A 288,358-nucleotide genomic window follows, 5' to 3' on the forward strand; every position below is an offset into this window, starting at 1 on the left:
TGAAGTCCATTAAGCACGAGGTAAAAATCATCAAGTGAGGCACTATGACTTTTCATTTCCTACAAAGACTGCATGGGCTTTTATCAGAAGCACCTCCTGAATATACTGCCCAAGACCAATATGGATCAAAAAAATATGAAGACTAAAAGTGAATTCTGTGTACAAAAATCAAGTACAAACAATAGCAATGATGAAAATTATGCAAAAAGTTGTATGGAAGATAGTTCTAGAATGTCCTATATTGCTAGCAACTAAATCAATAACATTTATTTCAGGTATATCTGGATACGTATTTTGAATAACATTTCATTAATTAATTTAGATAATACATGCACGCTAAGTCATTTCAGTCGTGCCTGACTCTTAGCAATCCCATGGACTGTAGCTGGCCAGGCTCCTCTCTCCATGGGATTCTCCAAGCAAGAATACTGGAGTGGGTTGCCATGCCCTCCTCCAGGAAATCTGTCCAACCAAGGGATTGAAACCACCTCTCTTATATCTCCTGCATTGGCAGGCGGGTTCTTTACCATTAGCGCTACCTGGGAAGCTCAATGTAATTAATAAATACTTTCTAATATTTAAGAAGCTAAATTTAATAATAAAATACAACTAGCCTATAACCAACAAGATAAGATTGATTGAGGAAATATTTTACTGGCTCTTCTGTGCCAGATATTTCCCACCGAGTTTGTTCACTTGGTGTTCATATGATGCTTTGAACAGAAATGTTTCAGCTGAATTACCTGATACCTCCCTGCCCAGTTAATAAAGGGTAGAATGTGAACCTAAGATATCTGCCACACCACATATGCCAGCTATAACTTTAAAAAAGAAACTGGTGTTCCACAATAACAGAGGCCTCCAGAGAAGTCCCCCTCTTAAGAGCTGTGCACATATAAAACTCACTCAGGACAGCCAGTGTTACTTAGTTTTCAACATGGAGGTCAATAAGAAGGTTCTCTGAAGCAAGAGCTTCCCTCCAAAGCTTCTGCAGCAGCAGAGGAGCGTGGCTGAGGGTGGAGATTGGGGAACTAACCACATCCAATAACAACCCAGTCTGGAAAGACCACCATGTCCATATTTCACAGATAAGAGCACAGCACATTTAAATTAGCATCTAAATGTAATAAAATCAAAAGAACCAAATTTAAAAGAAGTCTTCTTTAAAGCCACTACTAGATTTTTTAATAATGTGCCTAGAATTTTAAAGTGCTTTTTTTAAAGAAAATAAATGGCTTCCCTTAACTAAAAAATAATTCTTTTCATTTGTAGAAAGTTTATGAAGCACTTTTGTGGCTGCCTTATTATTTGACTCTCATAATCAACTCATAAAACAGGTATCTTTTAATCCATTTTACAGATGAGGAGAATGAGAACCAGAACAGAAGGGATGCATCCAAGTTGCTATTTCTAAGGCATAGTACAAGACTTCAACTCTGATTTTGTAACTTGTGAACTCTGCATTGGAAAGTGTTTCAAGTCAACTACATTCTACATTTGCTGATTAAATATCATATATCTTGCAGCCTCATTTTGGCATGAAAATATATTTAGGATTAAAAAGTTACTGAGTCAGTAATTTCATCATAAGTAAATAAAAATGAGAGTTCAGAAAAGTTTGTCCCTTTGAAGTCTTTAGAACTTCAGGAAGCCAGATTCACAGATTTTCTTTGAAGAATTTGACTTCAAAGAAAAGCACTTATTAGGTGTGCAACCCCATACCTATTGTGCATGGCCTCAGGACATTCTGGTCCTGGAAGAGGAGTAGTTTTCATTGCTGTTATTCTTTTGGGATTCAGGTGACCATTATATCCACTACTGTGGGCAATTGTTCTAAGAATCCCTTAGAAGAAGTAGAGTAGCCCTCACAAGCAATAAAAGAATCTGTAATGTAGTACTTGGGTGCCATCTTAAATGACAAAATGATCTACGTTCATTTCCAAGGCAAACCATTCGACATCACAGTAATCCAAATCTATGCCCAAACCACTGATGCCAATGAGGCTGAAGTTGACCAGTTCTATGAAGCCTTACAAGATAGAACGAACACCAAAAAATGATGTCCTTTTCATGATAGGGGATTGGAATGGAAAAGTAGGAAGTCAAGAGATACCTGGAGTATCAAGCAAGTTTGGCCTTAGAATGCAAAATGAAACAGGGCAAAGGCTAGCAGAGTTTTGACAAGAGAACAGACTGGTCATAGCAAACACCCCTTTCCAACAACACAACGGATGACTCTACATATGGACAATACCAAATGGTCAATACTGAAATAAGATTGATTATATTCTTTGCAGCTCAAGATGGAGAAGCTCTATACAGTCAATTAAAAAAGACCTGGAGCTGACTGTGGCTCATATCATCCTTTTTGCAAAAATTCGTGCTTAAATTGGAAAAAGTAGGGAAATCCAGTAGGACATTCAGGTATGACCTAAATCAAATCCCTTATAACTATACAGAGGAGAAGACAAATAGATTCAACGGGTTAGATCTGGTAGACAGAGTGCCTGAAGAATGGACAGAGATTTGTAACATTGTACAGGGTCAGTGACCAAACCCATCCCAAAGAAATAGAAAACAAGAAGGCAAAGTGGTTATCTGAGGAGGATTTTCAAATAGCTGAGGAAAGAAGAGAAGTTAAAAAGCAAGGGAAAAAGGGAAATATATACCCAAATGAATGCAGTGTTTAAGAGAATAGCAAGGAGAGATAAGAAAGCCTTCTTCAATGAATAATGAAGAGAAGTAAATGAAAACAATAAAATGGGAAAGAGGAGATCTCATCAAGAAAATTGGAGATATCAAAGGAACATTTAATGCAAGGATAAGCACAATAAAGAACAGAAACTGTAAAGACCTAACAGAGGAAGAAGAGATTAAGAAAAGGTGGGAAGAATACACAGAGACCTGCACAAGCAAAGGTTAATGTCCTGATAACCATGATGATGTGGTCGCCAATCTAGAGGCAAACATCCTAGAGTGTGAAGTCAAGTGGGCCTCAGGAAACATTACTACAAACAAAGTTAGTGGAGGTGATGGAATTCCTGTTGAACTATTTCAAATCCTAAAAGATGATGCTGTTAAAGTGTAGCACTCACTATGTCAGCAAATTTGGAAAAATCAGCAGTGGCAACAGGACTGGAAAAATCAGTGTTTATTCCAATCTCAAAGAAGAAGAGTGTCAAAGAATGTTCAAACTACTGAACAATTGCACTCATTTCTCATGCTAGTAAGGTTATGCTCAAAATCCTTCAAAACTGGCTAGAGCAGTATGTGAACTGAGAACTTTCAGATGTACAAGTTGGGTTTAGAAAAGGCAGAGGAACCAGAGGTTAAATTGTCGACACTTGTTGGATCATCGTGAAAGCAAGGGAATTTTAGAAAAATATCTACTTCTGCTTCATTGACTACCCTAAAGCCTTTAACTGTGTGGATCACAACAGACTGTGGAAAATTCTTAGGGAGATAGGAATACCAGACCACGTTACCTATGTCCTGAGAAACGTATATACAGGTCAAGAAGCAACAGTTAATATACACAATGGAGTATTATTCAGCAATTAAAAAGAATACATTTGAATCAGTTCTAATGAGGTGGATGAAACTGGAGCCTATTATACAGAGTGAAGTCAGCCAGAAAGAAAAACACCAATACAGTATACTAACGCATATATATGGAATTTAGAAAGAGGATAACGATAACCCTGTATACGAGACAGCAAAAGAGACACTGACGTATAGAACAGTCTTTTGGACTCTGTGGGAGAGGGCAAGGGTGGGATGATTTGGGAGAATGGCATTGAAACATGTATATTATCATATGTGAAACGAATCACCAGCCCAGGTTCGATGAATGATACTAGATGCTCGGGGCTGGTGTACTGGGATGAACCAGAGGGATGGTATGGGGAGGGAGGTGGGAGGGGGGTTCAAGATGGGGAACACATGTACACCCGGGGTGGATTCATGTCAATGTATGGAAAACCCAATATAATATCTTAAAATAAAGAAAAAAAAGAAGAGATCAATAAAGTTTTTTTTTTAAAGTTACATGGAAAAACTTACTGGTTCAAACTGGGGAAAGGAGTACAAAAAGGCTGTGTATTGTCACCCTGTTTATTTAACTTCTATGCTGGGTACATCATGCAAAATACCAGGCCGGATGAATCACAAGTTAGAATCACGATTTCCAGGAGAAATAGCAACAACCTCAGATATGCCAATGACACCGTCCTTATGGCAGAAAGCGAAGAGGAATTCAAGAGGCTCTTGATGAAAGTGAAAGAAGAGAGTGGGAAAATTTGGTTTAAAACTCAACTTTCAAAAATTTGAGATCATGGTATATTGTCCCGTCACTTCATGGCAGAGAAGAGGAAAAAGTGGAAACAGTGACAGATTTTATTTTCTTGGGTTCCAAAATCACTGCACATGGTAACTGCAGCCATGAAAATTAAAAAAAAAAAAAATTCACCTCGGAAGAAAAGCTATGACAAACCTAAACAGTTTATTAAAAAGCAGAGACGTCACTTTGCTGACAAAGATCCATATAGTCCAAGCTGTAGTTCTTCCAGTAGTCATGTATAGATGTGAAAGTTAGACAATAAAGAAGGCTGAGCACCAAAGAATTAATGCTTCCAAACTGTGATGCTAGAGAAGACTCTTGAGCATTCCTTGAACAGCAAGGAGATCAAGCCAGTCAATCCTGAAATAAATCAACCCTGAATATTCATTGGGAGGACTAATGCTGAAGCCAAAGCTTCAATAATTTGGCCACCTGAATAAACAGTGGACTCCTTGGAAAAGACCCTGATGGTGGGAAAGATGGAAGGCCAAAGGAGAAGAGGGCAGCAGAGGATGAGATGGTTCGATAGCATCACCAACTCAATGGACATGAATTTGAGCAAACTCTGGGAGAAGTGAAGGACAGGGAAGCCTGACGTGCTACAGTCCATGGGGTTGCAAAGAGTGGACATGACTTAGTGACTGAATAACAGGCATAATCTTGGGAAACAAAGAAAATTGTCCTTATTTGCAGAGTGTATGATTATTTATGTAGAAAATCAATGGGAGCTACATAGAAGAGTAGATTTTTGAATGATAATATTCTCTCTATTTCTCCAGAGCAATCTCTTTACCTGAAAAACTTGTGACTTCCCTTTTTCTATGCAATATTTCTAGGTCTCATATGCCTAACCATTTTACTCTTCAGAGAGGTAAGAAACCATATAAATTATTGAGCTGGTACAGGTCTTAGGAATATTGTAATAAAATGCCTTATATCTGTACTTTAAGTGCAATGTGATAATGGCTCAGAGAGGCAAAGACTTCCACACATAGTCACACAGTGGGTTAATATTAGAACTTCCAGTTGAAAAGTCTTTGCTTCCTCAAATATGAGTTTTTTAGTCATGTGAATCTGAAGAAATTGTAAACATAATATTGAACATAGTAAACACACACTATTAAATTTTAACTCTCTAGTAGGTTAACATGAGAAAACTGAAAGGTTATGAAGGTTTGTGATAACCTGTCTTACCCCAGATAGTAGGGACATCAAGTTTAGGGATCAGCAGTCTTTTACCTAAAGTCCTCAACCAGAGCTCAAAAAGAAACTGGGATGTTAATACAAGACATACACTCTTGCCCTTTGCTCTTGGTAACCCCCAAAACTCCAAATAAAGAATATCTCAGAATATTTGACTACAGAATCTACTTTCTAGGTCCCTGACCAGAACTCTAATTTGTGAGTAGGTAGAGAATAGGCATTAGTCGAGGCTAAAAAAAAATCACACCATCCCCCAAGTAAGCAACATTCAGTGTGGTGAGGGAATCTCCCATAGAAAGAGTTCCTCTCACCAGGAGAGGGAGAGAAGTCTGAGCAACAGGCTTCTCCAGCCTTTGGGGTCATTGTACAAATGTCGTGCTTTGATTTCACCCTACCCAGACTCACAAAGCTCAGATGTATAGAGATGTGAGAAACAAGAAGAAAAGCAAGGACTACTAATAGCAGCCACACAGTAGAAGTTGTTGCAGTTCACAGGGACCTACTTAAGAGACAAACTCAGCAGATTCCACCACTGATTAAACAAAGATCTTGCAAGCCACCTGGCATTTCCTGCAGATGACACGAGTTTTTGCGCCACAGGTATTCACATTTGCTGATGTGGCTACTGGAGCCCCTTCCCAGTCTGTCCCCAGACAACAGCCAGAGCCCAAAAGCCACACCCAAAGCCAGTTCTTTTTCCTGAGGCTGTGTGAGTGCAAAATGCAAGCTTAGACTCCTCTGGCTGATAACCACTGCTGGTCATACACTTAGACTAACCACTCCAGCTAACCACCCGCACACACCCAGCCTGAATCCTGTGTGTGGCCTCCACTGCAGTGCACATGTCTAGAGGGAGAGTTTGCAGCTGTGGGAGAATTTGCCAACAGCCAGGACCCCTGCAACTGCCAGTGAGCCCTTACTTGGCCTGATTCTTGCTTCCTACAAACTACATATATATGTCTTCACCTGGCTTCTGCCCTAACACAAGACCTGTAGCTGACTCATGCTGCTGGGTTTGTGTCCACCACTTTCTCTGGCCACCACCAATGCCTTTCTTGTTCCATAACCACTGGGCCTTTAGACACCACTGAAGATGCCTATTACCTTTGCAGCCACTGGGAAACCTCAGCAGTGTTCATCAAGGTCCACATAGTTTGCCAGTGTTGTGGTACCAGTGGCCTGAGCTGAAGAGACATCATGCCCCTTTCCTCAGACTCAGTGCTTCCACATGCTCGCATAACTCATACCTTGCAGCACTTGACCTAGAGTAACAGCATACATCAGCACACTTCCACTCACAGGTGAAAATCTTCTCTTACTAAAGACAGTCCATAAAGCCTGGAAGAGGTGGATGCTTTTTCAAATCTGTAGACCTATGTGGAAGATTCCGGGGATCACTGAAGAATCATGGGGAAATTACTCCACCAGAGGACTACAGTAAATCTCCAGTAGCTGGCTGTAAAGGAATGGAGATCCAGGAATTATCCAGCAAAGCAGTATAAACAATTGTTCTAAAGGTGCTCAGAGAGCTACAAGAGAACACAGATAAACAACTCAATATTGGGAGACAATAAACGAACTAAATAGGAAGTTCAACAAAGAGATAGAAAATATATAAAGAACCAAACATTGCTTATGAGTACAGTGACTGAACAATAGTTTCAGCAGCAGACTGGAGCAAGCAAAGGAAAGAAGCAGTGAGCCTGAAGACAGAAGATTGAAATTATATTTTCAGAGGAGTAAATCAATAAAACAATGAGAAGTAATGAAGAAAGGTTATAGAACTTATTGGACATCTTCAAGAGAAATAATGTATGCACCATTGGAGTCCCAGAAGGAGAAAGGTAGGCAAAAGGAGTGAAAGGCTTACTTAAAGAAATAGTGGCTAACAGCTTCCCAAACTTGGAGAGAGGTTTGACTGTTCAAGTTCATGAAACAAATAGATCACCCCAAAACTTCAATCCAAAACAATCTTCTCCAAAACATGTGTAATGAAACTATTTAAAATCAAAGAGGAGAGAGTTTTAAAAGCAACAAGAGAAAACATATTTCTCTTATAAAAGGGACCCAAGCTTAAAGGTATTAGAATATTTCTCAGCAGAGACCTTGCAGACCAGGACATATTGGGATGATACATTCAAAGTTCTAACAACAGCCAAAAAAACTGCCAATAAAGAATGTTTTACCCAGTAAGGTTATCCTCCAGAAGTGAAGTCAGGATAAAGAATTTTCCAGTATAAATAAACACAAAAGTAAACAAGTGGGACCTGGTTAAACTTAAAAGCTTTTGCACAGCAAAGGAAACTATAAGCAAGGTGAAAAGACAACCCTCAGAATGGGAGAAAATAATAGCAAATGAAACAACTGACAAAGGATTGATTTCCAAAATATACAGGCAGTTCATACAACTCAATACCAGAAAAGCAACCCAATCAAAAAGTGGGAAAAAAACATAAACAAACATTTCTCCAAAGAAGACATACAGATGGCTAACAAACAAATGAAAGGATGCTAAACATCGCTCATTATTAGAGAAATGCAAATCAAAACTACAATGAGATATCACCTCACACCTGTCAGAATGGCCATCATCAGAAAGTCTACAAACAATAAATGCCGGAGAGGGTGTGGAGAAAAGGGAATGCTCTTGCACTGCTGATGGGAATGTAAATTGATACAGTCACTATAGAAGACAGTATGGAAATTCCTTTAAAAACTAGGAATCAAAGCACCATATGACCCAGCAGTCCCACTCCTAGGCATATACCCTGAGTAAACCAAATTTGAAAAAGACACATGTATCCCATTGTTCACTGCAGCACTATTTACAATAGCTAGAACGTGGAAGCAACCTTGATGTCCATCGACAGATGAATGGATGAAGAAGTTGTGGTATATACATACATACAAGGAAATATTGCTCAGACATAAAAAGGAATGCATTTCAGTCAGTTCTGATGAGGTGGATGAACCTAGAGCCTATTATACACAGTGAAGTAAGTCAGAAAGAAAAAGATAAATATCGTATACTAATGAATATATACAGAATCTAGAAAAATGATATTGATATTGAATAATTTATTTGAAAGGTAGCAGTGGAGAAACAGACATAGAGAATAGACTTATGGACATGGGGAGAGGGAAGGAAGGAGTGAGAGGTATGGAGAAAGTAACATGAAAACTTACATTACCATATGTAAAATAGATAGCCAATGGGAATTTGCTGTATGTCTCAGGAAACTCAAACAGGGGCTCTGTATCAACCTAGAGCTGTGGGATGGGGAGGAAGAAGGGAGGAAGGCTTAAAAGGGAGAAGATATATGTATACCTATGGCTGACCTATATTGGTTTGACAGAAAACAACAAATTCTGTAAAGCAATTATCCTTCCATTTAAAAATTTTTAATTTTTTAAAAAATATAGTGTAAAAAAACAAGGTCCTGTTATATAGCAGACATAACTATATATTTTTAAAAAAAGAATTTTCCAATAAAGTAAAGCTGGTAGAGTTTATCACCACTAAATGTGTCTTACAAGCAATTGTGAAAGCACAGCAGAAAAACCATCAGCAAAACAAAAAGACAATCTAATGAATAGGAAAAAATAGTTGCAAACGACATGACCAATAAAGGGCTAATGCTTAAAATATATAAACAATTCATGCAACTCAGTATCAAAAGAAAAAACTCTGATTAAAAAGTGGACAGACGACAGAATAGAGAGCTCAGAAATAAACTCATGCACTTATGGTCAGTTAAAGGAGGCAAGAATAAACAGTGAAAAAACACTGTTGATTCAACAAGTGGTGAAGAAGATTATATTTACTCACATAATATAAAAAAATAAACTCAGGACTTCCCTGGTGGTCTTGTGACTCAGAATCGGCTTGCCAATGCAGGGAACACTGGTTCAATCCCTGCTCCAGGAAGATTCCACATGCCTTGGGGCAACTAAGCCCATGTGCCACAACTGCTGAGCCTGTGCTCTAAAGCCCATGCTCTGCAATAAGAGAGGTCACCACAATAAGAAGCCCAAGCACTGCAGCTAGCCACAGCTCACCACTAGAGAAAGTCCACATACAGCAACAAAGACCTAGCAGAGCCAAAAATTAATTAATTAATTAAATTAATAAATTTTTTTTAAAATAACACAAACTTGAATGGATTGAGACCTACAAGTAAGATTGGAGACCATAAAATTGCTATACAAAAAGATAGGCAGAACACTTTGACACAAATCATAGTGATATTGCTTTTTATTTGTCTCCTAAAACAAAGGGAACAAGAGCGAAAATAAACAAACGGGACCTGATTAATCGTAAAAGCTAAAATGAAAAGATAATCTACAGACTGGGAGAAAGTATTTGCAAATGATATGACCAACAAGGGGTTACTATCCAAAATACACAAACAATTTATAAAACTTAATATAAAAAACCCAATCAAATAGAAAAGTGGGCAGAAGATCTGAACAGAAATTATTTCAAAGACACACTAAAGGCTAACAAGAACATGAAAAGATGCTCAACATTGTTCATTATTAAAGAAATGAAAATCAAAACAATGAGATATCTCACACCTGTCAGATGGCTATCATCAAAAAGACCACAAATAAAAAATGCTGGCGCAGATGTGAAGAGGTGGAAATTTAAATTGGTGTAACCACTAAGAAAAATATCAATAGTGTGGAGGTTCCACACAAAGCTAAAATAGAACCAGCAATTCCACTCTTGGGTATTGTCGTGTTGTTCAGTCACTAAGTCATATCTGATTCTTTGCAACCCCATGAACTGCAGCACGCCAGGCTTCCAAGTCCCTCATTATCACCTAGAGTTTGCTCAAACTCATGTCCATTGAGTCAATGATGCCATCCAACCATCTCATCCTCTGTTGCCCCCTTCTCCTTTTGCCTTCAATCTTTCCCAGCTTTAGGATCTTTTTCAAGGAGTCTGCTCTTTGTATCAGGTGGCCAAGTGTTGGAACTTCAGCTTCAGCGTCAGTCCTTCCAATGAATATTGAGGATTGACTTCCTTTAGGATTGACTGGTTTGATCTTGCAGTCCAAGGGACTCTCAACAGTCTTCTCCAGCACCACAATTCCAAAGCATCAATTCTTTGCTTCTCAGCCTTCTTTATGGTCCAACTCTCACATGCATACATACATGACTACTAAAAAAATTATAACTTTGACTATATGGACATTTGTTGCCAAAGAGGTATCTCTGATTTTTAGTATGCTGTCTAGGTTACTCATAGCTTTACTTCTAAGGAGCAAATGTCTTTTAATTTCATTACTGCACTCACCATCTGCAGTGATTTTGGAGCCCAAGAAAGTAAAATCTGTCACTGTTTCCACTTTCCCTCCATCTGTTTGCCGTGAAGTAATGGGACCCGATGCCATGATCTTAGTTTTTTGAATGTTGAATTTTGAGCCAGCTTCTTCACTCTCTTCTTTCACCCTTATCAAGAGGCTCTTTAGTTTCTTTCCACTTTCTGCCATTAAAGTGGTATCATCTACATGTCTGAGGTTGTTGATATTTCTCCCTGCAATCTTGGTCATATCTTGGGTATATACCAGAATAAATGAAAATCCTAATTTGAAAAGATACATGCACCCCAATATTCCTAGAAGCACTGTTTACAATAGTGAAGATATGAAACCAAGCTACGTGTCAATCAACATATGAATGAATAAAGAAGAGGTAGTATGTGCATGTAATGGAATATTGCCCAGTCATCAGTTCACTTCAGTTCAGTCGCTCAGTCCTGTCCGACTCTGCCACCCCATGAACCGCAGCACACCAGGCCTCCCTGTCCATCACCAACTCCCGAAGTTTAACCAAACTCATGTCCATTGAGTTGGTGATGCCATTTAATGATCTTATCTTCTGTCATCCCATTCTCTTGCCTTCAATCTTTCACAACATCAGGGTCTTTTCAAATGACTCAGCTCTTCACATCAGGTGGCCAAAGTACTGGAGTTTCAGTTTCAACATCAGTCCTTCCAATGAACACCCAGGACTGATCTCCTTTAGGGTGGACTGGTTGGATCTTCTTGCAGTCCAAGGGACTCTCAAGAGTCTTCTCCAACACCACAGTTCAAAAGCATCCGTTCTTCGGTGCTCAGCTTTCTTTATAGTCCACATCTCACATCCATACATGACTACTGGAAAAACCATCAGTCAGTTAGTCAGTCAGTTCAGTCGCTCAGTCGTGTCCGACTCTCCGCGACCCCATGAATCACAGCACGCCAGGCCTCCCTGTCCATCACCAACTCCCGGAGTTCACTCAAACTCATATCCACAGAGTCGGTGATGCCATCCAGCCATCTCATTCTCGGTCGTCCCCTTCTCCTCCCGCCCCCAACCTTTCCCATCATCAGAGTCTTTTCCAGTGAGTCAACTCGTCGCATGAGGTGGCCAAAGTATTGGAGTTTCAGCTTTAGCATCAGTCCCTCCAATGAACATCCAGGATTGATCTCCTCAGACCTTTGTTGACAAAGTAATGTCTCTGCTTTTTAACATGCTGTCTAGGTTGGTCATAAGTTTCCTTCCAAGGAGTGTCTTTTAATTTCATGGCTGCAGTCTCCACCTGCAGTGATTCAGTCAGTTCAGTCACTCAGTCATGTCCGACTCTTTGAGACCCCATGAACCACAGCATGCCAGGCCTCCCTGTCTATCAACAACTCCTGGAGTTCACCCAAAGTGATTATGGAGCTCAAAAAAATAAAATCAGCCACTGTTTCCACTGTTTCCCCATCTATTTGCCATGAAGCGATGGGACCGATGCCATGATCTAAGTTTTCTGAAAGTTGAACTTCAAGCCAACTTTTTCACTCTCCTCTTTCACTTTCATCAAGAGGCTTTTGAGTTCCTCTTCACCTCTGCCATAAGGGTGGTGTAATCTGCATATCTGAGGTTATTGATATTTCTCCTGACAATCTTGATTCCAGCTTGTGCTTGATCCAGCCCAGTGTTTCTCATGATGTACTCTGCATATAAGTTAAATAAACAGGGTGACAATATGCAGCCTTGACGTACTCTTTTTCCTATTTCGAACCAGTCTGTTGTTCCATGTTCAGTTTTAACTGTTGCTTCCTGACCTCCATCTCCTCCTCCTGCTCCTGAGTCACTTCAGTCGTGTCCGACTCTGTGTGACCCCTTAGACGGAAGCCCACCAGGCTCCCCCGTCCCTGGAATACTCCAGGCAAGAACACTGGAGTGGGTTGCCATTTCCTTCTCCAATGTGTGAAAGTGAAAAGTGAAAGTGAAGTCGCTCAGTCGTGTCCGACCCTGAGCTACCCCACGGACTGCAGCCTACCAGGCTCCTCCATCCATGGGATTTTCTAGGCAAGAGTACTGGAGTGGCTTGTCATTGCCTTCTCCGCCTGACCTCCATACCAGTCATAAAAAGAATGAAATTCTCCCAATTGCAGAAAAATGGATGGACATTAAGTCAGACAAACAAAGATAAATGCTATATGATACCATTATATGTGGAAACTAAAAAATAATACAAACAAATGTGTATGTACAACAGAAAGAGACCTACAGATATATATATACCAAGCTGCTGCTGCTGCTACTGCTGCTAAGTCACTTCAGTTGTGTCCGACTCTGTGCGACCCCATAGACGGTAGCCCACCAGGCTCCGCCATCCCTGGGATTCTCCATTCAAGAACACTGGACTGGGTTGCCATTTCCTTCTCCGATGCAGGAGAGTGAAAAGTGAAAGTGAAGTCACTCAGTTGTGCCTGACTCTTCGTGACCGCATGAACTGCAGCCTACCAGGCTCCTTCATCCATGGGATTTTCCAGGCAGAAGTACTGGAGTGGGTTGCCATTGCCTTCTCCATATACCAAGCTGCTGCTGCTGCTGCTACTGCTGAGTCACTTCAGTCGTGTCCGACTCTAGTGGTTACCAAAGGAAAGAGACAAGGGAAAAGGTCAATTCAAGGCATGAGGTTAAGAGATAAAAACTGCTATCTATAAAATAGATAAGCAACAAAAATATACTGTATAGCACAGGGAATTATAGCCACTACCCTGTTACAAATATTAAGGGAGTATACTCTACAGAATACTAAATCATTATGCTGTACATTTGAAAAATATATTATAAACCAACTATGCTTAAATGTGTAAATAAATAAAAACTTTTTCATATATCCATAAAGAATAGAGAAAGAAAAAAAGAAAAAGAACTCATGCAACTCAATTTAAAATAATACTCAGTTTTTAAAATGGGCAGACGTTCTGACATGTGGAATCTAAAAAGAAATGATATGATTGAACTTACTTACGAAACAGAGACTCACAGAGAAGGAACTTATGGTTGCCAGAGGAAAGGGATAGTTAGAGAGTTTTGGATGGACATGTACACACTACTATATTTAAGACAGATAACCAACAATGAACTACGGTATAACATATGGAACTCTGATCAATGTTTTGTGGCAGCCTGGATGGGAGGGGTATTTAGGGGAGAATGGATACACGTATATGTATGACTGAGTCCCTTCACTGTTCACCTGAAGCTATCACAACATTGTTAATCAGCTATAACCCAATACAAAATAAAAAGGTTTTTTAAAAATGGGCAGATGATCTGAACAGATATTTTTCCAAAGAAAGTTTCCAAATGGCTAACAGGTTTGTTAAAAGATGCTCAACATCCCTAGTCACCAGGGAAATGCAATAAAAAACCACAGAAAGGCATCTCCTCGTACCTGCTTTAATGCCTATGATAATTACAAAATATTTGTGGCAATCATTCACAATGTATTCATACATAAAACCATTACAGTGCACCTTAAATATGTTCTTTTCTGCTTTTTATTCTGGCATTCTTTCTCTTTCATTTCCATAATTTTTCATCATACTTGTTTTCAGATAATTCCAATGCTTAGATTTAACAGTTTTTTCTTTCTATTGTCTTCTCTTCATCCTCATACTTTTTTTGTGCATCTTGTTTTTTATGTCCTTTTTTAAAATATTTTCCCTTGATAAAAACCAGTCCATTCTAAAGGAGATCAATCCTGGGTGTTCATTGGAAGGACTGATGCTAAAGCTGAAACTGCAATACTTTGGCCACCTCACGCGATGAGTTGACTCCCTGGAAAAGACTCTGATGCTGGGAAAGGTTGGGGGCGGGAGGAGAAGTGGACGACCGAGAATGAGATGGCTGGATGGCATCACCGACTCTGTGGACATGAGTTTGAGTGAGCTCCGGGAGTTGGTGATGGACAGGGAGGCCTGGCGTGCTGTAATTCCTGGGGTCGCGGAGAGTTGGACACGACTGAGCGACTGAACTGAACTGAACTGAAAGTGTATTAACCTTAAGTGTACACTTTGCTGAATTATTACATACGTGTACACCTTCCTAAGCACCATCTACATCAAAATCTAGAACATGGTCCTATACCACAGGAGGCTCTCTCACTTCCTTTTCCAGTCTATTTACCCCAGACAATAAACCATTATTCTGACTCCTCTCAGTGAAGATTAGTTCTGCCTATGCTAGAAAAGAACAGAAACAGAATCTTACAGAATGTACTTTTGGGTATCTGGACTCTTTCCTTCATCTTCTTCTTGAATATTCTTCCATGTTTCCACAAGTTGCAGAGGATTGTCTTTTTCTTATTGATGACAGTATCCTATTCCATGAATGTGATGTGATATATTTACCCACTGGTATGCTAATAGACATTGAGTTGATTCCAATTTGGAGCTACTATAAAGAAAGCTATTGTGAACACTTTTTTCCATGTGTGATCTTAGATACAGGCTGACATTTTTCAAGGATATACAGCTTAAAGTCCTTGGGCTCCAGGACCAGACAGATGTCTAGCTTTGGAACATATGGTGAACATTTCAAGGTTTTGAAACAGTTTATCCTCCCACCAAAATTATATAGGTCTAGTAGTGCCCCTTCCTCATGAATACTTCGAATTTTCAGGACTTTTAAAAAATTCTGGTAGGCACATACTAGTAATTCATTGTGATTTTAATTTTTATTTCCCACATAACTAAAAATGTTGAGTACCTTTTTTCATATCTATTGACCACATGGGTATTCTTTTCTGTGAAGAATTTGTTCAAATATTTTGCCCATCCAAAAAAATATCTGAATGGAAGTCTTTCATTTTACTGATGTAATCTGGATGTAAGTCCTTCATTGGATTTATTCAGTGTGAATATTTCTCCCAGACTCTGGCTAGCTTTTTGATGATATTAAATTATATCTTTTGATGAATAGGGGTTTTTAAATTAATTTAAATAGAGAGCAATTTGTTGATCTCTTATAATTAGTGTTTTTTTGTTCTATTTTGTTAAATCTTCGTCAAGTTCAAAGTCATAATGACTTTTTATGTTTCACAGCAGAAGCTTTTTAGTTCTATTTTTCATGTTTATAACCATGATCCATCTCAAATAAGTGTTTGTAAGCAACTTGTAAGGAAGAAGTTGATTTTCTCCCAATATCCATTTCATCTAGAATTAAGAATATCCTTTCCAGCTAAATTAAGTGGCATTATCACATCGTCATATAGATGTGAGCCTGTTTCTAAAGTTTTTTCTATTCTAGTGTGTTTTAAGTTGTTGTTCTTGTGCCAATACCATAATTGTCCTAATTATTATAGCTTTAAACTAAGTCCCCATATCTGGTGTAACTCTTCTACATTTACTCTTCTTTATACTTGATTATATTAGCTGTTTTTGTATTTCCACACAAATTTTAGATCAATTGATCAATTCAGAAGATCTGATATTTACTGAGAATTCATTGAATCTCTACATTGACAGAACTGACACTTAAACAATATTGATTTTTCTAAATTTATGAACATGGTATAACTCTATATTTGGATATAATTTCTCCCAGCAACATTGTGAAATTTAAAGTTTTGAAGTGCTTCACATTATTCACTAGATTAAGCCCTAGATATTTATGGGGAGGGGTTAGCTTATTTTATATGGTTCTTTTATCAATATCATTATTTAATTATTTGATCTTACTACAAAGCAGTACATTCATTTTTTTCAATTCATTGTTTTATTAACCTTGTAGCCAGTTCTCAAGGCCATTCGACTTTGCCATCAGCAGTGTATTTATTATACTCTCAAGTGTAACATTCTAAAGATCTAAGGAGGACATTCTTAACAATTTGCTTTATTTTTGTTTAACAGTTCCCTGGAACTCACATAAAGTTTCTATTCTCTGTCATATATGTCCACTAAAGACCACTCAATTAGGTTAGTTCAGTTCAGTTCAGTCGCTCAGTCATGTCCGACTCTTTGGGACTCCATGAACCACAGCACTCCAGGCCACCCTGTCCATCACCAACAACCAGAGTTCACTCAAACTCACATCCATCGAGTTGGTGATGCCATCCAGCCATCTCATTCTCTGTCATCTCCTTCTCCTCCCGCCCCCGATCCCTCCCAGCATCAGAGTCTTTTCCAATGAGTCAACTCTTCGCATGAGGTGGCCAAAGTATTGGAGCTTCAGCTTTAGCATCAGTCCTTCCAATGAATACCCAGGACTGATCTCAATTAGGATGGACTGGTTGGATCTCCTTGCAGTCCAAGGGACTCTCAAGAGTCTTCTCCAACACCACAGTTCAAAAGCATCAATTCTTCGGCGCTCAGCTTCTTCACAGTCCAACTCTCACATCCATACATGACCACTGGAAAAACCATAGCCTTGACTAGATGGATCTTGGTTGGAAAAGTAATGTCTCTGCTTTGGAATATGCTGTCTCAGTTCAGTTCAGTTCAGTCGCTCAGTCGTGTCCGACTCTCCGCGACCCCATGAATCACAGCATGCCAGGCCTCCCTGTCCATCACCAACTCCCGGAGTACACTCAAACTCATGTCCACAGAGTCGGTGATGCCATCCAGCCATCTCATTCTCCGTCGTCCCCTTCTCCTCCCGCCCTCAACCTTTCCCAGCATCATAGTCTTTTCCAGTGAGTCAACTCGTCGCATGAGGTGGCCAAAGTATTGCAGCTTCAGCTTTAGCATCAGTCCCTCCAATGAACATCCAGGATTGATCTCCTTTAGAATGGACTGGTTGGATCTCCTTGCAGTATAAGGGACTCTCAAGAGTTTTCTCCAACACCACAGTTCAAAAGCATCGATTCTTCAGCGATCAGCCTTCTTCACAGTCCAACTCTCACATCCATACATGACCACGGGAAAAACCATTGCCTTGACTAGACGGACCTTGGTTGGCAAAGTAATGTCTCTGCTTTTTAATATACTATCAAGGTTGGTCATAACTTTCCTTCCAAGGAGCAAGCGTCTTTTAATTTCATGGCTGCAATCAGCATCTGCAGTGATTTTGGAGCCCCAAAAAACAAAGTCTGACACTGTTTCCACTGTTTTCCCATCTATTTCCCATGAAGTGATGGGACCAGATGCCATGATCTTTGTTTTCTGAATGTTGAGCTTCAAGCCAACCTTTTCACTCTCCTCTTTCACTTTCATCAAGAGGCTTTTGAGTTCCTCTTCACTTTCTGCCATAAGGGTAGTATCATCTGCATATCTGAGGTTATTGATATTTCTCCCAGCAATCTTGATTCCAGCTTGTGCTTCTTCCAGCCCAGCGTTCCTCATGATGTACTCTGCATAGAAGTTAAATAAGCAAGGTGACAATATACAACCTTAACGTACACCTTTTCCTATTTGGAACCAGTCTGTTGTTCCATGTCCAGTTCTAACTGTTGCTTCCTGACCTGCATACAGGTTTCTCAAGAGGCAGGTCAGGTGGTCTGGGATTCCCATCTCTTTCAGAATGTTCCACAGTTTATTGTGATCCACACAGTCAAAGGCCTTGGCATAGTCAATGAAGTGAAATAGATGTTTTTCTGGAACTCTCTTGCTTTCTCCATGATCCAGCGGATGTTGGCAATTTGATCTCTGGTGCCTCTGCCTTTTCTAAAACCTGCTTGAACATCTGGCAGTTCACGGTTTACATACTGCTGAAGCCTGGCTTGGAGAATTTTGAGCATGACTTTACTAGCGTGTGAGATGAGTGCAATTGTGCGGTAGTTTGAGCATTCTTTGGCATTGCCTTTCTTTGGGATTGGAATGAAGACTGACCTCTTCCAGTCCTGTGGCCACTGCTGAGTTTTCCAAATCTGCTGGCATATTGAGTGCAGCACTTTCACAGCATCATCTTTCAAGACTTGAAATAGTTCAACTGGAATTCCATCACCTTCACTAGCTTTGTTAGTAGTGATGCTTTCTAAGGCCCACTTGACTTCACATTCCAAGATGTCTGGCTCTAGGTCAGTGATCACATTATCGTGACTATCTTGGTCGTGAAGATCTTTTTTGTACAGTTCTTCTGTGTATTCCTGCCACCTCTTCTTAATATCCTCTGCTTCTGTTAGGTCCATACCATTTCTGTCCTTTATCGAGCCCATCTTTGCATGAAATGTTCCCTTGGAATCTCTAATTTTCTTGAAGAGGTCTCTTGTTTTTCCTATTCTGTTGTTTTCCTCTATTTCTTTGCATTGATCACTGAGGAAGTCTTTCTTATCTCTCCTTGCTATTCTTTGGAACTCTGCATTCAGATGCTTATATCTTTCCTTTTCTCCTTTGCTTTTCGCCTCTCTTCTTTTCACAGCTATTTGTAAGGCCTCCTCAGACAGCCATTTCGCTCTTTTGCATTTCTTTTCCATGGGGATGGTCTTGGTCCCTGTCTCCTGTACAATGTCACGAACCTCCGTCAAGAGTTCATCAGGCACTCTATCAATCAGATCTAGTCCCTTAAATATATTTCTCACTTCCACTATATAATCATAAGGGATTTGATTGAGGTCATATCTGAATGGTCTAGTGGGTTGGTCATAACTTTCCTTCCAAGGAGTAAGCGTCTTTTAATTTCCTGGCTGCAGTCAGCATCCACAGTGATTTTGGAGCCCCCAAAAAATAAAGTCTGACACTGTTTCCCCATGAAGTGATGGGACCAGATGCCATGATCTTAGTTTTCTGAATGTTGAGCTTTAAACCAACTTTTTCACTCTCCTCTTTCACTTTCATCAAGAGGCTATTTAGTTCCTCTTCACTTTCTGCTGTAAGGGTGGTGTCATCTGCATATCTGAGGTTATTGATATTTCTTCCGACAATTTTGACTCCAGCTTGTGCTTCTTCCAGCCCAGTGTTCCTCATGATGTACTCTGCATGGAAGTTAAATAAGCAGGGTGACAATATACAACCTTGACGTACTCCTTTTCCTATTTGGAACCAGTCTATTGTTGCATGTCCAGTTCTAACTGTAATTAGCTTCGTGTTCATGTAATAATTGGACAGTTATTTCCTTAGTAGTTTTAGGAACCAAAACAGCACCTGCTGTTTGCAAGACACTTTATATATATGTTGGAGCATGCCTTCAATATGCATCCAGACACTTTATACTTCTGTGCATCCTTCACTTCCTTCTCGCACAGAACCTCCAGGTTTGCCAGAGGTGAGAGTTTAGGGTCTTCTCCAGTCTTTTCAGAACACTTGTAGATTTCTAATAGGAACGCTTGGCTGGAAGAAGCACAAGCTGGAGTCAAGATTGCCGCAAGAAATATCAATAACCTCAGATATGCAGATGACACCACCCTTACGGCAGAGGTGAAGAGGAACTAAAAAGCCTCTTGATGAAAGTGAAAGAGGAGAGTGAAAAAGTTGGTTTAAAGCTCAACATTCAGAAAACTAAGATTATGGCATCTGGTCCCATCACTTCATGGGAAATAAATGGGGAAACAGTGGAAATGGTGAGAGACTTTAATTTGGGGGCTCCAAAATCACTGCAGATGCTGATTGCAGCCATGAAATTAAAAGATGCTTACTCCTTGGAAGGAAAGTTATGACCAACCTAGATAGCATATTCAAAAGCAGACATTACTTTTCCAACAAAGGTCTGTCTAGTCAAGGCTATGGTTTTTCCAGTGGTCATGTATGGATGTGAGAGTAGGACTGTGAAGAAAGCTGATGGCCAAAGAATTGATGCTTTTGAACTGTGATGTTGGAGAAGACTCTTGAGAGTCCCTTGGACTGCAAGGAGATCCAACCAGTCCATCCTAATGGAGATCAGTCCTGGGTGTTCATTGGAAGGACTGATGCTAAAGCTGAAGCTCCAATACTTTGGCCACCTCATGCGAAGAGTTGACTCATTGGAAAAGACTCTGATGCTGGGAGGGATCGGGGGCGGGAGGAGAAGGAGATGACAGAGAATGAGATGGCTGGATGGCATCACCAACTCGATGGACATGAGTTTGAGTGAACTCCGGGGGTTGGTGATGGACAGGGAAGCCTGGCGCACTGTGATTCATGGAGTCCCAAAGAGTCGGACACGACTGAGCGACTGAACTGAACTGAACTGAACTGAGTGTCTCAGGAGGGCTTCCCTGGTGTTGCTAGTGGTAAAGAACCTGCCTGACAAGGCAGGAGACATAAGAGATGAATGTTCAATCTCCTCGATCAGAAAGATCCCCTGGAGAAGGGCATGGCAATCCAATCCAGTATCCTTGCCTGGAGAATCCCATAGACAGAGGAGCCTGGCTGGTTATAGTCCTTGGGGCTGTACAGAGTCAGACACTGAAGTGACCTAGCATGCACACTCACACAGTGTCTCAGGAATTCATCAGGTTTTCAAAGCCTTCCATGAATATCTCATTCCTCAACTTTTCCTTTTAAGCTTTTTGATTAGTGTATTGATTTCTATAGCTTTGGGCATCTACAATATTCAAAAATTGCCCTGATTGTTTTCAACAAATGTATCTGTGGAAAGGCTGTTCATACTGGGAAAGTTCTGAGATCAATCCTGAATGTAGTCTTCCACAGTAACTACAGGCAGGTCAAATAATAATGATTCTCTAGGAACAGGGTTTTGAAGGAGTTCTAGCTCCATTCACTGCCTCATGTTTGTGGTTGATATATTGTTGATGCTTTTCGCCATGATTGTAGTCTGTAGCTTTTCAAGGCTACCTCAACGCTGGGAAGATGGAAGGGAATAAGGCAAAACATGACAAACCTCACTGTTATTACTGAGTTTTATCCATTTTCTTGAAGAAACACTCTGCAGATTGATGCATATCTTGCTAATGGCCAAAGATCTTAAAAAGCAGACCTGATAATTTTTACTTGTGCTTTCATTGTTTTATATCAGAGAGAATTATTAGAAGTCATTACTCCATATCACATTTGCTGACATTTTCAGTCTAATTTTGAAAGGAAGTAATGAAAAGTGGATACTCTTACTTTTTTCAAACTTATGGAGAATGGGTTCAATATTTCACCAATAATTAGAATAGTTTCTAGGATTTTGGAGACATCTTTTTTCAGAATTTTTCCCTATTTACAGAGAATATATATCATTAAAAAAATGTTGACCATTATCAAACTGTTTACATTTACTGAAGAGGTCACTTGTTCCCTCAGCTAGGTTTGTGTCTATGCTACACATTGATAATGCAATAATACAATGATAATCTGGGGCTTGGGGTGACATTAGTTTTCTCCAGCAGAAAGTATGTTCCTGCAAGAAGCAAGTGTTTAGGGGTGAATCAATATAATTTAAGCAATGTTTAAAATTACTTAAAGATGAACTCTAGTCTTATAACTACTCTTCAACTTCAAGTTTATTCTTAAGGCTTGTTTGCAGATCTTCATAATCTTCAGGCTTCAGCTGAAGTTGGAACATTTACTTGATCCTTCTTACTTGGTAAACTCGAGACTCCAATTTTTTTTTTTCTGTGAGCCCTCAGAACCTTCCAAAATTTTATTTGATTTCTAAAGCTCTTACACAACATTTTACGGTCAGCCCTTCAGACTCTCAGATCCTGATTTCAAATCAGCAATGACTTCAAAGGTAAAATCACATCAAATAACATGCTTCTGAAGGGGGAAACAGACAGAGCTGGACTCCATCCTAGGCTTGTTCATGCTGATTATGCTCGGCCACTTCTCCAATGGACTCTGAACTCTGCTTAGTGCCAATGGAAACTACAACAGAAGGAGAAGACCCCCTCTAGACAGGGGAATCTTGAAGATCATACACAGGTTACTCATCGCCTAAGAGAAAACATACTCTAATCACCCCTGCCTCCGGACAGGTCATAAATTCTTTCTGTATCTATCAGAATGTAACCACAGGCTTATCGATTATTAACTGTTTGGAATGTAACCACATGCTTATTGATTATTAACTGTTTGAACACATAATACATGAATGATGGGGTTATTGTGATTGTATTTACCCTTCCTTTGTTTATGTCTCAAGGAATGGGTGCATTCGGATATGTACACATTGGGTATAAAAGATTTTCACAAATGCTGGTCAGGGTCCTTGGCTAAGAGGAAACTGCCTTGGGCCCGCCGGCGTAATAAACTGCACTCCACTATCTACATTGTACTTCTGAGTGAGTTTGTTTCCTGGAACGCGTGGTTATAACACTTCCTAATATGGATTTCCCAAACCCTCTGCTTTCTTGTCCCCAGAAATCCTCACAATTTTGAACACTCCTCCCTGCTGATAAATATATATGTACATAGGCATGTGTTTGTGTGTGTGTGTGCCTGTGATGAGCCAGACAGAGGAAGAAAAATACAGACATATATATAGATGTTATATCAAGAAGTTTCTGGTCATTGCAATTATATATTATCTGCAGATGATAAAATTTCCTACTTGAAAAATCCATGAAAGGTAACTAAAGTTACTAAATCTACCAAAGAATTCAGTTCTCAGCATATAAAAGGGTTTGGTCAGTCTTTCTGTTATAGTTGTGATGGAAAAGTAAAGAGATACATACTTTTTAGGGCATTATTCTTCAGTATTGATGAAAAACAAAAATGCACATATATGTGCAGACACTTCACTGCTAGCAAACTATCCAAAAGAGATAGTACAGGAATAATAAAAGATATATGCAGGTAGGAGCATTTCTGTATTAACAAAAGTTCAAAATTAACCTAAATATCCTTGAACACTAAGATAATTTTTAAGGTTATTATAGGCATGAAATATGGTATTATGAGATACATTTATTTATACAGATTGTGAAAGTATCTGTTGCTATTATCTAATGTCACTAAGTCAAAGATATTTTATAACTAATACGTTCATACACACATACCCACAGAAACACACATGCATATTTCTCTGTGTGTTCAAATATAGCCATAAATACATATTATTTTCCTTCTTTTTTGCTTTAATGTAACTGTATATCTGTAATTGGTTCTATGTGTGGGTCTGTGTTTAATAACTAGGGGAAAAGAGAAAGGACAGCCTTGAAAATAACCAGCAAATGTAATTTTTATCTCATGTTATTCCCTGCAGCTGGAGCAATCTTCCTCAGCTTTCTTCCTGCATGTATGTACGTATGTGTGTGTGTGTGTATATATATATATATATGTTACATATATAAAAACATATACATTAAACATATAATTGCACTTTAATGAACAGTGAAAAAATAGAAATTATACATGCCAAACTGTCAAGAGATTACTCCCCTAAAGAGATAATAGCAGTAAGAGATGAGTACATTATACATATATATTTTTTAACACATGTGATAATTTTCTACTCTAATTTTTTAAAAACTCAAAATGTGACATTTGTAAGGTACCTTTCCACTGTAGATGAGATACAGTTTAAGATCTCAGGATAGAATTACAAAAAACATTTTATTGAAGACAAAACAGTGAGCTGTATTTCATGAAGCAAAACTTGAACTGAATCTTAAAGAAAATCAGAAGAGACAGGGCTCAGGAATGTCACTCCTGACATTAAGGGAGAGGTGGACCATAGCTAACAGCAAGGGCAAAGAGCATCAGCTTCTGTAGATAGAGCTGGAGAGGCTTGTTCCGCGATCTGGTAGGGGCCTTTTCTTCAGACTGGAACGAAACAGACCTCATAGAAGTGTGGTACAGAGCCCAACCCTTTCAGAAGTGGTGTAGTGTCAATATTCTTTGGATCAACCAGAGGTTTCAAGGTAAAATGCTGTAAAATGCTGACCAGGAGTAAAAACAGCTCCATGCGGGCCAGGCCTTCTCCAGCACAAACTCTTTTCCTAAAAATGACACATAAATGAAATATTCATATAATTCTCATTTGACCTAGTGCACAGGGAGGTATAGATAAATATGAAATGAAAGTATAGAGTAAATAAATAAATAAACTAAGGAAAGACCAAATAACCAATGGCTTCTCTTATTTACACCAAAATCTGGTCTACTTAATTGCCTCAGAACATATTTCTGTGTACATTCTATTTATTTTTAAAAATTTGTTCTGTACATCTATGTTGGAATTGCTTTCCTGAGGGTGGCCAGTGACAACTTTCTACACTCACACACACACACAGATATGCACACACAGACATATATACACATACTCACTCATCCCAATTGGCATGAGACGTACTTTACGTTTTCCATCTACCTCCAACCCAAGTCTCAACAACAGGTTTATTTCTCCTCATCTGATTCCTAAAAATAATCTTGACCTTGCCATGTCCCTGTTTTAACACTATTTTAAGAGTTTACCACTATCAGGTATAAAAAGAAACGTCACAATCTAAACACAAGTATTACTACGTGTTCATCAATCCCCAGACACATAAGCCATTTCAAGTGTTAGGAATTTCCAGTCATTCCTCCAACTGAAATACTTGTTTCCTCATCAGCCAGCTGAGATTCTCTACACAGGTGTCGTTTATTCTATACAAACTTCTTTGATCTATTCAGGCGGATATAATTTACTCCCTCACTGGTATTCCACAAGACTTATTAGTGCTTCTAATACAGAATATTTCACATGAAATTGTAATTATTCCTTTGTTCCACACACTGGAATATAAGCTCATAAGGTAAAGTCTTAGATCTTATAATAGTAGCACAGTGTCAGGACAAAAGCAATCCCACACACCCTGTAAATTGAGCAGAAATCTTGAGCAGGCTCATTATGCAAAAGTGAAGTGAAGTTGCTCAGTTGTGTCTGACTCTTTGAGATCCCGTGGACTGTAGCCCACCAGGCTCCTCTGTCCATGGGATTTTCCAGGCAAGAATACAGGAGTGGGTTGCCATTTCCTTCTCCAGCGGATCTTCCCGACCCAGGGATCGAACCCAGGTCTCCCGCATTGCAGGCAGCTGCTTTAACCTCTGAGCCACCAGGGAAGCCCCATTATGCAACAATGGACCCAAAATTCAGGAAGAAGATAAGGAGATGAGTAGGGTCTCTCTATACTATGACCTCTGGGCATTTCTCATAGTCTGGGGATGTTTCTCCATCTTCCCAGATCCATTCTATTTGTTTTTCTTTTGCACCTACTCTGTGTTGAGGAAGTTGATATCTTTGGAACGCATAACCCCAATAGTTAGTTACCTTCTTCACTGTGAGTAAACTCAGAGGATTAGACATTGAGAAGGTTAGAGTATGTCCTCCCTCGGTCCCAGCCTGGCAGGCCACAGTTTCAGCAGTGGCTGTATTCTCCAACCTACAGACCCATCTCCTGCAGAAGCATCCATTCTCTCTTTGCTAAAGATCTGCTTGAGTTTCAGCAACACTCTCCTTCTCCAGACCCTTCGACATAGGATGGTAACATCATCCTGCTGATGCTCATCCCTGATACTTGACCACTCCTTGCCACTTCCCTTAATCATGTCCACACCTCTGAAAACAGTCTCCTCATTGAACTGTCTAAAGTATGCTACCTCTTTCTTTCAAGGACCCTGACAAATTAAAGGAAGATACTAAATATAAAATATTTCTTCCTGCAAGAAAACTTCCTTTATCCTCCAACTACTCTGCCCTCTGCCCTGTCCCTCAAAATGCAAGATTCAGGAGCTTCTCTCGCTGGGTGCCCACAGAAACCCTTTGAAGAGTATTTTCTCTCTGGAGTATCCTTGCCTTTAACCTGCATTCCTCTTTCTCAGAGGAAGGATGCATGTGTTACTCACATTTGTATCTCTGGACCTGAGTGAGCATGAGTCTACTACGTATAAGGTATGTAGACTACATTGAGTGAATTGACTCATTCATTGAGTGAATTGACTTCTCAGAGCAGGGGAGAAAAGTCGCAGTGTCTAGAAAACTAGATATCTAGGAGGAAAAACTAGATATCTAGGAGGAGCTCTTAGGATACTCAGCAGTGGGTAAGAGAGCAGAAGTCAGGAAATACAGCCTCCAATCTTATGAGAAATTATCTGCACTTTGGGAATGGTGTCTCTGGCCTCATGCAAATGGCAATTTGTCCAGCCCAGACTAGCCTCCATGCAAATCCCTTCCTTCTCTCATTTCACCACTGATGTACAGACAAAAATGAAGCATGCTTGCCTGCTGAAAAAGCCATGAAGTAGTCACTCTTCTTAAAGTTACCACTTTTATCCAGGAAGTGACCAGGATCAAACTGCTCTGGGTTGGAAAACTCCTTGCCATCGTGCAGGACAGAAGTCAGAGATGTTAATATGGTTGTGCCCTGAGATAAAGAGAAGCAGATTAACTGGGTTATAAAAATGGTCATGGAGCTTGAAAAAAAATACCTTGTCTAATCCTTTCCTTTTGTAGATGAGATGACTGAGGCACACACAAAATTTATTCTTTCCATGTCAGAGAACAATGACCAAACCTGTGCTGTGCTTAGTCACTCAGTCATGCAACCCCATGGACTCTAGCCCACCAGGCTCCTCTGTCCATGGGGATTCTCCAGGAAAGAATACTGGAGTGTCATGCCCTCCTCCAGGGGATCTTTCCAATCCAGGGATCAAACCTAGGTCTCCCTCATTGCAGGCATATTCTTTACCATCTGAGCCACCAGGGAAGCCCAATGACCAAGAATAACAGGTCTCAAATCCTATAATGCCAGTTCAGGGCACTGTTAAAACCTGACTCCAAGACAATCATCTTCAGCTTGTAGCCTACCTGATGCACTTGCTTTCCAGTAAATTAAAGAAGCTGCATTTTTCTTGACAAAAGACAAACAAACAAAAAAAGCCATATTGTTTAAACGTATGATGTCACTGAAAATCTAGCTCATTCTCTTTGGAATCAAATATGACATCTTCAAAACTACATGGGTGGCCATATTTTTGAAAACTATTTTCTTCTCCTATGAAGATGAGAAGCTGGTAAGCATACCATCTTCCTGCTATGTTTTTTCAATGTATTTGTTGAATATTCTTCTGGAAATATGATGGTATTTCTGGTTTCTTGTAAGGTTTTCCTAAACTCAGAGACACCATGTAACATAATGATTTAGAGTTTAGTTTTCAGAATCAATTGAACATTTCTCTCTACTAAATTAATCTTTGTGACTATAGGCAAGTCTTTTTTTTTTTAGCATTTCCATGCCTCATTTTCATAACTGGTAAAATATAAACAGAGAGTTCCCTGGTGGCTAGGGTTCAATCCGTAGCTTAGGTTTAATCCTTGGTTGGGAAACTGAGATCTCACAAGCCGCTCAACATGTCAAAAAAAAAAAAAAAAAAGCTAAACTAACAACAACAATAAAACAAACAATAAATTTGTATTAGTTTATTATATAATGAGATAATATATAAAATACTTTTAAAACAGAGGTTATAAACAGAGGTTATTACCACAGGCTAAAATGCTCAATAAATAGAAATTTTGCTACTGTTATGATAACAATGATTTTATTCACAATATCTAGGGATCATAATAATACAGAGACAAAATTCAAATTCAGATCCATTTGAATACCTTCTGGTATACTGTATGGCCTTTCCAAATACATGATGTAGTGCTCACCCCAAAACATCATGAACTGAAAGACAGACCATCATTTCCATGTGGGTAAATTGGAGAAGGAAATGGCAACCCACTCCAGTGTTCTTCCCTGGAGAATCCCAGGGAAGGGGGAGCCTGGTGGGCTTCCATCTATGGGGTCACACAGAGTCGGACACAACTGAAGTGACTTAGCAGCAAATAAATAAAAGAATCAAGATTGCCAGGAGAAATTTCAATAACCACAGATACGCAGATGACACGACCCTTATGGCAGAAAGTGAAGAGCAACTAAGCCTCTTGATGAAAGTAAAAGGTGAAAAACCTGGCTTAAAACTCAACATTCAAAAAACTAAGGTCAGGGCATCCAATTGCATCACTTCATGGCAAATAGATGGGGAAACAATGGAAATATTGACAGACTTTCTTTTCTTGGGCTCCAAAATCACTGCAGATGGTGACTGCAGCCATGAAATTAAAAGGCACTTAGTCCTTGGAAGAAAAGTTATGATCAAACTAGACAACATATTAAAAAGCAGAGACATTACTTTGCTGACAAAGGTCCATCTAGTTAAATCTATGGCGTTTCCAGTAGTCAAGTATGGATGAGAGAGTTGGACCATAAAGAACATTGAGCGCCAAAGAATTGATGCTTTTGAACTGTGGTGTTGGAGAAGACTCTTGAGAGTCCCTTGGACTGCAAGATCAAACCAGTCAATCTTGAAGGAAATAAGTCCTGAAAGTTCATCGGAAGGACTGAAGTTGAAGCTCCAATACTTTGGCCACCTGATGAGAACTGACTCACTGGAAAAGACCCTGATGCTGGGAAAGATTGAGGGCAGTAGGAGAAGGGGACGGCAGAGGATGAGATGGTTGGACGGCATCACCAACTCGATGGACATGGGTTTGAGCAAGCTCTGGGAGATGGTGATGGACAGGGAAGCCTGGGATGCTGAAGTCCATGGGATTGCAAAGAGTTGGTCATGAATGAGCAACTGAACTGACTGGAATAAAGGAGAAACTAAAGTTTCAGTCTTTCCTGAACTTCTTCCTTATGACACAGCAACTCCTGTGATTCATTTTCTGGCCTGGGTGGGCTTAGAGATATACCCTGAGCATGAAGTACAGGAAGATATTATGGTCACATTACACAGGCATTCATATAAAGTTAATTAATGACAAAAAATTTGTACTGGATGATGGGTCCATCTGTTGCTGTTTAGTCGCTGAGTTGTGTCTGACCCTGCAACCCCAAGGACTATAGCCTGCCAGGCCACCCTGTCCATGAGATTTCCTAGGCAAGAATACTGGAGTGGGTTGCCATTTCCTTCTCCAGGGGATCTTCCCAACTGAAGAAGACAGGACCATCTACTTCAAGGTATTACAGAGTAACTGCTTTTGAGTTGCCCTCACAAACCTGAAATATATATAAATACAGAGAGGAGGACTTCCCTGGTGGTCCAGTGGTGAAGAATCTGCCTGCCAACAGGACATGGGTTTGATCCCTGGTCCAGGAACATCTCCCATGCCTTGGGGCAACAAAATCCGTGCATTGCAACTACTGAGCCCACATACTCTACAGCTTATCTGTTGCAATAAGACAAGCCATTGCAATGAGAAGGCCAGGCACCGCACTAGAAACTAGCCTCTGCTCACCCAACTAGAGAAAACCTACACGCAGCAACGAAGACCCAGTGCAGACAAATTAAATAATATTTTCTGAAATCTACAGGGGGAGAAACATGAAGTAAGAGCTTTCCAGTAAAGAACAAGAAGCAATCCAGAATTGTGATACTTTAATAAAGACGAATTAGGTAGGCCCTATATTCACTCCTTATATACTTCTGAGAACACTTTCCTCCTAGAGTGCAGGGAGGTGGTAGCCAAGCAAAGAGGGACCCTTTCTGAGCTAAGGAGACAGAGATCAAAACCTGATGCCTACAACTCATGAGGAAAGACACAAGTCAGGAACAATCTCTATACAGGGAAGATCTCAAAAGTATACAGGACTATTCTCAGTACATTCATGTCTGTGGGTTGTGCAGCTTCAGGACCCCAATTAGAGTATGACTCCTGGGGAGGTGAGAACTGAAGCTGGATACCAGATACTGTACAGTGATAGAGAAGTTGAGGTTCCAACCCAGTGAGAGTGGAAAGAACTTTCCTGGAAACTCAGATTTTCTGTCATGATTGATCCCCCAAATTCTAAGTTGTTGGATTAATGAACCCACCCTGGACTAAGGGTCAGGCCCTAAGATTAAATCAAAAATTGAAATTAAATCACAATGACAAACAATTATAGTAAGCTTAAGAGACTAAAGGACATCTGTCAGTAATTTAGCTGCCTATCAAAATAAAATTCATTGCCATTTAAAGAAAGGGTAATCCAGACTCATCATAAGACATCATTCAAAATGTTCACTATACAACCGAAAATAAAAAGTAAATGTGAAATGAAGGAAATGTGACCCAAATTTGAAGAAAATATAGCCAATAGAAGTAGAACCCATACTATCCTAGATATTAGAATTATCTAAAGAACTACACAAGAATTACAAACCATCTATCATAAGTATATCCAAGTTCTTAAAGGCATAATTAACAAAAAAAAGAATAAATGAGAAATCTCAATAGAGACTTAAAGCTATAAAAATAGAAATTCTAGAAGTGAAATTTTTACTGGATTGAATTAAAAACATTAGAGACTGCAAAAGAAAAGGTGAGTAAATTTAGAAACATATTGATAGAGGAACGGCTGAGAAGCCCCTATTGGAAGAACTTTCCAACAGACAGTAATTATAAACTGAAATACACACAAACACACACATTCTGCAAGGTAGCCAAAAGCATGAAGATACTGAAGTGTAGAAAACACTTGAGAAGAGAAAAAGATACTGGGTGAGTTTTCCATTTTAATGATGTTATCATGAGGACAGGTCTCAGACAACAAAATATTGAGTGACTAAAAAATGGCCATAAGCCAACTCTCACTGGTTTAAAGAATCAGTGACAACATTCAGCTGTACCTACTGCACAGAAACAAACAAACAAACAAAGCTGGGGTGGGGAGGAATACCATAAAAGAAAGAGCTAGAAAAGAGGCCCCTTAAATTCCCTATATGAAATATCCCAAATCCCTGATAATCTTATAATCCTCGAATTACATGTGGAATAAATTCCAGATAACTATCCTAAAGTTTAAAAAAACTAAATTTAAACTCAAAATGTTGAGTTGAGAACAGCATAGTTAACCACTGCTAAAACAAGCAAATGAACAAAACTTGGTGTTCCTCAAAGTACATGAATGAATCAAGAGTCTTTACAATATATTATTTAAAATACATAGGACATAATCCAAAATTATTAGACACACACACATGCACACACACACATCAGGAAAATGTGACCCATACACAAGAGAAAAAGAAGAACAACACTAACACTAAAATAACAATAGTGATAATGGAATAAACAGATAAGAATTTTGAATCCCAATCAAATTTTGAATATATAATCATAACTATAGTCAAGGAAATGAAAAAATGTCTCAACATTAACTAAAATGTTAATGAATGAATGATCAAAATATAAATTATAAAAGGGAACCCAAATGGAAATTCCAAAACTAAAATTTATGGTTGATTAGATCCAACCAGTCCATTCTAAAGGAGATCAGTCCTGGGTGTTCATTGGAAGGACCGATGCTAAAGCTGAAACTCCAATACTTTGGCCACCTCATGCAAAGAGTTGACTCACTGGAAAAGAGTCTGATGCTGGGAGGGATTGGGGGCAGGAGGAGAAGGGGACGACAGAGAATGAAATGACTGGATGGCATCACCGACTCGATGGACGTGAGTTTGAGTGAACTCCGGGAGTTGGTGATGGACAGGGAGGCCTGGCATGCTGCGATTCACAGGGTCGCAAAGAGTCGGACACGACTGAGCGACTGAACTGAACTGAACTGAGATTAATTATTAAATAAGCTTTGCAATAGTTTGAAAGAAAAAGTTGGAAATAGAAGATAAAGCAATAAAACTTTTCTCATTCTGGAGAAAAGGAAAAAATTGAAAACAAATAAGCAAACAGAACCTAAGGAACATTTTCAACAATACTATAAGGTGATTGGAGTACCGAAAATAAGTAAGAGAGGATGGGCAAAAAATATTCAAGAAAATAATAGAAGAAAATGTAGACATTTACAAAGTAGACAAATAGAATAAATGAAAACAAAACTAGACTTCAACATAAATATATTGTAGTTAAAATATAGTCAAAAACACACAGAAAACTTGAAGGCAGTCAAAGAAAAATGGCCCATTACCTATACAAGAACAAGAATTCAAATGACTGCTGACTACTCAATAAAAATGGAAACCAGAAAATAGTAAAATGAAATATTTAAAGCGCTAAAGAGAAAAAACTTATACCCAGTTAACACAGTAATCTATATCCAGGTATCCACCTGTTGTAAACAAAGTTTTATTGGAATACTTCTGTGGGTATTTCTTAAAGTTTTATCTATGGTTACCTTTATTCTACAATGGCAGATTGAGACCACATGGTCCACAAAATCTGTATCACTATTTGGCCTCTTAAAGAGATGTTTGCCAACCCTATTTAAAGCAGAAATTATAACACTAATGGTAGCTTTATAATATACATAGATATTATACATGTGACAACTTTGGTATAAAAGAGGAGGAACAGGCTAAATAGTCATATATAATTGCAGTGTTCTAACATTTTTTAATTTAATAGCTTAATTATAAGAAGACTGTAAAAATTTAAGAATACATATTATAATCTCAAGAGAAATCATTAAAAAATAGTTCAATGACAATAGGCATTTACAATCCTGAAAAAAATCTACTAATCCAGAGGAAGGCAGGAAATGAGAAGCAGAGAGATATAAAAAAGAGGGACAAACAAAAACCCAATTATTTAAAAGTACAGTTATTCCCAAGAGAAGACAGTGAAGGAGGAAGAGTAGAATTATGAACTTGGTGGATAAGCAGTACACAAAAGATGAATTTGCAAATATAAACCCACCCTATTAGTAATTATATTCAATTGCAATAAACTAAACATTCCAATTTAAAAAGTAGAATGCACTTAATAGACCTATAAGGACAATCCATCCAAAAAGAACAGAACACGTTCTCCTCAAGCACACATGAAACATTATCCAGAATAGATCATATGTTACAGCACAAAACAAGTATTAAGAAGTTTTAGAAGACTTAAATCATATCAAGTGTATTTCCAAACAAAATGTTATAAATTGAGAGATCAATTATAAGAAAACTGGAAAATTCACAGAGATATGGATATTAAACAATATGCTACTGAACAATCAAAGGATCGAAGAATAAATAAAAAGAGAATCAAAAAGTACCTTGAGACCAAAAAAAAAAAAAATGTAAACATAGCATACCAAAACTTGTGAGGTCAGGGAAAGCAGTTCTAAGAGAAAAGTTCAGTGATAAATACCTACATCAAGAAATGAGAATTATATCAAACAAGCAACCTAACTTGACACCTCAAAGTACTAGAAAAAGAAGAAAAAACAAAGCTCAAAGACAGCAGAAGGAAGGAAATAGAGATTGTAAATCAAATAAAAGAAACAGAGACCAATAAGAAAATAAAATTTTAAAAAATCAATGAGACTAAGAGCTGGCTTCTTAAAGCCATAAACAAAATCAACAAACCTTTAGCTAGACTTACAAAGAAAAGAAGAAATAACACTAAAATAAGCAGAAATAAAAGAGGAAACATTACAACTGATACTGGACAAATACATACAATCATAACAAACTATTAATATAGTGAACTATACCTGAACAAATTGGAGAACTTAGAAAAAATAGATTCTTAGAAACCTACAAGCTATCAAGAAAGAATCATAAAGAATGAGAAATTAGAAAATTTGAATACATGAATCATGAGTAAGGAAATTGAATTGGCAATCATACACTCCCAAAACACAAAGTGCAGGACCAGACAGTTTCACTGATTAATTCTACCAAATATATAAAGAGAAATGAATACCAATTCTTAAACTCTTCCAAACAAATACAAGAGGAAAGGCTACTTCCAAACTAACTTTGAAAAGCCAACATTACCCTCCTATTATAACCAAAAAGAATATTACATGAAGTGAAAATCACAGGCCAATATCCTTGATATATGGTCCTATCACTGTATGGCTAATAGAAGGGGGAAAAGTGGAAACAGTGACAGATTTTGTTTTCCTGGGCTCCAAAGTAACTCACTGCAGACAGTGACCACAGCCATGAAATTATATAATTCCAAGCTTGCTCCTTGGAAGAAAAGCTATGATAAACCTAGACAGCACATTAAAGAGCAGAGACATTACATACCAACAAAGGTCTGTACAGTTAAAGCTATGGTTTTTCCAGTTAATTATGTATGGATGTGAGAGTTGGACCATAAAGAAGGCTGAATGCCAAAAAATTAATACTTCTAAATTGTGCTGCTGGAGACTTCTGAAGAGTCCCTTGAACTGCAAGGATATCAAACCAGTCAATCCTAAAGGAAGTCAGCCCTGAATATTCATTGGAAGAACTGATGTTGAAGCTGAAGCTCCAATACTTTGGCCACGTGATTTGAAGAACCAACTCATTGGAAAAGATCCTGATGCTGGGAAAGATTGAAGGTAAAAGGAGAAGAGGGCGCAGAGGATGAGATGGTTAGATGGTATTGCCAACTTAATGGACATGAATTTGAGCAAACTTGGGGAGATAACGAAGGTCAAGGAAGCCTGGTGTACTGCAGTCCAGGGGGTTGAAAAGAGTCAGACATGATTTAGGGACTGAAAAACAACAACAATCCTTGATAAACATAGATGCAAAAATCCTCAACAAAATATTAGCAAACTGAATTGAAGGATACAGTAACAGGTGGATTTATGAGCAAGCTGGATTTATTCCAGGGATGCAAGGATGTTTCAACATGTGTAAATCAACTAGTGTGATAGAACTCATTAACAAAGTGGGGAATAAAAATCATACAATCCTCTCAGTTAATTCAGAAGAAAAAAGCATTTGATTAAATTCAACATTCATTTATTATAAAAACTCTCAACAAAGTTGTATAGAGGGAAGCTACCTCAACCTAATACAAGTTATATATGACAACCCAAGAGTGCATATCATCCTCAACAGTGAAAAGGTGAAAACTTTTCCTTTAAGATCAGTAACAAGATGATGGACAGGGAGGCCTGGCGTGCTGTGATTCATGGGGTCGTGGAGAGTCGGACACGACTAAGCAACTGAACTGAACTGAACAAGACCAGAATCACCACTTATATTGAACAGAAGGAGTCAGGGTTTGGGGAAATTTTTCTTAAGTCGCAAGAGAATTGAGTATGTTCAAATGCTAATGGAAAGAAGCCAGCAGAAAAGGAGAGAATAAAGAAAAAAGAAGAAATGATTATTTGAAGAGGAACCATGAAAAAGTGAAAGGAAAGAGATCCATGACACAGGTGGAAAGATTTACTTTAGATAAAAGGAAAGCCCTCCCTCCACAACAACAAAATGAAAGAGAAAATAAAGGGGTGTGGATATAGATAAGTTTGTAAATCTAGTGGAAGGGAGTTGAGGGAGTTCCCTATAATGGCTTCTGGGTTTCTCTGCGGAAGACCAGATCATTTGGGGAAAAGTCCATGGTGGAGAACTGGAAGGGAAGAATTCACAGCTGAAGGTTGTTGGTGTGCTTTTTGGAGCAAGATGAGTTCAGTTATGAAGCAACGTTGGATAAAATTAAGGATACCCTTAAGTTGGTGACAATAATATCAACCTGATGGGCTGCATGGTCTTCCTGAAGGGATCAGTTGTTCAAATGCAGGTAGGGAGGAAGAAAACTGTTGCAATAAACTTTTGATAAGTGAAACAGATAGGGAGGTGCTTACTGATTAAGTCGTAAGAGTAATAAAACATACACTGGAAAATAAGGAGTGGACAGAAGAGTAGCCTAATGAACAGGCAGACTAGGGGACTAACAATGTACTGAGAATCCTGTGGGAGTCTAACCACTATTATATTTATTAAAATGTATCTGCAAACTAAAAGGAAAGGAACATGTGGTCAGAGGGTGAAACACCTGAGACACGACTATGTAATACCTGTAGACAATTAGGCAATCTATACATCTACTTCTGTGATAGTTGAAACCTAAGAGTCTTAATGAGGAATATAGATGAAATACCTCTCACCTTGGGAATGAGATATTCTCTGAATTTAATGTCCTGAGCTGCTGCATGGGGTAAGTTGTTGGGGACAATGTCAATGTATCTCATGATCTCGTGGATCACAGCATCTGTGTAGGGCATGCGGCTCCTGTCCTGCATGCAGGGGCTCCGGTTTCTGCCAATCACATGGTTAATTTCTTCCTGGACTTTAGCTGGCAAGGTAGAAATCAGAATTTATATCAAGTGATATCACAAAGGCTTACATCATGCAGTTTAACCATTTTAATTATGTCAGTTTTATTTTATGAAAGTTCTAAGAGAGTAGAAGTACTCCGTGCAGTAAATACTTAATAAATGTACCAACTGAACAATGCTTGTTAACTCAACACATAGAAATAATAACTAAGTTAAGGGAGAATGACCAAGATGACAGAGTAGAAAGACTCTGAGATCGCCTCCTTCCACAAGCATTACAAAATGATTAAGACAATGATTTACAGAGCAACTATCAATAAGAACAACCTGAAGTCTAAGAGAAAAGTTCTTCAATAACTAAAGATCTAAAGATGGAATCACGAGATGCATAGGAGAAACAGAAACATAGCAGTTAAGACCATACCCCCAGGTAGGAGACCCATGAACAGGATGATTACAATTACAGAGGTTCTCCCCGAGGAATGAGGGGTCTGAACCCATCACTGGGCTCCTTAACCCAGGAGTGCTGCACCAGGAAAATGACCCCCCAGAAACCTTGGCTTTGCAGGCCAACAGGGCTTATTTCAGATGAGCTAGTGAGCTGTGGGAAGTAGAGACTCCACTCTTAAAGAGCATATACAAAATCTCTCCCACTCTGGGACCCAGAAGCAGGAGCAGTAATTTGAAAGGAGTCTGGGTCAGACCCATTTATTGATCATGGACAGCCTCCTAGAGAGCCATGGGGCAGTTGGGGCTCACCTCTGGACCACATATGCTGGTAGCAGCTACTTGGGAGAGCTCATCCCAACACATGAACATGGATGATAGTAAGTGCAATTTTAGAATCCTCCCTGTGGCTTATTAGTGCCAGAACTAGGCCCTTCTCATCAGCCAGTTATCACCCGTTCTTGGATGTGGGAGGCCAAGCAGCTAGCTGGGCTGGAACATACTCCTACCCACCAGCATGCCAATTACTATAGCAGCCCTGAGCCCCAGCTGCCCCGGACCCAACCCTACTCACCAGTTGGCAGACACCAACCCTAGGATCCCCTGGGCCCCCATCCAGACAACGGGCAGGCCAACTCCAACTCCAGGACTCCTAGGGTCCTACAGCCAGGGAACACAGGATCTGGCTCCCTGCAACAAGATCCCCAAGACCCTGCAGCCAGAGAAGCCAGGATATGACTTCATACACCAGAAGGCAGGTGCTATCCTCAAGACTCCTGGGGCCTGATCCACCAACCAGTAGGCCAACCCCAGCACCAGGACCACAGCAGTCCTGTAGCCAACCATGTTGAGATCCAGCCTACTCAACAGCAGGTCAGCACCACTAGAAGACATCTTGGGCCCCAGGCTCACCTAACAGCAAACTGACAGCCAATTCTAGGAAACCCCAGAGCTCTCTTCCAGCCATCTCAGGAAGAGGCCCCGGACCCAGCTCTAACCACCAGAGGGCCAGCACTAGACTGGGCCCCATGGGGTTTCATAACCAGCGGCCACATGACCCAGCCCACCCACCATCACCCAGCAGCTACTCCACAAGAAAAATGTATTGAATACAAATGGAAGTCAAAAGAAAGTTGAGGAAGCAATACTTAGACAAAATAGACTTTAAAACAAAGACAGTATGGAACAAAAGAAAAAAGAAGGACATTACATAATGATAAAAGAATTAATCCAACAAGAAGATATAACAATTATAAATCTATATGCTTATGTGCTAAGTTGCTTCAGTCATGTCTGACTCTTTGTGACCCTTTGGACTGTAGCCCACCAGGTTCCTCTGTCCATGAGATTCTCCAGGCAAGAATAATGGAGTGGGTTGCCATGCCCTCCTCCAGGGGATTTTCCTGACCCAGGGAATGAACCCACATCTCTTATGTCTCACATGCCCCTTGGCAGGTGAGGTCTTAACCACTAGCACCCCCAGCGAAGCCCATAAATATATATACATATAACTGATTCATTTTGTTGTAGAGCAGAAACTAATACAACATTGTAAGATGATAAAACTCAAAAAATAAATACAAATAAAAGTGTCCTAATGAATCAAAGCACAAAACATGATATAGTAAAGGAAATATTCTCTTAGATGAGGACTGAATAAAGAAAAAAGGAGGATGAAAAATTATGTTTGTGAGGAAAATTTGTTGGCCCCAAAGGGTATATTTGAACGGAAATATTGTCTATAACTTTTTAATTTAAAGCGTGAAGTTTTTTGATGGAGAAAGATTGTGATTTTATTGAGTCAATCCTTCTATTTCAAATGCATCTGCTAAGAATTAACTTTTGACAAAAGTGTATTTATCTGGACTTGGAAGGCTTATCAAGCAGTATCATTGCAGAGAAAGAAGACAGCTAATTCTTTCTAGACCTAAGGACAACTCTGCTTACTGCATCTGTGTGTGTGTGTTAAGTCACTCAGTCCTATCTGACTCTTCACAGCCCCATGGACTATAGCCTGCCAGGCTCCTCCATCCATGGGACTTTCCATGCAAGAATACTGGAGTGGGTAGCTATTCCCTTCTCCAAAGGATCTTCTTGACCCAGAGCTCAAACCCAAGTCCTTGCATTGAAGGCAGATTCTTCACTGTCTGAGCCACCATGGAAGCCCTACTGTACCTGACCTGATGCAAATCAAGGATACTCCACCACAGTAGGGAGGACAGTGATCTCTGCCCTCCAAAACTCTGCTACTGGTTAACTATTTCATTCTCTTTTTGTACTATAATCTAATTTTAATGCAATTCATACAATGATAGGAAGATGTACTAAAAATGGAAGGTTTTCTTGTACATCTTCTAGGCAAATGAAGAGTAGAAAAGTCATCAGTGTTGCCTGCCAATTTCTAACTGGAATTTCATCCTGTCCATCATCTGTGATACTACCTGTGACCTCTGGGTGCTTCAGCAGGAGCAGCAGTCCATATCTCAGAGTGATGCTTGTTGTCTCTATTCCAGCAGTAAGCACATCCCATAGAGTGGTGATCAAGTTGTCCAAGGTAAATTCAGACTGTTTATTGTGTTTCTCCTAGCAATTATGTATTAGGATTACTTGATAACTAAAAGAAACTTACAAGTAACTTAAAATAATTCCATATAGCAACATAATTTTTTAAGTTTACTTATTTGACAAATTAAGCCAAACATTAGAGAATGTTATAGATGACAGTAAATTTAGATGCGTTGTTAGAATTTCTTCAATTAAAATATAACCCGAGTTAAACTTGCAACAAGTCCTTTCTGATTCCTCACTTTCTCACCCACTGGAGTAAATCAGTTCTTCAGTAATTGCTTTCTAACCTGACTCTGATCAAGTCATCACTGCTACTCACCATCAGTTCGGGCATCTATTGTCTATTTCATCATATCTGAATTTCTCACTCAGGCCTTCAGAACCACCTATCCTCAAACTGAAACACTATTCCCAAATTCATCAGTCATTAAACCCACGACAGTTCCTCAGTTACTTTCAAGACAATCTTTTTAAAAATTCTACACACTTCGTCACTGCACTTATCTTTCCCTGAACCAATTTTGTCATCTCTGCTAATCCTCAAAACCTACTTCATTTGTTTCCTACTGTCTTTCCAAGAGTAAGCCTTTCTAGATTCCCATCCATTTCTGCCTTCTCTCATTTCTTACATCACCCATTCATGGAATTTATTTAATGAAAGAGAATATACTATCTATCACTTATCTTGAATGTGTGTGTGTATTTCAATCTGTTCTCAAATAAAGAACCAGCTTTAACATGGTAAATATAAAAACTTCCAAGCAATTTTCAGTGACTGTGCAGAAATAATTCAAGACATCCAGTATGGTTTGCACAACAATAGGTTGCACAAGCAATGAACATATTTTTAAGAAGGAGCATCTGTTTTAATAAACCGATTCCACTGAGAAGAACAAAGCTATTCCATGTATCACATCACTCCACCTATAAAGATGAAGTAGCAAGTCTGGGTCCCATTTTACCTTTTCCATTTTAATCAGGAAGTAATCAATGAAGTCTTGAGGGTTATTGAGGTCCAAGGATTCTTGGTGTTCCTTTATTTTCTCCAAGATAAACTTTCTTTGCTCAGTCATGTTTTTAAATAATGTGTTATGACTCCCTGGGAGATAATGTAGTAAAGAGGGGAAAGCATTGTAGAGCTGAAAAAGAAAAGAAACAGTCAATTCATTCAGCAAACATTTTCAGGCCCATATTATGGTGCAGACATATTGCTATAAAATGAGTAAATAAAGATGAGTAAGATATGCTTCTTGCACTGGAACCCATTTGGGATTTGAAGGAGAGGGAACTGATAAAATGGCCTGAGTGACAGTATGCACAGATTACCAACTAATTTCGAAACCATTCGAATTATTTTCCTAACCATAACTCAAGAAATTCAGGATCATACCACATCTTTCCAAATGAGGGTGTTGAGGTTTAGAAAGGTTAGTCAACCAGTCTAAGTCACAAAACTAGTGACAGAGGTAGTGACAGTGTTTATCCCAGGTTACACTACACACATGTCTACAGAGAGTCACCTAAACAGTGTGCAGGGATCATACACTTTTTCTACATTTATTTTTATGAAAATATATTAATAGTTGACACATATTATATTAGTTTCAGGTGTACAAAATGGTGATTCACCATTTACATGCATTACAAATTCATCTCCAAGATAAGCCTAGGAATCATCTGTCATCATACAGTTATTGAAATGTTATTGCCTCTGTTCCTTATGCTGTATATTACATCCCTGTGACTTATTACATTTATATCTGAAGTTTATATTTCTTAACCCCTTTTACTTATTTCATTCATCCTTCTACTTCTTCCTCTCTGAGGACCACCAGTTTCTTCTCTGTGTCTATGAATTTGTTTCTGTTTTATTTTGTTTGTTTTAAAATTTTTTAAATTCTAAATATGAATAAATCATATAATATTTGTCTTTGTCTATCTGACATTCTTCCCTTAGCATAATATCTTCTAGAACTATCCATGCTGTCATAAATGGCACTAGTTCATTCTTTTATATGACAAAGTAATATTTCATTGTCTGTGTGTGTGTGTATTCCACTTCCTTTTTATCCTTTCATCTATCAGTGGACACTTAGGTGATTTCAATACCTTACCTTTTGTAAACAATGCTACAATGAACATAAGGGTGCATATATCTTTCGGAATAAGTTCCTTTTCTTCAGATAAATACCCAGAAGTTTTCTAGAGAGAAGTACCCAGTTAAGTCCCAGATCATATAGTAGTTCTATTTTTAACTTTTTGAGGAACCATTATACTGTTTGCCATAATGACCGTTTCGATTTACATTCCTACCAACAGTGCGTAAGTGTTCCCTTATCTCCACATCCTCCGAAAACTTGCTATTTCTTCTCTCTTATAATAGTCATTCAAACTGCTGTGAGGTAAAATCTAACAGTGTTTTTATTTGTATTTTCCTGATAATTAGTGTTTTGACCATCTTTCCACGTGCCTATTGGCCAACTATTATCTTCTTTGGAAAAATATCTATTTGAATTTTCTGTCCATTTTTTAATCAGGTTTTCTTTTTGTTGTTGAAGTGTATGAGTTCTTTGTGTATTTTGAACACTAACTCCTTGTCAGATACATCATTTACAAATCTATTCTATTCAGCAGGCAGGCATTTTGTTTTGTTGATAGTTACCTTCACTGTGCAAAAGCTTTTACATTTGATTAGGTCACATTCCTCTATTTTTGTTCTCCTTGCTTAACAATACATAACCAAAAAAATATCAACAAGATTAATGTCAAAGAGTGCACATCTATGATTACTTCTAGAATTTTTATAGTTCTGGTTCTTACATTTAAATCTTTAATCCATTTTGAATTTATTTTATATGTGGTGTGATAAAGGCATCCAGGTTGACTCTTTTGTATGTAACTGTCCAATTTCCCCAATACCATTGATTGAAGAGGGTGTCTTTTCTACATTCTGTACTCTAGCTTCTTTTGTTGTATATTAATTACCTACTAAGTGTGAATTCATATCTAGGCTGTCTCTTCAGTTCCATTGATCTATGTCTGCTTTTGTGCCAGTACCATACTTCTCTTTCTTTGCTTGTGTGGCTGGAACTTCCAGTACTATGCTGAATAAAAGTGGGGAGAGTGGGAATCATTGTGTTGTTCCTGATTTGAGAGGAAATACATTCAGGGTTTCACCATTGAGAATGAGAGCTTCTCCTATAGGGGCTTTGTTACATTCAGGTATGTTCCATCTCTATTCACTCTGGAGTCTTTTTTTATCATAAATGAATGTTGAATTCAGTAAAAAGATTTTTTTTTTTTGCATAACTTAAAAAAATCATATAAGGGATTCCCTGGTGGCTCAGAGGTTAAAACATCTGCCTGCAGTGAGGGAGACCTGGGTTTGATCCCTGGGTCGGGAAGATCCCCTGGAGAAGGAAATGGCAACCCACTCCAGTATTCTTGCCTGGAGAATCCCATGGACGGAGGAGCTATATGATTTTTATTTTTCATTTGTTAATGTGATGTATCACACAGATTGATTTGCAGACCCTGAACCATCTTTGCATTCTCAGAAAAAATTTGGTTTATTCATAGATTATAATTGTGCTAATGTATTGCTGATTTCAATTTCATGCAAAGATGGGCACAATAAAGGACAAAAATGGTATGGACCTAACAAAAGCAGAAGATATTAAGAAGAGGTGGCAAGAATACACAGAAGAACTATACAAAAAAGATCTTAATGACCCAGATAACCACGATGGGTGATTACTCACCTAGAGCCAGACATCCTGGAATGTGAAGTCAAGTGGGCCTTAGGAAGCATCACTATGAATAAAACTAGTGGAAGTGATGCAATTCCAGCTGAGCAATTTCAAATCCAAAAAGATGATGCTGCAAAAGTGCCACACTCAATATACCAGCAAATTTGGAAAACTCAGCAGTGGCCACAGGACTGCAAAAGGTCAGTTTTCATTCCAATTCCAAGAAAGGCAATGCCAAAGAATGGTCAAACTACCACACAACTGCTCTCATCTCGCACGCTAGCAAAGTAATGCTCAAAATTCTCCAAGCCAGGCTCTGACAGTACATGAACCAAGAAATTCCAGATGTTCAAGCTGGATTTAGAAAAGGCAGAGAAACCAGAGATCAAATTGCCAACATCTGTTGAATCATACAGAAAGCAAGAGAATTCCAGAAAAACATCTGCTTCATTGACTACACCAAAGCCTTTGACTGTGTGTATCACCACAAACTGTGGAAAATTCTGAAATAGACGGGAATACCAGACCACCTAACCTGCCTCCTGAGAAACCTGTGGGCAGGTCAAGAAGCATCAGTTAGAACTGGATATGGAACAACAGACTGGTTCCAAATTGGGAAAGGAATACATCAATGCTTTATGTCATGCTACTTATTTAACTTATATGCAGAGTACATCATGGGAAATTCCGGGCTGGATGAAGCTCAAGCTGGAGTCAAGATTGCCAGGAGAAATATCAATAACCTCAGATATGCAGATGACACCACCCTTATGGCAGAAAGCCAAGAAGAACTAAAGAGCCTCTTGATGAAAGTGAAAGAGGAGAGTGAAAATGCATCTTAAAACTAACCATTCAAAAAACAAAGATCATGGCATCTGATCCCATCACTTCATAGTGAAGAGATGGGAAAGCAATGGAAGTAGTGACAGACTTTGTTTTCATGGGTTCTAAAATCACTGCAGATGGTGACTGCAGCGATGAAATTAAAAGACACTTGCTCCTTGGAAGAAAAGCTATGACCCCCTACACAGCATTATTAAAAAGAAGAGACATTACTTTGCCAACAAAGGTCCATCTAGTCAAAGCTGTGGTTTTTCCAGTATGAAATGTGTATGGATGTGAGAGTTGGCAAAGAAAGCTGAGCACCAAAGAATTTATGCTTTTGAACTGTGGTTTTGGAGAAGACTCTTGGACTCCAAGGAAGTCCCTTGGGCTACAAGGAGATCCAACCAGTCCATCCTAAAGGAAATCAGTCCTGAAAATTCATTGAAAGGACTGATGCTGAAGCTGAGTCTCAAATACTTTGGCCACCTGATGAGAAGAACTGACTCATTAGAAAAGACCCTGAAGCTGGGAAAGATTGAAGGCAGGAGGAGAAGGGGATGACAGAGGATGAGATGATGGGATGGCAGGATCACCAACACAATGGACATGAGTTTAAGCAAGCTCCGGGCATTGGTGATGGACAGGGAATCCTAGCATACTGCAGTCCATGGGGTCACAAAGAGTTGGACATGACTGAATGACTAAACTGAATTGAATATTCTGCTGGGGACTTTTGCAGCTAGGTTCATCAAAAATATTAACCTTAATTATTATCTTCTTTTTAATGTTTTTTTTCTAATTTAGGTATAAGGGTAATGCATCAGAGAATAAGTTTGAAAGTGTTCCTTTGGACATGTTTGGAAAGGTTAAGCATTAGTTCTTTTTTAAATATTTGGTAGAATTCACTCGTGAGGCCATCTGGTCCTGGATTTTTGGTTTTGAGGAGTTTTGATTCCTGCTTCTATTTCACTACTAGTGTTCAGTCTTCAGATAATCTGTTTCTTCCTGATTCAATCTTGGTATCTGTGTTTCTATGAATTTATCCCTTTTCCACTAGGTGTTTAATTTGTGGGTGTATAATTATTTATTGTGGTATCTCATGATTCTTTGAATTTCTATGATACCAACTGTAATGTTCCTCTTCCATTTTTTATTTTATTTATGTGCACTTTCTTTTTTTTCTGATGAGTCTGGCTAGAATTTATCAAATCTGATTATCTTTTCAAAGAACCAGCTTTTAAGTTCACTAATCTTTTCTATTGCCATTTTAGTCTCTATTGCTTATTTAGTCTCTGATCTTTATTATTTCCTTCCTTCTGCTAACTTTGGGCTTTGTTTGTGCTTCTTTCTCTAGGTTTTTTTTTGTGTGGGGGGGTGTGTGTATCAGTTTTATTAAAGTAAGAAAAGGGACAGAGAAAGATTCTGACATAGACATCACAAGGGAGACACAGAGTGCACCCCTCACTAGTCTAAGAAAGCGAGTTATATACTTTCAGTATCAAAAGGCAAAATGATAGGATAGAGAATGAGGAATTCCCTAGGTCAGTAGGTGCCCAGTATGCTACTGGAGATCAGTGGAGAAATAAATCCAGAAAGAATGAAGGGATGAAGTCAAAGCAAAACAAATACCCAGTTGTGAATGTGATTGATGCTAGAAGCAAGGTCCGATGCTGTAAAGAGCAATATTGCATAGGAATCTGGAATGTTAGGTCCATGAATCAAGGCAAATTGGAAGTGGTCAAACAGGAGATGGCAAGAGTGAACATAGACATTCTAGGAATCAGTGAACTAAAATGGACTGCAATGGGTGAATTTAACTCAGATGACCATTATATCCACTACTGTGGGCAGGAATCCCTTAGAAGAAATGGAGTAGCCATCATGGTCAACAAAAGAGTCCGAAATGCAGTACTTGGATGCAATCTTAAAAACGACAGAATGATTTCTGTTCGTTTTCAAGCAAACCATTCAATATTATAGTAATCCAGGCCTATGCCCCAACCAGTAATGCTGAAGAAGCTGAAGTTGAACGGTTCTATGAAGACCTACAAGACCTTTTAGAACCAACACCCAAAAAAGATGTCCTTTTCATTATAGGGGACTGGAATGCAAAAGTAGGAAGTCAAAAAACACCTGGAGTAACAAGCAAATTTGGCTTTGGAGCACGGAATGAAGCAGGGCAAAGGCTAATAGAGTTTTGTCAAGAGAATGCACTGGTCATAGCAAACACCCTCTTCCAACAACACAAGAGAAGACTCTACACATGGACACCACCAGATGGTCAACACCGAAATCAGATTGATTATATTCTTTGCAGCCAAAGATGGAGAAGCTGTATACAGTTAGCAAAAACAAGACCAGGAGCTGACTGTGGCTCAGATCATGAACTCCTTATTGCCAAATTCAGACTGAAATTGAAGAAAGTAGGGAAAAACACTAGACCATTCAGATACAACCTAAATCAAATCCCTTATGATTATACAGTGGAAGTAAGAAATAGATTTAAGGGACTAGACCTGATAGATAGAGTGCCTGATGAACTCTGGACGGAGGTTTGTAACATTGTACAGGAGACAGGGACCAAGACCATCCCCATGGAAAAGAAATGCAAAAAAGCAAAATGGCTGTCTGAGGAGGCCTTACAAATAGCTGTGAAAAGAAGAGAAGCAAAAAGTGAAGGAGGAAAGGAAAGATATAAGCTTCTGAATGCAGAGTTCCAAAGAATAGCAAGGGGAGATAAGAAAGCCTTCCTCAGCAATCAATGCAAAGAAATAGAGGAAAACAACAGAATAGGAAAAACAAGAGATCTTTTCAAGAAAATTAGAGATATAAAGGGAATATTTCATGCAAAGATGGGCTTGATAAAGGACAGAAATGGTATGGACCTAACAGATGCAGAAGATATTAAGAAGAGGTGGCAAGAATACACAGAAGAACTATACAAAAAAGATCTTCACGATGAAGATAATAACGATGGTGTGATCACTCACCTGGAACCAGACATCTTGGAATGTGAAGTCAAGTGGGCCATAGAGAGTATCATGATGAACAAAGCTAGTGGAGGTGATGGAATTCCAATTGAGCTATTTCAAATCCTGAAAGATGATGCTGTGAAAGTGCTGCACTCAATATGTCAGCAAATTTGGAAAACTCAGCAATGGCCACAGGACTGGAAAAGGTCAGTCTTCATTCCAATCCCAAAGAAAGGCAATGCCAAAGAATGCTCAAATTACCGCACAATTGCACTCATCTCACACGCTAGTCGGAGAAGGCAATGGCAAGCCACTCCAGTACTCTTGCCTAGAAAATCCCATGGACGGAGGAGTCCATGGGGTCACTATGAGTCAGACATGACCGAGTGACTTCACTTTCACTTTTCACTTTTCTGCACTGGAGAAGGAAATGGCAACCCACTCCAGTGTTCTTGCCTGGAGAATCCCAGGGATGGGGGAGCCTGGTGGGCTGCCGTCTATGGGGTCACACAGAGTCGGACACGACTGAAGTGACTCAGCAGCACACGCTAGTAAAGTCATGCTCAAAATTCTCCAAGCTAGGTTTCAGCAATATGTGAACCGTGAACTTCCAGATGTTCAAGCAGATTTTAGAAAAGGCAGAGGCACCAGAGATCAAATTGCCAACATCCGCTGGATCATGGAGAAAGCAAGAGAGTTCCAGAAAAACATCTATTTCGCTTCATTGACTATGCCAAGGCCTTTGACTGTGGGGGTCACAATAAACTGTGCAAAATTCTGAAAGAGATGGGAATACCAGACCTCCTGACCTGCCTCTTGAGAAACCTGTATGCAGGTCAGGAAGCAACAGTCAGAACTGGACATGGAACAACAGACTGGTTACAAATAGGAAAAGGAGGACGTCAAGGCTGTATCTTGTCACCCTGCTTATTTAACTTCTATGCAGAGTACATCATGAAGAACGCTGGGCTGGAAGAAGCACAAGCTGGAATCAAGATTGCCAGGAGAAATATCAATAACCTCAGATATGCAGATGACACCACCCTAATGGCAGAAAGTGAAGAGGAACTCAAAGGCCTCTTGATGAAAGTGAAAGAGGAGAGTGAAAAGGTTGGCTTGAAGCTCAACATTCAGAAAACGAAGATCATGTCATCTAGTCCCATCAATTCCTGGGAAATAGATGGGGAAACAGTGACAGACTTTATTTTGGGGGGCTTCAAAATCACTGAGGATGCTGATTGCAGCCAGGAAATTAAAAGACGCTTACTCCTTGGAAGGAAAGTTATGACCAGCCTAGATAGCATATTGAGAAGCAGAGACATTGCTTTGCCAACCAAGGTCCGTCTAGTCAAGGCTATGGTTTTTCCCGTGGTCATGTATGGATGTGAGAGTTGGACTGTGAAGAAAGCTGATCGCCGAAGAATCGATGCTTTTGAACTGTGGTGTTGGAGAAGACTCTTGAGAGTCCCTTGGACTGCAAGGAGATCCAACCAGTCCATTCTAGAGGAGATCAATCCTGGGTGTTCACTGGAAGGACTTATGCTAAAGCTGCAACTCCAATACTTTGGCCACCTCATGCGACGAATTGACTCAGTGGAAAAGACTCTGATGCTGGGAGCGATTGGGGGTAGGAGGAGACGGGGACGACCGAGAATGAGATGGCTGGGTGGCATCACCGACTCGATGGACATGAGTTTGAGTGAATTCCGGGATTTGGTGATGGACAGGGAGGCCTTTCGTGCTGTGGTTCATAGGGTCGCTAAGAGTCAGACACGACTGAGCGACTGAACTGAACTGACTGATGATAAATCAAAAGAATTTCTCAAGGTTGTAAAGATTTTACTAGATCCACTCCCATAATTTACATTTTAAGATAACAGGATTAGCCAGAAGGTTTTCAGGAAGGAGAAACTGTCCTCAAGCAGGATGTACTGTTGTTATATAATCTTCAGTTCAGTTGTTGTTACATAATCCTTCAGTTTAGTTCAGTCACTCAGTCATGTCCAACTCTTTGCGACCCCATGAATCACAGCACACCAGGCCTCCCTGTCCATCAACAACTCCCGGAGTTCACTCAAACTCATGTCCACAGAGTCGGTGATGCCATCCAGCCATCTCATTCTCTGTCGTCCCCTTCTCCTCCTGCCCCCAATCCGTCCCAGTATCAGAGTCTTTTCCAGTGAGTCAACTCGTCGCATGAGCTGGCCAAAGTATTGAGGTTTCAGCTTTAGCATCAGTCCTTCCAATGAATACCCAGGATTGATCTCCTTTAGAATGGACTGGTTGGATCTCCTTGCAGTCCAAGGGACTCTCAAGAGTCTTCTCCAGCACCACAGTTCAAAAGCATCGATTCTTTGGCGATCAGCTTTCTTCACAGTCCAATTCTCACATCCATACATGAGCACTGGAAAAACCATAGCCTTGACTAGATGGACCTTGGTTGGCAAAGCAATGTCTCTGCTTTTGAATATGCTATCTAGGTTGGTCATAATTTTCCTTCCAAGTAGTAAGCATCTTTTAATTTCCTGGCTGCAATCAGCATCTGCAGTGATTTTGGAGCCCAAAAAAATAAAGTCTGACACTGTTTCCACTGTTTCCCCATCGATTTCCCATGAAGTGATGAGACCAGATGCCATGATCTTCGTTTTCTGAATGTTGAGCTTTAAGCCAACTTTTTTACTCTCCTCTTTCACTTTCATCAAGAGGCTTTTGAGTTCCTCTTCACTTTCTGCCATAATGGTGGTGTCATCTGCATATCTGAGGTTATTGATATTTCTCCCAGCAATCTTGATTCCAGCTTGTGCTTCTTTCACCCCAGTGTTCTTCATGATGTATTCTGCATATAAATTAAATAAGCAGGGTGACAATATACAGCCTTGATGTATTCATTTTCCTATTTGGAATCTTTCTGTTGTTCCATGTCCATATAATCCTTAGTACAGAGTTTAAACTGAGTTGTTTGTTGTATAATCATCAGTACCAGAAAAAAGCGTTTGATGTGACTAAGACTAAAGAATGTAGAGGGAAAAAAAAGATGTTTGTCCCTTCCTTCTCCTTGAGAATTCCAGAACCCTACCTCTGCTTCATGAGATCCCTTTCTCCTACTTAGGAATCCCAGACTTCTTATCAACCAGCCTAGGGATGACTTTCTCATTCTCCCCTTTTCTTTTAGATATATGTTGCCAAAGGAAAACGGCATCATTTTCATTCTATAATTACTTCTTGCTGTTGAGGGGCATCATCCCTAAATTGTTGAGGCAACATATTCTCCTAACCCTCAAATTGAGGGTCTCTGATCCAGGGGCCCCAAGTAATAGTTGGAGGAGGCTGTGGCACTTGTAGGGGCCTGGACAACCCTTTGCAACCTAAAAGCTTTCAGAAGGTTAGAAACAAACCCTGTTATACAGTTACAGATATAAGGCAAAATGGTCATTAAACGAAGTTAAAACATAATCAAAATTAAAAGTACATTATGTCCATAGATTGTAAGGCCTCCTCAGACAGCCATTTCACTTTTTTGCATTTCTTTTCCATGGGGATGGTCTTGGTCCCTGTCTCCTGTACAATGTCATGAACCTCCGTCCAGAGTTCATCAGGCACTCTATCTATCAGATCTAGTCCCTAAATCTATTTCTCACTTCCACTGTATAATCATAAGGGATTTGATTTAGGTTGTATCTGAATGGTCTAGTGTTTTTCCCTACTTTCTTCAATTTCAGTCTGAATTTGGCAATAAGGAGTTCATGATCTGAGCCACAGTCAGCTCCTGGTCTTGTTTTTGCTAACTGTATACAGCTTCTCCATCTTTGGCTGCAAAGAATATAATCAATCTGATTTCGGTGTTGACCATCTGGTGGTGTCCATGTGTACAGTCTTCTCTTGTGTTGTTGGAAGAGGGTGTTTGCTATGACCAGTGCATTCTCTTGACAAAACTCTATTAGCCTTTGCCCTGCTTCATTCCGTGCTCCAAGGCCAAATTTGCCTGTTACTCCAGGTGATTCTTGACTTCCTACTTTTGCATTCCAGTCCCCTATAATGAAAAGGACATCTTTTTTGGGTGTTGGTTCTAAAAGGTCTTGTAGGTCTTCATAGAACCGTTCAACTTCAGCTTCTTCAGCATTACTGGTTGGGGCATAGGCCTGGATTACTGTAATATTGAATGGTTTGCCTTGGAAACGAACAGAAATCATTCTGTCGTTTTTAAGATTGCATCCAAGTACTGCATTTCTGACTCTTTTGTTGACCATGATGACTACTCCATTTCTTCTAAGGGATTCCTGCGCACAGTAGTGGATATAATGGTCATCTGAGTTAAATTCACCCATTGCAGTCCATTTTAGTTCACTGATTCCTAGAATGTCTATGTTCACTCTTGCCATCTCCTGTTTGACCACTTCCAATTTGCCTTGATTCATGGACCTAACATTCCAGGTTCCTATGCAATATTGCTCTTTACATCACCGGACCTTGCTTCTATCACCGGTCACATCCACAACTGGGTATTGGTTTTGCTTTTGCTCCATCCCTTTTTTCCTTCTAGAGTTATTTCTCCACTGATCTCCAGTAGCATACTGGGCACCTACCGACCTGGGGAATTCCTCATTCAGTATCCTACCATTTTGCCCTTTGATACTGTTCATGGGGTTCTCAAGGCAAGTATACTGAAGTGGTTTGTCATTCCCTTCTCCAGTGGACCACATTCGGCTGTGGTCCATGTGATCAGATCAGAAACTAGTTTCTGAGATTATGATTTCAAATATCTGTGAAAAGAAGAGAAGCAAAAAGCAAAGGAGAAAAGGAAAGATATAAGCATCTGAATGCAGAGTTCCAAAGAATAGCAAGGAGAGATAAGAAAGCCTTCCTCAGCGATCAATGCAAAGAAATAGAGGAAAACAACAGAATAGGAAAAACAAGAGATCTCTTCAAGAAAATTAGAGATTCCAAGGGAACATTTCATGCAAAGATGGGCTCGATAAAGAACAGAAATGGTATGGACCTAACAGAAGCAGAAGATATTAAGAAGAGGTGGCAGAATACACAGAAGAACTGTACAAAAAAGATCTTCACAACCAAGATAGTCACAATAACTTGATCACTGACCTAGAGCCAGACATCTTGGAATGTGAAGTCAAGTGAGCCTTAGAAAGCATCAATACCAACAAAGCTAGTGGAGGTGATGGAATTCCAGTTGAGCTAATTCAAATCTTGAAAGATGATGCTGTGAAAGTGCTGCACTCAATATGCCAGCAAATTTGGAAAACTCAGCAGTGGCCACAGGACTGGAGAAGGTCAGTCTTCATTCCAATCCCAAAGAAAGGCAATTCCAAAGAATGCTCAAACTACCGCACAATTGCACTCATCTCACACGCTAGTAAAGTCATGCTCAAAATTCTCGAAGCCAGACTTCAGGAATATGTGAACCGTGAACTCCCAGAAGTTCAAGCAGGTTTTAGAAAAAGCAGAGGCACCAGAGATCAAATTGCCAACATCCGCTGGATCATGGAGAAAGCAAGAGAGTTCCAGAAAAACATCCATTTCTGCTTCATTGACTATGCCAAAGCCTTTGACTGTGTGGATCACAATAAACTGTGGAAAATTCTGAAAGAGATGGGAATACCAGACCTCCTGACCGGCCTCTTGAGAAACCTGTATGCAGGTCAGGAAGCAACAGTTAGAACTGGACATGGAACAACAGACTGGTTCCAAATAGGAAAAGGAGGACGTCAAGGCTGTATCTTGTCACCCTGCTTATTTAACTTCTATGCAGAGTACATCATGAGGAACGCTGGGCTGGAAGAAGCACAAGCTGGAATCAAGATTGCCAGGAAAAATATCAATAACCTCAGATATGCAGATGACACTACCCTTATGGCAGAAAGTGAAGAGGAACTCAAAAGCCTCTTGATGAAAGTGAAAGAGGAGAGTGAAAAGGTTGGCTTGAAGCTCAACATTCAGAAAACAAAGATCATGGCGTCTGGTCCCATCACTTCATGGGAAATAGATGGAAAAACAGTGGAGACAGTGTCAGACTTTATTTTTTGGGGGGCTCCAAAATCACTGCAGATGCTGATTGCAGCCAGGAAATTAAAAGACGCTTACTCCTTGGAAGGAAAGTTATGACCAACCTTGATAGTATATTAAAAAGCAGAGACATTACTTTGCCAACAAAGGTCCATCTAGTCAAGGCAATGGTTTTTCCAGTGGTCATGTATGGATGTGAGAGTTGGACTGTGAAGAAAGCTGATCGCCGAAGAATCGATGCTTTTGAACTGTGGTGTTGGAGAAGACTCTTGAGAGTCCCTTATACTGCAAGGAGATCCAATCAGTCCATTCTAGAGGAGATCAATCCTGGATGTTCATTGGAAGGACTGATGCTAAAGCTGAAACTGCAATACTTTGGCCACCTCATGCGACGAGTTGACTCACTGGAAAAGACTCTGATGCTGGGAAAGGTTGGGGGCGGGAGGAGAAGGGAACAACGGAGAATGAGATGGCTGGATGGCATCACCGACTCTGTGGACATGAGTTTGAGTGTACTCCGGGAGTTGGTGATGGACAGGGAAGCCTGGCGTGCTGTAGTTCATGGGGTCGCGGAGAGTCGGACACGACTGAGCGACTGAACTGAACTGAACTGAACTGAATCTGGATTTAAGTCCTTTTTTGGATTTATTTATTTTAGACATTTCTCCCAGTCTCTGGCTAACTTTTTGATCATATTAAATGGTATCCTTTGGTGAGGTGGATGAAACTGGAGCCTATTATACAGAGTGAAGTAAGTCAGAAAGGTGAATGGAGTTTTTAAATTAATTTTTAAAAAACCAATTTGTTGATCTCTTAATATTAGTCCTTTTTTTTTAAACTTTACATTGTTGTATTGGTTTTGCCATACATTGACATGAATCTGCCCCTGGTTTTTAAAAAATCTTTGCAGAGTCCAAAGTCATAGTGACTTTCATTTATGTTTCACAGTAGAGGTTTTGCAGTTTTGTTTTTCACGCTTATGTCTATGCCTTGCCGTGCTGTGCTCAGTTGCTTCAGTTGTATCTGAAGCAAACTCTTTGAGACCCCATGGACTGTAGTCCACCAGGCCCCTTTGTCCATGGAATTTTCCAGGCAAGAATACTAGAATGGGTTATCATTTCTTACTCCAGAGGATCTTCCTGACCCAGGGGTTGAACCAGAGTCCCCTGTGTATCTTGCATTGGCCCACATGTTCTTTACTCCTGAGCCACCTGGGAAGCCCTATGTCTATGATCCATCTCAAACAAGTGTAAACAACTTAGGAGGAGCAAGTTACATTTTTTTTCCAATTGAATATACATTTCATCTACCACTGAGATTATCCTTTCTATGCTAAATTAAGTGGTGCTATCACATGGTTATAAGGTGTGAGTCTTTTTCTAAAGTTTATTCTATTCTAGTTTATTCCAAGTTTTTATTCTTGTGCCAATACCACATTGTCCTACTTATTTTAGCTTTAAAGTCTTGATATCAAGTGTGTAAATCTTCCACCTTTATTCTTCTTCTTCAATATTTTCTTGACTATATTAGCTTCTTTGCATTTCCACACAAATTTTAGAATCAGTTGATCAATTCCACAGAAGATCTGATAAGATATTATTGAAAGACTTCCATGGTGGTCCAGTGGCTAAGACTCTGTGATCTCCTGGTGAGGGAATGAGATCCCATATGCCACAATTAAAAATCCTGCATGCCACAGTAAAACATCCCCATGTGCCACAAATAAGACCCAGTGCAGTCAAATAAATAAACATATAAAAATACATATTTTTAAGATATTTACTGAGAATTCATTGAGTCTATAGTGCACATTGAGAGAACTGAAACCTTATCAATATTTTTTAAACTTATAAACTTGAAATAATTCTCTATACATCTGGGTATTCTTTAATTTTTCCAAGCAACATTATGAAGTTTGCAGTGAAAAGGGAATGTTGTTCAGTAGTTCCTGTCCCACTCTTTGCGACCCAGAATTCTCCAGGCCAGAATACTGGAGTGGGTAGCCTATCCATTCTCCAGGTGAACCTCTTAACCCAGGGATCAAACCCAGGTCTCCTGCATTACAGATTCTTTACCAGCTGAGCCACAAAGGAAGCCCAAGAATACTGGAGTGGGTAGCCTATCCCTTCTCCAGCAGATCTTCCTGATCTAGGAATCAAACTGGGGTCTCCTGCATTGCAGGTGGATTCTTTACCAACTGAGATGTTCCACGTTATTCATTAGATTTTTTCCTTGGTATTTAAGGGGGACAGTAGGCTTATTTTAAATCATTCTTTTAACAATATCGTTATGTAATTATAGCAGTACAATACATGTTTGTATTAACCTTGTATCTAGTTTCTATAACCATTTCTCTCTATCATCTGCTGTGTACATCTAGTCAGCACTCAAAACTTAAACAGTGGTTTTATTTTTAATTTCTTTAAGAAACATCCATACTGCTCTCCACAGTGACTGTTCCAATTTACATTCCTACCAACAATGTAGGAGGGTTCCCTTTTCTCCACATCCTCTCCAGCATTTATTGCTTATAGATTTTTTTGATGATGGCCATTCTGACTGGTGTGAGGTGAGAGCAGTTTAGATTTGCATTTCTCTAATAGTTGTTGATGTTGAGCATCTTTTCATGTACTTTTTGGCCATCTATATGTCTTCTTTGGAGAAATGTCTGTTTAGATCCTCTGCCCATCTTTTGATTGGGTTATTTGGCTGTTTGGGTTTTTTTGTTGTTGTTGTTGCTGTTCTTTTAATATTGAGCATAGTGTGCTATTTGTTAACTTCTTGTTGACTGCTTCATTTGCAAATATTTTCTCCCATTCCGAGAGTTGTATTATTGTTTCATGGTTTCCTTTGTTGTGCAAAAGCTTTTAAGTTTAATTAAATCTCATTTGTTTATTGTTGTTTTTATTTTAGTTACTTAGGAGGTGGATCAAAAAAGATCTTGCTGTGATTTACATCAAAGAGTGCTTTCCCTATGTTTTCCTCTAAGTGTTTTATAGTGTCCAACCTTACATTTAGGTCTTTAATCCATTTTGAGTTTATTTTTGTGTATGGTCCTACAATTCCACTCCTGGTTATATACCTGGAGAAAACCATAATTCCGAAAGATTCATGCACCCCAATTTACATGCACATGATACATGCAAATAATACATGCAACATTATTTGCAATAGCTAGGACATAGGGACAATCTAAATGTCCATCAATAGAGGACAAAGAAGATGTGATGTACATTTATAGACAATGGAGGAATAAATTGGGAGATTGGGATTGACATGTACACACTATTATATATAAAATAGATAATAATAATACCCTGCTGTATAGTATAGGATGCTCTACTCAATACTTTGTAATGACCTGTAAGGGAAAAGAATCTTTAAAAAATAAAAGTAGATATATGCACATGCATAACTGATTCACCTGAAACTAACACAGCATTGTAAATCAACTGTACTCCAATAAAAATTTTTTTAAAAAACCTAAATAAAATATTCTTAGCAATTTGCCTTGCTCTTTTTTGTTTAGTAGCTACTATGAACTAATGTAAAGTTTCTATTCTTTGTCATTTGTATCCACCAAAGACTTTGCTCAGTTAGCTTGGTGCTCATCTAATGATTGAACAGACATTTCCTTAGTAGTCTTAGGAACTAATGCAGTGCCCTGTCTTTGCAAGAGGCTCTGTGTGTACGTTGGAGCATCTCTTCAATATGCATCCAGGCAGTTTCTAATTCATCCTTATCCTTCAACTCCCTTCTTACACAGGTTTGCCAGAGATGACAGCTTAGGGGTTTCTTTTGATCTTTTCTGAGCATTTGTGGACTTCCAATGAAATTAAAAGATGCTTGCTCCTTGGGGAAAAAAAAAAAAAAAACTATGACAAACCTAGACAGTGTATTAAAAAGCAGAGTCATCACTTTACCTTTTCCTTTACCTTCCTTTACCTTACCTTTACCTTCCATACCTTTACCTTTACCTTTTCATATAGTCAAAGCTATGGCTTTTCCAGTAATTAGGTATAGAGTGAGAGTTGGACCATAAAGATGGCTGAGCACTGAAGAACCTATGCTTTCGAATTGTGGTGCTTGAGAAGACTCTTGAGATTCCCTTGGACTGCAAGGACATCAAACCAGTCAATCCTAAAGGAAATTAATCCTGAATATTCTTTGGAAGGATGATGCTGAATCTGAAGTTCCAACACTTTGGCCACCTAATGTGAAGAGCTGACTCACTGGAAAAAACTCTGATGCTGGGAGAGATTGAAGGCAAAAGGAGAAGAGGGTAACAGAGGATGAGATGGTTGGATGGCATCATCAACTCAATGGACATGAGTTTGAGCAAACTCTGGGAGATAGTAGAGGACAGAGAAGCCTGGCATGCTGCAGTCCCTGGGATTACAACGAGTCAGACATGACTTAGCAACTGAACAACAAATGTCTCAGGAATACATCAGTTTTTCAAAGTGTTGATGAATATCTCATTCCTCAGTTTTTCTTTTTAATCTTTTTGGTAAGTATATTGATTTCTCCAGCTGTTATTTACAGTGTCAGGCATCTTTAATGCTTAAAAATTGCCCCTGATTATTTTTGGCAAATGCCCTAGGGGAAAGACTGTTCATATTGGGCTGGCCAAAAAGTTCATCCCAGTTTTTTGGGAGGCCAACTCGACATTAGGCAGCTTCCCTAGTGGCTCAGTAATGAAGAATCCACCTGCCAATGCAGGAGACTCAGATTTGATCCCTGGGTCAGGAAGATCCCCTCGAGAAGGAAATGGCAACCCACTCCAGTAATCTTGCCTGGAAAACCCCATGGATAGAAGAGTTTGGCAGGTTACAGTCATGAGGTTGCAAAAGAGTCAGATGTGACTTAGCACATCTCAGTACTGTACGTAATATTAGGCGAGAGGAGAGTCAGATCAATTCTAAATGTAGGATTCCAGGATGACCACGGGAAGGATAGATAATAATCATCTCTGGGAACAGGGTTTTGAAGGAGTTTAAGCTCCATTCTGCCTCCTCCAGTGGCTGTTAGTCGCTCAATTGTGTCCTACTCTTTGCAACCATAGACTGTAGCCTGCCATGCTCCTCTGTCCATGGAATTCTCCAGGAAAGAATACTAAAGTGGGTCACCATTTCCTTCTCCAGAGGATCTTCCCAACCCAGGGATCAAACTTGGGTCTTCCCGCACTGCAGGCAGATTCTTTACTGTCTGAACCACCAGGAAAGCCCCAGCCAGTGGCTGTGAGGTCACTACTTTTCACCTATGACCTGTAGGTTTTCAAGGCTACATCAAGGTTGGAGTGATGGGGAAGGGAATGAAGTAAGTGAAAATAACACAAACCTCACTCTTCTTACTGATATTTGACTGTTTTTAAAAATAAACACTATACAGATTCATGTAAGTCTTTGCATAATGTCCATAGGTCTAACAAAGCTGTTCTGACAATTTTCCCCTGTGCTCTCACTGTTTGATGTTGGACAAAATTACTGTAGAAGTCATTGTGTGAGTGCATGCGTGCCGAGTCTCTTCAGTCGTGTTGAACTCTGTGCAAACCTGTGGACTGTAGCTTGCCAGGCTCCTCTGTCCATGGGACTCTCCAGAATACTGGGGAATACTGGAGTGGGTGGCTATGCCATCCTCCAGGGAAGCTTCTTGACACAGGGATCAAACTCACATCTCTTACAACTCCTAGACTGGCAGGTGAGTTCTTTACTACTAGAGTCACCTGGGAAGACCTATAGAAGTCATTCAGTTCAGTTCAGTTCAGTTCAGTTGCTCAGTCGTGTCCGACTCTCCGCGACCCCATGAATCACAGCACGCCAGGCCTCCCTGTCCATCACCAACTCCCGGAGTTCACTCAAACTCATGTCCACAGAGTCGGTGATGCCATCCAGCCATCTCATTCTCCATCGTCCCCTTCTCCTCCCGCCCCCAACCTTTCCCAGCAACAGAGTCTTTTCCAGTAAGTCAACTCGTCGCATGAGGTGGCCAAAGTATTGCAGTTTCAGCTTTAGCATCAGTCCCTCCAATGAACATCCAGGATTGATCTCCTCTAGAATGGATTGGTTGGATCTCCTTGCAGTATAAGGGACTCTCAAGAGTCTTCTCCAACACCACAGTTCAAAAGCATCGATTCTTCGGGGGTCAGCCTTCTTCACAGTCCAACTCTCACATCCATACATGACCACGGGAAAAACCATTGCCTTGACTAGACGGACCTTTGTTGGCAAAGTAATGTCTCTGCTTTTTAATATACTATCAAGGTTGGTCATAACTTTCCTTCCAAGGAGCAAGCGTCTTTTAATTTCATGGCTGCAATCAGCATCTGCAGTGATTTTGGAGCCCAAAAAAACAAAGTCTGACACTGTTTCCACTGTTTTTCCATCTATTTCCCATGAAGTGATGGGACCAGATGCCATGATCTTTGTTTTCTGAATGTTGAGCTTCAAGCCAACCTTTTCACTCTCCTCTTTCACTTTCATCAAGAGGCTTTTGAGTTCCTCTTCACTTTCTGCCATAAGGGTAGTGTCATTACCCTACACTATTTCTTCAGTCTAACATTGAATAGAAACAACTTTTTTCAAACTTATGGGGAAAGGATTCAGTATTCCACCATGAAATTAAATATTATCTAGGATTTGGAGATGCCATTTTTCAGAATTAAAGAAGTCCCATTTTTCTCTCAATTTTCTGAATGTTTACCTTAAACAAGTATTAAACTTTATTAATTTTGTATGTTTATCGAGAAGATCACGTTTTTTCAGGTAAGTTTGTGTGCATGTGTGTGTTTGTGTGCTATATATTATACATTAAATAATGCAATGATTATCCAGGGCTCTGGATGACATTAGTTTTCTACAGGAAAAGTATGTTCCAACAAGCATATAATCAATGACTGAAATTATGTAAAGAAGGACTCTGGTCTTGTAAGCATTCTTCAACTTCGGGCTAATCTTATTGCTTAGTTGCAGATCGTCTTCATAACCTTCAAGCTTCAACTGAAGTTGAAATGTCTACTTGGTCCATCTTTTTTTTCTGGTAGCCTTCAGAATCTCTAAGATTTGGGGGAGTTCTAAAGCTCCTATGTGACACCTTAGAGTCAACCTTTAAGACTCTCACCTCTTGAATTCAAATCAATAATCACCTCAAAGGTAACATCACATCAAATAAGAGGCTTCCTAACATGGACTTCCCAATCCCTCTGCTCTCTTGTCCCCAGAAATTGTCACAACTTTGATCACATTCATGTGCTGACAAATATATATATATATATACGTTTGTGTATGGTCTCTGTGTGTCTGTGTGATGAGTCAGAGAAATAAAGACATAAATATATATATTATATCAAGAAATTTCTGGTCATTGCAATAAAATATTATTTGCGGATGATGAGATTTCTATTTGAAAGGTAACTGCTCCTGCTGCTGCTGCTGCTGGTAAGTTGCTTCAGTCGTGTTCAACTCTGTGCGACCCCATAGACAGCAGCCCACCAGCCTCCCCCGTCCTGGGATTCTCCAAGCAAGAACTCTGGAGCGGGTTGAAAGGCAACTAAAAACTACTAAATCTACCAAAGAATTCAATCCTCAGTACATGTAAGGGTTTGATCAAATAGTCTTTCTATTACAGTCATGACAGAAAAGAAAAGGACTTCCCTGGCAGTCCAGTGGTTAAGACCTCTCTTCCAATGCATGGGGCATGGTTTCCATCCCTGGTCTGGAAATTAAGACCCAAATGCCAGGCAGCGTGGCCAAAAAAAAATTTTTTTTTTAAGTAAAGTAAGCAGATATATAATTTTTAGGGCATTATGCTTCTGTATCTATGAAAAATTAAAGTGCGTATATATGTGCAGCCACACCACTTCTAAGAAACTATCCTGAAGAGACAGTAAAGGAATAATAAAAAACATGTGAATGTATTAATAGTAGCATTTTTATATTAACAAGGTTTCAAAAATAATATAAATATCCTTGAATAGGAAGATAATTTTTAAAAAGTATCATAGCTATTCACAGAGTATTATGAGATACATTAACTTACACTGCTTGTGAAAATATCAACTTTATGCTATTATATAATGTCACCAAAAAACCATAGCTATAAGTGATACATACACATGCAAACACTAAACACACACATAGATTTCTCTGTGTATGTTCAAATATAACCCACATGTATATTAATTACCTTCCCCTCTTCTTTGCCTTTATATGTCTGTATGTCTGTGTGTGTGTGTTTAATCACTAGGGGAAAGAGGAAGAACATCTCTGGAAAGACTAATAAATTCAAGTTTTATCTCATACTATTCCCTCCGGCTGGAGTCAACTTCACCTGATTTCTTTTGCATGTATATACATATATACACAAACATACCCATCAAACACATAATTATATTTTTAATAAACATTGGGAAAAAGCAAAATTATACATCCAAACTCTCAAGAATTATTCCCCTAGAGAGATAAATAGGAGTAAGAGATGAGTGCATTTTTAAAAATTTTATCACATTGGATAATTGCCAACTTTAATTTTTAATAAAATATGACATGTATAAGATGCCCTCCATTTGGTACACACAATAAATGGGACGTAGCTTAAGATCTCAGGACTGTAATTTTAAAAAAATTATTGGGAACAAAACTGTTGTATTTCATGCAAAAAAACTTGAACTGAATCTTAAAGAAAATTAGAAGAGGCAGGGCTCAAGAATGTCACTCCTAAAGGTAGGTAAGGGAGAGGTGGACAATGACTAACAGCCAGGACTGAGAGCATCAGCTTGTGTAGATGGAGCTGGAGAGGCTCACTCTGCAACCTGGCAGTCAACCCTTTCTTCAGACTGGAATGAAACACATCTCACAGAAGGGTGGAATAGAGACTATCCCTTTGAAACTTGGTGCAGTATCAAGGTGCTTTGGATCAACCACAGGTTTCAAGGTAAAATGCTGTAAAATGCTGACCAGGAGTAAAAACAGCTCCATGCGGGCCAGGCCTTCTCCAACACAAACTCTTTTTCCTAAAAATGACACATAAATTAAATAATTGTTCAATTCTATTTCTAACATATCACAAAGGGAAGCATAAATAAATATGGAATGAGTAAAATACATAAACAAATTAATAAAAGACAAGTTAACCTATGGCTTCTTCTATTTACACCAAAATCTGGTTTGCTTCATTTCCTCAGAACATATTTCAGTGTACATTCTCTATTAAAAGAAATCTGTTCTGTACACCCATGTCAGGATTGCTTTCCTGAGGCATGCCAGTACTATCTTTCTACACATACACTCACCCATCCCAAATAACATGAGCTGCACACTATATTTTTCCATCTACTTCCAAATCAAGACTCAACAACAGATTTATTTCTCCTCATCTGGATTCATAAAACTAATCTTGACCTTGTCATGTCTCTGTTTCTGACAATATTTCAAGAGCTTACAATTGCCAGGTATAAAAAGAAATGTCACAAACTCAACACAAATATTATTAACCATTCTCTAATCCCCAGACACACTAGCTATTTCGAGTGTTATGAGTATCGAGTCATTCCCCCAACTGAAATATTCGTTCCCTCAGCTCTTCCTGCTGGGATTCTCTACATCCTTCTAGATCCACCACAGGTGTCGCTTGCTCTATGCAAACTTCTTTGATCTATTCAGGGGGATATAGTTCACTCTCTTGCTGGTTTTCCACAAGACTCATAAATACTTCTAATACAAAATGTTTCACATGAAATTATAATTATTCCTGTGTCCCACACACTGGAATATAAGCTCATAAAGGCAAAAGGAGAAGGGATGTGACAGAGGATGAGATGGTTAGATAGTATCACCAACTCAATGGACATGAATTCGAGCAAACTCCGGGAGACAGTGGAGGACAGACGTCCTGGTGTGCTGCCATCCATGGGGTTGTAAAGAGTCGAACACGACTTAGCAACTGAACAGCAACAACAAGGTAAAGCCTTAGGTTTTGTAATGATACTACAGTACCAGGACAAAGCAATCCTGCAAACCCCATAAACTGGGCAGAAATCTTAAGCCAGTTTGTTATGAAAGAATGGACCCAAAATTCAGGAAGTAAATCAGGAAAAGATTAGCAGGATCTCATTTTGAGATAAAATTCTGGGCATTGTTCATAATCTTGGGACCAAGCATCAAGCGTTCCTTGAAACCTATTTTCCTGGATGTTCAATGAGGAGTAAACCTCCTATTTTTATCCCTATTTCAGTTCCTTCTGTAGGAAAGTAAGGAACTTTACCCTCTACTTTCTTTTTTTTTTAAGAGAAATCATTTTAATATATACATTTTCACTTCAGTCAATTCAACAGTGATTTCTGATAGGCATGCAGACCCACTTAGTTTGCTTCAAATTTGTTTCTCAACATGCAGTAACTTTCCCAATGAGATAGTTGAGTTGAACTATTTATTCTTAAAGAGTACAATGTACCTTGACCTCAAAGAGTTTATCAACTTTAACATTTTCAAAGAACCCTATGAGGCTGCTCAATATGGTAGTGTTCCCCTGAAATTTCCTATCTGGAGGATGGCAAAACAGTCTAGAATCTTCCCCAGTCTACTGGTTGCCTGTATTCATATTACAGCTTGGCTGGCTAAGAGGTAGAGACTGAATAATATGTAGATAGCCTTCAAGCCCAGCTGAGTGAGACAGCTTCATTTTTGGAAAGGAAACCAAATCATGAAAACCCTCCTAGAGTAACGATTTGTTCCACGGTTCCTTTAAGAAGGGACGCAATCCTCATGCACAGGACTCTTTATAGCCTTCTAGTTTTCTGCTCCAGCCAGCGTTATCTAGCCAGGTGACTTATTGCACTTGCTGCAGAACTGAAAGCATGAAGTCTCTGTCTACTTTCATAATTAGAGGTGGTGTTAGTCTTCTCATTTCCCGCCAAATGGATCCGACCACACTTTCAACCCTGGTGGCTGCACGTCTTCTTGAACAATACCAGCTCAATTTATGGCTTGTTCCTTCTTGTACTTCTCCAGCCGCATTAAGGGCCGAAGTAGATGGGATAGAAGGCGTTGCCGATCAGGGAGATGAAGCCGCCGAAAATGAGAGCAGTGCGCAGGTTCCGGGACATGGCTCCAGCCGGGGCTAGCCAGATTCTCTGAGTGCCAGGGACTCTCCAAACACGGCTCCCGCCGGCTGAGCCATGACCCCGCTCGGAAGAGTACCCTTTACTTTCTACCCTTCTCCTTCGGACTGTGCGGAACACTCTCTATTTCTCCATCTTTCCAGATCCATACTGTGTTTGTTTTTCTTTTACACCTACTGTGTGTTTAGGAAGTTGATTTCTATGGACTGCATAACCCCACTAGTTAGTTACCTTCTTCACTGTGAATAAACTCAGAGGATTAGACATTGAGAAGGTCAGAGTATGCCCTCCCTCAGTCCCAGCCTGTCAGGCCACAGTTTCAGCAGTGACTGTATTCTCCAATCTGTAGACCCTTCTCCTGCTGAGGCATCCATTCTCTCTTTGCTAAAGATCTGCTTGGGTTCCAGCAACACCCTTCTTCTCCCAGTCCTTCCGACATAGGATGGTAGCATTGTCCTGCTGATGCTCATCCCAAGTACTTGACCACTCCTTGCTACTTCACTTAATCATGTCCACACCTCTGAAAAGAGTCTCTTCATTAAACTGCCTTTAATGAAACTTCTTGCGTACCCTGCCTCTTTCTTTCAAGGACCTCGCCAAAAGATACTGAAATATATCTTCCTGCAATAAAATTTATATTTTGCTCCAACTACTCTGTCTTCTGCCTTGCCCCCAAAATGTAAGATTCAGGAGCTCCTCTCTCTGGGTTTCCACAGAAGCCTTTTGAATAGCACTTGTCTCTCCGGAGTATCATTGCCTGTTAACTCACATTCCTCTTTCTTAGAGGAGAGCTGTCCCTTATTCACATTTCTAACCCTGGATCTGAGTGAGCATGGGTCTACTACATATAAGGTCCTCAGAGACATTTATTGAGTGAATGGCATCTCTGGACAGAGGAGAAAAGTCTCAGTGGAACTAGACTTCTACGAGGAGCCATTAAGATTGTCAGAGGTGGGTGAGAGGGCAGAACTCAGTGAGTGCAGCCTCCAATCCAAGCAGAAATTATCTGCACCTTGGAAGTGATACCTCTGGCCTCATGAAAACGACAATTTGTCCAGCTCAGAGTTGCCTCCATACAAAGTCCTTCCTCCTCTCATTTGACCTCTGATGTACAGACAAAAATGAAGCATGCTTGCCTGCTGAAAAAGCCATGAAGTGGTCAGTCTTCTTAAAGTTGCCACTTTCATCCAGGAAGTGACCAGGATCAAACTGCCCTGGGTTGGGAAACTCCTTACCATCGTACAGGACAGAAGTCAGAGATGTTAATATGACTGTACCCTGAGATAAAGAGAAACACAATAACTAGATTAAAAAGAAAATCATGGAGTTTGAAAAAATGCCTTATCTAATCCTTTTATTTTATAAATGAGGTGGCTGAGGCACAGACATATTTTATTCTCTCCATGTCAAAGAACAAATTAATGACCAAGCCTGGAGAAGGCAATGGCAACCCACTCCAGTACTCTTGCCTGGAAAATCCTGTGGATGGAGGAGCCTGGTAGGATGCAGTCCATGGGGTCGCTAAGAGTGGGACATGGCTGAGCGTCTTCACTTTCACTTGTCACTTTCATGTATTGGGGAAGGAAATGGCAACCCACTCCAGTGTTCTTGCCTGGAGAATCCCAGGGACGGGGAGGCCTCATGGGCTGCCGTCTATGGGGTCGCACAGAGTCGGACACAACTGAAGAGACTTAGCAGCAGCAGCAGCATGATCCAGCACACCTGAGACGTGTTCCCACTGCACACCCAGGAAACCGAGCAGCCAGGAACGGGGAGGTGATAAGATGCACCACCCCACCCGAGGAGAGTGTGCTTGCCAAGCACCGGGTCACCTGAGCTGCTCGGACCTGGGAAGGGCACAAAACACAGGCCCAATCGAGACTGTGCCTTTATGGAGTAACTGAGAACCTGAACCTGAGTGGCTTAGACGTGGGAAGTGCATGCAATCCAGGGCCTGCTTTAGACAATTCCCCTGCAGAACAACCTGGAGACTGAGAAGTGTAGACTGGGAAAGCACACACAACCTGAGCTGGGGCAAACCCAATGTGTCCCGGACACTGCTAGCACTCCACACACACACCAGTGATATTTGTTTGCCGTGTTCCAGCCTCCCCAGCGCAACCAACCACGCACAGAAGCTCGGCTGAGAGGAGCTACCCCACGACTGAACAAGTGACCCTAAATAAGTGACCACCTTCGCCTCCTTGTGTCAGGGCGGAAATTAGACACTGAAGAGATTTGCAAACAGAAGAAGCCAAAATAAACAGAAGGAACCTCTTTGGAAGTGACAGGTGCAACAGTCACTTAAAATCCTGTAGTTGGCACCAACTACACTGGAAGGGGCCTATAGACCTTGAGAAGTATAAGCTGGAACAAGGAACTATCTGAAACTGAACTGACCCCATACTGCCCACAACAACTCCAGAGAAATCCCTAGATCTATTTTTACTATTAAAATTTAAAACTTTTTTTATTATTAAGTCCTTTACTCCTGCTTTAATTTTCATTTTTATAACCTGCCTTGCAAAAAAAAGAGTCCTTATTTTTAAAGCACATCTCATATATATTTTTATAATTTTTGTGATTGTTTTGTTTTTTTTTTATTGTATTTTTGAGAGTCTCCTGTACAGGAGACAGGGAGCAAGAACATTCCCAAGAAAAAGAAATGCCAAACAGCAAAATGGCTGTCTGAAGAGGCCTTACAAATAGCTGTGAAAAGAAGAGAAGCTAAAAGCAAAGAAGAAAAGGAAAGATATACCCATTTGAATGCAGAGTTCCAAAGAATAGCAAGGAGAGATAAGAAAACCTTCCTCAGCGATCAATGCAAAGATATAGAGGAAAACAATAGAATGGGAAAGACAGGAGATCTCTTCAAGAAAACTAGAGATACCAAGGGAATATTTCATGCAAACATGGGCTCAATAAAGGACAGATATGGTATGGACCTAACAGAAGCAGAATATATTAAGAGGAGGTGGCACGAATACACAGAAAAACTGTACAAAAAGATCTTCATGATCCATATAATCACAAAAGTGTGATCACTCACACTCACATAGAGCCGGACATCCTTGAATGTCAGGTGGGCCTTAGGAAGCATCACTACGAACAGACCTAGTGGAGGTGATGGAATTTCAGTTGAGCTATTTCAAATCCTAAAATATGATGCTGTGAAAGTGCTGCACTCAATATATCAGCAAATTTGGAAAACTCAGCAGTGGCCAGAGGATGGGAAAAGGTCAGTTTTCATTCCAGTCCCAAAGAAAGGTAATGCCAAAGAATGCTCAAACTACCTCACTATTGCACTCATCTCACACACTAGTAAAGTCATGCTCAAACTTCTCCAAGCCAGGCTTCAGCAATAAGTGAACCATGAACGTCCAGATGTTCAAGTTCGTTTTAGAAAAGGCAGAGGAACCAGAGATCAAATTGCCAACATCCGCTGGATCATCGAAAAAGCAAGAGAGTTCCAGAAAAACATCTATTTCTGCTTCATTGACTATGCCAAAGCCTTTGACTGTGTGGATCACAATAAAATGTGGCAAATTCTGAAAGAGAAGGGAATACCAGACCACTTGACCTGCCTCTTGAGAAACCTGTATGAAGGTCAGGAAGTAACAGATAGAAATGGACATGGAACAACAGACTGGTTCCAAATAGGAAAAGGAGTACGTCAAGGCTGTATATTGTCACCCTGCTTATTTAACTTACATGCAGAGTACATCATGAGAAACGCTGGGCTGATGGAAGCACAAGATGGAATCAAGATTGCCAGGACAATAAGAATAAATATTGTAAAAATGAGTATACTACCCAAAGTAATTTATACATTCAATGCAATCCCTATCAAGCTACCAACAATATTTTTCACAGAACTAGAACAAATAATCTCACAATTTGTATGGAAATACAAAAAACCTCGAATAGCCAAAGCAATCTTGAGGAAGAAGAATCGAACTGGGGGAATTAACCTGCCGGACTTCAGGCTCTATTACAAAGCCACAGTCATCAAGACAGTATGGTACTGGCATAAAGACAGAAATATAGATCAATGGAACAAAATAGAAAGCCCAGAGATAAACCCACGCTCTTATGGACACCTTATCTTCGACAAAGGAGGCAAGAATATAAAATGGAGAAAAGACAGTCTCTTTAACAAGTGGTGCTGGGAAAACTGGTCAGCCACTTGTAAAAGAATGAAACTAGAACACTTCCTAACACCATACACCAAAATAAACTCAAAATGGATTAAAGATCTAAATGTAAGACCAGAAACTATAAAACTCCTAGAGGAGAACGTAGGCAAAACACTCTCCGACATAAATCACAGCAGGATCCTCCAAGACCCACCTCCCAGAATATTGGAAATAAAAGCAAAAATAAACAAATGGGACCTAATTAAAATCAAAGGCTTCTGCACAGCAAAGGAAACTCTAAGCAAGGTGAGAAGACAACCTTCAGAATGGGAGACAATAATAGCAAATGAAGCAACTGATAAAGGATTAATCTCCAAATTATACAAGCAGCTCCTGCAGCTTAATTCCAGAAAACTAAGTGACCCAATCAAAAAATGGGCCAAAGAACTAAACAGACATTTCTCCAAAGAAGACATAAAGATGGCTAATAAACACATGAAAAAATGCTCAACATCCCTCATCATCAGAGAAATGCAAATCAAAACCACATTGAGATACCATTTCACACCAGTCAGAATGGCTGCTATCCAAAAGTCTACATGCAATAAGTGCTGGAGAGGGTGTGGAGAGAAGGGAACCCTCTTACACTGTTGGTGGGAATGCAAACTAGTACAGCCACTATGGAGAACAGTGTGGAGATTCCTCAGAAAACTGGAAATAGAACTGCCATATGATCCAGCGATCGCACTCCTGGGCATACACACCGAGGAAACCAGAATTGAAAGAGACACATGTACTCCAATGTTCATTGCAGCACTGTTTATAATAGCCAGGACATGGAAGCAACCTAGATGTCCATCTGCAGATGAATGGATAAGAAAGCTTTGGTACATATACACAATGGAGTATTTTTTATGCCATCAAAAAGAATGCATTTGAATCAGTTTTAATGAGGTGGATGAAATTGGAGCCAATTATACAGAGTGAAGTAAGCCAGAAAGAAGAACATCAATACCGTGTATTAACGCATATATATGGAATTTAGAAAAATGGTAACCTGAACCCTGTATAAGAGACTGCAAAAGAGACATAGGTATATAGAACAGTCTTTGGGACTCTGTGGGAGAGGGTGAAGGTGGAATGATTGGAGAGAATGGAATTGTAGCATGTATATTATCATAAGTGACCAGTCCAGGTTCGACGCATAAATTTTCCTCTGTTCATTTCTTTGCATTTGTGCTTTTTTAATAAAATTCTTTTTAAAAAAAAATAATAAATAAATAAATCCAGCTGGAGCATCAAAAAAAAAAGAAAAACACAATATTTTTATAAATATTTAACAGTTGGCAATGCTCTATGGTGACCTAAATGAGAAGAGAATCAAAAAAAGAGGGGATATATGTAACCATTTAGTTGATTCACTTTGCTGTACAGCAGAAACTAACATAACTTTGTAAAGCAACTACACTTCAGTAAAAAAAAAAAAGAAAAAAATTTAATGGTTGGGAATGTTTTCATGATATATAAAAAAAAAAAAAAAAAAAAGATTGCCAGGACAAATATCAATAACCTCAGATATGCAGATGACACCACCCTTGTGGCAGAAAGTGAAGAATTAAAGAGCCTCTTGACGAAAGTGAAAGAGGAAAGTGAAAAAGTTGGCTTAAAGCTCAACATTCCAAAAACTAAGATTCTGGTTCTATCACTTCATGGCAAATAGATGGGGAAAGAGTGGAAACAGTGGCTGAATTTATTTTTCTGGGCTTCAAAATCACTGAAGATTGTGACATCAGCCATGAAATTAAAAGATGCTTGCTCCTTGGCAGGACGGTTATGACCAACCTAGACAACATATTAAAAAGCAGAGACATTATTTTGCCAACAACGGTCTGTCTAATCAAGGCTATAGTTTTTCCAGTAGTCATGTATGGATGTGAAAGTTGAACTGTAAAGAAAGCTGAGCACAGAAGAATTGATGCTTTTGAACTGTGGTGCTGGAGAAGACTCTTGAGAGTCCCTTGGACTGCAAGGAGACCCAACCAATCCATAGTAAAGGAGATTAGTCCTGGGTGTTCATTGGAAGGACTGATGTTGAAGCTGAAACTCCAATACTTTGGCCACCTGATGCAGAGAGCTGACTCATTTCAAAAGACCCTGATGCTGGGAAAGACTGAGGGCAGGATGAGAAGGGGATGACAGAGGGTAAGATGGTGGGATGGCATCACCAACACAATGGACATGGGTTTGGGTGGACTCCAGGAGTTGGTTATGGACAGGGAGGCCTGGCATGCTGCAGTTCATGGGGTTGAAAAGAGTGGGATGCGACTGAGCGACTGAACTGAACTGAAAGTAGCATGATAAATACCCAAAACGAAACAAAAGAGAAGGAGATAGGGAGCCCACCTGAAAAAGAATTCAGAATAATGATAGTAAGAATGATCCAAAATCTTGAAACAAAATGGAGTTACAGATAAATTGACTTGAGACAAGGATTGAGAAGATGCAAGAAATGTTTAATAAGGACGTAGAAGAAATAAAAAAGATTCAATTAATAGTGAATAATGCAATAACTGAGATCAAAAACACTCTGGAGGGAAACAATAGAATAACTGAGGCAGAAGATAGGATAAGTGAGGTGGAAGAAGAATGGTGGAAATAAATGAAGCAGAGAGGATAAAAGAAAACAGATTTAAAAGAAATGAGGACAACCTCAGAGAACTCTGGGACAATGTCAAATGCCCCAACATTCAAATCGTAGGAATCCCACAAGAACAAGACAAAAAGAAAAGCCATGAGAAAATACTTGAGGAGATGATAGTTGAAACCTTCCCTAAAATGGGGAAGGAAATAGCCACCCAAGTCCGAGAAACCCAGAGAGTCCCTAACATGATAAACCCAAGGCAAAACACCCCAAGACACATATTAATCAAATTAACAAAGATCAAACACAAAGAACAAATATTAAAAGCAGCAAGGGAAAAACAACAAATAACACACAAGAGGATTCCCATAAAGATAACAGCTGATCTTTCAATAGAAACTCTTCAGGCCAGAAGAGAATGGCAGAACATACTTAAAGTGATGAAAGAGAAAAACCTACAACCCAGATTACTGTACCCAGCAAGGATCTCATTAAAATATGAAGGAGAAATCAAAAGCTTTACAGACAAGCAAAAGCTCAGAGAATTCAGCACCACCAGACCAACTCTTCAACAAATGCTAAAGGATCTTCTCTAGACAGAAAACAGAGGAAAAGTGTATAAATTCAAAAACAAAACAACAAAGTAAATGGCAATGGGATCATACTTATCAATAATTACCTTAAATATAAATGAGTTGAATGCTCCAACCAAAAGACAAAGACTGGCTGAATGGATACAAAAACAAGGCCCCTATATATGCTGTCTATAAGAGATCTACCTCAAAACAAGGGACACTTACAGACTGAAAGTGAAGGGCTGGAAAAAGATACTTCATGCAATTGGAGACCCAAAGAAAGCAGGAGTAGCAATACTCATATCAGATAAAAAAGGCTTTGAAATAAATGTTGTGAAAAGAGACAAAGAAGGACACTATAATGATCAAAGGGTCAATCCAAGAAGAAGATATAACAATTATAAATATTTATGCATCCAACATAGGAGCACCAGAATATGTAAGGCAAATGCCAACAAGTATGAAAGAGGAAAGTAACAAAAATGCAATAATGGTGGGAGAATTTAATACCTCACTCACACCTATGGATAGATCAACTAAGCAAAATATTAGCAAGGAAACAGAAACTTTAAATGGTACAATGGACTAGTTAGACCTATTTGATATCTATAGGACATTTCACCCCAAAACAATGAATTCCACTTTTTTTCACAAGTGCACACGGAACCTTCTCCAGGATAGATCAAATCCTGGGCCATAAATCTAGCCTTGGTAAATTCAAAAAAATTGAATCATTCCAAGCATCTTTTCTGACCACAATACAGTAGGATTAGATGTCAATTACAGGAAAAAAGACTATTAAAAATTCCAACATATGGAGGCTAAACAACACGCTTCTGAATAACCAACGAATCACAGAATTAATCAAAAAAGAAATCAAAATATGCATAGAAATGAATGAAAATGAAAACACTACAACCCAAAAGCTATGGTACACTGTAAAAACAGTGCTAAGGGAAAGGTTCATAGCAATACAGGCATACCTCAAGAAACAAGAAAAAAGTCAACTAAATAACCTAACTCTACACCTAAAGCAACTAGAAAGGGAAAAAATGAAGAAACCCACGGTTAGAAGAAATAAATAAATAAATAAATAATTAGAACAGAAATAAAAGCCAAAGAAACAAAAGATACCATAGCAAATATCACCAAAGCTAAAAGCTGGTTCTTTGAAAAGATAAATAATATAGACAAACCATTAGCCAGATTCATCAAGAAACAAAGGGAGAAGAATCAAATCAACAAAATTAGAAATGAAAATGAAGAAATCACAACAGACAACACAGAAATACAAAGGATCGTTCAGTTCAGTTCAGTTCAGTTCAGTCGCTCAGTCGTGTCCGACTCTCCGCGACCCCATGAATCACAGCACGCCAGGCCTCCCTGTCCATCACCAACTCCCGGAGCACACTCAAACTCATGTCCACAGAGTCGGTGATGCCATCCAGCCATCTCATTCTCGGTCGTCCCCTTCTCCTCCCGCCCCCAACCTTTCCCAGCATCAGAGTCTTTTCCAGTGAGTCAACTCGTCGCATGAGGTGGCCAAAGTATTGGAGTTTCAGCTTTAGCATCAGTCCCTCCAATGAACATCCAGGATTGATCTCATTTAGAACGGACTGGTTGGATCTCCTTGCAGTATAAGGGACTCTCAAGAGTCTTCTCCAACACCACAGTTCAAAAGCATCGATTCTTCGGCAATCAGCTTTCTTCACAGTCCAACTCTCACATCCATACATGACCACGGGAAAAACCATTGCCTTGACTAGACGGACCTTGGTCGGCAAAGTAATGTCTCTGCTTTTTAATATACTATCAAGGTTGGTCATAACACTTTCCTTCCAAGGAGCAAGCGTCTTTTAATTTCATGGCTGCAATCAGCATCTGCAGTGATTTTGGAGCCCAAAAAAACAAAGTCTGACACTGTTTCCACTGTTTTTCCATCTATTTCCCATGAAGTGATGGGACCAGATGCCATGATCTTTGTTTTCTGAATGTTGAGCTTCAAGCCAACCTTTTCACTCTCCTCTTTCACTTTCATCAAGAGGCTTTTGAGTTCCTCTTCACTTTCTGCCATAAGGGTAGTGTCATCTGCATATCTGAGGTTATTGATATTTCTCCCAGCAATCTTGATTCCAGCTTGTGCTTCTTCCAGCCCAGCGTTCCTCATGATGTACTCTGCATATAAGTTACGTAAGAGACTACTATCAGCTACTATATGCCAATAAAATGGAAAACTTGGAAGAAATGGACAAAGTCTTTGAAAATAATAACTTTCCAAAACTGAACCAGGAAGAAATGGAAAATCTTAACAGACCCATCACAAGCATGGAAATTGAAACTGTAATCAGAAATCTTCCAGCAAACAAAAGCCCAGGACCAGACGGCTTCACAGCTGTATCTACCAAAAATTTAGAGAGCAGCTAACACTTATTCTATTAAAAATCTTCCAGAAAATTGCAGAGGAAGGTAAACTTCCAAACTCATTCTATGAGGCCACCATAACCCTAATACCAAAACCAGACAAAGATGTCACAAAAAAAGAAAACTAAGGCCAATATCACTGATGAACATAGATGCAAAAATCCTTAACAAAATTCTAGCAATCAGAATCCAACAACACATTAAGAAAATCATACATCATGACCAAGTGGGCTTTATCCCAGGGATGCAAGGATTCTTCAATATCCACAGATCATTCAATGTAATACACCACATTAACAAAATGAAAAATAAAATCCATATGATTATCTCAATAGATGCAGAGAAAGCTTTCGACAAAATTCAACATCCGTTTATGATAAAAACCCTCCAGAAAGTGGGAATAGAAGGGACATATCTCAACATAATAAGAGCTATATATGACAAACCCACAGCAAACATTATCCTCAATGGTGAAAAATTGAAAGCATTTCCCCTAAAGTCAGGAACAAGACAAGGGTGCCCACTCTCACCACTACTATTCAACATAGTTTTAGAAGTTTTGGCCACAGCAATCAGAGCAGAAAAAGAAATAAAAGGAATCCAGATTGGAAAAGAAGAAGTAAAACTCTCACTGTTTGCAAATGACATGATCCTCTACACAGAAAACCCCAAAGACTCCACCAGAAAATTGCTAGAGCTAATCAAGGAATATAGTAAAGTTGCAGGATATAAAATCAACACATAGAAATCCCTTGCATTCCTACACACTAACATTGAGAAAAGAGAAAGAGAAATGAAGGAAACAATTCCATTCACCATTGCAATGAAAAGAATAAAATGCTTAGGAATATAGCTACCTAAAGAAACAAAAGACTTATATAGAAAAAACTATAAAACACTGATGAAAGAAACCAAAGAAGACACAGATAGATAGAGAAATATACCATGTTCATGGATCGGAAGAATCAATATAGTGAAATGAGTATACTACCAAGAGCAATCTATAGATTCAATGCAATCCCTATCAAGCTACCAATGGTATTTTTCACAGAACTAGAACAAATAATTTTACAATTTGTATGAAAATACAAAAAAAACTCATATAGACAAAGCAATCTTGAGAAAGATGAATGGAACGGGAGGAATGAACCTGCCTGACTTCAAGCTCTACTACAAAGCCACAGTCATCAAGACAGTATGGTACTGGCTCAAAGACAGAAATATAGATCAATGGAACAAAATAGAAAGTCCAGAGATGAATCCATGCACCTATGGACACCTTATCTTTGACATAGGAGGCAAAAATATACAATGGAGAAAACATAGTCTCTTTTCAAGTGGTGCTGGGAAAACTGGTCAACCACTTGTAAAAGAATGAATCTAGAACACTTTCTAATGCCATACACAAAAATAAACTCAAAATGGATTAGAGAGCTAAATGTAAGACCAGAAACTATAAAACTCCTAGAGGAGAACGTAAGCAAAACACTCTCCGACATAAATCACAGCAGGATCCTCCAAGACCCACCTCCCAGAATATTGGAAATAAAAGCAAAAATAAACAAATGGGACATAATTAAAATCAAAAGCTTCTGCACAGCAAAGGAAACTATAAGCAAGGTGAAAAGACAGCCTTCAGAATGGGAGAAAATAATAGCAAATGAAGCAACTGATAAAGGATTAATCTCCAAAATATACAAGCAGCTCCTGCAGCTCAATTCCAGAAAAATAAATGACCCAATCAAAAAATGGGCCAAAGAACTAAACAGACATTTCTCCAAAGAAGACATAAAGATGGCTAACAAACACATGAAAAGTTGCTCAACATCCCTCATAATCAGAGAAATACAAATCAAAGCCACAATGAGATACCATTTCACACCAGTCAGAATGGCTGCTATCCAAAGTCTACATGCAATAAATGCTGGAGAGGGTGTGGAGAGAAGGGAACCCTCTTACACTGTTGGTGGGAATGCAAACTAGTAAAGCCACTATGGAGAACAGTATGGAGATTCCTCAAAAAACTGGAAACAGAACTGCCATATGATGCAGCAATCGCACTCCTGGGCATACACACCGAGGAAACCAGAATGGAAAGAGACACATGTACTCCAATGTTCATTGTAGCACTGTTTATAATAGCCAGGACATGGAAGCAACCTAGATGACCATCTGCAGATGAATGGATAAGAAAGCTTTGGTACATATACACAATGGAGTATTACTTAGCCATTAAAAAGAATGCATTTGAATCAGTTCTAATGAGGTGGATGAAATTGGAGCCAATTATACAGAGTGAAGTAAGCCAGAAAGAAAAACACCAATACAGTATACTAACGCATATATATGGAATTTAGAAAGATACAAATGATAACCCTGTATACGAGACAACAAAAGAGACACAGATGTATAGAACAGTCTTTGGGACTCTGTGGGAGAGGGTGAGGGTGGGATGATTTGGGAGAATGGCATTAAAATATGTATGTTGTCATATGTGAAACGAATCACCAGTTCAGGGTCGATGCATGATACAGGATGCTCGGGGCTGATGCACGGGGATGACCCAGAGGGAGGATAAAGGGAGGAGGGATGTGGGAAGGGGGTTCAGGAAGGGGAACTCATGTACACCCGGGGCGGATTCATGTCAATGTATGGCAAAACCAACCAATATAATACTGTAAAATAATTAGCCTCCAATAAAAAATAAATAAATAAAAATTAAAAATCTAAACATAAGACCAGAAACTATCAAACTCCTGGAGGAAAACATAGGCAAAACACTCTCCGACATAAATCACAGCAGGGTCCTCTAAGACCCACCTCCCAGAGTAATGGAAATAAAAGCAAAAATAAACAAATGGGATCTAATTAAAAGCTTTTGTACAACAAAGGAACCTATAAGCAAGTTGAAAAGACAGCTTTCAGAATGGGAGAAAATAATAGCAGATGAAGTAACGGGCAAAGAATTAATCTCAAAAATATACAAGCAGCTCCTACAGCTCAGTTCCAGAAAAATAATTGACCCAATCAAAAAATGGGCCAAAGAACTTAACAGACATTTCTCCATAGAACACATACAGATGACTAACAAACACATGAAAAGGTGCTCAACATCACTTATTATCAGAGAAATGCAAATCAAAACCACAATGAGGTACCATCTTATGCTGGTCAGAATAGCTATCCAAAATAAATGCTGGAGAGGGTGTGGAGAGAAGGGAACCCTCTTACACTGTTGGTGGGAATGCAAACTAGTACAGCCACTATGGAGAACAGTGTGGAGAGTACTTAAAAACCTGAAAATAGAACTGCCATATGACCCAGCAATCCCACTGCTAGGCATACACACCGAGGAACCCAGAATTGAAAGAGACAGATGTACCCCAATGTTCATCGCAACACTCTTTCTAATAGCCAGGACATGGAAGCAACCTAGATGTCCCTCGGCAGATGAATGGATAAGAAAGCTGTAGTACATATACACGATGGAATATTACTCAGCCATTGAAAAGAATACATTTGAATCAGTTCTAATGAGGTGGATGAAACTGGAGCCTATTTTATAGAGTGAAGTAAGTCAAAAAGAAAAGCACCAATACAGTATATTAATGCATATATATGCAATTTAGAAAGGTAGAAATGATGACCTTATATGCAAGACAGCAAAAAGACACAGATGTAAATAACAGACTGTTGGACTCTGTGAGAGAAGGCGAGGGTGGGGTGATTTGAAAGAATAACACTGAAACATGTATATTATCATATGTGAAATAGATTGCCAGTCCAGATTGGATGCATGAGGCAGGGTGCTCAGGGCTGGTGCAATGGGATGACCCTGAGAGATAGGGAGGGATGGGGTGGGAGAGGGGTTAAGGATGGGGAACACATGTATACCCATGGCTGATTCATGTCAATATATGGCAAAAACCACTACAATATTGTAAAGTAATTAGCATCAAGTTAAAATAAATAATTTTTTAAAGTTCATAGTGCCTACATCAAGAAATAAGAAAGATCTCAAACAAAAAACCTAACTTGATACCTCAAAGAACTCAAAAAAGAATAAAAACCAAAGTTCAAAAGTAGTAGAAAGGAAATAATAAAGAGTGGAAAAAATAGAGAGACCAATAAGACAATAGAAAATATTGAATAAGACCTGTATTTTTTCAAATGAGAAACAAAGTTGGCAAACCTTTAGATTCATCAAGAAAAAAAGAGGTACAACTCAGACAAAATTAGACATAAAAGAGGAAACATTAAAATTGATACCACAGAAATTCAGAGGATGATGACAGATGATAATAAACAACAATACATGAACAAATTGGATAACCTGGAAAAAATAGATTAATTCTTAAAAACATGCAACCTATTAAGACAGAATCATGAACAAACAGAAAATTTGAACACAGCAGTAGCTAGTAAGGAGATTGAGTTTGTAGTCATAAACTCCCAACACACAAACAAAAAAACCGAAAGATGGTTTTGAGTTTTCCTGGTGACTCAGACAGTAAAGAATTGGCCTACAGTTGGGGAAACCTGGGTTCGATCTCTGGGTTGGGGAGATCCCCTGGAGGGGGGCATGGCAACGCACTCCAATATTCACGCCTGGAGAATCCCCATGGACAGAGAAGCCCAGTTGGATACAGTCCATGGGGTCACGCAGAGTCAGACATGACTGAGCAACTAAGCACAGCACAGAGATAGTTTTGGTAATGAATTCTACCAAATACAACTTTTAAAGATGAATGAATACCAACTCTTCTCAAACTCTTCCAAAAAATACAAGAGGAAGGAACACTTCCAAATTTATTTTGTAAGGTCAACATTACTCTGCTATCACAACCAGAGAAGAACATTACAAAAAAATGAAAAAGAAGACTCTTGAGAGTCCCTTGTACTGCAAGGAGATCCAACCAGTCCATTCTAAAGGAGATCAATCCTGGGTGTTCATTGGAAGGACTCATGCTAAAGCTGAAACTGCAATACTTTGGTCACCTCATGCGACGAGTTGACTCACTGGAAAAGACTCTGATGCTGGGAAAGGTTGGGGGCGGGAGGAGAAGGGGACGACAGAGAATGAGATGGCTGGATGGCATCACCGACTCTGTGGACATGAGTTTGAGTGAACTCCGGGAGTTGGTGATGGACAGGGAGGCCTGGCGTGCTGTGATTCATGGGGTTGCGGAGAGTCGGACAGGACTGAGCGACTGAACTGAACTGAACTGAACTGAAAGGCCAATAGGCTTGATAAACATAGACACAAAATCCTCAACAAAATATTAGCAAACTAAATTGAAAAATACAGTAAAAGGGCCATAGACTATGAATAAGCTGGATTCATTTCAATGATGCAAGGATGGTTCAATATGTGTAGATCAATCATTGTGATACAACTCATTAACAAAATGAGGGATAAAAATCATATGACCATCTCAAGAGGGTCAGAAAATGCATCTATGAAAGTCAACACTAATTCATGATAAAAAAACAAACAAACTCTGAACAAAGCGGGTATGGAAGGAACATACCTCAACCTAACACCGGCTGTATACAACAACTCCACAGTCAAGATCATATTCAACAGTGAAAAGGGGAAAGCTTTTCCTCTAATATCAGAAATAAGATAAGGATAACCATTCTCACCACTTTTATTGAACAGAACGGATTAGGATTTGGGAAAATGTTTCTTAAAATGCAAAAGGATTGAGTATGTTTAAATGCTAATGGAAAGGAGCCAGCAAGGAGAGAGAGAATACAGATAGAGAAAAAAGAAGAAATGATTCCTGAAAAAGTGACAGGAAAGGGATCCATGAGACAGGCAGAAAGATTTACTTTAGATAAAAAGAGAGCCCTTCTTCTACAACAAAATGAAAGAGAAAACAAAGGGTGTGGATGTAGCTAAACTTGTAAACCTTGTGGACGGGAGTTGAGGGAGTTTCCTACAGTGGCTCTTAGTTTCTTTGTGGAAGACTAACTCACTTGGGGAGAAGTCCTCAGTGGAGAACTAGAAGGGAAGAATTCAAGGCTGAAAGCCCATGTCATGCTTGTTGGAGCAAGTTGAGTTGGGTTACCAAGCAAGAATGTTGGATAAGATGGAGGATTCATTTAAGGATGGTGATAATAATATCAACCTGCTGGGCTGCATGGTCTTTTTCAGAAGGAGTCATTAGCTCAAGCACAGGCAGAAAGGCAGAAGACTGTTGCAGTGGATTTTGGATAAGTAAGTGAAACAAACAGTTAGGGAGGAGACTAACTATCTGCTAGATAGTCAGGTGGGGGCAGCATGGTGTGAGACATATGAGAATAGAGGACACTGGTTAAGTGCCCATAATAGTAAAACATACACTGGAAAATAAGGAAGTAGACAGAAGAGTGGGCTAATGAACAGGCAGAGTGTAGAGTTATCAGTGTACTGAGAACCCTGTGGAAGCCTAAGCACTATTGTATTTATTAAATTGTATTAACAAACAAAACGGAAAGGAGCATGTGGTCAGAGGGTAAAACGTATGACATGACTGTGTAGTACCTGTAAACAATTGTGTGCATGCTTAGTCACCCAGCCGTGTCTGACTCTTTGCGATCCCATGGACTGTAGCTCACCAGGCTTCTCTATCCATAGGGTTTTTCCAGGCTAGAATACTGGAGTGGGTTGCCATGCCTCCTCCAGGAGATCTTCCCAACCCAAGGATAGAACCCAGGTCTTCTTCACTGCAGGAAGATTCTTTACCAGCTGAGCCACTTTAAGACACCAGTTATCAACTATCACAGCAGTAGAATTATACAGTGCCTAGCTGTCTACTGGTTTCCCCGTGGTTCAGACAGTAAAGAATCTATCTACAATAAGTGAGACCTGGGTTCAATTCCTGTGTTTGGATGATCCTCTGGAGAAGGGAAAGGCTACCCACTCCAGTATAATGGCCTGGAGAATTCCATGGACTGTGTAGTCCATGGGGTCTCAAAGAGTCGGACATGACTGAGCGACTTTCACTTTCAAGAGTCTTGAGTATAGATGAAATACCTCTTACCTTGGGAATGAGGTATTCTCTGAACTTAACATCCCGAGTTGCTGCATGGGGCAGATTGCTGGGGACAAGGTCAACGTATCTCTGGATCTCGTGCACCACAGCATCTGTGTAGGGCATGCGGTTCCTGTCCTGCATGCAGGGGCTTCGGTTTCTGCCAACCACACGGTCAATTTCTTCCTGAACTTTAGCTGGCAAGATAGGAATCATAATTTAGGTCTAATGATAAAGACATTTTTTTATCTTCTTAATCATGGTTACATTGGAAAATTCGTTTGCCCAAAAGGATATAATTGAAAAGAATTTTTAATTTGTATATAACTTTTTTAGAGTGAAGCTTTTTGACAAATGATTGTGATTTTCTGAATCAATCCTTTCACCACAATGCATTTGTGTAGAATTATCTTTTGACAAAAATATATTTATCTGGACTTAGAAGGCTTTATAAAGCAATGCCCTTTTAGAGAGAGAAGAAGGGTAATGCTTTCCAGATCCTAGGATAACTCTCTTTACTACATTTGACATAATGCAGATCAATGATGCTCCACCACAGAAAACAACAGTAACCTCAGCCCTTGAAACCTCTGCTGCTGATTAAATATTTCATTATGCTTCACTTTAATTTAAATTTAATTCATCCAGTTATAGGAAGATCTACTAATGATGAATTTTTCTTCTCGTACAATATCTAGGCAGATGAAGAATGGAATAGTCATTAATGTTGCCTGCCAATTTCTACCCAGAATTTTATCCTGTCCATCATCTGTGATCCTACCTGTGACCTCTGGGTGCTTCAGCAGGAGCAGGAGCCCATATCTCAGAGTGAGGCTTGTTGTCTCTGTTCCAGCATTAAACACATCCCATACAGTGGTGATCAAGTTGTCCATGGTAAATTCAGAATGTTTATTGTGTTTTTCCTAGCAATGATGTATTAGGATTACTTGATAAATAAAAGAGCCTTATAAACAACATAAAATAATTCCATATAACACCATAATTTTTAAAAAATTTACTTATCTGAAAAATTAAGTCAAACATTAGAGAGTGTTATAGATGAAGGTAAAATTAGATGAGTTGTTAGAATTACTTCAGTTAAAACATAGAGTTAAACTTCCAAGTCTTTTCTGATTCTTTACTTTTGATACTCACTAGAGCAAATCAGTTCTTCAGCAGTTTCTAACTTGTCTCTTTTCAAGTCATCACTGCTACTCACTGTCAATTCAAGGGTCTATTGTTTATTTCATCATATCTGAAGTTCTCACTCAAGTATTCAGAATCACCTACCCTCAAACTGCAACACTATTCCCAAAATCATCAGTCATTACACCCATGACAGTTTCTCAGTTACAATCAAGATAATCTCTAAAAATTCCACACACTTCATCACTGCACTTATCATTCCCTGAACCAATTTTGTCATCTCTGCTAATCTAAGCCAGAGTTTTCTCAAAACCTACCTCAGCTGTTTCCTACTATCTTTCCAACAGTAAGCCTTTCTTGATTCCCACCAATTCCTGGTTTCTCTCATTTGTTACATCATCCATTCATGGAGTTTATATGATGAAAAAGAATATGCTGCCTATCAATAATCTTGAATGTGCCTATTTGTCTGTGTGTGAGTGCTTCAACCTGTCCCCAAATAAAGAACCAGCTTTAACATGGTAAATATAAAAACTTCCAAATAATTTTCAGTGACAATTTATAAATCTCTCGAGACATCCAGTATGGTTTGCACAAGCAATATTCATTCTTGTATGTGCAAGCAGTGAACACATCTTTAAGAAGGAGCATTTGTTCTAGTAAACCAATTTCACTGAGAAGAACAAAGCTATTCCATGTGTCACATCACTCCACCCACAAAGATGAAGTAGCAAATCTGGGTTCCATTTTACCTTTTCCATTTTAATCAGAAAGTAATCAATAAAATCTTGAGGGTTATTGAGGTCCAGGGATTCTTGGTGTTTCTTTATTTTCTCCAAAATAAACTTTCTTTGCTCAGCCATGTTTTTAAATATTGTATTATGACTTCCTGGGAAATAACGTAGTAAAGATGGAAAAGCATTGAAGAGCTGAAAGATGAAAGAATCATTCATTAATTTATTCAGCAGACTTTTACTGGCCCATATTATGGATTAAACACATTGCTATAAAATGAGTAGATTAAGATGAATAAGACATGCATCTTGCACTAAAATACATTTGAAGTTGAGAAGGAACTGATAAATTGGCTGGAGTAACAGCATGCACAGGTTACCAACTAATTTCAAAACCATTCAAATTCATTTCTAACCATAGCTCTCTAAAGAAATTCAGGATCATACTACCATCTTTCCAAATGTGGGTACTGAGATTCAGAAAAGTTAGTCAACCAGTTTAAGATGCAAAACTAGTGATAGAGGTAGAACCCAGTGTTCACTCTAGTTTACCCTACACACATGTCTACAGGGAGTCATCTAAAAAGTGTGCAGGGATCAAACCCTTTGTGTTATAGTTTCTATGAAAGTATAGTTAATGTGCAATATTTATTAGTTTCAGATGTACAAAATTGTGATTTGACATTTATATACATTACAAAGTTTTCACCATGGTTAGTTTAGGAGCCCTCTGTCATCATACAGCTATTGAAATGTTATTGACTATTCCTTGTGCTGTATATTATATCCCTGTGACTTTATTTTATAACCAGAGGTTCAGACTTCTTAATCTATTTCATTCATGCCCACATTCCCTCCCCTCAAGTGACAACTAGTTTATTCTCTGGGTCTATGAGTCTCTGTTTTGTTTTGTTTGTTTTCATTTTTAAATTCCAAACATGAAGTAAATCATATGGTATTTGTCTTTCTCTGCCTTACATTTTCCCTTTAGCATAATATTTTCTAGGCCCATCCATACTGTCATAAACAGCACTATTCAATCTGTTATATGGCTGAATAAATTTCCATTGTATATATACAAACCATATTTTCCTTATCCACTCATTCTTTGATAGATAGTAAGGTTGCTTCTATATCTTGACCATTGTAAACAAAGGTACAGTGAACATAGGGGTACATACACATTTTCAAATTAGTGTTTTTATTTCTTTTGGATAAATATCCAGGACTGGAATTGCTGAATTGTCGTTAGTTCTATTTTTAATTTTTTGACGAGCTTGCATATTGTTTTCCCATAGTGCCTGCACCAATTTACATTCCCACCAACAGTTCATGAGGGTTCCCTTTTCTCCACATTCTCCCCAAACTTGTTATTTCTTTTTGACAAAAGCCATTCTGACTGGAAGAAGCACAAGCTGGAATTAAGATTGCTGGGAGAAATATCAATAACCTCAGATATGCAGATGACACTACCCTTATGGCAGAAAGTGAAGAGGAACTCAAAAGCCTCTTGATGAAAGTGAAAGAGGGGAGTGAAAAGGTTGGCTTGAAGCTCAACATTCAGAAAACGAAGATCATGGCATCTGGTCCCATCACTTCATGGGAAATAGATGGGGAAACAATGGAAACAGTGTCAGACTTTATTTTTGGGGGCTCCAAAATCACTGCAGATGCTGATTGCAGTCAGGAAATTAAGAGACGCTTACTCCTTGGAAGGAAAGTTATGACCAACCTTGATAGTATATTAAAAAACAGAGACATTACTTTGCCAACAAAGGTCCGTCTAGTCAAGGCTATGGTTTTTCCCGTGGTCATGTATGGATGTGAGAGTTGGACTGTGAAGAGAGCTGATCGCCGAAGAATTGATGCTTTTGAACTGTGGTGTGGAGAAGACTCTTGAGAGTCCCTTGTACTGCAAAGAGATCCAACCAGTCCATTCTAAAGGAGATCAATCCTGGGTGTTCATTGGAAGGACTGATGCTGAAGCTAAAACTCTAATACTTTGGCCACCTCATGCGACGAGTTGACTCACTGGAAAAGACTCTGATGCTGGGAAAGGTTGGGGGCGGGAGGAGAAGGGGACGACAGAGAATGAGATGGCTGGATGGCATCACCGACTCTGTGGACATGAGTTTGAGTGAACTCCGGGAGTTTGTGATGGACAGGGAGTCCTGGCCTGCTGTGATTCATGGGGTTGCAGAGAGTCGGACACGACTGAGCAACTGAACTGAACTGAACTGAACTGAATTCTGACTGGTATGAGGTGATATCTCATTGTGGTTTTGATCTGCGTTTCCCTGATGACTTGTGATGTTGAGTATATTTTCATATGCTTATTGGACATCTATATATCTATCCTCTTTGGAAAAATGTTTATTCACATCCTCTAGACACTTTAATTTATTTTGAGTTTGCTCTTTTGTTTTTGATTTTGAATTGCACGTGTTCCATGTGAATTTTTTAAATTAATCCCTTGTCAGGTATATTGTTTGGAAATCTCTTTTCCCATTTAGTAGGTAACCATTTTGTTCCACTGGCATTCTTGTCTTTTTGCTAATCTTAAAAAATGTTTTCAGATTTTCACTGTTGAGTATGATGTTAGCTATGGGCTTGTCATTATGCCCTTTATTACATTTTGAGGTGTATTCCTTCAATACTCACTCATGAAGAGCTTTTGCCATAAATGGATGTTGAATTTTTTTAAAGCCTTTTTTAACATAGTTTGTGATCATAAAATTTTTCTTCATTTTGTTAATTTAATGTATCAGATTGAATGATTTGCAGATATGGAACCACTCTTGCATCGCTGGGATAAATTTAAGTTAATCATGGTTTGGGCTTTCCTGATAGCTCAGCTGATAAAGAACCCGCCTGCAATGCAGGAGACCTGGGTTTGATCCCTGGGTTGGGAAGATCCCCTGGAGAAGGGAATGGCTACCCACTCCAGTATTCTAGCCTGGGAAATTTCATGGACTGTATAGTCCATGGGGATTGCAAAGAGTCAGATGCAACTCAATGACTTTCACTTCACAATCATTTGGTTTATGGCCCTTTTAATGTATCGGTCAATTCTGTTTGCAAATATTTTATTGAAAATTTTTGAGGAAATGTTCTTTTCTCTTCAATATTTTTGCAAAAGTTTGAGAAAGATATGTATTAACATCTCTAAATTTTTCATAGAATTCACCTGTGAGGCTATCTAGTCTTATATTTCCAATGATGGGGGTGTTTTGATGATTAATTCAATTTGATTACTGATGATCAGTCTGATTAGATTTTCTGTTTCTTCCTGATTTAGTCTTGGTATGTTATGTGTTTCTGTGAATGCACACTTTTTTTCTAGGTATCCAGTTCACTGGTATGTAATTGTTCATAGTGGTGATCATGATCCTTTGAAGTGTTGTGATATCAGTTGTAATGCTTTTCTCTTTCATTTCTGACTTTTATCTATTTGGATTGTCTCTCTTTTTATCTTGATGAGTCTGGCTAAGGTTTATCATTTTTGTTTATCTTTTCAAGAACCAGCTTTTAGTTTCATTGATTTTTTTCTATTGTCTGTAGTTAATATTTCATTTGTTTGATCTCTGACTTTTATTATTTCCTTCCTTTTACTAACTTTGGGCATTGTTTGTTCTTCTTTTTCTAGTTATTTTAGTGTAAGGTCAGATTGTTTTTTTTTTTTTTTTGAGTTTTTTTTAGTTTCCTCTGATGGTAGGACTATTTGCTACAAAACTCCCTCTTAGAACTGTTTTTGTTTGTCACAAAGATTTTTAAATGTTCTATTCCCATTTTCAATTATCTCAAAATATTTTCATTTCCTCTTTGATTTCTTTATTGACATATTATCCAATCCCCACATGTTTGTATTTTTTCCAGTTATATTTTCTTGTGATTGATTTCTAGTTTCACACAGTTATGGTTAGAAGAGATGCTTCATATGTTCAATTTCTTGAACTTATTGACATTATTAATTTGTTTTGTGACATAACACAATCTATCCTGGAGAATGTTTCAGGTACACTTGAAGAGAATGTGTATTTGACTGCATTTGGATGGAATGTTCTGTGTAAATCTGATCTAATGCGTTCCTTAACACCAATTTTTCCTTATTAAGTTTAGATCTGCATGATTTCTTCATTGGTGTAAATGGTGTGTTAAAGTCTCATACCATTATTATATTATGATCAACAATTCCCTCTAAGTCTATTAATATTCACACCATTTTTTAGTAATGAATAAACTCACCAGGAAAACAACAGAATAGGAAAAACAAGAGATCTTTTAAAGAAAATTAGAGATATCAAGGGAACATTTCATGCAAAGGTGGGCTCGATAAAGGACAGAAATGCTATGGACCTAACAGAAGCAGAATATATTAAGAGGTGGCAAGAATACACAGAAGAACTGTACAAAAAAGATCTTCACGAAGAAGATAATCACGATGGTGTGATCAGTCACCTGGAACCAGACATCTTGGAATGTGAAGTCAAGAGGGCCTTAGAGAGCATCATTAAGAACAAAGCTAGTGGAGGTGATGGAATTCCAATTGAGCTATTTCAAATCCTGAAAGATGATGCTTTGAAAGTGCTGCACTCAATATGCGAGCAAATTTGGAAAACTCAGCAGTGGCCACAGTACTGGAAAATGTCAGTCTTCAATCCAATCCCAAAGAAAGGCAATGCCAAAGAATGCTCAAACTACCGCACAATTGCACTCATCTCACACGCTAGTAAAGTCATGCTCAATATTCTCCAAGCCAGGCTTCAGCAATATGTGAACCGTGAACTCCCAGATGTTCAAGCATGTTTTAGAAAAGGCAGAGGCACCAGAGATCAAATTGCCAACATCTGCTGGGTCATGGAGAAAGCAAGAGAGTTCCAGAAAAACACTGATTTCTGCTTCATCGACTATGCCAAAACCTTTGACTGTGTGGATCACAATAAACTGTGGAAAATTCTGAAAGAGATGGGAATCCCAGACCACCTGACCTGCCTCTTGAGAAACCTGTATGAAGGTCAGGAAGCAACAGTTAGAACTGGATATGGAACAACAAACTGGTTCCAAATAGGAAAAGGAGTACGTCAAGGCTGTATATTGTCACCTTGCTTATTTAACGTATATGCAGAGTACATCATGAGGAACGCTGGGCTGGAAGAAGCACAAGCTGGAATCAAGATTGCCAGGAGAAATATCAATAACCTCAGATATGCAGATGACACCACCCTTATGGCAGAAAGTGAAGAAGAACTCAAAAGCCTCTTGATGAAAGTGAAAGAGGAGAGTGAAAAGTTTGGCTTGAAGCTCAACATTCAGAAAACGAAGATCATGGCATCTGGTCCCATCACTTCATGGGAAATAGATGGAAAAACAGTGGAAACAGTGTCAGACTTTATTATTTTGGGCTCCAAAATCACTGCAGATGCTGATTGCAGCCATGAAATTAAAAGACGCTTACTCCTTGGAAGGAAAGTTATGACCAACCTAGATAGCATATTAAAAAGCAGAGACATTACTTTGCCAACCAAGGTCCGTCTAGTCAAGGCTATGGTCTTTCCCATGGTCATGTATGGATGTGAGAGTTGGACTGTGAAGAAAGCTGAGCACCAAAGAATTGATGCTTCTGAACTATGGTGCTGGAGATGACTCTTGAGAGTCCCTTGGACTGCAAGGAGATCCAACCAGTCCATTCTAAAGGAGATCAATCCTGGGTGTTCATTGGAAGGACTGATGCTAAAGCTGAAACTCCAATACTTTGGCCACCTCATGCGATGAGTTGACTCACTGGAAAAGACTCTGATGCTGGGAGGGATTGAGGGTGAGAGGAGATGGGGACGACAGAGAATGAGATGGCTGGATGGCATCACCGACTCGATGGACATGAGTTTGAGTGAATTCCGGGAGTTGGTGATGGACAGGGAGGCCTGGCTTGCTGTGATTCATGGGGTCGCAAAGAGTCGGACACGACTGAGCAACTGAACTGAAAACTGAACTGAAACTCACCAGAAATATTAAGTTAATGCCTAAATTATGTAGCTTGGTCGGAGAAGCCTGGTAGGCTACAGTCCACGGGGTCGCATACAGTCGGACACGACTGAGCGACGGAACGGAACGGATTTTTATTTAAGCATTTTAAACCCTGAGAAATATACGTGTTAAATCTCTTCAGTCATGTTCAACTTTTTGTGACCCTATGGACTGTAGCCCACCAGGCTCCTCTGTCCATGTGATTTCCCAGGCAAGAATACTGGAGTGGGTTGCCATGCCCTCTTCCAGGAGATCTTCCTCACTCAGGGAATGGAACCTGTGTCTCTTACACCCGCTACATTGGCAGATGCCTTTTTTACTACTAGAACCACCCAGAAAGCCCTGAGATATATACACGCTGCCCTTATTCACCTGGCTATTTCTAATCCTAAAGGGTATTGGCTCCTTTTTAAATAGTACCGTCATGACTTAATACCTTTGCTAGACACTGAAGAAATTTATTAAGGCTGGTTCAGTTCAGTTCAGTTCAGTCGCTCAGTCGTGTCCGACTCTCCGCGACCCCATGAATCACAACCAGGCCTCCCTGTCCATCACCAACTCCCGGAGTTCATTCAAACTCATGTCCACAGAGTCGGTGATGCCATTCAGCCATCTCATTCTCGGTCGTCCCCTTCTCCTCCCGCCCCCAACCCTTCCTAGCATCAGAGTCTTTTCCAGTGAGTCAACTCGTCTCACGAGGTGGCCAAAGTATTAAAGTTTCAGCTTTAGCATCAGTCCCTCCAATGAACACCCAGGATCGATCTCCCTTAGAATGGACTGGTTGGATCTCCTTGCGGTACAAGGGACTCTCAAGAGTCTTCTCCAACACCACAGTTCAAAAGCATCAATTCTTCGGCGATCAGCTTTCTTCACAGTCCAACTCTCACATCCATACATGACCACCGGAAAAACCATAGCCTGGTAGCTTGTATCAAACTAGCTAGAGAATTGAGAAATCTAGCTTCTAAGTCTAGTTCATTCTTTTTCTTGGTTAGGCTACTTTGGAAAATATGTTTAATATTTCCGGGTGAATTTTCATGTTCCAAAAAATGAGGAATAGAGTATTTGTCCTCTATGGTCCTTCCCAAATGGAAAACATCGTAACCTTACATTCCACATAGAATTTTAGTTATAAAGGATGTACCACATATGTTATTAACTTTTCCTCACATGTACTATCATAAAAAACGTATTTTATATACCACTCTCTTTATCTATAGATATATAAATCAGGGGGTTAAAAAGGTTTCTGAAAAAAAGATTTTGCTATAATTGATACACGACAATATTATATTTTTCTTTATATTACTATATTTCACATTTTACAACTCATTAGCTAAATTGAATTGATAACTCACTAATCAGTTATAGGTGATAGTTTGATTAACATTATCCATTTTGATAGGACAAAAAGGGATGTGGAAGGATGAGCAATCAATTAGCTAGAAAATTGTTTCCCATTTAAAGAGAATCGACTTTACCTCTATCCAGGGGGTGCTTGCAAGCACTGCATTTTCATTAAAATATTTTATCAAGGTTAGTAATTTCTCATCACTGTACTCAAAACGATTCCGGAAAATAATGGAGCAGATCACATTGCAGGGAGCACAGCTCAGAAGTAAAGTAGGATCACAAGGCGATCCTAAAAAGTGAATATAAGTGTTAGAAAATATTATAGTATAAATCTTACATTTACTGTTTAAAGTAAGTAAGAAGGGTTGACTTCCAAGATTTTTTTTTAATTATAAGAACAACCTGGACATACAATCATCACTATTCAACATGCCTAAAATAAAATTTATTGTGTTTTCCCAAGCAAAATTATCTAATCCTGTGTGATTTATTTATTTTCCCTCCAAGTGTTCTCCTATTTATGTCATTCTCCAAATAACAGTCACAAGGTAATTCACAAGAAAAAGGTTATTTTAAAATGTCTTTAATGTTGCCAGATTTAGCCCTCACTGTCGATACTTCTTCATCACACCTACAGGAAACAGCAATATCATAAGAAAATCAAGAGACTAGGGAGACTTGAAATAATATTTCAAAAATGCAGTTGAAAAAATTGGACTGGTCAGAATGGTCATCATCAAAAAATCCACAAACAATAAATACTGGACAGGATGTGGAGAAAAGGGAACACTCCTACACAGCTGGTAGGAATGTAAACTGATAAAGCCTCTATGGAAGACAGTATGGAGATTCCTTTAAAAACTAGGAATAAAAATGCCATATGACCCATCAATCCCACTACTAGGCATGACCCTGAGGAAACCAAAATTGAAAAAGACACATGTACCCCAATGTCCACTGAAGCAATATTTGCAATAGCTGGGACATGAAAGCAACCTAGATGTCCATCAACAGATGAATGGTTAAAGAAGCTGTGGTACATATATACAATGAATATTACTCAGACATTAAAAGGAATGCATTTGAGTCAGTTCTAATGAGGTGGACAAACCTAGAGCCTGTTACACAGAGTGAAATAAGTCAGAAAGAGAAAAGCAGCTATTGTATATTAACTCATATATATGGTATCTAGAAAGACAGTACTGATGAAACTATTTGTAGGATAGAAATGGAGATGCAGACATAGAGAACAGACTTATGGACACAGGTGTGTGGAAGGGAGGAGAAAGTGGGATGAATGGAGAGAGTAGCATGGAAACATATACACTAACATATGTAAAATAGATACCAAAGGGAATTTGCTGTATGAATCAGGGACCTCAAGCCAGGGTGACAACCTAGAGGAGTAGAAAGGCATGGGAGGTAGAAGGGAGGTTCAAGAGGGAGGGGACATATGTATACCTATGACTGATTCATGTTGATGTATGGCAGAAACCAACACAATATTGCGAAGCAATTACCCTTCAATTAAAAACAAATAATTTTTTTAAAAAAGAAAAAAATTTTAGTGTGCTTTTTCTGTAGAAGAAAAGAACAGTGACAGAAATTGGAGTTACATTAAGATATTTAAAAAATATGTTATAGTATTAAAAACAGTCTTCCCAACCAAAATAAAGAATATGACTAGCTTTATTCCTGTTCGATGACAATTTGTAAGCCTCGTCTTTTCTTCTTCTACTGACATCTGGACTGCTGCTGCTGCTGCTGCTGAGTCACTTCAGTCTTGTCCGACTCTGTGTGACCCCTTAGATGGAAGCCCACCAGGCTCCCCCGTCCCTGGGATTCTCCAGGCAAGAACACTGGAGTGGGTTGCCATTTCCTTCTCCAATGTGTGAAAGTGAAAAGTGAAAGTGAAGTCGCTCAGTTGTGTCCGACCCTTAGCGATCCCACGGACTGCAGCCTACCAGGCTCCTCCATCCATGGGATTTTCTAGGCAAGAGTACTGGAGTGGCTTGCCATTGCCTTCTCTGAACCTAATAACTATAAATGGGTTAAATTCAAGAGTAAGATACCAGGTGATCTAAATAGGACCTGAAGTCATGGAAGAAAGCTGGACTAGGTGACTTGAAAGAAAGCTCAAGTGATACTTCCTTGCCACAGGAACAAAATTTAAAGCATATAAGTTCTGGTTTTTCACCAAGAACCTTCATCCCCAATCCATCCCTAAAAGACCATAAAAATCTCAAGCCTGCATCCTTCCTCTGCTCTCTCAAGCCATTTTTGGATCTGGTTTCTAGCCACCTGCCCTCCACAGAAAGCCTCATTATGTGTGTAACAGACCTTTTCATATCCTATTGAGATGTGTGTATCACTATCAATCTCAACAGCTAAACTAAATTTTCAATGGGAGGTCCATCCTGCCTTTTTCACTCTCCTCTTTCACTTTCATCAAAAGGTTCTTTAGTTCTTCTTCACTTTCTGGTATAAGGGTGGTGTCATCTGTGTATTTGTGGAGAAGGAAATGGCAACCCAACCCAGTATTCTTGCCTGGAGAATCCCATGGATGGAGGAGCCTGGTGGGCTACGGTCCACGGGGTCACGAAGAGTTGGACACAACTAAGTGAATTCACTTTCACTTTTCTTTTTCATGCATTGGCGAAGGAAATGGCAGCCTACTCCAGTGTTCTTGCCTGGAGAATCCCAGGGACAGGGGAGCCTAGTGGGCTGCCGTCTAGGGCATCGCACAGAGTCAGACACGACTGAAGTGACTTATCAGCAGCAGCATCTGTATATTTGAGGTTATTCACATTTTCCTGGAAATCTTGACTCCAGCTTGGGCTTCATCCAGCCCAGCATTTCGTATGATGTACTCTGCAAGTAAGTTAAATAAGCAGGGTGACAATACACAGTCTCAACGTATTCCTTTTCCCATTTGGAACCAGACTGTTGTTCCATGTCCCATTCTAACTGTTGCTTCCTGACCTGCCTCCTGATTTCTCAGGAGGCAGGTCAGGTGGTCTTGTATTCCCATCTATTTCAAAATTTCCCAGAGTTTGTTGTGATGCACACAGTCAAAGTCTTTGGCATAGTCAATAAAGCAGAAGTAGATATTTTTCTGGAACTCTCTCAGTTTTTTGATGATCCAACGGATTTTGGCAATTTGATCTCTGGCAATTTCCTCTCCCTTTTCTAAATCCAGACTGAACATCTGGAAATTCACAGTTCACAGGCTGTTGAAGCCTGGCTTGGAGAATTTTGAGCATTACTTTGCTAGCATGTGTTCAGTTCAGTTCAGTCACTCAGTCATGCCCGACTCTTTGCAATCCCATGAACCGCAGCACACCAGGCCTCAATGTCCATCACCAACTCCCAGAGTCTAACCAAATCCATGTCCATTGAGTCGGTGATGCCATCCTACCATCTCATCCTCTGTCGTCCCCTTCTCCTCCTGCCTTCAATCTTTCCCAGCATCAGGGTCTTCTCAAATGAGTCAGCTCTTCGCATGAGGTGGCAAAGTATTAGAGTTTCAGCTTCAACATCAGTCCTACCAATGAACACCCAGGACTGATCTCCTTTAGGATGAACTGGTTGGATCTCCTTGCAGTCCAAGGGACTCTCAAGAGTCTTCTCCAGCACCACAGTTCAAAAGCATCAATTCTTTGGCGCTCAGCTTTCTTCATATTCCAACACTCACATCCATACATGACCACTGGAAAAACCATAGCCTTGACTAGACGGACCTTTGTTGGCAAAGTAATGTCTCTGCTTTTTAATATGCTGTCTAGGTTGCTCATAACTTTCCTTCCAAGGAGTAAGCGTCTTTTTATTTCATGGCTGCAATCACCATCTGCAGTGATTTTGGAGCCTCAGAAAATAAAGCCTGCCACTGTTTCCACTATTTCCCTATCTATATGCCATGAAGTGATGGGACCAGATGCCATGATCTTAGTTTTCTGAATGTTGAGCTTTAAGCCAACTTTTTCACTCTCCTCTTTCACTTTCATCAAGAAGCTCTTTAGTTCTTCTTCACTTTCTGCCATAAGGGTGGTGTCATCTGCATATCTGAGGTTATTGATATTTCTCCCAGCAATCTTGATTCCAGCTTGTGCTTCTTCCAGCCCAGCGTTCCTCATGATGTACTCTGCATAGAAGTTAAATAAGTAGGGTGACAATATACAGCCTTGACGTACTCCTTTTCCTATTTGGAACCAGTCTGTTGTTTCATGTCCAGTTCTGACTGTTGCTTCCTGACCTGCATACAGGTTCCTCAAGAGGCAGGTCAGGTGGTCTGGGATTCCCATCTTTTTCAGAATTTTTCACAGTTTCTTGTGATCCGCACAGTCAAAGGCTTTGGCATAGTCAATAATGCAGAAATAGATGTTTTCTGGAACTCTCTTGCTTTTTCCATGATCCCGCAAATGTTGGCAATTTGATCTCTGGTTCCTCTGCCTTTTCTAAAACCAGCTTGAACATCTGGAAGTTCATGGTTCACATATTGCTGAAGCCTGTCTTAGAGAATTTTGGTCATTGCTTTACTAGTGTGTGAGAAGATTGCAATTGTGTGGTAGTTTGAGCACTCTTTGGCATTACCTTGCTTTGGGATTGGAAATTAAAACTTTTCCAGTCCTGTGGCCACTGCTGAGTTTTCCAAATTTGCTGACATGTTGAGTGCAGCACTTTCACAGCATCATGTTTCAGGATTTGAAGTAGCTCAACTAGAATTCCATCACCTCTACTAGCTTTGTTCGTACACACTTACCTAGAGCTAGACATCCTGGAATGTGAAGTCAAGTGGGCCTTAGGAAGCATCACTACAAACAAAGCTAGAGTGTGAGATGGATGAGTGCAATTGTGCGGCATTGCCTTTCTTTGGGATGGGAATGAAAATTGACCTTTTCCAGTCCTGAGGCCACTGCTGAGTTTTCCAAATTTACTGGCATATTGAGTGCAGCACTTTCACCTCCACTAGCTTTGTTCATAGTGATTCTTCCTAAGGCCCACTTGACTTTGCATCCCAGGATGTCTGGCTCTAGGTGAGTGATCACACCATTGTGATTATCTGGGTAATGAAGATCTTTTTTGTGTAGTTCTGTGTATTGTTGCCACCTCTTCTTAATATCTTCTGCTTCTGTTAGGTCTATACCATTTCTGTTTTATTATGCTCATCTTTGCATGAAATGTTCCGTTGGTATCTCTAACTTTCTTGAAGAGATCTCTAGTCTTTCCCACTCTATTTTTTCCCCTATTTCTTTGCATTACTCACTAAGGAACACTTTCTTATCTCTCCTTGCTATTCTTTGGAACTCTGCAGTCAAACTGGGCTACCTCACGGGTATGAGGTCTCCATAGTTAGGTGGAATCAAGCAGAGTCTGGGTGGTTATCAGTGAGGAAGTTGAGAGAAGGCCATATTAATTATGAGAAAACTGAATCAGCTAACAATAATTTCTCCTTGAAATACAAATCAGGTGGACAAAACCACTTACAAGTATGTGTATCAAATTTCAGTATTCATTGATTTACTAATTCCATTTCAGAAATTTTATTCTAGAAAGTAATCAGAAATATTCAGTGATTAATAGGTTTTTTATAGTATTAGCAACAAAGTATTGAAAAAAGTCTATCTGGACAAATAAATAAAGTTTGGTTAAATAAACTATCAGTTCAGTTCAGTTTAGTCACTCAGTCGTGTCCGACTCTCCGCGACCCCATGAATCACAGCACGCCAGGCCTCCCTGTCTATCACCAACTCCCGGAGTACACTCAAACTCATGTCCACAGAGTCGGTGATGCCATCCAGCCATCTCATTCTCCGTCGTCCCCTTCTCCTCCCGCCCCCAACCTTTCCCAGCGTGTGGATCACAATAAACTGTGGAACATTCTGAAAGAGATGGGAATCCCAGACCACCTGACCTGCCTCTTGAGAAACCTGTATGCAGGTCAGGAAGCAACAGTTAGAACTGGACATGGAACAACAGACTGGTTCCAAATAGGAAAAAAATAAACTATGGTACTTGCAAAATAATAGACTACTATACTATTAATAATGTTCTTGATAAAATAACATGCAAACATATTTATTTAATATGTTAAATTTTAACATAAGGATAGAGAACATCTATTCAGATGAACCTTGTGTTCTTATCACTGCTTCTGCCAAATCTCCCACCCATTCCCAGATAATATGTACCAAATGTCCACATGATGTTCATTGACACTCTACTTGAGAAACACTCAAAAGAAGAAACCAGAATCATGCATATATCTATAATTATTGCATTATTTATATCAGTAGCAGCAAAAAATTAGGGGGAGAAATCTATCTGGATTACTATATATCAGTGGTAAAAAACCCCAATACCGAGTCACAACTTAGAATATAGCATTAGTAAGTTAATAATGTTCTTTAAAAATGAAATATTGAAGTTAAAAACCACATATGTCTTATGATTCTGATCTTGCTCCTTCCCTGTCAAGTCTCCTACTCACCCCTTTCTCTCCTATCCCCTCTTCGGTCCTGCATGGGCATCCACACAGGTGTACACTGAGCAGATGTGTGCTGCTGCAGCTCCCTCCGTTCACTCCCACGGGGAGCTATAATACAGCCTTATGCACAGAGAAGGACTTGGTGCAAAATCTATACCTGAACCACTAATTTTGTTTCAGTTTCATTAAGATATCACAGATAGACAAGAATGAACAAGTTTAAGGTATACTGCATAATGACATAACATACATGTGTTGCAAAAAATTTGCAATACTTCTCAAGAAGCTACCTGAGAACTTAATCTTTTAAACAATTTTCACCAAGTTACTAGCAGATTGCCAAAATTCACACTTGCTTCTTCTTCCTGTGCACACATAAAAGCACATGTCCCAGCTCCTCTTACAGATAACCACATTTCCCAACTCTTGTGACTGAGTTACAGCCCATGGAATATGAAAGAATTTTTGTGTGCCTGCCATACCTCACCTGTTAAAAACAGTATTGCACTTTTCTTTATTCTTTCCTTCACCCCCACTACCATTCAAAGAGCTGAACTCTGGGAGCCACTGGAAGGCAACCATGTGCTGAAGAGATCAAAGGCCCTGGAAACCAGCCATTATGCCAACCACTTCACCTCCTACTACTGTCATGTGAACAGAAAGTAAACTTCTGTTGTATTTGAGCCATTATCACTCTGTAGTCTACATGTAATATCATTTAGCCTGCCCAAGCAGTTACTCTTAATTACATAAAGAAATACCCACCATTGGTTTTTTTTAATGCTTCCACCAAACATAAGGCTTCCTCTTGAATTCTGTGCTCAATAGTCCTCTTCCCCATCCCCATATTCCTCAAAACCATGAGGGAGAAACGTCGAGTTTGCTTCCATGTTTCTCCATTGCTGAAAACAATTCCTATCAGAACGAAAACCAAAAACAGAGAAGAATAATCCACTGCCATGAATTCTAGCTGAGAGTCTTTAAACAAGGAAATGACAAGGACACCTAAGCAGGGATTAAATATAGTAGTGACAGCCTCAGGAATTCCTATCGGGCCCTTCATCACCTGCTCCTCCTCTCTTAACCCAGCTTATATCTTACTGTTAAGACTCTTGGTTTTACATATTACGTACACTCTTCTTTATCCATTAGCTCCTGCAAAATTCAGAACACCCCTAAGAACCAAGTGTTATGTCTCCATTTTACTTATGAGAATGCTGAAAATCACAGAAGCAAAATACTTGCTGTTTGGTAACACAGCTAACAACCCACAGGGTCCAAGTTATAGGTTAAGTTTTCAGGATTGATTTGTGCACTGAAAATGAACTGTAGGCAAAACAACAAAAGAGTCAGTTCTTAGGACAGGGATAAACAGCACTTGTGTATTGAAAGGAAGCTCATGAAAATCTATTCCTCAAGTAAGGGACATGGCCATAGCTCTTCCCATTTTGACATTTTCCTTCTATTTGCTAATCTCCTCCATGAAATATGGATGTCTTCCCCGTGTTCTAGCCTGTGGGTGCCTGCCACCCCTTCTCACAGCTTCACGGCTGTGAGACCCTCTTTTCAGAGCATATTTGTGCTTTATGCTTTGTATTATATTCTATTGGATTAAAAAAAATTATTGTGCTTTTTTTTCTAAGAATAGCAAATTGAATGCAATTTACATATTCCAAACCTTTGTTGGTTCCGTGTATATATTATGCACGCTTCCAAAATTAGTCTCTTAGCAACCATGACTCAGGCCAGAAAGCAAAATGTTCAGTAAAGAGGATAATTTATTGTCATTTTCCTCCCTTCTTTTTCTCTCTGTCTCTTTCTCATTATCTTACCTGGCCATAATTTTTTAATAGAACATTAGTGACTAGAAGATTTGTTTCACTGCACTTAATGTTTCATTCAGACTGTGTCATCTTCATAATTTTAAATATGGATTAATGATCCATAGAAAACTGTTCATTTATGATGCTTTCATAAACTTCTGTATTACCTATAATTTCTCAATTCCTTAGCTTATTTGAATCTTTCCAACCTACAGTTCCCACACAGTCCTCAAATAGAAGCATACCTAATCCCTTGTTGATGTTGTCTGCCACTGGTAAACTACCTCTGCCAGAAAATTCCTCACTCTGATCAATCAGGATTTGCTTCACTGCTTCATATCCATGCAACACCACAGTGGGCTTCATGCCAAAATACAAAGTGAACACAGGACCATAATCTTCTGCTAGCTGGAAAAGGAACAGGAGATGCAAGAACAGTGAGCATTACAAAACTGAAAATGTAGATAATGTAGGAAAATGTAGATAATGTGGGAAATATTTTTAATCTTCTTAAGATTCACAAATTGTAAAAGGTTTCAATTTCTAGAACCAGTAATTTGATATGACATCACTTTACTACAAGGGTAATTATTATATTATTAAGAATACTGTTATTATTATCATCACCATCAATAGTTATTCTTTATTCAGCTACTGCTATGTGACAAAAGCCAAAGTATGAATTTTATTAGTATTATTCTATTAAGCTTTTTTCTGCCAAACCTGTAATTGCTCCTTCCTTTTTATAGTGGCAATAAATGATATGTTTCTTCTGTTTAAGGGACGGTGCTCAATCTCTCACACATGCAGATTAATAATCAGCCCCTCACCGTCCATTCCTAACATCTTTAGCACCAGAGACCTCTAAGCATTCAAAATACATAAGGACAGAGCCATAGACATTTTCCATCTTCCCAGTGTGATGATGTAAGTAAGTTTCCACGAACTGAGATAAGCAGAAGGGATATGCACAAATTCTACACTAGCATAAATGGGTAACAACACATCTTTCATTTCTCCTCCTATCCATAGGTTGAAATGACAGCATGGAGATGACCCCTCCGTGACTGCAAATGAGAACAGCCCCAGAGCACAGGATGGCAAACTACAAGACTGAGAAGATCTGGTTCTCTGAAAGACCTCGTGGAGGAGAGGCAGCCCAGCAGCACTTAACTCTATGCCTTCTATGTGGAAGGCAGAAATAAACTGTCTTCCTTAAGTCACTGCATTATTGTGGTCTTTCTGTCATAGCAGCTTATTTAGTGTACTACGTGATATAGACTTTCAGTCTTTCACCTTGTCCAATGTTTGAATCTTTTTGCCACCTTATAATCTATTCTCCATACAGCAACTCATTTCACAAAACAAATGTTAAAGAATATCATATTGCTCTTACGCTAAAGACCTATATTCTTAAAATCCCTATAAGATCTACATACTCTGGTCTCTGCTTATCTGCCTAATCTCATCTCACAACATGCTTTTACCTACTCTCTGGGTGACAAACAATAGGTCCTCTTTTAAACATTCCAATAACTAAGTCTGCTCCAGACTGAAAAAAAAAAAATGGAACAAACATTTACCTGTATTTTATCCAGTTAATGTCTAATTATTTTTCAGAGCTAATTATTTTTCTTAGCTCCAATTTCCCTTCCACAGAGAACCCTTACTGACTGTGTCTCTCACCTGTAATCCTTTAAACTACATCACCTTTTCCTACTGTGTTCCTATTACATGGTTTGCAATCATGCACTTATTTGCATAACTTTCATAAATACATGCCTACCATCTAGACTGTAAATTCTGTACTGCTGACCTTTTTTTTTTTTAATTCACTGCTCGGATAGTTAAAGAACCTGACTGCAATGTGGCAGACCTGGGTTCAATCCCTAGGTTGGGAAGATCCCCTGGAGAAGGAAAGAGCTACCCACTACAGTATTCTTGCTTGGAGAATTCAATGGACAGAGGAGCCTGGCTGGCAGGCTACAGTCCATGGGGTTGCAAAGAGTCGGACGTGACTGAGTGACTAAAATTTTCACTTTCTTTCAGTTTGAAAATTCCCAGCATCTGACACACCTGGTACTGAAAATAGGCATTCAGTAACTTGTTAAGCTCAGGTATTAATATTTGTGCATAATAATTATTACTCACATTTTAAAGAAATAGAAATTAAAGCTCAGAGAGATTTTTAAAATTTGACCAAGACTGTGAGTTAACAAGTGTATGACCTGGGGTGCTGACACAATCTCTTCAAAACCAGAGTCTGATACACAGAAGGAGGAGCTTCTAGGGGCACTGGTCACATACCTTTCCCAGAGAAGTCAGATTTCAGATAATTCCTTCAAGATTTAAAGATCTATAGACTAGTAATTCATTCATTGAGCAAATACAACAGAAACTGAAATTTCTTGATACTTGGTTATTTCCTTGATTTCAAATCAATGTATTATTTTTTCAGGAAAATTTTGGGGTTGTCACTCTGTAACTATGCAGTTTTTAAAAATTAAAGCAATTTCATTGCCATTAGAATTCACCAAAAATAAGTGCTATAAAGGACACATAGGTCACAACATGGACAGGGAATTCCTACTTTTGACAATTGCAACAATGATCTCAATGATCTCACTCCATTCTGGCAACCTTTAGCTATATACCATCTAAAATCATGTCTGGGAGTCATACATCATGGACAAGTGGGATTTATCCCAGGGATGCATGTATGGGTCAATATTCTCAAATAAATCATGGACAAGTGGGATTTATCCCAGGGATGCAAGTATGGGTCAATATTCTCAAATAAATCAATGAGATATACCATACTAACAAGTGAAAAAATAAAAATCATATGATAATAGATGTAGAAAACTTTTTTATAAAACTCAATATCCATTTAAGATTAAAAATTCTCTACAAAGTAGATATAGAGGCAACATATTTCAACGTAATTTTTAAAATCACACATATAATAAGTCCACAGCTAACATCATCATACTTGACAGTGAAAAACTGAAAACATTTTCTCTAAAATCAAGAACAAGATAAGGATGCCCACTCTTGCCACTTTTACTCAAAATATCATATTGGAAATCAAAGCCATAGCAATCAAAGAAAGAGAAATAAAAGGAATTGAAAAGAATGAAGAAAAACTGTCCTTATTTGAAGATGATACAATACTTTGCTTACAAAATTCTAAGTTTAGTTCAGTCACTCAGTCATGTCCAACTCTTTGCAATCCCATGGATTGCAGCACGCCAGGCCTCTCTGTCCATCACCAACTCCTGGAGTTTACTTAAACTCATATCCATTGAGTTGATGATGCCATCTAACCATCTCATCCTCTGTCGTCCCCTTCTCCTCCCGCCTTCAATCTTTCCCAGCATCAGGGGCTTTTCCAATGAGTCAGTTCTTCACATCAGGTGGCCAAAATATTAGAGTTTCAACTTCAGCATCAGTCCTTCCAATGAATACTCAGGACTGATTTCCTTTAGGATGGACTTGTTGCATCTCCTTGCTGTCCAAAATTCTAAAGATACCAACAAAAATCTTCTAGCTAGAGCTCATCAGTGAATTTGGAAAAGTTGTAAGATAAAAAAATTAACATACAAAAATCTGTTCCACTTCTAAACAATAAGAACAAACTATCAGAGAAATTATTAAAACAATCCCACTTATCATCACATAGAAGAGAATAAAATTCCAAGCAATAAATCTAATTAACCAAGGAAGTAAAAGACATGTACTCAGAAAACTTTAAGGTGCTGAAAGACATAACATGCTCATGGACAGGGAAAATTAATATTGTTAAAATGAACATATTCCATATTGCCAAAGGAAATCAACAGATTCAAAGCAAATCCTATCAAAATACCAGTGTAATTTTCAAAGTGCTACAACAAGTAATTCTAAAATTTGTATGGAAACACAAAATATCTCAAGTAGACAAAGATATCCAAAGAAAGAACAGAACCAAAAGTATCATACTCCCTGATGTCAGACTATAGTACAGAGTTACAGTAACCAAAACAGAATTGAACTGGCACAAAAACAGACACAGGTCTAGGGACCAGAACATAGAACCCAGAAAATAACCCACACTTACATGAAAAATGAATACATGAAAAAGGACACAAAAATATACAGTGGGGAAAAGGCAATTTCTTCAATAAGTGGTGTGAGGAAAACTAGACAGCTATACATAAAAGGATTAAATTAAAATATTTCACATGCTAGTAAGGTTATGCTCAAGATCTTTTAAGATAGGCTTCAGCAGTACATGAATCGAGACCTTCCAGATGTAAAAGCTGGGTTTAGAAAAGGCAGAGGAACCAGAGATCAAATTGCCAACATTCATTAGATCATAGAGAAACAAGTTCGGTTCAGTTCAGTCGCTCAGTCATGTCTGACTCTTTGCAGCCCCATGGACTGCAGCATGCCAGGCCTCCCTGTCCATCACCAACTCCTAGATTTTACTCAAACTCTTGCCCATTGAGTCGGTGATGCCATCCAACCATCTCATCCTCTTCTAGGAGAAAGCAAGGGAATTCCAGAAAAAGATCTACTTCTGCTTCATTGACTATACTACATCCTTTTACAGTATGGATCACAACAAACTGTGACAAATTATTAAAGTGATGGGAGTACCAGACCACCTTACCTGCCTCTTGTGAAACCTGTATGCGGGTAAAGAAGCGACAGTTAGAACTGGATATGGAAGAACTGACAGGTTCAAAATTGGGAAAGGAGTAAAACAAGGTTGTATATTGTCACCCTGCTTATATGCAGAGTATATCTTAACTTATGTGCAGAGTACATCATATGAAATACTGGGCTGAATGAATCACAAGCTGGCATCAAGATTACCAGCAGCAATATCAAAAACCTCAGATATACAGATGATATCAATCTAATGGCAGAAAGCAAAGAGGAACTAAAGGACCCCTTGAGGAGGGTGAGAGAGGAGAGTGAAAAAGCTGACTTAAATCAGCATTCAAAAAACTAAGATCATGGCATCTGGTCCAATTATTTCATGGCAAATAGAAGGAAAAAAGTGGAAGCAGTGACAGATTTATTTCTTGGGTTCCAAAATTACTGTGGACAGTAACTGCAGCCATTAAATTAAAAGATGTTTCCTCCTTGGAAGAAAAGCTATGACAAATCTAGACAGCATATCAAAAAGCAGAGACATCACTTTGCTGACAAAGGTCCACATAGTCAAAGCTATGGTTTTCTAGTAGTCATGTATGGATGTGAGAGGTGAACAATAAAGAAGGCTAAGCACTGAAGAATTGATGCTTTTTGTTTTACATGTTCTACAGGGAATTTTATTTTATTTTATTTGAGGCAAATTACCTTACATTAATATATTGGTTGGTTTTGCCATACATTGACACAAATCCGCCCCGGGTATACATGTGTTCCCTTTCTTGAACCCCCCTCCCACCTCCCTCTTCCCCATATCCTCCCTCCAGGTCATCCCTGTGCACCAGCCCCAAACATCCTGTATCATGCGTCGAACCTGTACTGGTGATTCATTTCACATATGATAATATACATGCTACAATGCCATTCTCCCAAATCATCCCACCTTCACCCTCTCCCACAGAGTCCCAAAGACTGTTCTATACACCTATGTCTCTTTTGCTATCTCGTATACAGTGTTAAAGTTACCATCTTTCTAAATTCCATATATATGCGTTAGTATACTGCATTGATGTTTTTCTTTCTGGTTTACTTCACTCTGTGTAACAGGCTCCAATTTCATCCGCCTCATTAGAACTGATTCAAATGTATTCTTTTTGATGGCATAAAAAATACTCCATTGTGTATATGTACCAAAGCTTTCTTATCCATTCGTCTGCAGATGGACATCTAGGTTGCTTCCATGTCCTGGCTATTATAAACAGTGCTGCGATGAACATTGGAGTACATGTGTCTCTTTCAATTCTGGTTTCCTCGGTGTCTATGCCCAGGAGTGCGGTTGCTGGGTCGTATGGCAGTTCTATTTTCAGTTTTTTGAGGAATCTGCACACTATTCTCCATAGTGGCTGTACTAGTTTGCATTCCCACCAACAGTGTAAGAGGGTTCCCTTTTCTCCACACCCTCTCCAGCATTTATTGCATGCAGACTTTTGGATAGCAGCCATTCTGATGGTGTGTAATGGTATCTCATTGTGGTTTTGATTTGCATTTCTCTGATTATGAGGGCTGCTGAGCATTTTTTCATGTGTTTGTTAGCCATCTTTATGTCTTCTTTGGAGAAATGGTGTTTAGTTCTTTGGCCCATTTTTTGATTGGGTCATTTATTTTTCTGGAATTGAGTTGCAAGAGTTGCTTGTACATTTTTGAGATTAATCCTTTATCAGTTGCTTCATTTGCTATTATTTTCTCCCATTCTGAAGGCTGTCTTTTCACCTTGCTTATAGTTTCCTTTGCTGTGCAGAAGCTTTTGATTTTAATTAGGTCCCATTTGTTTATTTTTGCTTTTATTTCCAATATTCTGGGAGGTGGGTCTTGGAGGATCCTGCTGTGATTTATGTCGGAGAGTGTTTTGCCTACGTTCTCCTCTAGAAGTTGCATAGAATCTGGTCTTACATTTAGCTCTCTAATCCATTTTGAGTTTATTTTGGTGTATGGTGTTAGGAAGTGTTCTAGTTTCATTCTTTTACAAGTGGTTGACCAGTTTTCCCAGCACCACTTGTTAAAGAGACTGTCTTTTCTCCATTTTATATTCTTGCCTCCTTTGTCAAAGATAAGATGTCCATAGGTGCCTGGATTTATCTCTGGGCTTTCTATTTTGTTCCATTGATCTATATTTTTGTCTTTATGCCAGTACCATACTGTCTTGATGACTGTGGCTTTGTAGTAGAGCCTGAAGTCCGGCAGGTTAATTCCCCTGGTTCCATTTTTCTTCCTCAAGATTGCTTTGGCTATTTGAGGTTTTTTGTATTTCCATACAAATTGTGAGATTATTTGTTCTAGTTCTGTGAAAAATATCGTTGGTATCTTGATAGGGATTGCATTAAATGTATACATTACTTTGGGTAGTATACTCATTTTCACAATATTTATTCTTCCAATCCACAAACATCGTTTATTTTTCCATCTATTAGGGTCCTCTTTGATTACTTTCACTAGTGTTTTATAGTTTTCTATGTACAAGTCTTTTGTTTCCTTAGGTAGATATATTCCTAAGTATTTAATTCTTTTCGTTGCAACAGTGAATGGAATAGTTTCCTTAATTTCTCTTTCTATTTTCTCATTATTAGTGTATAGGAATGCAAGGGATTTCTGTGTGTTGATTTTATATCCTGAAACTTCACTGTATTCATTGATTGGCTCTAGTAGTTTTCTGGTAGAGTCTTCAGAGTTTTCTATATAGAGGATCATGTCATCAGCGAACAGTGAAAGTTTTACTTCTTCTTTTCCAATTTGGTTTCCTTTTATGTCTTTTTCTGATCTGATTGCTGTAGCCAAAACTTCCAGGACTATGTTGAATAGTAGTGGTGAGAGTGGGCACCCTTGTCTTGTTCCTGCCTTTAGGGGAAATGCTTTCAGTTTTTCACCATTGAGGATAATGTTTGCTGTGGGTTTGTCATATATAGCTTTTATTATGTTGAGATTTGTCCTTTCTATTCCCACTTTCTGGAGGGTTTTTATCATAAATGGATGTTGAATTTTGTCGAAGGCTTTCTCTGCATCTATTGAGATAATCCTATGGTTTTTATTTTTCAGTTTGTTAATGTGGTGTATTACGTTGATTGATTTGCGGATATTGAAGAATCCTTGCATTCCTGGGATAAAGCCCACTTGATCATGATGTATGATCTTCTTAATGTGTTGTTGGATTCTGATTGCTAGAATTTTGTTAAGGATTTTTGCGTCTATGTTCATCAGTGATATTGGCCTGTAGTTTTCTTTTTTTGTGGGATCTTTACCAGGTTTTGGGATTAGGGTGATGGTGGCCTCATAGAATGAGTTTGGAAGTTTCCCTTCCTCAGCAATTTTCTGGAAGAGTTTGAGTAGAATAGGTGTTAACTCTTCTCTAAATTTTTGGTAGAATTCAGCTGTGAAGCCGTCTGGACCTGGGCTTTTGTTTGCTGGAAGATTTCTGATTACTTCCTCTAGTTCCGTGCTTGTGATGGGTCTGTTCCGATTTTCTATTTCTTCCTGGTTCAGTTTTGGAAAGGTGTACTTTTCTAGGAATTTGTCCATTTCTTCCAAGTTATTCATTTTATTGCCATATAATTGCTGATAGTATTCTCTAATAATCCTTTGTATTTCTGTATTGTCGGTTGTGATCTCTCCATTTTCATTTCTAATTTTATTGATTTGGTTCTTCTCCCTTTGTTTCTAGATGAATCTGGCTAGTGGTTTGTCAATTATATTTGCCTTCTCAAAGAACCAGCTTTTGGCTTTGTTGATTTTTGCTATGGTCTCTTTTGTTTCTTTTGCATTTATCTCTGCCCTAATTTTTAAGATTTCTTTCCTTCTACTGACCCTGGGGTTCTTCATTTCTTCCTTTTCTAGTTGCTTTAGATGTAGAGTTAGGTTATTTAGTTGACTTTTTTCTTGTTTCTTGAGGTGTGCCTGTATTGCTATGAACTTCCCCCTTAGCACTGCTTTTACAGTGTCCCAGAGGTTTTGGGTTGTGCTTTCATTTTCATTCATTTCTATGCATATTTTGATTTCTCTTTTGATTTCTTCTATGATTTGTTCATTATTCAGCAGCGTGTTGTTCAGCCTCCATATGTTGGCATTTTTAATAGTTTTTCTCCTGTAATTGAGATCTAATCTTACTGCATTGTGGTTAGAAAAGATGCTTGGAATGATTTCAATTTTTTTGAATTTACCAAGGCTCGATTTATGGCCCAGGATGTGATCTATCTTGGAAAAGGTTCCGTGTGCACTTGAGAAAAAGGTGAAATTCATTGTTTTGGGGTGAAATGTCCTATAGAGATCTATTAGGTCTAACTGGTCTATTGTATCATTTAAAGTTTGTGTTTCCTTGTTAATTTTCTGTTTAGTTGATCTATCCATAGGTATGAGTGGGGTATTAAAGTCTCCCAGTATTATTGTGTTATTGTTAATTTCCCCTTTCATACTTGTTAGTAATTGTCTTACATATTGCGGTGCTCCTATGTTGGGTGCATAAATATTTATAATTGTTATATCTTCCTCTTGGATTGATCCTTTGATCATTATGTAGTTTCCTTCTTTGTCTCTTTTCGCAGCCTTTGTTTTAAAATCTATTTTATCTGATATGAGTATTGCTACTCCTGCTTTCTTTTGGTCTCTATTTGCGTGGAATATCTGTTTCCAGCCCTTCACTTTCAGTCTGTATGTGTCCCTCATTTTGAGGTGGGTCTCTTGCAGACAACATATATGGGGGTCTTGTTTTTGTATCCATTCAGCCAGTCTTTGTCTTTTGGTTGGGGCATTCAACCCATTTACATTTAAGGTGATTATTGATAAGTATGATCTCGTTGCCATTTTCTTTATTGTTTTGGGTTCAAGTTTATATACCCTTTCTGTGTTTCCTGTCTAGAGAAGATCTTTTAGTATTTGTTGGAGAACTGGATTAGAGAGCTAAATATAAGATCAGATCCTATACAACTCCTAGAGGAGAATGTAGGCAAAACACTCTCCGACATAAATCACAGCAGGATCCTCCAAGACCCACTTCCCAGAATATTGGAAATAAAAGCAAAAATAAACAAATGGGACATAATTAAAATCAAAAGCTTCTGCACAGCAAAGGAAACTATAAGCAAGGTGAAAAGACAGCCTTCAGAATGGGAGAAAATAATAGCAAATGAAGCAACTGATAAAGGATTACTCTCCAAAATATACAAGCAGCTCCTGCAGCTCAATTCCACAAAAATAAACGACCCAATCAAAAAATGGGCCAAAGAACTAAACAGACATTTCTCCAAAGAAGACATAAAGATGGCTAACAAACACATGAAAAAATGCTCAACATCCCTCATAATCAGAGAAATACAAATGAAAACCACAATGAGACACCATTTCACATCAGTCAGAATGACTGCTATCCAAAAGTCTACATGCAATAAATGCTGGAGAGGGTGTGGAGAAAAGGGAACCCTCTTACACTGTTGGTGGGAATGCAAACTAGTACAGCCACTATGGAGAATAGTGTGCAGATTCCTCAAAAAACTGAAAATAGAACTGCCATACGACCCAGCAATCGCATTCCTGGGCATACACACTGAGGAAACCAGAATGGAAAGAGACACATGTACTCCAACGTTTATCGCAGCACTGTTTATAATAGCCAGGACATGGAAGCAACCTAGATGTCCATCTGCAGATGAATGGATAAGAAAGCTTTGGTACATATACACAATGGAGTATTTTTCAGCCATCAAAAAGAATGCATTTGAATCAGTTTTAATGAGGTGGATGAAACTGGAGCCTATTACACAGAGTGAAGTAAATCAGAAAGAAAAACATCAATGCAGTATACTAACGCATATATATGGAATTTAGAAAGATGGTAACCTTAACCCTGTATACGAGATAGCAAAAGAGACATAGGTGTATAGAACAGTCTTTGGGACTCTGTGGGAGAGGGTGAAGGTGGGATGATTTGGGAGAATGCATTGTAACATGTATATTATCATATGTGAAATGAATCACCAGTCCAGGTTCGACGCATGATACAGGATGTTTGGGGCTGGTGCACGGGGATGACCTGAAGGGAGGATATGGGGAAGAGGGAGGTGGGAGGGGGGTTCAAGAAAGGGAACACATGTACACCCGGGGCGGATTTGTGTCAATGTATGGCAAAACCAACCAATATACTAATGTAAGGTAATTTGGCTCCAATAAAAAAAATAAAATAAAACCGCTTTTAACAAACATGGTGTCTGGGACTATGGAGTCGGGGACAAGACATAGGGCTGTCTTATTTACTCATTACAAACAGCTGGAAGAAAAGTAATCATACTTGCCTTGCTAATGGATTTGCTGACATTCTTAATATTTATCTGGAGAATATTTCCAATAATTGGGAGAGGAGTGGGCCCAGGTGGCAGCTTCCCTTTGGCATGCCTCTGATTCCATAGAAAAAGGAATATCAAAATAGAAAGACAGATCACCAGAACTACGAAGAGATCCATCGGTGTACTTTGCGTGAGGGCAACTGAAAGTTTAGAATCCAAACACTTTATAAAAACTAAAAAAAAAAAAAACAAACTAAGTGAAAGCTTATCACCAAACATTCAATAAGTCTTTGAACTTTTAAATAAATATTGCTTTATCATCAGTGCACTTTGGCTTGTCAATAGATATTTAAATGAAAGGTTACATTAGTATTGATAAACATGTAAGTTTCAATGGAAATCTCAACTAAAAAAATAATTCACTTTCTCAGAGATGGCCATATTTTAGTAGTAAAATTGAAGCTATCAGAGTTTCAAAGGACTGGAATTCACAATCACAACAAATGATGAGAGTGTCTCTGCGCATCACATGAGCAGAAAAAGAAGTACTCTCTTAGAGCTTTTTCTCATAAAGTCCATGGAAAGGCCAGGTGAAGACAGAAGAAGGAGGCAGGACAAATAAAGAAAGGAATAGGGAGCTGGTCTTATCTTAGAAAAGAGAATCCCACTAGTCTTAGCAGAGCACTTTTTCTGTGCCAGGAGTTCTGACACCACTTACTTCCAGAGGAGATGTTGGTCAGCAGACTGTAGACAGAAAACAGGAATAACAAGTCAAGGAAAGAAATCACTCAAAGACATCAGTGGAAGGTCCCTTGGCTGCATATCACCCACCCCGCTTCTTTGCATACCCATTTCCAATAAGGATCACATAGCCAGAGCAAATATTGTATGTTCACACCTACATGAAAAAATACACTCCAGCATTCAATACTATAAATATTTGAAAGTGTCTAGAAACTCACAGATATGAACAAAGTTTCAATACTCAAAAGATATTTGAGGACCTCCAATTGTATGATAAACATCAAACTTAAAAGTCAGAAAATTAATACTTGAAGGACTTAACTTAGTGAAAACAGAAAAATTAAAATCATCAGATAAATTTAACCATGAAAAAGAAAAAGTTATTAGAAAACTGAGAAGTTCTTGGTAATTAAGTGTGTAGTGGCAAAAAATATTTTTCAATAAATGGATATGCTGTGTAAAAAAATAGATTTAGTTCCATTTTCACTTATTTTAAACAGCAGTAAGATTTAGCAGTAACATGGGTTTCCACAAGGATAGACTACAAAATAGTAATGATGAAAACATAAACAAAGTTAAGTAGTATGGGGAATAGTTTTATTAATAGAAATCCTAGTGACTTCATCACAGGAGTTTTAAGGAGAGAGAAAAATGATCAAACAATAATAAGCTAAGGAAATTGAATACATTTTTCCTACAATGATGAAAAATCCAAAGAATCCACCAAATTCTAAACAGGATTACAGAGAAAAGTTCCACACTCCCAAAATCTTGTGGAACATTAGAATAATAAGGGAAAATAAAACCCTGAAAAGTTTTAAAGATAAAAGGGAAGTTACAAAGAATGAGACTCAATTTAGAATAAATTTGAATCAGTTCTAATGAGGTGGATGAAATTGGAGCCAATTATACAGAGTGAAGTAAGCCAGAAAGAAAAACATCACTACAGTATGCTAACGCATATATATGGAATTTAGAAACATGGTAACCTTAACCCTGTATACGAGACTGCAAAAGAGACATAGGTATGTAGAACAGTCTTTGGGACTCTGTGGGAGAGGGTGAAGGTGGGATGATTTGGGAGAATGGCATTGTAGCATGTATATTATCATATGTGAAATGAATCACCAGTCCAGGTTCGAAGCATGATACAGGATGCTTGAGGCTGGTGCACGGGAATGACCTGGAGGGAGGATAGGGGGAAGAGGGAGGTGGGAGGGGGGTTCAAGAAAGGGAACACATGTACACCCGGGGCGGATTCGTGTCAATGTATGGCAAAACCAACCAATATATTAATGTAAGGCAATTTGCCTCCAATAAAATTTAAAAAAATAGAATAAATCTTTCCTTACACAATGCTTATAAATGATTAAAAACAGTCAAGTAAAATCTTCAAAAGCTCAATAGGAAATGATTTTCAAAATTGTCATTCTATACCTGATAATTCAACCATAAGGTCAAAGTATAGACATTTGGGGGCCTTCCCTGGTGGTCTAGTGGTTAACACTCCATGCTTCCACTGCAGGCAGCAGGGGTTCAATCCCTGGTCAGTGAACTAAGGTCCCTCATGCTGTGTGGTACAGACAAAAATAAAATAAGTAAGAAAAATATAGACATTTTTGAACATGTGAACATTCAGATATTATAATCTTGAAATCATTTCTGAAATAATTGACTGAGGAAAAACTCCAAAAAAAAAATAAAAACATATCCCTAAAAAGGGAGAAAGTGGGACACAAAATTAATGATGTACAAAAAGCAAGCAAAACTTTTGAGTCTAAATAATGATTGATAATGTGACAGCAAAGCTTAAAGAAATTATCAAGTTATTTTTCATAAGGAAAAGAGGGTTAAAATTCTAGATGTTTCTAACAAAATATGCAAGCAGATATAGAGGGTACGAAGTTGTCAGCATTTAGAGAGTGGTCTGTCTTATTCTAGTAAGGCTATCGATAGTAATTTTAATTTTTAATTATATAGACAGATGCAAGCAATTAAAATACAAAAATTTTGCCTGAAATTTTAAAATACACCTAAAATGAAATATTTTTCCTTTTAATAGAAGAAAAGCAAAATAACATTAAGAAAGCTTGATCAGTCCAGCTAAGGATAATACAAAAGTGTGAAGTCCATTAAGCACAAGGTAAAAATCATCAAGTGAGGCACTATGACTTTTCATTTCCTACAAAGACTGCATGGGTTTTTATCAGAAGCACCTCCTGAATATACTGCCCAAGACCAATATGGATCAAAAAAATATGAAGACTAAAAGTGAATTCTGTGTACAAAAATCAAGTACAAACAATAGCAATAATGAAAATTATGCAAAAAGTTGTATGGAAGATAGTTCTAGAATGTCCTATATTGCTAGCAACTAAATCAATAACATTTATTTCAGGTATATCTGGATACGTATTTTGAATGACATTTCATTAATTAATTTAGATAATACATGCACGCTAAGTCATTTCAGTCGTGCCTGACTCTTAGCAATCCCATGGACTATAGCTGGCCAGGCTCCTCTCTCCATGGGATTCTCCAAGCAAGAATACTGGAGTGGGTTGCCATGCCCTCCTCCAGGAAATCTGTCCAACCAAGGGATTGAAACCACCTCTCTTATATCTCCTGCATTGGCAGGCGGGTTCTTTACCATTAGCGCTACCTGGGAAGCTCAATGTAGTTAATAAATACTTTCTAATATTTAAGAAGCTAAATTTAATAATAAAATACAACTAGCCTATAACCAACAAGATAAGATTGATTGAGGAAATATTTTACTGGCTCTTCTGTGCCAGATATTTCCCACTGAGTTTGTTCACTTGGTGTTCATATGATGCTTTGAACAGAAATGTTTCAGCTGAATTACCTGATACCTCCCTGCCCAGTTAATAAAGGATAGAATGTGAACCTAAGACATCTGCCACACCACATACGCCAACTATAACTTTAAAAAAGAAACTGGTGTTCCACAATAACAGAGGCCTCCAGAGAAGTCCCCCTCTTAAGAGCTGTGCACATATAAAACTCACTCAGGACAGACAGTGTTACTTAGTTTTCAACATGGAAGTCAACAAGAAGGTTCTCCGAGACAAGAGCTTCCCTCCAAAGCTTCTGCAGCAGCAGAGGAGCGTGGCTGAGGGTGGAGATTGGGGAACTAACCACATCCAATAACAACCCAGTCTGGAAAGACCACCATGTCCATATTTCACAGATAAGAGCACAACACATTTAAATTAGCATCTAAATGTAATAAAATCAAAAGAACCAAATTTAAAAGAAGTCTTCTTCCTTAAAGCCACTATTAGATTTTTTAATAATGTGCCTAGAATTCTAAAGTGCTTTTTTTATTAAAGAAAATAAATGGCTTCCCTTAACTAAAAAATAATTCTTTTTATTTGTAGAAAGTTTATGAAGCACTTTTGTGGCTGCCTTATTATTTGACTCTCATAATCAACTCATAAAACAGGTATCTTTTAATCCATTTTACAGATGAGGAGAATGAGAACCAGAACTGAAGGGGTGCATCCAAATTACTATTTCTAAGGCATAGTATAAGACTTCAACTCTGATTTTGTAACTTGTGAACTCTGCATTGGAAAGTGTTTCAAGTCAACTACATTCTACATTTGCTGATTAAATATTATATATCTTGCAGCCTCATTTTGGCATGAAAATATATTTAGGATTAAAAAGTTACTGAGTCAGTAATTTCATCATAAGTAAATAAAAATGAGAGTTCAGAAAAGTTTGTCCCTTTGAAGTCTTTAGAACTTCAGGAAGCCAGATTCACAGATTTTCTTTGAAGAATTTGACTTCAAAGAAAAGCACTTATTAGGTGTGCAACCCCATACCTATTGTGCATGGCCTCAGGACATTCTGGTCCTGGAAGAGGAGTAGTTTTCATTGCTGTTATTCTTTTGGGATTCAGGTGACCATTATATCCACTACTGTGGGCAATTGTTCTAAGAATCCCTTAGAAGAAGTAGAGTAGCCCTCACAAGCAATAAAAGAATCTGTAATGTAGTACTTGGGTGCCATCTTAAATGACAAAATGATCTACGTTCATTTCCAAGGCAAACCATTCGACATCACAGTAATCCAAATCTATGCCCAAACCACTGATGCCAATGAGGCTGAAGTTGACCAGTTCTATGAAGCCTTACAAGATAGAACGAACACCAAAAAATGATGTCCTTTTCATGATAGGGGATTGGAATGGAAAAGTAGGAAGTCAAGAGATACCTGGAGTATCAAGCAAGTTTGGCCTTAGAATGCAAAATGAAACAGGGCAAAGGCTAGCAGAGTTTTGACAAGAGAACAGACTGGTCATAGCAAACACCCCTTTCCAACAACACAACGGATGACTCTACATATGGACAATACCAAATGGTCAATACTGAAATAAGATTGATTATATTCTTTGCAGCTCAAGATGGAGAAGCTCTATACAGTCAATTAAAAAAGACCTGGAGCTGACTGTGGCTCATATCATCCTTTTTGCAAAAATTCGTGCTTAAATTGGAAAAAGTAGGGAAATCCAGTAGGACATTCAGGTATGACCTAAATCAAATCCCTTATAACTATACAGAGGAGAAGACAAATAGATTCAGCGGGTTAGATCTGGTAGACAGAGTGCCTGAAGAATGGACAGAGATTTGTAACATTGTACAGGGTCAGTGACCAAACCCATCCCAAAGAAATAGAAAACAAGAAGGCAAAGTGGTTATCTGAGGAGGATTTTCAAATAGCTGAGGAAAGAAGAGAAGTTAAAAAGCAAGGGAGAAAGGGAAATATATACCCAAATGAATGCAGTGTTTAAGAGAATAGCAAGGAGAGATAAGAAAGCCTTCTTCAATGAATAATGAAGAGAAGTAAATGAAAACAATAAAATGGGAAAGAGGAGATCTCATCAAGAAAATTGGAGATATCAAAGGAACATTTAATGCAAGGATAAGCACAATAAAGAACAGAAACTGTAAAGACCTAACAGAGGAAGAAGAGATTAAGAAAAGGTGGGAAGAATACACAGAGACCTGCACAAGAAAAGGTTAATGTCCTGATAACCATGATGATGTGGTCGCCAATCTAGAGGCAAACATCCTGGAGTGTGAAGTCAAGTGGGCCTTAGGAAACATTACCACAAACAAAGTTAGTGGAGGTGATGGAATTCCTGTTGAACTATTTCAAATCCTAAAAGTTGATGCTGTTAAAGTGTAGCACTCAGTATGTCAGCAAATTTGGAAAACTCAGTAGTGGCAACAGGACTGGAAAAGTCAGTGTTTATTCCAATCTCAAAGAAGAAGAGTGTCAAAGAATGTTCAAACTACTGAACAATTGCACTCATTTCTCATGCTAGTAAGGTTATGCTCAAAATCCTTCAAAACTGGCTAGAGCAGTATGTGAACTGAGAACTTTCAGATGTACAAGTTGGGTTTAGAAAAGGCAGAGGAACCAGAGGTTAAATTGTCGACATTTGTTGGATCATCGTGAAAGCAAGGGAATTTTAGAAAAATATCTACTTCTGCTTCGTTGACTACCCTAAAGCCTTTGACTGTGTGGATCACAACAGACTGTGGAAAATTCTTAGGGAGATAGGAATACCAGACCACATTACCTATGTCCTGAGAAACCTATATACAAGTCAAGAAGCAACAGTTAATATACACAATGGAGTATTATTCAGCAATTAAAAAGAATACATTTGAATCAGTTCTAATGAGGTGGATGAAACTGGAGCCTATTATACAGAGTGAAGTCAGCCAGAAAGAAAAACACCAATACAGTATACTAACGCATATATATGGAATTTAGAAAGAGGATAACGATAACCCTGTATACGAGACAGCAAAAGAGACACTGATGTATAGAACAGTCTTTTGGACTCTGTGGGAGAGGGCAAGGGTGGGATGATTTGGGAGAATGGCATTGAAACATGTATATTATCATATGTGAAACGAATCACCAGCCCAGGTTCGATGAATGATACAAGATGCTCGGGGCTGGTGTACTGGGATGAACCAGAGGGATGGTATGGGGAGGGAGGTGGGAGGGGGGTTCAAGATGGGGAACACATGTACACCCGGGGTGGATTCATGTCAATGTATGGAAAACCCAATATAATATCTTAAAATAAAGAAAAAAAAGAAGAGATCAATAAAGATTTTTTTAAAAGTTACATGGAACAACTTACTGGTTCAAACTGGGGAAAGGAGTACAAAAAGGCTGTGTATTGTCACCCTGTTTATTTAACTTCTATGCTGGGTACATCATGCAAAATACCAGGCCGGATGAATCACAAGTTAGAATCAAGATTTCCAGGAGAAATAGCAACAACCTCAGATATGCCAATGACACCGTCCTTATGGCAGAAAGCGAAGAGGAATTCAAGAGGCTCTTGATGAAAGTGAAAGAAGAGAGTGGGAAAATTTGGTTTAAAACTCAACTTTCAAAAATTTGAGATCATGGTATATTGTCCCGTCACTTCATGGCAGAGAAGAGGAAAAAGTGGAAACAGTGACAGATTTTATTTTCTTGGGCTCCAAAATCACTGCACATGGTAACTGCAGCCATGAAACTGAAAAAAAAAAAAAAAAAAGCACCTTGGAAGAAAAGCTATGACAAACCTAAACAGTTTATTTAAAAGCAGAAACGTCACTTTGCTGACAAAGATCCATATAGTCCAAGCTGTAGTTCTTCCAGTAGTCATGTATAGATGTGAAAGTTAGACAATAAAGAAGGCTGAGCACCAAAGAATTAATGCTTCCAAACTGTGATGCTAGAGAAGACTCTTGAGCATTCCTTGAACAGCAAGGAGATCAAGCCAGTCAATCCTGAAATAAATCAACCCTGAATATTCATTGGGAGGACTAATGCTGAAGCCAAAGCTTCAATAATTTGGCCACCTGAATAAACAGTGGACTCCTTGGAAAAGACCCTGATGGTGGGAAAGATGGAAGGCCAAAGGAGAAGAGGGCAGCAGAGGATGAGATGGTTCGATAGCATCACCAACTCAATGGACATGAATTTGAGCAAACTCTGGGAGACAGTGAAGGACAGGGAAGCCTGACGTGCTACAGTCCATGGGGTTGCAAAGAGTGGACATGACTTAGTGACTGAATAACAGGCATAATCTTGGGAAACAAAGAAAATTGTCCTTATTTGCAGAGTGTATGATTATTTATGTAGAAAATCAATGGAAGATACATAGAAGAGTAGATTTTTGAATGATAATATTCTCTCTATTTCTCCAGAGCAATCTCTTTACCTGAAGAACTTGTGACTTCCCTTTTTCTATGCAATATTTCTAGGGTCTCATATGCCTAACCATTTTACTCTTCAGAGAGGTAAGAAAACATATAAATTATTGAGCTGGTACAGGTCTTAGGAATATTGTAATAAAATGCCTTATATCTGTACTTTAAGTGCAATGTGATAATGGCTCAGAGAGGCAAAGACTTCCACACATAGTCACACAGTGGGTTAATATTAGAACTTCCAGTTGAAAAGTCTTTGCTTCCTCAAATATGAGTTTTTTAGTCATGTGAATCTGAAGAAATTGTAAACATAATATTGAACATAGTAAACACACACTATTAAATTTTAACTCTCTAGTAGATTAACATGAGAAAACTGAAAGGTTATGAAGGTTTGTGATAACCTGTCTTACCCCAGATAGTAGGGACATCAAAGTTTAGGGATCAGAAGTCTTTTACCTAAAGTCCTCAACCAGAGCTCAAAAAGAAACTGGGATGTTAATACAAGACATACACTCTTGCCCTTTGCTCTTGCTAACCCCCAAAACTCCAAATAAAAAATATGTCAGAATATTTGAGTACAGAATCTACTTTCTAGGTCCCTGACCAGAACTCTAATTTGTGAGTAGGTAGAGAATAGGCATTAGTCGAGGCTAAAAAAAAATCACACCGTCCCCCAAGTAAGCAACATTCAGTGTGGTGAGGGAATCTCCCATAGAAAGAGTTCCTGTCACCAGGAGAGGGAGAGAAGTCTGAGCAACAGGCTTCTCCAGCCTTTGGGGTCATTGTACAAATGTCGTGCTTTGATTTCACCCTACCCAGACTCACAAAGCTCAGATGTATAGAGATGTGAGGAACAAGAAGAAAATCAAGGACTACTGATAGCAGCCACACAGTAGAAGTTGTTGCAGTTCACAGGGACCTACTTAAGAGACAAACTCAACAAATTCCACCACTGATTAACAAAGATCTTGCAAGCCACCTGGCATTTCCTGCAGATGACACGAGCTTTTGCACCACAGGTATTCACATTTGCTGATGTGGCTACTGGAGCCCCTTCCCAGTCTGTCCCCAGACGACAGTCAGAGCCCAAAAGTCACACCCAAAGCCAGTTCTTTTTTCTGAGGCTGTGTGAGTGCAAAATGCAAGCTTAGACTCCTCTGGCTGATAACCACTGCTGGTCATACACTTAGACTAACCGCTCCAACTGACCACCTGCACACACCCAGCCTGAATCCTGTGTGTGGCCTCCACTGCAGTGCACATGTCTAGAGGGAGAGTTTGCAGCTGTGGGAGAATTTGCCAACAGCCAGGACCCCTGCAACTGCCAGTGAGCCCTTACTTGGCCTGATTCTTGCTTCCTACACACTATATATATATGTGTCTTCACCTGGCTTCTGCCCTAACACAAGACCTGTAGCTGACTCATGCTGCTGGGTTTGTGTCCACCACTTTCTCTGGCCACCACCAATGCCTTTCCTGTTCCATAGCCACTGGGCCTTTAGACACCGCTGAAGATGCCTATTACCTTTGCAGCCACTGGGAAACCTCAGCAGTGTTCATCAAGGTCCACATAGTTTGCCAGTGTTGTGTTACCAGTGGCCTGAGCTGAAGAGACATCATGCCCCTTTCCTCAGACTCAGTGCTTCCACATGCTCCCATAATTCATACCTTGCAGCACTTGACCTAGAGTAACAGCATACATCAGCACACTTCCACTCACTGGTGAAAATCTTCTCTTACTAAAGACAGTCCATAAAGCCTGGAAGAGGTGGATGCTTTTTCAAATCTGTAGACCTATGTGGAAGGTTCCGGGGATCACTGAAGAATCATGGGGAAATTACTCTACCAGAGGACTACAGTAAATCTCCAGTAGCTGGCTGTAAAGGAATGGAGATCCAGGAATTATCCAGCAAAGCAATATAAACAATTGTTCTAAAGGTCCTCAGAGAGCTACAAGAGAACACAGATAAGCAACTCAATATTGGGAGACAATAAACGAACTAAATAGGAAGTTCAACAAAGAGATAGAAAATATAAAAAGAACCAAACATTGCTTATGAGTACAGTGACTGAACAATAGTTTCAGCAGCAGACTGGAGCAAGCAAAGGAAAGAAGCAATGAGCCTGAAGACAGAAGATTGAAATTATATTTTCAGAGGAGTAAATCAATAAAACAATGAGAAGTAATGAAGAAAGGTTATAGAACTTATTGGACATCTTCAAGAGAAATAATGTATGCACCATTGGAGTCCCAGAAGGAGAAAGGTAGGCAAAAGGAGTGAAAGGCTTACTTAAAGAAATAGTGGCTAACAGCTTCCCAAACTTGGAGAGAGGTTTGACTGTTCAAGTTCATGAAACAAATAGATCACCCCAAAACTTCAATCCAAAACAATCTTCTCCAAAACATGTGTAATGAAACTATTTAAAATCAAAGAGGAGAGAGTTTTAAAAGCAACAAGAGAAAACATATTTCTCTTATAAAAGGGACCTAAGCTTAAAGCTATTAGAATATTTCTCAACAGAGACCTTGCACACCAGGAGATAATGGGATGATACATTCAAAGTTCTAACAACAGCCAAAAAAACTGCCAATAAAGAATGTTTTACCAAGTAAGGTTATCCTCCAGAAGTGAAGTCAGGATAAAGAATTTTCCAGTATAAATAAACACAAAAGTAAACAAGTGGGACCTGATTAAACTTAAAAGCTTTTGCACAGCAAAGGAAACTATAAGCAAGGTGAAAAGACAACCCTCAGAATGGGAGAAAATAATAGCAAATGAAACAACTGACAAAGGATTGATTTCCAAAATATACAAGCAGTTCATACAACTCGATACCAGAAAAGCAACCCAATCAAAAAGTGGGAAAAAGACATAAATGAACATTTCTCCAAAGAAGACATACAGATGGCTAACAAACAAATGAAAGGATGCTAAACATCGCTCATTATTAGAGAAATGCAAATCAAAACTGCAATGAGATATCACCTCACACCTGTCAGAATGGCCATCATCAGAAAGTCTACAAACAATAAATGCTGGAGAGGGTGTGGAGAAAAGGGAATGCTCTTGCACTGCTGATGGGAATGTAAATTGATACAGTCACTGTAGAAGACGGTATGGAAATTCCTTAAAAAACTAGGAATCAAAGCACCATATGACCCAGCAATCCCACTCCTAGGCGTATACCCTGAGTAAACCAAATTTGAAAAAGACACATGTATCCCATTGTTCACTGCAGCACTATTTACAATAGCTAGAACGTGGAAGCAACCTCAATGTCCATCGACAGATGAATGGATGAAGAAGTTGTGGTATATACATACATACAATGAAATATTGCTCAGGCATAAAAAGGAATGCATTTGAGTCAGTTCTGATGAGGTGGATGAACCTAGAGCCTATTATACACAGTAAAGTAAGTCAGAAAGAAAAAGATAAATATCATATACTAATGAATATATACAGAATCTAGAAAAATAATATTGATATTGAATAATTTATTTGAAAGGTAACAGTGGAGAAACAGACATAGAGAATAGACTTATGGACATAGGGAGAGGGAAGGAAGGAGTGAGAGGTATGGAGAAAGTAACATGAAAACTTACATTACCATATGTAAAATAGATAGCCAATGGGAATTTGCTGTATGTCTCAGGAAACTCAAACAAGGGCTCTGTATCAACCTAGAGCTGTGGGATGGGGAGGAAGAAGGGAGGAAGGCTTAAAAGGGAGAGGATATATGTATACCTATGGCTGACCTATATTGGTTTGACAGAAAACAACAAATTCTGTAAAGCAATTATCCTTCCATTTAAAAATTTTTAATTTTTTAAAAAATATAGTGTAAAAAAACAAGGTCCTGTTATATAGCAGACATAACTATATATTTTTAAAAAAAGAATTTTCCAATAAAGTAAAGCTGGTAGAGTTTATCACCACTAAATGTGTCTTACAAGCAATTGTGAAAGCACAGCAGAAAAACCATCAGCAAAACAAAAAGACAATCTAATGAATAGGAAAAAATAGTTGCAAACGACATGACCAATAAAGGGCTAATGCTTAAAATATATAAACAATTCATGCAACTCAGTATCAAAAGAAAAAACTCTGATTAAAAAGTGGACAGACGACAGAATAGAGAGCTCAGAAATAAACTCATGCACTTATGGTCAGTTAAAGGAGGCAAGAATAAACAGTGAAAAAACACTGTTGATTCAACAAGTGGTGAAGAAGATTATATTTACTCACATAATATAAAAAAATAAACTCAGGACTTCCCTGGTGGTCTTGTGACTCAGAATCGGCTTGCCAATGCAGGGAACACTGGTTCAATCCCTGCTCCAGGAAGATTCCACATGCCTTGGGGCAACTAAGCCCATGTGCCACAACTGCTGAGCCTGTGCTCTAAAGCCCATGCTCTGCAATAAGAGAGGTCACCACAATAAGAAGCCCAAGCACTGCAGCTAGCCACAGCTCACCACTAGAGAAAGTCCACATGCAGCAACAAAGACCTAGCAGAGCCAAAAATTAATTAATTAATTTAATTAATAAATTTTTTAAAATAAAGCAAACTTGAATGGATTGAGACCTACAAATAAGATTGGAAACCATAAAATTGCTATACAAAAAGATAGGCAGAACACTTTGACACAAATCATAGCAATATTGCTTTTTATTTGTCTCCTAAAACAAAGGGAACAAGAGCAAAATTAAACAAACGGGACCTGATTAATAGTAAAAGCTAAAATGGAAAGATAATCTACAGACTGGGAGAAAGTATTTGCAAATGATATGACCAACAAGGGGTTAATATCCAAAATACACAAACAATTTATAAAACTTAATATAAAAAACCCAATCAAATAGAAAAGTGGGCAGAAGATCTGAACAGAAATTATTTCAAAGACACACTAAAGGCTAACAAGAACATGAAAAGATGCTCAACATTGTTCATTATTAAAGAAATGAAAATCAAAACAATGAGGTATCTCACACCTGTCAGATGGCTGTCATCAAATAGACCACAAATTAAAAATGTTGGCGCAGATGTGAAGAGGTGGAAATTTAAATTGGTGCAACCACTAAGAAAAATATCAATAGTGTGGAGGTTCCACACAAAGCTAAAATAGAACCAGCAATTCCACTCTTGGGTATTGTCTTGTTGTTCAGTCACTAAGTCATATCTGATTCTTTGCAAACCCATGAACTGCAGCACGCCAGGCTTCCAAGTCCCTCATTATCACCTAGAGTTTGCTCAAACTCATGTCCATTGAGTCAATGATGCCATCCAACCATCTCATCCTCTGTTGTCCCCTTCTCCTTTTGCCTTCAATCTTTCCCAGCATTAGGATCTTTTTCAAGGAGTCTGCTCTTTGTATCAGGTGGCCAAGTGTTGGAACTTCAGCTTCAGCGTCAGTCCTTCCAATGAATGTTGAGGATTGACTTCCTTTAGGATTGACTGGTTTGATCTTGCAGTCCAAGGGACTCTCAACAGTCTTCTCCAGCACCACAATTCCAAAGCATCGATTCTTTGCTTCTCAGCCTTCTTTATGGTCCAACTCTCACATGCATACATACATGACTACTAAAAATTTATAACTTTGACTATATGGACATTTGTTGCCAAAGAGGTATCTCTGATTTTTAGTATGCTGTCTAGGCTTCTCATAGCTTTTCTTCTAAGGAGCAAATGTCTTTTAATTTCATTACTGCACTCACCATCTGCAGTGATTTTGGAGTCCAAGAAAGTAAAATCTGTCACTGTTTCCACATTCCCCCCATCTATTTGCCGTGAAGTGATGGGACCCGATGCCATGATCTTAGTTTTTTGAATGTTGAATTTTGGGCCAGCTTCTTCACTCTCTTCTTTCACCCTTATCAAGAGGCTCTTTAGTTTCTTTTCACTTTCTGCCATTAAAGTGGTATCATCTATATGTCTGAGGTTGTTGATATTTCTCCCTGCAATCTTGGTCATATCTTGGGTATATACCAGAATAAATGAAAATCCTAATTTGAAAAGATACATGCACCCCAATATTCCTAGAAGCACTGTTTACAATAGTGAAGATATGAAACCAAGCTACGTGTCAATCAACATATGAATGAATAAAGAAGAGGTAGTATATGCATGTAATGGAATATTGCCCAGTCATCAGTTCACTTCAGTTTAGTCGCTCAGTCCTGTCCGACTCTGCCACCCCATGAACCGCAGCACACTAGGCCTCCCTGTCCATCACCAACTCCCGAAGTTTAACCAAACTCATGTCCATTGAGTTGGTGATGCCATTTAATGATCTTATCTTCTGTCATCCCATTCTCTTGCCTTCAATCTTTCACAACATCAGGGTCTTTTCAAATGACTCAGCTCTTCACATCAGGTGGCCAAAGTACTGGAGTTTCAGTTTCAACATCAGTCCTTCCAATGAACACCCAGGACTGATCTCCTTTAGGGTGGACTGGTTGGATCTTCTTGCAGTCCAAGGGACTCTCAAGAGTCTTCTCCAACACCACAGTTCAGAAGCATCAATTCTTCTGCGCTTAGCTTTCTTTATAGTCTAACACTCACATCCATACATGACTACTGGAAAAACCATACCCTTGACTAAACAGACCTTTGTTGACAAAGTAATGACTCTGTTTTTTAACATGCTGTCTAGGTTGGTCATAAGTTTCCTTCCAAGGAGTGTCTTTTAATTTCATGGCTGCAATCTCCACCTGCAGTGATTCAGTCAGTTCAGTCACTCAGTCATGTCCGACTCTTTGAGACCCCATGAACCACAGCACGCCAGGCCTCCCTGTCTGTCAACAATCCTGGAGTTCACCCAAAGTGATTATGGAGCTCAAAAAAATAAAATCAGCCACTGTTTCCACTGTTTCCCCATCTATTTGCCATGAAATGATGGGACCGATGCCATGATCTAAGTTTTCTGAAAGTTGAACTTCAAGCCAACTTTTTCACTCTCCTCTTTCACTTTCATCAAGAGACTTTTGAGTTCCTCTTCACCTCTGCCATAAGGGTGGTGTCATCTGCATATCTGAGGTTATTGATATTTCTCCTGGCAATCTTGATTCGAGCTTGTGCTTGATCCAGCCCAGTGTTTCTCATGATGTACTCTGCATATAAGTTAAATAAACAGGGTGACAATATGCAGCCTTGACGTACTCTTTTTCCTATTTCGAACCAGTCTGTTGTTCCATGTTCAGTTTTAACTGTTGCTTCCTGACCTCCATACCAGTCATAAAAAGAATGAAATTCTCCCAATTGCAGAAACATGGATGGACATTAAGTCAGACAAACAAAGACAAATACTATATGATACCATTATATGTGGAAACTAAAAAATAATACAAACAAATGTGTATGTACAACAGAAAGAGACCTACAGATATATATATATACCAAGCTGCTGCTGCTGCTACTGCTGCTAAGTCGCTTCAGTCATGTCCGACTCTGTGCGACCCCATAGATGGTAGCCCACCAGGCTCCGCCATCCCTGGGATTCTCCATTCAAGAACACTGGACTGGGTTGCCATTTCCTTCTCCAACGCAGGAAAGTAAAAAGTGAAAGTGAAGTCACTCAGTTGTGCCTGACTCTTCGTGACTGCATGAACTGCAGCCTACCAGGCTCCTTCATCCATGGGATTTTCCAGGCAGGAGTACTGGAGTGGGTTGCCATTGCCTTCTCCATATACCAAGCTAGTGGTTACCAAAGGAAAGAGACAAGGGAAAAGGTCAATTCAAGGCATGAGGTTAAGAGATAAAAACTGCTATCTATAAAATAGATAAGCAACAAAAATATATTGTATAGCACAGGGAATTATAGCCACTACCCTGTTACAAATTTTAAGGGAGTATACTCTACAGAATACTAAATCATTATGCTGTACATTTGAAAAATATATTATAAACCAACTATGCTTAAATGTATAAATAAATAAAAACTTTCTCATATATCCATAAAGAATAGAGAAAGAAAAAAAGAAAAAGAACTCATGCAACTCAATTTAAAATAATACTCAGTTTTTAAAATGGGCAGACGTTCTTACATGTGGAATCTAAAAAGAAATGATATGATTGAACTTACTTACGAAACAGAGACTCACAGAGAAGGAACTTATGGTTGCCAGAGGAAAGGGATAGTTAGAGAGTTTTGGATGGACATGTACACACTACTATATTTAAGACAGATAACCAACAATGAACTGCGGTATAACATATGGAACTCTGATCAATGTTTTGTGGCAGCCTGGATGGGAGGGGTATTTAGGGGAGAATGGATACAGGTATGTGTATGACTGAGTCCCTTCACTGTTCACCTGAAGCTATCACAACATTGTTAATCAGCTATAACCCAATACAAAATAAAAAGGTTTTTTAAAAATGGGCAGATGATCTGAACAGATATTTTTCCAAAGAAAGTTTCCAAATGGCTAACAGGTTTGTTAAAAGATGCTCAACATACCTAGTCACCAGGGAAATGCAATAAAAAACCACAGATAGGCATCTCCTCGTACCTGCTTTAATGCCTATGATAATTACAAAATATTTGTGGCAATCATTCACAATGTATTCATACATAAAACCATTACAGTGCACCTTAAATATGTTCTTTTCTGCTTTTTATTCTGGCATTCTTTCTCTTTTCATTTCCATAATTTTTCATCATACTTGTTTTCAGATAATTCCAATGCTTAGATTTAACAGTTTTTTCTTTCTATTGTCTTCTCTTTATCCTCATACTTTTTTTGTGCATCTTGTTTTTTATGTCCTTTTTTAAAATATTTTCCCTTGATAAAAACCAGTCCATTCTAAAGGAGATCAATCCTGGGTGTTCATTGGAAGAACTGATGCTAAAGCTGAAACTGCAATACTTTGGCCACCGCATGCGATGAGTTGACTCACTGGAAAGACTCTGATGCTGGGAAAGGTTGGGGGCGGGAGGAGAAGTGGACGACCGAGAATGAGATGGCTGGATGGCATCACCGACTCTGTGGACATGAGTTTGAGTGAGCTCCGGGAGTTGGTGATGGACAGGGAGGCCTGGCATGCTGTAATTCCTGGGGTCGCGGAGAGTTGGACACGACTGAGCGACTGAACTGAACTGAACTGAAAGTGTATTAACCTTAAGTGTACACTTTGCTGAATTATTACATACGTGTACACCTTCCTAAGCACCATCTACATCAAAATCTAGAACATGGTCCTATACCACAGGAGGCTCTCTCACTTCCTTTTCCAGTCTATTTACCCCAGACAATAAACCATTATTCTGACTCCTCTCAGTGAAGATTAGTTCTGCCTATGCTAGAAAAGAACAGAAACAGAATCTTACAGAATGTACTTTTGGGTATCTGGACTCTTTCCTTCATCTTCTTCTTGAATATTCTTCCATGTTTCCACAAGTTGCAGAGGATTGTCTTTTTCTTATTGATGACAGTATCCTATTCCATGAATGTGATGTGATATATTTACCCACTGGTATGCTAATAGACATTGAGTTGATTCCAATTTGGAGCTACTATAAAGAAAGCTATTGTGAACACTTTTTTCCATGTGTGATCTTAGATACAGGCTGACATTTTTCAAGGATATACAGCTTAAAGTCCTTGGGCTCCAGGACCAGACAGATGTCTAGCTTTGGAACATATGGTGAACATTTCAAGGTTTTGAAACAGTTTATCCTCCCACCAAAATTATATAGGTCTAGTAGTACCCCTTCCTCATGAATACTTCGAATTTTCAGGACTTTTAAAAAATTCTGGTAGGCACATACTAGTAATTCATTGTGATTTTAATTTTTATTTCCCACATAACTAAAAATGTTGAGTACCTTTTTTCATATCTATTGACCACATGGGTATTCTTTTCTGTGAAGAATTTGTTCAAATATTTTGCCCATCCAAAAAAATATCTGAATGGAAGTCTTTCATTTTACTGATGTAATCTGGATGTAAGTCCTTCATTGGATTTATTCAGTGTGAATATTTCTCCCAGACTCTGGCTAGCTTTTTGATGATATTAAATTATATCTTTTGATGAATAGGGGTTTTTAAATTAATTTAAATAGAGAGCAATTTGTTGATCTCTTATAATTAGTGCTTTTTTGTTCTATTTTGTTAAATCTTTGTCAAGTTCAAAGTCATAATGACTTTTTATGTTTCGCAGCAGAAGCTTTTTAGTTCTATTTTTCATGTTTATAACCATGATCCATCTCAAATAAGTGTTTGTAAGCAACTTGTAAGGAAGAAGTTGATTTTCTCCCAATATCCATTTCATATAGAATTAAGAATATCCTTTCCAGCTAAATTAAGTGGCATTATCACATGGTCATATAGATGTGAGCCTGTTTCTAAAGTTTTTTCTATTCTAGTGTATTTCAAGTTGTTGTTCTTGTGCCAATACCATAATTGTCCTAATTATTATAGCTTTAAACTAAGTCCTCACATCTGGTGTAACTCTTCTACATTTATTCTTCTTTATACTTGATTATATTAGCTGTTTTTGTATTTCCACACAAATTTTAGATCAATTGATCAATTCAGAAGATCTGATATTTACTGAGAATTCATTGAATCTCTACATTGACAGAATTGACACTTAAACAATATTGATTTTTCTAAATTTATGAACATGGTATAACTTTATATGTGGATATAATTTCTCCCAGCAACATTGTGAAATTTAAAGTTTTGAAGTGCTTCACATTATTCACTGGATTAAGCCCTAGATATTTATGGGAAGGGGTTAGCTTATTTTATATGGTTCTTTTATCAATATCATTATTTAATTATTTGATCTTACTACAAAGCAGTACATTCATTTTTTTCAATTCATTGTTTTATTAACCTTGTAGCCAGTTCTCAAGGCCATTCGACTTTGCCATCAGCAGTGTATTTCTATTATACTCTCAAGTGTAACATTCTAAAGATCTAAGGAGGACATTCTTAACAGTTTGCTTTATTTTTGTTTAACAGCTCCCTGGAACTCACATAAAGTTTCTATTCTCTGTCATATATATCCACTAAAGACCACTCAGTTAGGTTAGTTCAGTTCAGTTCAGTCGCTCAGTCGTATCCAACTCTTTGCGACTCCATGAACCACAGCACTCCAGGCCACCCTGTCCATCACCAACTCCCGGAGTTCACTCAAACTCATGTCCATCGAGTTGGTGATGCCATCCAGCCATCTCATTCTCTGTCGTCTCCTTCTCCTCCCGCCCCATATCCCTCCCAGCATCAGAGTCTTTTCCAATGAGTCAACTCTTCACATGAGGTGGCCAAAGTATTGGAGCTTCAGCTTTAGCATCAGTCCTTCCAATGAACACCCAGGACTGATCTCCTTTAGGATGGACAGGTTGGATCTCCTTGCAGTCCAAGGGACTCTCAAGAGTCTTCTCCAACACCACAGTTCAAAAGCATCAATTCTTCGGCGCTCAGCTTCTTCACAGTCCAACTCTCATATCCATACATGACCACTGGAAAAACCATAGCCTTGACTAGATGGACCTTGGTTGGCAAAGTAATGTCTCTGCTTTTGAATATGCTATCTAGATTGGTCATAGCTTTCCTTCCAAAGAGTAAGTGTCTTTTAATTTCCTGGCTGCAGTCAGCATCCACAGTGATTTTGGAGCCCAAAAAAATAAAGTCTGACACTGTTTCCCCATGAAGTGATGGGACCAGATGCCATGATCTTAGTTTTCTGAATGTTGAGCTTTAAACCAACTTTTTCACTCTCCATTTTGACTTTCATCAAGAGACTTTTTAGTTCCTCCTCACTTTCTGCTGTAAGGGTGGTATCATCTGCATATCTGAGGTTATTGATATTTCTTCCAACAATCTTGATTCCAGCTTGTGCTTCTTCCAGCCCAGCGTTCCTCATGATGTACTCTTCATAGAAGTTAAATAAGCAGGGTGACAATATACAACCTTGACGTACTCCTTTTCCTATTTGGAACTAGTCTGTTGTTGCATGTCCAGTTCTAACTGTAATTAGTTTTGTGCTCATGTAATAATTGGACAGTTATTTCCTTAGTAGTTTTAGGAACCAAAACAGCACCTGCTGTTTGCAAGACACTTTATATATATGTTGGAGCATGCCTTCAATATGCATCCAGACACTTTATACTTCTGCTGCATCCTTCACTTCCTTCTTGCACAGAACCTCCAGGTTTGCCAGAGGTGAGAGTTTAGGGTCTTCTCCAGTCTTTTCAGAACACTTGTAGATTTCCAATAGGAACGCTTGGCTGGAAGAAGCACAAGCTGGAGTCAAGATTGCCGGGAGAAATATCAATAACCTCAGACATGCAGATGACACCACCCTTATGGCAGAGGTGAAGAGGAACTCAAAAGCCTCTTGATGAAAGTGAAAGAGGAGAGTGAAAAAGTTGGTTTAAAGCTCAACATTCAGAAAACTAAGATTATGGCATCTGGTCCTATCACTTCATGGGAAATAGATGGGGAAACAGTGGAAATGGTGAGAGACTTTATTTTTTGGGCTCCAAAATCACTGCAGATGCTGATTGCAGCCATGAAATTAAAAGACACTTACTCCTTGGAAGGAAAGTTATGACAAACCTAGATAGCATATTCAAAAGCAGACATTACTTTTCCAACCAAGGTCCGTCTAGTCAAGGCTATGGATTTTCCAGTGGACATGTATGGATGTGAGAGTAGGACTGTGAAGAAAGCTGATGGCCAAAGAATTGATGCTTTTGAACTGTGATGTTGGAGAAGACTCTTGAGAGTCCTTTGGACTGCTAGGAGATCCAACCAGTCCATCCTAAAGGAGATCAGTCCCGGGTGTTCATTGGAAGGACTGATGCTAAAGCTGAAGCTCCAATACTTTGGCCACCTCATGCGAAGAGTTGACTCGTTGGAAAAGACTCTGATGCTGGGAGGGATATGGGGCGGGAGGAGAAGGAGACGACAGAGAATGAGATGGCTGGATGGCATCACCAACTCGATGGACATGAGTTTGAGTAAACTCCGGGAGTTGGTGATGGACAGGGAAGCCTGGCGCACTGTGATTCATGGAGTCGCAAAGAGTCGGACATGACTGAGTGACTGAACTGAACTGAACTGAACTGAGTGTCTCAGGAGGGCTTCCCTGGTGTTGCTAGTGGTAAAGAACCTGCCTGACAAGGCAGGAGACATAAGAGATGAAGGTTCAATCTCCTCGATCAGAAAGATCCCCTGGAGAAGGGCATGGCAATCCAATCCAGTATCCTTGCCTGGAGAATCCCATAGACAGAGGAGCCTGGCTGGTTATAGTCCTTAGGGCTGTACAGAGTCAGACACTGAAGTGACCTAGCATGCACACTCACACAGTGTCTCAGGAATTCATCAGGTTTTCAAAGCCTTCCATGAATATCTCATTCCTCAACTTTTCCTTTTAAGCTTTTTGATTAGTGTATTGATTTCTATAGCTTTGGGCATCTACAATATTCAAAAATTGCCCTGATTGTTTTCAACAAATGTATCTGTGGAAAGGCTGTTCATACTGGGAAAGTTCTGAGATCAATCCTGAATGTAGTCTTCCACAGTAACTACAGGCAGGTCAAATAATAATGATTCTCTAGGAACAGGGTTTTGAAGGAGTTCTAGCTCCATTCACTGCCTCATGTTTGTGGTTGATATATTGTTGATGCTTTTCACCGTGATCATAGTCTGTAGCTTTTCAAGGCTACCTCAAAGCTGGGAAGATGGAAGGGAATAAGGCAAAACATGACAAACCTCACTGTTATTACTGAGTTTTATCCATTTTCTTGAAGAAACACTCTGCAGATTGATGCACATCTTGGCTAATAGCCAAAGATCTGAAAAAGCAGACCTGATAATTTTTACTTGTGCTTTCATTGTTTTATATCAGAGAGAATTATTAGAAGTCATTACTCCATATCACATTTGCTGACATTTTCAGTCTAATTTTGAAAGGAAGTAATGAAAAGTGGATACTCTTACTTTTTTCAAACTTATGGGGAATGGGTTCAATCAGTTCAGTTCAGTTCATTTCAGTCGCTCAGTCGTGTCCGACTCTCCGCGACCCCATGAATCACAGCACGCCAGGCCTCCCTGTCCATCACCAACTCCCGGAGTTCACTCAAACTCATGTCCACAGAGTCGGTGATGCCATCCAACCATCTCATTCTCGGTTGTCCCCTTCTCCTCCCTCCCCCAACCTTTCCCAGCATCAGAGTCTTTTCCAGTGAGTCAACTCATCGCATGAGGTGGCCAAAGTATTGCAGCTTCAGCTTTAGCATCAGTCCCTCCAATGAACATCCAGGATTGATCTCCTTTAGAATGGACTGGTTGGATCTCCTTGCAGTATAAGGGACTCTCAAGAGTCTTCTCCAACACCACAGTTCAAAAGCATCAATTCTTCGGTGATCAGCTTTCTTCACAGTCCAACTCTCACATCCATACATGACCACGGGAAAAACCATTCCCTTGACTAGATGGACCTTTGTTGGCAAAGTAATGTCTCTGCTTTTTAATATACTATCAAGGTTGGTCATAACTTTCCTTCCAAGGAGCAAGCGTCTTTTAATTTCATGGCTGCAATCAGCATCTGCAGTGATTTTGGAGCCCCAAAAAATAAAGTCTGACATGGTTTCCACTGTTTTTCCATCTATTTCCCATGAAGTGATGGGACCAGATGCCATGATCTTTGTTTTCTGAATATTGAGCTTTAAGCCAACTTTTTCACTCTCCTCTTTCACTTTCCTCAAGAGGCTTTTGAGTTCCTCTTCACTTTCTGCCATAAGGGTAGTGTCATCTGCATATCTGAGGTTATTGATATTTCTCCCAGCAATCTTGATTCCAGCTTGTGCTTCTTCCAGCCCAGAGTTCCTCATGATGTACTCTGCATATAAGTTAAATAAGCAAGGTGACAATATACAGCCTTGACATACTCCTTTTCCTATTTGGAACCAGTCTGTTGTTCCATGTCCAGTTCTAACAGTTGCTTCCTGACCTGCATACAGGTTTCTCAAGAGGCAGGTCAGGTGGTCTGGGATTCCCATCTCTTTCAGAATGTTCCACAGTTTATTGTGATCGACACAGTCAAAGGCTTTGGCACAGTCAATGAAGCAGAAATAGATGCTTTTCTGAATATTTCACCAATAATTAAAATAGTTTCTAGGATTTTGGAGACATCTTTTTTCAGAATTTTTCCCTATTTACAGAGAATATATATCATTTAAAAAATGTTGACCATTATCAAACTGTTTACATTTACTGAAGAGGTCACTTGTTCCCTCAGCTAGGTTTGTGTCTATGCTACACATTGATAATGCAATAATACAATGATAATCTGGGGCTTGGGGTGACATTAGTTTTCTCCAGCAGAGTGTATGTTCCTGCAAGAAGAAAGTCTTTATGGGTGAATCAATGTAATTTAAGCAATGTTTAAAATTACTTAAAGATGAACTCTAGTCTTATAACTACTCTTCAACTTCAGGTTTATTCTTAAGGCTTGTTTGCAGATCTTCATAATCTTCAGGCTTCAGCTGAAGTTGGAACATTTACTTGATCCTTCTTACTTGGTAAACTCAAGACTCCAATTTTTTTTTTTCTACGAGCCCTCAGAAACTTCCAAAATTTTATTTGGTTTCTAAAGCTCTTACACAACATTTTATGGTCAGCCCTTCAGACTCTCAGCTCCTGATTTCAAATCAGCAATGACTTCAAAGGTAAAATCACATCAAATAACATGCTTCTGAAGGGGGAAACAGACAGAGCTGGACTCCATCCTAGGCTTGTTCATGCTGATTATGCTTGGCCACTTCTCCAGTGGACTCTGAACTCTGTGCTTAGTGCCAATGGAAACTACAACAGAAGGAGAAGACCCCCTCTAGACAGGGGAATCTTGAAGATCATACAATCATAAGATCATAAGATCAGGTTACTCATCACCTAAGAGAAAACATATTCTAATCACCCCTGCCTCCAGACAGGTCATAAATTATTTCTGTATCTATCAGAATGTAACCACAGGCTTATCGATTATTAACTGTTTGGAATGTAACCACAGGCTTATTGATTATTAACTGTTTGAACACATAACACATGAATGATGGGGTTATTGTGATTGTATTTACCCTTCCTTTGTTTATGTAAGTCTCAAGGATTGGGTGGGTTCAGATATGTACACATGGGGTATAAAAGATTTTCACAAATGTTAGTCAGGGTCCTTGGCTAAGAGGAGACTGTCTTGGGCCCGCCGGTGTAATAAACTGCACTCCACTATCTGCATTGTACTTCTGAGTGAGTTTGTTTCCTGGAATGCGTGGTTATAACACTTCCTAATATGGATTTCCCAAACCCTCTGCTTTCTTGTCCCCAGAAATCCTCACAATTTTGAACATTCCTCCCTGCTGATAAATATATATGTACATAGGCATGTGTTTGTGTGTGTGTGTGCCTGTGATGAGCCAGACAGAGGAAGAAAAATACAGACATATATATAGATGTTATATCAAGAAGTTTCTGGTCATTGCAATTATATATTATCTGCAAATGATAAAATTTCCTACTTGAAAAATCCATGAAAGGTAACTAAAATTACTAAATCTACCAAAGAATTCAGTTCTCAGCATATAAAAGGGTTTGGTCAGTCTTTCTATTATAGTTGTGATGGAAAAGTAAAGAGATACATACTTTTTAGGGCATTATTCTTCAGTATTGATGAAAAACAAAAATGCACATATATGTGCAGACACTTCACTGCTAGCAAACTATCCAAAAGAGATAGTACAGGAATAATAAAAGATATATGCAGGTAGGAGCATTTCTATATTAACAAAAGTTCAAAATTAATCTAAATATCCTTGAACACTAAGATAATTTTTAAGGTTATTATAGGCATGAAATATGGTATTATGAGATACATTTATTTATACAGATTGTGAAAGTATCTGTTGCTATTATCTAATGTCACTAAGTCAAAGATATTTTATAACTAATACGTTCATACACACATACCCACAGAAACACACATGCATATTTCTCTGTGTGTTCAAATATAGCCATAAATACATATTATTTTCCTTCTTTTTTGCTTTAATGTAACTGTATATCTGTAATTGGTTCTATGTGTGGGTCTGTGTTTAATAACTAGGGGAAAAGAGAAAGGACAGCCTTGAAAATAACCAGCAAATGTAATTTTTATCTCATGTTATTCCCTGCAGCTGGAGCAATCTTCCTCAGCTTTCTTCCTGCATGTATGTATGTATGTGTGTGTATATATATATATGTTACATATATAAAAACATATACATTAAACATATAATTGCACAGTGAAAAAATAGAAATTATACATGCCAAACTGTCAAGAGATTACTCCCCTAAAGAGATAATAGCAGTAAGAGATGAGTACATTATACATATATATTTTTTAACACATGTGATAATTTTCTACTCTAATTTTTTAAAAACTCAAAATGTGACATTTGTAAGGTACCTTTCCACTGTAGATGAGATACAGTTTAAGATCTCAGGATAGAATTACAAAAAACATTTTATTGAAGACAAAACAGTGAGCTGTATTTCATGAAGCAAAACTTGAACTGAATCTTAAAGAAAATCAGAAGAGACAGGGCTCAGGAATGTCACTCCTGACATTAAGGGAGAGGTGGACCATAGCTAACAGCAAGGGCAAAGAGCATCAGCTTCTGTAGATAGAGCTGGAGAGGCTTGTTCCGCGATCTGGTAGGGGCCTTTTCTTCAGACTGGAACGAAACAGACCTCATAGAAGTGTGGTACAGAGCCCAACCCTTTCAGAAGTGGTGTAGTGTCAATATTCTTTGGATCAACCAGAGGTTTCAAGGTAAAATGCTGTAAAATGCTGACCAGGAGTAAAAACAGCTCCATGCGGGCCAGGCCTTCTCCAGCACAAACTCTTTTTCCTAAAAATGACACATAAATGAAATATTCATATAATTTTCATTTGACCTAGTGCACATGGAGGTGTAGATAAATATGAAATGAAAGTATAGAGTAAATAAATAAATAAACTAAGGAAAGACCAAATAACCAATGGCTTCTCTTATTTACACCAAAATCTGGTCTACTTAATTGCCTCAGAACACATTTCTGTGTACATTCTATTTATTTTTAAAAATTTGTTCTGTACACCTATGTTGGAATTGGTTTCCTGAGGGTGGCCAGTGACAATTTTCTACACTCACACACACACACAGATATGCACACACAGACATATATACACATACTCACTCATCCCAATTGGCATGAGACATACTTTACGTTTTCCATCTACCTCCAACCCAAGTCTCAACAACAGGTTTATTTCTCCTCATCTGATTCCTAAAAATAATCTTGACCTTGCCATGTCCCTGTTTTAACACTATTTTAAGAGTTTACCACTATCAGGTATAAAAAGAAACGTCACAATCTAAACACAAGTATTACTACGTGTTCATCAATCCCCAGACACATAAGCCATTTCAAGTGTTAGGAATTTCCAGTCATTCCTCCAACTGAAATACTTGTTTCCTCATCAGCCAGCTGAGATTCTCTACACAGGTGTCGTTTATTCTATACAAACTTCTTTGATCTATTCAGGCGGATATAATTTACTCCCTCACTGGTATTCCACAAGACTTATTAGTGCTTCTAATACAGAATATTTTACATGAAATTGTAATTATTCCTTTGTCCCACACACTGGAATATAAGCTCATAAGGTAAAGTCTTAGATCTTATAATAGTAGCACAGTGTCAGGACAAAAGCAATCCCACACACCCTGTAAATTGAGCAGAAATCTTGAGCAGGCTCATTATGCAAAAGTGAAGTGAAGTTGCTCAGTTGTGTCTGACTCTTTGAGATCCCGTGGACTGTAGCCCACCAGGCTCCTCTGTCCATGGGATTTTCCAGGCAAGAATACAGGAGTGGGTTGCCATTTCCTTCTCCAGCGGATCTTCCCGACCCAGGGATCGAACCCAGGTCTCCCGCATTGCAGGCAGCTGCTTTAACCTCTGAGCCACCAGGGAAGCCCCATTATGCAACAATGGACCCAAAATTCAGGAAGAAGATAAGGAGATGAGTAGGGTCTCTCTATACTATGACCTCTGGGCATTTCTCATAGTCTGGGGATGTTTCTCCATCTTCCCAGATCCATTCTATTTGTTTTTCTTTTGCACCTACTCTGTGTTGAGGAAGTTGATATCTTTGGAATGTATAACCCCAATAGTTAGTTACCTTCTTCGCTGTGAGTAAACTCAGAGGATTAGACATTGAGAAGGTTAGAGTATGTCCTCCCTCAGTCCCAGCCTGGCAGGCCACAGTTTCAGCAGTGGCTGTATTCTCCAACCTACAGACCCATCTCCTGCAGAAGCATCCATTCTCTCTTTGCTAAAGATCTGCTTGAGTTTCAGCAACACCCTCCTTCTCCAGACCCTTCGACATAGGATGGTAACATCGTCCTGCTGATGCTCATCCCTGATACTTGACCACTCCTTGCCACTTCCCTTAATCATGTCCACACCTCTGAAAACAGTCTCTTCCTTAAACTGTCTAAAGTATGCTACCTCTTTCTTTCAAGGACCCTGACAAATTAAAGGAAGATACTAAATATAAAATATTTCTTCCTGCAAGAAAACTTCCTTTATCCTCCAACTACTCTGCCCTCTGCCCTGTCCCTCAAAATGCAAGATTCAGGAGCTTCTCTCTCTGGGTGCCCACAGAAACCCTTTGAAGAGTATTTTCTCTCTGGAGTATCCTTGCCTTTAACCTGCATTCCTCTTTCTCAGAGGAAGGATGCATCTGTTACTCACATTTGTATCTCTGGACCTGAGTGAGCATGAGTCTACTACGTATAAGGTATGTAGACTACATTGAGTGAATTGACTCATTCATTGAGTGAATTGACTTCATTGAGTGAATTGACTTCTCAGAGCAGGGGAGAAAAGTCGCAGTGTCTAGAAAACTAGATATCTAGGAGGAAAAACTAGATATCTAGGAGGAGCTCTTAGGGTATTCAGCAGTGGGTAAGAGAGCAAAAGTCAGGAAATACAGCCTCCAATCTAATGAGAAATTATCTGCACTTTGGGAATGGTGTCTCTGGCCTCATGCAAATGGCATTTTGTCCAGCCCAGACTAGCCTCCATGCAAATCCCTTCCTTCTCTCATTTCACCACTGATGTACAGACAAAAATGAAGCATGCTTACCTGCTGAAAAAGCCATGAAGTAGTCACTCTTCTTAAAGTTACCACTTTTATCCAGGAAGTGACCAGGATCAAACTGCTCTGGGTTGGGAAACTCCTTGCCATCGTGCAGGACAGAAGTCAGAGATGTTAATATGGTTGTGCCCTGAGATAAAGAGAAGCAGATTAACTGGATTATAAAAATGGTCATGGAGCTTGAAAAAAATACCTTGTCTAATCCTTTCCTTTTGTAGATGAGATGACTGAGGCACACACAAAATTTATTCTTTCCATGTCAGAGAACAATGACCAAACCTGTGCTGTGCTTAGTCACTCAGTCATGCAACCCCATGGACTCTAGCCCACCAGGCTCCTCTGTCCATGGGGATTCTCCAGGAAAGAATACTGGAGTGCCATGCCCTCCTCCAGGGGATCTTTCCAATCCAGGGATCAAACCTAGGTCTCCCTCATTGCAGGAATATTCTTTACCATCTGAGCCACCAGGGAAGCCCAATGACCAAGAATAACAGGTCTCAAATCCTATAATGCCAGTTCAGGGCACTGTTAAAACCTGACTCCAAGACAATCATCTTCAGCTTGTAGCCTACCTGATGCACTTGCTTTCCAGTAAATTAAAGAAGCTGCATTTTTCTTGACAAAAGACAAACAAACAAAAAAAGCCATATTGTTTAAACGTATGATGTCACTGAAAATCTAGCTCATTCTCTTTGGAATCAAATATGACATCTTCAAAACTACATGAGTGGCCATATTTTTGAAAACTATTTTCTTCTCCTATGAAGATGAGAAGCTGGTAAGCATACCATCTTCCTGCTATGTTTTTTCAATGTATTTGTTGAATATTCTTCTGGAAATATGATGGCATTTCTGGTTTCTTGTAAGGTTTCCTAAACTCAGAGACACCATGTAACATAATGATTTAGAGTTTAGTTTTCAGAATCAATTGAACATTTCTCTCTACTAAATTAATCTTTGTGACTATAGGCAAGTCTTTTTTTTTAGCATTTCCATGCCTCATTTCCATAACTGGTAAAATATAAACAGAGAGTTCCCTGGTGGCTAGGGTTCAATCCGTAGCTTAGGTTTAATCCTTGGTTGGGAAACTGAGATCTCAAAAGCCGCTCAACATGTCAAAAAAAAAAAAAAAGCTAAACTAACAACAACAATAAAACAAACAATAAATTTGTATTAGTTTATTATATAATGAGATAATATATGAAATACTTTTAAAACAGAGGTTTTAAACAGAGGTTATTACCACAGGCTAAAATGCTCAATAAATAGAAATTTTGCTACTGTTATGATAACAATGATTTTATTCACAATATCTAGGGATCATAATAATACAGAGACAAAATTCAAATTCAGATCCATTTGAATACCTTCTGGTATACTGTATGGCCTTTCCAAATACATGATGTAGTGCTCACCCCAAAACATCATGAACTGAAAGACAGACCATCATTTCCATGTGGGTAAATTGGAGAAGGAAATGGCAACCCACTCCAGTGTTCTTCCCTGGAGAATCCCAGGGAAGGGGGAGCCTGGTGGGCTTCCGTCTATGGGGTCACACAGAGTCGGACACAACTGAAGTGACTTAGCAGCAAATAAATAAAAGAATCAAGATCGCCAGGAGAAATTTCAATAACCACAGATATGCAGATGACATGACCCTTATGGCAGAAAGTGAAGAGCAACTAAGCCTCTTGATGAAAGTAAAAGGTGAAAAACCTGGCTTAAAACTCAACATTCAAAAAACTAAGGTCAGGGCATCCAATTGCATCACTTCATGGCAAATAGATGGGGAAACAATGGAAATATTGACAGACTTTCTTTTCTTGGGCTCCAAAATCACTGCAGATGGTGACTGCAGCCATGAAATTAAAAGGCACTTAGTCCTTGGAAGAAAAGTTATGATCAAACTAGACAACATATTAAAAAGCAGAGACATTACTTTGCTGACAAAGGTCCATCTAGTTAAATCTATGGCGTTTCCAGTAGTCAAGTATGGATGAGAGAGTTGGACCATAAAGAACATTGAGCGCCAAAGAATTGATGCTTTTGAACTGTGGTGTTGGAGAAGACTCTTGAGAGTCCCTTGGACTGCAAGATCAAACCAGTCAATCTTGAAGGAAATAAGTCCTGAAAGTTCATCGGAAGGACTGAAGTTGAAGCTCCAATACTTTGGCCACCTGATGAGAACTGACTCACTGGAAAAGACCCTGATGCTGGGAAAGATTGAGGGCAGTAGGAGAAGGGGACGGCAGAGGATGAGATGGTTGGACGGCATCACCAACTCGATGGACATGGGTTTGAGCAAGCTCTGGGAGATGGTGATGGACAGGGAAGCCTGGGATGCTGAAGTCCATGGGATTGCAAAGAGTTGGTCATGAATGAGCAACTGAACTGACTGGAATAAAGGAGAAACTAAAGTTTCAGTCTTTCCTGAACTTCTTCCTTATGACACAGCAACTCCTGTGATTCATTTTCTGGCCTGGGTGGGCTTAGAGATATACCCTGAGCATGAAGTACAGGAAGATATTATGGTCACATTACACAGGCATTCATATAAAGTTAATTAATGACAAAAAATTTGTACTGGATGATGGATCCATCTGCTGCTGTTTAGTCGCTGAGTTGTGTCTGACTCTGCAACCCCAAGGACTATAGCCTGCCAGGCCACCCTGTCCATGAGATTTCCTAGGCAAGAATACTGGAGTGGGTTGCCATTTCCTTCTCCAGGGGATCTTCCCAACTGAAGAAGACAGGACCATCTACTTCAAGGTATTACAGAGTAACTGCTTTTGAGTTGCCCTCACAAACCTGAAATATATATAAATACAGAGAGGAGGACTTCCCTGGTGGTCCAGTGGTGAAGAATCTGCCTGCCAACAGGACATGGGTTTGATCCCTGGTCCAGGAACATCCCCCATGCTTTGGGGCAACAAAATCCGTGTACTGCAACTACTGAGTCCACATACTCTACAGCTTATCTGTTGCAATAAGACAAGCCATTGCAATGAGAAGGCCAGGCACTGCACTAGAAACTAGCCTCTGCTCACCCAACTAGAGAAAACCTACACGCAGCAACGAAGACCCAGTTCAGACAAATTAAATAATATTTTCTGAAATCTACAGGGGGAGAAACATGAAGTAACAGCTTTCCAGTAATGAACAAGAAGCAATCCAGGATTGTGATACTTTAATAAAGACGAATTAGGTAGGCCCTATATTCACTCCTTATATACTTCTGAGAACACTTTCCTCCTAGAGTGCAGGGAGGTGGTAGCCAAGCAAAGAGGGACCCTTTCTGAGCTAAGGAGACAGAGATCAAAACCTGATGCCTACAACTCATGAGGAAAGACACAAGTCAGGAACAATCTCTATACAGGGAAGATCTCAAAAGTATACAGGACTATTCTCAGTACATTCATGTCTGTGGGTTGTGCAGCTTCAGGACCCCAATTAGAGTATGACTCCTGGGGAGGTGAGAACTGAAGCTGGATACCAGATACTGTACAGTGATAGAGAAGTTGAGGTTCCAACCCAGTGAGAGTGGAAAGAACTTTCCTGGAAACTCAGATTTTCTGTCATGATTGATCCCCCAAATTCTAAGTTGTTGGATTAATGAACCCACCCTGGACTAAGGGTCAGGCCCTAAGATTAAATCAAAAATTGAAATTAAATCACAATGACAAACAATTATAGTAAGCTTAAGAGACTAAAGGACATCTGTCAGTAATTTAGCTGCCTATCAAAATAAAATTCATTGCCATTTAAAGAAAGGGTAATCCAGACTCATCATAAGACATCATTCAAAATGTTCACTATACAACCGAAAATAAAAAGTAAATGTGAAATGAAGGAAGTTCAGTTCAGTTCAGTTCAGTTCAGTCGCTCAGTCGTGTCCGACTCTCCGCGACCCCATGAATCACAGCACGCCAGGCCTCCCTGTCCATCACCAACTCCCGGAGTTCACTCAAACTCATGTCCACAGAGTCGGTGATGCCATCCAGCCATCTCATTCTCCGTTGTCCCCTTCTCCTCCCGCCCCCAACCTTTCCCAGCATCAGAGTCTTTTCCAGTGAGTCAACTCGTCGCATGAGGTGGCCAAAGTATTGCAGTTTCAGCTTTAGCATCAGTCCCTCCAATGAACATCCAGGATTGATCTCCTCTAGAATGGACTGGTTGGATCTCCTTGCAGTATAAGGGAGTCTCAAGAGTCTTCTCCAACACCACAGTTCAAAAGCATCGATTCTTCGGCGGTCAGCCTTCTTCACAGTCCAACTCTCACATCCATACATGACCACGGGAAAAACCATTGCCTTGACTAGACGGACCTTGGTTGGCAAAGTAATGTCTCTGCTTTTTAATATGTTATCAAGGTTGGTCATAACTTTCCTTCCAAGGAGCAAGCGTCTTTTAATTTCATGGCTGCAATCAGCATCTGCAGTGATTTTGGAGCCCAAAAAAACAAAGTCTGACACTGTTTCCACTGTTTTTCCATCTATTTCCCATGAAGTGATGGGACCAGATGCCATGATCTTTTTTTTCTGAATGTTGAGCTTCAAGCCAACCTTTTCACTCTCCTCTTTCACTTTCATCAAGAGGCTTTTGAGTTCCTCTTCACTTTCTGCCATAAGGGTAGTGTCATCTGCATATCTGAGGTTATTGATATTTCTCCCGGCAATCTTGATTCCAGCTTGTGCTTCTTCCAGCCCAGCATTCCTCATGATGTACTCTGCATATAAGTTAAATAAGCAAGGTGACAATATACAACCTTGACGTACACCTTTTCCTATTTGGAACCAGTCTGTTGTTCCATGTCCAGTTCTAACAGTTGCTTCCTGACCTGCATACAGGTTTCTCAAGAGGCAGGTCAGGTGGTCTGGGATTCCCATCTCTTTCAGAATGTTCCACAGTTTATTGTGATCGACACAGTCAAAGGCTTTGGCATAGTCAATAAAGCAGAAATAGATGTTTTTCTGAAACTCTCTTGCTTTCTCCATGATCCAGCGGATGTTGGCAATTTGATCTCTGGTGCCTCTGCCTTTTCTAAAACCTGCTTGAACATCTGGGAGTTCACGGTTTATATACTGCTGAAGCCTGGCTTGGAGAATTTTGAGCATGACTTTACTAGCGTGTGAGATGAGGGCAATTGTGCGGTAGTTTGAGCATTCTTTGGCATTGCCTTTCTTTGGGATTGGAATGAAGACTGACCTTTTCCAGTCCTGTGGCCACTGCTGAGTTTTCCAAATCTGCTGACATATTGAGTGCAGCACTTTCACAGCATCATCTTTCAAGACTTGAAATAGCTCAACTGGAATTCCATCACCTCCACTAGCTTTGTTCGTAGTGATGCTCTCTAAGGCCCACTTGACTTCACATTCCAAGATGTCTGGCTCTAGGTCAGTGATCACGTTATCGTGACTATCTTGGTCGTGAAGTGACCCAAATTTGAAGAAAATATAGCCAATAGAAGTAGAACCCATACTATACTAGATATTAGAATTATCTAAAGAACTACACAAGAATTACAAACCATCTATCATAAGTATATCCAAGTTCTTAAAGGCATAATTAATAAAAAATAGAATAAATGAGAAATCTCAATAGAGATTTAAAGCTATAAAAATAGAAATTCTAGAAGTGAAATTTTTACTGGATTGAATTAAAAACATTAGAGACTGCAAAAGAAAAGGTGAGTAAATTTAGAAACATATTGATAGAGTAACAGCTGAGAAGCCCCTATTGGAAGAACTTTCCAACAGACAGTAATTATAAACTGAAATACACACAAACACACACATTCTGCAAGGTAGCCAAAAGCATGAAGATACTGAAGTGTAGAAAACACTTGAGAAGAGAAAAAGATACTGGGTGAGTTTTCCATTTTAATGATGTTATCATGAGGACAGGTCTCAGATAACAATATATTGAGTGACTAAAACATGGCCATAAGCCAACTCTCACTGGTTTAAAGAATCAGTGACAACATTCAGCTGTACCTACTGCACAGAAACAAACAAACAAACAAAGCTGGGGTGGGGTGGGGGGGAATACCATAAAAGAAAGAGCTAGAAAAGAGGCCCCTTAAATTCCCTATATGAAATATCCCAAATCCCTGATAATCTTATAATCCTCGAATTATATGTGGAATAAATTCCAGATAACTATCCTAAAGTTTAAAAAAACTAAATTTAAACTCAAAATGTTGAGTTGAGAACAGCATAGTTAACCACTGCTAAAACAAGCAAATGAACAAAACTTGGTGTTCCTCAAAGTACATGAATGAATCAAGAGTCCTTACAATATATTATTTAAAATACATAGGACATAATCCAAAATTATTAGACACACACACATGCACACACACACATCAGGAAAATGTGACCCATACACAAGAGAAAAAGAAGAACAACACTAACACTAAAATAACAATAGTGATAATGGAATAAACAGAAAGAATTTTGAATTCCAATCAAATTTTGAATATATAATCATAACTACAGTCAAAGAAATGAAAAAATGTCTCAACATTAACTAAAATGTTAATGAATGAATGATCAAAATATAAATTATAAAGGGAACCCAAATGTAAATTCCAAAACTAAAATTTATGGTTGATTAGATCCAACCAGTCCATTCTAAAGGAGATCAGTCCTGGGTGTTCATTGGAAGGACCGATGCTAAAGCTGAAACTCCAATACTTTGGCCACCTCATGCGAAGAGTTGACTCACTGGAAAAGACTCTGATGCTGGGAGGGATTGGGGGCAGGAGGAGAAGGGGACGACAGAGAATGAAATGACTGGATGGCATCACCAACTCGATGGACATGAGTTTGAGTGAACTCCGGGAGTTGGTGATGGATAGGGAGGCCTGGCATGCTGCGATTCACAGGGTCGCAAAGAGTCGGACACGACTGAGCGACTGAACTGAACTGAACTGAGATTAATTATTAAATAAGCTTTGCAATAGTTTGAAAGAAAAAGTTGGAAATAGAAGATAAAGCAATAAAACTTTTCTCATTCTGGAGAAAAGGAAAAAATTGAAAACAAATAAGCAAACAGAACCTAAGGAACATTTTCAACAATACCATAAGGTGATTGGAGTACCGAAAATAAGTAAGAGAGGATGGGCAAAAAATATTCAAGAAAATAATAGAAGAAAATGTAGACATTTACAATGTAGACAAATAGAATAAATGAAAACAAAACCAGACTTCAACATAAATATATTGTAGTTAAAATATAGTCAAATACACACAGAAAACTTGAAGGCAGTCAAAGAAAAATGGCCCATTACCTATATAAGAACAAGAATTCAAATGACTGCTGACTACTCAATAAAAATGGAAACCAGAAAATAGTAAAATGAAATATTTAAAGTGCTAAAAAGAAAAAACTTATACCCAGTTAACACAGTAATCTATATCCAGATATCCACCTGTTGTAAACAAAGTTTTATTGGAATACTTCTGTGGGTATTTCTTAAAGTTTTACCTATGGTTACCTTTATTCTACAATGGCAGATTGAGACCACATGGTCCACAAAATCTGTATCACTATTTGGCCTCTTAAAGAGATGTTTGCCAACCCTGTTTAAAGCAGAAATTATAACACTAATGGTAGCTTTATAATATACATAGATATTATACATGTGACAACTTTGGTATAAAAGAGGAGGAACAGGTTAAATAGTCATATATAATTGCAGTGTTCTTATATTTTTTAATTTAATAGCTTAATTATAAGAAGACTGTAAAAATTTAAGAATACATATTATAATCTCAAGAGAAATCATTAAAAAATAGTTCAATGACAATAGGCATTTACAATCCTGAAAAAAATCTACTAATCCAGAGGAAGGCAGGAAATGAGAAGCAGAGAGATATAAAAAAGAGGGACAAACAAAAACCCAATTATTTAAAAGTACAGTTATTCCCAAGAGAAGACAGTGAAGGAGGAAGAGTAGAATTATGAACTTGGTGGATAAGCAGTACCCAAAAGATGAATTTGCAAATATAAACCCACCCTATTAGTAATTATATTAAATTGCAATAAACTAAACATTCCAATTTAAAAAGTAGAATGCACTTAATAGACCTATAAGGACAATCCATCCAAAAAGAACAGAACACGTTCTCCTCAAGCACACATGAAACATTATCCAGAATAGATCATATGTTACAGCACAAAACAACTATTAAGAAGTTTTAGAAGACTTAAATCATATCAAGTGTATTTCCAAACAAAATGTTATAAATTGAGAGATCAATTATAAGAAAACTGGAAAATTCACAGAGATATGGATATTAAACAATATGCTACTGAACAATCAAAGGATCAAAGAATAAATAAAAAGAGAATCAAAAAGTACCTTGAGACAAAAAAAAAAAATGTAAACATAGCATACCAAAACTTGTGAGGTCAGGGAAAGCAGTTCTAAGAGAAAAGTTCAGTGATAAATACCTACATCAAGAAATGAGAATTATATCAAACAAGTAACCTAACTTGACACCTCAAAGTACTAGAAAAAGAAGAAAAAACAAAGCTCAAAGACAGCAGAAGGAAGGAAATAGAGACTGAGCGACTGAACTGAACTGAACTGAAATCAAATAAAAGAAACAGAGACCAATAAGACAACAAAATAAAAAATATCAATGAGACTAAGAGCTGGCTTCTTAAAGCCATAAACAAAATCAACAAACCTTTAGCTAGACTTACAAAGAAAAGAAGAAATAACACTAAAATAAGCAGAAATAAAAGAGGAAACATTACAACTGATACTGGACAAATACATACAATCATAACAAACTATTAATATAGTGAACTATACCTGAACAAATTGGAGAACTTAGAAAAAATAGATTCTTAGAAACCTACAAGCTATCAGGAAAGAATCATAAAGAATGAGAAATTAGAAAATTTGAATACATGAATCATGAGTAAGGAAATTGAATTGGCAATCATACACTCCCAAAACACAAAGTGCAGGACCAGACAGTTTCACTGATTAATTATACCAAATATATAAAGAGAAATGAATACCAATTCTTAAACTCTTCCAAACAAATACAAGAGGAAAGGCTACTTCCAAACTAACTTTGAAAAGCCAACATTACCCTCCTATTATAACCAAAAAGAATATTACATGAAGTGAAAATCACAGGCCAATATCGTTGATATATGGTCCTATCACTGTATGGCTAATAGAAGGGGGAAAAGTGGAAACAGTGACAGATTTTGTTTTCCTGGGCTCCAAAGTAACTCACTGCAGACAGTGACCACAGCCATGAAATTATATAATTCCAAGCTTGCCCCTTGGAAGAAAAGGTATGATAAACCTAGACAGCATATTAAAGAGCAGAGACATTACATACCAACAAAGGTCTGTACAGTCAAAGCTATGGTTTTTCCAGTTAATTATGTATGGATGTGAGAGTTGGACCATAAAGAAGGCTGAATGCCAAAAAATTAATGCTTCTAAATTGTGCTACTGGAGAAGACTTCTGAAGAGTCCCTTGGACTGCAAGGATATCAAACCAGTCAATCCTAAAGGAAGTCAGCCCTGAATATTCATTGGAAGAACTGATGTTGAAGCTGAAGCTCCAATACTTTGGCCACGTGATTTGAAGAACCAACTCATTGGAAAAGATCCTGATGCTGGGAAAGATTGAAGGTAAAAGGAGAAGAGGGCGCAGAGGATGAGATGGTTAGATGGTATTGCCAACTTAATGGACATGAATTTGAGCAAACTTGGGGAGATAACGAAGGTCAAGGAAGCCTGGTATACTGCAGTCCATGGGGTTGAAAAGAGTCAGACATGACTTAGGGACTGAAAAACAACAACAATCCTTGATAAACATAGATGCAAAAATCCTCAACAAAATATTAGCAAACTGAATTGAAGGATACAGTAACAGGTGGATTTATGAGCAAGCTGGATTTATTCCAGGGATGCAAGGATGTTTCAACATGTGTAAATCAACTAGTGTGATAGAACTCATTAACAAAGTGGGGAATAAAAATCATACAATCCTCTCAATTAATTCAGAAGAAAAAAGCATTTGATTAAATTCAACATTCATTTATTATAAAAACTCTCAACAAAGTTGTATAGAGGGAAGCTACCTCAACCTAATACAAGTTATATATGACAACCCAAGAGTGCATATCATACTCAACAGTGAAAAGGTGAAAACTTTTCCTTTAAGATCAGTAATAAGACCAGAATCACCACTTATATTGAACAGAAGGAGTCAGGGTTTGGGGAAATTTTTCTTAAGAGGCAAGAGAATTGAGTATGTTCAAATGCTAATGGAAAGGAGCCAGCAGGGAAGGAGAGAATAAAGAAAAAAGAAGAAATGATTATTTGAAGAGGAACCATGAAAAAGTGAAAGGAAAGAGATCCATGACACAGGTGGAAAGATTTACTTTAGATAAAAGGAAAGCCCTCCCTCCACAACAACAAAATGAAAGAGAAAATAAAGGGGTGTGGATATAGCTAAGTTTGTAAATCTAGTGGAAGGGAGTTGAGGGAGTTCCCTATAATGGCTTCTGGGTTTCTCTGTGGAAGACCAGATCATTTGGGGAAAAGTCCATGGTGGAGAACTGGAAGGGAAGAATTCAGAGCTGAAGGTTGTTGGTGTGCTTTTTGGAGCAAGATGAGTTCAGTTATGAAGCAACGTTGGATAAAATTAAGGATACCCTTAAGTTGGTGACAATAATATCAACCTGATGGGCTGCATGGTCTTCCTGAAGGGATCAGTTGTTCAAATGCAGGTAGGGAGGAAGAAAACTGTTGCAATAAACTTTTGATAAGTGAAACAGATAGGGAGGTGCTTACTGATTAAGTCGTAAGAGTAATAAAACATACACTGGAAAATAAGGAGTGGACAGAAGAGTAGCCTAATGAACAGGCAGACTAGGGGACTAACAATGTACTGAGAATCCTGTGGGAGTCTAACCACTATTATATTTATTAAAATGTATCTGCAAACTAAAAGGAAAGGAACATGTGGTCAGAGGGTGAAACACCTGAGACACGACTATGTAATACCTGTAGATAATTAGGCAATCTATACATCTACTTCTGTGATAGTTGAAACCTAAGAGTCTTAATGAGGAATATAGACGAAATATCTCTCACCTTGGGAATGAGATATTCTCTGAATTTAATGTCCTGAGCTGCTGCATGGGGTAAGTTGTTGGGGACAATGTCAATGTATCTCATGATCTCGTGGATCACAGCATCTGTGTAGGGCATGCGGCTCCTGTCCTGCATGCAGGGGCTCCGGTTTCTGCCAATCACATGGTTAATTTCTTCCTGGACTTTAGCTGGCAAGGTAGAAATCAGAATTTATGTCAAGTGATATCACAAAGGCTCACATCATACAGTTTAACCATTTTGATTATGTCAGTTTTATTTTATGAAAGTTCTAAGAGAGTAGAAGTTCAGTTCAGTTCAGTTCAGTCGCTCAGTCATGTCCGACTCTCCGCGACCCCATGAATCACAGCACGCCATGCCTCCCTGTCCATCACCAACCCCCGGAGCTCACTCAAACTCATGTCCACAGAGTCGGTGATGCCATCCAGCCATCTCATTCTCCGTCGTCCCCTTCTCCTCCCGCCCCCAACCTTTCCCAGCATCACAGTCTTTTCCAGTGAGTCAACTCGTCGCATGAGGTAGCCAAAGTATTGCAGTTTCAGCTTTAGCATCAGTCCTTCCAATGAACATCGCCGAAGAATCGATGCTTTTGAACTGTGGTGTTGGAGAAGACTCTTGAGAGTCCCTTATACTGCAAGGAGATCCAACCAGTCCATTCTAAAGGAGATCAACCCTGGATGTTCATTGGAAGAGAGTAGAAGTACTCCATGCTTAATAAATGTACCAACTGAACAATGCTTGGTTAACTCAACACATAGAAATAATAACTAAGTTAAGGGAGAATGACCAAGATGACAGAGTAGAAAGACTCTGAGATCGCCTCCTTCCACAAGCATTACAAAATGATTAAGACAATGATTTACAGAGCAACTATCAATAAGAACAACCTGAAGTCTAAGAGAAAAGTTCTTCAATAACTAAAGATCTAAAGATGGAATCACGAGATGCATAGGAGAAACAGAAACATAGCAGTTAAGACCATACCCCCAGGTAGGAGACCCATGAACAGGATGATTACAATTACAGAGGTTCTCCCCGAGGAGTGAGGGGTTTGAACCCATCACTGGGCTCCCTAACCCAGGAGTGCTGCACCAGGAAGATGAGCCCCCAGAGACCTTGGCTTTGCAGGCCAACAGGGCTTATTTCAGATGAGCTAGTGAGCTGCGGGAAGTAGAGACTCCACTCTTAAAGAGCATATACAAAATCTCTCCCACTCTGGGACCCAGAAGCAGGAGCAGTAATTTGAAAGGAGTCTGGGTCAGACCCATTTATTGATCATGGACAGCCTCCTAGAGAGCCATGGGGCAGTTGGGGCTCACCTCTGGACCACATATGCTGGTAGCAGCTACTTGGGAGAGATCATCCCAACACATGAACATGGATGATAGTAAGTGCAATTTTAGAATCCTCCCTGTGGCTTATTAGTGCCAGAACTAGGCCCTTCTCATCAGCCAGTTATCACCCGTTCTTGGATGTGGGAGGCCAAGCAGCTAGCTGGGCTGGAACATACTCCTACCCACCAGCATGCCAATTACTATAGCAGCCCTGAGCCCCAGCTGCCCTAGACCCAACCCTACTCACCAGTTGGGAGACACCAACCCTAGGACCCCCTGGGCCCCCATCCAGACAACGGGCAGGCCAACTCCAACTCCAGGACTCCCAGGGTCCTACAGCCAGGAAACACAGGATCTGGCTCCCCGCAACAAGATCCCCAAGACCCTGCAGCCAGAGAAGCCAGGGTGTGGCCTCATACACCAGAAGGCAGGTGCTATCCTCAAGAATCCTGGGGCCTGATCCACCAACCAGCAAGCCAACCCCAGCACCAGGACCACAACAGTCCTGTAGCCAACCATGTCGAGATCCAGCCTACTCAACAGCAGGTGGGCACCACTAGAAGACATCTTGGGCCCCAGGCTCACCTAACAGAAAACTGACACCCAATTCTAGGAAACCCCAGAGCTCTCTTCCAGCCATCTCAGGAAGAGGCCCTGGACACAGCTCTAACCACCAGAGGGCCAGCACTAGACTGGGCCCCATGGGGTTTCATAACCAGCGGCCACATGACCCAGCCCACCCACCATCACCCAGCAGCTACTCCACAAGAAAAATGTATTGAATACAAATGGAAGTCAAAAGAAAGTTGAGGAAGCAATACTTAGACAAAATAGACTTTAAAACAAAGACAGTATGGAACAAAAGAAAAAAGAAGGACATTACATAATGATAAAAGAATCAATCCAACAAGAAGATATAACAATTATAAATCTATATGCTTATGTGCTAAGTTGCTTCAGTCATGTCTGACTCTTTGTGACCCTTTGGACTGTAGCCCACCAGGTTCCTCTGTCCATGAGATTCTCCAGGCAAGAATAATGGAGTGGGTTGCCATGCCCTCCTCCAGGGGATTTTCCTGACCCAGGGAATGAACCCACATCTCTTATGTCTCACATGCCCCTTGGCAGGTGAGGTCTTAACCACTAGCACCCCCAGCGAAGCCCATAAATATATATACATATAACTGATTCATTTTGTTGTAGAGTAGAAACTAATACAACATTGTAAGATGATAAAACTCAAAAAATAAATACAAATAAAAGTGTCCTAATGAATCAAAGCACAAAACATGATATAGTAAAGGATATATTCTCTTAGATGAGGACTGAATAAAGAAAAAAGGAGGATGAAAAATTATGTTTGTGAGGAAAATTTGTTGGCCCCAAAGGGTATATTTGAACAGAAATATTGTCTATAACTTTTTAATTTAAAGAGTGAAGTTTTTTGATGGAGAAAGATTGTGATTTTATTGAGTCAATCCTTCCATTTCAAATGCATCTGCTAAGAATTAACTTTTGACAAAAGTGTATTTATCTGGACTTGGAAGGCTTATCAAGCAGTATCATTGCAGAGAAAGAAGACAGCTAATTCTTTCTAGACCTAAGGACAACTCTGCTTACTGCATCTGTGTGTGTGTGTTAAGTCACTCAGTCCTATCTGACTCTTCACAGCCCCATGGACTATAGCCTGCCAGGCTCCTCCATTCATGGGACTTTCCATGCAAGAATACTGGAGTGGGTAGCTATTCCCTTCTCCAAAGGATCTTCTCGACCCAGAGCTCAAACCCAAGTCCTTGCATTGAAGGCAGATTCTTCACTGTCTGAGCCACCATGGAAGCCCTACTGTACCTGACCTGATGCAAATCAAGGATACTCCACCACAGTAGGGAGGACAGTGATCTCTGCCCTCCAAAACTCTGCTACTGGTTAACTATTTCATTCTCTTTTTGTACTATAATCTAATTTTAATGCAATTCATACAATGATAGGAAGATGTACTAAGGATGGAAGGTTTTCTTGTACATCTTCTAGGCAAATGAAGAGTAGAAAAGTCATCAGTGTTGCCTGCCAATTTCTAACTGGAATTTCATCCTGTCCATCATCTGTGATACTACCTGTGACCTCTGGGTGCTTCAGCAGGAGCAGCAGTCCATATCTCAGAGTGATGCTTGTTGTCTCTATTCCAGCAGTAAGCACATCCCATAGAGTGGTGATCAAGTTGTCCAAGGTAAATTCAGACTGTTTATTGTGTTTCTCCTAGCAATTATGTATTAGGATTACTTGATAACTAAAAGAAACTTACAAGTAACTTAAAATAATTCCATATAGCAACATAATTTTTTAAGTTTACTTATTTGACAAATTAAGCCAAACATTAGAGAATGTTATAGATGACAGTAAATTTAGATGCGTTGTTAGAATTTCTTCAATTAAAATATAACCCGAGTTAAACTTGCAACAAGTCCTTTCTGATTCCTCACTTTCTCACCCACTGGAGTAAATCAGTTCTTCAGTAATTGCTTTCTAACCTGACTCTGATCAAGTCATCACTGCTACTCACCATCAGTTCGGGCATCTATTGTCTATTTCATCATATCTGAATTTCTCACTCAGGCCTTCAGAACCACCTATCCTCAAACTGAAACACTATTCCCAAATTCATCAGTCATTAAACCCACGACAGTTCCTCAGTTACTTTCAAGACAATCTTTTTAAAAATTCTACACACTTCGTCACTGCACTTATCTTTCCCTGAACCAATTTTGTCATCTCTGCTAATCCTCAAAACCTACTTCATTTGTTTCCTACTGTCTTTCCAAGAGTAAGCCTTTCTAGATTCCCATCCATTTCTGCCTTCTCTCATTTCTTACATCACCCATTCATGGAATTTATTTAATGAAAGAGAATATACTATCTATCACTTATCTTGAATGTGTGTGTGTATTTCAATCTGTTCTCAAATAAAGAACCAGCTTTAACATGGTAAATATAAAAACTTCCAAGCAATTTTCAGTGACTGTGCAGAAATAATTCAAGACATCCAGTATGGTTTGCACAACAATAGGTTGCACAAGCAATGAACATATTTTTAAGAAGGAGCATCTGTTTTAATAAACCGATTCCACTGAGAAGAACAAAGCTATTCCATGTATCACATCACTCCACCTATAAAGATGAAGTAGCAAGTCTGGGTCCCATTTTACCTTTTCCATTTTAATCAGGAAGTAATCAATGAAGTCTTGAGGGTTATTGAGGTCCAAGGATTCTTGGTGTTCCTTTATTTTCTCCAAGATAAACTTTCTTTGCTCAGTCATGTTTTTAAATAATGTGTTATGACTCCCTGGGAGATAATGTAGTAAAGAGGGGAAAGCATTGTAGAGCTGAAAAAGAAAAGAAACAGTCAATTCATTCAGCAAACATTTTCAGGCCCATATTATGGTGCAGACATATTGCTATAAAATGAGTAAATAAAGATGAGTAAGATATGCTTCTTGCACTGGAACCCATTTGGGATTTGAAGGAGAGGGAACTGATAAAATGGCCTGAGTGACAGTATACACAGATTACCAACTAATTTCGAAACCATTCGAATTATTTTCCTAACCATAACTCAAGAAATTCAGGATCATACCACATCTTTCCAAAAGGGTGCTGAGGTTTAGAAAGGTTAGTCAACCAGTCTAAGTCACAAAACTAGTGACAGAGGTAGTGACAGTGTTTATCCCAAGTTACACTACACACATGTCTACAGAGAGTCACCTAAACAGTGTGCAGGGATCATACACTTTTTCTACATTTATTTTTATGAAAATATATTAATAGTTGACACATATTATATTAGTTTCAGGTGTACAAAATGGTGATTCACCATTTACATGCATTACAAATTCATCTCCAAGATAAGCCTAGGAATCATCTGTCATCATACAGTTATTGAAATGTTATTGACTCTATTCCTTATGCTGTATATTACATCCCTGTGACTTATTACATTTATATCTGAAGTTTATATTTCTTAACCCCTTTTACTTATTTCATTCATCCTTCTACTTCTTCCTCTCTGAGGACCACCAGTTTCTTCTCTGTATCTATGAATTTGTTTCTGTTTTATTTTGTTTGTTTTAAAATTTTTAAAATTCTAAATATGAATAAATCATATAATATTTGTCTTTGTCTATCTGACATTCTTCCCTTAGCATAATATCTTCTAGAACTATCCATGCTGTCATAAATGGCACAAGTTCATTCTTTTATATGACAAAGTAATATTTCATTGTCTGTGTGTGTGTGTATTCCACTTCCTTTTTATCTTTTCATCTATCAGTGGACACTTAGGTGATTTCGATACCTTACCTTTTGTAAACAATGCTACAATGAACATAAGGGTGCATATATCTTTCGGAATAAGTTCCTTTTCTTCAGATAAATACCCAGAAGTTTTCTAGAGAGAAGTACCCAGTTAAGTCCCAGATCATATAGTAGTTCTATTTTTAACTTTTTGAGGAACCATTATACTGTTTGCCATAGTGACCGTTTCGATTTACATTCCTACCAACAGTGTGTAAGTGTTCCCTTACCTCCACATCCTCTGAAAACTTGCTATTTCTTCTCTTTCTTATAATAGCCATTCAAACTGGTGTGAGGTAAAATCTAACAGTGTTTTTATTTGTATTTTCCTGATAATTAGTGTTTTGACCATCTTTCCATGTGCCTATTGGCCAACTATTATCTTCTTTGGAAAAATATCTATTTGAATTTTCTGTCCATTTTTTAATCAGGTTTTCTTTTTGTTGTTGAAGTGTATGAGTTCTTTGTGTATTTTGAACACTAACTCCTTGTCAGATACATCATTTACAAATCTATTCTATTCAGCAGGCAGGCATTTTGTTTTGTTGATAGTTACCTTCACTGTGCAAAAGCTTTTACATTTGATTAGGTCACATTCCTCTATTTTTGTTTTCCTTGCTTAACAATGCATAACCAAAAAAAATCAACAAGATTAATGTCAAAGAGTGCACATCTATGATTACTTCTAGAATTTTTATAGTTCTGGTTCTTACATTTAAATTTTTAATCCATTTTGAATTTATTTTATATGTGGCGTGATAAAGGCATCCAGGTTGATTCTTTTGTATGTAACTGTCCAATTTCCCCAATACCATTGATTGAAGAGGGTGTCTTTTCTACATTCTGTACTCTAGCTTCTTTTGTTGTATATTAATTACCTACTAAGTGTGAATTCATATCTAGGCTGTCTCTTCAGTTCCATTGATCTATGTCTGCTTTTGTGCCAGTACCATACTTCTCTTTCTTTGCTTGTGTGGCTGGAACTTCCAGTACTATGCTGAATAAAAGTGGGGAGAGTGGGAATCATTGTGTTGTTCCTGATTTGAGAGGAAATACATTCAGGGTTTCACCATTGAGAATGAGAGCTTCTCCTATAAGGGCTTTGTTACATTCAGGTATGTTCCGTCTCTATTCACTCTGGAGTTTTTTTTATCATAAATGAATGTTGAATTCAGTAAAAAGATTTTTTTTTTTTTATAACTTAAAAAAATCATATAAGGGATTCCCTGGTGGCTCAGAGGTTAAAACATCTGCCTGCAATGAGGGAGACCTGGGTTTGATCCCTGGGTCGGGAAGATCCCCTGGAGAAAGAAATGACAACCCACTCCAGTATTCTTGCCTGGAGAATCCCATGGACGGAGGAGCCATATGATTTTTATTTTTCATTTGTTAATGTGATGTATCACACAGATTGATTTGCAGACCCTGAACCATCTTTGCATCCCCAGAATAAATTTGGTTTATTCATAGATTATAATTGTGCTAATGTATTGCTGATTTCAATTTCATGCAAAGATGGGCACAATAAAGGACAAAAATGGTATGGACCTAACAAAAGCAGAAGATATTAAGAAGAGGTGGCAAGAATACACAGAAGAACTATTCAAAAAAGATCTTAATGACCCAGATAACCACGATGGGTGATTACTCACCTAGAGCCAGACATCCTGGAATGTGAAGTCAAGTGGGCCTTAGGAAGCATCACTATGAATAAAACTAGTGGAAGTGATGCAATTCCAGCTGAGCAATTTCAAATCCAAAAAGATGATGCTGCAAAAGTGCCACACTCAATATACCAGCAAATTTGGAAAACTCAGCAGTGGCCACAGGACTGCAAAAGGTCAGTTTTCATTCCAATTCCAAGAAAGGCAATGCCAAAGAATGGTCAAACTACCACACAACTGCACTCATCTCGCACGCTAGCAAAGTAATGCTCAAAATTCTCCAAGCCAGGCTCTGACAGTACATGAACCAAGAAATTCCAGATGTTCAAGCTGGATTTAGAAAAGGCAGAGGAACCAGAGATCAAATTGCCAACATCTGTTGAATCATACAAAAAGCAAGAGAATTCCAGAAAAACATCTGCTTCATTGACTACACCAAAGCCTTTGACTGTGTGTATCACCACAAACTGTGGAAAATTCTGAAATAGACGGGAATACCAGACCACCTAACCTGCCTCCTGAGAAACCTGTGGGCAGGTCAAGAAGCATCAGTTAGAACTGGATATGGAACAACAGACTGGTTCCAAATTGGGAAAGGAATACATCAATGCTTTATGTCATGCTACTTATTTAACTTATATGCAGAGTACATCATGGGAAATTCCGGGCTGGATGAAGCTCAAGCTGGAGTCAAGATTGCCAGGAGAAATATCAATAACCTCAGATATGCAGATGACACCACCCTTATGGCAGAAAGCCAAGAAGAACTAAAGAGCCTCTTGATGAAAGTGAAAGAGGAGAGTGAAAATGCATCTTAAAACTAACCATTCAAAAAACAAAGATCATGGCATCTGATCCCATCACTTCATAGTGAAGAGATGGGAAAGCAATGGAAGTAGTGACAGACTTTGTTTTCATGGGTTCTAAAATCACTGCAGATGGTGACTGCAGCGATGAAATTAAAAGACACTTGCTCCTTGGAAGAAAAACTATGACCCCTTACACAGCATTATTAAAAAGAAGAGACATTACTTTGCCAACAAAGGTCCACCTAGTCAAAGCTGTGGTTTTTCCAGTATGAAATGTGTATGGATGTGAGAGTTGGCAAAGAAAGCTGAGCACCAAAAAATTTATGCTTTTGAACTGTGGTGTTGGAGAAGACTCTTGGACTCCAAGGAAGTCCCTTGGGCTACAAGGAGATCCAACCAGTCCATCCTAAAGGAAATCAGTCCTGAAAATTCATTGAAAGGACTGATGCTGAAGCTGAGTCTCAAATACTTTGGCCATCTGATGAGAAGAACTTACTCATTAGAAAAGACCCTGAAGCTGGGAAAGATTGAAGGCAGGAGGAGAAGGGGATGACAGAGGATGAGATGGTGGAATGGCAGGATCACCAACACAATGGACATGAGTTTAAGCAAGCTCCGGGCATTGGTGATGGACAGGGAATCCTAGCATGCTGCAGTCCATGGGGTCACAAAGAGTTGGACATGACTGAATGACTAAACTGAACTGAATATTCTGTTGAGGACTTTTGCAGCTAGGTTCATCAAAAATATTAACCTTAATTATTATCTTCTTTTTAATTTTTTTTTCTAATTTAGGTATAAGGGTAATGCATCATAGAATAAGTTTGAAAGTGTTCCTTTGGACATGTTTGGAAAGGTTAGGCATTAATTCTTTTTTAAATATTTGGTAGAATTCACTCGTGAGGCCATCTGGTCCTGGATTTTTGGTTCTGAGGAGTTTTGATTTCTGGTTCTATTTCACTACTAGTGTTCAGTCTTCAGATAATCTGTTTCTTCCTGATTCAATCTTGGTATCTGTGTTTCTATGAATTTATCCATTTTCCACTAGGTGTTTAATTTGTGGGTGTATAATTATTTATTGTGGTATCTCATGATTCTTTGAATTTCTATGATACCAACTGTAATGTTCCTCTTCCACTTTTTATTTTATTTATGTGCACTTTCTTTTTTTTCTGATGAGTCTGGCTAGAATTTATCAAATCTGATTATCTTTTCAAAGAACCAGCTTTTAAGTTCACTAATCTTTTCTATTGCCATTTTAGTCTCTGATCTAGTTTATTTAGTCTCTGATCTTTATTATTTCCTTCCTTCTGCTAACTTTGGGCTTTGTTTGTGCTTCTTTCTCTAGGTTTTTTTGTGTGGGGGGGGAGGGTGTATCAGTTTTATTAAAGTAAGAAAAGAGACAGAGAAAGCTTCTGACATAGGCATCACAAGGGGGACACAGAGTGCACCCCTCACTAGGCTAAGAAAGCGAGTTATATACTTTCAGTATCAAAAGACAAAATGATAGGATAGTGAATGAGGAATTCCCTAGGTCGGGAGGTGCCCAGTATGCTACTGGAGATCAGTGGAGAAATAAATCCAGAAAGAATGAAGGGATGGAGCCAAAGCAAAACAAATACCCAGTTGTGAATGTGATTGATGCTAGAAGCAAGGTCTGATGCTGTAAGAGCAATATTGCATAGGAATCTGGAATGTTAGGTCTATGAATCAAAGCAAATTTGAAATGGTCAAACAGGAGATGGCAAGAGTGAACGTCGACATTCTAGGAATCAGTGAACTAAAATGGACTGGAATGGATGAATTTAACTCAGATGACCATTATATCCACTACTGTGGGCAGGAATCCCTTAGAAGAAATGGAGTAGCCATCATGGTCAACAAAAGAGTCCGAAATGCGGTACTTGGATGCAATCTTAAAAACGACAGAATGAATTCTGTTCGTTTCCAAGGCAAACCATTCAATATTACAGTAATCCAAGTCTATGCTCCAACTAGTAATGCTAAAGAAGCCAAAGTTGAACAGTTCTATGAAGACCTACAAGACCTTTTAGAACCAACACCCAAAAAAGATGTCCGTTTCATTATAGGGGACTGGAATGCAAAAGTAGGAAGTCAAGAAACACCTGGAGTAACAGGCAAATTTGGTCTTGGAGCACGGAATGAAGCAGGGCAAAGGCTAACAGAGTTTTGCCAAGAGAACGCACTGATCATAGCAAACACCCTCTTCCAACAACACAAAGAGAAGACTCTACACATGGACATCACCAGATGGTCAACACCGAAATCAGATTGATTATATTCTTTGCAGCCAAAGATGGAGAAGCTGTATACAGTTAGCAAAAACAAGACCAGGAGCTGACTGTGGCTCAGATCATTAACTCCTTATTGCCAAATTCAGACTGAAATTGAAGAAAGTAGGGAAAACCACTAGACCATTCAGATATGACCTAAATCAAACCCCTTATGATTATACAGTGGAAGTGAGAAATAGATTTAAGGGGCTAGAACTGATAGATAGAGTGCCTGATGAACTCTGGATGGAGGTTCGTGACATTGTACAGGAGACAGGGACCAAGACCATCCCCATGGAAAAGAAATGCAAAAAAGTGAAATGGCTGTCTGAGGAGGCCTTACAAATAGCTGTGAAAAGAAGAGAAGCAAAAAGCAAAGGAGGAAAGGAAAGATATAAGCATCTGAATGCAGAGTTCCAAAGAATAGCAAGGAGAGATAAGAAAGCCTTCCTCAGCGATCAATGCAAAGAAATAGAGGAAAACAACAGAATAGGAAAAACAAGAGATCTCTTCAAGAAAATTAGAGATTCCAAGGGAACATTTCATGCAAAGATGGGCTCGATAAAGGACAGAAATGGTATGGACCTAACAGAAGCAGAAGATATTAAGAAGACATGGCAAGAATACACAGAAGAACTATACAAAAAAGATCTTCACGACGAAGATAATAACGATGGCATGATCACTCACCTGGAACCAGACATCTTGGAATGTGAAATCAAGTGGGCCTTAGAGAGTATTACGATGAACAAAGCTAGTGGAGGTGATGAAATTCCAATTGAGCTATTTCAAATTCTGTAAGATGATGCTGTGAAAGTGCTGCACTCAATATGTCAGCAAATTTGGAAAATTCAGCAATGGCCACAGGACTGGAAAAGGTCAGTCTTCATTCCAATCCCAAAGAAAGGCAATGCCAAAGAATGCTCAAACTACCGCACAATTGCACTCATCTCACACGCTAGTAAAGTCATGCTCAAAATTCTCCAAGCTAGGCTTCAGCAATATGTGAACCGTGAACTTCCAGATGTTCAAGCAGGTTTTAGAAAAGGCAGAGGCACAAGAGATCAAATTGCCAACATCTGCTGGATTATGGAGAAAGCAAGAGAGTTCCAGAAAAACATCTATTTCTGATTCATTGACTATGCCAAGGCCTATGACTGTGTGGATCACAATAAACTGTGGAACATTCTGAAAGAGATGGAAATACCAGACCACCTGACCTGCCTCTTGAGAAACCTGTATGCAGGTCAGGAAGCAACAGTTAGAAATGGACATGGAACAACAGACTGGTTCCAAATAGGAAAAGGAGTACGTCAAGGCTGTATATTGTCACCCTGCTTATTTAATTTATATGCAGAGTACATCATGAGGAACGCTGGGCTGGAAGAAACACAAGCTGGAATCAAGATTGCTGGGAGAAATATCAGTAACCTCAGATATGCAGATGACACTACCCTTATGGCAGAAAGTGAAGAGGAACTCAAAGGCCTCTTGATGAAAGTGAAAGAGGAGAGTGAAAAGGTTGGCTTGAAGCTCAACATTCAGAAAACAAAGATCATGGCATCTGGTCCCATCAATTCTTGGGAAATAGATGGGGAAACAGTGGAAACAGTGTCAGACTTTATTTTTTTGGGCTCCAAAATCACTGCAGATGCTGATTGCAGCCAGGAAATTAAAAGACACTTACTCCTTGGAAGGAAAGTTATGACCAACCTAGATAGCATATTAAAAAGCAGAGACATTACTTTGCCAACAAAGGTCCGTCTAGTCAAGACTATGGTTTTTCCAGTGGTCATGTATGGATGTGAGAGTTGGACTGTGAAGAAAGCTGATCGCCGAAGAATTGATGCTTTTGAACTGTGGTGTTGGAGAAGACACTTGAGAGTCCCTTATACTGCAAGGAGATCCAACCAGTCCATTCTAGAGGAGATCAATCCTGGGTGTTCATTGGAGGGACTTATGCTAAACCTGAAATTCCAATACTTTGGCCACCTCATGCGATGAGTTGACTCACTGGAAAAGACTCTGATGCTGGGAAAGGTTGGGGGCGGGAGGAGAAGGGGACGACAGAGAATGAGATGGCTGGATGGCATCACCAACTCTGTGGACATGAGTTTGAGGGAACTCCGGGAGTTGATGATGGACAGGGAGGCCTGGCGTGCTGTGATTCATGGGGTCGCGGAGAGTCGGACACGACTGAGCGACTGAACTGAACTATGTCCATAGTTACATCAATTCATCTTAAGATTGCTAGATGTCATCAGATCAAGAAGAGGCATCACATACGATTCTGTTGGTTAAGACTTGAAGGAAGTCCTTTTGGAGAAACCCACCATGGGAAGCCTTCAATTGATGAGGAGGTAGAAGAGCTGAAAGTTCAGTCACATGGTTAATTTTAAGGCTTCAGGTTCTATAACAATGTCTGTGTGTATCTATGAAAGACCCTATGGAAGGGCCTTCCATAGAAACAGTCAAAGGGGACAGTGCTTCCTTTTTAGGGGCAGTTTGAATCCCAATTAAAGCTTTGGGTAGAACTTTAAACCAACTGTTGTGTTTCCTGAATTAGCTTACTCAGATGCCTCTTGATAATGTCATTAACCTTTTCAACTTTTTCTGAAGATAAGGGTCTCCAGGAACTGTGTAAGTGATATTCTATTCCTAGAATTTTCGACACCCCTTGAGTTACAGCAGTTTTAAAGACGGAGCCATTGTTGCTCTGAACTTTAGAGTTTAAGATCTCACTTACATCATGAGAAGTCAGTATAGTAAGATATTTGCCCATTATTAAAAATCAATAGTAGCTTTAGACATTAGCAAAACAATAGTAGCAATTATCCTCAAGGAATGTGGCCATAGGCCTTTTTTTTTTTTTTTTTTTTTACTAAGGAACAAACTAAACTCTGATCCTGTGGGCAAGTTCAAAGCAGAAGCCTGCAAGAGAGCAGTTTAAAGAGGCTTAAAAGCCTTTTGAGTCTCTGGGGGCCTAACCAGCTTGTCAATTTAGGCCTGCTGAGTTTCAGTTATAAGTTTATCTAAAGGCCAGGCAAGTTCATCATAACTCAGAATCCAAATGTGACAGTAGCCTGTAATGCCCCAAAACCCTCTCAACTGTCTAAAAGTCATTTTGGCTCATTTAGGAATTTCAGATAATAAAGTATAAGGATTAGGCACTATTTCTATATCTTGAATTAGACTCCATTTATCATTTGACATTTTTACATACAAAATAGAAGTGTTGCATGGACTATTACAGAGAATTAATAGCCTCTGTTCCTTTAAATCTTCAATAATAGATTATAACCTTTCCTTAACCTTGGGCTTAAGTGGGTACTGCTTCTGATGTGAAAATAGGTGAGGGTCTTTTAACTTGATAACGACAGGAACAGCATTCTGTGTTCAACCCTCAGTTTTTCCATCAGCCCACAATTTAGGATTTACATTTTGTTCAGTTAATGGGAGAGAAAGAGCAGGCTCCATATTCGTGAAAACAGGCCTGGACCTCGTTCAGTATATCCCTCCCCAGGAGGGGTGAAGGAGACTCTGGCATGATTAGAAACTCAAGAAAATAGCACAGAGTCCTAGTTGCAGATTAAAAGACAACAGAAATAATAACATTCAGCTCATATTGACAGTCCCATTATAGTAGTGGAACAGGAGGAAAGTGGACTAGGGGCTTCAGTGAGCACAGAGAAATTTATCCCAGTATCCAAAAGAAATTGACTGATTGGTCCCCCACAGTTATTAATACCCAGGGTTCCTTGGGTGTAATTAGGATGGGAGCTTGTGTGGGGACCACCGGGCATTTACAGTCCCGATTGTCTAAAGAGTCCAATCCCTGGGGCCTACACCTCAGAGGACAGTCTCTTCTTCAGTATGGTCCTTTGCAGACTGGACATGCAGCTGGGGGTGGCTTAGATGACTGAGGGCAATCCCACTTGAGATGCTGTTCCTTTCCACAGTAATAACAACTCTATCCCTTTCCCCCTGGGTCCCTCTGGGCATTTTTCCTCAGGCTGTTCCAGAGTTGATCTGACAACCATGCTGGGGCTTCAGTCTTTTGTCTGGTTCTTTTTTACCTCTTATTTTCCTCATCATATTCTCTACTGTAATACTGTCTGAGACACTGCAACAGTTTTTCTTAAGACTGATTTGGTCCGAACGCCTGTTTTTGTAACTTACAGCAGATATCTGGAGCTGATTGAATGAGAAAACTCTTTTAAGATAATTTCTCCCTCTGTAATTTCAAGAACAACGTCAGTAAACTTACGGAGTGCCCCTGTAGTCATTCTAGGAAATTACCAGGAGTTTTCTTCTCTCCCTATTCTATCTCAGTTTACTTAGCATAGTCTGAAGTCTTTGCACTAGTTTGAGTCCTTCAAGAATACATCCGGCAAGCTGGCTCTGTTATTGGAACCGCTTGGCTCCCAGTAGGAAGGAAGGCTAGTTCATGTTCCCTCTTTCCCTTTGCTTTCAAGCCATTCATCTCCAAAAGTAGCAGCTTCCCCCAAAACTCAAGTTTTTTAATCAGGAGTCAACTTCTGTCCCAAGACATAGATTACATCTTTCCAAGTAAGGTCATAGAGAAAAGTTAGTCCCATAAAGCCTTCTATGTACTTTTTGGATCCTCTAAATAGTCTTGACCACATTGGGACTGTTGGAATTTCTACTGAGACTGAGGCAACCCCTCTGGAAGGGTACCCTGATTTTCAGCCTGTTCATTTGGGAGCCCCAGATACAGGGGCAAAGTAAGGAAACAGGAGACAGCTGAAGGCTTCACACCCAAATCTGCACCCTTAGGACATAAGTCTGCCATGTCTTGCAGAGACATAAAGAGCAACACATATATCACTTCTACCCATTTCCTTTGTTTTCTACAGAACTGGTCTACTTGTAAAATAGTATCATAATTGAGAGACCCTTTTAACTGCCAGTGTTCACCGTCTTCCAAAGGATACTGTGGCCATTCAGTAAAACAGAAGATCAGGCAAGTCTTTATTAAACTCTGGGGATCAAACTTGTCCCATTTTTAAAAAATACATTTTAAAGGAGTGGTTCTGGAACTGTTAGTTCCCATCTCTAAGAAAGAAAAAAGCAGCATCCACGACCATGGCTTCTTTCCACCAGAGGCGTCCCTCCCTGTTCTAAATGGGTGTGCAGAGAGACTTTCCACTGAAGCTTTCCTTCCCTGGTCTGGGACAGACTTAGTCTGTCCTTTATGGATGCAGGCATTTTACTCATCCCTCCCAGTTCTTCCACTAAGGCGGCATGGAGATGCACCAGGGGTAGACCTGATGGCATCCGAGATTGATTTCTAGTTCCTTACCACCAAGACCTTTGTTTGATTTGCCAGAGTAGTTTCCCAGAATGTTTTCCAAGCTAGGACTATTAGAGGAAGCATCCATTTTACGTGTGCCCATGTACATTCCTGAGTACAGTCCTGATAGCAGTAGAAGCAGTGAGACATAAAGAGACAAACAACAACCAAGATGTCCCTTCTGAGTGTCACCACGCCAGTATATGTGATAGCAAAAGAGGTGGTAGAGGACTGGCCAGTGAGGAAAAACTGATTTTTGTCCTCAAGCTACGAGGTCCAATCCTTCCATTTCCTTTCCACAGATTCCACAAAAGGAATATCTAGAGAGGTGAGTCAGAAGCCATTGGAGAGCTTTCTCTGGTTTGCTAATAGCTAGCACTACCAAAGGAAGAAGCCCATTGCACTTCCAATCTGAACAGATCCTGAAATTCCCAATCGATGTCCTCAAAAACCTCATGGTCACCAGCAGTGCTTTTATCCACATAGACAGGAGGCACAGCCGTGACAAAGACTCACTTTTAGGACTCTGGTCCCTGAGGCAGGCAGTCAAGAGAGTAACCTCTAGCCTGAGACATTCCTGGAGCTAGAGCTCCAGCTTGCTCCCAAACATGCTCTTGTAACTTTTGCCTCCTAGCAAGGCTTGGCGCTTCCATACTTGGGGGTCTAAATAAAAGTACATAATAATGGCATGAATCACAATTCCCTTGAAAGTCTATGATCTGACAGATCATGTTAGTAGTTCTAATTCCCAGGCAGTTATGGAATGGTCAAAGAGACCGGAAAAAAACTGACCAAGAAAGGAAAGCTCACTCCACACGATTTGCCCATTTCTGGCTGCTCCCCTCACAGGGACGTTGAGAGCCTCTTGGATGGTATTTGTGCAGAACGTGTCATTCTTTCACACAAGCACATCATAGCGTTAGTAAAGTAAAGCAGAAAATGTGTATACTGAGAAAGCAGAGAGGCTAGAGCTCTTGAGTGTTCTTACCTTGTCCTGAAAATCCAGAATGAGCCCCCAGGATGATAGCTTATGGTAAATGACGTCAGATTGATGATATCCGAAGAAGATTTAGCTTCAGGACCAGGGACCAGGCTTGATCACTCAAGAGCTTTTGTGTAGCAGTTTTATTAAAGAAAGAAAAGGGACAGAGAAAGCTTCTGACATAGACATCAGAAGGGGGATGGAGAGTGCCCATTCTTTTTCTAGTTTTATGTGTAAGGCTAGATTGTTTACTTGGTATTTTTCTGGTTTCCTGAGGTAGACCTGTTTCACTATAAACTTCCCTTAGAACTGCTTTTGTGAGTCACACAGATTTTGGAATGTTGTGTTTCCATTTTCATTTCTCTCAAGGTATTTTGATTTCCTCTTTGACCCATTGTTGTTTAGTAGCATCTTATTAAACTCCTATATGTTTGTGTTTTTTCCAGTTTTTTTCTTGTAACTGATTCGTAGTTTCATACCATTGTGGTCAAAATGATGCTCAATATAATTTCAATTTCTCGAATTTACTGACACTTGTTTTGTAACATTATATGATCTATCTTGGAAAATATTTCATCTGTACTTGAAAACAATGTGTATTCTGCTGCATTTGGATGGAATGCTGTATATAAATCTATCAAGTCAATCTTGTCTAATATGTTGCTTAAGGCCATTGTTTCCTTATTTAGTTTGGCTGTTCTGGCCATGGGGTTGCAAAGAGTCAGACACGACTGAGTGACTGAACTGAACTGCTCTATCCATTGATGTAACTGATGTGTTAATGTCTCCTCAGTTCAGTTTAGTCATGTCCGACTCTTTGCAACCCCATGAACCGCAGCATGCCAGGCCTCCCTGTCTAATACCAACTCCTGGAGCCCACCCAAACTCATGTCCATTGAGTGGGTCATGCCATCCAACCATCTCATTCTCTGTCATCCCCTTCTCCTCCTGCTCTCAATCTTTCCCAGCATCAGGGTCTTTGCAAATGAGTCAGCTCATCTCATCAGGTGGCCAAAGTATTGGAGTTTCAGCTTCAACATCAGTCCTTCCAATGAACACCCAGGACTGATCTCCTTTAGGATGAACTGGTTGGATCTCCTTGCAGTCCAAGGGACTCTCAAGAGTTTTTTCCAGCACCACAGTTCAAAAGCATCAATTCTTTGGCGCTCAGCTTTCTTTATAGTCCAACTCTCACATACATACATGACCACTGGAAAAACCATAGCCTTGACTAGATGGACCTTGGTTGGCAAAGTAATGTCTCTGCTTTTTAATATGCTATCTAGGTTGGTCATAATTTTCCTTCCAAGGAGTAAGCGTCTTTTAATTTCATGTCTGCAACCACCATCTGCAGTGATTTTTGAGCCCAAAAAAATAAGTCTTCCACCATTTCTACTGTTTCCCCATCTATTTCCCATGAAATGATGGGACCAGATGCCATGATCTTACTTTTCTGAATGTTGAGGTTTAGTCCAACTGTTTCACTCTCCTCTTTCATTTTCATCAAGAAGATATTTAGGTCATCTTCACTTTCTGCCATAAAGGTGGTGTCATCGGCATATCTGAGATTATTGATATTTCTCCCAGCAATCTTGATTCCAGCTTGTGCTTCATCCAGCCCAGAGTTTCTCATGATGCACTCTGCATATAAGTTAAACAAGCAGGGTGACAATATACAGCCTTGACGTACTCCTTTTCCTATTTGGAAACAGGCTGTTGCTCCATGTCCAGTTCTAACTGTTGCTTCCTGACCTGCATACAGATTTCTCAAGAGGCAGGTCAGGTGGTCTGGTATTCCCATCCCTTTCAGAATTTTCCACATTTTATTGTGATCCACACGTAAAAGGCTTTGGCATAGTCAGTAAAGAAGAAATAGATGTTTTTCTGGAACTCTCCTGCTTTTTTGATGATCCAGCAGATGTTGGCAATTTGATATCTGGTTCCTCTGCCTTTCAAAAAACCAGCTTGAACATCTGGAACTTTTTGGTTCATGTATTGCTGAAGCCTGGCTTGGAGAATTTGAGCAACTGTACTAGCGTGTGAGATGAGTGCACTTTTGCAGTAGTTTGAGCATTTTTGGCATTGTCTTTCTTTGGGATTGGAATGAATACTGACCTTTTCCAGCCCTGTGGCTACTGCTGAGTTTTCCAAATTTACTGACATATTGAGTGCACTACTTTCACAGCATAACCTTTTAGGATTTGAAATTGCTCAACTGGAATTCCATCACCTCCACTTAGTGATGCTTCCTAAGGCCCACTTGACTTCACATTCCAGGATGTCTGGTTCTAGGTGAGTAATCACACCATCATAATTAACTGGATTATGAAGATCTTTTTTATATAGCTCTTCTGTATATTCTTGCCACCTCTTCTTAATATCATCTGCTTCTGTCAGGTCCATACCATTTCTTGCCTTTATTGAGTGTCTCCTAGTATTATTGTGTTACTGTCGATAACTCCTTTTAAGTCTGTTCACACCATACCATTTTTTAAATGAAGAAACTTTACCAGAAAGATTAAGGAAATGCCTATATTACTTAACTTACTTTTATTTAGGCATTTTACATCTTCAGAAATGCACACATTGCCCTTATTCATTTGGCCATCACAGTCTTAGAGTTTACAGAAACCTTTTTAAACAGTACCTTCATGACTTAATACCCTCGGTAGGTACTGAAGAAATTTATTCAGCTGCTATCTTGTATCAAACTGGATAGAGAATCAAGAAATCTAGTTTTTATGTCTAACTCATTCTACTTTTGTTTAGGTTACTTTGAAAATAAGTTCAGTATTTTCAGATGAGCTTTCTGTTCCACAGACTATTTGTTCTCTAGAATCCTTCCCAGGTAGAAAACATCATAACACTATGATCCATGGAATTTTCATTGTGGTAAAACAGGTTATTAATTTTTTCTGAAAGTTTACTAATAGTAAAAATACAATACATATACAACCCTATATATACACATAAAAATCAGAGGAAAAAAGATTTCTCAAAAAAAAAACCTTGCTATAATTGTTGCACTATTTTTTTTATTACTATTGTTATATTCTGTTTAAAAATTCATTTCAACCCATTCAGTTGCTTTGATTACTCACTAAGTGGTAACAAACAATAGCACAAAGAGAAGTGGTAATCAATTTAGATAGAAAATTATTTCCTATTTAAAGAGACCATTGACCTTACCTCAATCCAGGGGGTGCTTACAATTTTTGCATTTTCATCAACATACTTTGCCAAGGCCAGAAAATTTTCATCACTGTATTCAAAACGATTCCGGAATATAATGGAGCAGATCACATTGCAGGGAGCATAGCTCAGAAGGAAAGTAGGATCACATGGAGATCCTAAAAAACAATATATAAAAGAAGTTGGAATATAATTTTCAGATAAATCTTAAGTTTACTGTTTAAAATAATGGAGAAAGTTTGATTTCTAAGATTTTTTTGTTATAGGAAGAACTTGGACCTGCCATCATCACTATAAATTCAACACGCCTAGAGAGTTGGACCACAAAGAAGGCTGAGTGCTGAAGAATTGATGTTTTTGAACTGTGGTGCTGGAGAAAACTCTTCAAAGTCCCTTGGACAGCAAGATCAAACCAGTCAATCTTGAAGGAAATCAGTCCTGAACATTCATTGGTGCTAAAGCTGAAGCTCCAATACTTTGGTCATCTGATCCTAAGAGCTGGCTCATTGGAAAAGACTGTGATGCTGGGAAAGACTGAGGGCAAGATAAGACAGGGCTGACATGAGTTTGAGCAAACTCTGGGAGATAGTGAAGGACAGGGAAGCCTGGCATGCTGTAGTCCATGGGGTTGCAAAGCGTCGGACATGACTCAGCAACTGAAAAAAAACAACAACAACATAATAAATTTGTATTTCCCTAAGCAAAATTATCTAATCTAGTGTAATTTATTCATTAAATTTCTCCCAATTATTCTCCTATTTATATCATTCTCCAATTAAAGTCACAAGGTAATATACAAGAAGGAGATCATTTTGAAATGTTGTTAAAAGTATAAAATTTAGCTCTTGCTATTGATATTCTTCAAAATACCCAGAAGAAACTGACCAATATAACAAGAAGGTAAGGAGACTAAGGAGATTTGAAATCGTAGTTTGCAAAATGCATTGAAAAAGGTTGAATGTGCGTTTCTCTCAGAAGAAAATAATGAGAGGGATTGAAGGCTAGAGATCTCTTCAGGAAAATTAGAGATACAAAGGGAACATTTCATGCAAAGATGGTCACAATAAAGGACAGAAATGGTATGGACCTATAAAAGCAGAAGATATAAAGAAGAGGTGGCAAGAATACACAGAAGAACTATACAAAAGGATCTTAAAGACCCAATAACCACGATGGTGTACTCACCTACTTAGGGCCAGACATCCTGGATGTGAAGTCAAGTGGGCCTTAAGAAGCATCACTACAAGCAAAGCTAATGGAAGTGATGGAATTTCAGTTAAGCAATTTCAAATCCTAAAAGATGATGCTGTTAAAGCGCTACACTCAATATGCCAGCAAGTTTGGAAAACTCAGTAGTGGCCACAGGACAGGAAAAGGTCAGTTTTCATTCCAATCCCAAAGAAAGACAATGCCAAAGAATGTTCAAACTACCACACAGTTGCACTCATCTAACATGCTGCAAAGTAATGCTCAAAATTCTCCAAGACAGGCTTCAACAGTATGTGAACTGTGAACTTCCAGATGTTCAAGCTGGATTTAGAAAAGTCAGGAACCTGAGATCAAATTGCAAACATCCGTTGGATCACAGAAAAAGCAAGAGAGTTCTGGAAAAATATTTACTTCTGCTTTATTGACTACACCAAAACCTTTGACCCTGTGGATCACAAGAAACTGTGGAAAATTCTGAAAGAGATGGAAATACCAAACCACCTTACTTGCCTCCTGAGAAATCTGTACGCAGGTCAGAAGCAACAGTTGGAACTGGACATGGAACAACAGACTGGTTCCAAATTGGAAAAGGAGTACATCAAGGCTGTTTATTGTCACCCTGCTTATTTAACTTATATGCAGAGTATATCAGGTGAAATGCCAGGCTGGATGAAGCTCAAGCTGGAGTCAAGATTGCCGGGAGAAATATCAATAACCTCAAATATGCAGATAACACCACCCTTATGGCAGGAAGTGAAGAACTAAAGAGCCTCTTGATGAAAGTGAAAGAGGAGAGTGAAAAAGTTGGCTTAAAGCTCAACATTCAGAAAACTAAGATCATTCCATCACTTTATGGCAAATAGATGGGTAAACAATGGAAACAGTGACAGACTCCATTTTCTTGGGCTCTAAAATCACTGCAGATGGTGACTGCAGCCATGAAATTAAAAGACACTTGCTCTTTGGAAGAAAAGCTATGACCAATCTAGACAGCATATTAAAAAGCAGAGACATTACTTTGCCAACAAAGGTCCATCTAGTCAAAGCTATGGTTTTTCCCATAATCATGTATGGATGTGAGAGTTGAACTATAAAGAAAGCTGAGCACTAAAGAACTGATGCTTTTGGAACTGTGGTGTAGAAGACTCTTGAGAGTCCCTTGGACTGCAAGGAGATCCAACCAGTCCACCCTAAAGGAAATCAGTCCTGAATATTCACTCAGTTCAGTTCAGTTCAGTCACTCAGTCGTGTCCGATTCTTTGCAACCCATGAATCACAGCACACCAGGCCTCCCTGTCCATCACCAACTTCCAGAGTTCACTCAAACTCATGTCCATCAAGTCAGTGACGCCATCCAGCCATCTCATTCTCTGTCGTCCCCTTCTCCTCCCGCCCCTAATCCCTCCCAGCATCAGAGTCTTTTCCAGTGAGTCAACTCGTCGCATGAGGTGGCCAAAGTATTGCAGTTTCAGCTTTAGCATCAGTCCTTCCAGTGAACACCCGGGATTGATTTCCCCCAGAATGGTCTGGTTAGATCTCCTTGCAGTCCAAGGGACTCTCAAGAGTCTTCTCCAGCACCACAGTTCAAAAGCATCAATTCTTCAGCGATCAGCTTTCTTCACAGTCCAATTCTCACATCCATACGTGACCATGGAAAAAACCATAGCCTTGACTAGATGGACCTTGGTTGGCAAAGTAATGTCTCTGCTTTTGAATGTGCTATCTAGGTTGGTCATAACTTTCCTTCCAAGGAGTAAGCATCTTTTAATTTCATGGCTGCAATCAGCATCCGCAGTGATTTTGGAGACCAAAAAAATAAAGTCTGACACTGTTTCCACTCTTTCCCCATCTCTTTCCCATGAAGTGATGGGACCAGATGCCATGATCTTTGTTTTCTGAATGTTGAGCTTCAATCCAACCTTTTCACTCTCCTCTTTCACTTTCCTCAAGAGGCTTTTTAGTTCCTCTTCACTTTCTGCCATAAGGGTGGTGTCATCTGCATTGGAAGGTCCTATTATGAAGCTGAAACTCCATTACTTTGGTTACCTGATGCAAAGAACTGACTCATTGGAAAAGACCCTGATTCTGGGAAAGGTTGAAGGCAGTAGGAGAAGGGGACAGCAGAGGATGAGATGGTTGGATGGCATCACCGACTCAATGGACATGAGTTTGAGCAAGCTCTGGCGGTTGGTGAAGGACAGGGAAGCCTGGTGTGCTGCAGTCTGTGGTATTGCAAGGGTCAGACATGACTGAGCAACTGAACTGAACTGAACTATAAACAGGTTAACAATTTAAAATAAAGAATATGACACTATTTTTTTTTTTTTGACTCATGACAACTTTTAAGCTTCACTTTTTCTTCTACTCACACCTGGAATAACTGATGTGATTGCTCCTTTGGCACAAGCAGGAAGTTTAAACCACACAAACCCTGGTTCATGCATTGGAACTCTCATCCCTACTCCAACCCCTAACCACCATAAAAATTCCAAGCTGGTATCCTTTTCTGGCTTTCTCCAGGCATTTTTGGGTCGGTTTTCTAGCCACTGTGCCCTACACAGAAAGCTTCATTATGTGAGCAATATAACTTTTCATATCTCATTGAGATGTGTGTATCTACCAATATCAACAACCAATATTGAGACGTTGGTAGTGTGAATCACTACCAACCTCAACAACTATACTAAATTTTCAGTGGGAAATCTATCCTGCCTCTGCCTGGTGACTACTACCACAACACTTTACTACAGAATGAAAAAACTGAGTAGGGATCAAAAAGTAGAAATTACAAGAAAAAAGGTTCTCCTCAACATGTGAAATAAACTTATAAAAGTTAGTTAACCAGTGACAAATGGCTACCCCAAGAGGATGAGGTCTCCATAGTTAGGTGGATTCAAGCAGAGTCTGGGTGGTCATAGGCAAGGAAGCTGAGAGAAGATCATATTCACTATGGTAAAATTGAACCAGTTAATAATAAGCTGTTTAAAAGACACTTGCTCCTTGAAAGAAAAGCTACGACAAACCTAGATAACATATTAAAAAGCAGAGACATCAGTTTACTGACAAAGATCCATCTAGTCAAAACTATGGTTTTTCCAGTAGTCATGTATGGACGTGAGAGTTGGATCATAAAGAAGGCTGAGTGCCAAAAAATTAATGCTTTCCAATCGTGGTCCTGGAAAAGACTCTTGAGAGTCCCTTGGACAGCAAGGAGATCAAACAAGTCAATATTAAAGGAAATCAACCCTGAATATTCATTGGAAGGACTGACACTGAAGCTGAAGCTCCAGTACTTTGGCCACCTCATGGTAAGAGCCAACTCGTTGGAAAAGACTCTGATGCTGGGAAAGATTCGGGGCAGGAGGACAAGGCGGTGACAGAGGATGAGATGGTTGGAAGGCATCACCAACTTGATGTACATGTGTTTAACCAAACTCTGGGGGATATTGAAGAACAGGGAAGCCTGGTGTTATATGGTCCATGGGGTCACAAAGAGTCAGGTATGACTTAGTGACTGAACAACAACTACTTACTAAAACCCAATATTTACTGATTTACTAATTGCATTTCCAAAATTTTACTCTAGAAAGTAATCAGGGGTGTTCAATGATTAATATATATTGCACTGTTTAATATCATTAGCAACAAAAATCTGAAATCAATCTACGTGGCCGGCCTAAAATAAATCATGGTACATCCAAAATAATGAACTACAATTCTATTTTGTTAATAATATTTGTGATAAACTTAAAAATTAAGCATGTGAAAATATTTATTTAATATGCTAAATTTGAACAAAAGGGTAGAGAATAATCTATGAAGGATGAGCCTTGTTTTCTTCTTCTGCCAGATCTCCCACCCCATTCCTAGATAATATGCACCAAAAGTCCAAATGATGCTCATTGACACTCTACTGCCATCTTGAGAAACTTACTCAAAATGAGAAACCCAAATCATGCAAATATTTGTAATAATTGCGTTATTTATACGAGTAATACAAAAAAATGAGGAGGGAAACCCATTTGGACCATAATATAACATTAGTAGAAAACCATGATTGGGACTCACTGTTTAGAATATAGTGTTATTAAGTTCATAATGTTCTTTAAAAATTAAGCACTGTGGTTTACAAAAGCACATATGTGTTAAGATCCTCATCTTATAACACAATAATAGTGGGAGACTTTAATACCCCACTTACATCTATGGATAGATCAACTAAACAGAAAATTAACAAGGAAACACAAACTTTAAATGATACAATAGACCAGTTAGACCTAATAGATATCTATAGGACATTTCACCCCAAAACAATGAATTTCACCTTTTTCTCAAGCGCACACGGAACTTTTTCCAGGATAGATCACATCCTGGGCCATAAATCCAGCCTTGGTAAATTCAAAAAAATTGAAATCATTCCAAGCATCTTTTCTGACCACAATGCAGTAAGACTAGATCTCAATTACGGGAGAAAAACTATTAAAAATGCCAACATATGGAGGCTGAACAACACGCTGCTGAATAATGAACAAATCATAGAAGAAATCAAAAGAGAAATTAAAATATGCATAGAAATGAATGAAAATGAAAACACAACAACCCAAAACCTCTGGGACACTGTAAAAGCAGTGCTAAGGGGGAAGAACATAGCAATACAGGCACACCTCAAGAAACAAGAAAAAAGTCAACTAAATAACCTAACTCTACATCTAAAGAAACTAGAAAAGGAAGAAATGGAGAACCCCAGGGTTAGCAGAAGGAAAGAAATCATAAAAATTAGGGCAGAGATAAATGCAAAAGAAACAAAAGAGACCATAGCAAAAATCAACAAAGCCAAAAGCTGGTTCTTTGAGAAGGTAAATAAAATTGACAAACCACTAGCCAGACTTATCAAGAAAGAAAGGGAGAAGAACCAAATCAATAAAATTAGAAATGAAAAGGGAGAAATCACAACTGACAACACAGAAATACAAAGGATTATTAGAGAATACTATCAGCAATTATATGGCAATAAAATGAATAACTTAGAAGAAATGGACAAATTCCTAGAAAAGTACACCTTGCCAAAACTGAACCAGGAAGAAATAGAAAATCTGAACAGACCCATCACAAGCACGGAAATAGAGGAAGTAATTGGAAAGCTTCCAGCAAACAAAAGCCCAGGTCCAGACGGCTTCACAGCTGAATTCTACCAAAAATTTAGTGAAGAGCTAACACCTATTCTACTCAAACTCTTTCAGAAAATTGCTGAGGAAGGAAAACTTCCAAACTCATTCTATGAGGCCACTATAACCCTAATCCCAAAACCTGGTAAAGATCCCACAAAAAAAGAAAACTACAGGCCAATATCACTGATGAACATAGATGCAAAAATCCTTAACAAAATTCTAGCAATCAGAATCCAACAACATATTAAAAAGATCATACATCATGACCAAGTGGGCTTTATCCCAGGAATGCAAGGATTCTTCAATATCCGCAAATCAATCAATGTAATACACCACATTAACAAACTGAAAAATAAAAATCATATGATTATCTCAATAGATGCAGAGAAAGCCTTTGACAAAATACAACATCCATTTATGATAAAAACTCTCCAGAAAGTGGGAATAGAAGGGACATATCTCAACATAATAAAAGCTATATACGACAAACCCATAGCAAACATTATCCTCAATGGTGAAAAACTGAAAGCATTTCCCCTAAAGTCAGGAACAAGACAAGGGTGCCCACTCTCACCACTACTATTCAACATAGTTCTGGAAGTTTTGGCTACAGCAATCAGAGCAGAAAAAGACATAAAAGGAATACAAATTGGAAAAGAAGAAGTAAAACTTTCACTGTTCGCTGATGACATGATCCTCTACACAGAAAACCCTAAAGACTCTACCAGAAAACTACTAGAGCTAATCAATGAATACAGTAAAGTTGCAGGATATAAAATCAACACACAGAAATCCCTTGCATTCCTATACACTAATAATGAGAAAATAGAAAGAGAAATTAAAGAAACTATTCCATTCACTGTTGCAACGAAAAGAATTAAATACTTAGGAATATATCTACCTAAGGAAACAAAAGACTTGTACATAGAAAACTACAAAACACTAGTGAAAGTAATCAAAGAGGACACTAATAGATGGAGAAATATACCGTGTTCGTGGATTGGAAGAATAAATATTGTGAAAATGAGTATACTACCCAAAGTAATTTATACATTCAATGCAATCCCTATCAAGCTACCAACGATATTTTTCACAGAACTAGAACAAATAATCTCACAGTTTGTATGGAAATACAAAAAACCTCGAATAGCCAAAGCAATCTTGAAGAAGAAAAATGGAACTGGAGGAATTAACCTGCCAGACTTCAGGCTCTACTACAAAGCCACGGTCATCAAGACAGTATGGTACTGGCATAAAGACAAAAATATAGATCAATGGAACAAAATAGAAAGCCCAGAGATAAACCCATGCACCTATGGACACCTTATCTTTGACAAAGGAGGCAAGAATATAAAATGGAGAAAAGACAGTCTCTTTAACAAGTGGTGCTGGGAAAACTGGTCAGCCACTTGTAAAAGAATGAAATTAGAACACTTCCTAACACCATACACCAAAATAAACTCAAAATGGATTAGAGAGCTAAATGTAAGACCAGAAACTATAAAACTCCTAGAGGAGAACGTAGGCAAAACACTCTCCGACATAAATCACAGCAGGATCCTCCAAGACCCACCTCCCAGAATATTGGAAATAAAAGCAAAAATAAACAAATGGGACATAATTAAAATCAAAAGCTTCTGCACAGCAAAGGAAACTCTAAGCAAGGTGAAAAGACAGCCTTCAGAATGGGAGAAAATAATAGCAAATGAAGCAACTGATAAAGGATTAATCTCCAAAATATACAAGCAGCTCCTGCAGCTCAATTCCAGGAAAATAAGTGACCCAATCAAAAAATGGGCCAAAGAACTAAACAGACATTTCTCCAAAGAAGACATTAAGATGGCTAACAAACACATGAAAAAATGCTCAACATCCCTCATAATCAGAGAAATGCAAATCAAAACCACAATGAGATACCATTTCACACCAGTCAGAATGGCTGCTATCCAAAAGTCTACATGCAATAAATGCTGGAGAGGGTGTGGAGAGAAAGGAACCCTCTTACACTGTTGGTGGGAATGCAAACTAGTACAGCCACTTTGGAGAACAGTGTGGAGATTCCTCAAAAAACTAGAAATAGAACTGCCATATGATCCAGCAATTGCACTCCTGGGCATACACACCGAGGAAACCAGAATTGAAAGAGACACATGTACGCCAATGCTCATTGCAGCACTGTTTATAATAGCCAGGGCATGGAAGCAACCTAGATGTCCATCTGCAGATGAATGGATAAGAAAGCTTTGGTACATATACACAATGGAGTATTTTTCAGCCATCAAGAAAAATGCATTTGAATCAGTTTTAATGAGGTGGATGAAATTGGAGCCAATTATACAGAGTGAAGTAAGCCAGAAAGAAAAACATCAATATAGTATACTGACGGATATATATGGAATTTAGAAAGATGGAAACCTGAAACCTGTGTACGAGACTGCAAAAGAGACATAGACATATAGAACAGTCTTTGGGACTCTGTGGGAGAGGGTGAAGGTGGGATGATTGGGGAGAATGGCATTGTAGCATGTATATTAGCATATGTAACCAGTCCAGGTTCGACGCATGATGCAGGATGCCTGGGGCTGGTGCACGGGAATGACATGGGGGGAGGATATGGGGAGGAGGGAGGTGGGAGGGGGGTTCGGCAGGGAGAGCACATGTACACCCGGGGCGGATTCATGTCAATGTATCGCAAAACCAACCAATATATTAATGAAAGGTAATTTGCCTCCAATAAAATAAATTAAAATTAAAAAAAAAAAAAAAAGATCCTCATCTTGCTCCTTCCCTGTCAAGTCTCCTACTCACCGCTTTCTCTCCTAACCCCTGTTCCTGTCCTGCATGGGCATCACACACATGTACACTGAGCAGATGTGTACTTCTGAAGCTCCCTCCCTTCACACCCACAGGGGAGCTGTAATACAGTCTTACTCAGAGAAGGATTTGGTGCAAAGTCCACACCTGAACCACTAATTTTGTTTCAGTTTTACTAAGATATCACTGCTAGACAGGACTGTACAAGTTTAAGGTGCTACAGCATAATGACATGACATGTATATGTTGCAAAATATTTGCAATGCTTCTCAAGAAGTTACCTGAGAACTTAGTAAGTTAGTAGCAGATTACCAAAATCCATGTTCTCCTCTTCTTCCTGTGCACACAGTTAACCATATTTTCCAGCTCCTCACACAGTAAGGTGTGGCCCTGTGACTCAGTTATAGCCCATGGGATATGAAAGAACTTTTGTGTGCCACTGCCATATCTCACCTATTAAAAACATTATTTGTTCTTTTCTTTATTCTTTACTCAACCCCACTACCATTCAAAGAGATGAACTCTGGGAGCCACAGGAAGGTGTTCATATGTTGAAGGTATCAAAGGCCCTGAAAACCAGGTGCTTGAAAAGGCCATTATGGCAACAACTTCACCTCTTACTACTGTCATGTGAGCAGAAAGTAAACTTCTGTTGTATTTGAGCCATTCTCTCTCTGTAGTCTACTTGTAATAGCATTTGGTCTACCCAAGCAGTTACTGCTAATTACATAAAGAAATACCCACCATTGGTTTTTTTTAATGCTTCCACCAAACACAAGGCTTCCTCTTGAATTCTATGTTCAATAGTCCTCTTCCCCATCCCCATATTTCTCAAAACCATGAGGGAGAAACGCCGAGTTTGCTTCCATATTTCCCCATTGCTGAAGATAATTCCTATATGGGCCAAAAAATAGAGAAGAAAAATCCATTACTATGAATTCTAGCTCAGAGTCTTTAAAACAGGAAGTGATAATGACACCTAACTGGGATCAAATATAATGGTGGCAGCCTCAGGTATTCCCACTGAGCCCTATTTCAAACCTGCCTCCTCCTCTCTTAACCCAGTTTAGTGTTATACTGTGAAGACTCTTGGTTTTACATATTATTACACTCTTCATCATCATTAGCTCCTACAAAAATCAGAGCAACTCTGTGAACCAAGTATTTTATCTCCATTTTATTAATGAGGATGCTAAAGATCATAGAGGCAAACGCTTGCTCTATGATGATTCAGCTAACAATCCATGGAGTCCAAGTTATAGGTCAGGTTTTTAGAACCAGCTTGTGCATTGTGAGTGAATTGTAGGAGAAACAACAAAAGGAGTCAGTTCTCAAAAGAGGGAGAAACAGTACTTGTGCATTGGAAGGAAGTTCAAGAAAATCTAGTCTTCAAATAAGGGATGCAGTCACAGCTCTTCTCATTTTAACATTTTCCTTATTTGTTAAATCTTATCCATGAAATATGGTCTTAACACCAAGGAAGTTCAACATCAGACGTTCAGACTCAAGAATAGATCAGGGAAAAAGACAACACTCAAAGGGAACTTGTCCAAAAAGACCTTAAAGAACAATGTAGAGGAGGAAAGGACCCTATTGAGGCCTTGTTTGTTTTTGTAGGAACCCAGTGACTGGCCAGAAGACTGGCTGGTATAAGGCCCAGCTACAAAAACAGATGAAAGACAATTCAAGGACTTAATTTAAAAAGTTTTTCCTAATATCATCTCTAATTGATATTCCAATTGATACTTAACAAAGTTTCTTAATGATCCTCTTTTCAGAGCTTTTTTGTGCTTTATGCTTTGCATTCTACTGAGTAAAAATATTTCCTGTGCTTTTATTTTTTTTTAAGAATAGAAAATTAAAGGCAGGCTTGGAAATATTCCAAACCCTTCTTGGTTCCATGCATACTATGCAAGTTTCCAAAAATAGTTTCTTAGCATCCATGACTTAGGCCAGAAAGCAAAATGTTTGATTAATAGGACAATTTAGTTATTTTCCTCCCTTTTCTTTCTCTCTTTCTCACTATCTTCAGTTCAGTTCAATTGCTCAGTCATGTCTGACTCTTTGCGACCCCATGGACTGCAGCACGCCAGGCCTCCCTGTCCATCACCAACTCCTGGAGTTTACTCAAACTCATGTCCATTGAGTCAGTGATGCCATCCAACCATCTCATCCCCTGTCATCCTCTTCTCCTCCTGCCTTCAATCTTTTCCAGAATCAGGGTCTTTCCCAATGAGTCAGTTCTTCTCATCAGGTGGCCAAAGTATTGGAGCTTCAGCTTCAACATCAGTCCTTCCAATGAATATTCAGGACTGATTTTCTTTAGGATGGACTGGTTGGATCTCCTTGCAGTCCAAGGGACTCTCAAGAATCTTCTCCAACACCACAGTTCAAAAACATCAATTCTTTGGTGCTCAGCTTTCTTTATAGTCCAACTCTCACATCCATACATGACCACTGGAAAAACCACAGCCTTGACTAGACAGACCTTTGTTGGCAAAGCAATGTCTCTGCTTTTTAAAATGTTCATTATCTTAACTGTCCATAATTAAAAATGAACATGGCTTAATTGTAAATTAATAAAACATTAGTGATTAGATAGTTTGCTTTCACTGCATTTAAAGCTTCATAGATATACTGTGTCACCTTCATAATTTTAAACATGGATTAATGATCCTTTATGCTTCCCAGGTGACTCAGGGATAAAGAATATGCCTGCCAATGCAGGAGACACAGGTCCATGAATTTAATCCCTGGGTCAGGAAGATCCTCTGGAGAAGGAAATGACAATCCACTCTAGTTTTCTTTCCTGGAAAACCTCATGGAAGAGGAGCCTGGATGGTTACAGTCTATGGGGTAATGAGAGAGTTGGACACAGCTTAGTGACTAAACAATAACAACGATTCTTAATAGAGAAATGTTGGAATTACGATGTCATTGTAAACTTCTCTAAGTACCTATAATTTCTCAATTCTTTAGCATTTTTGAATCTTTCCAACCTACAATTTCCACACACTCCTCAAATAGAAGCATACCTAATCCCTGGTTGATCTTATCTGCCACTGGTAAACTGCCTCTGCCAGAAAATTCCTCACTCTGATCAATTAGGACTTGCTTCACTGCTTCATATCCATGTACCACCACAGTGGGCTTCATGCCAAAATACAGAGTGAACACAGGACCATAATCTTCTGCTAGCTGGAAAAGGAATAAGAGATGTAAAAAAGTGAGCATTCCAAAAGTGAAAATATATACAATGTGGGAAATATTTTTAATTTTCATAAGACACACTTCAATATTCATTCATCCATTATAAAAAAATTCAACTTCTAGAACCAGTAATTTAGTATTAAATCACATTTTTCCAATGGTAATTACCATTAAATAGCTAGCAATATTGTTATTATTATCATCACCATCAATAGTTATAAATAGTTATCAATAGTTATCCCTTATTCAGCTCCTACTATGTGACAGAGGCTATGTGACAGTATGAATTTTATATTGTTCTATTAAGCTTTTTTCTGCCAAATCTATACTTATACCAAAATTCCCCTTCTTTCCTACAGTTATAATAAATAATATGTTTCTCCTCTGGTTTAAGGAAAGGTGCTTCTCTCCCCCACATGCAAACTAAAAATCATTCCTCATTATCCATTCTCCACATCTTTTTGGCACCAGAGACCTCTAAGCTTTCATGATACATAAGGACATAGTCATAGACATTTTCCAGCTTCCCTGTGTAGTGATGTGAGTGAGGTCTTTCTATCATGACAACTTATTCAATGTAACACATGATATAGGATTTACACTCTTTCAGCTTGTCCAACGTTTCACTCCTTCAGCTACCTTACAATTTATTCTCCATACAGTAACCAGACTGATTTTTTTCACAAAGCAAATGTTGCAGTACCATTACACTGCTTTTATGCTAAAGACCAATATTCTTAAAATCTTTGAAAGACCTACATGTTCTGATTCCTGTTTACTTCTCCAAACTTATCTCAGAACATGTTTTTACTTACTCTTGTAGCTATAACCAAACTGGTCCTATGTCAGGGACTCCAAACATATTCAACCTCCAGATAGAAAAAGAATGGAACAAACCAGCACTTTACCAGGTTACTGTCTTATTTTTTTTAGATCAGTTCAGTTCAGTCCCTCTGTCGTGTCTGACTCTTGGTGACCCCATGGACTGCAGCCCACCAAGTCTCCCTGTCCTGCACCAACTCCCTGTCCATCACCCAAACTCATGTCCATTGAGTCAAAAGGGATGGCATTCCCATCCCTTTCAGAATTTTCCACAGTTTATTGTGATCCACACAGTCAAATGCTTCAGCTTAGTCAATAAAGCAGAAATAGATGTTTTTCTAGAACTCTCTTGCTTTTTTGATGATCCAGCAGATGTTGGCAATTTGATCCCTGGTTCCTCTGCCTTTTCTAAATCCAGCTTGAACATCTGGAAGTTCATGGATCACGTATTGCTGAAGCCTGGCTTGGAGAATTTTGAGCATGACTTTACTAGCATGTGAGATGAGTGCAACTGTGCGGTAGTTTGAGTATTCTTTGGCATTGCCTTTCTTTGGGATTGGAATGAAACTGACCTTTCCCAGTCCTGTGGCTACTACTGAGTTTTCCAGATTTGCTGGCATATTGAGAGCAGCACTTTCACAGAATCATCTTTTAGGATTTGAAATAGCTCAACTGGAATTCCATCACCTCCACTAGCTTTGTTTGTGGTGATGCTTCCTAAGGCCCACTTGACTTCACATTCCAAGATGTCTGGCTCTAGGTGAGTGATCACACCATCGTGGTTATCTGAGTCATTAAGATCTTTTTTGTACAGTTCTGTGTATTCTTGTCACCTCTTCTTAATATCTTCTGCTTCTGTTAGGTCCATACCATTTCTGTCCTTTATCAAGCCCATCTTTGCATGAAATGTTCCCTTGGTATCTCTAATTTTCTTGAAGAGATCTCTAGTCATTCCCATTCTATTGTTTTCCTCTATTTCTTTGCACTGATCATGGAGGAAGGCTTTCATATCGCTCCTTGCTATTCTTTGGAACTGAATTAAAATAGGTATATCTTTCCTTTTCTCCTTTGCTTTTCGCTTCTCTTTTTTTCACAGCCATTTGTAAGGTCTCCTCAGACAGCCATTTTGCTTTTTTTGCATTTCTTTTCCTTGGGGATAGTCTTGATATCAGCTCCAATTTCACTTCCTCAGAGAAACTTCTGCTGACTACACCTCTTACCCCTAATTCTTCAAGTTACACTGCCTGTTTCTACTGTGTTCCTATTACATGTTTTGTATCCATACGTTTATTTGCATGACTGTTTCATAAATACATGCCTGGTGTTGGGTGGTAAAGAATCTACCTGCAAGGCAGGAGATGCGGGTTCAATCCCTGGGCTGGGGAGATCCCCTGGAGAAGGAAATGGCAACCCACTCCAGTATTCTTGCCAGGGAAAACCCATGAAGATGAGCCTGGGTGGGTAAGGTCCATGGGGTTGCAAAAGAGTCAGACATAACTTAGCAACCAAACCACACCACCACATTGTATGTTTTGACCTGGGTTCAGTCCATGAATTGGGAAGATCCCCTGAAGAGGACATGGCAACTCACTCCAATTATTTTTACCTGGAGAATGGACAGAGGAGCCTGGCAGGCTTCAGTCCATGGGATCACAAAGAGTTGGACACCACTGAGCAACTAAGCAGAGCACAATGCATCCATACATTTATTTGCATGATTGGTTCATAAATACCTGCCTACCACCTAGATGGTAAATTCCATAACACTAGGTTTTTGTTTTTATTCATCTTTGAAAATCCCAGAATCTAACATACTTATTACTGAAATTAAGGATGTGAAGTGGCTCAGTCATGTCAGGCTCTTTGTAGACCCATGAGCCTGCCAGGCTCCACCATCCATGGGATTTTCCAGGCAAGAATACTGGAGTGGGTTGCCATTTCCTTCTCCAGGGGATCTTGCCAAAACAGTGATCTAACCCAAGTCTCCTCCACTGCAGGCAGACTCTCTACCATCTGAGCCACCAGGGAAGCACTGGTAAATTTAGGCATTTAATAACTTGTTGAACATATAATATACTCAAATAACCTGGGCAAAATAATTCTTAATTACATATTAAATATATGGAAATTAAAATCAAGAGATATTTTTAAAACTTAACCAGAAAAAAAAAATACTTAACCAAGACTGTGATTTAGCAAGTGCATATTCTGGAGTGCTAACACAATTTTCAAAACCAAATCCAAACACAAAGAAAGAAAGTATTTCATTGGGCAGTACCCTAATAACTAATTGTCTCAGAGAAGCCTGATTTCAGATAATTCCTTCAAGATTCAGAAAGTTATTGCTCTATAAAATAGCTAAGAGTAGAACCATTATTCATTTATTTGTTGGGATAACAGAAACATTGAATTTTCCTAAAATTTTACTTATTTCCTTGACTTCAGTATACTTTTTGGAAAATTTTAGTTTTGTCACTCTGTAAATGAGTAGATCTTTTTACTTAAAGAAAGTTTAATTGCCATTAAAATTACCAAAGGACAATTACTATAAAGGGAACCTATGTCACAATATTCAGCAGTGGCCACAGGACTGGAAAAGGTCAGCTTACTTTCCAATCTCAAAAAAGCCGATGCCAAAGAATGCTCAAACTACTGCACAGTTGCACTCATCTCACACACTAGTAAAGTCATGCTCAAAATTCTCCAAGCCAGGCTTCAGCAATACGTGAGCCACAAACTTCCATATGTTCAAGCTGGTTTTAGAAAAGTCAGAGGTACCAGAGATCAAATTGCCAACATCTGCTGGATCATCAAAAAGCAGGAGAGTTCCAGAAAAACATCTATTTCTGCTTTATTGACTAAGCCAAAGCCTTTGACTGTATGGATCACAATAAACTATGGAAAATTCTGAAAGAGATGGGAATACCAGACCACCTGACCTGCCTCTTGAGAAACCTGTATGCAGGTCAGGAAGCAACAGTTAGAACTGGATATGGAATAACAGACTGCTTCCAAATAGGAAAAGGAGTACATCAAGGCTGTATATTGTCACCCTGCTTATTTAACTTATTTGCAGAGTACAACATGAGAAACGTTGGGCTGGATGAAGCACAAGCTGGAATTAAGATTGCTGGGAGATATATCAATAACCTCAGATATGCAGATGACACCACCCTTATGGTAGAAAGTGAAGAGGAACTAAACAGCCTCCTGATGAAAGTGAAAGAAGAGAGTGAAAAAGTTGGCTTGAAGCTCAACATTCAGAAAACTAAGATCATGGCATCCGGATCCATCACTTCATGGCAAATAGATGGGGAAACAGTGGAAACTGTGGCAGACTTTATATTTTTGGGGCTCCAAAATCACTGCAAATTGTGATTACAGCCATAAAATAAAAAGAAACTTACTCCTTGGAAGGAAAGTTATGACCAACCTAGATAGCATATTAAAAAGCAGAGACATTACTTTGCCAACAAAAGTCTGTCTAGTCAAGGCTATGGTTTTTCCTGTGGTTATATATGGATGTGAGAGTTGGACTGTGAAGAAAGCTGAGCACCAAAGAATTGATGCTTTTGAACTCTGGTGTTGAAGAAGACTCTTGAGAGTCCCTTGGACTGTAAGGAGATCCAACCAGTCCATCCTAAAGGAAATCAGTCCTCAGTGTTCATTGGTAGGACTGATGCTAAAGCTGAAACTCCAATATTTTGGCCACCTGGTGGGAAGAGCTGACTCATTTGAAAAGACCCTGATGCTGGAAAAAATTGAACGCGGGAGAAGGGGATGACTAGGATAGGATGGTTTGATGGCATCACCGACTCAAAGGACATGAGTTTGGGTGATGGACAGAGAGTTGGTGGTGGACAGGGCGGCCTGGCATGCTGCGGTTCATGGGATTGCAAAGAGTCGGACACGACTGAGCAACTGAAATGAACTGAATCGAACTGATATAGGATTATCATTACCATCTTTCTAAATTCCATATATATGCGTTAGTATACTGTATTTGGTGTTTTTCTTTCTGGCTTACTTCACTCTGTATAATAGGCTCCAGTTTCACCCACCTCATTAGAACTGATACAAACATATTCTTTTGATGGCTGAGTAATATTCCATTGTGTATACATACAACAGCTTTCTTACCCGTTTGTCTGCAGATGGACATCTAGGTTGTTTCCATGTCCTGGCTATTATAAACAGTGCTGTGATGAATATTGGGGTACACGTGTCTCTTTCAATTCTGGGTTCCTTGGTGTGGATGCCCAGCAGTGGGATTGCTGGGTCATACAGCAGTTCTATTTCCAGTTTTTAAAGGAATCTCCACACTGTTCTCCATAGCAGCTGTACTAGTTTGCAGTCCCACCAACAATGTAAGAGGGTTCCCTTTTCTCCACACCCTCTCCAGCATTTATTGCTTGTAGACTTTTGGATAGCAGCTATTCTGACTGGTGTGAAATGGTACCTCATTGTGGTTTTGATTCGCATTTCTCTTATAATAAGTGATGTTCAGCATCTTTTTATCTGTTTGTTAGCCATCTGTATGTCTTCTTTGGAGAAATGTCTGTTTAGTTCTCTGACCCATTTTTTGATTGGGTCGTTTATTTTTCTGGAATTGAGCTGCAGGAGTTGCTTGTATATTTTTGAGAATAATTCTTTGTCATTTGCTTCATTTGCTATTATTTTCTCCCCTTATGAAGGCTGTATTTTCACCTTGCTTATAGTTTCCTTTGCTGTGCAAAAGCTTTTAAGTTTAGTTAGGTCCCATATGTTTATTTTTGCTTTTATTTCCAATATTCTTGGAGGTGGGTCATAGAGGATCCTACTGTGATTTATGTCGCAGAGTGTTTTGCCTATGTTTTCCTCTTGGAGTTTTATAGTTTCTGGTCTTATGTTTAGATCTTTAATCCATTTTGAGTTTATTTTTGTGTATGGTGTTAGAAAGTGTTCTAGATTCCTTCTTTTAAAAGTGATTGACCAGTTTTCCCAGCATCACTTGTTAAAGAAATTGTCTTTTCTCCATTGTATATTCTTGCGTCCTTTGTTGAAGATAAGTTGTCTATAGGTACGTGGATTTATCTCTGGGCTTTCTGTTTTGTTCCATTGATCTACATTTCTGTCTTTGTGCCAGTACCATACTGTCTTGATGACTGTGGCTTTGTAGTAGAGCCTGAAGTCAGGCAGGTTGATTCCTCTAGTTCCATTCTTCTTTCTCAAGATTGCTTTGGCTATTCGAAGTTTTTGGTATTTCCATACAAATTGTGAAACTATTTGCTCTAGTTCTGTGAAAAATACCATTGGTAGCTTGATAGGGATTGCATTGAATCTATAGATTGCTTTGGTAGTATACTCATTTTCACTATACTGATTCTTCCGATCCATGAACATAGTATATTTCCTCATCTATTTGTGTCCTCTTTGATTTCTTTCATCAGTGTATTATAGTTTTTTCTATATAAGTCTTTTGTTTCTTTAGGTAGATATATTCCTAAGCATTTTATTCTTTTCATTGCAATGGTGAATGGATTTGTTTTCTTAATTTCTCTTTCTGTTTTCTCATTGTTAGTGTATAGGAATGCAAGGGATTTCTGTGTTAATTTTATCTCCTGCCAATTTACTATATTCATTGATTAACTCTAGTAATTTTCTGGTGGAGTCTTTAGGGTTTTCTATGTAGAGGATCATGTTATCCGAAAACAGTGAGAGTTTTACTTCTTTTCCAATCTGGATTCCTTTTATTTCTTTTTCCTTTCTGACTGCTGTGGCCAAAACTTCCAATACTATGTTGAAAAGTAGCGGTGAGAGTGGGCACCCTTGCCTTTTTCCTGACTTTAGGGGAAATGCTTTCAGTTTTTCATTATTTAGGATAATGTTTGCTGTGGGTTTGTCATATATCGTTTATATTATGTTGAGATATGTTCTTTCTATTCCTTCTTTCTGGAGGGTTTTTATCATAAATTGATGCTGAATTTTGTCAAAGGCTTTCTCTGCATCTATTAAGATAGTCATATGGTTTTTATCTTTCAGTTTGTTAATGTGGTGTATTACATTGATTGATTTGCAGATATTAAAGAATCCTTGCATCCCTGGGATAAAGCCCACTTGGTCATGATGTATGATCTTTTTAATATGTTGTTGGATTCTGTTTCCTAGAATTTTGTTAAGGATTTTTGCATCTATATTCATCAGTGATATTAGCCTGTAGTTTTCTTTTTTTGTGGCATCTTTGTCAGGTTTTTGTATTAGGGTGATGGAGACCTCATAGAATGAGTTTGGAAGTTTACCTTCCTCTGCAATTTTCTGGAAGAGTTTTAGTAGGATAGGTGTTAGCTCTTCTCTAAATTATTGGTAGAATTCAGCTGTGAAGCCATCTGGTCCTGGGCTTTTGTTTGCTGGAACGTTTCTGATTACAGTTTCAATTTCCGTGCTTGTGATGGGTCTGGTAATATTTTCTATTCCTTCCTGGTTCAGTTTTGGAAAGTTATACTTTTCTAAGAATTTGTCTATTTCTTCCAAGTTGTCCATTTTATTGGCATATAGTTGCTGATAGTAGTCTCTTATAATCCTTTGTATTTCTGTGTTGTCTGTTGTGATCTCTCCATTTTCATTTCTAATTTTGTTGATTTGATTCTTCTACCTTTGTTTCTTAATGAGTCTGGCTAATGGTTTGTCAATTTTATTTATCTTCTCAAAGAACCAGCTTTCGGCTTTGTTGATTTTTAATATGGTCTCTTTTGTTTCTTTTGCATTTACTTCTGCCCTAATTTTTAAGATTTCTTTCCTTCTACTAACCCTGGGGTTCTTTGTTTCTTCCTTTTCTAGTTGCTTTAGGTATAGAGTTAGGTTATTTATTTGTCTTTTTTCTTGTTTTTTAAGGTAAGCCTGTATTGCTATGAACCGTCTCCTTAGCACAGCTTTTACAGTGTCCCACAGGTTTGGGATTGTTGTTTTCATTTTCATTCATTTCTATGCATTTTTTTATTTCTTCTGTGATTTGTTGGTTATTCAGCAGCGTGTTGTTCAGCCTCCATATGTTGGAATTTTTAATCGTTTTTCTCCTGTAATTGAGATCTAGTCTTACTGCATTGTGGGCAGAAAAGATGTTTGGGATGACTTCAATTTTTTTGAATTTACCAAGGCTAGATTTATGGCCCAGGATGTGATCTATCCTGCAGAAGGATCCATGTGCACTTGAGAAAAAGGTGAAATTCATTGTTTGGGGGTGAAATGTCCTATAGATATCAATTAGGTCTAACTGGTCTATTGTATCATTTAACGTTTGTGTTTCCTTATTAATTTTCTGTTTAGTATGGCAGAAAGTGAAGAGGAACTCAAAAGCCTCTTGATCAAAGTGAAAGAGGAGAGTGAAAAGGTTGGCTTGAAGCTCAACATTCAGAAAATGAAGATCATGGCATCTGGTCCCATCACTTCATGGGAAATAGATGGAAAAACAGTGGAGACAGTGTCAGACTTTATTTTTGGGGCTCCAAAATCACTGCGGATGCTGACTGCAGCCATGAAATTAAAAGACGCTTACTCCTTGGAAGGAAAGTTATGACCAACCTTGATAATATATTAAAAAGCAGAGACATTACTTTGCCAACAAAGGTCCATCTAGTCAAGGCTATGGTTTTTCCCGTGGTCATGTATGGATGTGAGAGTTGGACTGTGAAGAAAGCTGATCGCCGAAGAATTGATGCTTTTGAACTGTGGTGTTGGAGAAGACTCTTGAGAGTCCCTTGTACTGCAAGGAGATACAACCAGTCATTCTAAGGGAGATCGATCCTGGGTGTTCATTGAAAGGACTGATGCTAAAGCTGAAACTGCAATACTTTGGCCACCTCATGCGACGAGTTGACTCACTGGAGAAGACTCATGCTGGGAAAGGTTGGGGGCGGGAGGAGAAGGGGACGACCGAGAATGAGATGGCTGGATGGCATCACCGACTCTGTGGACATGAGTTTGAGTGAACTCCAGGAGTTGGTGATGGACAGGGAGGCCTGGCGTGCTGTGATTCATGGGGTCGCAGAGAGTCGGACACGACTGAGCAACTGAACTGAACTGAACTGAACTGAACTGAAGTGATCTATCTATAGGTGTGAGTAGGGTATTAAAGTCTCCCACTATTATTGTGTTATTGTTAATTTCCTCTTTCATACTTGTTAGCATTTGTATTACATGTTAAGGTACTCCTATGTTCGGTGCATATATATTTATAATTGTTATATCTTCTCTTGGATTGATCCTTTGATCATTATGTAGTGTCCTTCTTTGTCTCTTTTCACACCCTTTGTTTTAAAGTCTATTTCATCTGATATAAGTATTACCACTCCTGCTTTCTTTTGGTCTCTATTTGCGTGGAATATCTTTTTCCAGCCCTTCTCTTTCAGTCTGTATGTGTCCCTTGTTTCAAGGTGGGTCTCTTGTAGACAACAACAAGGTGGGGGTCTTGTTTTTGTATCCATTCAGCCAGTCTTTGTCTGTTGGTTGAGGCATTCAACCTATTTACATTTAAGGTAATTATTGATAAGTATGATCCCATTGCCATTTATTTTATTGTTTTGGGTTCAAGTTTCTATATCCTTTCTGTGTTTCCTGTCTAGAGAAGATCGTTTAGCATTTGTTGGAGAGCTTGGTTTGGTGGTGCTGAATTCTCTGAGCTTTTGCTTGTCTGTAAAGCTTTTGATTTCTCCTTCATATTTCAATGAGATCCTTGTTGGATACAGTAATCTGGGCTGTAGGTTTTTTTCTTTCATCACTTTATGTATGTCCTGTCATTCCCTTCTGGCCTGAAGAGTTTCTATTGAAAGATCATCTGTTATCCTTATGGGAATCTTGTTGGGTTTTTTTTGTTATTTCCTGTGTTATTTGTTGTTTTTCCCTTGCTGCTTTTAATATTTGCTCTTTATGTTTGATATTTGTTAATTTGATTAATATGCATCTTGGGGTGTTTCGCCTTTGGGTTTATCCTGCTTGGGACTCTCTGGGGTTCTTGGACTTGGGTGATTATTTCCTTCCCCATTTTAGGGAAATTTTCAACTATTATCTCCTCAAGTATTTTCTCATGGTCTTTCTTTTTGTCTTCTTTTTCTGGGACTCCTGTGATTCGGAATTTGGGGTGTTTAACATTGTCCCAGAGGTCTCTGAGGTTGTCCTCATTTCTTTTAATTCTTTTTTCTTTGTTCCTCTCTGTTTCATTTATTTCTACCATTCTATCTTCTACCTCACTTATCCTATCTTCTGCCTCCGTTATTCTACTGTTGGTTCCCTCCAGAGTGTTTTTGACCTCATTTATTGCATTATTCATTATATATTGACACTTTTTTATTTCTTCTAGGTCTTTGTTAAACCTTTATTGCATCTTCTCAATCCTTGTCTCCAGGCTATTTATCTGTAACTACATTTTGTTTTCAAGATATTGGATCATTTTTCATTATCATTATTTGGAATTCTTTATCAGGTAGGTTCCCTATCTCTTCCTATTTTGTTTGGTTTGCTGGGCATTTATGATGTTCCTTTACCTGCTGAGTATTTCTCTGCCTTTTCATCTTGTTTATATTTCTGTGTTTGGAGTGGCCTTTCCATATTCTGACTGTTTGTGGTTCCTCTTTATTGTGAAGGTTCCTTGTTGTGGGTGAGGTTGGATGGGTGGCTTGTCAAGGTTTCCTGGTTAGGGAAGCTTGTGTCGGTGTTCTGGTGTGTGAAGCTGGATTTCTTTCTGGAGTGCAATGAAGTGTCCAGTAGTGAGTTTTGAGATGTCTATAGGTTTGGTGTGACTTTGGACAGCCTGTATATTGAAGCTCAGGGCTATGTTCCTGTGTTGCTGGAGAATTTGCAGGGTATGTCTTGCTCTGGAACTTGCTGGCCCTTGGGTGGTGCTTGGTTTCAGTGTAGGAATGGAGGCTTTTGATGAGCTCCTATTGATTAACGTTCCCTAGAGTTGGGAGTTCTCTGGTGTTCTCAGGATTTGGACTTAAGCCTCCTGACTCTGGTTTCCAGTCTTATTCTTACAGTAGCCTCAAGACTGCTCCATCTATACAGCACCGATGATAAAACATCTAGGTTAATGATGAAAAGTTTCTCCACAGTGAGTTATACCCAGAGAAGTACACAGAGAGAAGAGGGAAGAGGGAGATAGAGGTGACCAGGAGGAGAAGAGGGGGATTCAAAAGGGGAGAGAGCAAGCTAGCCAGTAACCACTTCCCTATGTGCTCTCCACAGTCTGGATCCCTCAGGGATATTCACGGAGTTACACAGAGAAGAGAAGAGGGAGGAAGGAGACTGAGGCGGCCAGGAGGATAAAAGGGGGAATCAAAAGGAGGGAGACAGATCCAGCCAGTAATCAGTTCCCTAAGTGTTCTCCACAGCCCGGAACACACAAAGAGATTCACAGAGTTGGGTAGAGAAGAGAAGGGGGAGTGAGGAGACAGAGGCAACCTGGTGGAAAAAAAGGAGAGTCCAAAGGGGGAGAGAGCAATCAAGCCAGTAATGTCGCTTCCAAGTAAAAATGGGTACTGAAGACTGGGTTCTTAAAATTGATAATAAATACCAAAAAGCAAAGATTAAAAATCTAGAGTAGAGGTTAGATTCTCAAAAATATAATATTAAAAAAACAAAACAAAGTCACAAAAATTATAAAGTATATATATATATATGAAGTTTGTTTAAAAATAGGTCCTTTTTTCTGCAAGGTAATAGTAGGTTATAAAAATGAAAATTAAAGGAGTAATCAGTTCAGTTCAGTTCAGTCGCTCAGTCGTGTCCGACTCTCCGCGACCCCATGAATCACAGCACGCCAGGCCTCCCTGTCCATCACCAACTCCCGGAGTTCACTCAAACTCATGTCCACAGAGTCGGTGATGCCATCCAGCCATCTCATTCTCTGTCGTCCCCTTCTTCTCCCGCCCCCAATCCCTCCCAGCATCAGAGTCTTTTCCAGTGAGTCAACTCGTCGCATGAGGTGGCCAAAGTATTGCAGTTTCAGCTTTAGCATCAGTCCTTCCAATGAACACCCAGGATTGATCTCCCTTAGAATGGACTGGTTGGATCTCCTTGCAGTCCAAGGGACTCTCAAGAGTCTTCTCCAACACCACAGTTCAAAAGCATCAATTCTTCGGCGATCAGCTTTCTTCACAGTCCAACTCTCACATCCATACATGACCATGGGAAAAACCATAGCCTTGACTAGACGGACCTTGGTGGCAAAGTAATGTCTCTGCTTTTGAATATGCTATCTAGGTTGGTCATAACTTTCCTTCCAAGGAGTAAGCGTCTTTTAATTTCATGGCTGCAATCAGCATCCGCAGTGATTTTGGAGCCCAAAAAAATAAAGTCTGACACTGTTTCCACTGTTTCCCCATCTCTTTCCCATGAAGTGATGGGACCAGATGCCATGATCTTCATTTTCTGAATGTTGAGCTTCAAGCCAACCTTTTCACTCTCCTCTTTCACTTTCATCAAGAGGCTTTTGAGTTCTTCTTCACTTTCTGCCATAAGGGTAGTGTCATCTGCATATCTGAGGTTATTGATATTTCTCCCAGCAATCTTGATTCCAGCTTGTGCTTCTTCCAGCCCAGCGTTCCTCATGATGTACTCTGCATAGAAGTTAAATAAGCAAGATGATAATATACAGCCTTGACATACTCCTTTTCCTATTTGGAACCAGTCGGTTGTCCCATGTACAGTACTGACTGTTGCTTCCTAACCTGCATACAGGTTTCTCAAGAGACAGGTCAGGTGGTTTGGGATTCCCATCTCTTTCAGAATGTTCCACAGTTTCTTGTGATCCACACAGTCAAAGGCTTTGGCATAGTCAATGAAGCAGAAATAGATGTTTTTCTGGAACTCTCTTGCTTTCTCCATGATCCAGCGGATGTTGGCAATTAAAATGACAGAATGATTTCTGTTCGTTTCCAAGGCAAACCATTCAGTATTACAGTAATCCAGGCCTATGCCCCAACCAGTAACGCTGAAGAAGCTGAAGTTGAACGGTTCTATGAAGACCTACAAGACCTTTTAGAACAAACACCCAAAAAAGATGTCCTTTTCATTATAGGGGAATGGAATGCAAAAGTAGGAAGTCAAGAAACACCTGGAGTAACAGACAAATTTGGCCTTGGAGCACGGAATGAAGCAGGGCAAAGGCTAATAGAGTTTTGTCAAGAGAACGCGCTGGTCATAGCAAACACCCTCTTCCAACAACACAAGAGAAGACTCTACACGTGGACACCACCAGATGGTCAACACCGAAATCAGATTGATTATATTCTTTGCAGCCAAAGATGGAGAAGCTGTATACAGTTAGCAAAAACAAGACCAGGAGCTGACTGTGGCTCAGATCATTAACTCCTTATTGCCAAAGTCAGACTTAAATTGAAGAAAGTAGGGAAAACCACTAGACCATTCAGATATGACCTCAATCAAATCCCTTATGATTATACAGTGGAAGTGAGGAATAGATTTAAGGGACTAGATCTGATAGATAGAGTGCCTGATGAACTCTGGACGGAGGTTCGTGACATTGTACAGGAGACAGGGACCAAAACCATCCCCGTGGAAAAGAAATGCAAAAAAGCAAAATGGCTGTCTGAGGAGGCCTTACAAATAGCTGTGAGGAGAAGAGAAGCGAAAAGCAAAGGAGAAAAGGAAAGATATAAGCATCTGAATGCAGAGTTCCAAAGAATAGCAAGGAGAGATAAGAAAGCCTTCCTCAGTGATCTATGCAAAGAAATAGAGGAAAACAACAGATTAGGAAAAACAAGAGAGCTCTTCAAGAAAATTAGAGATTCCAAGGGAACATTTCTTGCAAAGATGGGCTCGATAAAGGACAGAGATGGTAGGGACCTAACAGAAGCAGAAGATATTAAGAAGAGGTGGCAAGAATACACAGAAGAACTGTACAAAAAAGATCTTCACGACCAAGATAGTCACGATAACGTGATCACTGACCTAGAGCCAGACATCTTGGAATGTGAAGTCAAGTGGGCCTTAGAAAGCATCACTACGAACAAAGCTAGTGGTGGTGATGGAATTCCAGTTGAGCTATTTCAAATCTTGAAAGATGATGCTGTGAAAGTGCTGCACTCAATATGCCAGCCAATTTGGAAAACTCAGCAGTGGGCACAGGACTGGAAACGATCAGTCTTCATTACAATCCCAAAGAAAGGCAATGCCAAAGAATGCTCAAACTACCGCACAATTGCACTCATCTCACACGCTAGTAAAGTCATGCTCAAAATTCTCCAAGCCAGGCTTCAGCAATATGTGAATCGTGAACTCCCAGATGTTCAAGTAGGTTGTAGAAAAGGCAGAGGCACCAGAGATCAAATTGCCAACATCCACTGGATCATGGAGAAAAAGAGTAATAGAGGGCTTTAAATTTTTTTAATTTTTTAAATGATAATAGTAAAAATATATCTAGGACTTTCTCTGGAGCTGTTGCGGACAGTGTGGGGTCAGTTCATTTTCAGATAGTTCCTTGATTTGGCTTATACTTCTCAAGATCTATAGGCCCCTTCCAATGTTCAGTTCAGTTCAGTTCAGTCACTCAGTCATGTCCGACTCTTTGCAACCCTATGAATCATAGCACGCCAGGCCTCCCTGTCTACCACCAACTTCCGGAGTTCACTCAAACTGATGTCCATAGAGTCGGTGATGCCATCCAGCCATCTCATTCTCTGTCATCCCCTTCTCCTCCTGCCCCCAATCCCTCCCAGCATCAGAGTCTTTTCCAGTGAGTCAACTCGTTGCATGAGATGGACAAAGTATTGGAGTTTCAGCTTTAACATCAGTCCTTCCAATGAACACCCAGGATTGATGTCCTTTAGAATGGACTGGTTGGATCTCCTTGCAGTCCAAGGGACTCTCAGTGCTAACTACAGGGTTTTAATCTATTGCACCTGTCACTTCCAAAGCGGTTCCCTCTGTTCATTTTAGCTTCTTCTGTTTGCTGGTCTCTTCAGTGTTTAATTTCCACCCTGACACAAGGGGGCAGTGGTCGTCACTCTTTTTAGGCTCACTTGTTTAGTCATGCTATGTATGGGGAGGGAGGAACACTGCAAACAAATATCACTGGCATGTGCTCACAGTGTCTCAGCCATACTGGGTTTGCCCCCACTCACAGTGTGTGTGCTTTCTCGGTCTACACTGCTCAGGCTCTAGGTTGCTCTGCCAGGAACTGTCTGAGGCGGGCCCTAGGTTGCATGCACTTCCCAGGTCTAAGCCACTCAGGTGACAGGCACAGTCACCCCCAGTTGGAGGCTGTGTCTTATCACCTCCCCCGTCCCAGCTGCTCGGTTTTCTGGGTGTACAACGGGCATGCCTTCTCAAGTGCGCTGTGTGGCTCTTCTGGGGAGCTGATCTCTGGCTGCAACCCTCCTGGCAGATGTCGACCATCCAGAATCCCAAGAAGTCTTGGTTAACAATGAAGCCTGCTTGCAGTTTGGTAGAGGATGTCTCTCTGGGGCAGTGATTGTCCCCTTCCAGCTCTGGCTGCCCTCGCCTGCCTGTCTCTGGTGGGGATGGGCCGGTCCACAACTGGCTAGCTCTGCTCAGTCCTTTGTTCTGTGAGCTGGCCTGGTGGTGTCTTACGTTAGGGCTTTTTGCGGAATAGTTATCCCACAGTCTCATGCTCAAAATTCTCCAAGCTAGGCCTCAGCAATATGTGAACCATGAACTCCCAGATGGTCAAGCAGGTTTTAGAAAAGGCAGAGGAACCAGAGATCAAATTGCCAACATCCGCTGGATCATGGAGAAAGCAAGAGAGTTCCAGAAAAACACCTATTTCTGCTTCATTGACTATGCCAAAGCCTTTGACTGTGTGGATCACAAGAAACTGTGGAACATTCTGAAAGAGATGGGAATCCCAGACCACCTGACCTGCCTCTTGAGAAACCTGTATGCAGGTCAGGAAGCAACAGTCAGAACTGGACATGGAACAACAGACTGGTTCCAAATAGGAAAAGGAGTACATCAAGGCTGTATCTTGTCACCTTGCTTATTTAACTTCTATGCATAGTACATCATGAGGAACGCTGGGCTGGAAGAAGCACAAGCTGGAATCAAGATTGCTGGGAGAAATATCAATAACTTCAGATATGCAGATGACACTACCCTTATGGCAGAAAGTGAAGAGGAACTCAAAAGCCTCTTGATGAAAGTGAAAGAGGAGAGTGAAAAGGTTGGCTTGAAGCTCAACATTCAGAAAACAAAGATCATGGCATCTGGTCCCATCACTTCATGGGAAATAGATGGAAAAGCAGTGGAAACAGTGTCAGACTTTATTTTTGGGGGCTCCAAAATCACTGCAGATGCTGATTGCAGCCACAAATGAAAAGACGCTTACTCCTTGGAAGGAAAGTTATGACCAACCTTGATAGTATATTAAAAAGCAGAGACATTATTTTGCCAACAAAGGTCCGTCTAGTCAAGGCTATGGTTTTTCCCGTGGTCATGTATGGATGTGAGAGTTGGACTGTGAAGAAAGCTGATCGCCGAAGAATTGATGCTTTTGAACTGTTAGAGAAGACTCTTGAGAGTCCCTTGGACTGCAAGGAGATCCAACCAGTCCATTCTAAAGGACATCAATCCTGGGTGTTCATTGGAAGGACTGATGCTAAAGCTGAAACTGCAATACTGTGGCCACCTCATGCGACGAGTTGACTCACTGGAAAAGACTCTGATGCTGGGAAAGGTTGGGGGCGGGAGGAGAAGGGACAACAGAGAATGAGATGGCTGGATGGCATCACCAACTCTGTGGACATGCATTTGAGTGAACTCCGGGAGTTGGTGACGGACAGGGAGGCCTGGTGTGCTGTGATTCATGGGGTCGCGGAGAGTCGGACACGACTGAGTGAATGAACTGAACTGAACTGAACTATCCCACAGTCTGGGTTGCTATCTCATGTTAGTTCCCTCAGATTGCCCTCGGGGCATTCAGGCCCTGTCCTTACCCTAAGCAATGCAGCCTGCGCCTCCCTGTCCAGTCCCCACTTCCTCGTGGCGGATGCGAGCATCTGGTTTGCTTCTCCACTGGGAGTTGCCATTAGGCACCTAATCTGTGGGGTTTAATTATTTATTTATTTATTTTTCCTCCTGGTTATGTTGCCCTCTGAGATTCCAAGGCTCGCCATAGACCTGCCAGTGAGAGTGTTTCCTGGTGTTTGGAAACTTCTCTCTTTTTTAAGACTCCCTTCCCAGGATGCATCTCCATCCCTACCTCTTTTGCCTCTCTTTTTATCTTTTATATTTTGTCCTACCTCCTTTTGAAGACAATGGGCTGCCTTTCTTGGTGCCTGATGTTCTCTGCCAGAATTCAGAAGTTGTTTTGTGGAATTTGCTCAGCATTCAAATGTTCTTTCCATGAATTTGTGGGATAGAAAGTGGTCTCCCCATCCTATTCCTCTGCCATCTTAAGACTGCCCCCCAGAAAGAGAAGATAAGGAAAAAATCTTATTTACCACTGCATCAAAAAAAATAAAATAGCTAGGAATAAACCCATATAAGAAAATAAAAGACCTGTCTCAGAAAATTATAAAACAATGATGAAAGAAATTGAAGGTGACAGAAACAGATGGAAAGATAAACTGTGTTTTTGAGCTAGAAGAAATAATATATAAAATGACCATACTAAAGCAATCTTCAGATTGCAGTTGTATCAAAATACCAATGACATTTTTCACAGAACTAGAATAAATAATTTTAAAGTTGTACAGAAACACAAAACAGTCCAAATAGTCAAAGAAATCTTCAGGGGAAAAAAAAAACTGAGCTGGAAGACTCAGACTCCCTGACATCACAATATACTATACAACGATATTAACCAAAAAAGTATGATACTGGTACAAAAACAGACACAGAATAAAGCACCCAAAAATAAACCCATACACTTACGGTCAATTAATCTATAACAAAGGAAGTAAGAATATACAACGGAGAAAAGACAGGGAGTATCACCTATATTTTATAGTAACTATAAATGAAGTATAACCTTTAAAATTGTGACTCACTATACTGTACATCTGTAGCGTATAATATTGTATATCAATTATACTTCCATTTTTAAAAATGAATAATAACTAAATGATGGAATCATGTCTGGGTATCCACTGGGCAATTCCCTTTAAAACCACTCTTTAAAAACACGGTGTCTGCAGTAACAAGAGTTGGTTGATTTGGCAGCAGAAATGGGTTCCATAGGAGCTAATTCTGATAATTTAAAATAAAAGGTTAAGCATACCAAAAGAATTTTAAAAAAACACCTGGTGTCTGGGAGAAGACATAGGTTTGTCTTACTTACTCATGTCAAACGACTGGAAGAAAATCACTCATACTTGCCTTGCTTAAGGATTTGCTGACATTCTTAGTATTTATCTGGAGAATATTTCCAACAATTGGGAGAGGAGTGGGCCCAGGTGGCAGCTTCCCTTTGGCATGCCACTGATTCCACAGAAAAAGGAAAATCAAAAAAGAAAGACAGATCACCAGAACTATGAAGAGCTCCATTGGTGTGCTTTGCATGAGGGCAACTGAAACTTTAAAATCTAAAGACTTTTTAAATACTAAGTGCAAGCTTATCACCAAACATGCAATGAGTCTTTGAACTTTTGAATAAATATTGCTTTATCATCAGTGCACTTTGGCCTGTCAGTAGAAATTTAAACAAAAACTTATCAGCCTTAATACTGATAAATATCTAAGTTTTTCACAGAAATCCCAACTAAAAAATTACTCAATTCCTCAGAGATGACCACATTTTAGTAGTGAAATTGAAGATATCAGATTTTCAAAGGGCTGGAATTCATGATCACAACAAATGATGAAAGAGAGTATCTCTGTGTCAAAATTCATCATCATATGAGCAGAAAAAGAAGCACTTTCCTAGAGCCTTTTATCAGAAGATCTATGGAAAGGCCATATCAAGACAGAAAAAGGAGGCAGGGCAAATAAAGAAAGGAATAGGGAGCTGGTCTTATCTTAGAAAAGAGTAGAGGCATTCCAATGATTTTTCAAGAGCTCTTTTCTTTGTGCCAGGATTTCTGACACCACTTACTCCTGGAGGGAATGCAGGCCAGCAGACAGTAGATAGAAAAGAGGAATAACAAATACTGAGGAATCCTCAAGTCAAGGAAAGAAATCACTCAAAGACATCAGTGGAAGGTCCTTTGACTGCTTATCACCCACTCCCTTCTTTGCATACCCATTTCCAATAAGGATCACATAACTTGAGCAAACATTGCATATTCACACTTAGGTGAGAAAATACACTCCAGAAAGTGTCTAAAGACTCACAGATACGAACAAAATTTCAAGACTCAAAAACTATTTGAGGAACTTCAATAGCATAACAAACATCTAACTTAAAAATCAGAGAACTAATCCTTGAAGAATTAAAAACAGAAAAAATGTTAAATGGAACATCATCATATAAATTTAACCAAATAAAAAGTTAATGGAAAGATGAAAAGCTTTTGGTAATTAAGAACATGGTTCCAAAATATTTTTAATAAACAGATATGCTGAGTAATAAAATAGCTTTGCCTGCAGGTTGACTTATTTTATCAGGAATATTCAGGGGGAACAAGGGTTTCCACAAGAATAGAGTACAAAATATTAATGATAAAAATTTTAAACAAAGTTGAATGATATGGACAATAATTCCAGAAATTCTAGTAACTTTATCACAGGAGTTTCAAGGAGAGAGAAGAATAATCAAATGCATTAATAAGCAAAGGAAATGGAATAAATTTTTCCTATAATGATGAGAACTCAAAAGCCTCTTGATGAAAGTGGAAGAGGAGAGTGAAAAGGTTGGCTTGAAGCTCAACATTCAGAAAACAAAGATCATGGCATCTGGTCCCATCACTTCATGGGAAATAGATGGGGACACAGTGTCAGACTTTATTTTTTGGGGCTCCAAAATCACTGCAGATGCTGATTGCAGCCAGGAAATTAAAAGACACTTACTCCTTGGAAGGAAAGTTATGTCCAACCTTGATAGTATATTAAAAAGCAGAGACATTACTTTGCCAACAAAGGTCCGTCTAGTCAAGGCTATGGTTTTTCCCGTGGTCATGTATGGATGTGAGAGTTGGACTGTGAAGAAAGCTGATCGCCAAAGAAGTGATGCTTTTGAACTGTTAGAGAAGACTCTTGAGAGTCCCTTGGACTGCAAGGAGATCCAACCAGTCCATTCTAAAGGACATCAATCCTGGGTGTTCATTGGAAGGACTGATGCTAAAGCTGAAACTGCAATACTTTGGCCACCTCATGCGATGAGTTGACTCACTGGAAAAGACTCTGATGCTGGGAGGGATTGGGGGCGGGAGAAGAAGGGGACGACCTAGAATGAGATGGCTGGATGGCATCACAGACTCTGTGGACATGAGTTTGAGTGAACTCCGGGAGTTGGTGATGGATAGGGAGGCCTGGCGTGCTGTGATTCATGGGGTCGCGGAGAGTCGGACACGACTGAGCGACTGAACTGAACTGGACTGAATGATGAAAGATCCAAAGTACCCACCAAGTTCTAAACAGGATTAAAGTGAAACGACCCACGCTCTCAAAATTTTGTGAAATGTGAAAACATCAAGGAAAACAAAAAAAGCCTAAAATACTCTAGAAAGCTAAGGAAATTATAAAGAATCAGACTCAATTTAGAATAAATCTTTCCATACACAATGCTTATAAATGATAGATAATAGTCAAGTAAAGCCTTCAAAAATTCAATAGAAAATTATTTTTAAAATTATTATTCTACATGAGATAAACTAGAATTTAAATATAAGATCAAAATATAGATATTTTGGGGACTTCCCTGTCAATCCAATGGTTAAGACTTCATGCTTCCACTGCAGAGGGTCATGAATTCAATCCCTGGTCCAGAAACTAAGATCCCCGCTCTGTCATGGTATGGACACAAATAAAACAAATAAATAAATATAATATAAAAAATTTTTGGACATGTAAACATTCAAACATTGTATAATCTTGAGACCATTTATGAAATAATTACCTGAAGAAAAAGTCCAACAAATGAAAATATATCCCAAAAAGGGAGAATATGAGACACAAAAATAATGAGGTGCAAAAAGCAAGTAAAACTATCGAGTCTAACTATTACTGATAAGTGGTAGCAAAGCTTAAAGAAATTATCATTCGTTTTCATAAGGAAAGGGAAGCTAAAATTCTAGATGTTTTCAACAAAATCTGCAAACTGATATAGAATGTAGGAAGTTGCCAGCATTTTGAGAGCTGTTGGTTTTACTCTTGTGTGTGTGTGTGTGTGTGTGTGTGCGCGCGCGCGCGCGCGCGCACGTGTGTGCTCAGTCATGTCCGACATTTTGCTATCCCATGGACTGTAGCCAGCCAGGCTCCTCTGTCCATGGGATTCTCCAGGTAAGAATACTGGAGTGGGCTGCCATTTCCTCCTCCAAGGGATCTTCCCAACCCAGGGATTGAATCCAAGTCTCTTGTGTCTCCTGTATTGACAGTCAGGTTCTTTACCACTTGCGCCACCTGAGAGGCTGCTGCTGCTGCTAAGTCACTTCAGTCGTGACCGACTCTGTGCTACCCCATAGACGGCAGCCCACCAGGCTCCCTGTCCCTGGGATTCTCCAGGCAAGAACACTGGAGTGGGTTGCCATTTCCTTCTCCAATGCATGAAAGTGAAAGTGAAGCCACCCCGTCATGTCTGACTCTAAAGGACCCCATGGACTGCAGCCCACCAGGCTCCTCCCATGGGATTCTCCAGGCAAGAGTACTGGAGTGGGTTGCCATGGCTACCGGTACTAATTCTCATCTCTTATTATATGAACAGATAAAAGCAATTACAATATAAAATTTGCTAACTAAAACTTAAGATATACCACTTAAAATGAAACACCTTTCCTTTTAATAGGAAAAAGCAAAATGAAATAAAGAAAACTTGATCAGTCCAATTAAAGACAATATAAAAGCATGAGGTCTATTAAGCATGAGATAAAAATCATCAAGTGAAGCACTACAACTTCTCATTTCCTTCAAATATTGCATGGGTTTTTTAAAGACGCACCTCCTGAATATACTATCCAATGACCAGTAGAGACCAAATAAATAGAAAGACTAAAAGTGAATCCTAGACAAAAGTCGAGTGCAAAATAACAATGACGAAAATTGCAAAGTGGTATAAACAATAGTTGTAATAGGTTAGCCAAAAAGCTTGTTCAGGTTTTCCCATAACCCCTTTAGAAAAGCCCAAACAAACTTCTGGGCCAACCTAATAGAATGTTCTTCATTGCTAGCAAGTACAGCAATAACTTTTATTTTGGATAAATTTGAATACTTACTTAGGATTTGTTGTACTTTAATATTTAAGTAGTCTAACTTCATACTATAGCTATATCAATATTTTGGCCAAAAAGTTGGTTCAGGTACGGAAAAACTCGAACCAACTTTTTGATCAACCCAATACAATTAGCATATAACCTGTACCACAAGATTGATTGAAGAAATATTTTACTGACTCTTCTGTGCCAGATATTTTCCACTACCCAGTTAGCTCACTTGATCTTCAAAAGATGCTTTGAATAGAAATCTTTCAGCTAAATTACCTTGAAATGATTCAGGCACCTCTCTGCCCAGTTAATAAATGGTAGAACTGGACTACCAAGTTAGTCCTAGGTTCAGATGTGAACCTAGGACATCTGACACATCATATACGCCAATTATAACTTTAAAAAAGAAGAAAGTGAAAGTGAAGTTGCTCAGTTGTGTCCAACTCTTTATGACCCCATGGACTGTAGCCCACCAGGCTCCTCCATCCATGGAATTTTCTAGGCAAGAATAGACCCCATGGACTGTAGCCCACCAGGCTCCTCCATCCATGGAATTTTCTAGGCAAGAATACTAGAGTGGGTTGCCATTTCCTTCTCCAGGGGATCTTCCTGACCCAGGGATCGAACCCAGGTCTTCCACATTGCAGCAGATGCTTTTACAATCTGAGCCACCAGGGAAGCCCTAAAAAAAGAAGAATGGGTGCTCATACAACAGCAGCTTGGAGGGAATGAAATCCCTCTCTTAAGAGCCATAAAACCCAATACAGGACACCCAGTGTTACTTAGTCATATCCATGGCTGGTGATACAGCAGGAGGAGTCAGCCTCAGAGGAAATCAGCAGGCAGGTTCAGCAACAAGAGCTTCCTTCCACAGCTTCTGCAGCAGCAGAGGAGCATGGTTCAAGGTGGAGGCTGGGGAACTAACCACATCTAATAACACCCCCAGTCTGAAAAGTCCACCATATCCAGGTTCCACAGACAAGAACATAATACATTTAGATTTATACCACATAAAAGAACCAAATTTGAAAGCAGTCTTCCATTAAACCACTATTAAAATTTTAAATAATGTGCCTAGAATTTTAAAGTGCTTTTTTAAAAGAAAATAAATGAACTTTATTAATTAAAAATAGTGATCTTTTTTAATTTATTTATTTTTAATTGAAAGATAATTGCTTTACAATATTTTGTTGGTTTCTGCCATACATCAATATGAATCAGCCATAGGCTTATTTATGTCCCCTCCCTCTTGAACCTCCCTCCCATGAAGGAGTCATTGAAACAAATGGAGAGAGTAACACGGAAATGTATACACTACCATATGTAAAACAGATAGCCAATGGGAATTTGCTGTATGACTCAGGGAACTCAAACCAGGGCTCTGTAGCAAAAAATAATAATAATCTTTTTATTTGTAGAACTCTGAAGTTTATGAACACGTCTTTGACTGTCTTATTATTTGAATATCATAATCAACTCATACAACAAATATTTTAAAATTCATTTTACAGATGAGGCAAGTGAGAATCAAAACTGAAGGACTTCACCCAAATTTCCATTTCTAAGACATGGTGACGATTCCAACTCTGGTCTTATAACTTGTGAACTCTGCATTGGAAAGTATTTCAATTTGTTTACATTCCACATTTGTTAATTATGATGTGTCTTACAATCTCATTTTGGCATAAAAATCTGTTTAAAATTAGTTATTGAGTCAGTAATTTCACCATGATTACATAAAAATGAGAGTTCAGAACAATTTGACCCTTTGTAATATTTAGAATTCCAGGATTCAAAGATTCAGAGAACTTGATTTCAAAGAAATGCAGTTATCAGCTGTCCCATCCCATAATATCCACTGCCTTAGGACATTTCTGGTCTTGAAAGAAGAGTAGATTTTTTAAAATGATTATATTTCTCTCACTCTATCTCAATCTCTGGTACTGGAAAAATAGCAAATTTTGAAATAATTTTACTCTTCCTCTCTCTTGCTTGCTCGCTCTCTCTCAGCATCTCTTCTAGTAGTTATTTTGCCTAAGAAACTTGTGTCTTAACTTTTTCTATGCAACCTTTCTGGGTGCTCATATGCCTGGCCATTTTACTCTTCATAGAAGGAAGAACACATAGAAATGATTGAGGTGGAACAGATCTTAGAAATCATATAGCTAAATGCCTTATTTCCAAATTTTAAGAGCAATGTGACAATGGTTCAGAGAGGCAGACTTCTGCATCTAGTCACACAGTGGGTTAAAATCAGAACTGCCAGTTGAAAAGTCTTTGCTTCTCAAATACAAGACGTTTTTAATCATGTGAATCTGAAGAAATCATAAACATATTAACTGTAGGAAATACTTGCTATTAAATATTAACTTCTAGTACACAAACATGCGAAAGCTGAAAGGTTATGAAAGTTTGTGATCACCTGTCTTACCCCAGATAGTAGGGACCTCAAAGTTTAGGAGGCAACAATCTTTTAACAGATGCCCTCAGGCAGAGTTCAAAAAGAACTAGGTTGTTAATTGAAGACAAACTCACTCGCTCTTTGCTCTCAGTGATCATCAAAACTCTTAAAGCATATGCGGGAATATTTGAGTACAGAATCTACTTTCTAGGTCTCTTACCAGGATTCTAATTTGTGAATAGGTAGAGGATAGGCATTGCTGCTGCTGCTGCTAAGTCACTTCTGTCGTGTCCGACCCTGTGTGACTCCATAGACAGCAGCCCACCGGGATCCCACGTCCCTGGGATTCTCCAGGCAAGAACACCGGAGTGGGTTACCATTTCCTTCTCTGATGCATGAAAGTGAAGACGCTCAGTCATGTCCCACTCTTAGTGACCCCATGGACTGCAGCCTACCAGGCTCCTCCATCCATGGGATTTTCCAGGCATTAGTGGAGGTTAAAAATCACGCCACCCCCCAAGTCAGCAGTGTTCAGTGCCAAGAAGGGACTTCCCAGATAGAAAGAGTTTCCCTCATCAGGAAAGGGAGAGAAGACTGAGCAACAGGCTTCTCTAGCCTCTGGGGTCACTGAACAAACGTCCTGCTTTGATTTCATCCTACACAGACTCACAAAGCTGAGATGTATAAAGATGGTGAGGAACAAGAAGAAAAGCAGGGGTTACTAATAGCAGCCACATGGTGAGAGTCACTGCAGTTCATAGTGACCTACTCAGGAGACAAACTCAGCAGATTTCACCACTGATTAAACCAACATGCTGCAAGCCACCTGGCATCTCTTGCAGATGAGACCAGCTTTTGCACCACAAGTATTCACTGTATTCACATTCACATTTGTGAGTTCAAATATTCACAAATTCACAAGTATTTGCTGATACAGCTACTAGAGTCCCTCCCCACTCCCTGTCCCCAGACCCCAGCCAGAGACCAAGAACCACAAAAAGCCAGCTCAGGTTTCTGAGGCTATGTGTGTGCAAGATGTGAGCCTAGACTCCCCTGGCTGATACCCACTGTTGGGCATATACTTAGATTAACCCAACCCCTCCAGCTGAGCACCTGCATGCCCCCAATCTGAGGCCTGTCTGTGGTCTCCACTGCAGTGCACATGTCTAGGGGAAAAGTTTGCAGCTGTGGGAGAGCACACTAATAGCCAGGACCCCTGCAACTGGCAGTGAGCCCTCAGTTGGCCCAAACCTTGCTGCCTACCCCAGCCCCTACACACTGTATGTGTGCCTGCACCCAGCCTCAGCCCCAACAAAAGACCACAACTGGCCCCTGCAACTGAAACTGTGCCCACTACCAGCTCTGGCCACCACCAATGCCTGTCCTGATCCCTGGTTGCTGGGCCTTGAGGTACTACTAATGGCCCCTATTGCTTTTGAAACCACTATGGAAGCCCAGCAGTGATCACTGAGGTTCATATAGTTGTCAGTGTTGTGACTCCAGTGCCTGAGCTGAGCCTTCCCAGCCCAACTGTATATCTTTTCAAGTTGGAGTATAATTGCTTTACAAAGTTTTCTTAATTTCTGCTGTACAACAGAGTGAATCAACTCTACGTATACATATATCCCCTCCCTTTTGAGCCTCCATTTGCTGTTGTTGTTCACTAAGTCATGTCCGAATCTTTATGACCCCATGGGCTGCAGCACATCAGACTTCCTTGTCCTTCTCTGTCTCCTGGAATTTGCTCAAATTCATGCTCATTAAGTTAGTGGTGCTATCTAACAATCTCACTCTCCATTACCCTCTTCTCTACCTGCCTTCAATCTTTCCCAGCATCAGGGTCTTTTCCCATGAGTCGGCTCTTACCATCAGGTGGCCAAAGTATTGGAGCTTCAGCTTCAGCATCAGTCTTTCCAATGAATATTCAGGGCTGACTTCCTCTAGGAGTGACTAGTTTGATCTCCTTGCTGTCCAAAGGACTCTCAACAGTCTTTTCCAGAATCACAATTGGAAAGCATCGATTTTTTGGTGCTCAGCCTTCATTATGGTCCAACTCTCACATCAATACATGACTACCGGAAAATCCATAGATTTGACTATACAGACCTTTGTTGGCAAAAACGTGGTCCACTGGAGCAGGAAAAGGCAAACCACTCCAGTATTCTTGTCGCCAGAATACCAGAATGAATAGTGTGAACAGGCAAAAAGATATGACACTGGAAGATGAGCCCCTCAGGGAAAAAGGTGTCCAAATGCTACTGGGGAAGAGCAGAGGGAAATTACTAATAGTTGCAGAAAGAATGAAGAGGCTGGGCCAAAGCAGAAATGACAGTAAAGTAATGCTCAGTAAAGTAATGCTCCAAGTTAGGTTTCAACAATACATGAACCATGAACTTTCAGATGTTCAAATTGGTTTTACAAATGGCAGAGGAACCAGAGATCAAACTGCCAATATCCACTGTATCATTGACAAAGCAAGAGAGTTCTAGAAAAACATCTATTTCTAATTTATTGACTGTGCCAAAGCCTTTAACTGTGTGGATCACACAAACTGCGGAAAATTCTGGAAGAGATGGGAATACCAGGCCACCTGACCTGCCTCTTGAGAAATCTGTATGCAGATCAGAAAGCAACAGTTAGAACTGGACATGGAACAACAGACTGGTTCCAAATAGGAAAAGGAGTACGTCAAGGTTGTATATTGTCACCCTGCTCATTTAACTTCTATGCAGAGTACATCATGAGAAACACTGGGCTGGAAGAAGCACAAGCTGGAATCAAGATTGCCGGGAGAGATATCAATAACCTCAGATATGCAGATAACACCACCCTTATGGCAGAAAGTGAGGAAGAACTAAAGAGCCTCTTGATGAAAGTGAAAGAGGAGAGTGAAAAAGTTGGCTTAAAACTCAACATTCAGAAAACTAAGATCATAGCATCTGGTCCCATCACTTCATGGGAAATAGATGGGGAAACAGTGGAAACAGTGTCAGACTTTATTTTGGGAGGCTCCAAAATCACTGCAGATGGTGACTGCAACCATGAAATAAAAAGAAGCTTACTCCTTGGAAGGAAAGTCATGACCAACCTAGACAAAAAAAGCAGAGACATTACTTTGCCAACAAAGGTCCGTCTAGTCAAGGCTATGGTTTTTTCAGTAGTCATGTATGGATGTGAGAGTTGGAGTATAAAGAAAGCCGAAGAATTTATGTTTTTGAATTATGGTGTTGGAGAAGACTCTTGAGAGTGCCTTGGACTGCAAGGAGATCCAACAAGTCCATCCTAAAGGAGATTAGTCCTAGGTGTCCATTGGAAGGACTGATGTTAAAGCTGAAACTCCAGTACTTTGGCCACCTGATGCAGAGAGCTGACTCATTTGAAAGACCCTGATGCTGGGAAAGATTGAAGGTGGGAGGAGACAGGGATGACAGAGGATGATTGGATGGCATCACCGAATCAATGGAGATGAGTTTGAATAAACTCCAGGAGTTGGTGATGGACAGGGAGGCCTGACATGCTGAAGTCCATGGGGTCGTGAAGAGTTGGACACGACTGAGCGACTGAACTGAACTGAACTGTGGATGTGTCTGGGAGTGAAAGTAAAGTCCAATGCTGTAAAGAACAATACGGCATAGGAACCTGGAATGTTTGGCCCATGAATCAAGGTAAATTGGATGTGATCAAGCAGGAGATGGCAAGAGTGAATATCAACATTGTAGGAATCAGTGAACTAAAATGGACAGGAATGGGCAAATTTAATTCAGATGACCATTTGGAGATATGGTCAACATCTATACTCAGTTGAAGGCTGGAGGAAAAGGGGACGGCAGAGGATGAGATGGTTGGATAGCATCACTGACTTCATAGACATGAGTTTGAGCAAGCTCCAGGAGTTAGTGATGGACAGGGAAGCCTGGCATGCTACAGTCCATGGGGTCATAGAGTCAGACACTACTGAGCGACTGAGCTGAACTGACCTTAAACTGACACATTAATTCATTCTAGATGCATAATATCCCAATGAAGTAAGTACTGTAGCAAGGCATCACATTTAACAGATGAAAACATAGAGTTCCAGAGACTAACTGACATGCCCAAAGTCACATGAATAATACGCACCAGAGCTGGGCTGTGAATTGATGGATTGGCTCCAGAGTCTGATTTCTTTACTATTAAACAACCTGATGCCACCTCTAAATCAGATAGGTCTGAGAATTCCCTGGCGGTCAAGTGGTTAGGACTCCACACTTTCACTGCCAAGGGCCCAGGTTTGATAGCTGGTTGGAGAACTAAAATTTCACAAGCCACGTGACCAGTAAGTAAATAAGTAAATAAATAAGATGGTTCCATGTGAACAGATGTGAAACCACCTCCAAGTTATCCTGGTAACTTGAAAACCAGAGCACAGATCAAGAGGCATAATAAATAACATTTATGATCAAAGACACCTAATTTAGTTTGATAATTATTTCCCCTAAATTTTATGAAATGTGTTTGTTGGCATCCAATTTGCTCTTGTCCACTTGGAAAGCTTTCTGACTCAAAATGCTTACAGATGGTTAGATCACTCACGGGCATGCAGATACTCGTCCTTCCTCTCTGTCTGTCTCTGTCTCTCAGAATTATCAAGGTTTTGAATCTCAGCATCAAGCTTTGTGATCCTTGTGCCTTGATATAATTTTTTCTTTCATTGTACTAACAGCTTGGTGGACACTTTCTATCTAGATGTCAGTATGTGGAAGTCTTTTTTCTGGAGTGATTTAGTTTCTCTAGGGAAAAGATCCTACAGTCTTCTCTTACATAGTTGCAGGATTACTGGGAGCAGAATAGAGGAAGGGGCTAAGGACCTCAGAATTCAATACAAACACCATGGCCCAAGGTCCATATTTTCATCCCTGTACCTCATTCTGCCTTCACTCTGCCAACTGTCCCAGGTCCTAGGTATCTTTATTCCCTTCCCACACAATTTTTCCAGTTAATCCACCCCCACTTAAGTCATTCAGACCTTGCTCACCTACATTTAAGTTCTCAAATACAGCATCTCTTTCCTTGTGACTGAAATTTCCTGCACCATTGTCTGCTTTCTTCCAAGTAAAGTAAGTTAAGTATCACTCAGTCAAAACTGCTCTATTAATTAGGGCCAACTAGGAAATCCTCTTAACAAATCCAGAGACCACTCAGGTGATCCCACCTTCTCAATTAAATTTTATTTATTCCTTCTTTTTAAAATATTTCTCCTCCATTGGCTTCTTTGGGCCTGCCCAACTAATTCTGGTTCCTTCATCATCAAAATTCATCATCAAACATGAAAATGAAAAAGGAGAGTGAAAAAGTTGGCTTAAAACTCAACATTCAGAAAACTAAGATCATGGCATCTGGTCCCATCACTTCCTGGCAAATAGACGCGGAAACAGTGGAAACAGTGGCTGACTTTATTTTGGGAGGCTCCAAAATCACTGCAGATGCTGATTGCAGACATGAAATTAAAAGACGTTTACTCCTTGGAAGGAAAGTTAAGACCAATCTAGATAGCATATTAAAAAGCAGAGACATTACTTTGCCACCAAGATCCATTTAGTCAACTCTATGGTTTTTCCAGTGGTCATGTATGGATGTGAGAGTTGAACTATAAAGAAAGCTGAGAGCCAAAGAATTGATGCTTTTGAACTGAGGTGTTGGAGAAGACTCTTGAGAATCCCTTGGACTGCAAGGAGATCCAACCAGTCCATCCTAAAGGAGATCAGTCCTGGGTGTTCATTGAAAGGACTGATGTTGAAGCTGAAACTCCAATACTTTGGCCACCTGATGCAGAGAGCTGACTCATTAGAAAAGACCCTGATGCTGGGAAAAATTGAGGGCAGGAGAAGCGGATGACAGAGGATGAGATGGTTGCATGGCATCACTGATTCAATGGACATGGGTTTGGGTGGACTCCAGGAGTTGGTGATGGACCAGGAGGCCTGGCATGCTGTAGTTCATGGGGTGGCAAAGAGTTGGACACAGTTGAGGGACTGAACTGAACTGAACATCATCAAACTTCTCTGCACCTCCATGGCTGTAGTGGTTGTCTGGACTCTCAAAATGCTAAGTCTAGAAAATGGAGACCTCCAGCATCCTTTGAGCTCCATTCTGACAATATTCCAAACCATTTTCGAGAACTGCATAATTTCCGTCAAATATCATCTGTACTCATTCTTTTATCACATCTTTCTTCTTGCTCAGATTTCTATGTAATCATGTTACTGTTTGGTAGAAATCAATGCAATGCTATAAAGCAATTATCCTTCAATTAAAAATAAATAAATTTTTAAAGTAATTAGCCTCCAATTAAATAAATTTTTAAAAAAAGAAAAAATAAATAAAAATAAATTTTAAAAATGGGTAACTGAAAAGAATATACATATGTTGACCCTGCAATCAGAAAAAAAATTTTCTACCTAATCAAATTAAAAATTTCTAACTCAGTATTCAGATTACTTCCTAAATACCAACTCCAACTTCATATCAACCCAAGCCCCAACTTTACCAAACCATTTAAAGCCCTCTGTTCCATCTACTCAGTCTCTTTGCCAATCTACTTGTCCAGAGTTCAGAATAGTTTCACCCATCTGAAATTCCCTTTCCTGTCCTCCATGACCAATTTATATCATCACTTCTTTCAAGATTTCTTTTAAGTTCAATCACCAATTATAGCTTCACTTTAGAGTATGAGCTGCTTCTTAAAAGTTATGATTCTTTCATCCAAGATGTAAGAATACATATACTCTGCCTTTCTTCAGTTAGACCTCTACCACTTACAAAACAGGGACTGTGTCTTACAATTCAATAACATTACAAAACTGAAAATCCCCCATGATGCTTGGAGCAAGTCCATGTACACAGTAGCTGCTGAAAGTGCCTGTCACATAGTACCTGCCCAATCACCTAAATGCCTCCAGAAAGAATTAACTAATAAACTTTATAAGTCAGTTCACATTTTCCCTGTTCCATTTTGACCAGAGTGAAAGAAGTTCCAATGATTGTTAGTGTCCATGAATTTATCTATTCATTTAACTCTCTCCAAGACAAAACTATTTGAATCAGCAGTATTGCTAAATAACTTATTGTGGCTTCCCTGAATATGGTAAGCTTAATAGAAGAAGACTCACATATCTATTTTTTTCTAATAAACTTATTGAGCACATTTATACCTACACCAAGCACTGCACAGGCTTTGGGACTATGAAAGTAGATATTGACAAGGTCTCTACCCTTGAGGCAAGACTTTTACTGTGCATATAAGATAATTCTCTATACTGGATTTTCGGGAGGGGGGAAGACTAATTAAAAGCAGAATCATTTCTTACACTCATATGTCATTTTGCTGTCTATAATTAATTCACTCCAATTGTTTCACTTTTTAAATCAATTGTTACACAATCCTGAGATATTAGCTGTTAGGAATTATTACAGTGCAGAATTAGCAGATTAAAACAGGGGTTAAGAAAAATTGTGCAACTCTCTACAGAGCACATAGCTAAATTAGTGTTCTTTCTATTTCTACAAGATGACTCGGGAAATGGAATCACGTTTCAGAAATAGGAAACTTTCTAAGATGTCATGAATTCCAACTTCAGATGAAGCAACCATGGACCACAGTAGATAAGTGGATCACTTAATTACTAATTATGTAGAGTACAAAGCATGGATCACTTAATTACTAATTATGTAGAGTACAAAGCATGTCAGGTCAGCACAGGGTAAAACTGTGACATGTGCCTCTAATTCAAATATACCCAATCATTTTAGCATTTCCCAACCCAGCTACATACTTGTAGGCTGCCGAGGTCCCAACTGGAGAATCCCAACCCAGTCTAAGTATCACTTCCCCCAAAGTTTCTCCTTCCCCAAAGCCCAAGTGTCCTCTGTTTCAAGATGGAGCTTCCTGCTCTCTGGGCTAAGATCAGTTAAGTAGTTTGAAGATTAGGTATCTGAAGTTTTTGTTTAGAAGGTAACCTCATATAAATGGAAGCATTTCAACAAGGTTCTTGGGCCACTACTGACTGGTCTAGGCAGTCCTTTAAAAGTCCAAGAATACTTTATGGAGCCTTGGAGTGAAAGTGAAAGTCACTCAGTCCTGTCCAACTTTTTGAGACCCCATGGACTATACAGTCCATGGAATTCTCCAGGCCAGAATACTGGAGTGGGTAACTGTTCACTTCTCCAGGAGATCTTCTCAATCCAGGAATCAAATCAGGGCCTTCTGCATTGCAGGTGGATTCTTTACCAGCTGAGCTACCAGAGAAGCAGAGCCTTAGAGTAGGGTGAAAAAATTGACAGAAGTCTTGGGTTATAGCCCTATTTCCTACTCTTGCTTTCTCAAAAAACTTTAAAATATTTGCTTCCTGTTTCCAAGAGTTAATTTCTTTAGCCATTAAAGAACAGAATTAAGTATCCCCAGGGTCTTTTCCATATGGTTGCCTCTGAGCTCTGGGCAGGACTTTTGTGTTAAAACACTAGAAGCCACAGGTTGGTTTAGATAATATTTAGATTTGGACAAGATAAGAACATGAGAGATTGCTCGGGAAGAAAATGACTTAGCCTCACTGGGACTCATGGCAAGCTCAGAATCTTGATGCTTTCAGTTAGTAATTTCTTTATCAAGTTAATAAAACTTTGATCTTTATAATTAAAATGGTTCTGGAAAATACAGGAAACAGATCACACTATAGGTAACATATAGGAGAAAAAAATCAGGATCAAAGGGTGAGGTAAAAATAGTCAAAAATATTTCTTTAATGCAATAAAGCATATACTGTAACTCTGTCTTTCAGATTAATTATTAACTTTTTAAAGCTCTAAAGAAATATCCACTAAAACAGTTGCATATCCTCAAAAAAGTCAACGTGAAAAAAAGCATATCAACTTTCCTTTAAACTTCAATTAACTGATCCATCCTCGCTCTTTTAATTTTGGTCTTCCAAATACCCATTCACACATTCTGCCTTATATTTACACTATTCTGTAACCAAAAGCAAGGCAAAAAAAAAGAAGAAGCTACTCTTTTAATTCCTCATACAAAGCAATTACACCTATCACCACAGACTCATGGCTGTTTGCAAATTCTGGAAGTAATTAAATATTGATATAAGAAAGAACAGGAGAGTTAAGAATTGTGAAACCCTTTTATATGCTGAGAATTGAAATAACTGAGGGTAGGTCTAGAACGGAGAAGAGTAAAAGAGAGAAAAAGAACGATGAAGTCAGACATCTGAAAGATTACAAGTTAGAAAGTAAAAGTTGTGCCTGTTGCTCTAGAAGAAAAACTATGAAGAATGAGTAGAAATTACTAAAAGCAAGTTTATTTTTATTTTCATCTTTGGTACAAAAAGAAAGTAAAATAAGATGTTTTGCTTTGTCTTTTTGAACTACAAGCATGGGTAAGAAAAGGAGGGATAGGAAGCGTTCTGGTTTTCTTGTTTCAAAGAAGCAAAAAGCATATTGCCTTTCAGTAAGGTCCTTTTAGTTAGTTCTGCTTTAAAGGGAAATGCTCGCCATCTTGTGAAATTTTAGGATATTGCCACATAGGTCCATTACAAGAACACAGTGAATTTTAACACTTTAATACAGTTTAAAACTTGACCTTAATTTTAGCTTAATTCCTCTTTTTTACATACAAACTTATAAGGAATAAGAAAAGGTTTTTTTTTTAATATAGAGAACAAACTGCTTACAGGTGAGGAGAGGGAAGCAGAGAAGGGCAACATAGGAGCACAGGATTAAGAGGTACAAACTCTTATGTAGATTAAAAAAAAAAAAAGCTACAAGGATATACAGTACAACACAGGGAATATAGCCAATATCTTAGGATAACTATAAACGGAGTGAAAGTGAAGTCACTCAGTCATGTTCAACTCGTTGTGACCCTATGAACTGTAGCCTACCACGCTCTTCCATCCATGGGATTTTCCAGGCAAAATTACTGGAGAGGGTTGCCATTTCCTTCTCCAGAGGATCTTCCTGACCCAGGGATCAAACCTGGGTCTCCTGCAGCACTATAGGCAGACACTTTACCATCTGAGCCACCAGAGAAGACCCAATAAATGGAGTATAACCTTTAAAAACTGCAAACCACTATATTGTACACTTGTAACTTGTCTAACATTGTACATCAACTGTACTTCAATTTTTTTAAAGACTTTTTTGGAAAAGTGCACCTGTAAAGTATCACTATAATAATACGCTAAAAACTGATTTTTACTATCTTTTCCTTCATTTAGATTGAAAAAATGAACTCAAAAAAGAGGAGGGACAATTTGGAATGCAAGATAACAATCAGAGCAACTATGTGAGTCAAGTACAGATCCTTGCCTGGGCAAGAACCATGTGGGTTATTAGAGTTAGTCTTGGGGGCTAAAACATTACCACTAAAGTTTTAACCCATTATCTAGTATGAATTTAAGATAAGCAGTCCTGAGACTAGAACCAAATTATAAACCATGAAGAAAGTGAAACCAGTGATTCTTAAATATATACATTTATACCCTGGTATTTATTAGCGAGTAATCAATGTTCAACTCTTTGCGACCCCATGGACTGTAGCTTACCAGGTCCCACCATCCATGGGATTTTCCAGGCAAGAATACTGGAGTGGGTTGCCATTTCCTTCTCCAGGAGATCTTCCCAACTCAGGGATTGAATCCGGGTCTCCCACATGGTAGGCATTGTAGGCAGACGTTTTACGGTCTAAGCCACCAGGGAAGATCCTAATCAAATAAATTTATGTTATTAGTTTTCATTTAAAGAAAAAAAACACTTGATAAGGTTTGCCCTGACTGGTACCTAGACAACTAAATCCACTGAAAGTTACTATTCCTTGTTTAGTCAGTAAGTCTGTCCAATTTTTGCAACTCCATGGACTGTAGCCCTTCAGGCTCCTCTGTCCAGGGGATTTCCCAGGCAAGGATACTGGAGTGGGTTGCCATTTCCTCCTCCATGGGATCTTCCTGACCCAGGGATTGAACCCTGTGCCTCTTGCTTGGCAGGTGAATTCTTTGCCACCAAGCCACCTGGAAAGCCCCAAAAAGCACTGTAATTTGGCACCAAATCACCATAGGCATGGACACAGAGAAAAACAAGCAAATGTGTGTCTGGTCATACAAGTATAATCTTAACTTAAAAGATAGTAAATGCATCTTATGTATATGCTTGTTTTATGTTTATCAGGATATGATAATGTCATTCCAACAATTTCCACAAAAAATAGTCACAGGTAGCTAACACACAATTATTCTGTAAGAATACAGGACTGTATTCTGTAACTGTTGTGAAAACACATTCAGCACACTTACTGGTGTCCAGAGAAGTAAATAAGGCGCTGGGGTAACTCACCGGTCGTCTATGCCAGACAAGACTATCATCTGCATCTGCCATCCAGCTACAGCACGTGGTCCCTTGGGGTGAGCCTGGGCACTGCAGCACTCCACTGCACCCGCCATCTTCAGAAAAGCCGCAAAGAAATAAACCAGAACTGGTTAGAACTAACAAGGCCTAAGATGGTGGAAGGTTTGCCTTCTAGTAGACACTGAGCCTTATTGTGCACTCATTGTAATATATTAGCATATGTTAAGTGACATATCCACCAGTGCTAAGATGATAGACAATTGCCATGCCAACAGCTGGAAATGCCCAGACAAGGACTGAAAAGGAGTTTTCCTCAGTTCCCATCCAAACCACACCTCTGTTCTCAGATTAGTCATGAATATTCCTCCTGCTACTTCCAGTTCCCCTGTTTTACCTCAACTCTCCTATATAAATGGTGTCTCCTCCCAAATCGGATTGAGAAGTTGATTTGTGAACCAGGTTCCTACTCCATCCTTGACCATTTAATAAAGCTTGTGTCCTTCCAGTCTTAGCATCGGTTTTGTTATTGGCTGTGCAAATATTATGGAAAAAAGAACTTCCCTGGCCAAGACAAGGGGCGTTGGTGGGTGCTAGGACACTGGCACGGGTCCAACCAATTTGGTAACAGATCAGAGTTTCAAATTCACTGTAAGTTTTCTCTGTGCTGAAAGAGGTTTACCTAAAAGAGGTACCACTGACATGCGACCTCTGCAGCTGCTCAGAACTCACTTCCTGTGCAGCCTGCCCTGGAACTTTTGTGTCAGGCCTAAGGAACCAGGGTCCACTTCTCCCATCCTGGCAGACTGGGCCTTATTAAGAACCGAGTGCACGATCAAGCATGTTTTATGGAGCATCTGGAAGGTGTCACCAACAAACCAGAAACAGAAGATGTCCCCATAAGAACTACAGCTCCATTATTTCAAGATGCGTGGTTATAATAGCAATAATTTGCTCGATGGCCTAGAATTCTCCACAGCCATCATTCATGACCATAAAAAGGAAGGGAACAAACAGGTACCACTGTTATTGAGCCCAAGTTCCTTCTGCTGGCTGCACAACAGGCTAATAAATGAGGAAACCAGTTGTTGGGACAAGCAATGATAACTTTAATCAGAAAGCAAGGAGACCAAGATGGCAGACTAGCATCTCAAAAACCCATCTTCCTTCAGTCCAAATTCAGGCTCCTTCTGTATACAAGTCGGGGGAGGGGCCCACTGTGGCACCATCCAATGGCTAAGCCAGGCCACTAAGGGTAACTGTGCTGTGCTAAGTTGATTTCAGTCGTGTCTGACTCTTTTGTGACCCCATGGATCCTAACCCACCAGATTCTTCTGTCTTGCATGGTATTCTCCATGCAAGAATACTGGAGTGGGTTGCTGGCCCCTCCTCCAGGGGATCTTGACAACCCAGGGATTCAATGGAGTCTAGGCAGGATCTTTACCACTAGCACCACCTGGGAATTTAGTTGACAGCTGTTCACTAATGGTTGCTTGCTTGGGGGAGGGGCCCACTGTTGCGCCAGCCAATGGATCAGCAGGGCCGCTACACCTGGTGCCTGTTTCACTGCCACTGCACGTGGAGCAGAAAGGGGCAGCTCCACAAATCAGCCAGGTAGAAAGAGGTACCCCGGCCCCTCCAGCAACATCAGCTGCCAGCCCTTGGTGGAACCAGGCATGCAAGCGGCCGAGACCATGGTGGCCACATAGAGGTGCTTGACTAGTCCTTCAAGCATGATCACTGTCTGAGGCAGTGAGTGCTGTGGGCTCAGCCCACCTCTGACCCCATCAGCCAGTCTGTGAGTCCATTGAATCCCCGGTCCGAGGTGGCCCCAAGCTGGCGCCCCCCAGAGCGGAGTTCCTGCCTGCTGTCTTGTGCAGGGGGTGGGCAGCGGGAGCTGGCCAGTTTGGTGAGATAGCAGCAGCTGGGTACACAGAGGTACTGCAACAGAGCAGCCCCTGATTCAGCAGAACACATAGGTGGGTCCCAGGAAGGGAAGGGCAAATCAGGTCTCAGGTTCTGATTTGGGAGGCCACCACTGTACCACCAATGAGAACATGAACTGATCAACTTAATACATGGTGTTATACATCAACTATACCCAACTCACAAATCATGCAATAGGCATGATTTGGTGATAACTTTCCTCCTTATATGCAAATGTGACCCATTATAATGTGATGGAACACTTTCAGTAACTCCAAATAACTCGGTTCCAAAACACCGCTCAGATATTTTCATAAAGACTTGCAGCAGTTTGTTACAGTAGGGTGAGAAAGAGAAACCAAGAAAAATAAAAGGAGGGGTAATGGGATATATTGTAGTCTCCAAGCACTATTAAATCTCTTATTGGGCAAAGGCTTGATTCAAGAAACATTTTAAGAAGATTGGACAGGGACTACCCGGGTGGTCCAATCATTAGAACTCTTTGCTTCTACTTCAGGGGGCCCAGGATTCTATCCTTGGTCAGTTCAGTTCAGTCGCTCAGTCATGTCTGACTCTTTGTGACCCCATGAACCGCAGCACAGCAGGCCTCCCTGTCCATCGCCAACTGCTGGAGTCCACCCAAACCCATGTCCATTGAGTCAGTGATGCCATGCAACCATCTCATCCTCTATCGTCCCCTTCTCCTCCTGCCCTCAACCTTTCCCAGCATCGGGGTCTTTTCCAATGAGTCAGCTAGCCACATGAGGTGGCCAAAGTATAGGAGTTTCAGCTTCAACATCAGTCCTTCCAGTGAACACCCAGGACTAATCTCCTTTGGGATGGACTGGTTGGATTTCCTTGCAGTCCAAGGGACTCTCAAGAGTCTTCTCCAACACCACAGTTCAAAAGCATCAATTCTTCAGAGTTCAGCTTTCTTTAGATTCTTTTATTTTAGCTATCAATATGTAAGAGCCCACACTGTGGTCTTTCCTCCCACTTAAAGGCTATGCTTACCTGTGTTTCAGCAATGACTGACCTTCACCCCAGGCCTTGAACAAGAGTCTCTTACCCTAGAGAGGGATTGTCACATTTTCCCCCGGACTCCAAGCAGAAATGAAAAACTTGGTTTTTTAACTCCTGTTTCCCCTGTAGCATCTTCTTCTTAAAAAATTATTTATATGCTTATTTATGTGGCTGCACCAGGTCATAGTTGCAGCTTGTGGGATCTAGTTCCCTGACCAGGGATCAAACACAGACTCCCTGCGTTGGGAACATGGAGTCGTAACCACTGGACCACCAGAGAGGTACCCTACGCTTAACTTTTAATTGGTGGTTGACCAGTTGGACTATAAAGAAAGCTGCATGCTGAAGAATTGATGCTTTTGAACTGTGGTGTTGAAGAAGACTCTTGAGAGTCCCTTGGACTGCAAGGAGAACCCACAAGGCCTGGCCCCTGGGTTCCTCTTCAAAAGCATCTCCAGTGACACTCCCTTTTTTCACTTCCTCTGGGCATACTGGCTTCTCTCTTGTCCCTGGGACACACCACCCTCAGGGCCTTTGCACGTCCTGCTCCCTCTGATTTGAATGCTCCTTCCCCACATGGCCCTGTGTCTCCCAGGCTCAGATGTCCCTCCTCAAAGAGAGTACCTGACCCTCAGCTTGAAATAGCCCACGCATCCATATCACTTTTCCCCTTGCTCTGCCCTGTCTTTCTCCATGTTGTTTCTCACTCTCTTACCATGAATTATACTTGTTTCTTTATTGTCTGTCTCCCCCTGCAAAGCAAGCCCCATGAGAGCCAGGCAGGGACCTATCTTGTCCACTATTATGGGTCCTGCCCTGGATCAGTGCCAGGCACAGGGTCAGGACTCAGCAGAAGTTAGAGAAGTGGATCAAGTCCCTCTCTTCTCCTCACTGCACCCTCTGGATGCTCCTATGCAGTTAGAGACGTCCCCAGGGCTGTGCCAGGGAAATGGGTAATCTGACCTCCTGGGCCCAGATCACCTCCTGCCTCTGAGTCTCAGCTGCTTTATCAGAAGCCACCACTCATTGAGGAAGAGGGACAGGGTGCCCAGTGGAGCCAAAGAGGAACTTTTTATCAATAGAGTTTATCAGTACAGTTTATCAATAGAGATGGATCAGTTTTGATGTAAACAAGTTGTAATTTGTGAGAACTAAAGGCAGAATGCCAGGCTTCCCTGTCCTTCATCAACTCCCAGAGCTTGCTCAAACTCATATCCATTGAGTTGGTGATGCCATACAACCATCTCATCCTCTGTCGTCCCCTTCTCCTCCTGCCTTCAATTTTTCCCAGCATCAGTCTTTTCCAATGAGTCAGTTCTTCCCATCAGGTGGCCATAGTATTGGAGTTTCAACTTCAGCATCAGTCCTTCCAGTGAATATTCAGGGCTGATTTCCTTTAGGACTGACTGGTTTTATCTCCTTGCAGTCCAAGGGACTCTCAAGAGTCTTCTCCAACACCACAGTTCAAAAGCATCAATTCTTCGGCGATCAGCTTTCTTCACAGTCCAACTCTCACATCCATATATGACCACGGGAAAAACCATAGCCTTGACTAGATGGACCTTTGTTGGCAAAGTAATGTCTCTGCTTTTTAATATGCTATCAAGGTTGGTCATAACTTGCCTTCCAAGGAGCAAGCATCTTTTAATTTCCTGGCTGCAATCAGCATCTGCAGTGATTTTGGAGCCCCAAAAAATAAAGTCTGACACTGTTTCCACTGTTCCCCCATCTATTTCCAATGAAGTGATGGGACCAGATGCCATGATCTTTGTTTTCTGAATGTTGAGCTTCAAGCCAACCTTTTCTCTCTCCTCTTTCACTTTCCTCAAGAGGCTTTTGAGTTCCTCTTCACTTTCCACCATAAGGGTGGTGTCATCTGCATATCTGAGGTTATTGACATTTCTCCCAGCAATCCTGATTCCAGCTGGTGCTTCTTCCAGCCCAGCGTTCCTCATGATGTACTCTGCATATAAGTTAAATAAGCAAGGTGACAATATACAACCTTGACGCACTCCTTTTCCTATTTGGAACCAGTCTGTTGTTCCATGTCCAGTTCTGACTGTTGCTTCCTGACCTGCATACAGGTTTCTCAAGAGGCAGGTCAGGTGGTCTGGTATTCCCATCTCTTTCAGAATGTTCCACAGTTTATTGTGATCCACACAGTCAAAGGCTTTGGCATAGTCAATGAAGCAGAAATAGATGTTTTCTGGAACTCTCTTGCTTTCTCCATGATCCAGCGGATGTTGGCAATTTGATCTCTGGTGCCTCTGCCTTTTCTAAAACCTGCTTGAACATCTGGGAGTTCATGGTTCACGTATTGCTGAAGCCTGGCTTGAAGAATTTTGAGTATGACTTCACTAGCATGCGAGATGAGTGCAATTGCACAGTAGTTTGAGTATTCTTTGGCATTGCCTTTCTTTGGGATTGGAATGAAGACTGACCTTTTCCAGTCCTGTGGCCACTGTTGAGTTTTCCAAATTTGCTGACTCATCCCCTAGAGTAATGGAAATAAAAACAAAAGTAAACAAGTGGGACCTGATTAAACTTAAAAGCTTTTTCACAGCAAGGAAACTTTAAGCAAGGTGAAAAGACAACCCTCAGAATGAGAGAAAATAATAGAAAATGAAACTGACAAAGGATTAATTTCCAAAATATACAAGCAGCTCCTACAACTCAATACCAGAAAAACAAACAACCCAATCAAAAAGTGGGGAAAAGACCTGAAGAGACATTTCTCCAAAGAAGACATACAGATGGCTAACAAACACGTGAAAAGATGCTCAGCATTTCTCATTATTAGAGAAATACAAATCAAAACTACAATGAGATATCACCTCACACCAGTCAGAATGGCCATCATCAAAAAGTCTACGAACAATAAATGCTGGGGAGGGTGTGGAGAAAAGGGAATGCTCTTGCACTGTTGGTGGGAATGTAAATTCATACAGCCACTGTGGAAGACAGTATGGAGATTCCTTAAAAAGCTAGAAATAAAACCACTATCAGTTCAGTTCAGTTCAGTCTCTCAGTTGCTCAGTCTTTGCGACCCCATGGACTATATATAATACACCAGGCTTCCCTGTCCATCATCAACTCCTGGAGCTTACTCAAAGTCATGTCCATTGAGTTTGTGATGCCACCATATGACCCAGCAATCCCACTCCTAGGCATATACCCTGAGGAAACCAAAACTGAAAAAGACACATGTATCCCATTGTTCACTGCAGCACTATTTACAATAGCTAGAACTTGGAAGCAACCTAGATGTCCACTGCCAGATGAATGGATAAAGAAGTTGCAGTACGTATACACAAGGGAATATTACTCAAACATAAAAAGGAATGCATTTGAGTCAGTTCTAATGAGGTGGATGAACCTAGAACCTATTATACAGACTGAAGTAAGTCAGAAAGAGAAAGATAAATATCATATTCTAACACATATATACGGAATCTAGAAAAATGGTACTGAAGAATTTTATCTATGGAGCAGCAATGGAGAAACAGATATAGAGAGTAGACTTATGGACATGGGGAGAAGGGAGGAGAGAGTGAAATGTATGGAAAGAGTAACATGGAAATTTACATGACCATATGTAAAATAAATAGCCAACGGGAATTTGCTGTATGGCTCAGGAAACTCCAACAGGAGCTCTGTATCAACCTAGAGAGGTGGGCTAGGGAGGGAGATGGAAGGTAGGGAATAGGAGATCAATCCTGGGTGTTCATTGGAAGGACTGATGTTAAAGCTGAAACTCCAATACTTTGGCCACCTCATGCATCGAGTTGACTCACTGGAAAAGAGTCTGATGCTAGGAAGGATTGGGGGTGGGAGGAGACGGGGACGACAGAGAATGAGATGGCTGGATGGCATCACCGACTCGATGGACATGAGTTTGAGTGAACTCTGGGAGTTGGTGATGGACAGGGAGGCCTGGCGTGCTGTGATTCATGGGGTCGCAAAGAGTCGGACACGACTGAGCGACTGAACTGAACTGAACTGATGACTGATTCATGTTGAGGTTTGACAGAAAACAACAAAATTCTGTAAAGCAATTATCCTTCAATAAAAAAATTTAAAAAAAGAAAATAAGGATATCATCAAGCATACAAGAACTCAGAAATTTTGTTCTTCTTATATAAAAGGTAACCTCTTTGTGAGTTACTTGAGGATGTACTCCAGCAAGATGAGGGCGTATAATAAAGCAAAGAGAAATAAAAAAAGAAAATGAAAATTCTAATACGATAACCCTGCAGTAACTGTAGACATCGATCAATCCAGATTGGAGCAAGAATATAGAGGCCTCTGGGAATGGGTCAGTGGTTTGTTAAGGCCATCTCCTACCAGCTCACAAGAGTCCACTGTTAATTTTCAGGAATGTTGCAAGTCATCTATTTAAAACATTTTAACATTTGTTATCAAAAATTAGCTTCTATAAATTTATAGTTAAATAAGTTATATTAAAAACAAAGAAAATAAACATTCAAAAAAAATGTCTGTGATTATTTTGGTCATTTTTTAAAAACATTTTTTCAAAATTCTAAACTTAAAGGAGAAAAAGTCCTTTTAGGAGGAACTTGCATTATCTCCCTGTGCCTTTGAGATGTAAATATTCTACCTGATCTTCTTAAGCATCCTGTTCTGTGTCTTGAGAGTTTGGTTTGTTGACCAGTGAGAAAAATATCTCTGGTCTCTTCCACCCAGTAGGTACTCATGCAGTGTACATTTGGCATCCAGTCAAACAGACTGGGATTCTGAGCAGTCTTTTTGCCTGGCCTGTCTGCTCTCCAGGGAGTTGGTCATAAGGGGTCCTGATCTATAAGGACTTTTTTCATTTCAACCTTCATTGAATCTGCCTGTATGAAGGTCTTGACTTTATAGATTATTGAGGGTGGTGGGGTGGGGGGGGGAGGCAGAAGGGAAGGAATAAATTTCCCAGATCTTGTGAGGACTGCATCCTTTGCACTCTCCTGTGGGAACACCTCTTGCATTTATTGGTTTGAGTCATCATTAACATCCTTTTTGTCAATGGTCAGATGACGGATCCTTTCAATTGGAAAAAACTTCTAAACTGGTAAATTTTTAGAGAACTCTAATCATAAACAGCTGTTTAATTGGTACATATGGAAAGAGTAAATTAAAATTGAATACAAAGAAATATAATGGCTTACTTTAAGAAAGCCTATAGTTTAAAAAAAAAAAAAACCTGATTGGGAAGCCTATTTGAATTTGTGATCTCAGCCTCATCTCAATGGGTCTTACAGATGCCAATATAAACATTGAAAGTGAAAGTCTTTCAGTCATGTCTGACTCTTTTTGACCCCATGGACTGTATAGCCCACAGAATTCTCTAGGCCAGAATATTTTAGTGGGTAGTCTTTCCCTTCTGCAGGGGATCTTTCCAACCCAGGGATCGGACCCAGGTCTCCCGAATTGCAGTCAGATTCTTTACCAGCTGAGCCACAAGGGAAGCCCAAGAATACTGGAGTGGATAGTTTATCCTTTCTCCAGGGGATCTTCCCAACCCAGGAATCGAATTGGGGTCTCCCGCATTGCGGGCAGATTCTCTACCAACTGAGCTATCAGGGAAGCCCAGTTCTCTGGCAGTACAGTGATTAGCACTCCAAGCTCTCACTGCTGAGGGCCCTGGGTTCAGTTCCTGGTTGGCGAACTAAGATCCCACAAACCGGGTGGTGTAGCAAAAAAAATAAATAAAAGGACTCTCATACTAAAAACACAAAACAGAAAACATTAACATTGTTAATCATCTATACTCTAATATAAAATAAGAATTAAAAATAAAAAGAAATGGATGAAAAAAATAAACCAGCTCTTTCACTCCCCCACCAAAGAAAACAAAACAAAACAAAAAATTGGTTGATTAATGTTAGGTTAATTTACAAGAGAATCAGTTCCGTTCCGTTCCGTCGCTCAGTCGTGTCCGACTCTTTGCGACCCCGTGGACTGTAGCCTACCAGGCTTCTCCGTCCATGGGATTATCCAGGCAAGAATACTGGAGTGGGTTACCATTTCCTTCTCCAGGGGTTCTTCCCGACCCAGGGATCGAACCCGGGTCTCCCGCATTGGAGGCAGACACTTTAACCAACAAGAGAATAGGAAGGGTTATTAAGGGGAAAATCATGGGACTTGCCCCAACAGGACGGAAATCTTTAGAAGGCTATTAAGAAATGAGATAAATAAAATGGATATTGATGAGATTAAAACAAAGGCTTTGATATAGCACTAGCTAAGTCAAGGCAATGGTTTTTCCCGTGGTCATGTATGGATGTGAGAGTTGGACTGTGAAGAAAGCTGATCGCAGAAGAATTGATGCTTTTGAACTGTGGTGTTGGAGAAGACTCTTGAGAGTCCCTTATACTGCAAGGAGATCCAACCAGTCCATTCTAAAGGAGATCAATCCTGGGTGTTCATTGGAGGGACTGATGCTAAAGCTGAAACTCCAATACTTTGGCCACCTCATGCGACGAGTTGACTCACTGGAAAAGACTCTGATGCTGGGAAAGGTTGGGGGCGGGAGGAGAAGGGGACGACGGAGAATGAGATGGCTGGATGGCATCACCGACTCTGTGGACATGAGTTTGAGTGTATTCCGGGAGTTGGTGATGGACAGGGAGGCCTGGCGTGCTGTGATTCATGGGGTCGTGGAGAGTCGGACATGACTGAGCGACTGAACTGAACTGAACTGAAGGTTGGATGGGTCAAATGAACCCCCTCCATTGGTCCCCTCAACATTAAAGGGCCCAAGCAAGTCTTCTTTATTTACCCTAGTTTGGAGAAATTTTAAAAGCTGGAAGAGGAAAAAACTACACTGAGAAGGCAGAAAAAATTACACTGAGAAGGCTAACAACAATTGCTTGGGACAACAGTTATTTAGACCAATTAATCAAGTTAAAGATTAACTGAAGAGCCTGAGTCCCTTGACTCGACCCCACAAAGGCTTTTATATAGGAGTGGACAAAATGGAGGATAGAAAGGAAAAGTTTCTGGTACTCCTTTTAAGACTGAGACTTTTGATGGGGTCCTCATAGAAGCTGAAGTTACAGGTCTAAGAGCTGATGGAACTGAGATATGAAGCTTATAAGAAAATTGGTGTATTCAAACAGGCTTTATGTTAAGATGGTTGCATCTGTTTTACCTGATCATATGGTGAAGACAGACCTTATGCCTCACTGGGAATTTCTTCCCCAGGCTGGCATTATAAAATAGGGCATACAAATATGCCCTTCAGGAACTGTTAATTAAACCTACTCAAGGGGACCAATAGAGTTACCTAAGCCCAGTGTGAAGTAACAAACAGGGGCTAAGATTCAGGGGCTATTAGAAGCAATAACAGAGACTTTTCAGTTCAGTTCAGTTCAGTTCACTCGCTCAGTCGTGTCCAACTTTCCGCGACCCCATGAATCACAGCACGCTAGGCCTCTCTGTCCATCACCAACTCCTGGAGTTCATGCAAACTCATGTCCATCGAGTCGGTGATGCCATCCAGCCATCTCATTCTCGGTCGTCCCCTTCTCCTCCCGCCCCCAACCTTTCCCAGCATCAGAGTCTTTTCCAGTGAGTCAACTCGTCGCATGAGGTGGCCAAAGTATTGCACTATCAGCTTTAGCATCAGTCCTGCCAATGAACACCCAGGATTGATCTCCTTTAGAATGGACTGGTTGGATCTCCTTGCAGTCCAAGGGACTCTCAAGAGTCTTCTCCAGCACCACAGTTCAAAAGCATTAATTCTTTGGCGCTCAGCTTTCTTCACAGTCCAACTCTCACATCCATACATGACCACGGGAAAAACCATAGCCTTGACTAGACGGACCTTGGTTGGCAAAGTAATGTCTCTGCTTTTTAATATGCTATCTAGGCTGGTCATAACTTTCCTTCCAAGGAGTAAGCGTCTTTTAATTTCATGGCTGCAATCAGCATCCGAAGTGATTCTGGAGCCCAAAAAAATAAAGTCTGACACTGTTTCCACTGTTTTTCCATCTATTTCCCATGAAGTGATGGGACCAGATGCCATGATCTTTGTTTTCTGAATGTTGAGCTTCAAGCCAACCTTTTCACTCTCCTCTTTCACTTTCCTCAAGAGGCTTTTGAGTTCCTCTTCACTTTCTGCCATAAGGGTAGTGTCATCTGCATATCTGAGGTTATTGATATTTCTCCCAGCAATCCTGATTCCAGCTTGTGCTTCTTCCAGCCCAGCGTTCCTCATGATGTACTCTGCATATAAGTTAAATAAGCAAGGTGACAATATACAGCCTTGACGTACTCCTTTTCCTATTTGGAACCAGTCTGTTGTTCCATGTCCAGTTCTGACTGTTGCTTCCTGACCTACATACAGGTTTCTCAAGAGGCAAGTCAGGTGGTCTGGTAATCCCATTTCTTTCAGAATGTTCCACAGTTTCTTGTGATCCATACAGTCAAAGACTTTGGCATAGTCAATGAAGCAGAAGTAGATGTTTTTTTGGAACTCTCTTGCTTTCTCCATGATCCAGTGGATGTTGGCAATTTGATCTCTTGTGCCTCTGCCTTTTCTAAAACCTGCTTGAAATACTATAATTTTGTCTGGGTTTGATTTGTGTGCTCAGTAGAGAAGGCCTTTATTGAATGCCTTGTTCAAACTTTTTGCAGGCATGATGCACTGAACTCTGAAGTTCTAGAACATAGAAATCGTTTTACTTCCATTTTAGTCAGAGATCTTCCTGCTGATAGAAAGAAGTAAATTAAAGACAATGTAGGTGAGCAGATCAATCTTTTGACATCATTTTTGTGGCAGTCCAGTTCTTTTTTTTAAAAAAAAAATTATTTATTTATGACTGTGCTGGGTCTTCTTTGTTGCGCACAGGCTTTCCCTAGTTGGAGCGCTTGAGCATCTCATTGTGGCAGCTTCTCTTGTTGCAGAGCGTGGGCTCTAGGGCAGGTGGGCTTCAGTAGTTGTGGCACATTGCCTTAGTTGCTCTGCAGCCTGTGAAATCTTCCCAGACCAGGGATTGAATCCATGTCCACTAACCACTGGACCACCACTGAAGTCCGGTAGTTCAGTTCTTTGGGGAATTAAAAACAACTATTTATTTGCCCTGCAAATCTCTACAAATCAAAGATGTAAATACAGACCACAAGGATCTGAGACAAAGCCTAGTTAATTCAATCAGGTAACTTAAACAAAAAAGGCTGGGGTTGGAGGTGGGCGGATAGGCAAGGGAGAGGAGAGGGCATTTTAAAAGTTCAAACTGCTGAAAAGACTACCTCATGGAAAATCTAATTGACAAAGCACTCTAATTAACCGGCTTAAATGTAAGCAATTATGAATTATATTTCTAAACGTAATAAAAGCCATTCCAATTGTTTTTCAAGTTCACATGACCTAAGATTAATCTCTAGTAAAGAAAAGCAGATTTAGTTATTGATTTAAATAGACCTGGCTGTAGAATTATCAAATTAAAAATAAAATGTTTATTCTACCTGGGTTTACTAGTCAAGTAAGTTGACTATTACAACATTTGTCAGCAATTAACAGCTTGGGATGATGGCTGACCCTGTTTAATGTTTCACGAATTTTCTTTGTTTTGGTTTGTTTTTCCATTTGTAGAGGCTGTTTATTGGCATTGGTAGTCTGAGTTTTCTCCCCCTTTCTCTCTTCTATTTTTTTTTAACTGAAATAGAGTTGATTTACAATGTTGTATCACAAAGTTTTCATGGGTAATCAAAACATAATTGTTGGGAACAAGTAAATACAAATGGGATGGGAATTTTTAGGTGAACTCTTTAAGAATAGTTATCTTTTATGGTATGTCTACTTAAAGAGGGAGAGGACATAAGTACACCTATGGCTGATTTGTGTTGATCTATGGCAGAAACCAATGCAATATTGTGAAGCACTTATCCTTCAATTAAAAAAAATTAAGAAAAAACTAGTTTCTCCAAGCCTTTTTGGTAACTTGAAACTTTAGAGTGTTGATGAAAAACTTAATCAGTGGTCAATCTAAGAAAGAAACAGAAATTTTACTCAAGCAAACATGAGGATTATAACCCAGGTGACAGTCTTTCCTAGAGCTCTCAGGACTGTTCCAATGAGGTAAGAGGGGAGACCAGTATATGCATGATTGTGGCAAAGGGGTATAGAAATCAAGCCCACATCTTGGTATAAGTTTTCTGCTATTCACAAGGAACAGATGTCTTGGTTAATGGTTTTAGTGCTCTTCTAAGTATGAGAAGATGCAAAAAAAACTGAGTTCATAAAATTTTCTGCTGGAAATGTCTGTCTGAGGGCAGGTTCTGTCAGTTTTCCCAGAGCACAAAGTGCCTTATCCTGATCTTCACCTGGAATTCCTTTCAGAATGTATTGTGGGTCAGTGACTGCAGTGGCTTATGACTTGATTTGTTGAACTGGACAGTGAACAACATTATTTTACAATCCATCTCTTTTGGTCTTAATTTCTACCAAGGTTTGGGAAATATTTGTCCCATGGTACTAGGAATGTTCATTCCCAGGTTAGGTGAGGAGTTTGTTGATAGGCTACTCACTGTGCTATTTATTACCGAACTGACTAGGCTCTGTCAACAGCAGCCAAAAGCCTCTGGACTGCCTATCTTACTATCCTGTTATGGTCCAGAAAATGGTTCCCTCTTGTTGCTTCTTTCCCTATCTTGAGTTGTTGTTGTTGTTGCTGTTGTTTCATTGCTAAGTTGTGTCCGACTCTTTTGTGACTGCATAGATTGTAGCCCTCCAGGCTCCTGTGTCCATAGGATTTCCCAGGCAAGAATACTGGAGTGGGTTGCCATTTTCTTCTCTAGGGGATCTTTCCAACCCAGGGATCAAACCCAAATTTCCTGCATTAGCAGGCAGATTCTTTACCACTGAGCCACCCAGGAAGCCCTATCTAAAGTTACAGTCATTGATCTTATAGGATTCTGTATTTGGTCAATCGTTTCAAGTCACCTAGCCATCATTATTTTTATCAGAAGTTCAGTCACACATTTGGTAATGCAAGAAATAATAATCTTGTAAAATAAGGCAGAATACAAATAGTACAGCTAGTGACATTCATAAGGTCATAAGTAAGAATTTAAGCTGAGATCTTCCATTAGGTGCAGCCCAGCATATGTCCAGATCATCTGACCCAGTGCTTTCAGTACCAATCACTCTCTTTAAGGGAAATGATATATTGGCATTGTCTGTAAATTTCACCAAAGATATCAGCGTGTACAAGGTGAGTGATGTGTTGTCCTGACCACTTACAGGACGGAGAAAGCGCACACCTCCTAAGGAGTTACATGGCTGGTGCCAGAAGAAAAAAAAAAAATGGATCTTTAAGGTTGAGAAGGTATTTCTGCCATTGGAAGGTCTGGTTAATGCATAATACAGATGGACAATGCACAAAGGAGGGACGAAGGAAGTCTGAAGTGGTGGAGAAAAAAGTTATGTTTAAAGTTTTCTGGTCTTGCCTTAAAATATGAATTTTATTTCATCAAGAGTTTTGCTAAATTAAATAATGAAAATTTATTGAATATCTAGATTATTCCAAAATTAAATAAGATATTGAAACATTAACTACTAAACATAGGCTTCTTTTCAGAAAAACTAAAGATATTTTGGATTATTAATATGTTCAGTGCTGCACTGAAAATTTTCCTATAAGAAAGCACATGACTTTTTAAAAATTGTAAATAGCATTTATGTTTTCAGTTCTATAGAAAGCTAATGTAAAAGGTAGTCCATAATTGCTTACTTCTTAATTTTCACTAGAAACTAAGGTATTTAGATTTTGACTGAGAAAAAAAACAAAACAAAACAATGTAAGAGCTATGAGTTGAGCATTATTTAGTGTCTTACTGAAGACTAGAGCCTGCAAGATAGACTCTCAGATAGCTCTGAGGAACTTCTCTGAAGAGGTAAAAGAGGAGCCAGTGTATTAAGACATATGAATATCTTGGTTGGGAAATATATGTAGTCAAATATACATGTCTTAGTAAAAAGTGACTTAACAGCAGCAGTAAAAAGTTACCACTAATAAAAAAAAAAAAAAACAGATATCAAGTTAATGTTTTTAGCGCTTATCTATGTGTATATGGCAAAATGCCAGACTCTGGGGTCTTTGAAATTCTTCCTTAGATTATACACCTTAATTACCTATGGACCCATATATCCAAAACACAGACTGCTTCATCCTGAATCCCTTTCAGGGTGTACTTGTAGTACAGCAATTGCAGTGGCTAATGAGAGTCCCTTATACTGCAAGGAGATCCAACCAGTCCATTCTAGAGGAGATCAATCCTGGATGTTCATTGGAGGGACTGATGCTAAAGCTGAAGCTGCAATACTTTGGCCACCTCATGCGACGAGTTGACACACTGGAAAAGACTCTGATGCTGGGAAAGGTTGGGGGCGGGAGGAGAAGGGGACGACCGAGAATGAGATGGCTGGATGGCATCACCGACTCTGTGGAGGTGAGTTTGAGTGAACTCCGGGAGTTGGTGATGGACAGGGAGGCCTAGCGTGCTGTGATTCATGGGGTCGCGGAGAGTCGGACACGACTGAACGACTGAACTGAACTGAACTGAATGGCTTGATCTTGTAGTGTAGAAACATTGGACAACGCTCTTTGTTTTCTAGTTAGTATATGTAATTAAAACTACTAAATTAATAAGGAAAACACCTTCTTATGCAAGGAAGTTTTTTTTTAAGATACAAAGAATGGAGATGCATTTTGTTAAGGGAAAGAAAGTTAATTTATCCTAAAGCTTGTTATTTCTAAGAGGAAAAGAAAATAAGGAATGAACTAATAGGGAAATAGAAAGCTGTAGAAGGTCTGTGAGGAAAAAAAAAAAAGAATCTTTAGAAAGGAATGTTATATGTGGTCAGGGCTGGCTAAGATTAAAATAAATTTAAGTGAATGAACTTTTTTTGTGTGAATGAGTTTTACCGGTAAAAAGCAAGGTGGTGCAAAACCTGTGTTTTTGCTTTTCTCTCTCTGTTAAGAAAGCAAAGTTTTCTTAGACTATCGATCTACTTTTGATAACAGATTGTAAAGTTTCTTTAACCTTTTACATAATCTGTGCAACTTTCTTTATTGGCCTTTGAAATCTCTTTTTGTCACATTGGTTAAGTAAACAAGTATTGTTTCATAGTGATCTACAATCTTATCTGACCAAGTATTTTAAAATTTGTTGACATCCTTGACAAACTTTCAGAAATCAAACTCTTTTGGTTTTGATTCTTTTGATCTTTAGCTAAATTTGAGATGCTCCAGGATTTCCCTGAAACCTCTCAGAGAGAGATTATACTAAGTAGGCTTATTTGGCATGTTGAATTACATGGGAAGAATTGTCAAATGAGTGATGATAAAACTTCTTATGTTTATATTAATATAAATGTTCTAGAAATTATATGAAATTCCTAAAATTGGATATGTCCTGGTATAATGTTATGCCATAATTTTAGTTATTATCTTAAAATATTATATGTTTCATAAATAACCAAACTTCTTTGTCAATTGCATTGTAATCAGGTCCTTAACCATGCCATTTTAAGTCTTTGACATGTATATCACTCTAGTGCTTTTACCAGAGAAGACAATGGCAACCCACTCCAGTACTCTTGCCTGGAAAATCCCATGGACGGAGGAGCCTGGTGGGCTGCAGTCCATGGGGTCGCTAAGAGTCGGACACAACTGAGCGACTTCACTTTCACTTTTCACTTTCATGCATTGGAGAAGGAAATGGCAACCCACTCCAGTGTTCTTGCCTGGAGAATCCCAGGGATGGGAGATCCTGGTGGGCTGCCATCTATGGGGTCGCACAGGGTCGGACACGACTGATGCAACTTAGCAGCAGCAGCAGCAGTCCTTTTACAAAAATGAAGATCTTCAAGAAGGTTCATAGAAATGACTTTTTTTTTTTACAAGTATAAGTTTCTGACAACTTTTAGATCATACCACTGAAATGGGTAAGAAATTACAGAATTCTAGAGGAAAACTGATGGTTTCAGACACTGCTAACAAGAGATCAACAAGAATTAATTACATGGAACTGAATAAACTGATGAATACGATTTTAAGTTCCATGACTTTTTGTCTGAAATAGTACTGGCTTTTAATATTTGCTCTCCAGATATGAGGAAATCTTTCCTCTTATAAGTCTAAGTCTAATATACATAAATATTTAAATTATATCACATATTACCACTGTTATACATTTTTTTTAGTTTAGAGTTACCTACGTATTTAATTTTATTCCTGCTTCTCTACTATGTTATCTGGGATTTTCCCCCTTCTTAAAAAGTAGTTTTAACTGTCACCCTTTAGTTTGTTTTGCTAATAACAAATCTGTTATTATTTATTTATTTATTTGGCCAGGCTGTGTCTTAGTGTGGCACTTGGGATCTTTGATCCTCATTGTGGCATGTGAACTCTGAGTTGAGGCATATGGGATGTAGTTTCCTAACCAGGAACTGAACTAGGGCCCCCTGCACTGAAAGTTCAGAGTCTTAGCCACTGGGCCACAAGAGAAGTCCCTAGTTTTGTCATTCTCTAAATGATTTTATTTTTAAAAGATATATATATATATTAATATTTTAATATTCCTATTTTGTTAATTTTTATATTTTGGCCATGACACACAGCATATAGGATCTTAGTTCCCCAACCAGGGATTGAACCCACACCCCTTGCAGTGGAAGGGCAGAGTCTCAACCCCTGGGCCACCAGGGAAGTCCCTAAAGATATTTTTGCTTGTATACAATTCTTAGGTTTATTATTATATCCTTTTAGCACATTAATGCTAACTTCCCATTGAGGTCCAATTTCCATTTTTGCTTTTGCAAAATTAAATATTGATTTTAAGTTTTTATTTTTAAGTGGAATTTCTTTCCTTCTTTCTTTCTTCCTTCTTTCCCTTTCCCTCTCCCTTCCTCCCTCCCTCTCTTTCTCTCTTCCTCTTTTTAGTTCCTCCTGACTAAAGTATACCTATGTAAACAAAGATGAAACATTTATCTTTTTCTCTCTATTTGATCTATCCAGAATTTGGCTTCTTCAGTGGGCTCCCTTCTGAACTTGTTGGCTTATTAGTATCCAGACTGCAACCAGTTATACTAATAATTGTTCTAACTTTTTCTCTCTCTTTGTTGTTTTTAAACTATTTATGCTTTGAATTCTCTCACTTCTGTACTAGTCTTACTAATGCTATTACTTATATCCTGCCTATTTTATAAGATTCTTGTTTCTTGCATTACCATCATGTAACCAGGTCTCTGACTAAATTAACAATGGCTAAATGTCTTGAGGCAATTTGTCACATATATAACTCTCTGTAAAATTAATTGTAATAGTGTAATTCTAAATATTATGAGTTTGAGCAAGCTCCAGAAGTTGGTGATGGAAGGGAAGCCTGGCATGCTGCAGTCCATGGGGCTGCAAAGAGTTGGGCACAACTGAGCAACTGAACTGAACTCTAAATATGGGGAAAAGCAACATGAGAGAAACATTTCTTGGATCACAACAGTCTAGTAAGATAGATGATACAGAGACTCTATAGGATAACCAAGCCTAATTCAAATATAGCACATGAATAGCCAATCAATGGAATTTTCATCCTAGGAATGAGTCTTCCTAGCCCACAGGACAAATTGGTCATGAAATGTTTCCTGCACCTTGGTCAAATTTATGACCCAAAGTGGGAAGTGAACCAAAAAGAACAAAGAGCATCACTCATCACCTAGTTAAACAAGTGGGTTAAATCATAACCCACTGCAGTTACCTATCAACAGTGCACCCGGAAGGGAATTCAGGATGAAAAAAACAGGATGAGGCACTCTGTGTTTTGGCCCCTAAATAATGAGATGCATATCCTAGGAAGAAGTTCAAGGACTCCAGATTCTTGCATCTTCACATATGTAGAAAAGTACTGAAATCACTAACTTGAGATGTCTGTTCTTCATGATTAGCACTGATCTTTTACCAAGATGTATCCTTAACTACTTGTATTTCCCAGTCATAAAATTCACATATATACTGACTCTTCCCTCACCTCTGTGGAGCAGCTTACTCAGAGCTACTGATTGACTGTTTCCTGGGCAGTAGTCCTCAATAAGACTGAATAAAGCTTAAACTCACAGCTCTCAAGTTGTGTACCTTTAAGTTGACATAGGGTTTGGCTGGAGAAAACAACAGGATGCTTTCAAAATAGCAGTCCTAGTGGAGGATGGGCAGAATTGAGAAGCCAGAGTGCAAGGCAATTAGAAGAGATCTGGGACATATGGGAACAAGGAAAAACATGATACCTAAAAGCCAAAGCCTTTGACTGTGTGGATCACAATAAACTGTGGAAAATTCTGAAAGAAATGGGATTACCAGACCACCTGACTTGCCTCTTGAGAAACCTATATGCTGGTCAGGAAGCAACAGTTAGAACTGGACATGGAAAAACAGACTGGTTCCAAATAGGAAAAGGAGTATATCAAGGCTGTATATTGTCACCCTGCTTGTTTAACTTATGCGCAGAGTACATCATGAGAAACGTTGGACTGGAAGAAGCACAAGATGGAATCAAGATTGCCGGGAGAAATATCAATAACCTCACATATGCAGATGACACCACCCTTATGGCAGAAAGTGAAGAGGAACTAAAAGGCCTCTTGATGAAAGTGAAAGAGGAAAGTGAAAAAGTTGGCTTAAAGCTCAACATTCAGAAAACTAAGATCATGGCATCTGGTCCCATCACTTCCTAGCAAATAGATGGGGAAACAGTGGAAAACAGTGGCAGACTTTATTTTTTGGGGCTCCAAAATCACTGCAGATGCTGATTGCAGCCATGAAATTAAAAGATGCTTACTCCTTGGAAGGAAAGTTATGACCAACCTAGATAGCATATTCAAAAGCAGAGACATTACTTTGCCAACAAAGGTCCATCTAGTCAAGGCTATGGTTTTTCCAGTGGTCATGTATGGATGTGAGAGTTGGACTGTGAAGAAAGCTGAGCGCCAAAGAATTGATGCTTTTGAACTGTGGTGTTGGAGAAGACTCTTGAGAGTCCCTTGGACTGCAAGGAGGTCCAACCAGTCCATCCTAAGGGAGATCAGTCCTGGGTGTTCATTGGAAGGACTGATGTTGAAGTTGAAACTCCAATACTTTGGCCACCTCATGCGAAGAGTTGACTCATTGGAAAGATCCTGATGCTGGGAGGGATTGGGGGCAGGAGGAGAAGGGGATGACAGAGGATGAGATGGCTAGATCGCATCACCGACTCGATGAACATGAGTTTGAGTAAACTCTGGGAGTTGGTGATGGACACGGAGGCCTTGCATGCTGCGATTCATGGTGTCGCAGAGTTGGACATGACTGAGCGACTGAAAAGCGACTGAGAACTGAACCGAAATGAGAAGCAAAACAAAAATCCAAGATGTCTTGTTTTAAGGAAAGTGCAGGTTATGTGGTCCAGTAAAGGTAGCCAGTAGCTACATGTGCCTATTGAGCATTTGAAATGTGGCAAGTGGCATAGATTAAAATAACACTTTGGATATATGGTACTAAATACAATGTATTATTTATTTATTTAGGCTGTTGTGGGTCATTGTTTCTGCACTCAGATTTTCTCTAGTTGTGGCTAGTGAGGGCTACTCTTTATTGCAGTGTGGAGGCTTCTCATTGAGGTGGCTTCAGTAGCTACAGCACACAGTAGTTGTGGCACACTGGGCACAGTTAATCTAAGGCATGTGGGATCTTCCCGAACCAGGGATCGAATCCGTGTCCTTTGCATTGCAAAGTGGATTCTTAAACACTGGACTACCAGGGAAGTCCAAAACAATGTATTATTAAAATTGATTTATTGGTTCTAGCTTTTCCTTTTGCATTATGGTTATTAGAGAGTCTTAAATTACATATGTAGCTTGCACTGTACTTGGAACAAGAATGAAGCATACATTTACAGATTGGTTCACCAAACATTTGTGGACTGGACTATCTCCCTACTCAGTTTACAAAACTGATAAAGACAGAACAGCTCCTATGGGGGCTTTATTCCTTTCAGGAGACTATGATTATGTGATGAGTCTCATGTGATGTGTGCCCTTGAGGTGTGCCCTGGATAAGTGGGCACATCAGATCCTAGGCATGGTGAACCAGCAGAGAAGCCTGTCCAGAGGAGGCTTTGTCCTGGAAGACCACTGATGTTAACTAAATCAAGAAGTAGAAGAGTGTTGCAAATCAGAGGGAATCACTTCATCAAAGTCTGTGACTCTGTTTTTCCTCTTCAGGAAGTTGTCCAAAGTCTTAGCATTTAAAGAATGATGGAATATTAGAGATATTCCAATACATTCCTTCTATTTTTGCCCTCATTTTATATGAAGCATGACAGAAGAAATAAAATTACGTGAACATGGTAGGCAAGGATAACAGGCCAAACCTTAAAATTACTCTTGGCTAAAATAATTCTATAAACCAATGGCTGCAGGAAAAGGAGTTCTTGGCCATAAAACACACAACTTGTACTGAGGACAGTAATGCTGACACCCTGTTTCATTTTGTTAGGAAGTTAATTAGTCTTGGAGGCTGTAGATAGCAGCCATAGTGGTCACTTGACACTCCCAGGATCTGACCTCCACTGGAAGGGAGGAACCCTGCACCTCAGATCCACTCCTAAGAATAATACTGTCATTAAACAAGTGTCAGACATCTGGCAAATTATCTGAGGAAAAGAACTGGAAAAAGTTCCAAGAGTATAATATTCATTCATCCTTTTCCAATCAATAAACCCAAATCACAATTGTTACTGTATTTGTAAATCCATCAAACTTGCTGTGGTTCAGAAAACTTTCATTTTGTGTGGATTTGCCCAAATAAAGAACTTTCAATCATCTTGCCTTTTACAAACTTAGAAACAGAAAAGAGTTTAAAGTAAGCATTGTGCCCAGCAGTGTCTGACTCTTTTCCACCCCATGAACTGTAGCCCACCAGGCCCCTCTGTCCATGGAATTTTCCAGGCAAGAATACTGGGATGAATTGCCATTTCCTCCACTATGTGATCTTCCCAACCCAGAGATTAAACCCGCGTCTTTTGTGTCTCCTGCATTTGCAGGTGGATTCATCACTAGCGCCACATCGGAAGCCCAAAGTAAGAACTAATTGCAAATAGAAAAGAAAAGAAAAATCAAGAAATTCAAAATAGTTTTCTGCCTGAAAGTTTTGCTGCAGGTCTTATAGACTTGAACTGCTTATGTCTAAACTGTCCCTGGTGCGTCCAAGTTTCAGAGAACTGCAAAGTAAAATCCTAGCGCTGATATTAGAATTCTTACTCTTAGAAAGCTAGTCCATCAAGGACATCATCCACAAAGAACATCAGCTATTACCCACGGTAGTGAATACTACTTAAGGCAGACGATTTGCTCTTTCAGAGTAGGGTTGGTGGAATGACCTATCCATCTCTTAACAAATCAGTCTCTAGAGTGATGGGAGTGCCATTGTTTGAGCAAATGACTCCACTAGTGGTTAGTCACCAAGAGATGACCTCTGGTAACCTCAACTATGGTTTTTCCAGTAGTCATGTATGGATGTGAGAGTTAGACCATAAAGAAAGCTAAGCGCCAAAAAATGGATGCTTTTGAACTGTGGTGTTGGAGAAGACTCTTGAGAGTCCCTTGGACTTCAAGGGGATCCAACCAGTCCATCCTAAAGGAGATCAGTCCTGGGTGTTCATTGGAAGGACTGATGCTGAAACTGAAACCCCAATATTTTGGCCACCTGATGTGAAGAACTGACTCATTGGAAAAGACCCTGATGCTGGGAAAGAATGAAGGCAGGAGGAGAAGAGGACGACAGAGGATGAGATGGTTGGATGGCATCACCAACAATGGACATGGGTTTGGGTGGACTCCCGGAGGGGGTGATAGACAGGGAGGCCTGGTGTGCTGCAGTTCATGTGGTTGCAAACAGTCAGACATGACCGAGCGATTGAACTGAACTGATGCTGGGAAAGATTGAAGGTGGAAGGAGAAGGAGACAACAGAGGATGAGATGATTGTATGGCATCACCAACTTGATGGACATGAGTTTGAGCAAGTTTCGGGAGTTCATGAGAGACAGGGAAGCCTGGAGTGCTGCAGTCCATGGGGTAGCAAAGAGTCACACACAAAGCGACTGAACTGACCTGAACCTCAGATCTCTGATGCAAGGCTCCTTAACAGCCAGGGTTCCCCGTCTCTTCTTTGAGGAGAATGCATTTGCCACTTACCCTGAGCAACCTGCAGGTTTAGGGCTGCTGGCCACCTTCCTGAGTTTACTTCCCTTCATAACAGAGAGGTTGTAATGGCAGCAAACCAGCCTGGGGAGGGACTTTACTAGGGAGTATTTTAAGGCCATTTGGAAAACATTCATTTCTGGCTGTCCCAAAACAGCCAGATGTAAAGAAAATATTCTGTTACAACATAACTATCTTATATTAGCATCAGAGAATAATTTGGAGTAAGCTGCAAAGAAATAAAGGAACATGGCTGTTGGGACTTCCCTGGTGGTCCTGTGGTTAGGACTCCATGCTCACACTGCCAAAGATCTAGATTCCATCCCTGGTTGGGAACTAAGACCAAGAATGCTCTGTGGCAGGGCCAAAAAAAGAACATGGCTGTTTCAAATGCCAGTGTTCTCACACCTGGAGGAAAAGGCCTGCAAATCTCAAAGGAGTGGAACCCCCAAAACAAGAGGAAAGGCCTCAGAAATCTCCTCTGGCTTGAGATAAGAGGACACATGGTCACATGGTAAACAGACACCACACTGCCTTTAAGTCTATTAATTTATTGAGTAAAAATGAAATCATCCTCAGACATACTAAATTCAGTTTGGTTTGAATTTGGCTGATGTCCATTTGCAGCAGAGATGAATGAAGGGAAAGAGAAGACACAGTGACGCTGGCAAAGGGACACCGAACAAGGCCATTTTTCATTAATTATAAAAGCAGGCATCACACAGCCAGCGTCAGTCATTAGCAAAGGGGAACGTGATACTGAATGAGCAGGGACAAAACTAAAGTAAGCGAGAACTCAGAAGGAGAGGCCAGAGCTTTCAGAGGACAAAATGCAGCTGGGGCTGCATGGAGAGCAGCACTGGGCGCGGAGCTGCCCGCTCACTTGGGGAACACCGTGATCACGTCATAGCCCTCGGGTGGAGTGACCCGTTCCCGGGCATGCTTTTCACAGTAGATCTGATCCTCCACGAAGAAATGGCCCTTCTGTTTCAGGTTGGTGCCACAGTCGGTGCACACGTAACACTCGGGGTGGCGGTGACGTTCCCGCAGCTTCACGAACACGCCGCTGCAGGAGGAGTGGGGGAGAGGTGCTCCATTAGTGACGAACACCTGAAGGTGACAGGCTGGGGCTCCTCCCAAGGGGCCCATCCAAGGACAGATCAGAGCTTCCCCATCGGCCTCTAGCCAAAAAGGGGTTTCTCCGGCCTCCCCTTGAAGACTTCCGGAAGTCCCTCCCACTTCAACAGAGCAGCCTTGCTTTTTCTGGTTTAACATGTTCATAACCTAAGGGTTTCACAGCCAAGGAAAGCCTTCACCACCTGGCTCTGGGACACAGGACCAATCTCGCATCCCTGCTCCATTTTCCAGGCAGGATTTTTTTCTCCATCACGGCCACAGTGGACAACACCCAGCACTTTCCACATTTTCATGGTTTACACAGCCTGCGGGGCCACCAACGCCTGGGGAAGACAGATACTCACACAATGCCAGTGCCACATTTGTCACACATTGGCAGTTTCTGGGCATTTCCAATTGATGCAGCCACTTTGGTGACCGGAGCCTTAACACTTCTGAATCCTGAGGGCTTGTTGGGATCCCCTAAAAAGAGGAAAACACTTGGGTTAGCCAGGAATCCGGGCAGGATTGTATAAACATCATTTAGCTCTTTCAGAGTCACTTATATGTATGTTCCATCAAGGTCATGGGCACCAGGATCAAACAGACTTGACTGCGGTGTGATCCTGGGCAAGTTACTTAACTTCTCTGGTCCACAGTTTCCTTTTCTATAAAATAGGAGAATGTTTCTCTTTCAGAGTGGAACAAAATGATTGAAAAAGACACATGTAGCCCTCCCTGACATACATGGCCAGCCCTCAAAACAAATTACATTACATGCTGATTAAATACATGCAAACACATTGATATGGGACTTAAAAATACTTTACATAGATGGAAAAAATTTAAAACACCTGATAATCAAATGGCAGTGTAGTCAGATGCCAAAAGAAACCCACATTACAAGGACAACAAAATCATTATAGTACAGAATGCTAGAAGAAGTCAGATAAAAACCACCTGCCACAGAACAGAAACAGTAGCAGCCTTCCTGCAGTCAGCTTTCTGTGTGCAAAACCACCTCCTAGTTTCTAGAGCTCTGCCTACAGCCCAGTTCATCACCTGTGTAGGTAGCTGTGAATAATAATGGTAAGCTACTAATATTACTATTATTGCTATATATTTGGCTGGTTGTGTTTCCACATCACATTTTTTTTTTCCTGTGATGTTGGCCCAGTAAGTATTGCTATGTTTGTCAGCTATTTACACATCTCTGTCTGGACTACAAATTACTGGAGCACCAGAGCTCTGTTTCATATATTTTTTCAATACTCCACAGAGCCTACCACAGGCTTAGCAGAAAAGAATGGTGGGCTACAGTCCATAGCATTGTAAAGAGCCAAACACGACTAAAGCAATTTAGCATGCACTCATGCACAGTCCAAAGTATCATCTTGTCTTTCCAATCCTTTCTCCCTTCCTTGATCACAGTCCCAGCTTTGTTCATTATAGAATCTATTTTTTTTTTGGCATTAATTTTTATTTTTAAAAAATATTGCACTCAAGTATTATTTCTGTCTTGATTATCGAGTTTTGGGGTACCAACTTAAATTCTGTACCCAAAGCAAATGCCTCCCTCACCTTATCCTAATTCTGGCCCTGCCTGAAGGGATCTCAGAGGGGCCTGGCTGGGCAGCCTCATGACTCTGAGTGTCCCAAACAAGCTCCCTCACTTTCTGGCTGGAACCAGCTGGGCTGTCTACCTTCTGTGAAGACAAGGAAATGGCATCTTTGCATACCTGGACAACTTGGAGAGAAAATCAGTAGTTCTAAGGGAGCCAAACCTATGAGGTCAGAGTCTCTTATGTAATGGACTGTTTTTCTGTTTTTCACAGAAAAAATTACCACAAAAGGTAGGAAGTACAGGAGGAGAGAAGTAACATGACACATGAGCCCCACTTGGTAGGAGAACCCACATCTCTTTTTGGAACAGAGAGAAGTGAACTGATGGAGCTGGGCACAGTGTAAGTAGAGGCTGTGTGTTGCCTAATGCTGACCTGGCTGCAGCTTATGCAGCCCTGCAGCACCACCTGCTGGCTCGATTTTCTCCTCTTACCTAGTCAGCCAACACTGCAAATGCGAAGAAAATTCCACATCTTTTTTCTGTCCACTTCACTGTTCAACAACACTCGAGGGCTCCATACTGCCTACAGAATCAAATTCACGGCCCTTAACCTCACACCTAGTGGTCCTCCATGATCTGAACCGCAGATCACCTAAGGATTCTCCCGAAACCCTGGGCGCCTGCCAAAATGAGCCTTGATACCTTCTGAGCAAGCCTCCAGCTGACCGCACCTGGGAAGTCCTGTATTACATATATGTCACCTCAATTAAAAAGACTCCTTTTCCCTGCAAATTTTGACCTATAGCAAGAGGGAGTATGAGGAATCCTGGACCCCTTCTCCCAGTCCAGAGGCTAAATTTCACCCCAAATGAGAAGACCCACATTGAGTCTGGAGATTTATCACCAAGCCCTGCTGCAGCCTGTTGGCTCAGATGGTAAGGAATCCACCTTCAATGCAGGAGACCCAGGTTCAGTCCCTGGATCGGGAAGATGCCCTGGAGGAGGGAATGAAAACCCACTCCAGTATTCTTGCACGGAGAATTCCATGGACAGAGGAGCCTGGTGGGTTACAGTCCATGGGGGTCACAAAAAGTCAGACACAACTGAGCAACACTTTCACTTTTTTCACCTGCTAGAGCCAAACCTCCCACCGGGGCCTCACTGACTGTGTGCCTGGCACTTTGCACATGTCATTTCCCTCCAGGCTTTAAACCACCTGTGAGGTAGCCATTATTAGCCTCACTGGACATGTGCAGAGAGGCTAGATGTGTCTCTTAAAGAGACAAGCCACCCCCTCGAGGTCTTGCGGTGAGGCATGGGCAGATCCTAGACACCAGTGCTGGTGGTGCGGTGCGGCTTCGTGAACCACGGGCCTTCTCGAATGACAGCAACCCTCACCAAGTGCTCTTACCACGCACCAGCCACTGCCCTGAGCTTTGACCATTACATCTCAAATGAAAACAGGCATTTGAGGTCCCTCACTTGAGAGCCTTCTGCATGTGGTAGATGTCTGCATTGGAACTTATGCTGTTTCTTTTGTGAAAACTTAATGCAAGTGCATATTAAGAGATAAAGGAGAGACCACAAGTTCTATCTCCCTTTTCATTTTTAGCAAATTTTTTTATTTTATTTGGCATAAGAAGATATCCAGTCATCCAACCCAGGGGAGAAAAACTATAATTCTCAAACTCTCTTGTAACTAGATAGGGCCATGTGACTAAATTCTGGTCAAAATATAAATGGAATAGTCATGTGGGACTTCTGGGAAGAAGAAAGCTGATTCATCTGGAAGATAGATTCCTCAGTTAGCCTTCCTGGTGCCTGGAAGTTGGCATGATGGCTGGAGCACTAGCTGCCAACTAGCACCAGGAGGTAGCCTTGAGAATGGAGACGACTGGCTTGGCAGGCAGGATACAGGATGGAAGATATTGATGAGCAGGGAACTGCCTCCTCAGGACAGTTCAGTGATTCTGGGCTTCAGGTCCTTCTCTGTGACCTCTGTGACCTGAGGGCATTCAGCGAGCTGAGCCCTGCAAGGTATATGGTCTACTTTGGGTTGGAACAGATTGACATTTCCTTTCCTAAATAAAGGGTTTTACACCCATTTATTCAGGGTAGAGTTGTGATTTCTCACATGTTTTGAAAAACCATCATCCTCCAGGGTTAGACCCCAAGACATCGGTCAGATGGGCTAAGACTGGAACTTAATATAGAGTATATGACTCATTCCTTCCAAACTGCACAGGTACTCCAAGCAAAGGGGGATATTGCTGGTAGGAATAATATCCTTCTGGCATAAAAGAAGGATTTTCCTAATTTCCCTTGCCTCTAAATTGCCAATTTCTCTAAGGAACCTACCAAAGTGGGGAGGAAGCCTGGGTGCTGGGTGTGTTCAGTAGGGGACTTTCAGCTCAGGAAGGACTCCTGGGGAGCCGATTCTGCACCTGGGGACTTTCAGGAGGAAGGGGACTCTTCCAGAGGGAGCTCAGTTCTGACCCTCACTGGCTGCCCTGGGCAAAGAGCCAGCCCCTCTGGAGCCTGGCTGAAGTGGATCTCACGGAACCACCACATGTCCCTCCCAGAAGTACCAACTCTCTCTTCACAGGCAGGCACACTGGGAGAAAGAGATCAAGAGAAGGCAGGACTCCAGTAAGTCTCAGGGAAAAGGACAGTGCAGAGTGTGGAGGGCTGGGCCCCAGGAAGGCTGCAAACCCCAACTCTCCAGATGTCACTGGTAGCTAGGTTGATGATGAGAATCAGAGGTGCTTATGAATGACCACCTGGGAGGTGGGTGAGCCTGAGAGCTGTGGCTCACAGGTCACCTTTTTGAGAGGAGGAAAAGCCTCCCTTCTACAGCACACCCATCTGCCAGGAATTTATCACTGTTGTTGCTACAAAGCTGAGACAGCTTGCTGCCATCTGCTTGAAAATTATCATAAGAAACAAACAGTGTCTGATGTATACAGGGCAAAGACTATCTCCTGAGACCTGCAGAACCACAGGGGTAGCCCTGGGTGCCTCGAGCATCAGATCTCACGTGTGGACAAGCCAAGGCTGGCCTGGAACCTCCTGATGAGGTTTCAAACATGGTCACAGTTATGAAGCACCTACTGTGCGCACCAGTCACAATGATGGGTGTTTTGTGTAATTTGATCCTCACACCAATCTTAAGAGGAAAGGATTTTTATCCCCAATTTGACAGATGAGCAAACGAGTCTAGAAAGGTTCAAAGGGTTGCCTAAGGTCAATCCCGGGGTATGTGGCCAAACTGGGGGCCCTCAGACTTTGAAGAGGCTGTCCACGCTAGAGCAAGAACAAGTGCACGGCCCCAAAGTGAAGCCCAGAGCCTGGTTTTCCTGTGCTGCTGATTCATTCACTCTGTGTCACAGCCCACGACCTTCACCCACTCACACGTGCCAACCACCACAGAAGCATGGTATGTGGGCTCAAACAAAACTAGTGGCCAACGGACAGCCCCACAGAATGCCACAACTGTCAGGTTCACCCCTGCCCTCAGTCTCCCTCAGCGCCTGCGACAGGAAACAACTAAGCAGGTGTGGCTGAGAGCTCATTCAGTCCCCCTCTTTTTTTTTTTTTTTTTTTGAAAGAGCTTTTAGCATTTAAGAGGCTGGCCTTCCAAAGCACACGGTGCTCTCTCCACCCCTCAGGCTGTGTTCACCTGTGTTTCAGCAATGACTACCCCTCAGCCCAGGCCTCAAACAACAGCTTCTGACCACACACACAGCTGATTACCTTTCTCCTCAGACTCCAGGATTTCCTGCAAAACCAGGAACGAAGTGGACTGTTTCGGAGGCTCATTTAACTCCTGTTTCTCCTGAAGCATCTTGTAAACTTCAGATTCTTTATCGATGACGAGTCCGCTTGGGAGCTGAGAATGGTCTAAGCTGTAAAGAATGTTTCCAAGTTCATTAGGACACGTCAGAAGTTAGGGGAAAAAAACCCACCAGGCACCCCCTTCTAAGCGAAGATACCCCTGTGTCAAAGAGTGAAGAGAAATTATCCCAATGGATGAAGCCAGCTCCTGATGCAGCCATGGACCCCCTGATGATACAGTGAGGTGTCTGTAGGCAGGGCTGGTTGCTGCTTCAGGTCAGTAAGAGGCTAGTTTGGGTGATTCAATTACTCTTTGGCCTAATCTCATGGAACGGGAATGCTGTGCTTCTTTCAAAATTATATAAACAACATTATGTCGAAAGAAAATTTAGAAGAGGGAAAATATCAACCACAACTGAGCACTGAAAACTCAGCTGGGTCCCCTTAGTCCAGGCCTCATTCTTTCCCCAGAGAAATCAGTGTTTCCTGATGCTATCAAAGCGCTCTCCCCATCTCTATAAACTCTCCTCATTCTCATGGCAAGGAGCTCTGGTCTCTTCACCTACCATACAGAGGTAACAGTGTGTGCCTTGTCCAGGTCACAGGGTTGGTGGCAAGGATGCAAAAGTAAGTACTTTGTTTTTTTATTGGAGTAGAGTTGATTAAGAATGTTGTGTTAGTTTCAGGTATAGAGTGAACCAATTATACATACATATACCCTGTCTTTTTTAGATTGTTTTCCCATATAGGCCATTACAGAGTACTGAGTAAAGTTCCGTGTGCTATATAGGAAGTCCTTATCAGTTATCTGTTTTATATACAGTGTGTGCATATGTCAATCCCGATCCCCCAATTTATCCTTTCTCCCACCCCCAAACCCCTGCCTTTTCCCTCTGGTAACTACACCTATGATTCAGTTTCTGTTTTGTAAATAAGTTCATTTGTACCTTTTTTTTTTTTTTTTTAGATTCACATATGTTATATCACATGATATTTGCCTTTGTCTGACTTAACTTCACTATGGCAATCTCTAGGTAGGTACTCTATAAACAATACAGTGCTGCTCTGAATAAAGGAAAAGGGCGGGGGGGGACAGAGGCCTCAGCTCAAGCCTAGGGATGGGGCAAACCAGGCCTTGCTGCCCACACCTCCCCTTGTCCCTCTGGGCTCCCCACGACAGGATGAGACAGGCAAAGTTGGGGCCTCTTTCTTCCAGAGCCCATTTTCCAAGGGAGGCACTGCTGCTGCCTGGTCTGAGGGAGGGAGGAGAGTGAAAGGGAGGCAGACTCCAGTGAGCTTTACCTTTGAAGTCTGTCCTGAGTCCCACCCCCTCCACTGCCTGCTCTAGCCATGCCATCCATTAACAGCCCAGCTGACCAGCTTTGTAACTTGTCCCCTGGCTGCCACTCTCAGCCCCTGGAACTGTCTTTTCTCTGACCAGAGGCCAGAGAGAGATTTTAAACATAAGAATCAGACTGTGTCGTGATGTGGCTCAAAGTGTTCTCATCTGACTCAGAACCAAATATTTACAGTTTTAATAACAAAAACACAAGCTTAACCAAATTCATCTTCTTTGGAGTAAATATTTGCTACAAAAAGTACAAAGGCCATAAAAGATGTGGCTCTACTCCCCTCTCCAAGCACATCGCTTGGTACACCCTGCTCACTCCAGGCAGACAAGCCTTCATGGGGTTTCTAGGACACACCAGCCTCAGGGCCTTTGCACATCCTGCTCCCTCTGCCTGGAATGTTCGCTCCCCACATGGCCCCCATGCTTCACTCAGGTCTCTGCTCAGATGTCCCTCCTCAGAAGGGTCCCCAACCCTCAGCTTAAAACAGTCCACCCCATCCACATCACTTCTCCCCTTGCTCTGCTCCATCTTTCTCCACATGTTTGTAACTCTTTTACCACGGATTATACTTATTTCTTTATTGTCTATCTCTCCCTGCAAAGCAAGCCCCACGAGGGCCGGGCTACGGCCTGTCTTTTCCATCATTGTGGGTGCTGCCCTCAATCAGTGCCTGGCAGAGGGTCAGAGCTCGGCAGGAGTTAGGTAAGTAGATCAAGTCCCTCTCTCCTCCTCGCTGCACCCTGTCTCTGCTCCTGTGGGGTCACAAGGAACCCCCCAAAACTGTGCCAGGGAAATGGGCAAACCGGGTTCCTGGGTCCTGATCGCCTGCAGCCTCTGAGCCTCGGCTGCTTTTTCAGAAGCCACCACCCGCTAGGGAAGAGGGATAGTGTGCCCGGGGGGAGCCAAAGAGGAAATACCAGATGGTGATGCAATTTATAACCCACCCATTGTATAATTAGTTTACATTCCATTTTAAATGTGCCTCAAGTCACAAGGTCACTCACGTCAGTGAAATTCCAGGATTTTGCTTTGACTACACAGCCAGGTTCTCACAGTTGAGGACAGAGCCCTCCAAGAGTGACAACTGCTCTGCTGCTCTCGGGGAAGGTCAACATGTAATGGTGAGAGACGCATCAGCGGGTCAACTGTGCTGGCCGTGGGTGCGGGATAGGGTGGCCACCACCTCTGTCCGCTCACAGTGGGTGGCCCCTGCACTTGTCTCTCTCTTCCATCTCCCCAGGCAGGTGATGGGCCACCCTGAGAAGTGACAGTCATCAAGGGCCATGGTCTTCCTCTGGCCCACCTTTTCAACTCTATCATTTGAGTTATACGCCAGACTCCTTCTTTGGGTCTTGAGTTCTGAGCTTGCCCTGTACTAAATGAATTACATTATTTTGACAAATGTTTTTTTCTGTTACACTTAGAACTATTTTAAAATCAAGATCAGACCGTGGAATGTTCTTAGGGAGAATTTTTCCCCTTCTTTGGCGTATGTTGTTATGTCTGGAAGCCACCAAGGGACCGCTAAAAATGACAGACCCCAAACTACAAGGTCATTACATATTCTTCCAGCAAACTGTCTTGGAAAATATTTCTGTGATTAAAAAAAAAAAAAAACTTAGTGTTTCTTCTTAAATAACTACAATATCTTTCTACCACTTGACAATTTATAAAGCACTTTCAATATCCATCGCCTTATTTGAAGCTATGGTTTGCCTAATTCAAAAATAATATCCTAAGACCCAAGTCTTAGATGTTAGACTATCAGATATGGACAAATGACATCACAATATCTTAAAAAAAATTCTAGGACAAAAATATGCATGAGTAATGGAGTCCTAAAAAAAAGCATTCTCATTCTTTATGTATAGTAACAGCACTGAAAGGAAGAATTATAAAGTGATAAGTTTTCAAAAAATATTAGGTATATGACTAGAGTTACCAGGAGAAAAACTTGTGAGGGTGGGTCACTAAAAGTAAGTGCAGTCTTCTAAACGCAGTCTTTACAATTTTAAAACCAAAATACAAGAATTTAATCAATTTAGCTCCTTCAGAGTAACTATCCATTACACTTCATATTTCCTGCCTCTTGTTTCTGCCTGTCAGACTTGATGCTGAATGTATACCACCAGTTCCCTCAATGTTTAATATTTTCTTCCAGTCTCTTAGGCCCTGACCATAGGACCTGTCTCCCCAGCAATACCCCAAGCCAGGCACTTTCTGCCTGATGAAGTAGCTGACATAGCCAGGTGTTTAAGGCCAGTGGTCTTTTGAACATCAGGAGAAAACTCCCTTTGAGATTGTCTCAAGAGGAGGATTTCGAAGGCTAAGCCTGCAGATCTTAAGAGAATACACAAGCCTGTTCCAGTCAAAAGAGTAGCTGGGATGAAGGTCGGGAAGTCAAGGAGAACAGAGAAAAAGCACACCTATGGTTATGGGACAGTAACCCTGGGAAGAGAGTCTACTCCACCAAAATAGCGAAGTGACCAGAGGGGACATAAAAAGACTCTCATTTCTTTTTTTTTTTTTTTGCGCCATCACCTGCAGCACAACTTAATAATATGTATATAAATCTCAACTAAAACAAAGAAGCCACAAGAAAAAAATCCCACTGCTGCTATAACTTTAATGGCATCACTTTTCTCACATAGTAAGTCAACTTTGTTTCCACACTAAAACTGCCTGTTTGTGTGACAAATTTGGGACAAAAAGAGAGATGACTTGAATTATAAGATGCATCCAGAAAGAGAAGATAGTCTCTTCATAAAAATAATTTTCCAGGACGTCCCTGGCAGTACAGTGGTTAAGACTTTGCTTTCCAATTCAGGGGGTGCGGGTTCCATTCCTGGTCAGTGAACTAAAATCCCATATGCCTTGGCCAAAAAACCAAAACATAAAACAGAATTTTTGTAACAAAATTCACTAAAGACTTAAAAAAGTGGTCCACATTTTTAAAAAAAAATCTTTAAAAATAAATAAATAATAAAAATCATTTCCCACTGGGGAAGATGGGAGTAGACATAAGTGTCCCTATCCTTTCCACTAAGTACATCTAAACACCTGGACATCAAATATAAGATGAGCATAAGATGTACAAGGGGGACAGGAGAAGGTAGGCCAGCCAGAGGCCCTGGACCCGAGGAGTGACAGTGATGAGTCCCCAGGGTTTTATTTTTGCTTCATATATTTCAGATGTGGAGCTAAATAAGGCAGCAACCCAGGGCAACAAGCTCAGATAAGAGAAGTCCCCAGAAAAGTGTGCCCTCTCCAACAAACTGACAGAGAAGGCGACAGCCAGGATGGTGCAAGACTCAGAAACAATAACCACTTTTTTCCAGACAAATGAAGAAAAAAAAAAGGTCAGTGCAGAGTCTAGACTTCCACCCACACTGGGCTGAAATGAGATGCACCAACCACCCCACTGGGGTATTGGAGAATGACCAGTAGGAAGCCCGTATGTCAATCCCTACCCAGCTGAATGAAGACAGCCTAGCGGACAGCCACGACTTTCACTACCGCCCAGCAGTGAACAGGCCACACTCACCCACTATGAGTCTCTGGAGGCCATGTGGGTAGCCACAACTCCCACTCCAGCGACAATGAACAGCCCCCAGTAACCTCCAGTATCAACACAGACAGAGTGGGGAAACTAAACTTCTACTCCCAGCTTGGTTAAAACCACTCCTCCAGGTGGCCCATCACCTGCCGGGGGATGGGAGGCTCCCACAGTTCCCTGTGGGTGGGAGGAAGACAGCCAAGGGCAGGGACCAGGAGTCGTGGACGGGCAGGGTTGGTGGCTTCCTTCCTCCAGTTGCAGCCTGGGCAACTGATGAGTCTCTATGTAAATTTTGCCCTTCCCTGAGACCACAAAGCATGTTCATTCTTTGAGCTTCACTGATGTGACTAACCCCAACATTCTAAGTTTCAGGATGTTACCAATGATGGAAACTGGCTGAAAGGTATAGAGGATCTCTCTGTTTTGTTCCCTATAACTGCAGTGTGCATCTATAATTACTGCAAAATAAAAAGTTAAGAAAATTTTTCTCCAAATGATGAAGGTTAAACACTCACTGGAAATTATGTAGAGGAGATTTTAGTATGTGATTTTTATATAGGTGGGGATGACATAGGCTGACTCAGATTCTTCGTGTCCGAGATGCCCCAACCTGATTACCCCAATGTTCACCAAATATGTAATGCTGAGAAACCCGATGGAATCATTTTTGAAAGGGGATTCTGGCCAGAAGGCTCCCTAAGTTTTAGTCTTCAAAGGCATAGATGATGGACCTAGTGAGAAACCAGAGGAGTAATTATGGCCACCAGGAGTAGAGGGCGGACTATCCAGAGCTCAGAGCCACAGTCTGTGGGCTGTGGACACGTTTAGTTAGAGGAGCAAGCAGCCAGCTTCATGAAGATTTTCTTCTGACCCAGCTCCAATGAGTCAGGGCTAATATAGTCCCTCTGGAATCGCCGGAACAAAGAACGATGAATGTACTCCCTTATTTCTACTATACCGGCTTAGAAATCTGCCTCAGGAGTTTATAGGGGGATTGCCTGAGAACACAATTAGGAAAAATTAGTATCTTGGGGCTACTATGTTGGTTGCCTGCATGCTAAGTCCTTTCTTTGTGACACAATGGACTGTAGCCCATCAGGCTCCTCTGTCCATGGGATTCTCCAGGCAAGAATACTGAAGTGGGTTGCTATGCCTTCCCCTCCAGGGGATCTTCCCAACTCAGGGATCAAATCCATGTCTCTCAGGTCTCCTGCATTGAGTTCTTTACCACTTTACCACCTGGGGGAGCCCAAATGATCATTCCACAAAGAGGTTACCACTCTATCAGAAAGGTAATCAGCTGTGCTGGTTGACTGAACTTAAGCTACAGTGCTGGGAAATATAGAAGCATACAGTACGTTAGAGCAAAATCTCCTCCATGACATTTGTCTATGTGCTTCCACTCTACAGAGCTCCTAGTACTTTGAAGTAATGGGTATGGAGCACTTCATGCATGCTGAAATCTGAGTAAGTAGCATTTATGGAGCACCACCAGAGGCCAGGCCCCATGGTGGATATTTTTTGCATATCTCATTGAAACTTCTCAATAACCTGGTGGTCAGGTAGTTCATATTATCTGCTTTACAGATGAAGAAACTGAATTTTAGAGGCTGTGTGGTTTACCCAAGGTCCCAACAGCTAGCAAGAGGCAGAGCTAGAATTCAAGCTCAGGTCCCTCTATCAAGCTTGCACCTTTAAGAAAGTATCAAATGGCATCATATATATACATTGAAATCTAGGCCCAAATCACCAGAAAATGACCAGAGCCCCTAAACTCAGTGGAAAGACGTCAGTTTTGAACAGAGCAGAATTTCCTTCACCCTCGGTACATAGTAGGCAGTCAATAAATGACTGTTAAGCTGAACTGACCCAGAGGCCCTCCCACTCGGGCAGGCGTGTGTGTGTGTGTGTGTGTGTGCGCGCGCTGGAGGGTGTGTGTGGGGTGTGGGGTGTGTGTGTGTGTGTGTGTGTGTGTGTGTGCGCGCGCACACGCGCGCTGGAGGGTGTGTGGGGGGTGTGTGTGTGTGTGTACGCGCGCGCGCGCTGGAGGATGTGTGTGTGGGGTGTGTGTGTGTGCGCTGAGAGGACAGGAAGCAGATGGTACCTTTCACATGCCTTACCAGGTTAATTTGGAAATGGCAAGGCTGCCTATGTTCTTGTCTGATGGGGATGTGGCCCTGGGAAATTCTATAAGACACACTCACACCAGGCTGTTTTGAAGTGCATCTAACAAAGAAACTAAGAGTGCACCCCAGGGAATCAGTGATGACCTCAGATGCAAAGTATGAAGTGAGCCAATTCTGGAACCTCAGCGAATTTCACAGACTAAACAGTGGGGGATGAGCAGTTGCGACTTCTGCTGACCGAGCCGGCAACAAGACCCGGTGGCTGCTGGGTTTGCACAAGACTCTTCCTTCACTGATAAGCACACCTGGCCTCTCTTGGAATAGACCAGTAAGCAGAGACCAATGCAGAGCGCATTTCCTCTGCCAGGGGCTGCCAGTATTTCCACTGTTTCTGGATTCATCCTCAAAGAGTTCGGGATGGAGCAGAAGCTGGGCCCCGCTCTGCTGAGAAAATCTGGAAGGAGACTGGTGATAAAGACTCAGAGGCCACTGCAGCCAAAAAGTCTGCAACAGGAGGGGACAGGGCCTGGAGGACAGGCTTGAACAGTGTCCAGACAGTAGAGATTTAATTGTTTTGGATTGGAAGGAGGGGGCAGGCGGGAAGTATGAGAGAAAAAGAAGACACAAATGAAAGAATAACGGCCAAGGCCATACTAAAAATACTCCCCAGGCACATACTTCTCCCAAGCATAGCAGCCTTTCAGTGAAGGATGTGTCATTTCCTGGGTTATTAAATCCAGATCATGGAACACTCCACTCTGGGACAGAAAAAGAGGGTCGCGTTCTCAGCACAAAAGCACCGAGGAACGGAGATCACGGCTCTCGGTGCTTCACCCCCAGCTCCCCACCGAGCTGCCTGAGAGAAAGCTTCGCTTCAGAGTCCGCCATGGAAAGCTTAGGGGGCCCAGCGGGGCACTTTCTCAGGTACCCCAGAAGTCCCCACAGTCACCTCGAAAGGCATCATCATCATCTCAAGCCTGTAGGACTCAGAATTGGAAGACAAAGAAGTGTTAATAGCCACGTTGCCTTGGTTACTACAGCAAATGCTGGTGACCATCAACATCTAGCAAAGCCAAGTCACATCGCAAGAAGTCTCCCCTAATAGGCCCTGTGAAGCTTAGAAAGAAATCACAGAGCCCTCTTGGTGCTGGGCCCAGGGGCCTGCATGCAGCCAGGTACCCCATGATGTCTCTCTCTCTTTCTCAGAGAGAAGGACCATATGATCAAGTATGATCAAGGAGCTCTCGAGAGGGTCCCCACAATAGCTCTTTTCAAACATTTAAGTAGTTCAGAACCTCTCCTGCCTTAACCTGTCCTAATCTGCACCTGAAGCAATGGGTTTGCCATTTAATCTCCCTAACAGCCTGGTAGAGTCTTACTAAAGGTGAACTGCAGAGAAACTGAACACCAAAATTGGCTTCAGAGCTAATATGAGAACTGAGGGTTTCAACTCTAAACGAAAACAAAAAAACAAACTAAGGGATGGGAGAAAATATTTGCAAGCAATGTGACCAACAACAAGGGGTTACCTTCCAAAATATGCAAAAAGCTCATACAATTAACATTTTTTAAAAAATCAATCAAAAAATGGGCATAAGACCTAAACAGACATTTCTCTCCAAAGATGACATACAGATGGCCTACAGGCACATGAAAAGATGCTTAACATTGCTAATTATTAGAGAAATGCAAATGAAAACTACAATGAGGTACCACCTCACACTGGTCAGAATGGCCATCACCAAAAAGCCCACAAATAATAAATGCTGGAGAGGATGTGGAGAAAAGGGAATCCTGCTACACTGCTGGTGGGAATGTAAATTAGTGTAACCACTATGCAGGACAGTGTGGAGGTCCCCTAAAAAAACTAAAAATAGAGCTACTCCTGGGCATATATCTAGAAAAGACGAAAACTCTAATTTGAAAAGATACATGCGCTTCAATGTTCACTGCAGCACTATTTATAATAGCCGAGTGCCTAGCAACAGAAAATTGGTTTAAGAAGATGTGATACACACAAATACACCAGAATATTACTCAGCCATTAAAAAACATGAAATATCACCATTTGCAACATGAATAGACCTAAATAATATCATACCAAGTGAGACAAAGACAGACAAAGACAAATATTATATCACTTACATGTTAATAACACAAATGAATCTATTTAAAAAACAGAAACAGAGTCACAGACATAACAAATTTATGGTTACCAAAGGGGTAAGTAGGGGAAGGATAAATTAGTGTGGCATTAACATATACACAACACCATATATAAAACAGATACACAATAAAGATTTACTGTGTAGCACAGGGAACTATATTTAATATCTTGTAATAACCTATAATGAAAAAAAGAATCTGAAAATATTTAAATACACATATATAGATAAAAAACTCAAATCACTCTGCTGTATACCTGAAACTAACACAAGGTTGTGAATCAACTATACTTCAATTACCAACAAAAAAAAGAAAGAACTGAGGGCTCCAAGGAGGACAGATCCTCTGAGATCAGATAAGTTTGGACCACATGATATTTTCCAAGAAATCTGACTGTCACTGACATCCAAAAATCAGGAGATTTCAGATGAAAAACTTTCTGACTTCTGTTTTGATGCAATTATCCATCAGAAATGGAAATCCTATGTCGGCATGTGGTGTCTGACTGGAGTCAAGGAGTGGTTTCCCCTCTGGGCTGGGCATGCACTGAACAGTTCCCATGAGCTGCCCTGCTCCCCCGTGTTTGCACCCAGAGCTCTGTCCTCAAGTCCTCGTCTTCGCTGCCACCTTTGGGCAAATGAGGTGACAACTCCTGACCTAGTCCCTCCTGTTTCCACCGCACAGAACCGATCCCATCTCTTACTCTCTCTCCATTCTCAAACCCCGCTCTTTGCCATGGGCTGCAGGATTCCCAGTGTTTTGGGATTCCTCTTCAAAGAGTTTGGGAGGAGTTGATACTGGGCCCCCTCTGCTGGGAAGATGCAAAGGATCCTTTAGATGAAGACTTAGAGGTAGCTGTGGCTAAAGGGGACAGGCCTCCCCAGCCCTGAGCAAGATGTCTCCTTAGACCTCCCCACCCTGGCCAAGCTCTCCTCTATCCCAGATCAGAATCTGTTCCAATGAACACACATTTATACAGGCACAGATGTCTCTTCTTCTTATCATTTCTACTGGTCCACTGGAGGGAAAAAAGCAAACATTGCTTCATCAAAAACTGCATCATGAAGTACCCATCCCTTGCCCGGATCAGCTGGTGAACACAAGCAGAGAGCCCCAACTCTAAACACTGAACAATTTTTCAGGAAGCAGCAGCGCTGTCAAGAAAGGAGGATGGCCACTTGGAAGAAGATAGTGACCACAGAAATCAGAATAATAACAGGGTCTCAGTGAAGAATCAACTGGACATTTTATAGCTTACTTCTTATTTCACAACAACCCTACAAGGCAGGTGGTATCACCCCGTTTTCAGAGACGAGGAAAATGAATACAGAAACAACTGTGCTAGGGACTTCCCCAGCGGTCCAGTGGTTAAGACAGTCCCGTTCACTGTAGAGGGTGAGGGTTTGACCCCTGATTGGGTAACTAAGATTTCACATGCAGCCAAAACAGTTAAAAAACAAAGATAGTGCTAAAGTAGATATTTTTCTCTGGGCTAGTGGTTGACCCTTCTCCATGCTGCCTGCACAAGCCTGTCCTGGTGTGGTAAGCCTCTCCCAGGACTGACCCAGGGTGGACTGCATGGGCCTACTCACGCTCTGCCATTCGTCTCCTGCCCACTGGCTGCTGTCTTTGACTCCAAGGCGTCGTTGAAGCTGGAGATATTTTCAGAGGAGTAGAGGCCAGCTGGGTTGTTGTACTGGTTTGTGATGACCCTGGGGGCAGAGCTGGAGGCGGGTGAGGCAGTAAAGGGCACGGCACTCCGGTTGTGGGCACTTCCTATGTGGAGGGCCTCCTGCAGGCAGGGATCAAAGGAGAGATCAAAGCGGTGTCCGGTATGTACCACTAAGTGGATGGTCCAGGGGGAGTGCCAGAGAGAGAGGTGTTCCAATGAGCTATGATGGCCCTGATTCAATGCCAAACTAGCTGAGGGGCTCTGACAAATAAATCCCCCCGACGTGGAGCAAGACTCAGGACATTGCATGAGCTGGGAACATGTGGAGGTTCACCTGCCAGCTCTGTTTCCCAATCCTTTCCTGAGGTCCAGCAGAGCCTGATCTCCTGCTGAGTACCCCTGGGCAGGACATCCCTTGATGCCCTAGGCTGTCAGGATCCAAGTCAGAGCTGAAACACCCTTTTGGGACACATTCCAGAGGGATTAAGTACCAGGAGGAGAGGAATCGGCATCACTTCAGTGCAGAGCAGGAGATGATAAAAGGTAAAGATAAACTCCCCAGAAAGGAAAGGTTTAGACAAGCAAGATAAGAGGGTTGTGGTGTCAACACTGAAGTATGACTAGGCAGACAAGCCTGGGTGCACTAGAAGAAGCAGGCTACAGGGAATGACTGAGCTGTTGTTTGTTGTGGGGGAAGGCCAAGCTGATAAGACGGAAGGCTGGGGGATACCTATTATGGGGCGGTGCCCAGGAAGCTGCAGGAAAGGACTTTAAATTCCTCCTGTGCTCATCCCCCTCTTTCTGTAATTTGGGGAAGCACCCACCATCCACCTCCACTCTGGACTGCCATGTCTCAGTAGATAATTACTACAGCTACACCACCTCAGAGCTACTCTATGAACACCCCTCAAAAGTTTTTAAACTAGCGTTCATTTTTTAAGAAAAAAAAATAACAGCTTTTCTGATGACTCAGCAAGGTGCTTTCTGCACAGGCATTCTGGGTCAACCCCTGCTCCTCTACTAAACATGATGTGCGCCGTATTTTCTGGGCTTCCCAGAAATCTTCCTGATCCCCAGACTCCTTGTTAACACTCAGACCCAGAACAACTGCCCCAAGAGCTCCCATCCTCTGTTGCTCCTTTTTTTTTTTCTCTTTCTTCACTAAACCTTAAAGTCTTTTTATCCTTTCTCAGAATTGATGATGAAAACCACCAGCTTAATTCACTGTGTACTGACTTAGCTCAGTCGGTAAAGAATCAGCCTGCAATGCAGGACACCAGGGTTTGATTCTTAGGTTGGGAAGATCCCCTAGAGAAGGAAATGGCAACCCACTCCAGTGTTCTTGCCTGGAGAATCCCATGGATAGAGGAGCCTGGCAGGCTACAGTCCACGGGGTCGCAAGAGTCGGACATGACTTAGCGACTAAACCACCACCACTGACTTAAAAGATAACATGAAATTGTGTTTATGATGATTCACACAGGCTCCCTCTTTGACATGTTGGAATCAGTGAGGTTTTCCTGTATACCTTATGCTGAGCTGACTTGATCCCCATTGGACAAAAGTTCAGTACACGTAGTGTGTTCCCCAAAGGGAAGTATAATTAGTTCTGCAAATAACTTTAGCAAAGTTTTAGGAAACTTTTTACTGCACGAGGAATGACAATGAAATAAGAAGTGGTCTTTAACAGCAGCAGACTTCCCAAGGGGTGGCCTGGAACCCTGCAGCTCTCGCACAAGCGGCAGCCAAGATGGCAATTCTTTTCTCCTTTCTCCTTCCCTGTAGCAATTCTGAGGAGCATCTCTTGATGCTGAGCACCAGGAAAGAGCCCTCATACTCTGTCTTGGCTCAGGTTTTTCCCTGTTGCTTCCTGTTTGGCTTTGAGCAAGTTAATCTCTCTTAGCCTCTGGATTCTGCCCGGTACCACAGCAGTCAACCAGCGTCATTCCCTTCTCCCTCCACAGAAACCCACGTTCAACTGCAATGGAAGTCAGTAGTAAATGCAGGTTGGAAATTCTGATTTTTCACTCTACAGAGAATCTCCCAAGAATGTATCTGTTTTGTACATAAAAGGAGTATCTCTAACCCCAAGTGAATACTGGTCTTTCCAGAAGTCAGGCGGTTAATTCAGGGCCTGCCTTTTGGAAGGGATGATGTCATTGTTTGGGCTTTGTATTTATCAGTCTCCAAGGAAACTCAATAATGAGGAAATATAAACTAGGTGTGTAACTACCCTGACCTCAGATAAGCTGGGGTGTGGGCTGGCCTTACATGAACGAACAGATCCTTCAATTACAGATGAACTCTGCTCTTACTCACGCCTCTATTTTATAGTGACTGGAAGTGGAAGATTTTGGGAAAATGAGAGGTGGGAAGTTTTTCATATGAACAAAGAATTACTGGAATTCAAAAAATATATAGTCAAATTAAATGCTAAAGTGTTTGAGTTTTTTTTTTTAATCTGAAGAAAATTACCTTCAAAAGACTAATGATAAGTACTCATGTTTAAGATGGAAATTCAAGTATAATATATATAAAAAGTATAACTGAAATGTAAGTATTGCCTTCCTGAAATGAAAAGCTAGGATTTTAGAAAGATTGCACTGAAACAAAATCATTCCTGATATATTACAAAACATACAACAACTTAACAGATTAAAACTTAACATTTATAGTAACTTAATGAAGTGGCTGAGAACTCCCTAGTAAACTGGAATTGACTGTGGCATGTTTTAAATTAGTTTGCACAGCTGCCAGTTTATAAACTGAATGCCATTTCATAAACTTTCCTTAGAGGAGCTGTAGAGAATAATACAGTCATGCCAGTTTTGAAATGGCAGATGCAAAAATGATCCTTAAAGTGACTGTTAGGACTAAGTATTATTTTTATTAATGAATGGGAAAAATTTTGTGTGATTACATTTCTGACATTTTAATGGAAGACATTTGAAAGATACCATTCACATACAACCACTAATTTACCCACACTAATGTACAATTTCATACTAGTTTCTGTTTTAGGTATAAAAGATAACTAGCTATATTTTATCTTTTGATTACATCTTAATATACCATAAAAATGAAAGTGTCTGAAATTGAGAAAAAAAAATTAAACTTCAAATCTTCAATTGGGGCTAAATGTATAACAATCACAAACCATTTTAAAAGAAGTTTTCAAAAGCCATTATTGACTGACTGCTAACATACCGCTAACAACTCACTCATTTATCCAACAGACACGCTGTGAAAAGTAGCCTACCAAGTGCGAGGAGTTTTACAAAGATGTTTAAACATTCTTCTTTACATTTCCTGTCCTTATTGCTGAAGAAAATCCATCCATTCATTGTAGAGAATAAATAAAATCATTATTAATGATTCCAAATATGGGATCTCCAGACAATTTCCCATTCCAGGAAATTCTACTTGGCCAACAAACTGTGCATTGACTTCCTACTCTATTTTCCAATATGAACTAGCAACTAATTTTAGTAATTTTAAGGAGAACGAGAGCACTTAGCATGTCCACCCTAAGACTCTTGGAAACCAGGTAGTGGGATGAAGGGTGGCCAGGGATATCTGGTCCACTACTACATTTCCCTGCAGTCCTCTAAGCTATAGGCCTCAGGACCCAAACTTCTTTCCATCTTTAGCACAATTCATTTGCATCAGCAGTCCATCATGAGCTGAGTCAGTGCTTCTCTTTTGCCGTGGTTCTGCCACTCTGTTCTATACAGGAAAGCTTCCACCCGCTTCCGTATCCCTTTCCTAACCCCCGTGCCGAGCCCAGGCCCTGACGTCACTGCTCTGGGGTTTTCCAGCCCTTTCCTCCTGCAGTTCCCTTACGGGAAGAACCGAATAAGAGCCAGGTCCCAGACGTGTCAGTGGAGGGCCCTTCCTGCGTCCTATCCCCAGCATCCAGGGCAGGAAAAACAGGGGTGAGCTGAGCTGTGTCAAAAGTGGAAATGTCTCGAGATGCTAAAAGCAACAGTGCTGGTGAGCAAGTACTTACCTGGGGTTCAGAGGCTAAATTCATCTTATATGGGTGACGTTTCCCTTCCTCTGTCACCAGAGGAGACCAGATTTTCTGTTCAGATCTGCAACAGATTGACAAAGCTAAGCTGTTTCATGCATGCTAATAAATAATACACACTAAAAATGGAGTGGGGAAGTGTCCCCTCTTACCCAGCTACTAGCACTCTGCTCCCCAGCCTCCCCTCTATTTTACCACTGATGTGATTTTCGGAAGCATCAACCTCATGACATCATGTCTGATTGCTACTCTGACAGCTGCCCACTCAGCCCTGAGGGATTTCCCAGGCTGCTGGCCCTTCATCCAGCCTCATCCCTTTCCCAATACATTCTGTGTTGCTGACCCAGCTGCACCGGCCTCCTCCAGACTCTTGAACCTGCCTGATGCCACCCCCCCTGCTCAGGAAAGAATGAGCTTCTCTATCTCATCCAGTGTTCTTGATCCAGACCAGACAACCAACTTGATCATGGTGCCTCTTCTGAACTTGGAAAGCATGTCTCTGTACCATTACACAGCAACGCTCTAGGTCTCCTCTCCGTTATCTTTAACATTTTTGTTTTTCACTCTTACAGGTACAGAATATTTGTACTTATCCTTCTGTGGTCAGACTGCCTAGCACAGGGCCAGATATATACAAGATGTAACTGCTCAATTTAATGGTAAATGGATCAAAAAATCAATCTATGAATAAGTGTCTAAAAGGAGAAGATCGCACTGAGATAGAAATGGAGAATGAAGGGTAAATGTGCTCCTGAGGGAACAGTAATAAAACAGTGCACCTCTCATGAGGGCAGGGCTCCGAAGCATATAAGCATATGAGACGCTTTGACATCCTGCCCCACACTTGTTCTTCCTGCCAGTCCCAGTACACAAGATAGAAGAAAGCCATAAAGCTACTTTGCAGAGGAGAGCCAAGGGTTCATGACGAAGCACTGTGCGAGCTAAGGTTAATGAGACATTAAAGACAGGTAAACAGGAGATCCGAATGAAGAATGTAAACTTGATCCAATAGGAATCAGCAGCCATACAGGTCGAACCAAATCACTTCTGAAACCATGCCTTTACAGGACTCCTTCCAAGACTAAATGGAAGAGAAACGGGAACTCTGCTCCAGTAACGACTCCCAGAGCGTTCTCACTCATCAACAATAGCTCTCCTTTCTTAAACTTTCAGCAATTTGTCTAACGTGCTTAATGAAGTCTTTCTCTGTAACTGTTATCTCGTGCAGCATCCAGGGCTCAGTGTTGTGTGGCGGGAGCAGGAGATTCTCAGTGGTTTCATTTCATTATACCTGACAGTATATAATTGATTTTACTTCCTCAAAATTTTGGTTAGTTGCGTTAGATCAAGTGAAAATTCAAGTATCTTAGAAAAAGATGCCCACACAGTGAGAAGCACTGTAAAAATCAGAGGGGAATATGAGCAATTTGAAATTCCAATTCCACAGACCTTCAGCCTACCTACACCACACATGGCACTGAGCTGGGGGTATAGGGAATTCGGAAATAGGTGAGGCAGTCCCTGCTCAAAAGCAGCTTCTAGTGCTCGGAAATGAGAGACCATTTCCTCCTCACCTGGCTACTGTGAGAGTCATGTTGTCTGTGCAGCCTTTGATTTTGTTCTGAGCTTCCAAGTGTGTCATATTGCTGGTATTTTCCCCATCGATGGCTGTGATTACATCTCCAACACATAAATTACCTATAGCAGCCTTGCTTCCGGGAGTGACCTGGAAAAAAAGCAGTGAGAAGGTTTAGGTACCGTTTGCCCCCAAGGAAATCACTGAGTAAGTTACCACTGGGTTAAGGGCTCACTGATGTGATTCAAAGCATTTAAAAAGTAAAGAAGGCTAAAATCATAAATTACAATGATACTGACCCCTTACAGTTATGTAATACATTGAGGTTTACGAGTTGTTTCTATAAACCATTTCACTGGACCCACACAATAACCTTGTGAGAAAGGAAGGCAAATATCAGTCCCAATATAGTCCCCATTTTAGAGACCAGGAAACTGAGGCTTCGAAAGATCTGTGACTTACCTGGGATCAGCCAACTAGCATATTACTATGTTACTAGTCATCCAACTAGTATAATACAGAGCCAGGTCTCAATCCCTAAACCAGACCCAGTGTTCTTCCCACTGACTCTTGTTGCTTCCTTTAAACAATTTACCAACTAAAAAAAAAACACACACACACACTTTAGAGAACATTCTGAATAGAAACATCCTATTTCTATAATTAATATGTTATTTACACACAGAAAAAATTTAAACTGTTCACAATATTACATTTCTGTAATATTTTTTATTTTCACAATAAGCTTAGAGTACTTTTGTAACTGAAAAAAAGCAACACAGAATATTTTAAAGTATGAACCAGTATACACTGGTTCCTCCTAGCCAAAAGGTTAACTATTAGGGTAAGCCCCTATAGGTAGCTGATTTTCTTCAGGTCAATGCTTCTAAAACAACGGGTTCCAAATTTATGGGCTCCCATGCTTGGGAGAAGCCAGCCAATGACTGCAGTGGGTCATCAAATCCATCTGCCTGCTGAGCACTATGTGTGACCTGAATAAATATCATGCCTCTTTTGGAGTTGTGCAACTATTTTTCAAGTGAATACAGACACTATTGTGATGAACAAAGTACAAACTCATTTTGAAGCAGCACTAACCTCAGAGATGTGTTTTACTATTAAGTATTTTTTTAAACCAATGTATACTAAAAAAAAAAAAAAAATCGGAGAAGGCAATGGCAAGCCACTCCAGTACTCTTGCCTAGAAAATCCCATGGATGGAGGAGCCTCGTAGGCTACAGTCTGTGGGGTCGCTAAGGGTCGGACACGACTGAGCAACTTCACTTTCACTTTTTACTTTCATGCATTGGAGAAGAAAATGGCAACCCACTCCAGTGTTCTTGCCTGGAGAATCCCAGGGACGGGGGAGCCTGGTGGGCTTCCGTCTATGGGGTCACACAGAGTCGGACACAACTGAAGTGACTTAGCAGCAGCAGCAGCAGCATACTAAAAATATCTAGCTTCCCAGGTGGTGCTAGTGGTAAAGAATCTGCCTGCCAATGCAGGAGATGTAAGAAATGCAGGTCCGATCCCTGGGTTGGGAAGATCCCCTGGAGGAGGGCATGGCAATCCACTCCAGTATTCTTGCCTGGAGAACCCCATGGACAGAGGAGCCTGGTGAGCTACAGTCCACAGAGTCGCACAGAGTCGGACACGACTGAAGGGACTTGGCAGCATACTAAAAACAGGACCATCATCCCAAGGTCAGTCATGACTTTCGTATTAAAAGACCTTCCTCGATGGGAAGTCCAAGCCCTCTGGGAGCAGAATACACCCAGGCTCCCAGCACCCACAGGGTTCTGGCCTCAGCTTGGAAAAGGCCTTTGACTCCTGGAAGCCCAGTGAGGAAGATCTTGTGAACACTTGAGGGTCTCCATAATGCTGAACCACAGAGAAGAGGCCCAACACACCAAATTAGGACACAGGCTTATGCCCTGAGCCTCTGTATCTGATGCAGTTTTCAGCAGCCACAGTTTCCAATCAGCCCTTGCCAGAAGGAAACACTGACCTCCTGAGGTGGCCAGTGTTATGTTGCTGTCAAGGTCTTCCCCTCATCAGTGCCCGGACCCCACAAAATAAGGGATGGATGACTTTGGTCCCCAAGGTTCCTTCCGGTTAAGACATGCTATGACTTTATCAGGCAAAACTCTACTGGAATGTAGCAGGATGTGGAAACCAGTGCAGAGGTCCTGACCTCCTAACCTTCCTTTCTGGCTTTCCCATCATCTGTTTACCAGAGATCTGGCCTTTAGAAAATGAAAGCCCCCAATCTAAGGTTCGGACCTTCTTCCCATGCAGCCACTGGGAAAAGAAAATTAATACAGGCAAGTACGGCTGCTCTCCTTTCAATCAACTTTGGGGAGTTAGCTCTGAGTCACCCAGTATGCGCAGTAAAAACAAATTCCTCTCATTTTCTGCTTGTCTTCCTGAGAAGACTGACCTGGTATGACTTGGTATATATTCCGCCTTTTCTAAAGAACACCACAGACCCCTTGTTTTAAAAATGGCCCTAAGCATCACTTTGTTTACTCTGTCTCCAGGGAGAGCAGCCTGATGAACTCATTTGTCATAACCAATTCTCATGATGTTAAAGAGTAGTTCCCTTGGATAAAATCCAAAGTCACTGATGAGTCCCATCCCCCTACTAAGCTCCAGCTACAGGGCCCTTCCTTCCTTCTTTCCTGCCTCAGGGCCTTGGCACCTGCTGTAGCCACTACCTAATTAACTTCTAGGCTTAAATGACCCTTCTCACAGAAGACATTCCTGATCTCCAATCTAAATTAGGTCCTGTTGTCAACCTTTTTACACATTCTCTTCTTCACAGCACTTATCACATTAAGTTTGTAAGTCTGTTTTCTGAGTTTGTTTATATATAATGCTTGAAAGCCTACTAAATGGTAAGTGTGAGGGCAGGATTTGTCTGCCTTTTGCACTGTGATGTCCTCAGGTGCCTAGCTGTGACCAGCACAGTATGTGGTCAGTGAATATGTGTCCAATGAATGACTGAATCCAAAATACCTTGCGTTGTTAAATATGTAATCGTGCTGCTTCATTTCATCCTTTTTAAAAAAATGACTATTTCAAAAGGAATCAAAAAACCATCTTCCCCAGCATCGCTATCCTGGAATGTTACCACTCACAAAACTAAAATAAGATGGGGGTTGCAGGGGCAAAAAGCTTGAGAAAATGAAAACAGAGTTTTCTTTTACTTTCATATGCTCAGCTGCTAAGAACTCTGGAATTTCCAGCACTTGGTTTAAACTGTCTTGAAGGTGAGGCATTTCTGCTCAATATATCCTGACAGATTCTGGACAAGCTAGAACCAGTCTTAAGAGCCCTAAGCCTGAGTAATAAAGACCTGGCCATCCCATCTTTTGGTCTTTTTTTTTTAAGCCAAATTAATGGGAAGTTAAAAGAAATCTCAGAAAGTTATAAAACAATATCATCAGATGGAACTTGGATGGAATCACACACAAATAAAGACATTCTTTCATGAGCTGTTTATTTCTAGGGGAAAAAGTGGATTAAAATGAAATTACGGGACTTGCTTTTTACAAAGCTCTTTCACATACTTTCTGCTACTTGAGATAATAATGACGATGACCTCACCACTAACATGTAAGATAATTTTACAGATGAGGAAATTGAAACCCAGAAAAGCTGTGACTGACTCAAGTTCACACTGCTAAAGGCTGAAGCCTGAACTTGAAACCAGATCCTCTCATTTAACCAAATTCCATTCCTTTTCTGCTTTACCACAGTGCCACCAGCAGAAGCTCCAAACCCAAATAATTGTCAGAGTCAAAGACAAATCCAGAATTGAGGAGACTCATCTGTTGTGGCCTTCAACACAGGGAACCGGAGTGTCCCAAACTCCTACCAAGGCCTGGGTACCTCCTGCCATCTATTAACCATCACCACTGGTCTGTGCTGAGCTGGGACCCAGTAACACCTTCCCTTATAAAATACTCAAATCAGAAATGAAAAGCCCTCAGGCGAGAAGGCCTGCGTCTCCTCTGGTTTGTTCCCATCTTGAATGAAGGACTCCGATCCTTACTGCACATTAACTATTCATCACAATCATAGCAACATTCATCAGTTAATGAGTGCTAATTATGTGTCAAACACAGTGTAAGCGTCTGGCAAGGGTTAATTCACCAATCCTCCTGAGATGCTATCAGGTAGCCAACATTATTGACATCATCACAGAGAAGGAAGTATAGTAACAAGGGTTAAGCAGTTTGCCTGAGGTTACACAGCTGGTGTGTGGAAGCTGTGTGGCTCTGGAGTCCGTCCACTTAAACCAGTCTGCCACACTGTCTATTCTAATTTCCTCCCGACCATCAAATTCCATCAGAACCAGCTCATAAAGGAGTCAGCTTCAGCTTCTTAAAGAGAAGTCCTACACTCTCCTCCAAAGAGAAAGGCCCATTATTTCAATGGACATCCACAAAACTCTCTTCCAGCTTTCTTCCCCAGAGACCATACAATTTGGTCACAACTCTTCCTGCCTGAGAATAAATGGGGTTAAGCACAATTTCCACTAATGAACAATCTGCCATTTTCTGCAGAATTCACTCAAGTCTTTCTCACCCTTTGCCCCGCCAGGCAGACACTTTGCTTAAAGGCCAACCTGTACATCTGCCCTTTACTGCATCATTAAAGCCTGTGCACTGCCATCAGACTCCTGAACACAAAAGAAGATGCACTGAATTTCACTTCTAAATGGCACAGAATAGGATTATGATAGGGGTCACCCATTTTCTTCAATTTACATCACAAAGAGTCGGACACAATTGAAGTGACCACACATGCATGCACATCTAAATAACTAACGCTGTTATATAAACCTGGATGCATACCCACTGACCATCGCAAATGAAAAGATGACTTTCTTCCTCTGTATTATGGCATATACTTGTTTTATCCCTCCTGTTACCTCCTTTCTCTCGTTCACTCATCAGACAGACATTCCTTAAGTACTTTCTGAAAGACAGTGTAGCTTATTAAGATGTGGCTTCTGAAGTCAGATAGCCAGGAATCAAACCCTGGCTCTGGTGCTTATGAGCTAAGTACCCCTGAGTGGGATATTTCACCTCTGTGTGCCTCCCTCTTCTCACCTATGAAATAGGAGTGATAACTGTCCTGGTGTCAGAAAGTTGTCATGAGGATTATACAAGATGCCCCAGGCAGAGAACACTGTCAAGTTCACAGTCTCCTGGGGCAGACAGGCATGTACAGCAGCCGATGCTAGAAACAAGTAAAGACGCAATGAGAGCCTAAAGGTGGAATCAGGGAAGACTCCCTGGAGGAGGCATTGCTTAAAGCTGTGCAAAGGCACTACAGGAGGCAGAAAAGAGCATGCAGGCTTATGGGAACTGCACGTGGACTGGCATAGATAAAACACAGGAAGTGAAGGGAAAGGAAAGGGATGAGTCTCGAAATGTAAAAACAGATCTGGCTGCAAGAGTTCTGTTATTTTCTTTTTAACAAGGCTTTATCTGTACTTTATCTGGAAAACAATGGGGAACAACAAAGGAATTTAAACATAGCCTCTGACTCAACTGTCCAGTTACTGCCAAGAAACAAGCACTGAGACCTAACTCTACTGAGATTAAGGTGACTGCCTTTACAGATGGTGCCTAATGGCAGTTGAGAGAAACAGACCCATTCAAGGGTCGACCATTCAGCCTCTAGGACAGCCATTCCGAGGCTGGCTTCCCCTAGAGGACTTGTCCAAAGGCACTTAAACACTTAAAATTACCTGTTCTATTGACAGTGAGAAGGGATTCCTTTAATCCCTAGGCTCAAGATTGAAAACTGGGGGCCCATGAAATGAACCTCACCTACAATCTCGGCTTTTTAACTACTCTGCCTGCTTTAGCTGAGGCAGACACTCTCCATTCAATTAATCCACACCATGCTCCTCTGTCCCCAACACAGAAACCTGGAACCAGTTGCCATTTATCATCCTTCTCGCTGCTATTAATTTTTCCATTACCTCACCCTCAAGTCAAAACCCTTTTGTTGCCTCCTAACCCCTTCAGGCAAACGTGCTTGTGACTACTGCTGCTGCTAAGCCGCTTCAGTCGTGTCCAACTCTGTGCGACCCCATAGACAGCAGCCCACCAGGCTCCCCCGTCCCTGGGATTCTCCAGGCAAGAACACTGGAGTGGGTTGCCATTTCCTTCTCCAATGCACTGGTTTAGTTAAAAAATTCTATGCAGAAAAGTTCTATAACCAAGACTGTAAGACACCCTGGTTTGTCCAGGACAAACCTATTTTCCCAGCTTAACTATCAGAAGCACACTCTTTCACTCTCAACAGTGTTCCAGCCTGGATGGTAAATTGTACTGCCACTCCTTTGACAGAGATGGAGGTTTTAACCAAACATAATACTTGTCAATCAGTTGAAACAACTCTGATGCAAAGTCTCCACTGGCCCCTAACCCTGCAAAGAAAAAAATTGTCCCTATTCAAAAGGTTCTCTGACGTTTATCTGTGGACAGAAATACAGGTGAATTTCCTGAATGTTCACAGAATACTGTTAACCTTGACTCTTGGAACTGGCATCTAAACTTCAGGCTAGAGACTGACCCAGCTCACCAGTAACTCAGGGGGAAACTCAGACTGGCAAAGAGAAGCAGTGGTTCCCAAACAAGTTGGTCATTAGAGCCCCTTGGGCTTTAAAAATATATCTCTACATCCCAATTCAGATCTACTGAAGAGGGTCAACACAGTGGGACCCAGGAATCTTTATTTTTCTAAGGCTTCCCAGAAAATTCTGATGCTCGCAGACCAGCCTTTCTCCCAAAGCTTCCTCCCTGAGTGAAGTTAACTAGGTAAATGAAAAATACTTAGACCCTAAAACCAGGGCTTCCCTGGTGGCTCAGATGGTAAACAGTCCACCTGCAATGCAGGAGACCCAGGTTCAATCCCTGGGTCAGAAAGATCCCCTGGAGAAGGAAATGGCAACCCACTCCAGTATTCTTGCCTGGGAAATCCCATGGACAGAGGAGTTCATGGGATTGCATAGTCAGACACAACTGAACGATGAACACACCAAAACAAAGGAAAAAAAAAATCCCCTCCAACATTGATAAACATCCTTAAATGCAAGTGGAGTACTGCAGAAGTAATTTCATTCCAGGTGCCTAAACAACTTAACATGATTCCTATTTTGCCTCGGCCAGAAAACTCACAGCTAAATGTAGTATGCAATTACAGAAACCACCTGATATAAAGGTCCTGGCTCGTCTCTTTCTTCTTTGTTCCAGGTTTTTGTTACATCTTCTGATGTGTGTTTTTAATGTTTGAAATTTTGTAGCTATGTATTTTACTGCTGCAAATCACCTTAAATCCATCTTACAAGTTGGCTGTATTAATTAAATATTAAATAATGATAGTTTAGCATTTTTAACATCATAGAAAACAAGACTGAACTAAAGAAATTTGGAATTCAAGTTCAATCTCAGTGCCATGTACCTTGAGGGACAACCTCTTTTGAACTAGTGGCTGTGTCAAAGTATTCAGATATATAAATTTAAGACTCTGAGTTGGGTGACAAGGCAGAGCCCAGTCTCACAGTATGCCATTTAGATGTGGAATTTGAACTCTTAGTCAGACTTCTGACTCAATTTGTTTGTGGGTAGAGGTTATGGCACAGACTTTGAAGCCACATTACAGCCACAGAAGTTGTATGTGCTTAGGCAAGCCGGCCTGAAAACCCCAAGAATGTTTCAAACTGTTCTTAGTTACTCTATAACCATTTTTCTTAAGAAAATGAGGCAATAAAGTAGTTCAGGTCCTTGTAGGTGAGCTGTGCCTTAATCTAGCTTCACTTCATGGTTCAGTGCAAAAGGAAACTATTAACGCTAAGGAGTGGCCAATTAGAGAGAAAGCTCTCCTAGTCTGAAAGATCAACCATCATTTCTTACATAGGAATAGAATTAAAACACAGACAGCAAAGTAGAATACCCTGATTAATTGATCGAGTAGTCATCAATCTCCCAAAAGTCCCCATACAAGTCCCTCTGAACCCCATATGCTTTTTCTTTTTTTCAATATTTATTTATTTGGCTGCATCAGATCTTAATTGTATCATTTGAGACTCTTCACTGCAGCACGTGGGCTTAGATGCCCAAGGCATGTGGCATCTTAGTTCCCCAACCAGGAATCAAACCTGCATCCCTGCATTGGAAGGCGGATTCTAACCACTGGACAACCAGGGAAGTCCCCACCATGTGCTTTTCAACAGCCCCGATAACAATCACACACAACCCAAAGCCTTACCATTCACTAAACACATAACCTTGGGCAGTTATACTCTTTGTGCCCAACCTTCTTCATTTACCAAATGACTTTTTTTTTTTTTTTGCTCCACTACTTGGTTTACAGAATCTTAGTTGCCTAACTAGGGATGGAATCCAGGCCACCACAGTGAGAGCACTGAGTCCTAACCTTTGGACCACCAGGGAAGTCTCTATCAAATGAAATGTATAATAGGATCAACCTCATTCGTAGTTGGATTAAATGAAACTACATTTGTAGTTTAAAACAAAGTCTGGCCCATAATAAGCACTCAATATGCAGTAGCTACCATTAATATTTTTTAATAGTACCACTGCATCCCAATGCCTTCCGTGTGTTAGCCAAACTGCTAGGCTCTATCTATACACCATCTTAATCCTCACCACAACCTTTGACGACAAGTACTATTACTCCCACACTGAGGTTTCAGAGGCTGACCCTGCAGCTAACACAGGGAGGAGACAAGTTTTAATCCTGATCAGGCTGATACTGAGATTTCATTTTCCCATGACATCAAGATGGCTTTAATTCTTGATTTGCTGAGTAGTACCACTGCAAGGAGATCCAACCAGTCCATTCTAAAGGAGATCAATCCTGGGTGTTCATTGGAAGGACTGATGCTAAAGCTGAAACTCCAATACTTTGGCCACTTCATGCGACGAGTTGACTCACTGGAAGAGTCTGATGCTGGGAGGGACTGGGGGTAGAAGGAGACGGGGACGACAGAGAATGAGATGGCTGGATGGCATCACCGACTCGATGGACATGAGTTTGAGTGAACTCCGGGAGGTGGTGATGGACAGGGAGGCCTGGCGTGCTGTGATTCATGGGGTCGCAAAGAGTCGGACACGACTGAGCGACTGAACTGAACTGAACTCCATTGTGTAAATGTACCACAGCTTTCTTATCCATTCGTCTGCGGATGGACATCTAGGTTGTTTCCATGTCCTGGCTATTATAAACAGTGCTGCAATGAACATTGGGATACATGTGTCTCTTTCAATTCTACTCAGCAATTAAAAAGAATACATTTGAATTAGTTTTAATGAGGTGGACAAAACTGGAGCCTATTATACAAAGTGAAGTAAGCCAGAAACAAAAACACCAATACAGTATATTAACACATATATATGGAATATAGCAAGAGGATAACAATAACCCTGTATACAACAGCAGAGACTTGGATGTGTGGAGCAGTCTTTTGGACTCTGTGGGAGAGGGTGAGGGTGGGATAATTTGGGAGAATGGGTTGAAACATGTATATTATCATATGTGAAACGAATCTGACGTGATTGGGGGCGCCCCACCTCAACACTCTGTGGATTTAAGAGGCCGTTCCTTCTGGAAGTGTATAAATTAGCCTGGGATAGAACCTACACGCTGAATTTACTAATTAAGAAATGAGAAACCAGAACTATAAAAGTGGCATAGAAATACAAGAAACTATTCTTCTGTAATCTTTTAAAACGTTGAACAGAGTTACAGATTTTGCCATTTGTTACAAAAAAAAATAATAATTCTTGATTTGCTGCATTAAAAACAAGGCAGAAAGCACAAAGCCAATGACATCCAAATATTTCATCATGACATGGTAATTTGATTTTTAAAATGCTACATGAATGGAAAAATGTCTGAAAAGTTTTGCAGCAAACTGTTAAACAGTGTTTACCTCCGGGAACTAAAACTGGGAAATGGTGTGAGGAAGGCTTTTTACCGTGAGCTGTCCACATTTTTATACTATTTGATCCTGTATACAAAGCACAAGAGTTATTTAATGTAAGCATTTCATTGAGGCATATCACACAAACAGAAAAGGACATGATTTGTAAATAAACTGGATGGATTATCACAAACAAAGCGAATCCATTGAATCAGAATCAAAGAAACTGAATGCTAGAAGAACTTCCAAAGACCCCCTCGTGCCTCCTTCCCATCACTAGCCTTCTGGCAAAGGTTACCATGATCCCGACTATAGATTAATTCTGGCTTGATTCAGTTAAGTCGCTCAGTCATGTCCGACTTTTTGCGACCCCATGAATCACAGCATGCCAGGCCTCCCTGTCCATCACCAACTCCCGGAGTTCACTCAAACTCATATCCACAGAGTCGGTGATGCCATCCAGCCATCTCATTCTCTGTCGTCCCCTTCTCCTCCCGCCCCCAATCCCTCCCAGCATCAGACTCTTTTCCAGTGAGTCAACTCGTCGTATGAGGTGGCCCAAGTATTGGAGTTTCAGCTTTAGCATCAGTCCTTCCAATGAACACCCGGGACTGATCTCCTTGCAGTCCAAGGGACTCCCAAGAGTCTTCTCCAACACCACAGCTCAAAAGCATCAATTCTTTGGCGATCAGCTTTCTTCACAGTCCAACTCTCACATCCATACATGACCAATGGAAAAACCATAGCCTTGACTAGACGGACCTTGGTTGGCAAAGTAATGTCTCTGCTTTTTAATATGCTGTCTAGGCTGGTCATAACTTTCCTTCCAAGGAGTAAGCGTCTTTTAATTTCATGGCTGCAATCAGCATCTGCAGTGATTTTGGAGCCCAAAACAATAAAGTCTGACACTGTTTCCCCATCTATTTGCCAGGAAGTGATGGGACCAGATGCCATGATCTTAGTTTTCTGAATGTTGAGCTTCAAGCCAACTTTTTCACTCTCCTCTTTCACATTCATCAAGAGGCTTTTTGGTGCCTCTTCACTTTCTACCATAAGGGTGGTGTCATCTGCATATGTGAGGTTATTGATATTTCTCCCAGCAATCTTGATTCCAGCTTGTGCTTCTTCCAGCCCAGCGTTCCTCATGATGTACTCTGCACAGAAGTTAAATAAGCAGGGTGACAATATACAACCTTGACGTACTCCTTTTCCTATTTAGAACCAGTCTGTTGTTCCATGTCCAGTTCTAACTGTTGCTTCCTGACCTGCATATAGGTTTCTCAAGAGGCAGGTCAGGTGGTCTGGTATTTCCATCTCTTTCAGAATTTTCCAGTCTATTGTTATCCACACAGTCAAAGGTTTTGGCACAGTCAATAAAGCAGAAATAGATGTTTTTCTGGAACTCTCTTGCTAATGATGTGGTATTTATGTGTTACATCTGGCTTCTTCCTCTCAACACTGTATGTCTGTCTGATCCATATATTATGCATGGTTGTAATTCCTCCATTCTCACTGAGGCAGTGTTTCATTTCATTATTTGCTATAAATATATGTATAGTGAGTGAAGTCGCTCAGTTGTGTCCGACTCTTTGCAACCCCATGGACTGTAGACTACCAGGCTCCTCCGTCCATGGGGTTCTCCAGGCAAGAGTACTGGAGTGGGTTGCTGTTTCCTTCTCCAGGAGATCTTCCCGACCCAGGGATCGAACCCAGGTCTCCCACATTGCAGGCAGACGCTTTACGATCTGAGCCACCAGGGAAGCTCATATATGTATATATACCAGCATTTATTTCTCCATTTCACTTTTGTTAATGCATTTGAGTTATTCCAAGTTTGGGGCTATCGTGAATAGTACCGCTTTGAAGATTCTTGACATGTCTTTCATGCCATGTGGACACTTTTCTATTGAGCAGTTAACTGGAGAATTGTTGAGTCATAGGGTCTGATTGTGACTTCCCTGGTGGCTCAGTTGGTAAAGAATCTGCCTGTAATGCAGGAGACCCAGGTTCAATCCCTAGGTCAGAAAGATCCCCTGGAGAAGGAAATGGCAACCCACTCCAGTATTCTTGCCTGGGAAATCCCACAGACAGAAGAGCCTCGTGGGCTACAGTCCCTGCAGCTGCAAAGAGTCAGACAAGACTGAGCATATAGAGTCTGATCATATTAAAGCTTCGAAAGTGTAATTTTTTAAGAAATGGATGTAAATCATTGGTACATCACCTTAATTTCATCTATCTGTATGCATTTGACCTCTTTACCCTATATAGGTCATACCTATGTCCTTATCTTCTTATCTGATATAAGTAGTCATCTCTATTAAAATTAGGCCAAGTCCTTGGTCAAGAACCTAGCCTCCTACAAGATCAGAGTGTTCTTCAGAAAGTTGTCTTTCAGGCTGACAGCATTTCCTGAGAAGGCAGTGTACTATACATATGAAAACACTCCACAGACCTCAGTTACAGATGACCTTTCCAGTTCACCCACACTGGCACTAATAACAGTATCAACAATCACACGGGGTGCTAAGTGGCACACAGAAATTACCTTTTTCATCTCAGGTTTTCATGGGTACATTTCATCCTGGACTTGACTCAGCTCCCACTTTCCAGGCCCATCCTTGGCTGGGCAAGGTGGATCTGTCCACTCCCTGGTAATCTTCATTTGTCATAAAAACTGCCCCCAAATCCCCTCCTGGCCACCCAGGCAGGCTTTTCTCTGGCAAATCATCCAGTTCCTCTGCTTTTGTGTTCTTCCCTGACCACATGGCCATGGACTCCCATGGCTGGACTGTCAATTCTCCCAGGTGGGGCCATGGCTTCTAGCTTTTCAGGAGGAACAGGAAGGGGAGTTGCTGTTCTCTGAGATGCTCTGAGCTCTAAGAGCACTGGGGCTGAGACCAGCCCAGCAAACCCGAGAGTCCTACCCCTCATGATGATACCTGTCCCACGATTAGCACTTCTCAGACCTGGGTGCTGGGTAATAATACTATTACCAATGAAATACTGATAGTTATGGCTTATCAGGGGGCAGGATACTGTAGTTAAAGCTGGCCTGGGAGTCAATCTGCCTGGTTTCAAATCCCAGTTCTGCAATTTATCCTGTGTCCTGTGTCCCTGGGTTGTGAAGAAAAAGATAATGTAAGTGCACACCTAACACAGAGTAAGCACTCAGAAAATAATAGCTACTGTTATAATATTATTATGATATAGAGTTTAAGGCCATGGCCTTTGAAGTCAGATCACTCAGTCAAAATCCAGCTCTATCCACTCACTACTGCACGACAAGGGTAAAGTATTTAACATTTCTATGACTCAGTTTTTTTCATCCACAAAATGGGCATCTTAATTGTATCTACCTTACAAGCATCACAAGGATTACTGAAAGAATATGTTCATATTTAGAATACTGCTTAGCATATAAAAAGTCTTATATACAGTTTAACTAGATTAACTATGGCCACTGTTGCAAGTTGATTAAATAAATATTCTCATACAAACCTGCCAAGTGTAAACAGAAGCTCTTGTGATTAACACAAGCGTCATTTAGGCACAGATATTCACAGATGACTAACACAACCCAAATTCACTGGAAAACATTTCTGAGTTCATAACACATTTTCTCAATCAACTGGTGGTTAAAGATACAACTAATACCATATGAGAGGCTGGGACACTTCTTAACAATAAAAAGGGGGGCCCTCGTATTCAAAGGGCACAAAATCATTGGTTTGCTCATTTGTTTATTTTATCCTCACAGAGAATTGAACCCTAGAGAAGGCATGTGACATACCCAGGGTCACCCAGTGTGGTGTTCAGGACTGGAGTTCAGCCCGAGCTCCTGTCCCGGGCACTCTACAATGCAGCTTTTCGGGATCTCCTCTGAGACATACTGGAAGTCAAATCATCCTTTAAAAATTAATTTTATGATATTTGCTCATTCTTATAGTTCATTCACTGAAAAATCTGTAAATTCAAATTGCCTGACCTTTGGGCATGGAGCTTCTCACCTGTAAAAGGCAAAGAATACTTGTTTCCCTCTTGTCCGGGGAGCAGTGACAAGGTATGCCCAAGGAATGAGCACAGCTTAGAAAACAGTCCCAGGACAAGACGAATTATGGCGCTTTTCCCAGTCCTGATCAGACTAGGAAAGTGACCTCAGTGGTTAGATGATAATCTCCTCTCAATTATCTATCCCGTTGCAATACCTTAACACCATTCTCCGCTCTCTCCTCCTCAAAGACAAGCCAACAGGCTGGTACCCAGGAGTTGGGGTAACAGGCAGAGTCTCTGGTTAAAGGGACATAACACAGCTTAGACAGTTTCATGCCATAGGCTCAAGCATTCACTTCCATGACATTTCCCGTAAGTCCTCTTCCTCCACTCCTTAGATCAGCTGGAGCAGCTAGTATTTCCTAGGTGATCAATTTCACAGAACGAGGGAGCACAGAGCAAGGGCCATTAATGCATAATGAGCCTTTCTGGATAATTCTGGCTTTTCACAATCTGACAGGGAAGCCCTGCTCTTTCACCCTTAAGGACATGATGTAAGCCCTTGAATCTGGAAATAACACTCTTAAAAGTCAGAAAAGACCCTCTGACTACAGAGTATCCATTATTCAGCACCCCTTAGGATGCATGAGTGAAAACCAGAGGCTCTTAACAGAGGATTCCCCAGGACTCAAGAGGCAAATGAGCAACGCCTCCTACCAAGAGCATCCCTTATCTCTGGCTCCACCCCTTCCTGTCTTTTGTCAGTTGCTGGGAGAGGAAAAACAGTCAACATAAGCTCAGCAGCAATTTTGGCCAGGGTGTGGATCCTCTGAAGGCTTCCCTTGAAAGCAACTAGAGGAAATAAGAAATTGACATGGGGAAAAAAATACTCAAGGAGATAGACAACTGTAGATCTGACAGAGAAAAAAAATCTCAAGGAACAACTGCAAATGTGTATCCAGATAAGTAGGGAGTCCAAGGTAGAGGCTTAAATGAAAAACTGGGAAAAGGAAGAAAGATAGTTTTATCCGTTCAAATTTGGAGATCTGGGTTGAAAATTTATCACAAAAGCACAGATGAAAATACTGAGGAATAAAAGCAGCTATTCACCCACATACAAATGTATTCTGTTTGTTTCTGTTCTGAAACTAGAAAAACAAGGAGGCAAGTTAGTGAGCTGCTGAGGTCTGGCTATGTTTTTTTTTAATTGATGGAAAATTGCTTTACAATGTTTTGTTGGTTTCTACCATACAACATCACAAATCAGTCATAAATTTATATAAATCCTCTCCCTCCGAAGCCTCCCTCCCCACCCTCCGGGTCATATTTTACACACTATCATGTGTAAAACTATCATGTGGGAAGTTGCTATGTAACACAGGGAGCCCAGCCTGGCACTCTGTAATGTCCTATATCTTGACTTGGGTAGTAACTCTACAGGTTATTTATAACCACTTGCTGTGCATTTTTAGTTTATGACTTTTTAATTTCACAATAAAAGGATGTTTAAAAAAAATTTTCAAGTACCCAAGATTACAGAGTTATATTCAGGAACTTTAGTAGTTTAACAAAAGGATGGAGCCAATACCAAAATAATTCATGCAAGAGAAAGCAAACATAGCTATTTAAATAAAAGGCACTCCTCTTCCAGTCTAATTTTATGGTTTGCTTTGGTGTGGAGACTCAAAAGTCTGCATATACAAAACCATAGCAAACTGTACTGCCGCGATGATAAATGTAGCACACCTACCAACCAGAAGGTGTGTGTAACTCTGTGGACACTCACACCTCAATACTGTTCACTGTTTACAGAGCAATCTCACATACCTTAACCCACAGCCAGTGGCCAGAGTTATCACCATTGTGGAGATTAAAAAAAAAAAAAAAGACAGCCTCAGACAGGAGACTCCCTCCAGGTACAGCTCAAGTAAGAACCAAAAATCAAACCTACACCAGATTTCACCCACCTGAGGATCCTTTATGACAATGACTTTCCCATGCTCAGGAAGTTCAGAGGTTCATGTTTTTTCCATGTGGAAATAATGAGGTGAATAAACGGGTAAATAATTGTCATCAAGAAGATGTCACCTCCTCTGAATCACCTTCACTTTTCAATCAAAGGACAGCGCAGGGTGTTATAAAGATTAGCTTTCCTCACTAAACCACAAACATCTTGAGAGTGGAGCTGTGTCTTCTCATTTCTGGAACTCTAGGGCTTTGCATAGTTTCTAGAATATGGGACATGCTCATGACACTTGTGCTAATAAAAAAATAAACAGATAAGGGTACAGACTAATGAATTCACAGTACTGTGGTTTTCCATCCCATACCATCATTCCTGCATTAAGCCTTTTCAAAAGAGCTAAAATGACAGGCAGTAACTGCCCTTTCAAAAAATGACCAGTAAACTCTCTCTTCCCCTCCCAAGATTTTTTTAAGTTTTTTTGGTTTTCTTGTTTGTTTTAATCACCACTACTCTGTTCTCCTTCTCTGTCTTCCATTCTTAACAGAAGCCGTATTCTCCAATTTTAAAGAAAAGGTTTCATGTGATACATAAATTCAGAAGCTGAGAGGGCTGACAGGTTAATTATAGACACAAAGAGTGGGGACAAATGGACTATGAGGTAAGCGAGTCTAAATGTCTCTTCCCTGGATAAGCATTTATTAATAAGCCTGCAAAGATAAGCATTTATTAATAAGCCTGCAAAGATTTACTAGGCACAGCCAGGTTCGGCTTGGTGCCAAGCTTGGGCACAGGGGTCCAGATTTGGGAAAGGTAGTTTCTGCACTTGAGGAATCTGGCTGGTGCCTGGGAAGATAGCATGTACCTGGGAATACTCAAAGTAGCCCTCTGGGGACAAGAGGTGGAAGATAGGGAGGAGACAGCGCCTAAGAACTGAAGCACCTGTCCCTTCTGGGAGTGGGATGGTTAAAGAAGACCTCATCAGTTCACTAGGCCCACCTGGAAGGAAAGGTAGGTAGGACTATGGCTGGACAGAAAGCCAAGAGGAGGCCCTGATTCTTTTTCTCCTGTACCTCCCATATTCTTTCCGGGGCTGGAAGCAGGGACTTAAGTCAAAAGGACCTGTAGGTCTTCCCCTCCCTCTCCAAACTGCCCCTCTAAAAAAGAAGAATGTTCAGATGACTGGAAAGGCAGGTCTAGGGTCACCTTCAGCAAGCAGATGAGCCCAAGAATGGAATGAGAAGCCTAGCAAAGAGTGATACCAGAGGGCTTTTGGCTCCCCTTTTAAATTCAGTCCCAAAAATTTCTGGGCAAACTTCCAGGTGGCACCTCTCAGTGGGACATCAAGCTTGCCTTTAGCCCAGACTAGATGACCAAAGCGTGGGCTTCCAAACGCTAAGTCTGGATCTCCCTCGGGTTTCCGCTTTATTTGGGAATGATGGATCTGGTAGTCTGCAGTTGAACCTGGGCCCTTCCAAATAGATGAGGGCTCTCTTAGAATTTTTCAAGCACCGCTTCCCCCTGACATACACATAAGGTAGGAAACTCATCGCACCTTTCCCTGTTTAAGGCCGATCGGTTGATAATTCAGAAATGCCAGGCGAAATATGTCACAGCCATCTCCCGCGAAGGAGTGGAAGATCCCAGAGGGTTTATTCGGGTTGGTTTATTTCCAAAATCCCACCACTTCTCCAAAAGACATTAGAGAGGTAAAACCTGGCCATGAATGAAGTCCAATGAGTTAGACTTTGACTGTTGTTAATTTCACTCGTTCCCCGCGGGCCGCCCCCACCACTACCCCCGGCCTAGTAAACCTCCCACCCGCTCCACCTCAGTTTACAGGTAGTTCCTGCTATTTCCAAACTGCTTTCGCCCGCTTTACTGTGTCGTTAGAACAGTGGAGTGCTAAATCCCAGCGAGCGGGATCTGCGGGGACCCTGAGCCCCTCGCCCGCTGACAAAGCGCGTCCACACGCCCGCCACGCTTTCGAGGCGAAGGAACGAAAACTGCCCTCCGCAGTCCTGCGGACGCGGTAAGTGGACGCTCCGTAGCTCCTGGCTCGCCTCCGAGCTGGGCGTCCGGCAAGGGCGGCGGGCCCGAGACGTGCGGAAAGCGCTCCGCGCACCTGGCGCACCTGGACGCGCCCGGAGATCCCAGCTCCGTCCCGGGCTCCGGAAACCACCGTCTCCGACCGCGCCCACGGGGCTCCGGCCGCCCCAGGTCCCCTCCGGGACACGCCACTCCCCAGCCCGGGATGGCTCCGCTCCCCGCGCGTTCCAGGCTCCTCTTACCCGGGAAATGGCGAGAGGCTGCTCGAAGTCCTTGCCCCCGACAAGGCGGAAGCCCCAGGGTCCCGGGCCCTGCAGGGCTATTTGCAGGGTGGTCATGGCGCGGCGACGGCGGGTGGCGACCCTAAGGGACAGATGGGGCAGGACGCGGAGCGGCGAGCTGGGTTCACCGGCAGCTGTCGGAGAAAGAGCGCGCGGCGCGGGCCGGCGGAGCCTGCGGCGGGCGGGAGCTGGGCGGGAGGCGGGCGGGGGCGGCTCCGCCCAGGCCGCGCCGCGGCCGCCTGCCCCTCCCGTCCTCCCGCCCGCAGCACGCGGCCCGGGCGGAGAGTCTGGCCCGAGAGCCGGGGGTCAGCTCAGGGTCTAGGGATCTAAACAGCCCCGCCCCGGGCCCAGCCCGGCCGAGCTCCCAGCCCCACCGCGGGCGCTAGGTGAGAGGCGGGCAGGTTCCGGAGACCGCGGAGGAGTCTACGCTTGAAAACCAGTTTGAAAGTGCTTTGCAAAGTCACCCCTTTGACAAGCTCTATTTTCACATTTGCTTTCATGTAAACGACAGTGATGTTTTAAAGATGCTGTCCAGTGATCTCGCTAGAAAATGTGAAGCAGTCAGGGCATTTATATATTTATTTTACAAATAAATTAACTGGGTCGGCCTGAAATTAGAAGACTTGCCCGAGGCCACGCAGCTGACAGTGGTGTAACTGGACCGTCGCGCAGGCTCCCCTTGCTAAAGAACCCCACACTGGAAGTTTGTTAATGCTAATGAGACCGTCGCGTGAGTTTGTAAGGGAACTTCAAAACCTTCCTAGAAACCTCTCCTCCCGGCTGGATTCGCCATAGGTTCTGAACTTCCCCATTCAGACCTCAAGTCTGAGGCAGACCAGCCGCGTGTAGAGGTAACCAAGTTGAGTCCAAACACCTGGGTTCCCAGCGCGCCGCTATCCTCCTAAGTGGGCTCTGCCCCCCTCGCCCTGGAGTACATTCGCCACGCCAGATCGCACCACGTCTCATTGTCCACTTACTCTTGAGTGAAGCTGAATGCCTAAGATGCTTGTAGGGCCACCCACGGAATGGCCCCAGCTTCCTCCCTGATCTCATCTCCTTGTGCTGCTCTCAGCCCACACTGATCTGTCGCTCCAGCCTCAAGGCCCTGCATCAGGGCTCCCGGAATGCTTTGCTCCAGACATCCTAAGGTTTGCACTTTGTTCAGATGTCATGGTCTCAGTCCTGGCATCTCCGAGAGCCCTATTTAAAACTTCTTCTCTAGAACACCGAGTCACCTTCCTCTGCTTTTATTTTCCCATTATGTTTATCATCATCTGACAAAATCAGTATTTCACTAATTTGTACCCAGCCCCCACCCCTAAGGTTTAGTTCCCCAGGGATAGGGGTTTTTATCTGTTTGGGTCACTGCTGTATCCCACAGCCTAAGAATAGTATTTAATGAAGGCAATTCACTGGCCAACGTTATGACCTTTGAATCTCAGGTTCTTCATAGTTTTCTTGGCTCCAATTCATACTGCCACCTGAGCCCCAGTGTTCTGTCTCCTCGTGATACTGGCCTACCTACCCTACCTACCCGGATGCCCTGTGCAGAGATTTACACATAAAGGGATCATCTTACTTGCCCAGTTGTATCACAGGACAAGTGACTGGTTTGGAAAAGGTTGGCTTGAATTTAGAAATTAAAGTGATTTATGTCATCTATCCATCCCTCTCATTTTGCATCCTGATATTCTTTTTTTTTAATTGAAATATAGTTGATTTACAATGTGTCAGTTTCAGGTAAATAGCAAAGCGATTCAGACATATGTTCTTTTTCAGATCCTTTTCGAAGTTATAACAAAATAATGAACATAGTTCCCTGTGCTATACAGTAGGTTTTTGTTGTTTATCTGTTTTATATAAAGTGGTGCATATCTATTAATCCCAAGCTCCTAATTTATCCCTTCCACCCACTCCCCATCCTGATATTCTTGAATGTGAGAAAAAAGAATGGTATTACCACCAGGAGCCAACTACCTGCTCCATCAAAGCCAAAAATTATCTTTCTTTTTTTACAAAGATGAATATTTTTAATAATAAAAGGTACAATTCCCAAAGAATATAGATATTATAAACCATAGACACCTAACAACAAAGAAACAAAGAAACATAAAGCAAAAATCAGAAGAAATATAAAGGAAAAGAAAAAACATATAATCATTGTGAGACATAGTAACATTTCTTGGAGAATAATTTATCAAGTGCAGAAAAAATAAGAATGGGAGCATCTTGAATGATGTTATTAATAATTTAAGTCTAATAAATTAATATTTACATTAACTTTTATTAATCTTATATCCTACACAAATATATTTAAATTTTTGTATCTCATACATTGTTATTAGATAAAATTATACTGTCTTTGATTAAGATTCTACTGATTTAAAAACATGCTTGTGTTTCAAGTCCCTGCAGAATTTGGGAGACTCATCAAATTCTGGGTCTGCCCTATAATGGGGAGCAGTTTTGAATATTGTGTGTTCTAGGAAGAGAAAAAGGTTGAAGAGCCACAGCTCCTATGCTCCCAAAGGTGGGAACTGCCTCTCATTCATCCCTAGGTGTCCTGCTGGGGATGTATAGACCTGATACATCGTGGGTGCCAACAGTTCCTATTCTATACGGCATTCTTTTTGGATATAGGGCACTAGTACATAGGTTACATGATTTAGTTTTTAAACGTTGTCAGTTGTAGTCTGGCTCTATACAGCAAGAGCTAAAAACAGTCAACACTCTGGGGCACTGACTCCAGGATATAATTTAAAAGAAGAAGAAAAAGCTATATGAACAAAGATATTTATAGCTGCATTATTTATAATGACCAAAAAAAAAAAAAACCCTGGAATTAAGCAGCAACAGAAAAGTGGCTAAATATGGTATGGCCATGTGAAGGAGTAGTACACAGCCTAAAAATGATAATCATGAAGTCTATGAGAAGGCATGGAAATGAGTTCTCAAGATTATATAAAAAAGAATGAAACAAAATTATTTCTAAACCAAGTATTATTTGTAAACAAAATTATTTATAGAGTTAATAAATAAAATATAAAAATTATGTCTACCTACTGCCAAAAATTAGGAGACAGTACAAAAACTTTGAGAGATGCAATTGGAGAAAACATTTTTTAAATATTGGGTTGGCCAAAAGATTTGTTCAGATTTTTCCGTTAAGATATTAGAGAAAAACCCGAACAAACTTTTTAGCCAATCCAATAATTTCTTCTAACAATGATGTAAAGTTTTCAAAATAAAAATCAATTAAATGGCCTCAGCTCCTTGGATGGAGACTAAATGCTAATCTTTCTCCGGGTGGGGGCCCTCATCTTCTTTTTGATCTCCTTCCCCCTGCACCTGTGAACTAACTCTGAGTTGGGCACACAGCCTCTATTCAGAAAATGCCCAGTGATGGATTGACAACTCTGACCCCCAAAGACAAGCAACCTTGTTTTATCTTAAAACCATTCCCTTCCGTTGCTAAGTTGTGTGCGACTCTGCGACCCCATGGACTGTAGCCTACCAGGCTTCTCAGTCCATGGGATTCTCCAGACAAGAATACTGGGGTGGGTTACCATTTCCTTCTCCAGGGGATTTTCCTGACCCAGGGATCGAACCCGGGTCTCCTGCATTGGGGGCAGACGCTTTAACCACTGAGCCAGCAGGGAACCCCAAAACTGTACAGTTCCCTCAGACTCTTGACTCCTGCAGAGTACTAGTTGACTGGTCTTAACCTCTCTGAACTTCAGTTACCTTATTTATTATTATTATAATGAATCCCATGGAAGTTTTTTGACCTAAAAAAACTAAAAGTTTTTTGATCAAAATACCTGTGCTTGAGGGGGTGCGGGTAGGGTAGAGAGGATGCTGAATAAATGGAAGCAAGGAGGACAGGAAAAGGACAGAGGAGCAGTGAGCTAGGAAGTCAGGGAATAGTGGGCCTTTTCAACTGTTCAGTTTTACAAGTGGACAGGACAGGGTGGGTGGCTGTCTGCTGGTGGATTCCCCAGCCGACAGACACGCCCCCCTTTTGGCTTCTGCAGAGCTGTCTACTCCCACACCCAGGGTGCAATTGCCAGGACCCTTCAGAACTACTGCTTCCTGGAATAGCAGCCTCATTCCTTTTTTTAATTAACTTAATTATTTTTTAAATGTATTTATTTATTTCTGTTTGGCTGTGACGGTCTTGTGAGACTAGGGCTGAGCTAGGCGTTACAGATGGTCTTGTTTAATTTGCAGGACAAGTCCTGAACTAGCTCAGGGGACTGCAGAGCTCCCACTCCTGGAGATCGTGGCCATGACCCCTCCTCTGGGACTCAAGAGGGGGCGTGACTCCCCGATTCCAAGGCTACACTGGGATCTGAGGCGGCTCTGTCCAGGGGTTAGAGAGCCGGAAGCTCTCATCTAGCCGCCTGGGGCGGGGCTGGGGCGCGCAGCAGCACCCCTAGCCCCAAACCAGTGCAACTGCCCGGGGCACCCTGATCCAAAGACATCAGGGCAACTTGTTTCTTCCCTCGCTGAAAAGAACTGAAACACTGAAACCCAAGCTCAGAAGTTCGCAAAACAAAGACATCTTTTCCCGCCGGTCCTATCCCGCTTGTCTGGCCCCCCAGCTCGCGACCTCACTCCCAGGGTCAGCGTCCTGTACTCAGTACGGTGTACTGGGATCCCACGCGCCCCTCCAGGACCGCCGACCCGGGGGAGTTTCGCTCCGCTGCGCCAGGGACTGGGCAGGAAGTTCAGCTCCCAATTCTTTCCTTTCTCAGGCTTTTTCGTTCAGTCTCGGGGTGGGGTGCGGGTGGGGAGGTGGAATCCTGAAGTGGCCGTTAGGGATTGGGCGACTCTGGGATTCCTGTCGACAAAGAGCATGCTCCAGGGATCGGGGAGCGTGGGGCCCTAAGGACACCTGGACACCGGAACTGGCTCAGGTCCCCTCCTGGCTGATAAAGGTGTGGGCAGATAAGCTGGGGGAATCTAAGGCCTGCCGTGTGCCTAGCAGACAAGCAGCTATTTTGTCCACCTGCCTCCTGGCTCCCTGAACATGTGGCACAAAAATCTTGAAATCATCAAAGAGGCCAGACCACTACCATTTCTCAAGCATCCCTGAATGTTCAAAGAAGAGGGCTTCCCTGGTGGCCCAGTGGTTAAGAATGCACCTGCCACTGAAGGGGAACATGGGTTCGATCTCTGGCCTGGGAAGATCTCACATGTGGCAAGGCAGCTAAACCAATGAACTGCAACTGCTGAGCCCACACACCTTAGAGTCCCTTCTCCAAAACAAGAGAAACCACAGAAAGAGAAGCCCATCCACCCCAAGAAACAGTAGTCCCTGAAAACTACAACTAGAGAAAACCCTGAACACAGTAATTAAAGTCCAGCACAGCGACTTCACTTCACTTTTCACTTTCATGCATTGGAGAAGGAAATGTCAGCCCACACCAGTGTTCTTGCCTGGAGAATCCCAGGGACGGGGGAGCCTGGTGGGCTGCCGTCTATGGGATCGCACAGAGTCGGACACGACTGAAGCGACTTAGCAGTAGCAGAAGCACAGCAAAATAAACTAATAAATTATTTTTAAAAAAGAAGAAGAAATTCCAAAACAGAATCATAGATAAGGTGGCTCCTATTAAACCTCTGTATTGGAGAAGACAAAAAGATAGTGTCATATACTAGTGTTGCTCACAAGAGAATGGATTGTTAAAAAATATATAATTTATCTGCTAAGACCTGAAGTTGAAGTTGGGTGATTAACATATTTCATTACTGTTATTATATTTCAATGAACTTTTATATAACCTCATGAGTAAAAACTTCAGAAGTCTAAATTTGAGTCTTAGTGTGCTTGGACCCACCTCTTGGTCACCTCCCCAAAAGATGAAAGGTAGCTTGGTCAGAGTTACCCAGCCGATCCTAGCCCAATATTCAGAAAATAAACTTGGTCTTCATTAGTAAACAAAGTCAGAATGTGTGCTAGGAACTTGACATACATGGTTGTATTTATCCAGAGAAGAGCCCAATGAAGTATCATGAGGCCCTTATTATAGGAGAAAGCTGAGGCACTGCTGCATTGCCCAATTCTCTCTTCATGGAAGGATTTAATTTTCCAGCTTCTGGGAGATGGACACCCTTTAGCTTTTAGCCCCCTCGGGGACTGACATTCCCCAGGGGCATGCCTGTCCCCAGGCTGCCTGTATTCAGTGACTGATCTTAGTGGGGATAAAGGACCAGCCATTTGTCCCCAAATGGGACCTTTCTGATGGGTCATTATGGCTTGGCTCCAGAGCTCCTTGGAGCTCAGCTTCTCCCTCTGCCCAATCCAGCTTCCTGTCACACCCTCCACCAGGCGTAGAGCCCAAGGGCCCTTCTTAATAAACATCCTGCCTAGAAACCCTGTCTCTGGAACCAGAGAACTCAGCCTGCAATAGGCACAGAGAGGTTAACAGACTTCCCTAAAATCACTCAGTAACCAAGTAACAGAGAACAGTCTGGGCTAGGGAGGCAGAGGAGGAGCTATAGTGTTCAGGAGACTTTGTAACAGAAAACGGAGGGATCGGAGGTTACTCAGGGACTCTTAGGGTCCCAGAAGACGCCTCATGTTCCCAACTCACAGAGGGCCCAAGGCACAGG

At 40.3% G+C, this 288,358-nt stretch overlaps 4 protein-coding genes and 1 pseudogene across 6 annotated transcripts; all 5 read right to left on the reverse strand.

The window, feature by feature from the left end:
- Positions 1-24,081: 24,081 nt before the first annotated feature.
- On the reverse strand, positions 24,082-41,943 carry LOC129555150 (cytochrome P450 2C31-like). Its single transcript, XM_055424307.2, has 6 exons — positions 41,899-41,943; positions 40,670-40,846; positions 39,581-39,722; positions 36,522-36,709; positions 26,860-27,020; positions 24,082-24,614 (listed from the first exon to the last, which is right to left on the reverse strand). The coding sequence occupies exons 1-6, from the start codon at positions 41,941-41,943 to the stop codon at positions 24,434-24,436; spliced, it is 894 nt and encodes a 297-aa protein (XP_055280282.2). The 3' UTR covers positions 24,082-24,433.
- Positions 41,944-61,935: 19,992 nt separating this feature from the next.
- LOC148776008 (cytochrome P450 2C21-like) lies at positions 61,936-109,989 on the reverse strand. 3 transcript variants are annotated; one of them, XM_088842149.1, is made up of 9 exons: positions 109,720-109,989; positions 98,992-99,154; positions 97,689-97,838; positions 90,568-90,728; positions 83,081-83,257; positions 81,964-82,105; positions 81,192-81,379; positions 65,527-65,668; positions 61,936-62,284 (listed from the first exon to the last, which is right to left on the reverse strand). In XM_088842149.1, the coding sequence occupies exons 1-9, from the start codon at positions 109,987-109,989 to the stop codon at positions 62,103-62,105; spliced, it is 1,575 nt and encodes a 524-aa protein (XP_088698275.1). In that variant the 3' UTR covers positions 61,936-62,102. The 3 variants fall into 3 exon arrangements, with proteins under 3 accessions (XP_088698275.1, XP_088698276.1, XP_088698277.1); XM_088842150.1 differs by having other exon boundaries at positions 98,992-99,150; positions 109,716-109,887; XM_088842151.1 differs by lacking the exon at positions 83,081-83,257 and having other exon boundaries at positions 98,992-99,150; positions 109,716-109,887.
- On the reverse strand, positions 64,082-64,375 carry LOC148776009 (small integral membrane protein 20 pseudogene; annotated as a pseudogene).
- Positions 109,990-134,916: 24,927 nt separating the features above from the next.
- LOC129555520 (cytochrome P450 2C21-like) lies at positions 134,917-222,734 on the reverse strand. Its single transcript, XM_055425039.2, has 10 exons — positions 222,699-222,734; positions 217,300-217,406; positions 181,227-181,389; positions 178,936-179,085; positions 168,998-169,158; positions 153,602-153,778; positions 152,513-152,654; positions 149,047-149,234; positions 137,898-138,039; positions 134,917-135,615 (listed from the first exon to the last, which is right to left on the reverse strand). The coding sequence occupies exons 2-10, from the start codon at positions 217,339-217,341 to the stop codon at positions 135,434-135,436; spliced, it is 1,347 nt and encodes a 448-aa protein (XP_055281014.2). The 5' UTR covers positions 217,342-217,406; positions 222,699-222,734; the 3' UTR covers positions 134,917-135,433.
- Positions 222,735-241,030: 18,296 nt separating this feature from the next.
- PDLIM1 (PDZ and LIM domain 1) lies at positions 241,031-281,979 on the reverse strand. Its single transcript, XM_055425038.2, has 7 exons — positions 281,702-281,979; positions 263,486-263,637; positions 261,891-261,975; positions 257,802-258,001; positions 246,929-247,080; positions 241,977-242,094; positions 241,031-241,561 (listed from the first exon to the last, which is right to left on the reverse strand). Exons 1-7 carry the CDS (start codon positions 281,795-281,797, stop codon positions 241,375-241,377), a joined length of 990 nt encoding a protein of 329 aa, XP_055281013.1. The 5' UTR covers positions 281,798-281,979; the 3' UTR covers positions 241,031-241,374.
- Between the last annotated feature and the right edge of the window lie 6,379 nt (positions 281,980-288,358).

The sequence above is a fragment of the Moschus berezovskii genome, chromosome 12 (assembly GCF_049115385.1).
Source record: "Moschus berezovskii isolate FMDL1 chromosome 12, NW_MosBer_1.0, whole genome shotgun sequence".
NCBI classification, from domain to species: Eukaryota; Metazoa; Chordata; class Mammalia; order Artiodactyla; family Moschidae; genus Moschus; species Moschus berezovskii.

Bases quoted from the DNA above. Each gene is read 5' to 3' on its own strand.
- LOC129555520 (XM_055425039.2), bottom strand. From the start codon at position 217,341: ATGGCAGATGCAGATGATAGTCTTGTCTGGCATAGACGACCG. The intron at 138,040-149,046 runs GTGAGAGATATT...TCTTTATCTCAG, and splicing joins GAGAATATCTCATTCCCAAG to GGCACAACCATATTAACATC. The intron at 135,616-137,897 runs GTAAGCATGCTT...TGTCATTTTTAG, and splicing joins CTTCATGGCTTTTTCAGCAG to GAAAAAGAGTTTGTGCTGGA.
- PDLIM1 (XM_055425038.2), bottom strand. From the start codon at position 281,797: ATGACCACCCTGCAAATAGCCCTGCAGGGCCCGGGACCCTGGGGCTTC. The intron at 261,976-263,485 runs GTGAGGAGGAAA...AATCTGTTGCAG, and splicing joins ATGACTCTCACAGTAGCCAG to ATCTGAACAGAAAATCTGGT. The intron at 247,081-257,801 runs GTGAGTAGGCCC...CATTCTTTACAG, and splicing joins CAGGAGACGAATGGCAGAGC to CTTAGACCATTCTCAGCTCC.
- LOC129555150 (XM_055424307.2), bottom strand. From the start codon at position 41,943: ATGATCTGGGACTTAACTGGGTACTTCTCTCTAGAAAACTTCTGG. The intron at 27,021-36,521 runs GTGAGAGGTATT...TCTTTATCTCAG, and splicing joins GAGAATATCTCATTCCCAAG to GGCACAACCATATTAACATC. The intron at 24,615-26,859 runs GTCTGTACATCA...TGTCATTTTTAG, and splicing joins GGCAAGCATGCTTCATTTTT to GAAAAGAGTTTGTGCTGGAG.
- LOC148776008 (XM_088842149.1), bottom strand. From the start codon at position 109,989: ATGTTTGGTGATAAGCTTTCACTTAGTTTGTTTTTTTTTTTTTTAGTT. The intron at 83,258-90,567 runs GTAAAGTCGATT...TTCATCTTTCAG, and splicing joins CAAGCACCCCCTGGATAGAG to CTCTTCAATGCTTTTCCATC. The intron at 82,106-83,080 runs GTAAAATGGAAC...CATCATTGCTAG, and splicing joins TTCTGATTAAAATGGAAAAG to GAAAAACACAATAAACATTC.